The 215,574-nt window shown below is 49.1% G+C and overlaps 3 protein-coding genes across 20 annotated transcripts in view; all 3 read right to left on the reverse strand.

The window, feature by feature from the left end:
* Positions 1-1,748: 1,748 nt before the first annotated feature.
* Positions 1,749-21,828, reverse strand: Aar2 (AAR2 splicing factor). 5 transcript variants are annotated; one of them, XM_036185717.1, is made up of 6 exons: positions 21,748-21,828; positions 21,454-21,519; positions 20,536-20,579; positions 18,780-19,580; positions 14,501-14,730; positions 1,749-3,016 (listed from the first exon to the last, which is right to left on the reverse strand). In XM_036185717.1, the coding sequence occupies exons 4-6, from the start codon at positions 19,534-19,536 to the stop codon at positions 2,849-2,851; spliced, it is 1,155 nt and encodes a 384-aa protein (XP_036041610.1). In that variant the 5' UTR covers positions 19,537-19,580; positions 20,536-20,579; positions 21,454-21,519; positions 21,748-21,828; the 3' UTR covers positions 1,749-2,848. The 5 variants fall into 5 exon arrangements, with proteins under 5 accessions (XP_036041610.1, XP_036041612.1, XP_036041613.1 ...); XM_036185719.1 differs by lacking the exon at positions 21,454-21,519 and having other exon boundaries at positions 21,748-21,796; XM_036185721.1 differs by having other exon boundaries at positions 2,836-2,993; positions 21,454-21,791.
* Positions 21,829-28,683: 6,855 nt separating this feature from the next.
* Epb41l1 (erythrocyte membrane protein band 4.1 like 1) lies at positions 28,684-156,264 on the reverse strand. 13 transcript variants are annotated; one of them, XM_036184389.1, is made up of 26 exons: positions 156,018-156,264; positions 137,965-138,013; positions 81,729-81,919; positions 80,520-80,684; positions 79,667-79,771; positions 79,133-79,175; positions 75,673-75,748; positions 70,268-70,486; positions 67,988-68,075; positions 67,322-67,474; positions 64,615-64,712; positions 64,210-64,385; positions 62,671-62,819; positions 60,798-60,833; positions 58,381-58,563; positions 55,140-55,238; positions 49,569-51,446; positions 48,979-49,089; positions 47,510-47,920; positions 45,878-45,982; positions 43,524-43,604; positions 38,856-38,942; positions 37,887-37,970; positions 35,616-35,696; positions 35,206-35,322; positions 28,684-29,259 (listed from the first exon to the last, which is right to left on the reverse strand). In XM_036184389.1, exons 3-26 carry the CDS (start codon positions 81,903-81,905, stop codon positions 29,251-29,253), a joined length of 4,731 nt encoding a protein of 1,576 aa, XP_036040282.1. In that variant the 5' UTR covers positions 81,906-81,919; positions 137,965-138,013; positions 156,018-156,264; the 3' UTR covers positions 28,684-29,250. The 13 variants fall into 13 exon arrangements, with proteins under 13 accessions (XP_036040282.1, XP_036040284.1, XP_036040281.1 ...); XM_036184391.1 differs by lacking the exons at positions 137,965-138,013; positions 156,018-156,264 and adding an exon at positions 101,277-101,957 and having other exon boundaries at positions 62,671-62,795; XM_036184388.1 differs by lacking the exons at positions 137,965-138,013; positions 156,018-156,264 and adding an exon at positions 101,277-101,956.
* A 41,121-nt stretch (positions 156,265-197,385) lies between these two features.
* Positions 197,386-215,574, reverse strand: part of Cnbd2 (cyclic nucleotide binding domain containing 2) — a 75,577-nt gene continuing 57,388 nt past the window's right edge. For both annotated transcript variants that reach the window (XM_036184832.1, XM_036184834.1), the window contains 4 exons: positions 212,465-212,642; positions 210,195-210,315; positions 202,750-202,913; positions 197,386-197,704 (listed from right to left, as the gene is read on the reverse strand). In XM_036184832.1, coding sequence (XP_036040725.1) covers positions 197,386-197,704; positions 202,750-202,913; positions 210,195-210,315; positions 212,465-212,642 — 782 coding nt within the window. The remainder of the gene's footprint in view (positions 197,705-202,749; positions 202,914-210,194; positions 210,316-212,464; positions 212,643-215,574) is intronic.

A 215,574-nucleotide genomic window follows, 5' to 3' on the forward strand; every position in this document is an offset into this window, starting at 1 on the left:
CAGATTCTTTATTCATCCAACAGGATGGCTGGGGTTTGATCCCTTAGACCAACATGGTGGTAAGAGAAAGTTGATTCCTCAGGGTTGTCCTCTGACCTCCATACTCATGTAAACACACACACACACACACACACACACACACACACACACACACACACACACAAAGAGAAAGAATGAGCGACAGACAGAGAGACAGACACAGAGGATTGCCAATTGGGACATGCAAAGACTCAACATTCTATCATTTCTGCTTCAAACAAGAGACCTGTTGTTTCATGCCCCAGACATACTGCCTTGTACGAATGTATTTCCCTTCTGAAATTTGTAAAATAACACAGAGCCAACTTTTAATACTTGGAGGACCCTGGAAAATTTATATCAGAACCTCCAAATCCAAGCTCTCTTCTATCTAAGGAGACTTAGGCCCCTAAATCAGTTTGTCCACGATCACATAGCTGCTCGTTAGCGGAGGCAAGCCTGGGGCCTGGGACAGGGAAGGTAGGTAGGAAGCTGCTCTACAGAGCAAAGGCAGAGGGTAAGTCAGAGCTGTGAAGACAGCACAGTGGGCTCTGGGGGCCAGTGAGCGTGGGCTTGACGCCTGTCCTCAACACTTACTGCTGTGGTCCTGCCAGAGCCATGTTCTCTGAGCTCATTTTCCTACGAGCCAAATGGGGATAGCTGACGATTACAGATTCGCTGCACACTGCTGTGAGGATTAAGTGAAAGAAGAGAACAGAGCATTTTTCAAACGGCAGCTACTCTTGTATACAGAGACGGGTATCTGGGGAGAGACACAGGGACACTTGGAGACTAATCCAACTTCAAGGTGCTACCTTCACAATGACGGTATGAGACAAATTTTGTCCCAGAGGTGCTCTGGGCATCAAGTATGAGGTGTTACTGCTTAAAAATGGCACTCAAACTTGGGTGTGCTCCAGAACTCAAGCCCCTGAAGCCTGTGGCGTAAGATGGGCATTTGCACTTTCCCAAGTGTCTCACTACAAACCAGTTTCCAAGTCTACACTGCTGGCGGTCCTCTTCCCTCACCCCATGGGTCTGGCTACTCTGGGTATTTTCTTGTTCTGTTTCCTTCCCTCAGCACGTGTTACTTCTGTGTTTATGAGTGTGTGGTACATGTGTTGGGTACATTTGTGTGAAAGTGTGTGGAGGTCAGAGGCTGACACTAGATGTTTTCTTCTATCACTTTCCAGACAGGAGGTCTCTCACTGAACCTGGAGCTTACCAACTCACTTAGACTGGTTGCTCAGAGGGCCCTTGGGATCCTCCTGCCTCTGCAGTACTGGGATTCAGCTGTGCACTGCTGCCCCTGACTTTTTCCATGAGTTCTGGGGACCTGAAGGTCTTCATGCTCATACAGCAAGCACTTACCCACGGATCCACTTCCCTAGCCCTGGGCACAACGTCCATCTATGATGCAGGGTGCATCAGCACTTCATTTCTTGGGATCTGCACTTTAAACACACTCCCCAGGTAGTTCTGATGAGTGGGCTTTGAGGAAAAGGAACAGCAATTTCGTACAAGGTGAAACTGCAGGTTAATACAGAGACACAGGGTGTGTCTGTCTCACTGGAAACAGAGGCAAAGCTGTCTGCCTGCCTTCTCCAGAGACTGTGGGGCCGAGCAGGGTCTCCTGGGTGTGCTCTGCAGGTAGATGTGTTGTCTATGGACAGCAGCCTGGCTGCTTTGGAAACTGGGCAGATTAGCTGTTAGATATTCACAGAAGCGGATTAGTCCCAACTCAAAGACTTTAATGTACATTCTGCTCTTGGAAAAAATCTCCAAGGAAACAAGAGGAGGCAACAGACTCTCATTCAGAATCCTGCTGGGAGCTTGAGCCTCAGAAGAGGATGGCACCAGGATGCCAGAGCATAGCAAATGGCCTGGGGTCAGGATGGAGGGCCTGGGAGCCCTTCTTGAGGTGGAACTCTGCCCACATGGCACAACGGGTGTGCCCTCAAGACTCCCTAACCAAGAAACGTGGTAGCACTGATGGCAGCCCCCAGCAGGGCTAGGGAGGTAAGCCACCCGGCATCTCCAGGGCTCTGAAGAAAAGGCCCACCTCTAATAGGGCCTAAGGAACAGACTTGGGACAAGAACCTTTCCTTTTTTGTAGAATTTCCATGTCATCAGAAAAAGTCATGGTGGCCTTAGTGAAAAATGGGGACATGTGGAAGGAAGGCTTCCATGTTCCACCTGAGAGTGTGAGGCTTCAAAATGGAAGCCCCAGACCAGAGGCCAATTCTGGGACATCAACCCCTGGGGCTTCTAGGCAGGAGGGGCCTCGGGAGAGGATGCTGAAGTTGACCACTGTCAGACTCAGTGCGCCATCTTCCTGTCAGCCTTCCTCAGGGCTCCTGAGAGCTCAGAGACCCAGTTCCTGGCAGGCTTCCTTCCATGTAACAAGGAGCAGGCAGAAATCCTGTACAAACCACATTCAACTTCAAACCTACAGTTAACTTAGAGATTCCCCCACTAACACCAGGGATGGGCCAGGCCTCTTCTTTCTTCTTTTAACCAGGGATGGAATAAGCAGCTGGTCTTTTAGTCTGAAGGTCCATCTTCTCATTGTCAGTTGCTGGGGCAGGTCTCACCTGGACCTTCTGAAAGGGCCTTTTTCTGAAATTAAGCACTAGGGCCAGGATAAAGGGAACCACAAATGCTCCACTTTTCAGCAAAGGAATGTATTTACTGGTGAAGAGGGAGCCTGGCTCCATCTTTGCAGGACCTGACTCCATCACTATGCTGGAGGGTCCCAGGACAGATGGAGGAGCAGAGATACCAGGTAGTAGCCACCTGGGAAGGGTCTCCCTGGCTTCAGGATTTGCAGTTAGCCAGTCTCGATGCCCTCAGGGAGCTCCACCACCACTGGGGCACAGTCCTCAGGCTCTGAAGCAAAGTCCCACCGGAACTTCTTCGTCAGGTGGGCCTGGAACTTCTCCGCCTTCTTCCTCAGGGTGGCATCCACAGCAGTACTGCAGGCAGAAGAAAAGAAAACCTAGGAGAAGAGAGGAAAAGTCACTCCTGAGACAGGGGGCCTAAAAGCTGTGGAAATTTCCTCCTAGTGTTCAGCTCTCTGGGGCAGTAGATCAGCTGCTGCTGGCACAGTCCCAGGACACCTGCTATGCACCCCCCAAAGCCAAGAAGGAAGACATTGGAACGGACTGGAATGGAAAATTACCATCCTGGGCACAGATGCCCCATGAAAGTAGGGCCACCAGCGTTACCACCACTGCCTACCTGGGCAGCGGGGCAGGAGGGCAGGGGAAGGGGACAGGATGGGTTAGATCTACAAGGCACCTGGGCAATAAACAGAAGAAAAGATAGTTATACCAGGTGGTGTAAAGAAGTTTGGGGAGACACATAAGCCCTTGAATCCCATAAAGTCCCAGGCCCTCAGCCAACAAGGCTGAATTGCTGCTCTAAGCTTCTGAGTGGGCCACAGAATACCAGTTTGAGGCTTCCGTTCCTCTTAAAAGCTGTCTTTAATGTTCATTTAAAAAACATTACCATTGTTCAAATTGTGGTAAAATAGATACAGCTAGCATTTAAACTAGTTTTAAGTGATTAGCCAGTGGCACTAAGTGCATTCCCATTGTGCAAGCATCACCAACACTCACCTCCAGAAACTTCTCGTCAACTCCAACGGAAGCTCTACCCAGCAGACCCCAACTCCCCGTCACCCTTCCCCTGGCTTTCGGTGGCACTCTGCCGCTTTGTCTCTGACTCTGACTAGGCTAGGAACCCCATGGAGGAGGAAGTTTATAGCACGCAGGCCTTCTGTGGCTGCCTTATTTCACTTAGAATATCTTCAAGGTTCATCCATGTTGTAGCATGCATCAGAATCGCCTTTCTTTTCAAAACTAACCAGTAGTCAGGCGTTGGTGGAGCACACCTAGAGGTAGATGGGTCTCTGTGAGTTTGAGGCCAGCCTGGTCTACAGATTAAGTTCCAGGGCTACACACAGAAACCCTGTCTTGGAAAACCAAAACTAAACAGTAGAGCTAAACATGGTGGTGCACATCTGTAACCCCAGCACTCAGAAGGCTGAGGCATAAGAAATTCAAGCTCAAGGCCAGCCTGGGCTACATAGTATAAGACCCTGTCCCCTGGGCCTCCTCACCCCCAATTCATACACACTTTCAGGAAGGCATGATTGTGTGTTCTCTGTCTCTCTTTCATATTTTTGTTTTGTTTTGTTTTGTTTTGTTTGAGACAGGGTTTCTCTGTGTAACTGCTCTGGCTGTCCCAGAACTCATTTTGTAGACCAGGCTAGCTTCAAACTCACAGAGATCTGCCTGCCTCTGCCTCCTAAGTGCTGAGATTAAATGTGTGTGCCACCATGCCAAGCTCATATCTTCATATATACATATTACACTTGTGCATATATATACACACACATTTTTAAATGTTTTTATTTATGTATATGTTTATGCCTCTGTGTCTGAATACGTCCATACTCACGTAGGTGCCTGCAGAGGCCAGAAGGTGGTGTTGGATGCCCTGGAGCTAGAGTTGTTAGGTGGCCATGAGCTGCCTCACATGGATGCTGGGAGCTGAACTCAGATCCTCTGCAATTAACCCCTAATCCACCTCCTTCAGTCTCTGGTAGTCCACATTCTATTTGCCATTCACCTGTCAACAGCCACTTAGGCTGTTTGTATTTTAGGTATTGGGAATAAAGCTGCCATGAATATAGCTGTACAAATACTTGAGTCCCTGCTTCCAAATCTTTGAGTGCAGACCTAGATGGAACTGCTAGACCTTTCGGCAACTCCCTTTGCTGGCCACTATTTCCACAGCAGTGGACCACAGTACATCATTGCCAGCAGAAGACAGGGTCCAGTTCTCTGCAGCTGCTCAGCACTCCTCTGCTTTGCTTACTTATCTTTGAACAAGCGCCATTCTGACAGGTCTGCCTCACTGTAATTTTCATTTACATTTCTCTAATGATCAGTAATGTGAAACACATTTTCATGAGGTTATTAGCTATTTGTATATTTTCTTTGGCCAAATGTCTACTCAAGTCTTTTGTCTGTTTTTAAGTTGGGTTGTTCAATTGTTGAGTTACAGTAGTTCTTCATACATTCTAGATATTGAGCCATTATTTTGATTTCCCCATGAACTGTTTCAGCTAATACAAACACAGGTAGAGGAATAGAAAGACATTTTCTACACATTTGAAAGGCCATTCCAGTTCCTTATAAGAATAACAGTGGGGGCTGGAGAGATGGCTCAGAGGTTAAGAGCACTGACTGCTCTTCCAGAGGTCCTGAGTTCAATTCCCAGCAACCACATGGTGGCTCACAGCCATCTGTAATGAGATCTGGCGCCCTCTTCTGGTGTGCAGACATACATGCAAACAGAACACTGTATACATAAATAAATAAATCTTTAAAAAAAAAAAAAAGAAAAAAGAAAAACAGCAAGCCCGAGCCCACTACTACTACTTTCTTCTTCTTCTTCTTCTCTCTCTCTCTCTCTTTTTTTTTTTCTTTTTGGAGACAGGGTCTCCTGTGTAACAGTCCTGGCTGTCCTGTCCTGGATCTCGCTCTGTAGCCCAGGCTGGCCTCAAACTCAGAGAGATCTGCCTGCCTCTGCCTCCCAAGTGCTGGGATTAACAGCCCACTACTTCTTAAACTACCTCACTGTTCAAAAACATTTCAGACACTCAAACTGTACACCCAGCATGCTCTGAGAAAGACATACCAGAATATGGTTTTATTATTCATTTTTTAAGTAATTTTTTTTAAAGATAAGGTCTTATGATGTAGCCCTTGCTGGTCTAGCCTTGAGCTCAAAGAGATCAGCCTGCCTCTCCCTCCCCAGTGTTGGAATTAAAGGCTTGTGCCACCATACCCGGCTCAGAATGTGTACTTTAAAGTCATGGGGTAGGAGGCTGTTCAATTACCCAGAAGGGGATACAAAGCTTTTTGTCTGTCACCAGTTACCCTACAGGCCTACCCCAGATGTGGCCACAGGACACAGCTTCTCTGATTCAGTCACCTCCAGTGGTAGCTGGCCTACATAGCACTATTGAGGAGAGTGAGTTCCAGGCAGCGTGTCTGACAGGAAACAGTTCTACTCTGCAGCTGATTCCCAGGGGCAACACCAACCTCTTCTCTACAGTCTGTTAGCAGGAGTGAGGCTCATTCTCGGTGGCCTTTGTTGAAAGCCATTCTCTGTGAGACACAGGAACAGCAGCAGAGGCAGAGTGACTGGAGAAGGGTAGGGGCAGGTATTACGGAATTTGGCTTACCCAGGGAACTGAATACAGGGGTGGGGAGCATAACTGCAAGAGAAAGCCAGAGCCGTAACTCATGGGAGGGCTGCAGGATCATGGCGGGAAAAGCTCCTCTGCACTTCCCTGAGCCTAGGGTCACCTCATTGGTCGCCTCAATCTCACTGAAGTCACAGGCTGTTTACTGCTGGTGTCATCCAAGAATGAAGCAATCCAAAACAGTGACCCACTCATACCTGCATTCTGCACTTCCGGGACTCAAACACAGAACTTATTTAACACACAGAAGAATGAAGATAGCCACAGGCTCAAGAAAAATTTATTTCTAGATCTTCTGCACAGTCCCTGGCACCAAATAACTGTTCGCTATGTGACGGTGCTGGAGAAAAGGCTTATCCTAGAGATGAGCTGCACACCAGGCCCCAGAATACTGGGGCTTCTGTGACTCTTGCAAAGGCCCAGGCTAAAATGAACTGCTCTGAACTCTGTTCCTTTAGCACTGGGCCTGGCTTCCGAATGGCATTTCTCATATTGTCTTATATCACAGTGGTCCATGCCTTAAACAGCAGGGACCAAATCCTAATTGCCAGTGTATCCAACACAGCATACCACCCATAGCCTGGCACAGAGTTCGGGCCCCCAGGAGCTCACCAAACAGTAAGTATAACACACAGATTTGTGCTGCACTTGGCAATAGCCGGAAGTGAGAGGCTGGAACAAGCTGCGCTGAGGGTCATCACCACCTTCCCACCTACCTTCTGACGTCCCTAGAGTGAAGTCACCCACCTTCTGACGTCCCTAAAGTCACCTACCTTCTGACGTCCCTAGAGTGAAGTCACCTACAAGTGGGCACAAGCAAAGCCTTTGGTCTTTTTTTTTTTTTTTTTTTTAAAGCAAGCTTCTAATTTGAAAAGTGTTTTGTCCTTTAACTTGTCATTTAAATCTTTACTACAAACCTGGCAGGTTGGAGGGCAGGAAGTTACTAATTCCACTGCACAGATGAGGATGCTGGCTCAGCACACCATACTCAGCATGCTCCAACCAAGCAGGCTCAGTCAGTCTTAGAGTTTCTCCACTACAACCTTCTTCTGTCTCGACAGAGTAAATGCGTCCCTGCCACTGAACCTCTGTCCAGCCCTGTGAGTGCTTCTGCAACTGTCTCCAGGTCTCCAGAACCCAGGCCACTGACCACAATGAAGTTCACTTTTAAAAACTAACTTCACTTAAGCATACTTTGCATACAATGAAATGCGTGCACCACTACCACCCAGTTTACCCTGGTTCTTTTATCTTCAGGTTAATTCTATGTTTAAAAAAAAAACCAAAACTTAGTAATCATCTAGTTACTGTATTCACTAAGGTAAAATCAAGTAAAGATTTCTAATACCAGAGAAAAATGAGTGATCTTAATCTTGGCTGATTAATCTTGGATTTTTTTAAAAAGGACTTTTAAAATAGGATGATCACATTTTGCAAATGAAAGCATTTATCTAAAATTAAAAAAAAAAGGGGGGGGCAGGCAAGGTGGCACAAGAACTTTATCCTAGCACTAGGGAGACAGAGGCAGGAGGGTCTGTAAAAGCCAGCCTGGGCTACAGAGTGAGTTCCATGCCAGTCTAGACTACATAGTGAGATCCTGTCGCAAAACAACAACAATACCCCAAAACCCCAAATAAATAAAAATAAAATCATGGCCACTACATGGTTTTTCCTCAAATATAGAAAAAGTACCAACACTTTAATCATTAAGTCTATTATGAAATTAAAAAAAAAACCCTCCATTCATAAACATGAAAGCTTTTAAAAAGCAGTCACGCTGCTGAGAAAGTAAAATATCACAGAGGGCAGCTGAGCCTGTCTTAGCCTACATTTTCTGGCTAGGCCGAAAAGAAGCTTACTTAAAAAAACAACAAAGCCCTCAAAAGAAACTGTCCAGAACCCTTGTTATCACTGTAACTGAGGCAAGCGGTTTCACAGGCCAGACCATGTGGGGTCTTAAGATCAAACTTAAGTCGACAGGCTCGGTGGGAAGCACCTTTACTGTGAGCTATCTCGCCAGCCTGGAATCACGCCTTCCAAAGTCAGTTCAGAGAATGTGCGCTGCTTCATCTGGGATATAATTATATATAGGAGACACACACACAGCCCTACAGTAGGCTTCAAATCTAAATCTCTGCCTGGTCATCTCTGTTGTATGAGTATAGACATCATTGAGACCAGGGATGTAGCTCAGTTGGTAGAGTATGTCCATCACAAGTACAAGTCCTAGGCTGCATCCCCAGCACCATACCACCTGCACATGGTGGCATGTGCCACTAAACCTAGCACTTGAGAGGGAGAAGCAGGAGGATCATGTATGTCTACATAGTGAGTTTGAGTCTAGCATGAGATACAGAAGACCCACCTGTTAGCATTTAGGCATCTGTACTGGCCTGCCCTTAGGGTCTGACAGGATAGACCTCAGCTGCAGCCTCCTATGTGCATTACCTAGTTTCCTTATAAAAGGCGGTCTTGCCCACCTCCTCTCTCCTTTCTCTTTCCCTTCCTCGTCCCCAGGGACCAGTCCCTGGCCCCTTCTCTCCCCTCCCCTCAATAAATCTCCTACATGTGTCCTGATGTATGGTGTGACTCGTTCCCACCATTTTTAAAATCCAACATCAGTTCCCTGACTGGGAAGGCTCTCCTGGCAGTTTGTAACATGATGGAACCCTGGAACCCCAGTCTGCCTGCAATAGCCCTTCAATTGGTAAGCCTCCCACTTCTGGCCATTTCCCACGAATGAGGCTTTGTTTCTTGAGCACAATCCTCACCTTCTGGCTTTTCTCGAAATCCTGGTACCAGGCGACTGTGTTTCTCTAGGGCTCCTAGCCCTCGGTCCCTGTTCTTGTGTGACGGAGCACTGAACAGCTTGTGCCACTTAATCTGATCCTCCCTGGATCCCTGGGACGCCAGAATATTCAGGCCTTCGGATTTTCTTCTCTCTGCCTCATCCTTGGGAACTGTGTCATACACTTCCTCCCTCCCATTGGGATGTCTTTTGGAGACCCACTGACCATTCTTTGCACCAGGCAGTTGGGGAAGTGAGAAAAAATTCTCCACTCTTCCCTTTTTTTGCTCTAAGACCCGCTTGTGTGTGTCTGCTCTTCCTCTCTAAATGTTCTGTTTGCTGAAATGTGTGAATCAGAGATGGAGAAGCCAGCTTCATCTTGCTCAGCAACCACCGGTTCTCCCTTTCTATTTACTCAACTCCTGTTTAATTATGTGTGTATGTATGTGTAACTACCAACAGCAGCCATGTGGCTCTCTCCACCTTGGCTGATGATCTCATCATGATTTCTTGTGAGCTCCAGGAAGTCGACTTGGATCCACCTTAAACAGTATCTTGCCAGGTCCAAGCAGTGCTGGGCAGTTCCACAGAGCCTGGACAGCAAAGTGAAACAACCAGCTACCCCAGGACATGGCCAGCACCCTAGTTTTCTCAGGTCCCCCAAAGATGATCGACACCCCCCAGGCCAGCAGGAAGCAGTTTCAAGAACATGGCGCCCTCATCCCCGCCTCATCTGCTACCCTTTCTAACTTCTCACCTTTTTATAATAAACAAAAGGGAGAAATGTTAGCATTCAGGCATCTGTACTGGCCTGCCCTTAGGGTTCTGACAGGATATGTTCTCAGCTGCAGCCACTAAGAGCACCCCTGTGCATTAGCTGTTTCCTTATAAAAAGCGGGCCTTGCCCACCTCCCGTCTCCTTTTCTTTCCCTTCCTTGTCCCCAGGGCCTGGTCCCTGCCCCCTTCTCTCCCCTCTCCTCAATAAACCTCCTACATGGGCCCTGTTGTATATGGTGTGACTTCTCACTGTTTTTAAAATACAATACCACCCATCTCAAAAACAAGACAAAACAAAAATTAACTATAGATATAACTGTTAGACATGACACTCAGAACAGTAATAAGGTACAAAGCTTGCTTGGAATGCATCTACAGCTATTAAAACACCCAAGATCTCCACATACCATGGGTTATATGACTATATTCCTAAATACTATACAATTGGCAGTTAGAATCCTTATTTTGTGCATAATTCTTTCCAATACACTATTAATTCCAGATTATCTTTTCACTGACTTTAAGCAAATTATGGCAAGTTAAGTTACTTTAAATGAAAGAAAAAAACTTTTTGTGAAACAAAACATTTTTATTCAAGCTAAATCCAAGGGATTTGTAAAAGCCAGTGGCATTCATTCAAGTGTCTCACTTGGGAAATCTGGATGAAAAAAAAAAAATCAATGGCTGAGGTCATACAGGACTGACTATGCACACTAATATGGCTGTCTTTAATGTCTTTAAATGCTCCCAAGCCAGTCCCTCTCCACAGACAACAGACATTTATGCCCCTAAGCAAGGGAGCCAGCTCCACCTGACTAGCTGGGGAGAGCAGGTAGCAAGCTGGGGAAGCTTTTAATGTCTGATTCATTCAGTCACACACACCCCAAGTGAGTGCTTTTGCATGGGGGATCGGATTCCCACTGCCAAGACATTAAAAAAAAGTTTTATAATATCCTAGTCCACACTGTGCCTTTGGAAATATCAATGTCCCTCACATAAAGCCATTCCAGAACCCTCAAGCCCCTCAAACATTAACCCCAGCCAGAATCCTCATTCCTCCTTGGATGTATCAAGTGCCTTTGTTAGACTTCACTGTTGATAGCTGTATTTGCACTGCCAAAGGAATGACCAATGCTTTGCAGTCACACAGTGGTGGGTGTTGACAATAAACAGTGAGGAGAAAGATGCAGGCTCGTGGCTCTTCAGGGAATGCTGTATAAACTTCAAGAAGCATAACTCTTGCGGATGCTAGCAGCAAATACAGAACAGGCTAAGAGTACTCGGAGAAGGCAGAGCTAAGGGATGTATGGCCAAGGACATGACGGCTGTGGAGAATCAGGTTCAGTCCAGAAGGTAAGAAACTATATGAGGTTCCAGAGAACAGTCTGGAAAACATGCTTACAGTTAATACTGCTTTGCACATTTTCAAATGTGCTGAGAGGAAATCAAACTCCATGATGTGCTTTCTACAACGGAAACAAATGAAGTCTAGGCACCGTGTTCACAGGTACAGTTCCAGTTGTTTGGACTGCTAGAACCACTTGTGCCCAGGAAGGAATTCAAAGCCAGTCTCAGAAAAAAAGACTAAAAGAGCATGGCCTGCTGGGAACTTGCTGTGAGCAGACCCTGACACTACCTATAATGAAACAGCAGCTAGAGAACAGGCTCAGAGCCAAGTAACAAGAAGCCTTGGGGCCAAGGGCAGCACGTTTAAATTTCCTAGTAAACGGGAGCCACAGAGAAACAGAATCAGAACCGTACTTGGAGCAACAGAGGCAGCAGTGTGGGAAGCAGGTGGTTTAACAAGGTAAGCATGGAAGCGGATAAACTCTGATGGAGTCTAGAGGAGACCAAAGAGCCCCAGCTAGGACAAGGAAAGAAGGCAGGTAACACCACCCTTTGGAATTCTTTAGTTAATTCGTCTGTTTACTTCCTGCTGTCAGGGACTCTGACACTCTTGTTCAGTTATAGTCTCACTTCTAGAACAAAGTCTTGTACACAGCAGGTGCTCAGCTACTAAATCCTAAATCAATGAACCCTTGAAGACAGGAACCTCAGCTAAGTCTTGTTAGCATTCCTCACCAACTGAAGCAGAATGATGTATGCAAAGGATGCTCAAAAACATTTACTAGTGTACTATTTTTAAGGCATATGTCCTGAACATTCTCAAATAATGACATCAGCTAGTATAGCTCAGCAGTAGAGTGTGAGACCCTGGATTTTATTGCCAGTACCACATAAACTGGGTGTGTTTGGCACACACCTGTAATCCCAGGACTTGGGAAGTGGACAATGGAGGATCTGAAATTCAAGGTCATACTTGGCTCAATGGAGTTTGAAGCCAGCTGGAGCTAGCTAAAACAAAAAAGCCCAAAACAAACCAAGTGACGTCAAATGTCTTGTCCAGAGAACATTTCAAACCATCAGCACTGTACAACTGCATGGGCATCACACAATCCAGCTGGGCCCTTGGTATTTTGAGATCACTGTTGTAACACGAGCCAGCAACACCATGGCCTTGCTGTGCTTGTGTGATGGCATCCATGCACATCACGAGTACGTCACTCCCTAGCTGCCTCGTTCCCCATGGCTGCTCTACCAATGGAGGCCAGTTAGCAGTTCATGACTCTCACACTGCCTGGCAGCCCAGTGACTTTGTGAGGAGGGTCCCCACAAAGGAGGGAATCTCTATTTAACTTCTCTGCTCCATAAAGAACAGAAAGGGCATTTCATTCTTCTGAAGTAGAACATGCCAGGCTCAAGCCATCATCTGACAGACACATCACCACAGTCTGCACAAGTCCTCCAAATGCCAGACTCTCCAGGCAACTGCCTGCTGCCTAACTACAGAGACTCTTCCAATAGCATGGCAGTTTTGGGAAAGTGTTCTCTGCCTCTGAGAAACAACATCCACAGGATTTTGGGGGTGTGGGAGGAGATCTATGCTGTAGTCATACCTTGGGGTTCCAAACTTCTATGCAAATCCTGACTTCCACTTTCAAGTGTCAAATAAGTCAATCATTTAACCTCTCTCTCTTTTTTTTTTTTTTCATTTGAAAAATAAAAATGATTTGGTCTGTCCAACAGGGTTCTGGAGAGCTAACATGTGATGGTTCATCTCAATTGCTAACCCAAGACAGATCAAGAATCACCTAGGTGAAGGGTCTCTGGGCATGCCTGTGGGGACTTGGTTGATTAGATTAACGGAGGCATACAGATCCACCCACCAGTCCCTAGGCTAGAATTCTGGAATATAAAAAGAGAAGCAAGGGAGTTAAATGCAGGCCTTCACCACTCTCTGCTTCTGAACTATGGATACAATGTGGGTGGCTGCCTCAAACTCCCGCGGCTGTCACTAGCTCACCACTACAGAATACTATTCTCCTTTAAGTGGCTTTTGTCAGGTTACTTCATCACAGCAACAGAAAAACTTAGCCATCACAAGATACAATAAATATGGTGTCTGCTACCCAAAAGCATTAGCAAATACTAGTTTCTTCTGTGGGTGGGGATGAGGGATGAGTGAGGAAGAGCTTGCATGGGACAGGCCTCACGGGGCATCACACACCAGGAGAGGAAAGACACTGGTGCTGCAGAAGCTATGGAAATGGACAACTAGCTGTGTCTGCCTCTGTCACACTGGAGAAAGTCACAAAACGTGAGTGACAGAGGCTGTCCCCAGTACATAAAGGAAACGAATCTGTTTGCCAAGGGAGGAAATAGCATAGGATGAAGATTCTAAGTTGTTTGAAGCTCCTTCCCTAATTACCACTCATAATGAAAATTTAATTGCCAAGTTAAAAGCAAATTTCACTTTTTCTGTCAGAGAACCTCTGCAGAAACTGGCACATTTTGTTTGGACAGGAAATCAAAGTTACTTTCATGCTTAAATGAGATCTAAGGAGCTGCAGATGTTTCTCTGGGAATAGCGAGCTTCCCAGCTCTGCCTTCCTAGGCTGCAGCCACTCGTAGCTTAAGGAGGCCTGCGACTGCTCAAGCTGGTGCTGTGGGTTACTGTGGGGCACCATCCCCGTGGGCTCAGGCCTCGGAAGCTGCACGTGTTCGGTGATGCTTAAGAGGCAAGGCTGGTGAGGGGTTCCTGGCTCACCGGGGAGTGCTCCCGGGTTCTTTGGTTAGTTCTTCACAGAGGTGGTCACCAGCAGTCACCAGCCTCCAAAACCGTGAGCTAATATCGGATAAAAGCCCTTGCCACACAAGCATGATGACCTGAGTTCAACCCTCAGAACCCACACGACTCCCAGAAGCTGTGCTCTGACCTCCACAAGCACCCCATGGCACCCACTCAATTTAAGAAACAAAAATAAATTAATAAATAAACCCCTTTATTTCAAAGCAGACTGCCTCGGGTATTTCTTTATAGTAATAAAAAACTGGTAATACAGCTAGGTAGCCAGGTAGGTGGAAAGGATTCGAATTCGAAGTACCCAGTGCTAGGCCAGAGAGAAGATCTCTGGCACAGAGGTGCTTACAACACAGTAGAAGATAGAGAACCAGGAAACATCTCGAGGTTAGGAAGTACACTCAAGAAATATTAGGGTCATGGAAAACAGCACGGAAGAAAAAGGGGACCTTCCTGAAGGTACTCTCACATGTGTGTCAGCCCCCAGTCTGCTCACCTGTAAGGTGCTGGTGAGGAAGTTGTCCTGGGAGACGATGTCCACAAAGAAGTCGGCCGGGATCTCACCGAGCTGGTGGTACAGGATGGAGATGAGGCTGATGTACAGGGTATGGTGCTTCCCCATGGCTGCTTCCGACCGACACAGGAGGTTCAGGAGCCGTTTCCAGTGCTCGAACGCCTCGTACACGTTACCCAGCAGGAAGCACACGAAGGCAAACTGGAGCTCACCTATGAGGTACACGAGGAGCTAAGATTGTCACAGCAAGGTACACCAGCTCACACTCCCCACGTGATTTACAACGCCATCATTTCCACGAGACCTTGGCAACAGAGGGCCTTGTATCCCTGTCACTCCAACAGAACTTAGGATGGAATTCTGCACCTGACAAGCACTGAGAAAATATTATTGCTCAACTGCTAAAAATTCAAACCATGGGACACCAAACTGTGGCTGGATATTTACACAAAAATGGGTCACAAGGAAAGTGGTAATGCTACATGTCTGGCACTTTAGGAGGTGGACCCTAAACCTATCCATCAGAATTACTAACAGATCTCATTAAAAGCAAAGCTGCCCAGAGCTAGAGAGGTGGCTCAGGGATTAAGAGTATCTGCTACTCTTCCAGAGGACCCAAATTCAGTTCCCAGCACCCACTACAAGCATCTTACAACTACCTGAGACTCCGTACGACAACCTCATCTGGTCTCAACCTGGACACCTGTACTCATACAAATACCCACCACAGACACACAGACACAGACAGACAGACAGACAGACAGACACACACACACACACACACACACACACACACACACACGCATAATTTAAAATAATATAATAAATCCTAAAACTTTAAAAAAGAAAGTAAAGCTGCCCACTTGTCAACTCAGAAATTCTGGTTAAGTAGAGATGATGAACTCCAGAACTGGTAAAAACAAGATCAAACAAAGTATTATACAATCAGCTCTTAACATTTCCATGTTGCTGAAATGGTTACCTCTTTAGTGGCTCATAATCTAAGCTTCTCATGAATAGAGGTGACATGACCCACTATAGGGCTGGTGAAAAGCTGCATTACACACCATACTCAGTCCTCAGCCCAGTTCCTCTACATCATCAGAGAAGGCAGTATTTCCCTCATTTTAAGATGAGGTCAAGGGCATGCCCAAGACTGTGTAACTGTGTTTTGAATGATGGAAAGCTAGATCAGATTTGAGGGTGGGTAGGAACACTTCTAGAGGCTCCCATAGCAGGAAGTTCCTACTTTCCAATTCCCAGTCAGCTTAGTTTTGTTTATTTACTCACAGGGCTCTGATGTGATCTCTGAGCAGCCTAGTGGCTAAGAGCATGGGCTTTGGAGCCAAACTGCCTGGGTTCAAATCCCAGCTCTACTATTTAGCAGCAGTATGACCTAAAGCAAGTTTTGTAATCTATTTATGCCTTGATTTCCTTATTGAGAGTTATAATGGAGAGTAAATGACTTACTACAGTGCCAGTTAAACACTTAGAATAGTACGGGGCACAAAGTAACACTCAAAATGCCAGTTCCTTTTCAAATCTCCAATTGGTACCCATCTCCAACAAAGACCTGACAATCTGAAGCCACTGCCCATGTGCAAGCAACTGGGGCTCTGCCTGCCAGACAGACTACCCGGAGCTAGATGCAGCGGTGCAATCTGTAACCCCAGCACTCAGGAGGTGGGGGTGGGGGGAATCATGGACACTGCAAGTTCCAGGCCATCCAGGGTTACAAAGCAAGACCTCGACTCTAATAAATGAACACAGTCACACTGACTCACCAAATGCATTCTCCCTGGCTTCAAAGGTAGCCATATATTTGAGATATACATATATATGTATATATGCACCATAAAAATGAAGAATGAATCAGCCAGTCATGGTGACACATGCCTTTAATCTCAGCACTCGGGAGGCAGAGACAGGCAGATCTCTATGAGTTTGAGGCCAGCCTGGTCTACAAATCAAGTTCCAGGGCAGCTAGGGCTGTTACACAGAGAAATTTATATTAATTACATTCTGTCATGCATTAAGATGTATCCATTAGGGGTTGGGGATTTAGCTCAGTGGTAGAGTGCTTGCCTAGCAAGCTCAAGGCCCTGGGTTCGGTCCTCAGCTCTGGAAAAAAAAAAAAAAAAAAAAAAAAAAGATGTATCCATTAATGTCCATTGTATCATCAGTTCAGCCAAGGATATAAAAAGGTCTCACTGGGCGGGGGCGGTGCACTCCTTTAATCCCAGCACTCGGGAGGCAGAGGCAGGCGGATCCCTCTGAGTTCGAGGCCAACCTGGTCTCCAAAGTGAGTTAGTTCCAGGAAAGGCGCAAAGCTACACAGAGAAACCCTTTCTCAAAAAAAAAACAAAAAACAAAAAACAAAAAAACAAAACAAAAAAAACAAATAAAAAGATCTCTAACCAAACTTCTCACCAACCTCCACCAACAGGAAACCATGTAAATACCCTGGACAATTTATAAGAAGACAGGACAGGCATTAAAGGTATAACAGGGCCGGGGAGATGCTCAGTCAGTGAAATGCTCGTCTTGCAAACGCATGGAGCAGGGTCAGGTCCCAGAACCCAAATCACAAAATCTGGAGTGGTGGTATACGTGTTCACAATCCCAGCACTGGGGAGGCAGAGACAGGGTCTACTGGCCAGCTGGCCTACTCTACTCAGTGAGTTCTAGGTCAGTGAGAGAACCTTCTCAAAAGAAAAAGGTTAGCAGTGCTTAAGGAACAACACCCGAGGGACTGACCTTTGGCCTTCATATGTGGACACAAACAGCAAGACAAATGTTTGTTGTCACCAGTATTCAAGAAATAGAAATAAGATGCCACTTTTCAACCCCTGAACTGAAGAGGCCTTCACTAAGAAACCATGCTGAGTGCTGTCAAAAGTGATGAACAGCCTCCTACCCCCTGGTGAGGAGGCAAAATCTGGCAACACGCACAATCCGACCCTAAGCCAGGGCATAATCACACTCAAGAGTGCTTACTAGGCTGAATGTATAACAGAAGAATAGGAGCATGTTAAGGAGCGACCACTGAGAACTGGTTCTGTAGCTCTGGACACTGACATGGAAATGCTTACAGCACATCACAAACACTTCTCTTTAATCTTGTTTCTATAAAAACCCCACGTACTCCTAGAATGTAAAGTAACTGAAGTTTAAAAGACTGGATTCTAAAAGACAAGTGAAATATAACTTATACTTTTTGTTTGTTTTGTTTTTGTGGGTTTTTTCTTTTTTTTTTTTTTTTGAGACAGGGTTTCTCTCTGTAGCTTTGCGCCTTTCCTGGATCTCACTCTGTAGCCCAGGCTGGCCTCAAACTCACAGAGATCCGCCTGGCTCTGCCTCCCAAGTGCTGGGATTAAAGGTGTGCACCACCACTGCCCGGTGACAAGTGAAATATATAGAAATACACAGGAAAAAGAGAAAAGGAAGAAAAAAATGCACTAAACTGTGAAAATGGTTATTTCTAGGTGTAAGATTTGGAGTAAATTTCATTTTTGCTTTTGTTTTGTGATAAATACATATTATTATAAATTAAAAGAGCAAGCAGCAATAAAAACTGTAACAAGCTGGGGCGGTGGTGGTGCACACCTTTAATCCCAGCACTTGGGAGGCAGAGGCAGGCGGATCTCTGTGAGTTCGAGGCCAGCCTGGGTTACAGAGTGAGATCCAGGAAAAGCACAAAGCTACAGAAAGAAACCCTGTCTCCAAAAACAAAAAAACAAAAACAAAAACCAACAACAACACAAACAAACAAACAAAAAACCTGTAACAATTAAAATAAAAATAAAAGCTCTGGTCTCAGCCAGGGAAGGGACCAACATTTTAAGAACTCAAAAGCAAACTGAAGTGTCGGACGAGGCTTAGAGGAACACAGACAGAATTGGCCTAGCAACCAGGAGCCATGGGGCTCTGGTCTCAATGTAACCACTCTATTGGTCAAATCCCTTCTCTCTACAGAGCTAGGCTATGTCACTGATTACCAAACATGGATTACGTGCACTAGCTCATCTAAGATGCTCAAATTATTAGATGGATAGCCAGACAGCCAAACTGCTGGGGCCTTGATATAACGCTCTTGACTTAAAATCTCTAGGCTAAGGGTAAAGATACATATGTATGTATGTTTAATGACTTCTAATGAGTCTACCTCCTTTAAGAGCTCTGAACTAGCTAATCCAAGATAAGCTCTCTATTCTAAAATACCCCCACTAGCATCCTCCCCCAAAGTCTAGTCCTTTCTTACCAAGTACATCCTGGGGGTTGCATGGGAACTGCTTGCTGAGCACAGTCTCGAGGGCATAGCTCAAGTCCATGCTGTGCCTGGTGATCTCTGCTGGTGTGGCACCCGCTGGGAACATCTGAGTGGGCAACTCTGAGAAGCGGATCTCTGTCCCAGCCCTGGGCTTCATCTCAGGCAGCCGGGCTAAGCCTTCCTGGTAGCTTTTGCACTCAGTACCACAGAGGGGTAGATTCTGCTCCACCCTGTCCTTGGTGTGCTTCATGGAAAGCACGGGCAGGACATCTGAGAAGGCGCAGATCTGCCGGCTCTCAGGCTGCAGCTTCTCCACGGTGGCCTCACTGATGAAGCTGGTGAGTGAGATCCATTTCTTGAGTGTAGCATATGGGTAAGGTCCCAGAAACTGGTCTAGCTCAGGGAGATTGGCTCTCATAGCTTCCACTTCAGCCTCTGGAGCTGGAGACAAGTCTACCTCTTCCTGAACCGCATTCCAGCGCAGGACTGTCAGCCCCCGCTGCTTCAGGCTAAGAAAGAAGCCCATCCGAGGGCCCACCTCCCTGGGATTGGCCTTGTCCACAGAGCTGTAGTGGAGGAAGTGGATGCCAGGAGGGATCATCTTCACACCCCGGAACTTGGGCCCCACCTCCCAGGAGTTGTAGTCAATGCCAAACTCTGTCCCCTTGGGCATGTTCAGAATGACCACGGTGGCTCCTTCAAAGAACAGGTGCTTGGCTAACTCAGGATCCATCTGCATGGAAGCCATGGGGCCAGTGTAGGGTAATCAAAGGCAGGACTCCTTCTTGACTTCTAGCACAACAGAGAAAAAAGAGAATGAGTTGGCCAGAATGCGGGAAAGGCTACTTCATTTCTTGCGCATTCTCTACACATCACATGTTGAATTCCATCCCGACAGAATTAACTCCCATAATCCTCATGGCAACACTGCATCTGTCTAGGAAAATCAGGATCAATGAGATTTTAGGGTTTTGATTTAAGAAGCAAGAGTCTTCATTCCACCACTTAAGAAAGGTCACACAGTGCCAAAAGGAAAGCCCAACTGCTGGTCCTACAGGCCTGTGTCCACTGCACACTCTTAGACTCTGCGCTCAAGTTTTTCTCCTAACAGGGGGAAGGATGGAAGAGTACACATGGCCCATTTTAAACTAAAACTGTGCTAAAATCATTTTAGGTCTACAGTAAGTATTAGGTTCTTTATTTTGCTCACATTTAAATTTCCTATAAAGACACTCGAATTAAAAACTCGAATGTGAGGGGCAGAGTGCTGGCAAATGGCTCGGTAAGTAGAGACACTTGCCCTGAAAGCCTGACAACCTCACTTTGATGGCCAGAACCCACATAAAAGTTGAAGAAAAGAGAACCCACACAGTTGTCTAACCCTCACGTGTTTGCCATAGCATAAGACACCCCCCCATCATATACTCACATACACACAATATTAAAAACAAAACAACTCTTTGGCACATACTGCCTCTGAGGTATTTAGAAGAATGGTTCCAACACGAATCAATTTTTCCCTAAGTCACTAACTCAACCGACAGACACTCAGATTACCTGCACTACACAGGGTCTTTACTGAACCCCAACAGAAACATCTGCAGAGCAAGACTCCTGATTACCAGGTATTTTCATGACCTCACAATTCACAAACAGAAAAATCAAGTGCTTAACTCGGTTTACAAAACAATATGAAGAAAAAAATCCTTTTTACAAAAATGTTAGGAGCATACTTTATTGTCTTTACCTCAAAACCACGAGAAATGACTCTCAATCAGCACTTTTTTCAAACTGCAAGACATAATTTGAGTTAAGAAATCAGTTTTAGATATACAGCTGATCTGAAATAATGAAAAGTCATACAGAGGTCAGAAGAGGGTGTTGAATTCTCTGAAACTGGAGTTGGAGATGGTTGTGAGCACCATGAGGGTGGTAGGAACCAAGCCCAGGTCCTCTGGGAGAGCAAGCAGGTCTCTTAACCACCAAGGCATCTCTCCAGCACCAAGAACAGAATTTTAACCTATTGGAATGTCATGAGTAATAAGGATGGGTGTGATTCCTTGAAGACTTGTGTTTATATGCACATGTGGTCAAGGCATAAAAGTCTGAGACTGTAGTTCACAGTCAACAACATCTGAAACATACAAATGGGATGCATTCTTCATGTCCTGCAACACACAAAGACATCTCCTCACCCCATTCACCACCTCCCTAGCACAGAGAGTACGTGTTCCTCAATGTGCGTGCTGTCTCTCTCTGGCTTCTCATGTGGCTTTAGGGAACATAAAATTCTTACTATGCCCCGAAAACCCTGCATGAATTAATTACCCTTGGCAACTCTTCAGCTTACTTAATACCATCCCCGCTCCCAAGGCCTGGTCCAGCCACACTGGCTTCTTTCCGACCCTCAAACCAGAGGAGACTGCCGACAGCACTTTGTCAAATACTGATCCCGACTTTTGTCAAGTGTTCTGTGATTATACTCCGGGAGCCTTATTGTCGGTCCACTCCAGTGACAGGTGTGTAACTGTGCGCTTGACAGAGGGCTGTCATAAATACAAGACTTGAGAACTACATTCCTAGCACTGACGCGATGCTTAAACGTTTTATTTAATAAAATACAATATGCATTTAAATAAAGCCAGGAGGCCGGTGGATGACTTACCGGAAGCCACGCTGAGAGGGGAGCAGAACCAGATCGAGTGAGGATAAGGTCTCTGGTCTCCAAGCTCTACAGATAAGGGGAGGAGGGGGAGTTACTTCGCCGGCGCCAGGAAGCCTGACCACGGTGACGGGTCCTCAGAGAGATAGGCCTCGAGATACCAGCCCACAAACTCGGCCGGCTCGGAGACAGGGGCCTAATTAAGTGCACTCTGTGATTCTGAGCCGAGAAGCCAGGGGACCTGGTCACACACAACGAAACCAGAGGACGAAAGAGGCACCAAGAGCCGACACTCACCACATAGCCTCACGCTCCGGCTCCGCGGAAACGGGACGGAAGTCCGGCGGCTTTAGCACCGGATAGGTGTTACGGAAAAAGTGGTCCGGCGGAATCCCGGGTCGCACAAAAAATGGCCCGTGCTCGCAGGTTCCTCATGATAAAGCTCTGCATTTTCTTCCTAGTGTTTCATATTTCCGCCAGAATCGTGGATAACAATTTTAATTAAACTCGCACTTTATCCCCTTCCAGAAACATGCTCACCAGCCACAGTCCTTTGGTCTCAAGCAGACGCGGGTAACAAGGCATGGTCCAGGGGGTGGCTCCCAGTAGCCACGGCTAGCCACGGCTTCTTTAGCCACATCACTATGCCAGTCACAGTGTCAAAGATGCCCTGTTACCACCCAGGCCCAGCTTCTAGACACACTCTAGGTAGAGTTTCAGAAACCGAGGCTGTTGCCTGAAGGGAGAACCAGTTCCTTCCACAGCCCACAGCAGTCTGTCTGATAATGATCATCCAGTGTCTTGCAGGCCTAACAGAATACCACAGGCAAACTATAAATGCACATTGAGTAAGGAAACCTGCCTGTCTTTATCTTTACTATTTCTTTAGAACCTAGCCCATAGCTAGCTATCTTAGTTATATTGTGTTAATTACTAATAACAATAATATGGTATAGTAAATGACTATTTGCAGGTCTGGCCTTGTGCTAGGTCCCAGAGCCGCTAGGAGATATATGTCATATATTGCAAAGAATTGCCTTATGTGATAGTGAGGGCTAGCTAAACAGCACCAAAATTTATAGGGTAGGCCACTTGGACACTATTTCTAATCTTTACACTAACCATAGCCACCGTATGACACTCCCCTAATCTTATACCGATGACTTTACCTACCTGGTTTTCTACCTTGTTGTAATCTTGTTTATCTTTGAAGACAGGATTTTTAAAGGCTTCAACCTCTTCTTCAGGTGAGTTTCTAAGATGACAGAGCAAAAGACAAATAACCTCTAACTTCATTATCATCCATCTACCTCCTAAGTGGCATACTCCAGCACTATGAGAGTTGTCAACCAAAAGGACCCATAAAGCAGTGCCCAGATTGCTGGGAAACCCCTGCCCTTCCCAGAAAGGTTACAAGTCCCCCAACTAGCCTCATTTCTTTTGCACTATATCTGCATCTCCCTAACCCCAACGGTCAAGAAGTTGATTTGAGTTTATCTCCCATTTCTGTTCCTAGACAAGAATAAGTCTCCCTTGCTGCTAAATGTGTCTTATTGCCAGTGCTACAATTCTAACAAAGAAAAATGACCCAGGATGGGGATGAAAATTTAGTAATTAGTATTCTCAGTCAACAAAAGATTAAGCCGAGGTTCAAAGAGGGGCTACAGGCCCAGAGAACAGAACTAGGCTGTAAAACATGATCTAGGTGGTTCTGGTCCTTGTCTGTCATCCTTCCCCAGTGACAGCTGAATCCATCAATCTGTCCCACTCACAATTTCACAATTCATCTCTTAGGTGGTTGAATCATCTCGGACCAGGCTAGATGGGGCAATCGTGGTTAATCACATTGGGCTGCCCCAAGGTTGGCCAGAGGCGATGTTCACCATCAGGCACATCAATCCCAGCCTGCCCTGTCAGTTCCATTTTCCTTGTGAAGCAGTTCAGCTTCCTCCCCTCCCCTCTCTGCTGCCATCTCCAGAGCTGAGCTCTGTGGTGTGGTCTCTGGGCTTTCTGTTCCAGGTGGCTTCGTCATCTTTTCAGAGACTCGGGGCATTTACCACCGGTCACAAAAGTTGTAGGATATGAAGATGGTGGCCTGAGAATCCAACTTTGTGGACAATGTGCATCCAAATCACAATGTCTTAACTTTGGCACCATTGGTATTCTTGGTTGCTGATAGTTCTGTGCATTGGAAGTTTAGCAGCAAACTGAGGCCCCAATTCATATAACACTGGACAACCGTGACACAAAAGTGTCTCTAGAAATTGCTTCATCACCCTCTTCAACCCAAGCTGAGAAAAACATTGATTTAGATTAACTATCCCAGTCATTCCCTGGAAGCAGAGAGACTAGTTTTACATGCCCAGGAGGTGTGGAGTCCTAATGTTTGTAAACTAAGTCCCATTCCAGGATCCTAAAAGTATCGATCATTAAAAGAAATCTACAAGGAAAACTATGGAACACATTCACAGACCTCCTTGTAGCTGTTGCCCTTCACAACAAATAGGACTCTAGAGAAGACTGGCTTCTTTTCACTGTGTAACCTTTGGATCGTTTAATGAACTGACTTTACAGAGAAAACCAGTAGTAGTATCTGCAATGATAGAAAAATGTTCAGAATGTAAGTTTTAAAAAGTATTTAGAATGGTATGTACAAATGACTCTGAAAAATAAATGTATGTGAAAAAAAAAAAAAAAACACCAAACTTGTTTTGGCCAAGCAGTGGTGGAGCACACCTTTAATGCCAGCACTAGGGAGGCAGAAGCAGGCAGATCTCTGAGTTTGAGGTCAGCCTGGTCTACAGTGCAAGTTCCAGGACAGCCAGGGCTACACAGAGAAACCCTGTCTCAAAAACAAAACAACAAAACAAAATAAAAAAGACTTGTTTTGTGAGGTTATAAAAAGGTGACCTGGGTGATTTTCTTAACAGGATAAAATGGAAAATGTAGAATGTGTACCTTAGGTGACCCAAGGAATAAATTTAGATTTTACATAATTATGAGTTTAATTTTAATCTTTATTCCTTGCTTTCTTTCAGTGGTAGGATGTATGCATGCCGGACAAGTACTGTATTACTTCCTCCCCAACCCCAACCCCAACCCCTAGCACACTTACTATACTCCTCCAGCCCCTTCCACTTATTTCTGTGGACATTCTTTTCTTTGGCAAGTGGCACTAATTATTTACCTTTGGAATTATTTTTTTAATTATTAATTTTTGCTGTAGTGTTGTGTTGTGTTGAACCTATGGCCTAGTACATGCTAGGCCAGCTGCCCTAGCCCTGTCTTTGTTTTTATTTTTGAACGTTTTATGGTGTGTGTGTGGTGTGTGTGTGTGTGTGTGTGTCTGTCTGTCTGTCTGTCTGTCTGCTTGTCTGTCTGTCTAGGGAAGCACATGTGCCATGATGCACACGTAAAGATCAGAGGACAGCTTGCAGAACTCAGATCTCCCCTTCCACTGTGAGGGCCTGGGGTTGTCAGGCTTGGTGGCAAGGACTTTGGCTAGATCTTTACCTGCTGCATCACCTCACCAGTCCCCTCATTTCCTTTCTTAGATGTTTTCAAAGCAAGTCACTTTAAAGAAAAGTCAATAAACGGGATGGGTGGTATGAGGGTGTGGAGCATGTGTGAGGATTGCTAGGCACGCTTTTTTACAAGGCTCCCATACAGGGGGTTTGCTCTTTTCTTTCAGATGACTTCTCCTCTACCTCCCCACTCCAGGTCCTGGGACCTACATACTCACTGTCCCCTCTGCCTACAATGTTCTTATTTAAGATTTTCACCTTACTAGATCTTTCTCTTTATTCAACTCAAAAATGACCTCCTTCTGGATGTCCTTAACTGGCCAACTTCCGTTTTTCCCTTTGTGATGCTGGGGACCACACACAGTGTCGCACATTCTAAGCACACACTCTACCATGGAGCTACACTCTCACCTTTGGCCTTGTTAAAGTGACCCCCTTCAGAATGACCTCCACGGTTTCCTCCGTGTTTTCTTCCTAGCGTGATCTCTCCAACCAGTCTTTCTCATCTCACTGTTTCCTCCACGGGCCTGAGAGCCTTTCACCAGCAAGGACTTTGGCCCCAGGTGCCACTGAACCCACAAAATCTAAGCCAAAGCCACTGGGCCACAGTGGGAACTACAGACTTTGTTGATTAAAATTGTTCTACACTAGAGCCTGGCTTGGTGCATGCCTTTAATCTCAGCACTAGGAAGGTAGAGGCAGGAGAATCTCTTTGAGTTGCAGGCTAGGGTCATATGGTGAGATCTTGTCTTAAAAACAAAACAAAACAAAACAAAAAAAGTGTTCTACGTTGGGATGTCTCTACTCCAGTTCTCTATCAACTTGTACCAGCAGCCAAGGTCAGAGTGGAGAGAGAAAGGAGGGAGATAAGGGAGGCTGAGGGAGTCCATGGTTCAGCATCAAACACATTTATTTCACTTTTATTGAGTATACAAGAACAGAGAGCACACGCATACAGCACGGAGCACTGAGGTGGGGGAGGCGTGGGGACAAGAGAGGAGGGGGGGTATAAAGGAACAGGACAGCATTGCAGTTGGTTGGTAAGGTGCTTTTGAAAAAAATATATATTTAGAGTGATGTTGCTCATGCAATCTCAGGCCAGTCTTGGTATGTGCTTGCAGGATTCAAAAACTGAAACAGGTCCTGGCACTTCCTGTACCCTCACATGGAAAAGATCCACAGAAAGCGAAAGCAGGGAAAATAAGGGGGCGCGAGACGAAGAGTGGGGCAAAGGCTCATGGTGCAACTAGTTTGCCCTGCTCATTTAGTTAAGTGGGATGGAGTAGCCCACGCCACCCGGCAAGTTAGGAGCTGCATCGAAATGGTCACCCAGAACTCTGACTGCTCTCTGAGGCATTTCCCACTGTTACCTGGCCTCCTGGATAGAGAGGTGCCACAGCGAAGATGAGACACACACACACACACACACACACACACACACACACACACACACACACCAAAAAAAAAAAAAAAAAAAAAAAGCAAAGAGAAAAAAGTAGGTTGAAGACAGACAAGACAACGTCCTTTTTCTCTATGGAGTGGAGGCTGAGGAGGAAACAGTGCCCTAGATTTTAGCTTTGCAGGTCCCCTCCTCCCTGGGCAGGGTGCTGACCGCCTCTCTGGGGGAAAAAAAAAAAGGTCAGAACATCCATGGAGTGAGTATCTCCCCAAATTCTAACATCCCGCAAGCTAAACTGGTCATTTCATCCTTGCCCCGTAGCCCACATTCAGGGCAGGTACAACTCTCGGAACAAAGATCCTCCCTCTGAGGTATGTGTATCCAGTGTGTGCAGGCTGTGGAGTTCCTGCAGAGGCAGGTGAGGCCTGAGCCCAATTCCAAGGGGATAGAACCATTCCTGCTCTTGGCTCAGAAGCAGCAGGAGCTTGCATGCTGTAAAGAGTGGGCGGGCAGGAGGTTCTGTGGCTCCTCCAGCAAGAATGGACAAAGATCCTGGAGCAGAGAAAATGCTGTCACAATGGAGTGGAGTGGGCCTACCAGCCTGCACCAGGACATATGGCTAATTCTGCTGTCTGAGAGCCTGGCTCTACTTCTCAGCTGCCACAGAGAGAAAAGCATTCTAGCTTCTTGCCCTGCGTCAGGCCAGCACCTGAAAGTAGGTAAGGTGTACATCGTAGGGTTAACTAATAAGCAGGCCAAGAGGACACTTCTAACCTGGGCCCTCTGAGAGACAAGCGGATGGAAAGAGTGGAGAAGTGTTCTGAAATGAACCAGCTATGGCTAGGGACAGGCTTGTCCAGGGGCTCCCCAGCTCCCGGCCCTTTTAACGTGTCTCCTTCCACCTTGAAAACAGAGCCTGGCACAAATAGGCAACTCATAAACGTTTGCTGAATAAATGTACGAACTGCCTTAGCAGGACTGGGGAGTGAAAATGGGATTGCTGTAGGACACTGTCCCTCAGAAAGGGACACTGCTTGTGGAAAGCAAGCCAGAAGCCTGCATATGCCAGAGTGCAATGCCAAGCTTGTGGTGGGGCTTTCTCCAAAGGCTCCTGTCATCTCAAGGCCATTTCTGAGCGTGGATACCGACTGACTGAAGTCTTGCAAGCCAGGGTCTAATGCGGAAGGAGCCAGTGGGCAACGCTTCCTTGTACCTGCTATTTATTGTTCTGGGATAGGTGAGGCCTTTGGAAATGCAGTATGGGCCTATCATGGCCTTCCCTGTGTTCATGGCCTCTTTATCATGGCTACTTTAGCTCGGGAAGAAGAGAATGAGTCATAAGATGGAAGAGGCAGGGGGGAAGATTGGCTGGGCATTTCAGAAAACCAGGTTAGAGTCACTGCTTTCTACCTCAGCCAGGGCACCACCTCCCTTAGGAGAAGGGGCTGATTGTGACAAGGTGGTGAAGAGCAGGGGGGAAGACATGATGGAAAACAAACCCAAACAAAGACCCTGGTAATAGTAAAACAGAAAGAGAGGACTGAAAACCAAGGCAAGCCCCCTGGAGGTAGGAGGACTGACCTAGGACCTCAGCAGCAGAGTCCTGAGCACAGACCAGGCCCCTGACAGCTACTGCTGGGGGAGAAGGCATGTTCGGGACTACATCTGTGTTGCTTCCTTCTGGCCGAACCCTCACCTCTCCATGGAGGGCCCCCCAGTCTCCCCACCAATCACCCAGTTACAAACACCACACACAGTTTCACTACACTGAATCTGTCAGCCCTACTGGGAGCCGGCCACACCCAGAGTCCAGTGTCCTTGGCTGGGCCAGTTTGGCAAGATCTAGGAACCTTGGGATACATCACAGTCAGGTAATTATAACTTGAAAATGTCAGCTGCATACTTACCAGCACAGTTTATTTTAATATTTTTTTCCTGTTACATGTAATATACATAACTTAAAATCACAGTCATACAATCTCCTACGAGCTGCACCTCCGTCATGAGAAACTGGAAACGTACAACGTCTACTTCCCTTCCCATGGCTTCCTGTTGCTCTTGCAGTCTTTTTCTGCCAGTGAGAGTCATCTGCAGTGGCCCTCATAGGACCAGGAACAGAAGAGGAGGAGGGGAGAGGCAGGAGGGAGCTGAGACAGAAAATGGAGACAAGATGAGCGGGAGTCAAGAGTGAAGCGGGAGGCAGGAGAGAGGATCTCACAGCCCAGTGTCAAGACCCAGAAAATAACAACTGAGTGCTCCTCGCCCCTCCTCCTCTTCCTCCTCCTCCAAGTGGGAGACTTCCATTCTTCCTTTCTTGGAAAACAGCTGACTGCGTGTCTTGCTGCTGTGACTTCTCTTGCTTGGCTACGTGATCTTTTTTTTTTTTTCTTCCTTTGCATTAGGAGCAACAGAGGCTGGAGAACAAATGGGATGCTCACCCATCCTGGAGTGTATGCAGCCGGGGCTCAAGGGGACATCTACAATCATCATGGTCTGCTTTTGTAGTTTGGCAGGAGAAAGGGGTCGGGGAGTGAGAGATTATGATTGTTACATATTTTCCTGAAAAAAAAAAATTTCCACCAATTCAATTTGTCTGCAAAGGAAATGAAGGTTGTTGCAGATGTTGGCTGTCGCCATCAGCTGACTGCTCCGCCAGCCCCAGCAGCCGTGCAAGGACGCAGTGTTTCCTGTATATATATATCTATATCTATATATATATATATATATATATATATGCTTTCCCTTCCCAGTCTCTCATCAGTGACAGTACGTCGCAGCTGGGATGTTGGTGTTGTCGGAGAATCCAGAGTGAAGGCCCCTTCTTAATGGTTCTCTGGCTTGGGTTGGACCAGACACGCCAGCATCTCTTCACAGAGGTCAGGATTCCTGGGTGCCAGAGGCAGGGGAATGGGATGGTGGGAACAAAGGAAGGAAGAGAAGGGACATTAGTGACTTTAACCACTCGCCTCTAAACACACGGCAAGCAGTTCTTCCAGCTGCCCTTTGGCCTGCATCATGGCCCAGAGGGCAAGAGTGACTTATCTAAGGCCACACAGCTTACTTCTGACAGCTAAGGACTGACCTCAGCAAATGCACCTAACTCTGGAGTCCATGTGTGCTTGTTCCTGAGGAGGCAATGCCTTGAACTTTGGTCTGAAAGTCTTTTAAATGGTCCGCTAACGTGGAGATGCTCCAGTTACCATCATTTTACTTTTCTCCCTTGCTCTTCTCTGTTCTGTGGCTGTTTCACCCCGGCTGCAGGTCCTCTATTCCCCACAGACCTGCTGTGGCCTGGAGATTAAATGCCAGACAGCAGCGCTTAAAGAAAAACCAGGGTCTGGATCCCAACTAAGGGTTACCTATAGAACTCAGAGTTTAAGAGTATGAGCTTGGGCTGGCACTGACTGTTCTTCCAGAGGTCCAGGGTTCAATTCCCAGCACCCGCATGGTGGCTCACAGCCATCTGTAATGAGATCTGGTGCCCTTTTCTGGCCTGCAGACATACATGCAAACAGAACACTGTATGCATAATAAATAAATCTTAAAAAAAAAACAAAACAACAAAACAAAACCCTATGAACTCTGCAGTCACACTTCTTGGGTTCAAATCCCACCCCTTAGCCTGTCCGCTCTGTAACTGTGGGCAAGTGTCTCAACCCCTCTAAACCTCCATCTATTTCTCTGTAAAACGAGACCTGCCTTACACAGGTAGAGAAGGCACCGCAGAGGGCCTAACACACAGGAGTGTTGAATAAATAAATGCTGCCTTGCCGTACTTGCTCCTTCACAGCCCCGCCCCTACTTCCCCAACAGCAAGGGCTACCTGCCACCACTGGCAACCACTCAAAACCATTTTGTGCATTGACTCCAGTCACTCACACAGGATCAAGCATAATCGGAGTGTCATAAAAGAGTCTTTTTGGGGTCATTTGACTGAGAGGAAAGCTGGAAGGTTGATGGTTTTGCAAGCTGGTGGTAGGACGAAGGTGAGAACCCAAAGGTTTACTATTTTGAAACAGGTCAATCCCCTCCCCCACATGGGTAAATGTGGGAAGACGAGGAAGCTAGAGGCAGCCAGGTGAGTGTTGTTCTCGTTCTCTCTCTCTCCCTCTCTCTCCCTCTCTCTCTCTCTCTCTCTCTCTCTCTCTCTCTCAAAACAGGGTTTCTCTGTGTGGTTTTGGTGCCTATCTTGGATCTCGCTCTGTAGCCCAGGCTGGCCTCGAACTCACAGAGATCCTCCTGGCTCTGCCTCCCGAGTGCTGGCATTAAAGGCGTGCGCCGCCACCGCCCAGTGAGTGCTGTTCTCTTGCTGGCAGTGTTTGGGAGACAGATCCTCTCTGAGGGGGATGGGCCAGGGGGACCTAAATAATACTGCACATAACAAGTCATTCTTCTTGATTCAGGACAGCCATTGATAGCCTACCATAACTAACAGTAGTGACTGGCTTGCCTGTTATGGAATACTTACTGTGTGCCAGGCACTATGGTAATTACCATACATGTATGAGCTCTATGAGACAGACCTGGGAAGTCATCGTGGTGAGGAACACAGGTGGCTCTGGAGACTTAACTCATTAGGTTTGCCTCTAATCAGTTCATCACGTTCCCAGCACCGTAGCTATGGGCGAGGCAGTTAAGGTCTCTGAGCATCTGTTTTCTCACTTGTGAAATGAATGAGCAGACAGTATGAAGCCTGGCCCCTGGCGCAGCGTAAGCGCCCCACGAATAAGAGCAACGAATACTGTCAGGATTGCCGGTACCCGTTAGCTGATACGAAAACATAAATGCCAGGGTTAAATAGTGCATTACAGTCACAGAGCTGGTGAAGGGAGGGCCTGAACCTGGGTGTGATCGTGCCTGCCTGGAATCCCAGCTCTTTCTTAGGAAAGCCAGGAAGGAAGATATTGAGATCAAGGGCAGCCTGGGCTGTACAGCAAAACACATCTCCAAAAAAGGGTAGGGAGAGAACAAAAAGAGGAGGGCTTGAGATTTGAATTCAGGGCTGTAGGACTCCAGGGCTCTTCTTTGGGGTACCAAGAAGCATCTACCCATTAAGCCAGTGTTTTTCAAGCACCTTAGGAAGCAGGGTTTTATTTGTTTTTGTTTAATTCAGAAAAGACCTCTCCCCAGGGTTAGTGGGAGTGACCCCACTAAGAGTCTGGGATGGCTCCTACTTGGCAATAACTTCTGGCAAAATGTATGGAAAGAGAAGGCAACTTCCGGTTCTCCAGGCCAACACAAAATGGATCTTTACAGAATGATCTAGATGAGAAAATAGGGGTACACAGGGGTACACCGTGGTGTCTGGGGATAGTGGCATTAAACAAAGAAATGCCTCAGCTCTTCACTTTGCAAATGATGAAGCTGAATCCCCCTAATGGAAGAAACTGACCCACTGGTCAGCAGAGTGGCTACAGAGCTGGGCCTCTGGAATCCCACCAGTACAAAGCTCTTAGCATCATGGCTCCTGCATCTGGCTACACAGGGACTTCACAAGGACCAATGTATAAATAAAAGGTACTTCTTGCACAGTAGAGGTTCCAGATCAGACTGTCACAAGGCTTCTCCAGCAGCTTCCCCAGGGGATGTCACCGACTGCACTGACATGACAAGTGACCTATCCTCCACCACTGGGGGAAACGGATAATCAGACGATTGAAGACACTGGGTAACAACAACAATTCACATGGAAGTCAGTAAAGGTGACCAGAATGTTTACCATGGCCAACTTACTCTCCTTCTAGGTCAGGACACACAACAGAAATAGAATACAAGCTTTGTTTTCTAGATATCATTATTAAAATTTAGATCGTTCAGCTGGGCGGTGGCAGCACACACCTTTAATTCCAGCACTCAGGAGGCAGAGGCAGGCCAGTCTGGTCTACAGAGCTAGATCCAGGACAGCCAGGGCTACACAGAAAAGCCTTGTCTCAAAAAACAAAAAACAACCAAACAAAAATACCCAAAAACAAACAAACAAAAAACTTAGATATTTCTAGTTTTCAAAACTTTTTGGATAAATAGAAAACGTTAATTTTTAAATTTAAATTCTCTGTGTGTGAGGTACACATGAGTGCATGTGCATGTTTAAATTGGAGGTCAACTTCAGGTGCTGTGGCTTATCTGTCTACAACAGTTTCTGTCTGTTTGTGTGAGGCAGGGTCTCACCAAGGCCAAATTGGCTGGCCAGCAGACCCCAGGCACCTGTCTGTCTCTGCCTCCCCAGCACTGGGATTACAGGTGAAATTCTGGGGCTCAAACTCAGGTCCTACAATTGCATGGCAAACACTTTACAAACTGAGATATCTTCCCAAAGCTACACAGAGAAACCCTGTCTCGAAAACAAAAAAAACAAAAACAAGCGCACAATCTACTGGCGGTGGTGGCACACGCCTTTAATCCCAGCACTCAGGAGGCAGAGGCAGGTGGATCTCTGTGAGTCTGAGGCCAGCCTGGTCTATAAAGCGAGTTCCAGGAAAGGCACAAAGCTACACAGAGAAACCCTGTCTTGAAAAACCAAAAAAAAAAAAAAGCAAACATGTATCATGGTTTGAATAGCAATGGCCCTGATAGGCTCATATATTTGAATGTTTAGTCACCAGGAAGTGAAACTATTTGAAAATATTGTAAGGATTTGTTGGAGTAGTTGTGGCCTTGCTGGAGGAAGTATGTCCCTAGCGGTGGGCTTTGAGGTTTCAAAAGCCCACACTGGGCCCAGATTTTCTTCTCTCTCTCTCTCTCTCTCTCTCTCTCTCTCTCTCTCTCTCTCTCTCTCTCTCTCTCTCCTCTCTCTCTCTGCCTGCTACCTGTGGATCAGGATGCAGCTCTCAACTATTTCTCCAGCACTATGTATACATGCTGTCATGGACTAAATCCCTGAAACTGTAAGCAAGCCCCAATTAAATGCTTTCTTTTATAAGAGTTGCCTTGGTCATGGTGTCTCTGCACAGCAATAGAACATTGACTAGACACATGTGAAATTCATTTTAATAATATATTTGGGGACCTGGGGTGTAGTAGAATACTTGCTAGTATGTGCCAAGTTCTAGGGATTGATCTCCATTGCCTTAAAAAACAAAGGCTCTAGGAATGCAGCTCAGTTAGCAGAAGGCCTGCCGAGTGTGCAGCAAATCCCTTGGTTTCTAGCACAGCATAAAACCAGGAGTGGTGACATCTGTAATCTCAACACTAGAGATATATAGGTAGGAGAATTAGGAGTTCAAAGTCATCCTTAGCTATAAAGTAAATTCAAGGGCAACCTATGCTATGTGAGACCCTGCCTCCAACAAAAACAAAACAAAGCAAAACCCCTACCTATCATATTACTTAACTCAACATGTCCCTTTTAATTTCGTAAGTATTAAAATTAATGAGACAGTTGATGTTTTCTAAATCTTCAAAATCCTATGCGCATTTAGCCTTAAAGCACATCTCATCTTGGATGAGCCATTTCAAGTACTCAATAGCCACATTTGGCAGCGATTGACATATTGGACCACACAGGGAAAAACACTGCCACCATTACAGAAGTTCTTTCAGATGAGGCTGGTCTAGACCCTGTGTCAACATCCTTCCAAATGGCAGAAAAATGTTTCAGCACTTCTCCCTCTAAGAAGTTGGAACTCAAAGGAAAAGAAGAATTCTTGTACTGCTCTAGGAAACATTCACTCATTTAAGAAAAGGGCCGAGAGGTGACCAGGTGCTATTTGTGAGGTCTTGGAGGTGGCCATTTCCCATTGTAGTGTAATGTATGGGCTGTACACAGTACACACACCTAAGAACAACAAGAGCTTGACTACTCTTGATGGGGGGCTGAGGATGGAACCTGGTGCCTCACTCATGCTACACATCTGCTCTATTAGGCCAAACTCCCAGCCCTGAAAAACTTTATCTCTGTGTATCTCCATGTAGCCCACCCAGGTAGAAACATCCCCTAGAAAGTTTCCTTGCAGCATACACTGGCACATTCTAGAGGCACCGCTATTCTAATTTATGCCCAATGGATAACAATTTTGCCTGCTACTCACTTCCAGTGAATGCAATCACATATAGGTACTTCCTATGTCTGTGAAATTTTGGTCTTCTATATCTGATAAAATTCAGCAAGCTTCCAGAGAGGCAGAAGAACCCTCCCCAGTGTAGGCTGTGAGAAGCTCAACATGTCCCAACACTGTATTATCTGAGACCTTGATGGCACTATTGGGGTCCCCAGGAGTCTGGGCCTGGAGGTCTGAGAAGTCCTGGGTTTATAAGCCAGCAAAGCAGATGGGATCAACGGTTCTAGGCATCACATTCCCTCAGCAGCATCTCATGACCCCTGATGGAGACAGAGACTCGGGGATGCAAATATGGTACCCAGACCAGCCGGGGCTCTATCTACAATCCATCAGTCCCGTCGATCCTTAGCACCCTCCCTTGTCACTGGTGGACTGGCTTTGCTAGTCTTGGGGTCTGAAATTCTAAAGAAACCAAAACACCATCTTCTCTCCCTCCTTCCTTCAGTCTGAAGCAGGACTACTGTCTGTCTCCTTGGAGCCACAAGCCAGGCAGGTGAGGGTCGCAGCTGCACTATCAATCACACCACCTGGGCTCTCAAAGGAAATGACTCTCCAAGAACCTTTTTTTTTTTTTTGTCCAGAGACAGGGTTTCTCTATGTAGCCCTGGATGTACTGGAACTCACAATGTAGACCAGGCTGGCCTTGAACTCAGAGATCTGCCTGCCTCTGCCTCCCAAGTGCTGGGATCCAAGGCGTGCGCCACCACTGTCAAGCTTCTAAGACTCTTTCTGCTTCTTTCTCCTCCCTCCACACTGCTGAGCCCTAGAACCTCACCTGTGGCTTCTTGTCCCTCTCCTCCGGGGATGGGTCTGTTTCTCTGTAGACAACAGCTTTGGTTACCAGCATGTCTGGATGCTGCAGTTTGGCTTCCTTGATGGCCAAGGCCAGGGCCTGGTGGGCAGAAGAGCATAGTGAGGCACCACAGAACGGTGTTTATGACAGAAACTGAACACTAGCCACTACTGCACAGCTGGGGAAACTGAGGCCCAGGAGGGGCCGATGGAAAGAAACAGAGGATGAGACTAGAGTCTGAACCTTCCGCCCCCCTTCAATGCCCCCTCTTGAGGGTCAGCGAGGGGTGGACGCCTTCTCTGCCCGGAAGGGTAGCCACCCCATAGGTCACCATAATGGGAGGGACTGGATATCGTGCTGTACCCTGGGAATGCTGCTCCCTAGCCCCATACCTGGTCTTGATCGACATCTTCGTCCCCGGTAATGATGATTCGCTTCTCGATCCTTGTCTCAGAAAACCCTCCCTTCACAGTCTGTGGAGAGAGAAGGAGAGGGCAGGGGAGAGAAAGGCGAGGTCCCTCTTAGGTCTGCTGTGACAGACCTACACACCTCAGCCTCAGTCAGCCGACCACGCTGGGAGCTGGGAGTTCACCTTTTTCCTGCCCTCCTCTGCATTCTCCTTTTCTAGCTGGAGGACTTGAGACAGCAGCTCCTGACAGGCTGTCATCACTCCCTAGCTACCAAACTGTCCCATTTATGTCCCCCACAGCCAGCTTAGATGCCGCTCCTTGGTTGGCAGGGTCCCAAGGCATCCTGTCCCAGCTCTCCCCAAACACTGAGTCTGTATCTCTTATGGTTTGGGACCTCTGCATGGTGCTGACCTATGTGCACATGGCCTTGCTCACCTCTCCAGGCTTCAAGCCCTGGAGAGTGGGGCTTGTATTTTGGCCACTTCTGTATCCCCTCCTCACTCAGCACCTTTCCCAATCTGACCTGGCCGTGCTGAATGTAAATCTGTTGAATGAACACATGAATGAAATGTGAATGGTGACAAGATTCTGCCTTAAATGACCTGGAACAATCTTACAAAGATACTTTACTGCCTCTATTGTTTTCTCAAGGAGTGGGGCTTGGAAGTAGAGGATGGGCAGGGCCTAACTGTTTGGCATGATCAAGGAGGATGTGACAGAGGGAAAGGCTAGCTGGAGGTAGGCAAGGGTGAACAGAAGGGGCCCCTGAGTGGTGAGGTACAGATGAGCTTTTTCTGAGCCATACACTTGAGGGGGAAGCGGGGGTGCTGGGGGAGGCGTTCCCATAAAACCAGCAAAGAAACCGAGACTGTTCACTCAGGTTTTTTGAGAGGTTGCTTCCTGGGAACAATGTAACAAGGTGCCAATAAGTAGAAAGTGGCAGGCAGGGCCTCCCATAGTGTGGACAAAGGAAAAGTGTTAGCAGCCAGACTTTCCCTTCGGTGGGTCAGCTGGACCTTCAACTCAACCACCCAGGCTCAGCCTGGTTCCTCAGGCCTCCAGCCATGGCTGGGCCTAACCTGTTTTCCCTGGTCATTCAGCTGTGGATGCAGGCCTCCCTCTCAGCCTTTCTTAATTCCTTGATGGTCACAGCTGATAACCCTAGGAATGCATCCCTCCTCTGGCATGTCCTCTTCTGTCCCCAACTCCACCCTGGCCTGAGCCCTCACGCCCAGGCTAAGCTCTCCTCATGCCCAGGCTAAGCTCTCCTTCCTCTGCTTCCCTGTACCTCCCTCCTTTCTTTGCTTTGCTGGGAATCAAATCCAATGCTTTGTGCACATCAGGCAGCCCCAGCCACTGAGCTTCACCCCCAGTCCAGTGAACCTATTTTCGCTGACTCACTACCTAAGTTAAATCTCCTTGTGCCTAACTCATCTGCCCCATTCTGCACTTCCCTGTCCCGAGTGCACCCTAATTTCCCAGCCCCTACGCACTGCTTCCTGGTTCCCTACAAATACAACTCACTGTATTTCCTCCAGCAGCTTGAGAGTCGGGGAAGGTAGATGCTCACTTAGCCTTTGCTTAACAGAGAGGGAAACACCCAATGTCTCTGCCCGCCTGCTAGCACACCTCCGAGATGCCCTACCCCTGGGTGGGCACTCTGCCGCTAGACCAGGACCCTTCTCCAACTCTCTTCTCTTCTCTCTCTCATTTTGGGTGGGTGGCGGGCAGGGAGAGCAGTACCATGATTGATAAGGATTAAACCTTTGCTAGGCCAAGACTATACCACTGAGAAATAGCTTCAGCCCTCTTTACTTTTGACTTTGAAACAGGATCCTGCTAAGTTGCCCAGGCTGGCCTGAACTCTGAGTCCCACATCAGCTTTCTAAGCAGCTAGGATCAGAGGCCTGTACTAGCGGGCCTGGTACATAGCAACTTTTTCCAAATGACACTTCCTGACTTTGGGGAGCTTCCGGGGCACATCACCCTTCTAAATTTGCCTGGCTCTCAAGGCCTGTAAGAAGCAGACATGGTTGTTCACAATTCCTTTGGAGGCGAACAGCTGATCCCACAGACTAGCTGCCAATGCTGTGTGCAAGGCCCCTGCTCCCAGACAACAGTAGCACAGGGCAATGCACTCCAGACTGGCGAAGGTCCCCTCTGTGTGCCTTAGAGAATGAGGAGCCAAGGGTCAGCATGGCAATGACCTTCCCACCTACAGCCCGCTGAGCCCGGGAGCCTGCTGCTACTCACTTTGGTGACATGGGTGGTGGTGGAGGTGGAGAGGGTTTCCGCAGTGGCGCCGTAGGTGCTGGTGAGGACATCTTTCCCGATGATCTGCAGAATATAACCACCCCCACCCCGGGGGTCAGGTCAGGGCACTGGGCTCTGAAGGGGCAGGCGGGACTGGGGAAACGTTCCCAGGGACAAATAGGGGCCCCATGAAGGTGAAGTGTGGAAGCCAGGATGCTTTGAAACATTCATCCTTGTACAAGAACACCAAAATCTTTCCAATTCTAGACCTAGAACATTCCCAAACCCAGGGATCTATAACTCTTAGAACTTGAAATCGCTAAGGCCCAGAGTCCTAACAACAACCTAGAATGGAAGAATCCTAGAAGAATGAATGACCAGATACATCCAGGAAGCAGACAGAGCCCTCTAGGCCCACATCCTGTCCCAGGCAGGAACATGCTCTCTCTGGACTAGACATTAACAAACAGAACGAAAGCACCAGAAAAGACCTCTCGGTGACAGACTCAGGGTCACTGGTGGGGCAGCCATCAACAGAGCCCAGCCTAGAACCTGAGGCTCTGGACTCCTAGTTCCCTGCTCTACAAACTGATGCAGCAGAGAGAGAGAGAGAGAGAGAGAGTGCATGCTCATATGTCCTGTTTACCTCTAGCATCAGACATCATCAGAGTGAATGTGTGTGTGTGTGTGTGTGTGTGTGTGTGTGTGTGACACATCTGCATGCTCATGTGTCCTGTTTACCTCCAGCCCTGATGTCAATGCTTTGGTTACATGGTGGGAGGTACTGATGGGCACCTTGGGGATCCTGTGGACATCATCAATGGTCCTGAGCACTTCACCACACTTGCTGTGGCTGTGTGCTGGCACACCAAGCTCCGAGTCCCCTAGCCCCTCACTGCACTTGCTGTGGCCGTACGCCCGCATGCTCATCTCCGAGTCCCCTAGCCTGAGCTGGCCCTGCCTACTTACCGGTGAAAGAGAACGGATTTCCGTGGCCACCGTCTGTGGGCCTGGGATCATGGCAGCTGCCCCCTTCCCGGACTTGAGACTGTTCTCCTGGGGAGACAATAGTGCTCAGATGGCCAGGTCTCAGGTCAGTAGGCCTCCAGGATAGCCAGGGCATGCGACCGTGTGGTTATCATCCCCACAGGGTTGAGAAGCAACACAGAAGCAGAGAGCTGAGGCATTCATTCATTCATCCCTTACTTGCTCAAGCCCACACACACTTGCATGCTTGCTCACACCCTCACCCAACAAACATTCACTGAATCTCTGCTATTAGGGATGCCAAGGTGAACAAGATGAGGTATTGCTCTCTGGAAGCACTACAAGGAGTTGGGTTGCCCAGGCTCTTGTCCTGGAATTGCTGTGCATCTGAGGCAGAGCCACTTCCTCCCTACTGTCTGAGAATACGGACCTTTGCCTATTCCCATGGAGCCCTTATGCGGAGAACATAGGGAAAGGGCGCTGTAAAGCAAAAGCTGTTGGTGCATGCGGGAGTGCAAGTGGATGAGTCATGTGAATACCTTCCAGCACCTGCTAGGCCCTGGGCCTTCAGCTAGGCATGCGCGTGCGTGAGATCTCATTCAACCTTTGCAAAAGCCGAAGGCAAACTTCGGCAGCAGCCCTACTCTGCAGCGGACACACAGGAGGGAAAACTACAGTATGTGGCTTGCTCAAGTCCTGCAGAAAGACAGTGGCGGAATCAGAAGTTACCTAGGAGATGAGCAGCCTCAAGGATGCTAGTGCTTGTGGTCAAAACCACCACTCTGCCCTTGGAACCACCACCATTGCGCCAGCTCCCCTGGGCTTACCCTGGATCTAACTGCTAGATCTCCCTGGATCTAACTGCTAGATCTCCCTGGATCTAACTGCTAGATCTCCCTGGATCCTAACTGCTAGATCTCCCTGGATTTAACTGCTAGATCTCCCTGGATTTAACTGCTAGATCTCCCTGGATTTAACTGCTAGATCTCCCTGGATTCTAACTGCTATATCTCCCTGGAACTGCCACTGGACTTGGTGTGCTCTATCTGGCCAAGGGACACTAAGGCTCTGTCTGCTGTCTCTCACTTCTACTTAGTCTCCAGCTCAGCTTTGCTATGTAGTGTCTCAGCTAAATGGACCCCAGTCTTGGTTTGTGCACGGCAAGGACCTGGACCACTTTCTTCCTGCCACACCTGCTCCTGCCTTGACTGTAGGTGACCAGTTCACTTGGCACACCATCCTGAGGCACATTCCCTATAATATCTTGGGTCCCAGACTACAGCAGGCGCTTCCAGGTGTTTTCTGGCTCGGGCTTAGGGAACAGCCACCAGTCGCTTTGAGTCCTTCTATCATTCAGACTACGCACATTTTCTTTTTCTTTTTCTTTTTCTTTTTTTTTTTTTTTTCTTGAGACAGGTTTCTCTGTGTAGCTTTAGAGCCTGTCCTGGAACTCATTCTGTAGACCAGGCTGGTCTCGAACTCACAGAGACCTGCCTGCCTTTACCTCCCAAGTGATTAAAGGTGTGCACCACCACTGCCCAGCCACACACAGTTTCTTATTCACTGTCTTCCCTCTTGTCCTGAAGCCAGAGTCCAAGGCTCACTGCCATCTTTGTAGTGAAGACAGAAGCCAGCAAATGAGACACAAGTTGTTCAAAACCTAGGTACTTTCCCCCAACCCCTGCCCTGGCCATCTCCACAGCCAGGCCCATCTCCCGACTCAAGGAAGCAGTTCCTCTCCCTGGGCAAGGTAACCCTCCTGTCTCTCCTCAGGCCTGCCTCCACCCTCAGATACCCAGGGAATTCTACTGCCTCTCTGATGCCACATCCTACCTGTACCAGATCTTTCTTGAACCCTAAGTCTTCAAGACCAATTGTTTCCTGACCTTTTCCCTGGAAATACCCCATAGATGCCTGGCACTAGTCAGATCTGCAGTAGAACTGGTTGCTTGAACCGAACACACAAGCATCACAGTCCTCTCATACTACTCCGAGGGGCATCATCTGGAGGAGTGTGAACACAGACTGCAGGGCTTCCCTGGGGTTTCTGAATTAGGAGCTTTGGAGCAGGGTGGGGGAATGTGCCTTTGCTGCAGGCACCTGGGACCACACTGTAAGCACCACGGGCCAGTAAACACTGTCCCCAGCCCATCTGTCCTGTCTCCTGCACATCCTACCTGTGCCCACATACTGCCCTGTCCTGCTCCAGGATCTCCAATCCCTAACTCTGCTGTATTTACCTTCTTGAACCCTGGCAGTGCCCCAGCTAGCCCTCAGACAGGTTCCCACCTTGTCTTTCTGGCCTCACCTGGGCCCCAGGGCTAGAGAGGCTGTCTCCTCCAATGCTGCATTCACAGTGCCTGGCATAGGACTTCACACATCGCGGGTGTTCAATAAATATTTATTAAAGGAAGGAAAGAGGCAGGTAGGAGGAAGGCAAGGAGGGAGGGAGGAATCTTTGTTCCAGGTCACACTCCACACAAGCCGACAACCTAACTGACACACGCAGCTGATGACATGCTCCTCCTCGAAAAAACGCCATTCCCCTGTTGTCTCCAGGACAAAGTTTAAACCATCCTCCATGGTACTGGAAACACTTAAGCTCTGGTTCAGCCCTTCTTTGCAGCCCTGCCTATCTTCCCTTCCTCTTCCTGTACACACCTAGCAGCTTCCTGCCCTTACACCTGCTCTCCACAGCTGGATGCCTTCTCCTGTGACCATAACTCAATCCTTCACTCACAGCCCTCCTGTCCCTGCCTCGGTGACACCTTCCCCAGATCCTCCTGGCAGAGACGTCACTCACGGCTTCATCCCAGTGGCCCCGAGGGTAACACTGTTGCACTGTTCCATGAGGGCAGGAGAGAGACAGCAGTTAACATCTGGAGGCACTCAGGCCAGGCTGTGCTTAGGGGCTTTGCACAGGGCACTTGCTCATGCTCACAGGAACCCTTCAAGGCGTGTGCTGTATGGCTTCTATCCCACTTTACAGAAGTGGAAATGAAGGGTCAGAGAGATTCAGGTGACTTGCCCAAGGTCATCCAGCCAGGAAGTGAGAGGGTTGGCCCTTGCTCATCACTGTGTGCCCACGACCTACATACATGACAGGCCCCGTGATGACAGCTGAACAAACGAATCCTAAGGTGGCCGTGGGGCTTCTGCAGCTAGGTCCCCGTGCTAGGCAGACAGTAGAGACTCATCAATGTTTTTGGAAAAATGAATGGATGAATGGATGAATGAGGAAATGAATGAAGTTACTGTCTACTCACCATAAAGACAAGCCTATATTTAGCCTACAAGTATCTCAATGCCTCAGAGTAACAGTTTGGAGAGAAAGGACTGACTGATGAGGGAAACGCACGCCCTCTGGTGACTGGTGTGGGTTTACTGAGTCTAGAGTCTGTTGACGTAAAACCCACCTGCTGATGACTCTGACTTAATGAAACTATACTCTCAGGAAGAGGTCAGGTAGAGACAAGGGAAGTCATTCAAAAACAACTCTCAGTAGCTCGAGAAAGATCTGGATCAGACATTGCTACGCTCTGTAGCCCCAGGCCCATGAAGCTCATGTTCACACAGGTCAGAACAGGGGCAGAGCAGAGCGAGTGACAATGAATTGAGACTCCCGGTGTCAGAATGCCTGCGGCTAAACTGGTATTTATCAGTCATGTGACCTTGGGTTTATCCCTTCATCCCCCTGAACTTGTTTTCTCATTTGTAACGGATGTGGGAGAAAGAACAGCGGCTAACCATAGTTCATAACCCGCAGGTCAGGTTTCTCGGGAGACTGCCTGACACCATAACCTATGGGCAGAATGCTCTCTGTTCTATTTTGTTGTGAAGGGAGCTCTAGAGCAGCGATTCTCAACCTGTGGGTCTCGACCCCCACAAGGGTCACGTATTAGATATTCTGCATATCAGATATTTATATTGCAATTCATAACCGTAGAAAGATTACAGCTATGAAGTAGCAATGAAATAATTTTATGGTTAGAGTCACCACAACATGAGGAACTGCATTCAAGGATTGAAGTGTTAGGGAGGTTGGGAACCTCTGCTCTAGAGTCTCATAAGAAGCTGTGAGCCACACAGAATGGGGGTGACTCCTATTTTACAGGCGAGGACACTTGAGGTCAAGGACTTTTCTTTACTGGTCAGACAGCAAATAAACAGCAAAATCTGCAAGGACCCTTAAAAGGTGGCCCAAACACTGGAGTTTCCAAGCCAGGTTCACTGCTGCCATCTACTGGTCCCAGTGAGAAAGTGGTCTGAGACACAAGAAACTGCCGGTGGCTGGTTTGGGCTTGCCGGCAGGAGAGTGTGGTGGGGTGGGGGCTTTCAGGCTAACTGTCTACCTGCAGGTAAGATCTACCTGGTATTGCCAGATTCCTGCATGTCAAGAATCAGGCAGTTCTATGGCCCTCTACTCCTTCACGACTGAGATGGCCCAGATAACTGAGACTCGGGGACCCCACACCCCACATTATTCAGTTTGGAAAACCAAAGACTGACAGTATGTATAACAGCAGTCAAGGTAGCAGAATCTGGTCATCTGTCATCTGTCTGAGGACTTCCTGAAACAGCTGCCATGTTCTGACTCTTGGGGGGGAGTGGGGGTGGGTCAGAGAGGAGGAGCCTCCTGGTCACACTTACCATGGTGGTGGAGATGGTCTCTGTGGTGATGCAGGGGGGAGTGGTCATGAAGTCCTTCCCTACTGGGGCACTGCCGTCAACCTGTGAGGCAGAGGGCGAGGCATTAGAGACGACAGGACTGTGTGTACCCGCAGCATCTATCACCTGTCTCGCAGCATTCCCGGTCACAAAGTGACAGGCTTCGTGACAGGCATGCACTGCTGACAGATTCTTCCCAACCCTTGATCTAGCAATCCATGGAAGTTACCCTTTGATGTCATGATGGGTAGTTTTATGTCAACTCGACACAAGCTAGAGTCATTTGGGGAAAGGGACTCTCAATTGGGAACATGCCTCCACAAGACTGGCTCCCAGGCAAGTCCTGTCAGGCCTTCTCTTGACTCATGATTGGTGTGAGAGGACCCAGATCACTGGAGGTGGTACCATCCTTGGTCCTGGATGGTATAAGAAAGCAGGCTGAAGCTGGGTGGTGGTGGCACACACCTTTAATCTCAGCACTCAGGAGACAGAGGCAGGCAGATCTCTGTGAGTTCAAAATTAGCTTGGTTCTACAGAGCTAGTTCCAAGACAGTCAGGATTACACAGAGAAACCCTGTCTTGAAAAACCAAAACAAAACCAAGAAAGTAGACTGAGCAAGCCATGAGGAGCAACCGGTAAGCAGCACCCCTCCATGGCCTCTGCATCAGTTCCTGCCTCCAGGTTCCTGCCTGGAGTTCCTGCCTGGAGTTCCTGCCTTGACTTCCCTCAGTGATGGATCTTGACCTGAGAGTTGTAAGCTGAAATAACCCTTTCCTCCCCAAGGTGCTTTTGGTCATGGTGTTTTATCACTACAACAGAAATTGGTTCAAAGGTTCACCAAGAAATATGAACAAGGAAACTTTACTACAGCATTGAATACAGGGAAAGATAAAACCCACCACAGAGTCCAGTGATGGGAGACAGAATTAGGACATGATTCCTAAGTGGACTCAGAATAGTGGGCACAGGGCTGGGGACACAGCACAGCTGGGAGAGTGCTTGCTTAGCATGCATGAAGTGTGGGTTCAGTTCCCAGCCCCCATTAAAAAGAACTGGGTATGGTGGTGAGGCCTGTAACTCCAGAACAGAGGTAGAAGCAGGAGGATCAGAAGTTCAAGGTCATCCTCAGTTTAACAGCAAGTTTGAGGCCAGCCTGGACTACCTGGCAGGGACCCTGTCTCATGAGGAGACAAAGAGAGACAGAGGGAGTGGCAGAGAGAGACAGAGACACAGAGGTGCAAATGAGTAAGTTCTAGACTACTTGAGAGCAAAAGGGTACAGTGTAAAAGTCAGTGATCACCTTTACCTGATAACTTTAAGTATAAACAGATGTAAACATCTGTGTTAGCATATGCCTATTTTTTTTCCAGGAGACTGCATAAGAATAGTGTCATCCAGTGTTTGGACATTTTATTTTTGGACATTGTTTTGATGACAAAAGCTGCCAGGTTATGGGATTTGGGGTCATTTTTGGTTTCTTTATACTTTGCATTTAAAAAAAAGTTACTAAAATAAAGCAAGTCAGGGAAGACAAGTGGATTGTCCAAAGTGACCCAGCTCATGATTCTTTTGTGGCACTAGACATCTGCATAGCTCTCACTAAGCATGCTGTGAGTGGGGAAAACTCTGGAAATAACAGCTGTTGGTGTTACTTTGTGTCATATTTTAGGCTGTCGGTGCTAGAGGTGGGACCCAGGGTAAGGCTCTGCCATTGGCCAATCAATCCGCTCAGCCCTCATCTTCGCTGAGACAAGGACTGGTCATCAGGAGAAGGGACTGTGCACTGTAGTCCGTCTGGGCAAGAAAAACCCAGGGGGGGCTCTTGAAGCCCCCCAGAGAACACACGGGAAGTATGTACTGTATGCTGCGTCTGGGCAGGCCAGCTTTCCCAGGGTGCAAGTGAGCTTCGGCTCACTAACACAGACACTCTTTAGTCATCTGACCTTGGTTTGTTCATCTTGCCGATCTATTGTAGAACCTCCATGCATAAGAAATGACCCAGGTGAGCCGTTCTGACCAGTGATTGAGACTTCTCTCTCCCCCAAGCTGCCCTGGGGAAGAACCTCTCCATATCTGTCAAGCCGCCTGAAAGCCATGGTCCTAATCCACTAGGCATGAGAGCTGAGCACTCCCAGGAGGAAGGAGGCAGGATCACCCCCATTTACAGATGGGGACACTGGGCTCTAAGAAGCATGGTCTTTCCCCATCGTTCCCACCTCAGACCTCAGGGAGGATGAGGGAAGGCAAATGTTGACCAAAGGGCTTGGCCAGCTCAGTGAGGACCTTCCCTCATATGCCCGACCCTCGGATCAGGCTACAGTGGGGCGCAGGTTACCTGGGTGCTGTCCGCAGCGGAGACTCTGCTCTGCAGCATGGCTTCTGGCTCAATCTTCTTTCTGATTGCCAGACTGCTGACAGTCATGGTTTCTGCTTTCACAGACTACGAGGACACAAAAGGGACACTTGAAAACTCAAGCCAACTGGGACGCAGGAGGAGTCAATTCCACTTCCAGCGTGAGTTCAGCCTGACCCCGTGCCTCAGGGGCTACATGTCTTTTTGAGGCCATACTAAAAGAATGGCTGAACTCTGCTCAGAGTTTTCCTTACACACATATTGACTCCACCTTTCGGCCATGTCATGTGAACTGCCGTTCAAAGCAAGAACCACACCCATGGGAATTCCCAGGGGCCGCGCAGCAGATGGACAGGTGAGGAGGCTAGCTGGCCGAGAGAAGTGGGAAGCGTGTGGAATTCCGCTCAGGTTTGGCTTTTATAATGGCCTCTATTTTGTTTATTTATTTATATAAGGAAATGCAATGTTGTGGTTTTAACATTAAAGTCAGAGAAAACACATCAGTTGGCCGAATGTGACCCAGGGCCACCAGCTCACAAACTGTACTCTAGGTGTCTCAAGCCACAGGATCAGCTTCTTTTAAGTCTTCTCTTAGGCCGAGTTCATGGCTAGACACACTGCAGGTTTGATGAAAGAATCTACCTTGTCACGCAGTTGGAAGGAAAAGGGAGAATGGAGGGATTCTTCCAGAATCCTGTGATCCAGCCACTCATTCAATTAATCATCCCTTAGTGCCGAGTGAGTGTCAGGCTCACAACCGCTGCCACCTGGCAGAGGGGCAGAGTCACCAGCCACTGTCCTGACTGCACTGGGGAATGTTAGAGCCAGAGCACTGCAGGGCGGAGAAGGATGTGGTGGGGACAGTACAGCCACCCAGGTGGCCAGAAAAACATGGAGAAGGGATGTATGAGCTCTGCCCTGGCTCACTGTAATGGCACAGAAAGGGATAGAAGTCTTCCACCTAGAGGGAGTAAGAGCCCTGGATGGATGAGCTGGTGCTCACTGCCTGGAAGGGAGGGAAGGAGGGAGGGAGAGAAGAAGGGAGGTGCTCAGTTAGAGGTAAAGGGTAAGGATGAGTTTCTGAAAATCAAGGGGGCCAAAAGCAGAGAAGCCCAGACGCCCTACATCCTCCCCAAAGGCCGTGTCTTCTCTTTTTCCGGAGTGTCCACTATCACCCCAAGGTCTCAGGGTCTGATGGGTTTAAATAACGGCTTCTTCTGCAGGCCCCGGTAAAATGAGCCCTGGCCTGAATCAAGAGAAACCACTCAGGTTTCAGACCAGCTGTGGGAGCCTCGAGAGTCCACAGACGCATGCTCTCTGAGGATGCCATGCAACACAGGCAGGGGGGCTAATGAGTCGTCAGTAAGGCTGGCATCACTTGCCCTCAGCAAGTGATGGGGTCCTAGGGTTAAGACACCGTGGAGCACATGTTAGGGGTGAACCAACACAGCAAACATGCGGCCGCAGAACCATGCTGTTCTACGGAGGGGCAGTCATGCAACACTAGACAGAGCTTGAGGCTGCAGCTGATGGCTGGTCTTCTCACACACGGCCCAGAGCCCTCTGAACATGCAGTGCCCTGTTGGACTGGATCTCCATGAAGCTTCACTGTACCTCAAACTGGGGCATTTCTGGAGTGGAGCAGGCCCCTCGGTCTGGGCTGTCCTCGATGCCCCCAGACTCCTCCTCTTGGCTGGAGGGCCCCTTGAGATCCCGGGAGAACACCAAGCCGCCTTCTGTCTCAGAGTCGCTCTTATCACGGTCCAGCTCAGGGAGGCTTCTGGAGAAGTCTTCAAAGGCGCTGCCGTGGTAATCGCCAATAACCGTGAAGTCCACCTCAGCCTCCAGGCTGGATGTGGAGCTGACCGTTATGCTGGAGCACTTGCGTTCGATGGCCAGGTGGTTGTCCTTCAAGAATACCGCATCCCTCTCCTGGTCCTGGTCCTCATCTCCTGTGTCACTCTCTGGGGCACGAGGACGTGGTGGCTTGCCTTTCTCCTCCGAGCCCTCCCTCAGCCCTGCTCTCTATGGCCAGATAAAACCAGGGGAATGGGAATATCGGGTGGGGAGAGAGAGAGAGGTCAAGATAGTGAATGTCAGAAGAAATCTCAAGGTTGCAACGATGTTCCCAAATGGAAGAGCAAGTCAGGAAATGAAAACACGCCCCAGAAAGGTTTCCTTGGAATCTAGCACAAAACAAAATGAAACAAAAAACTTCTCAGAGTGGGGATGCCCCTTTGGAGGGTCTCACATGGATGGCAAAGCAAGCTGACATCCTTCCAGCAAGCTCTGGACAGGAGGCCCCCTCCAAGGCTAGGATCCGAAAGCCTATCAGAAGCAGCATTGTGCGAGAGGCAGGGATAGAGGCCTGGACCACAGGCCCATCCGTGCAGGAGGCATTGAGAGGTAAACTGAGGAAGGAGGTCAGGGATTCAGGGGAACCCAGGAGAGGAGGCAAAGAGGCTGGAGCTGGGAGCTTGAGGAACACAGAAGAAGCCAGCAGCCTGTCAATTGCACTGAGTCTCTGCATCAACTGGAGGGTGGGGGAATACTGGCGCAGACTCTCTGGACTCCAGCTTCCTGGGAGCCACACCAGTGCCACCTTGAACTCTATGGCAACCATGGAGGGGACGTTCTGGCCCCATCAGTGTAATTGACAACAGCAGACCAAGGGAATGCCCAAGGAGAACCAGCAAACTCTGTCCTAATACATTCCTCTCAACTGGCCTGTCAGGGATTAAACACCACACACGTTTTTCTTTGTTTGTTTGGCTTGGTTTGTGACTCTTTTTTTTTTTTTTTTTTTTTTTTAAAAGACCAATCTAACACTCACAAAACGTTTTGAAAAAAAACTCAGCTTCGGGCTCTGGAGGTTCAGTATGCTTCAGAGATTCATTGGTTGACCAGCCTCCACTTGGCCAGGTTCTGGAAGGTTGAGAGGTGTGAGGAATAACATTCCAGACAAGCCAGAGTGTGAACAGCCACAGGGGTTCACTACGAGAGCAGGTGGGAATCTAGGGAATGATGCATCCCAGCCGGATGAAGATGACCAAGTCATCAAGGCACAGTGGGGCTGTAGAGACCTGAGGGCCCGGAGGGCTGGCGAATCTCAGGCGCCCCCCCTTCCCAGGGGTGTTTGGTGCTAAGCGGCTGAAGAAGCTCTTCTCTTCCCTGCCCGCATCTCCGGATTTGTTCTGGATTAGAGAAGACAGTTAGTCTTAAGGAGGCAGAAAGAAACTGGAAGCAAAGTGGAGGAAACCTCTGGACTGCCAGCTTCCACAAGGCAGGGTGCCAGGGATGGGAGAGGATGAAGAAAGATCGCTGGATAAGCCAAGCAAGATAGGGAGGACCCTAGCCGTGAGATGAGCAAGGCAAAGCAAGTATGTGGTTTGCTGCTGCTGGTGGCACCTTCTCTGTGGCCACTGTGTGACCCTCTGGATGTAAGGTCACACCAAAGGTTGGGGTTGTCTAACAAGCTAACAAGGACTAAGCAGATGGCCCCATCTTTCAGCCTGGGCTATCTCAGGATCACGTAGGAGAAGACCTTCTAGGGATGAACAAGCAGCAGCATTATTGCAGGAATGACGAGGGGCCACCGAAACATGCCTCTAAGAAGCTACATAGCATGCACTCAGCTTCCACAAATGGGGGCTTGGTGGGGGTGGGGGCTCACGTGGCCAGTTACCCCGGTAGCTTCCTCCAGCGTGGTTTCACAGCCTGAATCAGGGGACACGAGCTCTGGTTCTGTGCATCTTTCCTGGTGGGAGGTAGTAGAGGTGCCCTCCCCATAGTGCGGGGTAGCCAGAGGCATGACAGAAGAGTGTGTAACTTTGGGGCTGGCCAAGTCCCCAGGGGGCTGGAGTTGGCCAAAGCCCAAGTCTAGGGGCCTATTTCGTGGATGTTCTACCTGCCCTGGGGCAGCCTCTGGAGGCAGCTCACGTGGAAGGGCCCTCAATTCACCCTGACTGGCTCGGCAAGTCTCAGCTCCGTGGGTCTCGAACATCCGGATTTTGTTAGCCACTGAGGTCTTGCTAATATCTTCCTGGGAATCCCCTTGGTCCCCAGCCCGGAGCGAAGTCTCCTTTTGCTTTTCTGAAGGGAACACAAACCCCAAGAGTGCAGGACCCTCAGCTCCTTCAGGGACAGCTCTGGGTTTCTTGCTGGCAACTGGGGGTGCCTTGCGTTCACCTCGTGTGTCCTTGGGCACGGGGCTCTCTTCAGGAAGATAGGTGTGTTTGAGAATTATGGGGACCTGATCTCCAAAGGGATCCCCGAACTCCAAAGGCTTCCCTGGCCAAGGAGAGACTGGGCTTTGAGAAGTGTCCTCCATAGCTGCTGGCAAGGGGGTGACAGCATCCCTGTCCTCTGTCCTGGCTGCCTGAGTGGAAATTGCCCTCTTTTCTTTGGGCAGAAGGCCACCTTGGTTTGGCCTGACTGGCTTCCTAACATGAGGAGGAATGGTCCTCAGAAGGGCACAGGCCTGGGCATCTAGGTGCACCCCTCCTCCTCCACCAGGGGGCTGCTTCTTCCATCCTGCTGGGGGACTTTCCTCAGTCTTTCCCATCCCATCTATACTCATGGCGGCCTCCTCATCTTCAGCTGCCCTGGCCATTGGGTAGGTCAACTCTCCTTCCAGCCTTTGCTGCGTTTCTTCCCAGTCTGCAAAAGTCTGTCCAGCAGCTCCTGGCAGGTCACCAGGCCTCCCATGGTCCCTAGGGGACCGGGCTTCTCCCTGTGAGGGAGTCACAGGGGTTTCATCTTGATTCCGGCTGGAACCTGGGGCAGAACCCCTTGGGGCTGAGGACTTCAGCTCCCAGCGCTCTGTGTACTCCTCTGCCAGCTCCAGCCAGGGCCCATCTCCAGGAGGGGCATCCGGGTGCTCTTCTCTGTCCTCTGACGGCAGGGGCAGAATTTGGTCTTCGGAGTCTTTCTCGCCGTAGTTTAGATAGAAGCTCCTCTCTGCAAAGGAGGTGTCAGTCTCGTCGCTGGAGTCAGCCCTGGCTTCTGCCTGGGCAGGATCCAACAGGAAGGACTGGAGTCCTCCCTTGTCTGATGCAGGAGAGAGGACTTCTTCTGGTTCTGGCCCGGCTCCCGGTGCTGTAGGCCTCTGCCAAGTCTGGAGCCCCTCCAGCCCCTTGCTCAGCTCTACTGGGCTCTCCAGCTGACCCTCTGAGATGCGGCGGTTCCGGATCTTGAGCTCGGAGCCCTCGAGAAGATTGTCTGGTGATGTGCAGCCTGCAGCCCGGGCAGCCTCTCTGTGGCCTCCCTTGATGCACAGGCCTTCCTCTCTCATTGTCTCAAAGACCTCTGGACTTGCAACCATCTCCCCTTGCTGTTGAGTGCTTGCTCTTCTGGTTCCCACTGTTTCTTCCGTGGCCACTTCAACTTTGAACTTGTCCACCAGAATGTCTACCTTGGAGAGTCTGCCATCAGCAAGGATCTCAGCGAGGCCCGCCTCACTTTCTTCCCGTTGTGTGGTGGCCACTGTTAGGAGGCCAAGTTCTTCTGGCCTAGTGTATACTCTCTCTATAAATACCCAATGCTCTGAGCCCTGTGTTTCAATTGGAGCAAGAAGAGTAAACATGAGACAGCAGGCACTTGAAGGGATGGCCTCTTCCCTCTACATGAAGGGACCAATCGACCACCAAAGGGGTTGTCACTGGGACTGTGAGTCCTAGGAACTGGCCAGGGACAGAAAGGGATGACAAAGGCCATCATCATCATCCAAGTTCTTTTTCCCATTAAGATCCCCAATACACTGGCTGACCCTCTTCAATCACTGTTTCCATCCACATACAGTGGGAATGGGACCTTGTGCCTCCCCAGGAACCATGGGAAATGGGAGATCCATAGGGGGGCCAGGCCTCTTCCTCTTGTAACTGAATATTTCTCACTGTCAGCAGGGAAGGCACTCACATCACAAGGACTCTCTGGATGTTGAGCCCAAAGCGCTCCAAAGATACCCAGTGTCATCTCCTTCCGGGGACACTGAGGTCAAGAGAAGGCCAATGACTTGGTTGCAGCCACTGCTTGTTGATGGAAGAGCCAGGAAAAGAATGGCTGCTTTTTGATGCCTGAGCTCTTGACTAACTTAACTCATAGCCTTGAAACACGGGTGCCAACTGGGGTCTGATGCCAAGCTGAGGGAGAACAGTGGGCTGGATTTCACAGGCTCCAGCCTACAAGGGCTTCTGGGAAGGAAACAGATCAACAGCAATGATACCAAACAGCCAGGTCAGCACTTGCAGAAGCAATGGCTTAAACAGCCTGAACGTTCTGGGGTTCAGTCTAAAAGAAGTGATTTTAAGACCAGTCCTTGGATAATTCTAACAAAAACTCATGGAAAGAATAGAAAAGAACTGACCAGATCATACCACAAAAGAAAAAGATCATCAACATGATCATGGAGCCAAAGGGACTGGTGTGACGCTATCAAATGTCACAGAATAGCCCTCTACCTGTCCCCAGCAGCTTAGAGGTAATGATGGGTTTCCCAAATCATTAGCAAAACCATAAGACCATTTGGGTTTTAGTCTTGGGACCACAGAATACTTTCTCCCCACAAAATCTCACCGCAAGTCCATCTAATAAGTGCATAATGCAAACGCTGAACAGCCTGGGAAGCTGCAGTCCTGCATGGCCCCATAGCCTTAAGGTGCTGCCTTCCTTTGAAGTACAGGCTTCACGGTGCAGACATGGAAATCAGCTCCCTGGGGAGGAAAGCAACTCAACCACCTAGTCACAGAGTCTAGAACCCAAGTCCTGATTCTGAGTGAGTTCTCTAAAGTTTAACCTTCCCACCCTACCAAGACTGCCTCCATGACAGGGGTGTCTGACTCTCCAGAAGCAGGAGACCAGAGGCTTACATGATCTTGGGCTCCTTTTCAGGTTGTGACTTGGTGATGAGTCTGCCACATGGGTAAGATTTGAAGGAGCTGGAAGGATCAGGGGAACTCTGCAAACCCTTCTTCCCGGGTCAGGCAACCTGACCTCATTAACAAAGTCTTGCCAGTAGGAAAGAGATCAAGGGGGCGGGGGAGAGCCAGACACAGGCTGGTACAGCTTTCTGAGATGTTGTTTTAGGTGTCTGCTCCTGAACCCTCAGAGGGACGTGTTCTGCTGGACTGCAGAGGTAAGGATCTTTCTCATCTCCTTGGGAAGCAAGTCTGGCCAGCTGCTTCCATTTCTGCTTCTAAAATTATCAGCCTAGTGAGGATGGTCAAAGTTGGCCAAAGAGGCCCCTTCTGGAATATTCCCTCTCCGATCCTATCTAGCAAATAGGCTAGATGAGCAATAGTGTGTGGGGGTGGAAGCTGGCACAGACCGGAAAGATTCTAGAGGCAGAGAAGGGAAACACATGGTAATGTTTAGTTATTAGATGCCAGGCAGTACCAGCCCTCATCTGCATAATTAACTTTACTCCAATTGGCAACTTTGTTTCAGAAGGGGAAATCAAGGCTCCAAATGAGGAGATTTGCAGATCACACAGTCCTGGTGAGGGAAGAAACAAGGGCTCTATTGCTAAAAAGCAACAGTTAAGGATATGGGGGGAGGGCAGGATTGCTGACACCAGTGTGCTGGGGAAGCACATCTGGCCCTAGCCACAAGAAGAGGCACCGTTAGTGTATGCGCAGATAGGTTAGCCCTCACGCTATTCTCTCCCGAGCCCCTGGTTCTTCAGTGTCTCCTGCCATCTGATGGCGCTGCCTCTGCTCCAGCCCCAGGAGTGGGAGAAGGGGACAGCTCTGCTTCCTGCCAAACAAGAAGAAACTCCAGAGGGTGGCTCCCCTGACTCTTGGCTCTTTAGGCCCCACCTGGAACTCTGCATTACATTTGGGGTCAGAGGGGGTCCAGGAATGAGGCTCTCTAGAACCCACATCCTGGGAGAAGCCGTTGGGAGAGCTGCAGAGGGAAGGCGTGCAGTCTCCCGAAGGGTGTCCTCAGGGAGGCGCAGAGCAGGTCTGTGGCCGTGATGAGGCAAGAGGAAGCTCACAGGCAGCTGAGCAGAAGGGCGGACTTTGGTCACCACGAATTTGTCCAGCCAGAACAGCATGGAAAGACCTCGTAGAGGGAGACTAAGATGGAGGGAGAGGGAGGGGAAGGGAACAGGAAGGTAGGAATGAATGATGGAATGAACAAATGATCCTGTTGATGACTAGATAAAACAGGCTGCTTTTAAGGACAGGGAGGCTGATGTGACAGGTCACTGATAAAAGGTGCTCTTGGCTCTCTCCCCATACGGGCACCGTCCTTGTTTCTAAAAGCCTCTCCAGACACTAGGACATCACCATGTCCCCAGCTCCGTGATGTTGTTGACTCCTCTCTCACTGCCTTCACGAGAGAACACGGTAGGTTTGCGTCCAGTGTTCCATGGAGGAAGACTTCAGGGAGAGCTTGGTTTGTATTCTCCTTGTTGGGCACTCGCCCCTCTCCCTTCTACGTTCACAACATACTGACAGCAGCTACACAGTTTTCTCTGTAGAGGGAAAAAAAAGGTCTACGCCCTCCCAAGCCACACCAGTGGATGGGGTAGAGGCTACAAGACGGATGTGTCCCAAGTCCGCTGACTCCTAACTCAACAGGCTACGTAATCCCAGCGTAGTGAGGGGGATGTGGGGATTCCATCCCTAGCATCCACACGGGGCCACGGGAAACCCCAAGAACCCTTGACCTGCTGTTCTTCTGGTCCCAGAAACAATGTCCTCCTCACTTAGAAGGATGTTTTTGGGAGGAAGATAATCTATGTTTGCCTGACTGGTGACTCAGACCGATGTCCCAGATGGATTTAGATAGATGGAAGCCAGGTAAAGATGTAATACCATGTCCTAACTAGCCACCCATAGACTACAATTAGGTTTCTAAACAGAGCCAAGATGTCAGGGCAGGACACACTCAAGGGCCAAGACACTGAAGCTTGGAGTTACAGCCTGCCTCCAGAGAGGATCATCTCTTTGCCCCTTTTGAGACAGAGGCAACCAGTTCTGTCTTCTGGGTATAGCTGCAACCACGTCCTTCCTGGTAAGTAACCGATGAGGGAGGGGCTGGCCCTTCATGGATCCCTGGGATGGGGACACTTGCCATTTATAAAATGAGACAACATGGGCCACCCCTGCTCTCTTCTCCATGGCAGAGTCTGGCCTATTCCCCTTACCCTAGGGAAAGGGTTTCCTTAAGATCCCGGAGGGTGGACAGGGATGGGCTGGAGGCCCAGGAGGAAGGGATGTGGGGCAGTGCAGACAGTAACCTCAGGAGATGCTGCGAGGCTTTTCTGAGTGAACACCTCCAAGCCTGCTGCTCTTCCAGGTACCAAGTCCTGCTGAGAAGTGTCCTGGGTCCTCTGGGCCTGCAGGGGAGGCCCAGGGCCGGAGAAGAGGGAGAGGAGAAAAGAAAAGAGAAATGAGACAGAGAGAGAGAGAGAGAGAGAGAGAGAGAGAGAGAGAGAGAGAGAGCAGGAGAGACACATAAAGTTTGTAAATAGTTCAGCTTTGTAGGCCCCACACTGTTATGTTAGTTCATGGATTCTGTCCAGAAGGAGCCACTCTGAGGGAGAAGACAGAAGGACAGCTGTGGTCGACGGCAAGGCAGTTCTGTGGCTTTTCCAGTCTCTCGTGCTCACTAACACTCAAGGGAGTCTGGAATCCCACCATTTACTCTGACTGCAAGCCTGCCCCAGGTGTCATGGGCTTAGGCCATGATGAACCTGTAGCTGAGGTCACAGTCATATCTTTTAAATGTCCTTGAGAAGCTGAGGAGACGCCACAATTAGTATAGTTCTTGTATAGACATGAGGATCTGGGGTCAGATCCCCAGCAGCTGTGAAAACAGAACCCCAGCTGTTGCAGCTTAAGTCTGTAGCCCCAGCTTGGGGGAGGTGGAGACAGGCGGATCCCTGGAGCTCACAGACCAGCTGGCCTAGCTGAGTCAGTGAGTGGCTTTATCTCAAAAAGTAAAGTGGAGGACCCATATGGAGAAAGGAGAGACTCTCAAAAGTTGTCCCCTGACCTCCACACACACAACACACAGACACACTGCATACACAAATAATAAAACCATAATTAAAAAAACAGAGAATGACTGGGGAAGTTAGCCCATGTCAATCTCTGGCCTCCACATGAATGCACACACATACATGTGTAATGCACATGTGTACACACCCACATGAACACATATACAACTACACCACCCCATACACAATTGTCTTTCAAACTAAAACCTTTGCCCAATGGGAATTGTCCAAGTCCCTGCTGCTTTCTCTTTGGCTTGGGAGGGACCCAACAAGCTTTGAGACAGCTCTGGGAGTTCTGGGTGGTGTGTCCTCGAAGAGTCCTCCAGAGAGCCATACCAGGCCAGGGATTCTAGTCACCTTTAGCAGTGGTCCCACAACTATCAACACTTCCTAGAGGACAATGAACTTCCATCTTCTTGTTTTAGTTAGCCTTGCCAATGACCTCCCAATGGAATGACATTCTGGCCCCCTTCAGATGGCCTATGCAAGGAGGCTCACAGAGGTGGCCTTACTCACCCAAGGGCAGCATCAAGTCCTTTTCTATAGCTCCTCCCCATTTTGCAAATCTTCAAGAACCCATAAATTCCAAGGGGCATAAAGGACAGTTCTAAATGGTTCATAACTCCAACAGGGGCTCCTGTACTTCCCAGGAGTGGTGACCAGTTTTCAGGGCTAAGGAGGTGATGGCTGGAACAAGCTCCATCTTTACTTAGGTCCCTCTGCCTGCAGCTCCAGTTATGGCCAGCAGGCGGGGCACACTCCCAATTCCAGGCCCTAGCACTCATCTATCGCTCCTTTCTCTGCTGACATCTCACCCTTTGGGTAGCTTCTACATCACGCTTCAGCTGCAGTCAGGCGAGACCTGACTCACCTCAGGACTGTTAGAAGTCACACTGGTCAAGTCTTTCCCTAGGGAATGAGGGGTCGAGAGGAGAGTGCAGTGTACCAGCTCACTACATGACAACCACGGTCCAGTCTGAGGTCTCAGTTATGCTGGGTTCACAGAAGCCCTCAGAGGCCTGTCCAACCTACAGCCTGGGGGCCATGTGCATCCTGGAGAACTACAAAAGCTGATCAATACAAGTGCAGATAACAATGTTGTGTCTCATGTTTACATTTGCCCCCTCTGCTAGCAGGCGCAGAGCTCTGTCTTCTCTCCAGGGAATCAGCCTTCAAGGCTCCCAAAGCATCCCTAACTGTGTGACTTTGGCAGCCATGGAATTCCAACTGTGTAAAGAGTTTACACTTCACAAGGAAAACCCTCTGCTATCTGGTGGACTCAGACCATATTCAATTAACACTCTACACATTAACTCATGGCTGCTTCACCAGTGTCCAAAGCACTAGAGAGAACACATGTACACAACTGACTCTATATCTGATCTTGCCTCGAGTCCGCTGTGAATGAAAGACAAACTCAATGATGGCGAACAGAACAAGCAGCGCTATCATGCTGACTCATTCTTTGTCTCTCTGGGTCTCAGTAAAAGGAGGTCTTTGAACAGAGAGAGTTCCCGGGGTCCGTCCGGCTTTGATTTGGAGATCTGCAAGGCTGAGTCCTGGGACTCCGTAAGGAACACCAAATAGCTCGTACCAGACAGCATGGTGGTCATGTGGTCCCTCTCCAAGCATTATCCCATCTGACCTTTACAACATCCCTATAAACATCTCCACCTAACAGGGCCTCAGGGAGATGAAGTAACAAGGCCAGAGCCCTCCAGCTGACAGGTAATAGAACCAGGAGTCTAAGTTTAGACCACAATCAATCTGGTGACCAGTGAGCAGCAGCTCGAGAGAGAAACTGGGGTAAATCCTGCCAAGATTCAGCAATTGCTAAAAATAATAGCTTGAGAGTATAAACACAGGATTTCCCCAAATCATGTCTTTTTCAGTTGAGAAAATACTCCTAGATTTCCACCCTGGAGGGCAGGACACATGGGGTCTTTTTGGGAAAGCCTCGGGAGCAGTCTGGTTTGTACAGAGGAGTCACCACTTTGGTGAGCTGAGAATCCTTCCAGCAGGTACCATGTCTCCCTGTACGTCACATGCTCCAAAGGGGCTGGCCCTGGGTAGGCTTCCAGGATTCTTAAAGTTGGCTATGCAAGAGACTTGACTCGGACACTTGTTTCAAAGGCTGGTTCCAGGGCTCTCCTGGGAAACGGCTGCTTCTGTGGGTCCCACATGGGGTCCCTGAGCCTGCGTTTCTAACAAACACACTTGCCCTATTTTTTTTTTTTCTTGCTTGATTGAAGGGGGACTACACCAAGCTACCAGGAATTTTGGAGTTGTTCATGTTTTAAGATGGTCCCTAGGACCCAGCAGTTAGTGGATTTGACCTTCTCTCCCCTCAACCCCTGGCCCAAGACAGAATAGGCACATATCTGTGTGGAGGATGAACGTGAATGTATACTTACCCCCTACCCCTACCCTGTGCCCCTTTACCCAAGATCTCTATTGAGGGCTTCGGCAGGATACCCACCTCACTGGCTTTCTCAGGGGTGCCCTTGGGGGAGGGGGAGGCGGGCGACGAGGGCAGCCTGCGCTCCCGCTCCCGATCTCGCTCCCGGTGGATGAGTTTGCTGTTGGGTTCCTTCAGGGCCCTCTTGAGCTCATTGATGCTGGCCTGGTGCTTCAGTAGGACATCCTCTGGCTTGTCCAAGAACTAGGCATGAGAGAAGAGGGCAAAGGTGTAAGATAAACGGCATGGAGCAGGTGAAGAAGGCACACCCACCATCCCATCCTGACACTGTCACCCTCATAATAACCCAAGGAGCCAAGGGAGCAAGGACGATGGACTCCAAGAGATGCACTGGCCAGGGTCATGGGGCATCTGGATGACAAAGAGGACAGTCTAGTGAAGTCACCTCCTCTTCTCCCCTGCCCACCTTACCCTGGAATATTCAACTCCACTCAACCCTCAAGTCTGGGTGAGTTCCCGTTGTGCTCTGAGCCCAGATGGAGTCAGACACACAGATGACTTTCCTGTTTATGATCCAGGCACAGCAGGCAGCATCTACCAAGGTGAGAAGTCCCTGGTGTGTTCACTGAGCTGTACAGGCTCGCTGGCTGGATTCCCAGAACCCCCTTGAATCCTGGCTCCTACCTCTCCTTAAGACTTGGACCACTGTACTTGATAGTATGTTTGGTCTAGGCTCTCCAGAGCCCCCATCCAACTGGTCAGGCTCCGTAGAGGCCTGGGATAAAGATATGCCTAAGCTGGGTTGTCCAGAAAAATGGGCCCTGTTCCCTTTCTTGGAGCCAGGGAAAGACAATTTGCAGCCTTCTCTGCCATGGGCCACTGCCTTCTCCATCACAGAAGCTCCCAGATGCCTTCTGAGTCCTGACTCTAAAAGTAGATAGAGTCATATGCCATCAGCAAGACCAGGATGCTGGGGTGGAAGTGAAACTCGTGTGGGAAAAGACGTTAGAAAGAAGGGCGAAGGGATGAGCTTCAAGGCCTGGCAGGAGAATGAGTCAGGTAGAGCTGCATCCCAGGTGTGTGGCTCACTAATCTATGACGCGTGAATCCATGCCAGTGTTGTAGATAGAGGGAGCGGTCTGCTTGGGCCCAGTGACGAGGAGCCACAGAGAACTGCCGGTGCTGGTCACCGACCTGCTTCTGGGAAAAAGAGTGGGCTGGCGGCCCAAGGATTATCTGCAAGGCTCTTTGAGGAGAACTCCCTGGAAGATAAGCTAGCCCCTGGACAGGGCTAGACTCTTCCCCTGGGCTCATCCCTGGCATCTAGGAATCACTGTAGTGCTCCTAAAATTTCTCAAGAAGAAAGCCAACCCCACCGAGCCTTCTGCTTTCTCCCCGGACACCAGATTGGACCTCAGGCCTTCCCTCCCAGGCTAAGCTGTCCACAGACTGTGTCTATCTGAGAGGTCAAGTGCGTGTGCATAGGCAGTGAGAACAGGTTTCAATGGTGAGTGGATCTTCACCCAAGATGATCCCAAATGGCCTGCTGGCCCTGTGGTGAATTGTGCTCCCAGAAGCTGGAGAGTGTTTGGGTCCTGGGGTCCCTATAGGTTAAAGGCCTTGGAGAAACTAAGGGATGAGTGTCAAGGCTTAGCACAAAAATGAGGCAGGTATGGCTGGAGTCACAGGTAGTAGTCTGTATGTGTGGATGGGATCAGGGTCCAAGGAGCCTTTCTAAGACCCAAAGTCAGCAGCAGAGCTGGGCTAAAGCCCAGATCTCAGGATGCCACAGCTGGGCCCTGACTGTGGTCTGCTCTCAGCAGCCTAAGAACGGCCTGCATCTCTAGAGAGACCTGGATATTGTGAGAGGGAAGAAGTGGGCGTGGGAGGCAGAAGTTGACGTCATCATTGACTAGGAAGATGAGAGAAGAGAAGGAGAGGAGGTGTCCAGGGAGGCAGTGGGGCTGGAGCAGATGCATACCTGCACTGAGGGCTCCTCCTTCCCCACCCAGGCCCCACCCCCACATCTGGTTGTCAAGAGATATAAAGAACACAGATGAGATGTAGGTGTGGCCAAACAGTGCTAGTGGGGAGGAGATGAAGCTCAGGAAGGGGAGGGAGGGAGGGAGTGGAAAGAGGAGCTAAATGGAAACACACAAGTGGAACTGGGAGGGGGGGATGGGGGGGAGGGGGGGATGGGGAGGCAAGCATAGATCACCAGGCCCAGCAAAGAGTGTCACTGGGTGGAGGGCGGGCACATGGATGGGTCTAGAATCTGTCCTGGGAGCTGGACATGAGCTTAATGGGAAGGGCAGGGACCAGAAAGGAAGACAATGGAAGAGAGGGTGTGGAAGGCGGGCAGAAATGACGCTGAAGCCGGGGTGGTGCCAGGGACGTGATCTGGGGACAGCGTGAGATGGTGATGAATGAACTGGGGATCTGAATGGCTATCAAGGGAGGGACGGTCCATGCAGTACCTCCTGCTTGTGTCTTGGCGTGGTTTCCTGCTCCGGCTGGTAGGATAAGGCAGGAGGGAAAGGAACCAGCAGGGTCAGTAGAATACACAGGTTAGAGACATCGAAACCAGCCTGGTCCAGCTAGGGTAGCCCTGTGCACTCACACCCAATCCCACCATACAGTGCGGGCCAGGAAAGCTGCTAAGGTAATAGGTAATGGAGGTAGTCAGAAGAAGGTGTGGGGTAGAAGCAGGGAGCTATCCCAGGAAGGCAAAGGAGAGGACGGGCCTAGAGTCCAAGTGGGTAGAGCCACATTCACGGGTTGGTGTGTATCCGTGTCCGTGGCTTCCCGCTGCTTGTAACAGTGAGGATGTGATTAGGGGCCTGTGTTCACACTGCAGAACTACATGGCAGAAAAGGACTGTGTAGCAAAGCCAAGGAAGCCACGCCTGGCCTGTGTGAGGCAAGCCTGTGCATGTGAACATGCTATCATCATGACTATTCATGAGTCTAAGGCTGGGGTGTGGAGGTGTGGAAGTGAATGTTGGGCTTTGTGTGCCTGCAGGAGCATGTACACACACACAGACACACACACACACACACAGACACACACACACACACACACACACACACACACACACACACACACACACACACACACACACACACACACACACACACACACACACACACAGACACACACACACAGACACACGCACACACACACACGCACACACACACATACAGACACACACACATACACACACATACACACAGACACACACAGACACACACACACACAGACACACACACACAGACACACACACACAGACACACACACACACACACACACACACACACACAGACACACACACACAGACACACACAGACACACACACACACAGACACACACACACAGACACACACACACACAGACACACACACACACACAGACACACACACACAGACACACACAGACACACACACACACAGACACACACACACACAGACACACACACACACAGACACACACACACACACACACACACACAGACACACACACACAGACACACACACACACAGACATACACACACAGACACACACACACACACAGACACACACACACACAGAGACACACACACACAGACACACACACACAGACACACACACACACAGACACACACACACACAGACACACACACACAGACACAGACATACACACACAGACATACACACACAGACACATACAGACAGACACACACAGACACACACACAGACACACACACACAGACAGACACACACACAGACACACACACACAGACATACACACACACACATACAGACACACACACACACACACAGACATACACACACAGACACACACACACACACAGAGACACACACACAGACATACACACACACACAGACACACACACACACACACACACACACACACACACACACACACACACTCTGGGGATGCGTATGTCCAGAGTCAGGGTGGGGCTGCAGAAAGGACACACTTACACTTCATACTGGGGCCTTTGGTGACCTGGTCATGCTCAGGAGAGGAGAAGAGACATGGAGCCAGACCCCAATTAAAGGGGATACAAGGAGTAAGTGAAGGGGAGGGGGCTGAGTTTCCCAGGAGGTAAACACCTGCAACCCAGGGAAGCTGGGCAAAAAGGGGGCTGCATGCCAACTTCCAACCCCAACCCTACTCTGCATGTCCAGGTGTGGAGTGCTGCCCAAGGCCAAGGTCCTGTTCATGGTGTGTCCCACAGCAGGGGGGTTGCATACAATCAGGACATGTGAAGGCCAAGGCTAAGTCTAGGCCTCAGGCCACCATTCAGGTGGTACAACAAGGTACTTGGCAATCCAGTGGGCTCCTACCTTTAGCTCCTTTATCTTGGTGGGGGTCCTGAGCTCTCCTTCTTCGGCCTCTGAGCGCCGTCCCCCTGACTCCGCATCGTCTTCTCGCTTGTCCCCGTCAGGCCCCGCATCATGGTTCTCGCTGACTGAGGCAGGACGGGAGAACTCCGCTAAGGCAGGCAGAGTTGGCGAAGTGACTGTGTGCGCATCTCCCCGTGCACAGTCAGAAAGCCAGCCACTGCCCAGCCTTCCCCACTGCAACCCCCTGTTCACCCTGGTCCACGGTTGGACAGTCGCGAAGCTGCTTCCCACCCTCGGGCTCCTGCCTACTTTCCACAGCGCTAGAGTCGCAAACCCAACCCTTCCTGGCTAGGTGACAGTGGATAAGTTACACAATCCCTCTGGGCCTCAGTTTCTTCATCATTAAGTAGTATCTATGTCAGAAAGACGAGGTAAGAACCCAATAAACTAAGGTGTATAAGTACTTCAGAGAGTGTCTGGCCCAGAGCGAGTCTTCCATCCATGCTGGCCCAGCAAACATTGTTTGGGTTGTGGTCCTTAGGCAATTCCTGATATATCATTATTTAGCAATATCCAGATATCTTGAGACTAGCTTTTACAAATGGTAGCAGAAGCTTACAAACGGTTTGCTTTCTCTGTAGATTAATACAATTCAAAGGGATTCCTGTAATGGCCGTCTCTCTTGCCACAATTCTAAAATATTTTTCTGAACAGAAGAAGTGTGGGCTTAGAGACTGTACCAGGCCCTGGGTACAACCCAAAATGGTGCAGACTGAGCTTTAGTGGGAACAAAGCTGCAAAACCCATCATGACGACAGCCAGAGCACACACGGGTTGGCCGCCATTAAAGAGATGCCAACTTGCCTCTCCTTTCGGGACTATTTCCCTCTGCAAAGTGCCAATTCCTGCACACTGCCTGGCTTGATTTACACTGCTCTGTGTTGTGGGCTAGCCTGGGAATTACTACCTCCACTTGACAGAGGAGAAGTTGAGGCTTCAAGAGGAGAAGGTCCCATAAGTGTCCTTTCAGGATGTCAAAACAAGAAACCCAGCCTTCAGAATTAGAGTCCAGGCTTCTCTTCCCCCGACAAGTTCCCCCAACTCTGGGCTAGCCTCTGTCACCACCTCCCCTCAATCTAGGTTCCATTTAGCTCGGGCGTAGGAATGGGGCCTGGAGGAAAGGGCCAGGGCCAGACCAGATCCTCCCTCTTTCATGTAAACCACACGATGCCACTCTACTGGCAGAATGTCAACCTGTGCGCTGCTGAGCTTCTTGGGCAAAGGCCCAGAAAATTAGATGGCAGAACCTGGGACCCCTCAAGGTCACAACCCAGAGAAGTCCTGGAGTGTATGTCACATCCTGGTGGGACAGAGCTGACACTGCCCAGGGGCAGTGGTGCTTGTAAGATCATCCTGTCTGGTGCAAAGGCCCTTGGGAGTGTCTAGCACAACCACCACGTGTATTCTGGAGAACCTGCCATGTTCTCACACCTCGTTTCCCAAGGACCCCTCTCACCCCAGCTCCAGTCTGGGCCGTACCTCCATCAAGGCTGCGGGACATGGTGTATCGCTTGCTGGAGGAACGCTCAAAAAAGGGTGCAGGCCGGTCGATGAGGGCGCTGGCTTGTCGGGTCTGTGCCTGCGTCCTTCCGCTGTACCGGAACTTGGAGCCCATCACCAGAAAGCCCTTGGGTGGTGGCTCCGGGGATACCAGCCTAGAACAGATTAGTGGAGATGAGGAAGGGGGATCAGGCCTGCACTGCCAGGCCCAAAGTCAGACCACAGCAGGTTTTCCACTCCAGTGTCCCACCAGCTACAATACTGCCTTGTCCAGACCAGGGAGACTTAGGGGAAGGTGGGGCTGGCTGTGCTGACACCGCTTCCTGCTCCCCTGAAGCCTCACAGGTTCTCTTATCCCTCTCATCCCACCCAGGGGCGACTCACCGGAAGAAGGTGTGGTGCTCGATGCAGACCTTCCACAGCCGCTTGGCTGAGCGGTGGTTAGGGAGCTTGAAGCCGATGGTGCTCTCAAACTGCTCATACTGGGAGGCCAAGAAGGGTGGATTAGAGGTGAGGCCTGGGCCACGCTCACCACCAGCCCTCCTGCTCACCTCTCCTCACACAGGTGTAACTTCAGGCTGTTCATGCGTGTGAACAGGGTGGCCTGAGCCCTTTTCTATGACAGATCCAGTGCTAAACACTGGAGACACTGGAGAGATCGACACAGAAGCTCCCAGGGAACAGGAGGTCTCAAATAGTTAAATGGGGCTGGGGAGATGGCTCAGTGGGGAAACCTTTGCCTCGCAATCATGAGGACCTGAGTTCAAATCCCCAGAACTTACATAAAAGGCCGATGGGTGTGACAGGCCACCCGTAATTGCAGCCCTGGAGGGGGAAGATGGAGGATCCCAGAGCAATCTGGCTAGCTAGACTAGCCATACTGGTGAGCTCTGGCTTTGCCTGAAAGACCCTGCTCACCGAATAAGGTGTGAAAACAGTTGAGGATGAGAGATAGATTTCCAACATCAACCCTGGGCCCCCACCTAAACACATACATACACAGACACACACTCATGTACATATCACACACTCATGCACATACTCATACACACACACCACACACAATCATGCACACACATACTCATGTACATACCACAGTCATGTACACACTCATACACACTCATGTACATTTCACACACACACACAGAAGAATGAATCAGATCATTGCAGATGTGGGTAAGAGCTATATGAGAAGAAAGAAGGATCTGCTGGGCAGGCTTGGGTGGGGCTGTCAGAGAAAGGACTGTCCTCCATATGCATGAGCTCTGTGCTGAGACTGAAGGACGGGGTATTGCTATAGCCAGGTCCACACTGTCCCCCAAGACAAAGGTGCTAAACACATCATCCCCAGTGTGGTGCATCTGGAAGGTAACGGAAGCATTTGAGAAATGGGGCCTGGCCGGGCATTGGTGGCACAAGCCTTTAATCCCAGCACTCGGAGGCAGAGCCAAGCAGATCTCTGTGAATTAGAGGACAGCCTGGTCTACAGAACTACAGAATAAGATCCAGGACAGGCACCAAAACTACACAGAGAAACCCTGTCTTGAAAAAAACAAATCATAAATAAATAAATGAATGAATGAATGAATGAATGAATGAATGAATGAATAAATAAAAAGCGGGGCCTGCTGGGAGATCTTAGGGCACTGCGTGTGTCCTCAGATGCCGGTGCCTACTCCTTAGTTACTCTACACCTTGACCATGTGTGACCACTCTAGGCTTTCAGGCCCTCATGTCATGACATGCTGCTTCTCCATGAGCCCAGAGTCACGGGGCAAACCCAACACGGACTAAAGCTCCCCAACAGTGAGCCAAAGCAAACTTTCCTCTGTGCGGCAGATTCTGCCAGGTGTCATGGTGACAGAAAGTGGTGGGTGACAGGGGATGGCATGGGTGGTGGGGATGGCGGTGGGTGGTGGGGATGGCGGTGGGTGGCAGGAGCTGATATAAGGGGAAAAGGTCAACGAAAGGGACCGTGTAGAGACACAGGTGACAGACAGCCTGCTGCGGCTGGCACAGTGGTGAGGAAGGCCAGGTGGGTCATGGTTACTCAAGCAACAGAATCAAAAGGGCTTTTGATGAGACTCTTTGGCAAAAGGGAAAGAGGAGTGGGTGCATGCCTCTGTGTACACACGTGTGTTATCACGTGCCTGGGCGTGTCTTGGTGTACAGACACAGTGGACTATTGCACACAGGCAAATTTGTGCACACAGACATGTATTAACTTTTCTGTGGAGCCCGAATCCATGGGGGTCTCACTCTATTTTTGCTCATAAGTCATATGTGTGAGTGTACACGTTCACATGCACACATATTGCTTGAAAGCATATATCCAGGGCTGGCAAGGTGGCTCAGCAGATAGGGCATTTTGCCACTCAGCCTGATAACCTGGGCTCCATTCCCCAGGACCAATATGGTAGAATAAGAAAAATGACTACAGCAAAATGTCCACAGGACCTGATCTCCAGCCTCTACATGTGCACCACTGCACATATGCACATGTGTGTGCATGCATACATGCACACACACACAAACAAAATAAACAAAATGTGAAGTAACATGTCCAGGGTGTGTAGTCTACACAGAGAGGTAGGGAGGAGGGAGAACCATCTTCCATGGACCCTAGAACTTTGTTCATATTTCCCAGGTAGGAAAAACCCAGGCAAGTTGCTGGGGTCCTCTCTATTAGGTTCAGTCAAACACCAAGTAGTGGAGGGTTTGGCAGTCTGAATGCAATGGCCCCATAATCTCATAGGGAGTGGCACTATTAGGAGGTATGACTTTGTTGGGATGGGTAAGTATGTCACTATGGGGGTGGGCTTTGGGGGTCTCCTATGCCCAGGATACCACCCAGTGTGTCAGTCGACTTCCTGTGGCCTGCATATCAAGATGTAGCCAGCATCACATCTGCCTGCATGCTGCCATGCTCCCCACCATGATAACAGACTGAACCTCTGAACTGTAAATGTGCCACCTCAATGAAATGTTTTCCTTATAAGAGTTGCCGTGGTCACGGTGTCTCTTCACAGCAATAGAAACCCTAACTAAGACGGGTGGTGAGTGAAGAGAGTTGGTTCGGGGCCGGGCTCACCTCCCCAGGCCGGATCTTGATGTAGAAGTTACTCCTCTTGTAGGAGATCTTGAGGATCTTGGGCCAGGCAAAACGGTTGATTCTCAGGCGATCCCGGTAGATGAGCAGGCCGTTGGCACAGACACCCAGCATGATATCGATTCCCTCAGAGTCCTGCACAAGGAGAGAGCATGGGATGGGAGTCTGAGCCAGGCACTGGCAGCCTGCTACCACCCTGCTCCACTTGTGATGGGCTCCAGGGGCAGGCTGGAGTCCCTCGACTAATATTCCCCAGTCATCTTGACATCCTCTTACTTAGTCATGGATCCACCACCCACTCCTTCAGTCACTTACTCTGTCAGCCATTCAGTCACTCGACAAACATTTAGTGGCCATGTGCCGCACGCTACTGTGACAGAAATAAGCTAAGGCCTTGGTCTGTCTCTCACATGCACCCAATCTAGTGGTGGCACAAACTACTAGATTTAAGAGGAAACTGAATCCAAGGGGGAGATGATAAAGGTCTGAGAGAATAAACGGTTATTAACTTTGAGAAAGGAGAACCCCAAGGGTTCCAAGCTGGAGACAAAGCAATCCAGACACTAGCTCTGGGGGCGGGGGCGGGGGGAGGGTGGCACAGTTCCCCAGGAAGCACTAAGGTGAGGGCTTGCTGGGACTCAGTGGTACCTTAGCGTGGTGCAGATCAACCCCATACATGGACAGCTTCTTGGCATTCTCCAGGAAGTGGATCTCCGCCTCTCCTGGGGTCATGCCCCTGAGGAAAGAAAGGATGATTGCAGGAGGTGGCAAAGGCCAGGCTGAGTCCAACTGGCTGTGCCACCAGAACTGGCCATCCCAGAACGGTAGGTGGCCGAGCCTTGCCCGAGGCCCTCCCCTCTGCCCCCAGGACAGGACCGAGAGCTCCTCTACTTCAGTCCGCCAAGCCCGTCTTCTGCCACACTCAGGCCCAGTCTTGTTTTAACCGGGAAGCAGACAAGAGCTACACTGAGAGTTAGGATTTCTGTCTTAGTTCCCACCAAAGTAAGTATGAAGTTCATACATCCTGCTTCTCATGGCTGGGAAGACCACTAAGGAAGAAGTGTTCATTAGAATCACCCAAGGGCTCCTCACACCACCCTCAGAAGTCGGCAGTGGCCGGTCCCACTTAAACCTCCCTGAAGTACTCAGGCACTCAGGCTCCCTTCTTATGAGTTGTGTTGGGAATCAAGCTCCATCTTTGCTCTGGCTGCCAGGGAGCTCAGGCTGCAATTGACACCCACAGCAAGCACCATCACAGACTATGGTGCTGCTTACTGTTTGACCCAGATGCAGCCTTTCAGTCTGTCCACTCCGTAGGGCAGGTGTTACTCTCAAGTGAGGCAGCCAGTGCCTGGGGAGATCGTGAGTTTGCTGAAGAGCACACCGCTATTAAGTAACAGCAGTGTCTGGATTGAACTCTAGGCAATGTGACTCCAGACTCGGTGTTCAAAAGCAAGTCTGTCTCTTGCATTCTCTGGCCTCCATTTCCTCTGCCCTGACCACCTTGGAGATTCTGTGTGGAATTCATGGATGCCAGATGTCACTATGCTTTAAGTTCGGAGAGTTATGATGGCCACTGCTGGCATTGATCGAGGGACATATTGATCTGTCCTTCTGTGAATTACTATCCCTCTTCCAAATCTCCAGGCCACCTTGCTATCTAGGACTGGCAAGAACGGCAGACAGCAGGCATGGCACCCTCATCCTATGTCTGGTGGCCAAACTGCTTGTCTCCTACTCAGCATGACTCCATGGCAGTCAGTGTGAACCCAGCAATGCTGCTGTGCAAATCTCTGAGAACATTTATTTGCCATCTTTGGCCCAGTATCCATGGCACCTAGCAGAGTCATCCCCATATATGAACTCATCACATCTGGCCATGACCCTCCTCTCCAGATGTAGCCACAGCACACAAGCGTCCCCACTCCCTCCAAGTGTAGGATGAGATATATCATCGGAGTCCCTCCCACAGGTGCAGCACTGTACTCTTTAGAATGAATGTATTTTCACATCAGGTTCCCATAACAACCTCGAGCTTGGACCAAAGCACCTCCGGCTTAAAAGGACCCTAAAGATCATTTTGATTCAGGGGTAGGTAGTGTTCTCTGCAGAGCAGGCACTGGGAAATGGCAGTGGACTGTATGCCCATTGTTGCAATTACTTAGGGGTGTTATGGGCATTTGATATCTGCAGCCCAAGGAAGTGTAAGATCCTGCTTGATGAATTCTGCTGTCTCCAATACCAGCAGCTAAACAACATTCATCATCTCAGCCTGTGTATTTATAGGTGAAAATGGGGCTTACAGAGGTTCAGTAACTAGCCCACAATCACACATCTGGCCAATTATCTTCTAACTCCAGAACAAAGTATTCAATCAACAACTCAACAAATATGCAATCAACAACTCAACAAAGTATGTAATCAACAACACAAATGCCCCAGTTGAGGGATAGCGACACTCAGCCCACACGTGATGTGGCTGTAATATTCGTTGTGTGGCCTCCTTAATAACCCCATGGGGCATGATGACCAGCACCATACTGAATAGTTGAACATGCCAAAGCACAGTGAAGTAAGTAAATGACCTGTCAACATTCCCTGGTTAGAAAGGGGCACAGTCAGGTTTGGCATTTGCATTTAAAACTTTGGATTTTTTTGCCAAAACCTCTGCATCAGCGCCCTTCCCTGGAGGCATGCCACCATTATCACAACTGAGAAACAAAAACTGATCCCCAGAGGCTTGGGACAGGGAATTTTACCCCCACAGGAACTCAAGAAGTTGAGATCCAAGTCACTTGCAGCCATACAGACAGTCTCAGTTATTCCCCCCTTATGGAAATGACCTGTTGCCAGGTACCTCGTGTTAGGGAGTGGCATATGTAAAACTCAGCCTTCAGGGCCCAGCCCTTCGACCTGCCAGGCACTCACCTGTACGTCTTGTGCAGCTCCATGATCCTCTCCTCCAGCTCCCGGGTCTGGTTTGGTGCGAAACGGAGCTCGCTGACATAGTTGCCCATGTGCTCCTCTGCATCATAGTCTCCCAGCTCAGCCTGTACAGCATAGGAGCCCAGCAGGGCATGTGTGACAAAGGAGCAGGGCAGCCGGCCTGTGATGATGTCTGCCCTGAGCTGCAGGCACAGGTAATACCTGGAGACAGGGAAAGAGGTGGGCATGGGTCTACACTTCCCAGTAGCCCAGACCCCGACAGCTGGGCTGCTGGAACCAATCAAAATCAGCTCTGGAAAATGGTGCCCATAGACACTGGCATTCAGTGCTAATGAGTGGTATGTCCTACGAACAGGTTTTGAGACATGCCATGTGACTTCCAGCATTTTTGTTCATTTCGGAATTTGAGGAATTTTTTTTTCTATTCTAAGAGAATTTCTGAGATTTATAATTCATTTCCAAGCTCAACAGGACTACTACTGGTTAGGTCCTTGGGGGAGAAAATGACTTGTAGTTTTATTTATTCATTTTTGTTAATTGGTTTGTTTTGTGTATGTGTGTAAGATGTGTGTGCAAGAAGACACATACCATGGTTTGCTTGTGAAAGTCAGATAACAGGTTTTTGCTTTTTGCTTTTTGTTTTGGTATGGTTTTTTGAGACAGGGTTTTTCTGTGTAACAGCCTTGCTGTCCTGGAACTCTCTCTGTAGACCAGGCTGGCCTCGAACTCATAGATGTTCACCTGCCTCTGCTTCCCAAGTGCTAGGATTAAAGGCATGCACTACTACTGCCTGGCCAGAGAACAATTTTTAGAGCTTTTTATTTTATTGTATATGAATGAGTGTTCTGCCTGCATGTATGTGTGTGCACAATGTGTGTGCCTGGTGTCCATTGGGATCTGAAGAAGATGTCAGATCCCTTAACACCAGAGTTATGGGTAGTCATGAGCCACCATGTGGGTATTGGGAACTGAACCTGGGTCCTCTACAAGAGCAACAAGTACTCTTAGCCACTGAGCATCTCTCCAGCCCCAGAGGGCAATCTTGATTGTTGATCCTTACCTACCACCCTGTTGGGTCTTTTGTTGTTTGCTGCTGTGTATACCAACACAGCTGGCCCTGGAGCTTCTGAGGGCTCTCCTGTCTCGACTTCCTTAGCACAAGAGTACTGGGGTTATACACACATTACCACATCTGTCCTTTTGCATGGGTGCTGTGGATTATTCCTTTATACCATGTGAAGATGTGTCATCCAGACTGTTTTAATAGAAAGCTGAATGGCCAATAGCCAAGCAAAATGTTCAGGGGAGAGAGGACACTGGGAAAAGAAGGCAGAATCACGGGAAGTTACCAACCAGGAGAGGAAGCAGCATGGGCAGTACAGAGTAAAGGTAATAAAGCCATGAGACAAAAAGTACATTGATAGAAAAGGGTTATTTAAGTTGTAAGAACTAGTTAGTAACAAGCCTCAGCTACTGGCCAAGCTTTTATAATTAATAATAAGTCTCCGTGTCATTATTGGGGAACGGCAGTCTGACTACACATGGGTTCTGAGGATCCAAACTCAGCTCCCTCCCTGTGTGCAAGGACTTTACCCACTGAACTGCCTCCCTAGCCCAATTAGTTGGTTTTGAGCCAGAGTCTCACTGTGTAACCCAGGCTGGTCCAAAACTCATTATATATCCCAGGCTGTTATTGTATACAACTCCTCCTGCCTCAACCTTCCAAGTGCTGGGATTATAGGCATGCACCACTATGCATGGCTATCATGTAGTTTTAATTATGAATTCTAATCTGTTCTGGGCTTTTTTTTTCCACAGGGTGCCACTGTATAACCCAAAGTATCCTCCTACCTCAGCCTCCCAAGTGATGGGATGATAGGCATGCACTACCACACCTAATAGGCAGTGCTGGGCATGGAAGCCAGGGCTCCCTACATGCCAGGCAAAAACACTCTACCAACTGAGCTGCATCCCCCACCCTGCAAGTTAATATATTCTCAGATGAAAAAAGAAAGAAAGGAAGGAAGGAAGAATGGGCAGGAGGGAGGGAGGGAGGGAGGGAGGGAGGAGGGAGGGAGGGAGGGAGGAGGGAAGGAAGGAGGAAGGGAGGAAGGAAGGAAGAAGGAAGAAACTTTAGAGGAGTTTCCTCTTGACGGCCATTCCCAGCTCTCTCTCCAAGGCTACCGGTTATTTGCATGGTATTCCAGACATTCCTCCCCCACAAACACACAGAAATGCATATGGCTTTAATTTATGGGGGTTTTAATATGCAAATAATATCAAATGCTACCTCTGATTCTAGAGTTCTCTTTGTCATACCCAGTGACATAAGAAATGTCTCTACAGTAGTGTAGCTTGATCTGCTTAAGGGGCCCCATGGCAGTAAGATCAGGATCCATCCCTGGTGCATGAGCTGGCTCTTTGGAGCCCACTGCCTATGGTGGGACACCTTGCACAGCCTTGAGGCAGGGGGAGGGACTTGGACCTGCCTCCACTGAATGTACCAGGCTCTGCTGAGCCCCCATGGGAGGCCTTACCTTCTTGTAGGAGGGGATGGTGGATGGGTTGGGGGGGAATGCTGGAGGGGCGAGAGGAGGGAAGAGGGAGATCTGTGATTGGTATGTAAAATGAATAAAAAATTTCTTTAAAAAAAAGAAAAGAAAAGAAACGCCTCCATCTTGGCACGACTCTCCACACACACTTTAACCTCTGTACTGTATTCCACAGCCCCGAGAGACGGACCTGCCTATCCCAGCTCTCCCCAAAGAGTTTTCTACAGTGATTCATTGTGTGTGCGTGTGCGTTTGTGTGTGTAGGGAGGAAAGAACATGTGCAGGTTACAGAGTGTGCAGAGGTCAGTGGACAACTTTGGGAGGAGATTTGGGTCCTGGGGATCAAACTCAGGTCATCAGGCTTGGTGGCAAGTACCTTTACCCACTGAACCATCTTGCTGGCCCTCTCCCCAACCTTTCTTCTGCCTCTAGCCGTAAGTGAATTGTTTCAAAACCAAATTGGTCTAAAGAAGCATTTTGAGCCCCCAGGCTGGGCCTTTTTGCAGCTTACACTCACAGTGGATGGTTTTACCATTTAAGTCATTTGTATCACCTCTGCAGCCCTGGTCACTGACGCAAGACTCGGGCTGCCTCACCATCAGCCAGGGCTGTCACCTTGTCCTTTTCTGTCATGTTCTGACAATGTTTTGGCAAACTAACTGCCCAAGTCTCTTCCTTCAAAGTGACTTGGCTTAGAATTGTTAGTGCTCTGTGACATTATTTCAAAGTCAGAACCAAAGCCCTGGCGATGTGCATCAGTGTGTGCTCAGGTTCACGCATCACAGGAATCCAGCATGGGCCTGTGACATTTTGTTCAAGAGTCTAAAAATTCAAAAATCATTGCCAGAACTCTAGCCAATCCTTCATCTCAATCAATTTGTCATTCTGACCAGGTTATTTTGGGACTCACTATTTTTGACTAAATCAGCTGCTCCTACAACCCTACCTTCTGGAACCATCTGTGCTGGACAGGGCTAATCTTCCTCCTGGCGTCCCTGGAAGCCCATTACCCAGGGTCTGGCACAGAGAGGACACACTCTGGTGGTGGTGCTGGCCTAAAGCTCAGGATTGGGATATGGCTGCTGTCACCTTGGCCCCAAGCAGACCTCAGGGCTCAGAGTAGGACTAATGAAGCCAAGGCCTGGGGCCTGCTCTATTCTAGGAGTCTGTCGTCTCTCCCAAGGGCAGAGGCAGCATCTTGAACTTGGTATATTGCTTAGTCAGTGGGTATCAGGCATTAAAAATGGACCTAATATCCAGGCCTGGTTGTACAGGCCTGGAACTTCAGACTGAGGAGGCTGGAGCAGGAGGGTCAGAAGTTCAAAGCCAGCCCAGGAAACTTAGCGAGACTGTCTCAAAATTTCATAAGAAGTGGTACTGGGAAGATGGCTCAGTGGTTAAGAGCACACACTGCTCTTCCAAAGGACCTGGGTTCTGTTCCCATAGCCCATACAGGGTGGTTCACAAGCCTGAAATGCTAGCTCCAAGAGATCTGTACAGGCACCTACACACTTGGCATCCCCTCACACAGACATGTACACATGAATGAAAATAAATATTAAAAATGTTTAAATAAAAAGAGGGCTGGAAATACAGCTCATGTAGAGTGCTTGTCTATAGTGCACAAGGTCCTAGGTTCAAGTCCCAGTACCCCAACAAAAGAGAGAAAAGTAAAGGCCCCCGTGGGAGAGAGCAAGGGCAGCCTAACAGTGCCATCCACTGCAGAACTCCAAGCCCACGTCTTGTTTGGGTGTAAGTCTCGTGAAGGGAACGGTGCTCGAGCAGGATGTGTCATAATGAGGTCTTGACAGGACTTAAAGAGAGAGGCTTCTCCTTGCTCTGCTTTCCACAGGCAGAGTGAGCCCATGCAAGCTCCTACCCTGAAGGATGCTCTGTCTCCACTGCCAATCTCAGGCCATTTGAACCTACGTGGTCCATGTTCACCCCGGCAGCCCAGGCGACCTCCACAGGGCTCACATGCCTCCTTTCACCTCTACATGCCCAGCTTGCACAGAGGACCAAACTCCCACACACAAGCCTCTCTTCCTTCCTTCTCAACACCACAAACTGGTATTCCCGGCAGAACCACGTGTGCCAGCTCGTCTGACCCACAGAAGGTACCCTCTGGGATTAGAAAAGGCTTGTATTTGCTGTCAAGATTTAAAATGTGTGGTTTTTCAAACACAAATATCTAAATATCTAACTTTACTCAACTTTCTGGCCCAATTTCCACAGGCCACTGATTTCCCACAGTCTGACAGAAATCATTTTAATTATTAAAAATATATTAGCAGTGGCGAGGGCAGGGTAATGATTGTAGGACATGTATGTAGAGGTCAGAGGACAACTTTGTGGAACTGGTTTCTCCTTTTTTTGGTTTTTCAAGATAGGGTTTCTCTGTGTAGTTTTGGTGCCTGTCCTGGAACTCACTCTGAAGTCCAGGCTGGCCTTGAACTCACAGAGATCCGCCTGGCTCTGCCTCCCAAGTGCTGGGACTAAAGGCGTGCGCCACCACTGCCCAGCTCTCCTTCTTTACATGAGTTCCAGAGACTGAACTCAAGGTGCCAGGCTTGTGCGGCAAGAGCCTTTGCTTGATAAACCATGTTGCCAGACCACAACCATTTTAGATACATCTGTCTTTTTAAATGCACAATGGATCCCAGGGAGAGACTCCTCTGACATCTCCTCTGGGGTCCTGAGACGGTCTGTCTGAGAGAGGCGCCTGCATTTGCAACTCCCACCATATAGAGCCTTCATCTCCCAGGGCCAGCATGCCTGGCTCCACTCACAGTTCCACAGGACTAGACAATCCCTCCCTCTCTTCACAGTCCTCACCTAGTGATGTCTTCTGTCAGCTGGGCCGGGTCAGGAGGGTAGAACTTGACTGTGAAGGCAAAATTCCAGGGGCTGCCTGAGAGGAAAAGGCAGGAAAGGTCAGAGAGGCCACATCATCCCAATGGCTGTCCCAGATGCACTAGCCTCTGAGCAGTCTCCCATAGATTTCCCTCTCGAGGACAATCCAATCCTAGAACATCGTTCCCATTTGATGGATAAGGAAACTGAGGCCCAGGCTAACAGACTTGTGATTGGGCCAGTGAGGTGGCTCAGTGGGTAAAAGCACCTGCCATCATGAGCTGAGTTCAATCCCTGGAACCCACAGTGCAAGGAGAAACTCCTGAGAATCGTCCTCTGACCCCCAGATGTGTGCTGTGGCACAATCTCCGCCCCCCCATCCTCTCACACACATACACATAAATAATAAAATACATTTCTCGAGAGAGTTGTGAGTTAACAATGGGAAAGACAATAAAAGGAAAGAAAAGCAACCATGCACGCCACATGGCCACACGTATACACTGAATTGCTTCACTAAACAGTGATTTTGAGAACATGGAGGTCCAGGTAACAAAGGCAACCAGCTTTCCCCACAGACATAGGGATTTAAACTTCATAATCACCCTGCGAGTGAGGTTTTCATTGGTTGGTTGGTTGGTTGGTTGGTTGGTTGGTTGGTTGGTTGGTTTTAGTATTGTTTATATCACTCACACTCAAATCCAGGGCCATAAGCATGCCAGGCAAGCACTCTGCCAGTGAGCTACCTTCCCAGCCCGAGTTTCCTTTTCATAGACAAAGATTTTAAGGATCAATCAACTAATTGGTAACAGAGAACAGGTTTCCAACTCTAGTCATCCGACCCCAGAGCCCAGGCTCTCAATCACAAACACTCCTTAGAAAGGGTCTCAGGGGCCACAAGCCCAGTCTAGGGAAGAACAGCAGTGCCCACAGACAGTGCTCAGAGCTAGGGCGTGCTGGGTGAGAGCCCATACATGTGATACCCCGTTTCACCCTGTCAGCAGTCCCAAAACTGTGTTAGCATGACCCTACTCTACAGACAGGAAACTGAGGCACGGAACAGTTATGAAACACAAGAAGTAGGAACTGAGCTAGAATTCACATCCAAGCTGTGTCCAGAAGAAAACAGCCACTGTGTCTGGCGATGTCTAAGGGTGTGTCACTTTGCAGTCACTCCCAGCTCATGAGCAGGAACGGCTAGTCCACTTGCCAAGAAGAATCAGAGACTCAGAGGAACTGCCAAGGTGTCTTAGGTGACAGGCAATGAGGCTTGAAGGGAGAGACACCTATCTCTGAAGTCTGGGACACAAGGGCTCATAGAGCCACCACCCAGGGTGAAGGGATGTGACCAACAGCAGAAAGCAGGCAAAACTGCTCCCTTGAGGACAAAGGACAGGACTGGGATGAACAGGTGGGTATTTCAGAGACTGGGCTGAAGGCAAAGCCCTAACAGAGAAGGGATGTGTACAGGCATGCGTGTGTGTGTGTGTGTGTGTGTGTGTGTGTGTGTGCGCGCGCGCGCGCGCGCGCACACGCACGTGCGCACGTTTACTTTGTTCATGTACATGTGGAGGCCAGAGGTTGATGTCTTCCTCTAATGCTGTCTACCATATTATTATTATTATTATTATTATTATTATTATTATTATATTATTTTGTTTCATTTTGATTTTTGAGACAGGGTTTCTCTGTGTAGACTAGCTATCCTAGAACTCACCCTGTAGACCAGGTAGGCTTTGAACTCACAGAGATCTGCCTGTCTCTGCTTCCCAAATGCCAAGATTAAAGGCATGCACTACCGTGGCCCAGCTGTTATCTTTATTTTTAAGGATCTATTTTTATTTTATACATATAAGAGTTTTGCCTGTATATTAAGTGTTCCATATGCATACAGTGCCTGTAGAGGCCAGAAGAGGGTATCATATTCCCCCTGGAACTGGAGTTACAGATGGTGGGTACTGGGAATCAACCCCAGGTCCTCTGAAAGAGCAGCAAGTGCTTTTAATCACCAAGCCATCATCCCGTCAGCCCTACTCACTCTAGACAATTTCCCCCATATACACGTGTATCTTGGTCATATCCACCCCCACTCCCCCACACCCCAACACGCCTCCTTCTCACCTTCATGTCCTCCCTTCTTCTTTATTACACCCTGAGTCCAGCTAGTGCTCCCAACATTGCACAAGGGTTAGGTCATCCACTTTCACCTCATTTTCTGAGGCTAGTTTTTCACTGAACTTGAGCTTATCAATGTGGCTAGATTGGCTGGACAGCAAGCCCCTGGGCTACAAATGTGTGCCGCTTGACTGGCTTTACTTTGCGGCTGAGAATCTGAACTCAGGTCCTAATGCTTAGGCAGCAAGCACTTTGCCCACTGTGCCAACTTCCCAGGCCTCTAGAGGAGGCACTTCCTAAGGATCAAGGCTACAAGGTGTGAAGGCTACAGTTTGAGCTGACACAGGAACAATAGTCCCTGTATCAAATCAGGTGGGCAGGGCCTCCAGGATTGCTCTGGGGAATGACCCTAGGGCCTGGCCATTCAGCTTCTCTCTTCCAGGCTACTGGTCTTTATTAAACTGCAACTGGGCTGCCCGTATCTGTACCAATTCTTTCAAGGCATGAAAGGCTGGCCTCCCAGCAGGGCCGGCACTACTAGAAGACAGCCTAAAATTCAGCCCTAGAACCCTGCTGACCCACAGAAGTATGCTCTGCCGATGTGCCTACCTCTTTGTCTCCAACTGTCAGGAACCTACAGGAAAATCTCCTCAAGCCCCCTCCTGTAGAGTCAGCTGGCTTCCCTGGGCCAGATGCCTGCTGTCATGGCAACAGACTCAGCTACAGCTTCCCAGCCGGGGGCCAGAGAGTCCAAGCCTGAAGAGCTCAAGCATATCCAGGGTGTGGGGCCTGGGATGGAGGCAGAGATACTCGCCTCCTACTACAGGCCCATTTGCTGAGGCTACCAACCTCCTCCTTCTACTATTTGAAAGCTTTCTCATCCCTCCCAACATGCTTCTTTTCTCTGGGCCAGAAAAGACAGGTTGCTGCCCTGCTCATCTGCTTCCTCCCCAGGCACTGAACAGAGAACAGGACAAAGGCCAGGGCTCAAGACTGGTTCAGCCAGCACTTGTCTCTGTGAACTTATGTTAAGTACCTGCCACTCTCCAGACCTAAGTCGTTAGTTACTACACCATCCAGGTCATCTGCTTGTCCCCTTGTCCTGGAGGACTCTGCAGACCTCCTGAATGCATTTACAGCTTCTTTACTAATTTGCAGTGTGGCTCTGAACTGTCATTTCTGTTATCTGGGCCTCAGACAACATCATCCTACCCTGCCTTCTCTAAGACCCGTCATGCATGTCAAAGGAGTATGGGGATCCAGGAGCACATTCCAAAGTAGGCCCTGCCCACCCATCCACACACACCAGCCACAAGCCAGCACTCACTCCGGATCTGCTTCTTGATTTCCTTGGAAGGGTCCAGCCAGTTCTGGAAGAGAATCAAAGATTCATCCTTTAGAAGGAAGATGGGGGAGTGGGCAGGGTGGGACTGGGAGAGATGACTACCCGGAAGAGGCCAGCCACAGACTCTCATGAGGAACATTGTTGCCGAGATTGATTTACTTGGCACTAGGGAGTGAGGTCTGGATTCCCAGCAGGGTTTGGTCATGGCATCAAGGCTGGTATTGCCCTGAGTTGGCCACAGTGACCAGGTACTGCAGCTTTAGCTAGTAGAGTGAGGCAGTCTGCCTAACCCCTGGGGTGGGAAGAAGGCATTGGCTGAGGACTGCTCTATTCCCCAGGGAGCCCACACAGCCACATCATGGCTCTCTGGGTACCTGTCTGGGAATACCTTAGAAAAGATTGGGGGCAGGAAGGTGGGCCAGAGAACTGGGAGTGGTCAAGGCTGCTGATGTAGAAACAAAGGGTGCCTACTGCAGGTCTGGGGGACCGCCTCCCTCCAGACCCCTAGCCAGGTACCTTCTGGCTGTCGGCATCACAGAAGGTCAGACCGAAGTAGTCCTTCTCCAGGAGGTTGAGGTGCTCACAGACCAGGTCAAACAGCACCTGGCCCCGGCCGTGCTTCTGAGGGAGAAGAGGGAAGAGCCACCGTGAGGCTGGCGTATGGCAGGTGGGGCTGGGGGCTGACCCAGCTCCCACTGGACAAACAAAGAGCCCCGTGAGCCTCCTTGTGGCCAGGTAGGACCCCTTCCACCTGGCTCCACTCTCTGAGTCTCTACGGTCCACCTCACCTAGGTCTCCCTCACAAGCCCTGCCAGGGTCTTCCTAGACCACGGACCTGCCTTGGAGCATATTGGAGATTTCTCCTTGACAGAAATCAAGAGAAGAAGCTGAAAGCCAAAGACCTAAGGCTCAGGGATGAGAGGGGAAAAAAAATGCCCTCAAAAGATTCGAGGCCAAGTGGCATGTGTGTGTGTGTGTGTGTGTGTGTGTGTGTGTCTGTCTGTGTGTGTGTGTATGCGCGCGTGCGCACGTGCGGATAGGAACTCAGAGTCACAGTGGGACTATCCTTCTGTGGTCAGCTCTGCATATCAGCCCTTAAATGGTAACATTCTTACCAAGGCACAGCTGCCCCGTGACACCTTTTCCTGGTGCCAATCTGTGTTGGGTCTTAATTTGGTTTGCAACAGTGATGACCCTTTCTGGACCTTGGTGGCACCATCTGTACAAGGGAGTGCCAGGCCAAGCTGTCCCTCCGGACATCACAGTTGGTCCTCCTCTGGCTTGGCTTGGACTCAGGGCACACAGGAGCTAGCCTGGCACCGAGGCCAGCCAGCCTGGGGTGGGGCATATGGCACTGGGTGCTCCCTACCTCCACCTCACACTCGTACTCAGAGGCATCGAGCAGAGTGACTCGGCAGATGGCACTCTTGAACTTCTTGGCAATCTTCTGGGGTGACTTCTGGGCCTTGCTGGGCGTGGTCCTCTCCGACAGGCCATCGGCCTCACAATAGTCCTTATCCTCCATATCTAGGCTCTGTGGGGCCAACAAGAAAAGAAGTCAGCAAAATTGAATCAACAAGAAGTAACTGGGTGGCTGAGGCCAAGATGCACCCTAGAATAAGAGGTGATACCTTCCAAGACCGTCAGGGTGGCTGGGGGTTAGGGTTGGTATATACACGTAGAGATTTGATGTTTTCATAGGAGCTGAGGGGTCTGTGTCTTCCTACAGACTACTGCTACCATAGACAGCCTCTGCGGACAGGAGCAGCCCACCCAGCTGTGCCGTCTCTCTCCCTAGAACAATTCATGACTTATCAGAGCATCTGACTGCTCTGTCCCGTCCTACCTGTCACTAGGTCTAGCATAAGGCTGAGAGCTGTGGCAATCCTAATGGAAGGAAGAGCTGGCTCCTTCCAAGAGTGTGGCCAAGTCCTTGCCTCTCTCTGGGCCTATCATGAATTAGAAAGCAGGGCTGGAGAGATGGCTCAGCGGTTAAGAGCACCAGCTGCTCTTCCTAAGAACCCAGGTTTCCCAGGTTCAATTCCCAGCACCCACATGGTAGCTCACAACTGTCTGTAACTCCAGTTCTGGGGCAATCTGACACATTCACACCGATGCACATAAAATAAATAAGTTAAATGAATTAGGTATAAATGGAGGGCTCAATGAGTCCTTTAGACGCCTATAGTTTTACAGGGATGAGTTTGGTCAGGGTCTCACCGTGTTTGCCAAGCTTGAGTAAAAAGGCCACAGATTGAAGTTGAAAGGCATATCTGGACTCAGTTCTGGGTCTGGCCTCCACCCCTGGCGCTTTATTCCTATGTGACTTTGGGGAATTGGGTACAATTCACTGAGCCACAGACCCTCTCAGCATAAAATGGAGAAAATGACAGCTCCCCTCTGGGGTCTGGGGGAATTAAGTATAAAATGACCAGCATGCCTCCAGCCCAGAGTTCAGCACATAACAAGTCATGCATGCATCTGAATCTCCTTTTTCCTGTCCTGCTGAGAAAACACTAGGGACCTAAGAACTGGACCAATGGGATGGGAAGAGGAGCACCCAGCCCCCAGTACACACCTGTCCAGCAGGCCTTGTGTCCTGCTGGGGCAGATGCTTCTCATTGGAGTTGGTCTCTGGGTGGCTGTGGCCTGCAGGGTTCACTGGGGTGGTCACAGCTGCAGCAGCCTCAGGCTGCTGTGGAGTCTCCTCCTGAGCCTTCTTCACCTCAGAATCAGGGCCTGTCTCTGTTGTCATGGTGACCAGCACGCCTGCGTTGGAATGAAGGAGAGCATGTGACTGGGGAGGAGGCCGATAAGGAGACAGCGAGGGGCAGGAATCTGGAATCGCATGTGGTGAGGGACAGATGGAGACAAATGGACAAAGAAGCAGAGAGAAGGGAGTGGGGGTGGGGCAAAGGGACTGTGAGGCACGAGAATGTGAGGGGTTAGTGGCCCAGAGAAGCCTCGGGCCACCTTCCCTCTATGTCCACAGTTACATAAAAATCTCTTGGTCCAGACCTGGGATCTGGAGCTTTCTAAGGCTGATGATGAGCGTCTCTCTAGGGTACTTTGTGCTGCACAGCAAGGCCCTGGCCAGGCTGACTCTCCACTACACAGGTGTGGCACTCGACAGCCCCTTAGTTAATGCAGGACGCATTGAACGCAAACTAAGAAAGCCCTGGGTTCCAGACTCGTGTGCATGAGTTTAAGCAACTCCCTTCACTTCCCAAGATTCAATAACACACACACACACACACACACCCCAGCCCCAGCTTCCCAGGATGTTGTCGAGATGGTGCTCCATGGATCAAAACAAGTAGACACTAGTAGAAAACACTGTGATGCCCAGGGAATGCCCATGGCTCAGTCTGTCTGTCACAAATGTATCACCTCACCTCTCTGGGACTCAGCCAGGAACTGAGGGGGAATATCTTAGGGACAGGCTGTCCTCAAGTTCCCCCTTTGAAACATTAAATGAGATGCCAGAGAAGAGCGTGAAGCTGCTGTCCAGCTATTCTCCTAGAATTAGCCAGATCCTAAAGACCGCAGCCTAACAGTGGGACTTCACGTTCTATTCATTCTGTAAGAGATCGTAAAGGACACTTGCCGCCATTAAGAAAAGTTAAAGGAAAATTCAAAGACCAACAGGGATGGGAGGGATAAGAGAGGAAGTACCGTTTGTACTCCAGACACTCTGGAATTACTTGGATCTTTTTTGTTCCTGAGACAAGGTCTCACCATACAGTCCACGCTAGCCTTGAACTCACTATGTAGCCCATGCTGGCACTAAACTATTTTTCAGAATTTTATTGTTGTTGTTGTTGTCATTGCATGTGTACACACACATGCATGCACACATGTGCACGCACACATCGTGGCATGTCTGTGGAGGACAACTCTTCAGGATTTGGCTGTCTCCTTCCACAATGAGTTCTGGGGACCAACTCAGGTCTTCAGGCTTGTGCAACAAGAACTTTTCTCCACTAAGCCACCTCGACAGCTGAGGCCTTGAGCTCCTGACCCTTCTGTCTCGGCCTTCCCAGTGATGGAATTGCAGGTATATGCCGTCACATCCAACACTTGGGTATTTGGAATAAGATATTAATTTGTAAGTTTGTTTTGTTTTAAAGGCAAAAACACTCATTCATGACCACAACCAGTAGAGATATACATACACCGAATAGAGTAAGAGAAATGGTGGGCAGGAAGCGTCAATCTTGACTCTAGACCTTTCCTCTGAGTTCACGGTATCCATGATTGTATATAAGAAAGAACCACACAAGACCTGGAGGGAAGCTCTCCTCAGCCATCCACCTTGACAGACCTCAGATGGACAGGAATACTCAACACTCTGAACCAACCACATACTCCAGGACTCAAATTTCCACTTATTTATTTACGTCAGGTATAGTGTCTCACATCTACATCATCAGCACTTGGGAAGCTGAGGCAGGAGGATTATCACAAGTCTGAGGCCAGCCTAGGCTACAAAATGAGACCTGTCTCAAAAAAACCAAAACCAAGCCACATCAAACAAAACAGAACATTTTGATTTATTTACAAATTCAAATTAGAGGAGGGGGTGAAGGTGGAATCCAGGCCTCACACACACTAGGCAAGCACCCTGGCCATTCTTTGGTACCTCTCTGCATTCCCAGGGGCACCAGGCCAACTACAGCTGAGCCCAAGGCCGTGAACAGGCCACGATGTCCTCCACCCACAGGGCCCACGTGGAAGTCCTCACGAGGTGACACTGAAGCACAGACAGGCAGTATGCACGTCCCCAGTGCCGCTGCTGTACAGCTAGGTGGGGAGGGGGGACTGTGGTCACACTGGGGAGGAAGGGGGGGGACTGTGGTCACACTGGGGAGGAAGGGGGGCTGTGGTCACAATGGGGAAGAAGGGGGGACTGTGGTCACACTGGGGAGGAATGAGGGGGGGCTGTGGTCACACTGGGGAGGAATGAGGGGGGGCTGTGGTCACACTGGGGAGGAAGGGGGGCTGTGTCACACTGGGGAGGAATGAGGGGGGACTGTGGTCACACTGGGGAGGAAGGGGGACTGTGGTCACACTGGGGAGGAATGAGGGGGGACTGTGGTCACACTGGGGAGGAAGGGGGACTGTGGTCACACTGGGGAGGAAGGGGGGGACTGTGGTCACACTGGGGAGGAAGGGGGGCTGTGGTCACACTGGGGAGGAATGAGGGGGGCTGTGGTTACACTGGGAAGGGGGGCTGTGTCACACTGGGGAGGAATGAGGGGGGGCTGTGGTCACACTGGGGAGGAATGAGGGGGGCTGTGGTCACACTGGGGAGGAAGGGGGGCTGTGTCACACTGGGGAGGAATGAGGGGGGGCTGTGGTCACACTGGGGAGGAATGAGGGGGGCTGTGGTCACACTGGGGAGGAAGGGGGGCTGTGTCACACTGGAGAGGAAGGGAGGCTGTGTCACACTGGGGAGGAATGAGGGGGACTGTGGTCACACTGGGAAGGGGGGCTGTGTCACACTGGGGAGGAATGAGGGGGGCTGTGGTCACACTGGAGAGGAAGGGGGGCTGTGGTCACACTGGGGAGGAAGGGGGGCTGTGTCACACTGGGGAGGAATGAGGGGGGGCTGTGGTCACACTGGGGAGGAAGGGGGGGCTGTAGTCACACTGGGGAGGAAGGGGGGTCTGTGGTCACACTGGGGAGGAAGGGGGACTGTGGTCACACTGGGGAGGGAGGGGGGCTGTGGTCACACTGGGGAGGAAGGGGGACTGTGGTCACACTGGGGAGGAAGGGGGGGCTGTGGTCACACGGGGAGGAAGGGGGGGCTGTGGTCACACCGGGGAGGAAGGGGGGGCTGTGGTCACATGGGGAGGAAGGGGGGGCTGTGGTCACACCGGGGAGGAAGGGGGGGCTGTGGTCACACCGGGGAGGAAGGGGGGGCTGTGGTCACACTGGGGAGGAAGGGGGGCTGTGGTCACACTGGGGAGGAAGGGGGGCTGTGGTCACACCGGGGAGGAAGGGGGGGCTGTGGTCACACTGGGGAGGAAGGGGGGGGCTGTGGTCACACTGGGGAGGAAGGGGGGCTGTGGTCACACTGGGGAGGAAGGGGGTGACTCTTCCAGCCAGTCCCCTCTTCTTAAGGAACAAAGGGACAGCCTCAAGCCAGTTATAGAAAGACACTCCATCACTCACCCGAGCTCTGGACACAACACAACAATTGCTCTGAGGGAGTTCCCAGCCCAGGCAGGGTCAAACTGAGTCCTGTAGGCTGAGCCCAGGCCCCTCCCTCAGCCTGGGCTTGAGGATATCTGCTCCTCACCTCCTCATGTCAGGTGGGGTCAGTAGGCAAGAACTCTGGAAATAAGGCCGGGCGGTGGTGCACGCCTGTAATCCCAGCACTCGCAGGCGGATCTCTGTGAGTTCGAGGCCAGCCTGGTCTACAATGCGAGTTCTAGGACAGCCTCCAAAGCTACAGAGAAACCCTGTCTCGAAAAACAAACAAACAAAAAGAACTCTTGAAATAATTTTGCATTTCAATGGACCCTGAGAGCCTGTTTGGATGTTCCAGCAGGGGTAGGTCCTCTCCTTCCACCAACAGCTTAGTGCAAAGGGAGCTGTGAGGGAGGAAGAGAACAGCCACCTGGCCAGCCAGATGAACTGAATCAACTCTGGTGATCAATGGGCTGACAGATGTGCAGTCAGATCTCCCTCACACCCTATTTTTGCATTTAAAAAAATCCCAAGACTGGGGTTGGAGAGATAGCTCAGTGGTTAAGAGCATCTGCTGCTACTCCAAAGGACCTGAGTTCAATTCCCAGCACCCGGGTTGGGGATTTAGCTCAGTGGTAGAGCACTTGCCTAGCAAGCGCAAGGCCCTGGGTTCGGTCCTCAGCTCAAAAAAAAAAAAAAAAGATAAAGGTAGACTACAATTCCCAGCACCCATATCAAGTAGCTCAGAACTGCCTGTAACTCCAGCTGTGGGTTGAGGGGGGATGTCTAGTTCCCTCTTACAGCCTCTACCATCACCAACACATACACACACACACACACACACACACACACACACACACACACACACACACACGGCAAATAACCATATAAATATTTAAAAGTATTTCTAAAACTCCAAAGACTTACGTGGACATTCTCTGCTGTGACAAGCAGAGTCCACATGACCCTAGTGTCCAGGCAACCCCGGGGTATATCCACTCCCGTCCTGTGTCCTCTGTTGGGCTTCAGTCTAGACTCTTGGAACATCTCTCCCCACCTGAGTCTTTCTGGAAACAGCTAGGAAAGCAATCTCAGGGGAATTCCCCACATTTCCCTGCAGAGCCTCTGGTAGCCAGTGCCACGGGTAGGAAGAGTGGGACACTGCTTGAGACATCACTACTCCCTGTCACTTCTGTCACAGTAAGACTCACAGGACTTGAATGACAGTTGCTTCCTCCAACAGTGGGCTTAGCCCCTAGCCCACTCTCTTCCCCACTGGTTGCCCGCTCGCTCTCCAGATCTTAACGCAGGCCCATTTTCTCTCCCCTGCACTCAACTACCTCCAGCAAGAAGCCCAACAGAACCTCCTCAAAGGAGAAATGGCCCAGGCTGGACACCAAGGAGGCTCCGTGGCCACCAGCTAGGAAAATAAATGCTGGGGACCCGAGCCCCCATAAAAAAGAACAAAGAACAGCTGCCAGTATTCAGAGCTTCTGCCAGGAATAGAAACACTTCAGCTTGCCTGGAATCGCGGCCGCCAATCCCATCCCCACCTTCCAGCTTAACTGACAGTTCATCATTTCCTGCATTAAAATTTCAGACTCCTTTATTTCGTTTCTTATCACATTCATCTCAGCACTTCCCGTGAATCTTCAACTACCTCCTTACATAACACTTCTGCACAAGGGAAAAAGGAGGTGCACTGCTCCAAAACACACGTCCAGGTTCCTTACCTGCACGGTGTAGCCCAGCCCTTTCTCAAGCCTTCCGTCTAGGCTGGATCCCTTCCTGAATATGTGGTTTAACTGCTCCTTCTTCTTCCAGGAAGCCCTTTCCAGCCATCTCTCCACCAAAAGATCTGCACACTTTTACAACCCCACGGAATATTCTTTTCCCTGAACGTCTCTGGCAGGCATCGTCTGCACAGATTGGCTTTTGACTTCCCCCCGACTCTGTCAGCCTGTGCTCACTATGTCATTCATCCCAGGGTCAAGGGTCACATCTAGTGGAAACTAGAACTGAAGAGTACCCAATAAATACTGTTGTGGTGGTATGGAACGGCGTGAACGGACCAGCGGAAGAGAAGGACTGGATGAAGGTCGCCAGAAACAAACAAACAAAAGCCCCGTGGGACTTCCATGAAAACACTCTGCTCCTGTACTACATTCTCCAGATACATCATCAGCCATTTATTCTTGTTCCAATCATCATGACATCCTCATTTCTTCATCCACGAGTGGCAATTATATCTCCTTTGGTGGATGTCTTTCAAGATTGCATATTAAAATTGCCTAGACTGCATATTGTACAAATAAACTTATTAAAATACAGAGAATTTTTTATTTGAAAACTCAGTACACCACTCCCAGGGATTTTAAATTTCAGTACAATTTTTTAGGGTTGTTATTTTCTTCCTAAACACTACAGCAATCTCCTTATCTATGCCACATCAGGCTGGTTTACCTTCACCCTGAGTGTTCCGATAGTTCCTAATTCTTAAAACACACACACACTGCACAGTGGTGGCGCACACCTTTAGTCCCAGCACTTGGGAGGCAGAGGCAGGCCGATCTCTGTGAGTTCGAGGTCAGCCTATGAGTTCCAGGACAGCCAGGGCTGTTACACAGAGAAACAAAACAAAAATTAAAAAAATAAAAATAAATAAAAAAATAAACAGAAAATGAACATACTCAAGAACACAGGTCCTCAGGCTCTGACAGCCTCCCTGAGAATAAGGATTGGTTACTTTTAGTTCTGGGCCACCAGTGTGTCCCTTTGGGAAGCCCTAATTATCTGTATTATACTATCAATAAAACAAGAACAACAAGGCATGCATTTATTTTCAACTTATGGTGGGCTTGTCAGGACATAACATCCTGGAAAGTCAAGTGGTGTCGAGGATGGATATTTCAGCCAAGTATCAGCTGTGGTTATCTCTGTGTGACAGAACAGAGTAACGTTTTCCTTCTGTGTAACCATAGCTTGCTTGAGACCAGGCTCCCGTCAAAACCTGGCCTCAAGAGATCTTCCTCCTTCATCCTCCCAAGCAGCTGGGACTTCAAGGACATGTCACCATGCCCGTGTGGTCTTGATACCAGTGCTAATCCTCCTGTTTTGCCCCATTTCCCTTCCTTGACTTTCTTCCTCTTTCCTTCCACATCTGGTTGGCCCAAAACTCACTCTGTAGACCTCAAATTCACAGAGATCCACCTGCCTCTGCCTCTACCTCATAAGTGCTGGGATGAAAGGCATGCACCATTCGCCTGCTGCCATGCCAGAATCTACTTCTTTAATTGACTGCCTTACAACTTGAGGTTAGCCAGGTATGAAAGTTCATGCCTGTGATCCTTGCACTCAGGAGGCTGTGGCAGGAGGATTGCTGTGAGTTTGAGGGCAGCCTGCATTATGTAGTGAATACATAACAAGATCTAGACTGAAATGAATAAATAGATAAATCCACACACATAAAACCTAGAGGTCAAAAAATATTGTTTTTCAGACATACATGGCTTCAGATAACAGGATGAGAAGGAGATCAATAAATCCTGTTTAAGCCTATTTTTAAATTTTGTTAATTAAAGTAAAAATAGCATTTAAAACATTTTTACAATAAAAATCTTTCTTTGACAAGCCGCAGGATAACAGCGTTGTCTTTCATTGGGCCACAGAAAGGGAGCCAAGAACTGGGTTGTGGCTTCTGACACAGCAGGCCATGTCACGTGGACACGGTTCTTGTTCAGGCTCAGGACAGCACAGACTGGGAGAGCTGCTGGGTGGCCAGGCCAGACTGGGCACAGTAAGGGACCCTGAGGGGAAGCACATGCCAGTTCCCATGGAGCTCACTTCAGTGAGAAGATGGTGCTGCCCCAGGAGATGCCTGCAAGGGATTTAGATCCACCAGGGTATGTTTTAGCCTTGCACAAGAGTCTGGGGACCTGGTGATGCAGAACGTGGTCTTGGTTCCAAAGAAGGCTTCTAGGGTAGGGGTAGAAATGGAGTTGAAACATTTAGAGAGGTGGAGGCGGAGAGGGCACGTGGGCAGAGTCACTATGTGGGCAAAGGACCAACCCTTGATGCCCTGACACCTCAAGAAACATGGGAAGGGAGCTCCAGACAGTGCCTGGCAGGAGAGACTGGCCGACAGGGAGAAGAGCAGGAACTAGGCCCTTGTGGGCAGCCTTGCAAGAGTCAGAAATGTCTGCATAGGAGGACAGGACTCCCGCCATGGAGTACCGGTGTGGCCAGGCCCAGGCTAAAGACTTCCCGCCATTCACAGACCTCACCTAGCACAACAGGGAACACTGAGAACTGGCGCGCAGACAGGTCTGCCTAGAATGAAGCAGAAAGAGAATGCTGCCCAAGACAAAGGCCAGCCAGCAGGGCCAGACTGGTGACACCAGCACATGAGGGGACAATGCAGAGGATTATGAAAGAGAAAGGTCAGCCAGAGCATGAATGCTAACAGTACCATACCACTATGGTCTGGAGAGAGGCCCTGTGTGGCCCGGGCTGGGGCTGGCTCAGCAGGATGCCAGCATCTGGGGCTCGGCAACATTGCAGGACTACTAAGCAGCCTTCACATCCCTAAACTTCACATCTGGATGGCCTGCAGGAAGCTGTCTCCTCGGCTGAGGCAGTAGCCACTTGGCCTGGCACTGTACCACTCTTTAAAATGAATCAGCTGGCATCTGGTGAACCTTCTAGTTGGGGCTAGCATGAGTCAGCATCTACGTGGCCAGTCAGCAGATTTGATCATTTTCTCAATTCCCTTAGCTACCGCCCAGGCCAAACCTGATTGACACAGGGTCTCTCTGCAATCATTCCTGGGACTTATTTATTCTCCAAGAGTAGTCACAGGAATCAGAAGTCTAGTTGGATGCCCTCATTAAAACTTCCAGTGATAGTGGTGGTGGCACACGCCTATAATCCCAGCCCTTGGGAGGCTGAAGCAGGTGGATCTCTGTGAGTTCGAGGCCAGCACGGTCTATATAGTGAGTTCCAGGACAGCCAGGGCTACACAGAGAAATCCTGTCTTGAAAAAAACGAAACAAAACAAAAAACAAAAGAAAAAGAAAAAAAAAAACTCTCCAGTGGTATGTGGTAGCACAATCCTGTAATCTGTCCTCAGGAGGCTGAGACAGGAGGATTTTAGTTCAAGGTCAGCTTGGCCAATATAGTGAGCCCTTGTTCAAAAAACAAAACCCAAAACAACTCTAATGACTTCCGGTCAACATAAAAGACACACTCTCCTTACCAAGCTATAGGCCCCTGCCTGTGGCCCCGCCCATCTTTCTAGCCTTGGCTCCCCCGCCCAACCAGCTGACTCCGCCTCCTCTACTACAATCTGTCCTGCCAGCGTCTGTCTGTCTGTGCATGAAGAGTGCCTCTGTCCCCTCTCCTGGCCCAGCCACTTTCACCGTCTGTGTCCTCTTTGTCCACCCTATCTAACATGGGCTCCCTCCCTAACTTTCAATGGTTACACATGCGAACTTGTTTACGCTTGTGTAAATACTTTATTTGTCTGTTTTTTCAGTGGGCTTGCTTTTTTTTTTCTTTTGAGACATCATCCCAAACTGAATTCACACTTCCTGACTCATTTACTTACTACTGTCCCTCTTCCAGAATAAGAACTCCATAAAGGTCTCTGTCTCATTCAACATTGTTGCCAGGCCTTAGCGAAATTTTTGATAAGTAACTATAAACACTGAGTGAGATGTGTGGTTAAATGTGTTCAAGACCAGCCTGAGCAACTTCAAGACCTCACCTCACAACCAAACAGAGCCCTGTGCAGACTCAGAAGGTAGAGGCAGGGGGATATGGAGTTCAAGGCTAGGCTAGACTGAAGTGAGAGACTGCCTCAAAACAAAACAAGGAAAATTAAAATTATTCAAAGTTAACCTTCATAGTTTGCTGTGTGGTAGGTATTAATTTATCGACTTTTCGTAATTAATCCTTACAATAGCCTGTAACAGGTATTCTGAAAAAAAAAAATGAAGCAGAAAAATGAAGTAACTTTGCCCAAGATCACACAGCTGGTAACAGCCCCAGATCCCCGGCTGCATTCACCCCAGGAGCCTGCCTCCATGGATCCTAGCCAGCCAGCCTCTCCTCCGACTTATCAGACCTGAAACACAGGATTTTGTATCCAAGCTCCTGCCACTATGCCCTCACCACACTGAGGAGAGCCCACAGCTGCCAAGAAACTGACTTGCTCAAGGACATAGTGCCGGGCCAGATCGCTATGATTTCAAAGGCCTTCCTACTATATAGCATTTCAGCATCCTCAGGCCAGGGTAGCTCAGTGGATGCTCATTCTTTGCAGGGGTGAAGACAGCAAAGGGCAGACTTCTCAAGACTGAGAAGCAAATCCCCTAGGAAGAGCGACATTCAGGATCTGGACCAGTGGTTTGCATTTCAAGGCTGCCATTTCCCACCTGAGGAGACTCCAGGCCAGCTACTTCCCCTTTCTGTTTCCTCACATACCTCCCACCTCAGAGTGATACCATGGCAATACAAGATCACAGAGTCTGAAAGGACTCTGCCATCGGAAAGTTAGAGCGCCATCAAACGCAGAGGAGAGGACAGTCCATGTGTGTCAGAGACATGCATCCTTTGTGTGCTCTGGAAAACAAAAGCTGTCTCTCCTAAAGCCTGGACACTGAGGACACCAAACACTTTGCCTAGGGAGCTCTGGTCCAGGTGTACAAGCAGCAGTGGAAAGGAGGGAGGAGAAAGGGCAAGGAAGAAGAGAGGAGGGACGTGAGGAGGGTAGAAGGGAGTGGGGGAAGAGGGGAGGATCGGGGGAGGAGGGTAAGAGACAACTAGAATACCAAGAGATCTCGGGGAGATGTTTTCAACAACTGGTTACCAAGTCTTCTTCCTTTTGGGGGAGGTCAAAGGGATACATCTCTCCACTCCCTGGCAGCAACGTCTCCTGGGTCGGTGGCCCCATTTGTATTTCCAGATCCATTCTATGTGTGCATGAAACAGGAGGCTAGCCCACTGAACTGTCCCCCAAGCTTCCATGCCTGCTAACTCTGAAGGGTTTGGTAGGAAGGCAGGAGAGATCCAGTGAGTAAGCTGCCTTCTTTAGTTTCCCTCACCACGGCCGGTGGCGACAACGCTCCAGCTCTCTGTCCTGCTCCAGTCATCATGGAGCTCAGGTGACCCTGTTCCTCCCTCTGGGAACATCTGGGCTGAGGAGTGAAACCAGTTTTGCTTTGCTGGTATAGGTGGGTACCTCACACCTGCCGGTCCCCTTAACTCTCCTCTCCTCTCGGCCAGCACCTCCTCAGCTTAAGCATCTAGGGGGTTCTGCTTCCACCCATCATTAGGCTCCTGCCTGGTGCTGGGAGGAGGCAGCAAAGTCTACACAGCTTAGATGGTACAGCAGGATACCTTCAGCAAGTCTCTAACAAGCCCTCCTCAGTGCCTGGATGTCTCCATTTGCAAATGTGGAGCTGGCTGAGATGGCTCTCATAAAGCCCTTAGCGATGCCAAGCCGATGGCTAGTGCTCCAGAGTTATTCAACACCCTCACCTTTGCTCAAAGGCCAACCTGTTAGCACTCACACTCCCTCAGAGAAAGGAAGGCAAGACTTTCAGTTCTTGCCTGTATGCTTCCATTTCCCTCTATGAACATGACAGCAGTTTTGACTACATGGTCAAACTTGAGAGGTCAGAAAAGAAAACATCAGAAGTGTACACCTCAGAGGCTCTCTCTCTCTTCTGACAGGGGTGTTCCATCCCACAGCGATTTCCCCAAGGCTGAGCACTGGCTTCCTCTAGTCACACTGGATGGACGTGAAGGAAATGATGGGAGGGTGCAGGCTGTGCTCTGAGCCAGGCTCGCATAGACTAAAAGGATCCGAGCCTCCCACCATCCTTACAGGCAGGTGCTCAGTTCTAAACATGGCCCGTGGAGATGATAATTTGTCAAAGGCCTGTGGTACCCACAAGAAGTGCATTAAACAAAACCAAACGACACACCGAGGCCACCACCTGCCAGCACCGGCTTTCTATACAAAAGTTTCACAGACTATCAAGGAGCCAGACTGATGTGCCAGTGTGGACCAGGAACCACGTGACAGCCTTGATCTGCAGAGTAAGGACATCAAAGAGGAGAGATGTCTCCCGCCTGAACCACGCTCACAACTGCAGGAGGCAGCTAAAACCTCCTTTGTCAGGGCTGTCTGAAAGCCTTTCAGGCCTGTACCTCATCCATCTGAGCCGGGCAAAGGCCATCCAGGGTGGAGGGTTTACTCCCCAGACTGGGTCAGGTAGCCAAGGTCATACAGCTTGTCAGCTCGAGTACAGCCAGGGCTGCACCCAGGTCCGCTGGCTCGAAGCCCAGCGCGCCTTCTCCCTCAATCCTGCTACATCCCATGACCTCTAACTTGCTGTAAACCACATAGTCAAAACTGCTGCTGCCCTGGACAGAGAAATAATCAGAGCAGTTTCAATCCCCCACACATGCAGGGCACTTTACATTCTAAAGGATTGTTTTGTTGATTTATTTGTCTGAGTCAAGGTCTCAATATGAAACTGAGACTGTCCTTGGCCTTCAGACCATCCTGCCTCAGCCTCCTGGGAGTTAGGATTATCTTCATGCCCTACTAGAATATTCTTTCAGAATTATCATTTTGTCTGGATCTCACCAATGAGAGGTGATTGGCTGAGGAGGCAGAGGATGAAAAACGGAGCCAAAGCTGGGGTCACAACTCCACAGGCTGGGTGACCTTGGACACATTATTTAGACTCTCTGAAAAGTGGCGTGAGCAGATAGAAAGGAAATGTCGAAGGAATTTAGGGAGAATAAAATAACCGAAAGCCCACATGGCCCCAAGTTCACCCTGGTACAGCGCTCAACACACAGCAGATACTTGCTGGTGGCTATGACCAGAACGACATCCCTCCCACCCAGACAGACAAACTCAGGTCCAGAGAAGGTGAAAGCTGTTCAAGGGCCATCGAGGGGACAACTTACAGCATCCTAAAGGACGCTGAGAATGTCGCAGGCCGGGGCACATTAGAAAAGAGAGAGATGGGGTCTCCCTGGGACGTGGCCCCACTTTGAGGAAGGCAGGGTCAGGTTGTCAAGAGGAAGCAGGAAGAGGGAAAAGCAACTGAGCCCTCAAGGGAAACTTGTGGCCTCGTAGCTTTTACTTTTTTTTCCTCTTCATCACCAATAGAGTTCACTTGTTGAGAATGGGTCCAAACAGAAACAACTTGGAAATCCCATCAACAGGAGGCTGGGTAGTTCAGCTGGGATTTGTCCATGAAAGTCACCACAAAGCATAACAAAGCATTGTGATTGCTATGCCCACAGATATGAAAATTTGTGAGACACGTTTATACACATGAAAGTAACCATAAATAGTTAAATTAAAATGCTAATTACCAAACAGTTAATCCTGGTCGTGACCTTATCCTGACACAGAAAATCCGCAAGGAGGATTTATGTTGTGTCTGGCTACTTCCATAGAGTAGGATTACAGTGGGCAAGATGAAAACAAGCTTTTGAATTACTCCATTTTTTTAGATGTCTTTTTAAAAATTATACTTATTTATTTGTGTGTGTGGGTGTGCGTGTCATGGTACACATGTGGAAGTCAGGGAAATTATTGGAATTGGTTTTCACTAACTTCCATTAAGTGGGCCCTGGGACTCAAACTTATCAGGCTTGGGGACAAGCACCTTGACATAGCTGAGCCATCTCTCTGGACCATCTTTGTAATTAAACTAAGAGGCCAGGAGACCAGCTTGGCTGGAAAAAGCATTTGCAAGCCTGACAATTTCCATCCATGGAACCCAAGTAAAGATAGAAGATAAAATTAGGTTGAATCACTAATTTTTTTTAAACTTAAAACAAAGCAACAAACCCACTGAGGTGCTGGAGAGACAGCTCAGTGAATAAAAGCACTTGCCACAGGAGCCTAATGACCTGAGTTTGGGTCTCTAGAACCCACATAAAAAGCCAGACATGGCATTTTGAATCTATAATCCCAATACTTCTGTGAGGAGGGAGGCAGAGAGAAGAGGATCTCCTGGAAGTTCACAGACCAAGCAGAGGAAAGAAAAGAGACTGTACCTCAAAACAAGGTGGGTGTTGAGAACCATCTCCCTGAGGTGTCCTCTGACCTCCACTCCTGTGACGTTTGTGTGTCTGCCCTCACACAAATCACACACACACACACACACACACACACACACACACACACACACAGAGAGAGAGAGAGAGAGAGAGAGAGAGAGAGAGAGAGAGAGAGAGAGACTTTGCAAAAGAAAGCTGAGAAGAGAAGAAAGGCAGTATAACATTAGAGAGGGATTTGTTCCTATCAATCTTACTTCTTTCTCATTGTCATGTGTGATTCTATTTCTTCTTGGTTTCTTCCAGTCTGTGTCTCTAATAATCCACCCAGTTTTACACCGTTGTAATCTGGATGCTGGTGGGTTTTGTGGGGCTTTCCTGTTTAACATCAATATATCGGAAACACCTTCACGTTATGACCTCCGCATAGTGCTTTATTAAAGACGAGCTAACATCTAAGACTTCACACGCCTTAACTCACGTGGCCTAACAATCGCAAGAGCAGGTCTGTGGACTGTCCACATTAAAGGTGAGGAAACTAAGTCATAAAGAGATTAACTGCTTCCCAAAACTCTTGCAGCTGGTTAAAAACAGAAATAAGATTTCAGCCCTGTTCTGTAAGAGTCCCAAGTCCTTACATGGTGTCTTCCCACTCTCTTCCCCTCAATACTATAGATGGTCCTCGATTTGTGATATTTTTTTTTTTTTGGCTTTATAAAGATGTGAAGGCAATATGTATTTAGTAAAATCATACTTTGAATTTTTATCTTTCCCTGAGCTAGCAATGTGCCATAGGGGGCCTCCCGTCCGGGAACACTGGGTAAAGCGAGTCAGCTGAGTCAGCCCTTTGATGATGAGGTGAACAGCTTGCTCTGTGCTATCCTGCGCTGCTCAACTCGAAGGTTCAGTGTATTCAATGACATCTCAACGTAGGATTTTCTTCTGGTTACAATGGGTTTATAGGGATGCAACTTGATGTCATCACGGAGCATTAGTGAATGAGAAGAATGTGGTAAATAGAGGTGGTAAGAATGTGACAACTATTGGACCTTACAACTAGCAGGACTGGACCTTTGAGATGGCTCAGGAGTTGCTTACCCCCAGGCCTGAGCACCTGAGCTCAATTCCCAGAACCCACGTGGTGGAGAGAACCAATTCTCAAACAAAGGTTATCCTCTGCCCTACACACACACACACACACACACACACACACACACACACACAGTCACAAATAAACATACACAGACAGTCACAAATAAACACACACACACTCACACACAGTCACAAATAAACACACACACAAACAAACAGATGAGAGCTTCAAAGATGCCCCATTTTTAAGAGCACTGGCTACTCTTCCAGATACTAGAGCTTAATTCACAGCCCCTACATGGCAGCTCACAACCACCTGTAACACCAGCTCCAGGGCATCTGACACCCTCTTCTGGCCTCTGCAGGCACCAGGCATGCCTGTGGTACACAGATATACACGCAGGCAAAACACCCAAACATATAAAGTCAGAATAAGTCTTTTTTTAAAAAACTAAAGTTTAAAAAGCACACGACCTTGAACAAGTCACGCCCCTCTTCACTTTTCCAGCAGCCAAGCGTTTCTGATCCCAGAGCGACAGGCCAGTGACACAGCAAGGAACGGAACACGTATCCCACTCTCAAGGAGGCCCGGGGCAAGCCTTCACTCTTCCATTCACAGAAGGAAGGAAGCCACGGCCCCTCTGTCACTGGGCAATCACAAGCATGACAAGCATAAAGGGTGCCAGGGGCTCTGCAGCAGCCAGCTCCCTGCTCCGAGAGGAGGGCGCAGCGGCTGTACAGCACTGCATGTTATTTGATACAGTGGATGTTCCAAAACGTCCCCAATCATCTGCCTATTGTTGGACATTTAGTCCCAATTTGCTGCTATTATAGACTAGGTCTGACGGGGATTCATCCAAAGGAATTCATTCAAAAGAAAAATGCCAGATGCTCAAATAAGATGCGGCCCAGCCCACGGAATGATTGACAGGAGACCAGCCCTTCTCTGTCTCACCAAGCCTCAGGCTGAATTCCCTGTGGCTCTCCCCACCCCCACACTGTTCCTCCCTCAACCTGGCAAGCCACATGCCATCCCACGGAGGCATCTTAGTGCAGCTTCTCAGCCTGAGGCTCCAAGAGGAGGCTTCTCTGCAAGGTCACAGTCTGCCCCTTCTTTGTGGGCCACACACCTGCCAAAGAGACCCTCCCTAAACACCCTCCTACCACGGTCCTCTGCAGGCCAGATCCTTCCAAAGGTCCCCAGAACCTCCAGGCTCACGTCCAGCTCAAATACCTCAGCTTGACATTTAAGAGACAGAAGGGAAAGAGGAAAAATCCGTATAGAGTGGCAGTGATGTGCCAGCGCCATGGAGAGCCTTTATGTAATAACCACCATGAGGGTCCCACAGCCACATTTCACAAATGAAGAAAATGAAGCCCAAACTAGCTAAGTGATGTTCCCAAGGCCACAGAGCTGATACCAAGTGGAGTGAATTCCAGAGCTTGCTCAGAGGCGTAAGCACAAGCTGACTTTCTGAGTCACCCCTCAGCCCCTTGGGCCCTCCCTGGACTCTGTCTCCTGCTCTTCTTCAAAGCCTCCACTTCCCCCCACACCCTACAGCGTTCAAACTCTTACCTGGCACTGGTGTCCGGCTCAGGGGCCCAGCTCTTCTTGAAGCCTTTCCTGAGCATCAAAATGGGCAGATATACTATAGTGTACTCTTACTTCTGGGGCCGGAATGGCTCTGTCATCCATGACTCGCTCAGATTTTTAGAGAGGGGTATGTGTGCGTGTGTGCAAGTGCATGCGTGTGCACATTTGTGGATGTGGGCGTGTGTGCCATGGCATGTGCGTGGCAGCCAAAAGACAACTTTAAGGAGGCAGTCCCCCCTCTACTGTAGGTGGAACCCAGATCATCAAGCGTGTGTGGTAAGCATTTGAACTCACTGGGCCATACCGAGGGCCCTTTCTTTTTGTTCTTTTTTTTGGTGAAAGAATTTCACTCTGTGACTTAATGCTGGCTGGCTAGGAGCTCATTCTCCATCCCATGCTGGCAAAGTAGTGGCAATCCTCCTGCCACGTGCTGCTAGTACAGACATGTGCCCAGGCCCAGCTCGGACCCGAGACTTTTGAGGGAGAGCATGCATCTGGATAGGTGACTACTTCCAAGTGAGAAAACTGCAGATGACCTCGAGGAGGGTAAGTAAGCTCTGGAAAGTGCCTCTGCCCCACCTGCCTCTGCCCCACCTGCCTCTGCCCCACCTGCCTCCCCAGCCCTTAGCTCCCTTCAGCCAGCCCATAAAGTGATCGGCAAAGTGGGAAGAAGAAAGATGGCTTCCTCACAGGGTTTTGTGAGGTGTGTAGGAGTTGTACACGTAAGATATGAAAATAGCTCCTGGCATGTAGTAAGAGCTCAATAAAGGTTAGCTGTTGCTATTCTTACCCATAAGTCTCCTTTCGACAAAGAAAGCAGGGCCAGCTTGCTGCCCCCCCCCCCAGCCAGGCACAGGTCCTTGCTGATGCTTCAACATTTCTTCTGTGTGGCTTCTGGCCACCGGATCTCTACCAAATGTAGCAAGGGGCAAGTGACAAGGCCAGCCAGCAAGCAAAAGGCCAGTGCTCACCCCTCCCACTCATTCCCACTCCCCAAGGCCTTGGTAGCATCCAGACCACAGACTCAGAGCAATGAGGCTTCTCTATCTGGACCAATCCCGGGCTATCCGCTAACTGCCGAGTTCAACTGGACGCCAACCAGGTGCTCTCAGACACTGTCCCACACATTCCAGCTGTGTGACCTCTGGCAGGTCATCTCTCTGAGCCTCCATGCATCTGTGCAAAGTGTCTATATTATCTACCAGGGTTGCTGGGAGAGGGCACAGAGCACTTATGGGGCACGGCACACACTAAATGCTCAGTTAATACCATCTCTCTGATTGGACAGTCACTAGTATAGGCTGAAATGGTCATCTCCCTTCAATAAAGAATGCAGAGAGGTCTAGACAGTGGCCCACAGACAGTGGAGCTAAAAGACAGATGCCCTTCCCATTGCAGTTCGTACACTTAAGAGATCTTTTCTACCACCCCAACCGCTCAGGGCCAGAATATCTCTGAACCCCCAGAGTCCTTTCCACTCTACATACTCCAAGAGGACCCAAGGCCCTCTGTGACCCGGCCTCCACCGTTCACCTCATGGGAGCAGAGCTGGGAGGCAACGTGAGGGCTCTCCTCAAAGGGGGGGCCACAGCCCCCAGCCTTTAACATACAGCCTCTGGCAGAGTGCTATGTATGGACTAACAACCATGGCAGCCAAGAAGCAGGCCTCTGGGCAAGGAAGAAGTCCTAATCAAAAAGTTTAGGTCCTGAACACATTAGTGCTGGCTCTCTCAATCAGTAGCTGTGTGACCTTGGGCAAGTCATTCTTCTATTCTATACCTTTACCTCCCTCTCGATCTTAACTCAGTGAGAAGCACAGGGCCTAGCCTTGTTCTCATGTGGGGTTCTTCCGAAGGACCCCTTCAAGAAGCTCGGGGAGCTGGGTCCAGGGCACTGCCACAGGCCCAAGGAATGAATGTTTCAGCAGGAACAAAGTTCTCCTCAGTGGCCTCCTCCAGGACTGCTTTCAGGTGTCCCCCACATCCTAGGAACTATGTTCTGTGAGCCATAAGTTTTCTACACCAGTGTGTGGGCAAGTGGGACCCCCGACTGGCCAACAGAAGCTAGCCCCATGACTGGAAGAGCCACTCTGGGCCACCGTGACTGAGTAGAAGCTGGCGCATGTTGCCTCTGCTACAAGCTCCATCTGGAGTCATGGATGGGAAGCAGGCACATAGCACCCCTCTTCTACATACCCTAGCCTGGAACAAGGAGCCTCTGGGGCCACCATCACAGAGGCCAGACTGATGGAGCAGCAGGACCCTGCCCAGCTCCAGAGAGGTCCTAAAGCCAACCCTTTCACACTCCCACCTTGGGGTGCAGGGGAGGCGACGTGACAATCCAGAGTGACGGTAGGAACACATGGTTAGTGTTCTCCCCCACCAATGCATCGCAGAGCTCTGGGGGAAGCCAGAAGCAAGAACCATGACTGGCCCCAGAGAGAGAGGCAGCAGCCTCAGAATGTTTTCTGGATGCTTGGTTAGCCTTCCCGAGACACTATGGGTTCTCTGGCCCATGTAGCCAGTCAGTGGCTTCTGCACCCAGTAAATACCTGTCCCCAAGACCCCAGCCCCTTGGAGACTCGCCCTCTCCAAGTTTGAAGGTTCCAGGCACAACTGACACTCATGAGCAATCTACCTCTCATCAGGAGGTACAACTACCAGCAGGACAATGCCAGTCTGAATCCTAAGAGGTCCTGGGGGTAAGGTTCATAAACCCAGCTCAGGGAGAGAGAGGAGGAGGAGAGATGGGGAGCCTGTAACCAGAGGATGAGGATGATACCGAGAACTCCCCAAGCAGCCAACCTCTAGCCAAGATATTGTCCTGCAGCCTTGGAAAGCCTAGAGAAGAAGACCAGAGAACCAAAGCAGGCAGCTGGGGTGGCTTTCCAGAACAGAGTGGGCCAGCTTCCTGAGCCCATCGCCCAGCACCGGCTCATTCTACACCAAGGTGCCAGCAGACACCTCTGACTCCTGAGGCGGCTGCAGAGGTGAGAGGACCAGGAACGATCTCCCCCACACTGGCCAAGGGGGCCAACGGCCTTCAGACTGAGCTCCTAATCTCGCCCCCTCTCCTCCCTGAGGGCTGGAGGCTGGGCCTAGATGTAGCACACCCGGGTTCCCCATGCCACCTGATCACCGGTCCCCACGTGCCTACCTGGGCCTGGGGGTCCCCATCTTGGGCCGGCTGGGCGAGGGCCGATCCCCTCGACTCCTCCGGGCCCGCAGGCCGCGGGGCGGGGCGGCGCGGGCGGGCTCTGCGGAGCAGCCTGTTCCGCGACACCCCCGCCTGCTGATGGATGCCGACTGCAGCAGCGGCGGCAGCCGCGGCGGTCGGCGTGCGCCGGGGGCTGGGCACCGTGCCCACAGCCCCGGGCCTGGCGCCCGCCGCGCGGCCCGCCCCCGCCGCGGCCTCCGTGCCCAGCCCAGGGGCGGCCGCGAGCCTGCCTCCTCGCTAGCGGCGCCCACCCCCTGCCTCCGCCTCCTCGGCTGCTGCCTTGCCTCCCCGCGCCCTTTCTCCCGTCCCCGCCACCCGAGGTCCCGTACAGGACGAGGTGGCCGTCTCCACCCGGGCCCTGGACGGACGGTCTTCTCGACCGATCGCTCGCGGGCTCTCTGGGCCAAGCCCTGGTGGGGGCTCAGGGAGAGAGGGAGGGGGAGGGGAGAAGAAGGAGGAGGATCCCTGACTCAGAAGAGGTGACTCAGCCTCTGTGGGCCTCCCATCCCACGGAGTCGGATCCCCTTCACTCCCCTGCAGATCCCTTTCACTCCCCTGCAGCACAGCGCCGGGCAGAACCCGCCTGGGATGTAGCGATCCTCTCCCACTAGGGAACCCGCATGGCAACTGCCTTCCGGGAATCATCCCAGCTTGCTGTCCCCTGGGTGTGCGTGCGCCCCAGTACCTACGTGCCTCTGTGACCATGACGGTAGTGTCACAGCAAAGGAATCCTGTAGGGGTTGGACCTGTACAAAGGTGTTTACTATATACAGGGACATACCGTGGTATGTGCAGCCAGCTTCTAAGAAGGGGCCACAGAGGTCATGGCTCAAAGCCAAGCTAAACCCTGCCCCCCCCCCCCCCCCAGCAGCACTGTTACTACTCAAAAAGCCAGTTCCACCAGGACACCTCCCTCTTACCCAAGCGTCTGGCAGCCACAGGGCACTCTGGAAAATAGAGGGCCTGGGTTCCAACCCAGTTCTGCTACTGGTCCAGCAAGTACCCTTGGCCCTTTGCTGCCATGCTCTAGGCTTTAGTGTGTAAACCATGAAAGAAAGGATAGATTGAGACTAACCCTGTCTCTGGGCCCCAGTTGGTGAGGAAGGCTTGGGACAGATGGCAGCGGCTCATACATGCTCACCACAGACGGCTCCCACAGTTCCACAATGGTGACCCATGTGACCCTCACTCCTGAACATCACCCAGGCATGCTCAGGCCTTCCTTCACTCTTCCAACCATCTTGCACACCTACGATGTGTAGGCCACTGTTCTGGGCCATAGTGCTGAACATCCTGAAACTGTGAAGCCGCCCAGATGTGATGATCTGGGCCCTCTGTCATCTACCCTCTCCACACACTGCAGTTGTGTTAGTGTGTGCGTGTGCGTGTGCGTGTGCGTGTGTGTGTGTGTGTGTGTGTGTGTGTGTGTGTGTGCATCTCTGCTCAGCTTGTCCCACACCCCTTCCCCAACCCCTCTCTTTCAAGTAACACTAGATCCTAGCCCCAAACCTGGAACTCTGTAGGCTATGCCCTCTCCCAGCTCTCCTTAGGGGATCCAAGGCAACAGCTCTAGCCTTTGCCCTACCAACAGCCAGGCCTTCTCTTCAGTGTAGACGAGTCCCTTCATCTGGTGCTTCAAGAGTCAGCCCCCAGGACCTTGCCTGCTATCCGCTAGACTCGTGAGTGGACAAGAGCAGAAAGACACTCACACCCTCCTCCAGATGAGAGGTGGAAAACAGATCTGCTCAAGCCAAGTGGGAAAGGTTCCCTCACAGACCTTATATCCTGGCCCCGCTCACCCAGGAAACCTCACACAGGTCCTTAGGAGGACGGCCTCTGAGCAAATCACTGACCCTCAAGAGTATACACTATTTGAGTTCGGTGTTCATTTGAATGAACGCCTGGAACAATCTGCCAGACTCAGGAGTGACTTCAGGGGGCCTTGCTGCTCTGTGGGCACATTTGTCGAGAGGGTCTCCCTCCACTGCCTGCCTCTCAGCATTTTGCTTCCAAGATAACCTTTCCTCTTCTGCCTTCTCAACCACAAGCTCCCAAGGCTGCAAAGCCAAGGCCCTCCCATTCCTCACAGTTTAACTCTTTCCCAGAAACCCCCCCTCGCCCTTCCCCAGACATCACTGCCACCCCCGGCCTTCCCCTGGGGCAGAGCCTGGTTCCCAGCCTCCTTCGCCACATGGAGCCTCTCACTTTCCCAGGAAAACCCAGGCTACTTCAGGACCAAAGCAGGATGTTCCCAGACTTCATTTTGGATTCATACCCAAAGGGCCCAACTCACTTCCGGTCAGTGGCAACATGCTGAAAGTTGGGCTGCTTCTAGAATGATGTTTGTTTCTATTGCTGTTTTTTTTTTTTTTTTTCATTCTTTTCTGTGATTATTTTCTATTCTTACTATTAGCACTGTCCAGTTCGCGGAGTGCTTGCTTTCACAGCATCATTTGAGTTAACGTCTTTCCTCTCCCCAATTTATAAATAAGTAGCCAAGGCCTGGAGTGGTGAGTGATTTGGCCAAGGTCGCTCTACACAGTAATGCGGGCTCTCTGGACCAGGTCCTTTCCACTTTCCCCACAGCATTTCTCCAGAGAAATTACAAACAAGAGACCGCATGGGGATTCTAAAGATCGCGTGCTTCTACAGGCATCATTGAAATCACGACCCTGTACTTTTCTGCTTCCATTCCCCAAGCAGGGAAGTTGAGGCATGGGATTGATTCAATGCCACCATGTATCAGGAAAGCCTCCAAGGAGAAACATCAGGGATCCTGGTGAGAAAGAGAGCCCAGCACACCAAGTCCTCCTTAGACGTGCATTAGTCTGCTTCCAGCCCTGGTTCTGGCTCCCCGTTCTGTTTAGCTTGCACAGGTTGCTTGACCTAGCTGAGCCTCCTTTTAGTCACCTCTAAGTTGAGAGGAACTCCCTGCTGCTGCACATCTGTTACGGGGATGCTGTGATGGGAGTCCAGTAAAGGCTCACAGAGGAGGGGACAGAGTGCTTGAACTTCCTTCCTGCTCTGCCTAAGGAGGAGGAGAAAGTCTTTTCTCTTAAATTTTAAAGATAAGGGGACTTGAAGGTTTAGAAATCCAAGATCTGAGAAAGCCGGCGGGACACAGGGACAAAGCAGAACACACAGCATCAGCCCCAGGCCTCCAAGACGACTGCAGGGTCAGAGACTCCACCAAACATCACACAGGACTCCTCCAACACCCTCTGACCTTTCAGAGGAGGAACTCAGGCCCCAAGCAAAGCAGAATTTGCCAAAGCTACCCCCAGGTAGTTAAGAGTCTAGGGATTCCATCCAGCATCCAGGGCTTCTTGGTTTGGTAGGGGGATGGGGAGGGGTGAGAGGTGTTCTCAGCGCTGAAACCCGAATCGTTCATTCAGTCAGCAGTGATGCTTACTCCGAGGCAAGCTCTGGACACCAGAACTGGGGAGTGTGACCTTGAATTCACAATGGTCCGATGGGTAAGGGCAACACACAAGCCAGCACATTGGAGGGTGTCATGGATTAACCACTCTGCCACTTGCTGAGCACTTCCTTCAGCCTGGCACTAGACACACATTCATGTGCTTAATCCCCGAAACAATTCTCTGGCCCCGAAATTACTAATCCCTTTCACAGCTGAAGTGACTGAGGCCCAGAGGTTTGGTGACTTTCCAAAGCTCACCCTGCTGATAAATGGTGGGACTAGAATGTGATGGCCAGAGCCTGCTGATGCTAAGCCTGGAGCTTCTTCAACCCTTACAGACTGGCTCCTCCCGGCCTTTAGGCCTGTGCTAGTCAGCACTGGAGCCACTGGCCACAGGTGGCTATCAACTACCCGAAATGTACAAATGGAAACATGCAGTAAATGTAAGACAGATGGTGGATTTTGAAGCCTGAGTACTAAAATTAAAGAGAATGTTATATATCTCAGTCATTCTTGTATTAATATTATGAGACCAGGCATGCTGGTATGGGATCCCAGCACTTGAGAGATGGAGGCAGAAGAATCTGGAATTCAAGGCTAGCCTAAGCTACTACCCCAAAGTAACTAATTAATTAAAAATTACAGATGTATCAGATTAAATAAAATCTCATTAGAATAATGTCGTGTGTGTGTGTGTGTGTGTGTGTGTGTGTGTGTGTGTGTGTGTTGCTAGGAACCCAACCCAAGATCTTGGGCATGCTAGACAACTCTGTCCCTAAGCTATAACGCCAGTCCTGGCTTTGTGTGTATGTTGTATGTTTGTATGAACATATGGGTATGCATGTATGTGAGTGCATGTGGAATATATCAGGTGCTCTCCACCTGATCTTTTTGAGACAAGGTCTTTTCACTGAACCCAGTGGTTGGACTAATCAGACTGGCCTCAGAATCACAGGGATCCACCTCCCTCTGCTTCCCACATGCTGGAACTAAATGTGTGCGCCATCATACCCAATTTGGTTGTGTTTTGTTTGGGGTTTTTGTTGTTGTTGTTTTGATATTAAGTCTTGCTATGCTGCCCAGCAGACTGGAGTTGAACTCCTGGACTCAAGGGACCTGCCCACCTCAGCTTCTCAAGGGCAGCAACTAAAAGCATGCACAGTTGCTTTTTTGTCTTTTTAATTGCATGTATGACTTGCACATGTGGCTCACACTGTGTTTCCTTGGGTCAGTATAGATACTCTGAAGTCCTAATGGAGCCCATGGAGATGAGAAAAGGTATCTTGGAGGAGGGGGCGGCTAAGACACACTGGATTAAAACAGAGGTCTCACAACGAGGGTATTTCAGGGCAAGCGATCTGCAAGACATCCGGCTCTGGCCCCAGAGGGCAGCAGGGCCTGGGTGGGCTGAGCTAAGCCCCAGGCAGCTGAGAGCTGGGCCAGAGGGAGGAAGCTACTGGGGCCAAACTTTCCAAAGCAGCGTGTCCCATGGGCTCGGGAAGCTCAGCCTGGCAAGGCTGCTCTCCCTCACTGCTGGCACTCACAGAAGGCACTGCGGGGCAGCTGGGTCCGAGCGGAAGGAGAAGACAGGGTTAGATGAACAGCAGCACAGAGAGGCAGGGACCCTCCCCTGCTAGCTGCTCCCTACCTTCTTCCTTCTCCACTTCACTGGGAAGCCTCCCCAAACTGCAGTCCCCAAGGGTCTCACCTCCCCTTGAACCTTGGCCTAGATTGGGAACTGCATGCTCCCACACAGAGTCTGTGTGGAAAGCCACTGATGCCCCGAAGCTGCAGGGCAGCCCATGAGTATCGAGCACTAACTAGTCCATAGCTAGTGTAGCATGGTAAAGAGCAAAGCTACCCCTGTGGAGGGCTGGTACAAGATGGAGGCACTCCTCGGTGCAGGAGCTCCATGACCTTGGCAAAGCCTGAACCTGGGCGTGCTATGGGCACTGCCCTGTAGCACTGTTACAGGATGACAAGACATTAGCTACCAAGAGGGCCTGGCAGCCCAGATGCAGAGCTCCCCCACCACAGGTGAGCACCTCGGCTACCTCTACAGTACCCTTGGTCTCTTCCAAGTCTACATATGCTCAAGACTGCATTCCTTCCAAGGAAAGCCATCCCACCCTTACCCCTGCACCCCCTCTCTGCACCCTTCCTCCATCCATGCCCCACCCAGCCTAGCACGCCTTCTCTGCCTGCCACATCCTTCTCTCCTTCTATCTCCACTTCTGATTCCAGGCTCACTTGTCAAAGAGGCACTCTGGCTTCACAACCCTCATAGGCAGGAAGCTTAGCCTCCACTGCTTTCTGGGTACCCACAACCAAGCCCTGGACAGAGTTGGACATCGCCATGGCACGGACAACTGACTATTGCTGCTGATCTGCAGGGGCACAGCAAGGGGCAGATTCTGCTCACCTTCCCGGTGAAGGGTCTTTAGCAGCACCTCGGCCTCTGACGAAAGAACTCACTTCAGCTTGACTCTCGAGACCTTTGCCAGCCTGCTCTCTCCTTCGTGCCTCAGCTTCAGTCTCAGAACCTACGTGATGGGCTCTGGGTCTCCAGGGTACAGGAGCTCAGCCACAAGCTTGCTTTCACACGTGTTTTTTCCTCTGCCTGGATGAACTTTCCCTTTCCCATGGTCATTCTTCTAGTCATGGTCCAGGAAGTCCTTCCTCATCCCCTCCTCTCTGCAACAACCCCCTACAGCTAGACACAACAGTGGCCTTTCCCCCTCCAACCAGCACTGCCCACTGGCCCTGGCTTATGTGACCTACAGAAAGCCCTTAGCCTCCTGATGCACCGTAGCTTTATGAGAGAAGCCACTTTGCATCTTTCAAACCATGAGGGTCCTTCTTGGTGGTCATGTGAGCATAGTATGGTCACCTTCACCCCAGAGCCAGAGGTCAGGAGCAAGGGGAGTCGGGAGTTCACCAGAATGTCAGGACACCCCTGAGGATGAGTTCTGCCATCTCAATTTCACCTTGGCTATAGTTCCTTCAGGAGGCTCCATGCATGCTTCCAGTCACTGCCTGGGAAATCTGCCCTCCTCCAGGAGTCTGGGGACCATGCTATGGGGCCTGAATATGAAAAATGTGGCCAACTTCCCACTGGATACAGACTGCCACCCAGCCTGCCATCAGGAGCCCGAAGTGTCAGCTGAGGTTTTGTTGTGGTGGCATCACAGGTTCCTTGCAGTCAGAGGAGATCTCAGAGAACATCACACAGAGCCTGTGAGAAGGGAGGGGCGATGGGAGAAGAGCTGTCCATTTGCCTGTGGTCCCGGTGTGAGATGAGGCTGCAGCGTCACTATCCATCAGCATCATCTTTGCAGAGTGTTAGGATCCCCAGTTACAGGCTGGCACAGTGCCCAGCAACTGGCCTCCATTTTCTATCTTAAATCTCTTGCTACCCTGTAAAGTAGAAATTACATATCCACCTTGATTTTACAAGGGACAAAACTGAAGTCACTAGTCCAGTGTTTCTTTGATAGTGGATAGAGGATCCAAGATTCGGCCTCAGACATACTGAAACCTGGAGCTTGTTTGTCCCCTCATGACCCTGCACTCATTTGGCTGAACACAACATACTGTGGAAATGCTGAGGCAAGAGACAACCACACAAAGCACGTGTCAATTTGTGATGCATTTTTTTTCCCGAGACAGGGTTTTTCTGTATAGCTTTGCACCTTCCCTGGAAGTCACTTGGTAGCCCAGGCTGGCCTCGAACTCACAGAGATCCACCTACCTCTGCTGGGATTAAGGGCGTGCGCCACCACCACCCGGCGATTGTGATGCACTATGTGCATTTTTTTTTCTGTATCTATGTTATAACCAATAAGGAAGTTTAGTGTGTGTGTGTGTGTGTGTGTGTGTGTGTGTGTGTTTGTGCACACGCAGGTGTGTGAAGGTGTGCAGTGACAGATAAAGGACAGCCTTGGCTGTGCTTCTGAAAATGCTGTCCACCTTGTTTGTTTTCGAAGCAGGATCTCTCACAGCCCCAGGCATCACCCTGTCTCTTGCTCCCTGGAGCTGAGATTACAAGCATGCCAGGCTTATTTTAAAAACAAGACAAAAAACATGGGTCCTGGGGATTTAACTTGGATCTTCAAACTATCTCCTCAGCTCTGGAAAGGTGGTTTTGGTTTTGGTTTTGAAGCAGTGTCTTACTATGTATCTCTGCCTATCTTGGAACTCTCAATGTAGACTAGGCTGGCTTTGAACTCAAAGAGATCCGCCTGCCTCTGCCTCCCAAGTGCTGGGATTAAAGGCGTGCGCCACCATGCCTGGTCTAAGAAAGAACTTTTTTTTGAAAAAATGTTTTCTATAAGCTTGAGATTTTGGGGTGTGAAATGCTACTAAGCATTAGGGTCTCAGAAGAGCAAGATGTCTCTTTGTTTCTTTCCAACCATCTCTGCCTTCAAATAAGAGCTGATCTGAAAACCTCATGAACTACCATGAACTACCAAGCCAGGACAAACAAAATTCACCTGCTGCCCATTGCTCTGCTTACAAACATGTGCCTGCCTCCCAGTCTCCACCCTGGGGCCATGCAGCCAATACTCCACTTGCACGAGTTGGCGCTGCTCCGCAGTCTTTGCAAACTTCTCCTCATCCACCCATCTGCAGAGACCAGACGGCCAGACCAGCCGCTGCACCACCACCTAATCCCAGCTTTCGAAGGCAGCCAGGCAGCGACGTCTGGGTGTTCCCATCTACGTGTACCAGGCCAGGCTGGGTAGAGAAAAATGTCTGTGTGTAAACACTGCCTTCTGCTTCAACGGCTCCTGCTTGGACTCCCCTGGCCAACAGAGCCCTCTGTGACTTTTATCTCCCTGCCCAAAATAACCACTGGCTTCTGTAATTCTCTGGGCATGGATCAGGCTGGCAGGAGCCTCAAGCAGCTTGAGGCTAGGAAAGACACATTTTCATCTTTGCTTTCCCAGTGCACCAGTGCAAAAGTCTGTGGCATTTATCTAGATCCTCTGTAGACTTGGAAGGGACCTATGGTGGGAAGTGAGAGCTTGCTATAGGAAATGGTCACATGATCTCAAAGCTAACAGTTCAGTAGAAAATAAAATAGGGACACCAGCCAATTGCAGCAGAACACAGAAATCAGGAAAGGTACAAAGGAAAGGATGATGTCTGGGGGAATTCGGAGGGGAAAGAAATTGGAGAAAAGCAGACGTCACAGGCTTTAAGGAAGCCTTTGGACTTGGACCGAACAATCTGAACTAAAAGCTAGCATTAAAAACAGGACAGTGAGAAAGAACAAGGTAGGTGCAGGAAACTGGGCACATGTGGCTTGGCACTTGGGAGGCTGAGCATTGATGCGGGGACTGGAAAGGCAGATAGATGGTGCCAATCAGAGACTTGAATGACATTCCAGGTGGTTTCCTGTCTAGCAACTAGCCACGTGCGAGCTATGTGAAAATGAGACGGAACACAACGTGTACTGAGTGGTCATCAGACTCTGAGGATTTGAACCAGTTGTCACTGCAGAAATTTCTGCCGCATAGTGATGGGGACAATCGGAGGATGTCAGAGGACCTGGGCAAGGTGCGGGATATGACTGGAGCTGGTTTGTGACGAGAGGGTAGCAGAGGCCAGGAGCCAAGGCGGACCATTACAATAGTCCAGGGGAGATCAAGAGCCACCTCTTGGGTAGAAGGATGAGAGCTGAGTGGGTGAGAGAGCCTGGCCACCTGAATTCGGATCCCCAGACCCCAATAAAAGCCGGCCCGGAGGCACGCACTGCTATAACTGCAGAATTGTGCATGTCTATAATCCCAGAGGGGATGGAACGGGGAGACGGGAATCCCCAGACATTGAGGGGAAGGTAGAGGGCAGACACTACAGCGAAAAGATACTTTTGTCTCAAACGAGGTAGGCAGAAGGTGAAGACCAAAATGTGAGGTTGTCCTCTGACCTCTACATGTATGTTGTTGACGTGAACGTGCCCATGAACACATACATACACATTACACACACACACACATACACATTACACACACACACACATACACATTACACACACACACACATACACACACACACACACACACACACACACACACACACACACACACACACACGGGGATGAAAGAATCATATCTCTTTCCTCCACTCATTTCTTGCTATCAGTAAGGAGGAGAGTGCTGGTTCTCCATGTGTCGTTCCTGGAGCAGCAGAATCACTTGGAACTCCTGGTGTGAGACCCAGGAATCCACCCAGACCTACTGAGTCAGAAGCCAGCTCAAGAGTGCCCATTAGCTCCCCTGCCATTATGATGATGCTAAAATCTGAGTTCTGCAGTATACATAACACACCTCAGCTCCAGAGCATCCCTGGTCTCTGGAGTCAGAGGACCTGGCTTCATGTCCTGCCTCAGCCATTTAGTAGCAGTGCTTAATGTTTGTGCCTCAGTTTCCTTATTACAGCTCTAGGTGGTTATTGTAAGGACTAACAGAGGTAACATATCATTTCTTAGAAAACATCCAACTAAGCCAGCCATGGTGGCGCATGCCTTTAATCCTAGGACTTGGGAAGCAGAGGCAGGCAGATCTCTGAGAGTTCGAGGCCAGTTGGTTTACACAGTGAGTTTCAGGACAGCTGGAGCTACACAGTGAGACCCTGTCTCCAAAAAAAAAAAAAAAGAAAAGAAAAGAAAAGAAAAGAAAAGAAAAAAGAAAAAGTAAACTGTCCAGGTAAGTCAAGTGCTCAATGGACATTACTTAGAAGCAGAGACAGGAGGTCAGTGAGTTTGGGTCAGGCTGGGCTACAGAGTGAGACCCTGTCTCTCTCAAGAAGAAAGAGAGGAGGAGGAAAGAAGAAGGAAGGGAAGGAAGAGGAAGCAGCAGTCACAGTCTGCCATGGTGGCACACCTTTAATCCCCGCACTCCGGAAGCAGAGGCAGGACGGTCTCTGTGAGTTCAAGGCCAGCCTGGTCTATATCCAGTTCTGGGGCAGCCAGGACTACAGAAAGAGATTCTGTCTCAAGAAACCGAACGAACGAACGAATGAACGAACAAATAAGTAGCATTTGGTTTCCTCACCTACAGCACGAGCAGGTTGAAGGAGCACACGTCATCACGTGTCAGGAGACATGATGTCCTTGAAAGGACAATGACAACTGCATGGTTCTCCCTTAGGAAACGTATGTGGCGTGCGAGCAGACGAGTGCACATTGGCGCCCTTACTGTAAGTTCAGGCAGAAGGAGACTTCTTGAAGCTCATGCATAGATCACCCTCTGGGTCCATGAGTACTTAGAAACACTGGCCTCGGCGGTCTCTAATTAACAATGGTAATTCTGCTCTGTGTGCGTGCATGCGTGCGTGTGTGTGTGTGTGTGTGTGTGTGTGTGTGTGTGTGTGTGTGTTGTATTCATATCTTAATTTAAAGGAACTCTTTCTATGCATGCACACATTGGAAAGTGTATATGTATGTATGTATGTATATGTACAGAGAGAGAGTGAGAGGGTGGGGACAGGATCACACCCTATAGCCCATACTGGCTTCAAACTTGCAAATCTTTACCCTCCAGTAAAGATTCCACCAAGGAAAATTTGAAACGGGCTTTGGCAGGACACTGTTGTATACCGGATCATCAATCACTATGTTTCCTTCCCAGAACCTGTCCCAACCTGGCCCCCCCCACCTCCAGAGTTCCCCAGGCTCTTTCAGTGGAGAAATACACCATTGCCCCCTTTGCTGCTTCCCAAAGACAAGACAGATTGTTCCCAGGTCTGTGGAGCAGGAGCAGAGCCTGGCTTGCCTCTCACCCTCATCCGACTCCGAGTCCTTGGCTCAGAGGCCAACCAATAAAGAGGCTCCCCAATCTGCCTCCATCCCAACTCACTCTCTGAATCTCCCTCTCCCCCCCCCCCACCTCCAATAACCAAGCCAATGGCTGTACCTAAGGACACCTGGTAGGACAGTTATTTGGAACCGACAAGTTACTTCAGAAGCCAAGAGACGGGGCATGGGCAGTTCGACTGTTAGAACTACAACCGTCACCAGCAGCTCCCACAGATCACTGCCACGATGTGAATGCTCTAGTGTGTCAACCTGGCCAGGGAAGCCATGCCAGCTTCTAGGATGGACGGCTTGGATTGGTGACCATGCTTATCGTGGCAGGCAAGGCACAGATCATGGCAGGGAAAAGGCTATCAGGTGTGAGGAGAAGCAGCCAGATTGGACCAACAAATGAGCACAGGCTTCCTTGACCAGTGGGAGCCAACATGGCCGACTATACAGGCAAGCCTGCAGCACGTGCATCTAGCCAGCCAGGGGCCCCTTCACAATGGCTGCTGTTGCCTCTGCCCTTGCTACCCACCACACTACCGTGGTCTGGATACTAAGGACTGAGCATTAAGAAGCTGTACCAATCTGGACACTGTCAAGGCACTGGGGAGCAGAGACAGGCAGATTCCCAGAATTTGCTGGCCAGGCAGTATAGCCAACTGGAGAACTCCAGATTCAGTGGATAGACCCTGTCTCAAAAAACAAAGTGGAGAGCAAGAGAGGAAAATACACAATGTCAATCTCTGGCCTTCATATGTACACATATAAGTGCTTATACCCACCCACACATGCACACAGAACATGCATACACACACACACACAAATGAGGCAGATCTATGTGTTGCTATGTAATCATGGTTATAATGAATTTTTTAAAAAGCAGCTACAAAATACAAATATATGTAGTGGGTAGCTGTTCCAGCTTTGACCTTGAAACACTACCCCTAGTGTGGCAACAAGTAACTGCCATACCTGCCTATGACCTGCCCCTGGTGCGTGGCCAAGACAAGACCCCATAAGACCAGAGATTCACAAGTACTTGCTCTATTGACTCCTTGTGATCCTAGATGCTGGGTTGCAGACCAAGTCAGAGTTTTCCAGAGACCCATGCTGGACTGTACCTCATCTCTCCCAGATCCTGTAACTGATCCCTTAGTGGTTGTAAGTTACCCCTGAAATAAACCTCTTTTAATTACTAGATAAACTACGTGGAATTGCCTCATTAATTGCCGCTATAAATATATGATCCAAATGCTACAGAAAGTGTGTGTATGTACAGAAAAGCAATGGAAAGGATATATAATTTTTTTTGAGACAGGATCATACTCTGTAGCCCAGGCTGACTTCAAACTTGCAATCCTCCTGCCTCAGCCACCCAAGAACTGGGATTACAAACCTGAACCACCATGTTCAATTTAGAAAATCATCTTGGGCTGGAGAGATGCTCAGTGGTTAAGAGTGAGTGCTGCTCTTCCAGAGGGCCTGGGTTTAGTCCTTGTCCCTAGAACCTACATCAGACAGCTCTCAGTTACTGGTAACTCCAACTCTTGGGAATCTGATGCCCTCTTCTGGCACACACACACACACAAATATTTTGAGAAAAAAATATACATGTATTATGTGTATGTATACATTTACGCATGTGCAGGCCAGAAGTTAGCATTGCTCAGGCATCGACACCTTGGTTGTCTGAAGATGCAGTTTCTGGATGTCCTGGGGTTGGTTGGCCAGCAATCCCCAATGATCTCTGGGCCTTCAGTGCTGGGATTACAAGTGCATGTCACCACACCCAGCATTTTTTTAAAAACATGAGTCTCGGGTCAAATTCGGGTCCTTATGCTTGAAAATATATAATTTTTTACGTTACCAGGGAGGGGTTTTCATCACAATGGGATCATTTCTCTTTGCTTCTTTGGGCTGTGTTCTGCTTATTTTGTGGAAGACATGTGGACACGTCTTATTCACCTTAGAGAAATTGCACCCTCATCTCTGGCCACTCACACTCAAAGCTTCTGGCCAGAATAGTCCATGCCCTTCCTAGAATCTCAAGAGAGGCCCTTTTGGTCTCCACAGCCCCCTCTGCTTTTGAACTTCACTGCCCTTCTCAACCACTCCCTGGAGTCTCGTTAATTGGGAGCCCGGCCGGCCGGTCCCCATCATCTCCTGACATAGCACCCACAGTGGAAGCCCCCTCTAGGGCTTCCTGCCCGTCAATCTAGCCCTGCTCGGAAGTCAAGTTCCTTCGTTCCACAGCAAAGGAAAAAGGCAGTTATGAGAAATGCTGGCATGGTGGCAAAGCCTCACATCTGCACTCGCTCTTCCTCCCTGGAAGGCACATTTAAAATCACATCTGGGAACGGACAGAGCCCATCTTGTAGATGAAGCTGCTGAATGGGGCCCAGCAAGCACAGTAGCCATGTAACTTGAGAGAGTCACACAATGAATCAGGGGGCCCATGCTGGTCTGATTTTGACATACGAGAAGCCAAATGGACGAAATGAAGAGCTTGTCCTAAGCCCACAGTCTCCAGAAGGTTCTCCAGAGTCTCGGCCCCTCCTACCCACTCTTCTCTTCCTGGCAAAGATCCCAATGGCTGCACCACCAATCCCCTCCCAGAACCCTACAAAAGCCCATCTGGGGCCACGTGCCCTGCATCTCCACATCAACCCTTCATCACTCCCTCCCACCTCTGGCAATGGGTCCTGCTGCCTCCTTGGGTCTCCTAGCAACAAGATACCCTGCAGTGCCACCGCTCTCTCCACCCCTGGGCCTGCAGCTGGGCTGTTTCACCCGGGGAGGGACTGCTGGCTTACTCCTCTCATGGGGGCCACGTACCCACTTAGGGCAGGTGGAAGAGAAGCAAGGAGATGGCGGCAGCCTGCGTGGCCCCCACTCTGGGCCTGCTCCCAGCCTCCATGTTTGGAGCACTGGCTCTGGCTGTGGTAACCTTTTCTTGAGCCTCAGACTATCTGCTGACTGGGACAAAAAAGGCAGCCAAATCCTAGAACTTCAATTCTAGTAGACTCCAACTTTTAAAATACAAGGATTCTTCCCACTAGAATATTTAATATTCAAAGCAATAATAATAATAATAATAATAATATCTAGTGACAATGGGCCTGGGGATATAGACCAATGGTAGAGGACTTGTCTAGAAGTGCAAGATCCTGGGTTTGATCTCCAGAAACACACACACACACACACACACACACACACACACACACACACACACCAAAAGCAAACAAACAAATATCAATAACAAAAAACCTTTTAAAAACATATTAGCTAGAGCTACAACATATCTCAGTTGGCAGAGAGCTTGCCTATCATGCATGAAGCCCTGGGTTCAATCCTAATACCGCATAAACTGGGCCTGGTGTACACACCTATAATCCCAGCACTTCAAAGGTGGAGGCAGGAGGATCAGAAGTTCAGGGTCATCTTTGGCTACACAGCAAGTTCCAGGCCAAACTGTGACACAGGAAGCCCTCTCTCGCAACAAAACAAACCTAGAAAGTCACTTTATCTTCTTGTAATGCTCACAACCACACCTAAGAAGTAAACGCTCCTGTTTCTATACCCATTTTACAGACAATAAAACCGATCACTGACTTGCCTAAATATATCCAACTAATAAAATAGCAGCATGTGAATTTGAACTGTGTCTGACACCAGTGTGCATGCTCTAGCCACTGGATCCCAATGAAAACCAGCCAGTCCTAGCCCCTTAATTCAGTGATGGGGAAAATGAGGCTCAGAGAAGAGGTACTCAGTACAAACTTACTCACTGAGCATCTACTGGGTGGGCTAGGAATGCAGGAAAGCCCATCTTCCACGCTGTTGGCTAAAGATCTGTGCATGATGGCCTCTCAGAATTCACTATGCTAGTCTCTCTACTTTTCTATACATTTGAAATTCTCCACAATAAAAAGTAAGAAATACAGAGAAAAAAAAATAGAAAGATAGCAGTAAGTATGCAAATTTTAAGGCTGGTTCATATAGGCAAAATCCACAAAAATCATCCAAACGTTGGGATACTTTTCTCTGGCAGTTTTAAAAGTCAGAGAAGGGCAAGTGTTGGGGAATCTACTTAGCAGCCCCTTTCCTCAGCTTTCTATAGAATTTTCTAGAGAAAATTGTATGTTGTTGCCAGGAAACCTGGGAGCTAGGAAAACCCCAACCAGGTGGGCTGGGCCCTCCCCTGACTCTCTGGGGGGTGTAGTGTCCCTGTCCCCAAGTAGAGAGCCCCCTGGGGCTGGTTCTTTGAGATCTGCGAGTTGGTCACCACATGATATGGAAGGAGATCCCGGCAGCCACTGTGAATCTGGAGGTCTATGATTAGAAAGCAAATTACAGGCCTTGCTCCACACAAAACCTTCCTGGCAGTCAAAGGGCTTTCATGCATGTCGTCCAGGGTTTCCAGAGAGCTTGAACACACACGGGGCAGGAAAGATGGTGGAAATGTAAGCAGGACAGAGAAAGAGCACAGCTGAGGCAGAAAATTGGCCAGACAGGTGGAGCTCGGGCCGCAGGGAGGCAGTACTTCATGACAATGAAAAGCAGGCCTTGAACAGCGGCCAGCACCACACTGTCTCAAGGCTGCTGGCTGTGGGACTTTGAGCAGACAACCCACCTCTCTGAGACTTTATTTGTTGGCTATATATGGGGCTGATTTCATCTGCTATACCCAGCTGATACAGAGACAGACTGAGACAACATATATCAAGTATCTAGCCTAGCTCCCACCACATGATTTGACAAGACACAAGAAATACGGGCCTTGAAATAAGTACTAATGGGGCAGCAGAGAGAGCTCAGTCACCGAAACACTGGCCTTACAAGTATGAAGATCTGAATCTGGATCACCGGAACTCACATAAAAAGCTGGGTGTAGTGGTACATACAACAATCTCAGCAATTGTGAGATGGAAGATGACGGGTAGATCCTTGGAAGCTTGCTGGCCAGCTTGGCCAGTCTATTCGGTTCCAGGGCAATGAGAGACACTGCCTCAAAAATAGTGGAAAATGCCTGAGGTGATCCTCTGACCTACACACACACACACACACACACAGGCGTGTGCCTGCTCCAAATATGCACTTCTGCGTATAAATCCAGAAGAGGTGAGAGTGCCGTCAACATGACAGTTTCCACACCTAGGGCTGCTGCAGCCAAGTTATTCCCAACAGCCAAGAGGTAAGAAAAGAAAAAGAAGAAGAAAAGGAAAAAGAGTGTCTATTGATAACAAAACGTGACACATACAATAAAGTATTATTCTGCCTCAGAAAGGAACATGAACGACCCGAAAGAATATTATGCTAAGTGAAATAAGCCATTCATAAAAAGACAAATGCTGTGTGACTCCACGGATGGGAGGTTTCCAGTCAAATTCATAGAGGCAGAAAATAGAGTGGTGGTTGCCACAGGCTGGAAGAGATGGGGGACGGGGAGTTATTGTTTAATGAATAGAATTTCAGTTGTTCAAGATAAAGAAGTTCTGGGAGGCCAACAGAAAGGCGAGTAAGTAAGAGTCTCAGACTTGATGGCCTGACTGATCCCCAGATCCCAATGCGGAAGAAGAAAGCCACCCCTCAGAAGTTGTCCTCTGACCTTCCAGCATGCCATGGCACACACACACACACACACACACACACACACACACACACACATCACTATCACCATCAACAACACTGTTTTATTTTGAAAAGTTATAGATATGGATGGTAGTGATGGCTGCACAATAAGAATATCCTCAACACTACTAAACAGTACACTTAAAGACCTGACAGTCAAAGGAGATGGAGTAATTGGCAAAAACACTTGCTTTGCAAGCATGAGGACCGGAGTTTGAATCTCCAGCACCCATGTTTGGTTTTTGGTTTTTTTTAGCTTTGTTTTTTTTTTTTTTTTTTTTAAGTGAGTCACAGATACATGTGCCTGTAAGTCCCACATCAAGGGCAAAGACAGGTCAGGCCCAAGAACTCACTAGCCAGTCAGCCTAGCTGAAAAAGCAAGCTTCAGGGTCAGTGAAAGACCCTATCAAGACAGAAAGGCAGAAAGTGACAGAGGAAGACATCCAATGTCCTGCTCTGGACTCCACATTGGTGCACATGGCCATGTGCCCCATACACTCACACATACAAGATACAATCTGTATTCACATTACACACACACACACACAAGAAAAGGTGGCAAATTTTAGGATAGATATTTTGCTACAATTTAAAGAGAAACATAGTGCTACACAGAAAATGGACACGAAGAGAAGACTGCAAGCTAAGGACAGAATGAGGAAGAGCTGAGAAAGACCTCAGTTACAGTGAGACAACCCAGCCTCAGTGGCACAAGCCTTAAATCCCAACAGATGGATCTCCGGGAGTTCAAGGCCAGCCTTGTCTATACAGCGAATTCCAGACCAGCCAGGCTACACAATGAGATCCTGTCTGAAAAAACAAAAGACAAAGAGAGAGGCACTCACTTGTCCCACAACCTTGAGCAGGGCGGCTCACCCTCCTTATCTACAGGAGTTTCCAGCTCCTCCGGTCATCCTTAGTGTTCTATGGGGTCAAGTTTCAGTGTACACCGCCAAGAGTTGGACAGCCCCTGCAAGCCTAGCAATTCTGGGAGGTAGCCTTAAAGAAAGTGTAAAGACTGTGGAGACAGAGAGACCTGGGTTCAAATCCCAGTCCCACTGCTTCCTGAGTGGCTCTTGAATTATTTCTATATTAGAAGAAAACAGTGGCGGCAGAGGCTAAGAGCTTGGCTTATCAGCCTTGCTAGCCGAGTACTGATGAAGAAAATGAAGGTGCCTGCTACATAGTATTGTGTCTTAAATACCATGGTGGGGATAGAGTTGACGAGGGTTTATTTGATTGACCTACTAATGTGGTATTGGGACTTGAACCCAGGGCCTCACACAAGCTACATGGAGTATGTTTTCAGCGGGTAACAAGAAACCCGAGTCTCAAAGTCTCTTCCGTTCCCCTCCTGAAATCGTTGACCATTAAAGGCAACAAGAACCCCATTTTACAGACAACACAATCAAGACACCAGAAAATGACTTATTCAAGGTGGTGGAGGGAGTTCCCGTGAAAGGAACGAGAGCCTTGACTCCCACCTACTGAACCCTGAAGTACAAGCTCCTGCTCTCAGGGAAGCTGCCTTGGTCTGCAGACTTGGGAGGAAAGGAAGGTAGGCTTTCAGGCCCCAAACACCCAAATGTAGCTGGCCCCCGCCCAAGTGGAAATAGAGCAATCCTGCCCTCTGATAGGCCCATGCCAGAGGCAGGGTGGGACCCCATTGCTGTAGGACCAGGCCAACTGGGCCAGCAGCCAGAGTGGCGCCAAAGGCGCAGCCCAGGGCCCTCTCACCAGCTACATAATAAAGTAATTATGGGATTAGGGATAAAATTAGTCACTTGTGTAATTATTTTCCTTAGAACAAGGGCAGAAAAGGCCTTTTTAAAAGAGTCGATCCTTGGCCATCCCAAAGGTACTGACGCAGTCGCAGATGAGTGCATACAGAGCCAACACACAGACACAGCCATGATGTGCTGGAGGGAGAGGCCCTAACCCTAAAAGACGGGAGTTACACTGAACACCTTTGTCACACTGTCTCACAGAAACACTGCCTTCCGTCAAGCCCCTTCAGCGTGGGGAAGCTGGTGAAACACTCTTCGTGTGAGAATGAGATCTGTGCATGTTCGTGTGGATGTGTGCACACGTGTGCTCATGTGTGTGGAAGCCTGAGGTCGGCCCTGAGTGTTTTCCTTGAGTGCCCTCTGCCTCATTTTTTTGAGACCGGGTCTGTCACTGAACCCAAAGCTCATCAATGCAGCTAGGCTGGCTAGCCACCTGCATGGGACTAAAAATGAACACTGCTACTTCAGCTTTTATGTGGCCGCTGGGGACCTGAATCCAGGTCTTCACTCTCATATAAGGAACACTTGGCCAACTGATCTCTCCCTGGTTCCTCCCAGTCAGAGCACAGTGGACTGGAGTCATGAGTACTCTCTCCATCTTGAAGTTGATGGTACAAAAATCCAGGCAGGATCTGAGGGGCCAGAGGAATCCTTGGTATTAGCTGCTACGGCAGGTAGAATAAAGGCGTACACCCAAAGACATCCATGCCCTCCCACCCAGAGGCTGTGGGCATTACCTCACACGCAAAAGAGACTTTCCACATGTGATTCAGTGAAAGCGTCTGAGGTGGAGGATGATCTGGGATTTTCCATGGGGCCTCTGTAAACACAGGGACTGTGTGGGGCAAGATGAAGGAGAAACAGATGATGGCAGGAGCTGGGGGAAGCCATTGCTGAGTCGGAAGGAGGACAAGTCAAGGAAAGGGGGCAGCCTGCGATGCTGATTGGATCTGGTACTGTCCCCCACCCCTCACCCCCACCCCCGGCAGCGCTACCAAAACCTTGACCAAACTGTACAGATTTACGTAATTTCAGAGCTACAACGTAAACTGGGAGTGATAAGTACCTGTGATTCCAACACCCTGAGGGAGGAGGATCAGAAGTTCAAGGTCATCCTTTGCTACTTAGAATCAGATGACAGACTAGGCTTTGTGAGACCCAGACACAAAAACTAGGAAACTAAGGAGCCTCCTGAACCATCTTGGAGCCCATTTCCCTCTAGGCTGAAACGCTCTTAAAAACTCCCTCTTCCGAAGAGACTCCCTGATGCCAGACATCTCCTGAATGGATCTACGGAAGAGGCCTGGGCTGGGCTTGAACCTCCTAGCCATAGAGATACCACCGGGGACACAGAGTCCAAGAGAAGGTGGCAGCTCTGGGTGGAAAACAGAAGCATGCCTAGAACCCCGCTTCTTAGTCGTGACCCCCCAACTAAACTGCAACTAAGAGTCACTGTCCCCAAATGGGGTGGGGGTGGGGCTGCACCAGGGAAAGAGGGCCTTAGCTCTGCCCTGAAGCGGCAGGTGCCACACACCAGCCCCTCCCTCTTCCAGGCTGTCACCAGGGCTCACTGCGTCTGCAGCATCAGAGTCTTCCATGGACAGAAACCCTCTGCGGGACCCTGTGAGATGACTCTCCTTCATGAGGTTCTGAGGAAACAGACTCCAGTGAGGTGAGGGGACCTGGTTCGAACCTCAGCAGCATCACTCTGTACCTGCGCTCCCAGTCACCCCTTCGAGTCACCAGAACCAGTGGTGAGGGGCTGGTGGGGTGTAGTGGGGCAGACCTGCTCCTCACAGGAAACAGGCTCTACAGACTAAGGGAAGTCCATCCCCCTGGCCCAGGAAACAGAGGACTTAATTCCTCCACCGTATGGCAAGTCACCCCTGCAGGGCATCCACGGCCTCTGCCCCAGAATTCTCCTCCTGGAGCTCCACCCCAAGAGACCTCCTGTGACTACAGAAAGAGCAATTTCTGCAGCATGTTCCTGGTGGGTCTCTTCCACCCACACAACCTGCAAGCAACTTGCAAGGTCGTCAACAGGAAGAGGAGATGCCCACTGCGTGCCGATGGAACTCAGTAACGACTCAGTAGGATCTCAAGCATCCTGGAGTGCCAACCACGGGCCAGCACACACAGCTGCCACAGTTCCCCGAGGAACCAGAGAAGGGAAAAATCTGGGAGGGAACACACCAAACGCCCTAACAGCACTCAGGAGTGATGCTCCCCTCCTCCTGGTCTCTGAGATCCCAATACTGTGGCGTCACTTCCGTTAGGGGTTAGAAAACCAGCCATAACTGGGCCCGGCCTTAAGAAATGCAACACTGGGCAGACAGACAATGAGAGAGGAGCGGAAAGGGAAGAGAAGGCCAGAGGGGAGCGGGAAGAGCCAGAAGAGGCCACAAAGGTGGGTTCGGTGCTCTGGAGACCAAGCAAGGGGTGCTGTAGAGGGAGCATGAGTGGGTTGGTACGACCTGGGACACCTGCCTCTTATTCCCCCTGTACTCAGGATCAAACTAGATGCTAAAAGGCACTGAAGTCTCTGCCCCCCTCCATTCCTCACTCAGGAGTCTGAGAAAGTGGCCCCATGCTGACCAGTGTGGAGCCCAAGAGTGGCATCTACAATACAAAGCAAGCTGCCTGGCAATGGTGGAGCAAGCTAATCCCAGCACTTGGGAGGCAGAGGCAGGCAAATCTCTGAGTTCAGAGGGCAACCTGGTCCACAGTGTGAGTTCTAGGACAGCCTGGGCTACAAAGAGAAATCCTGTCTCAAAACAAAACAAAACAAAAACAAAAACAAAAACAAAAAAACCCAAGCAAACAAAAAAATAAGTGCTCGGATAAACTGCCACACGCAGCTGCCCATGCCCACCCCAGGAAACAGGACCGGCCTCACCGAAAAGGGCCTTCACTGAACTTGCTAACGTCTCTGGATGGTCATGTTATTTGTGTTTCCCTAGGGAGCCTCCAACACCACACATACATACACTCACTTCCTGGTCCATCCCTCCACCTCACTGAGACTCTGCCCTTGATGTACGCTACATGACATACCCAGAGTGATGTCCTCATTGCACATACGAATACACCCGCCCATGCCAGCCTCCTTTCTTCTGCTGAGGCTTCTCTTCCCCGTTTCCTCCCACCTCATTCCCTGACTGGCCAACCTCAGCACAGGAGCAAGGTCCTCCAGCACATCTTGCTTGATTTCAATGTCCTGTTTCCTACTACATGGGAGATGGACAGTGGCCAAGTCCCAGCAGCTGCAGGCCCAGAGTGGTGGGAGGCTGGGCTAAAGTCCAACCCCAAAGCACACTCTGAAGGCCAATGACCTCTGCAGCCACCTTTGACCCTCAGTCTGGTGAGTCAAGAAGAAATAGGGCTGAGTCACTGCCAGATGTCCCCTATTAAGCCCATTTTAAGACAACTAATATTGCATACTGAATACCACAGCCTGAACGTGAAGGTCATCCTTCAGGGCAGCCTGTGGGAGGAAGCCTAGCTGGGTCAAGTCAAGGCCGGTGTTAACTAGGCTACGCATTTGCCAGGAGGAAGCTCAGAATCCTCACTTTGCTCCACTTTGAACGCAGCTGAGAAATCCTGAAGTGAGGTCCTGGGGAGCTTGAAGGGTGGTTCACACATCAGCCCCAGCACATGCCTCCCCCATCAGACACCATCAATACAGGTAATGCTTTCCGCTCCCTGCCCTTTGACACCTCCAGGAAGGAGCAGCATCTAAGCCCAGCCTTGGGGCACCCCAGGTCCTGCAGACCAGGACTGCTCCCCCAGTCTAGGCTTTCTCCTCTCCTTGCCTTTGACAGGAGAGACACCAGAGAAAGGCATTGGAGCCGCCACCTTGTCAACCTCGATGACAACCCTACCGGGTGCTGTTATTATTTTTGTATAGTCGATGTGGAAACTGTAGCCATGCCAGCCTCCCAAGATCACCTGGACAGTGCAAGTTAGGCCTGGAGCCCAGGACAGCTGAGCCCCACTTCACATTGTCCCTCCTGTTCCAATAAGTTCTCCCCAGCCAGCCCACAGAAGAAGCGGGGTGTCCGTCATTCTGTAATCCTTAGCCTATTAGCCTGAGCCTGGGTCTAGCTGGAGGACAAGAACAGCTGTGGGATTTGAGGACCTCCAGGAGACTTCAGAGAACACACCTTCCCCGCAGGGGATGACAAAATCATGCTACAGTCTCATTCATTCATTCATTCATTCACTCATGTTGCAGTACTAGCTAGGGATCAAGCTCAGGGCTTGAACTCTACCACCGAGTTACATCCCAGCCCCTGGAGTTTTGAGATGGGATCTCACTACGAAGCCCAGGTTAGGCCTTAATGTCACCCTTTTGCCTCTGGCATCCCCAGTGCTGGGATGACAGACACATGCCACCATACATAGCTTTATATTCTGACCTGCATCTCACCAATAAACCAGAACCAATAAAGCAGACTATGAGCAGAGCCTTGAAAGAGGCCAGATGAGGGCCATGGAAAGTCAGAGTAGAGAGCATCCAAGCTCTTTGGCGAGGTAAGCTAGCGCTGCAAGGACCAAGGGCTTTTTACCCCAGTTATTTCATTTTTACAGGAAGGGAAACTGAGGCCCAGGGAGAAGATGGGACCTTCTCAAGGCCAAGAGTAAGTGTACCGACACATCAGGATTGGAATGCAGGTCCGCTGACTTTTGGGTTAGGCTCCCTGGAACCAGAGGAGAGATGCTTTCTGAGAATGAATGAAGAAGGGAACGAGAGACACAGACACCTACACGGCACTTCCAGGGGGACCCCTGCCTCACTGTGGTCTCTCACTCTGGGCAAGGGATGGGTAGAAGGGAGGCCCTTCCAGTCACCAATGCTCAAGCTCCACTAGCAGCCAATCAGGGCTCTAAAGGAGGAAGAAACTTTGGTTGCCCTGGCAACACAGACAAGAGCCTCTCCTTTACACCAGGAGCAGCTGTAGGTAGGATTCTGCCCAAGCAGACAGGGCTCTCCTCTCCTGGCCTTAGGAGCAGAACAGACCAGTCCTGAACTTCAGTGTGCCTCGGGTCCATCTCCTGAGGGGAGGTGGGAGCAGATGGGCCTAAAAATGGAAGGCTTGGGACAGTGGTGAGTCCTCTTCACTCTCTTAGGGTCCACTGACAACTAGGTTGTGCCTTAAAATGGGCCTGGACCTGAGCTGTCAACATCACTTCAGCCTTCTTCCCCGAGGCAGCTCCAGGGCCGATTCCCACCTGGATCTGGGCTAGCTCCACCCCCTTCCTCTTATGCCCCCACCCTTATGACCCCAGTTGTCCTTGGGGGGGGAATTGGAACATCTGTGACCTAGTGTTGCTAGCCCTCACTCATCAAGAAGCCAAAGATGGTGGTGCACACCTTTAATCCCAGAAGAGGCTGGTGAATCTCTGAGTGCGAGGCCAGCCTGGTCTACAGAGTGAGTTCCAGGACAGCCTGGGCTACACAAAGAAACCCTGTCTCAAAAAACAAACAACAAAACAAAACAAAAAAGCAGTGGGAAGTGAGCAAGTGCAGGCCTCATACCACCTTTGAAAAGTTGCCCGGCCCCATCCAGAGCCCTGGAACACACAAAGCACTCGGTCAAGTGGAAGTGCCTCTCTACACTTTGAAGGAAACTGATAGGTTCAGAAGAACAGTTTCCAAACAGAGTCCCAGCATTGCCACCTACAAGCCAAATGGCCATTCCCCCTCTTGCCAAGTCCCTAGGCCATATGTAGTATCTCCATGGAGGACTCTCTTGACTCAGGAGAAATCCATCACTCTGGGGATTTTGGAAGGGTTTTCCACACCAGAACAAAGCCCAAGCAGGGTGGCCCACACCTGTAATATATGAACCTGGGAGGTGGAGGCTGCAGGATGAGGGGTTCAAAACCACCGTGGCCTCCCAGAAAATCCAAGGCCAACCCATGCTACCTAAGACTAAATCTCAAAAATAACAAACAAGAGGGCTGGAGAGCTCCAGCTGCTACTCTAGAGGAGCTGGGTTTGATCCCAGTACCCACATGGTAGCTCATAACTCTGCAACTCTAGTTTCAGGGGATCCAAGGCCCTCTTCTGGCACCTCTGGACACCAGGCATGCACATGGTGCACAGACATACATACAGGCAAAACAATCACACACATAAAGTTAAAAAACAAAATGTAAATTAAAAAAAAATATTGACTACAAAGAGTCTGAACAACAGTTTCTCATGAAACATCTCACAAGCCAGGAAAGTCAAACCAGACATCAAGACCCACATCAAGTCCAGACTCTGCTCTCCACAATCCCTCCAGCCAGCCACTGGAAGCCAGTTCCCCACACACAGGTTCCTTCCTCTCTGCTTCCTCCACATAGCCTGGCCCCTTGCTCGTCCTCTCTCTCTCCCTCACACACTCCTTAAACTGTCTCTCCTCCACTTCCATTGCCCGGGGTTACCCCAGTCCCAACAGCCTGGCCCCTGGCACTGCCTCCCACTGGCTCCACGGCCCACCTCACTTGTATTTTCAACCCTGGTCCTCCACGGAGCCATCTCATCATCTCCTGCCTGTGAGCTGTTCGCCTCGTTCCTAACCTAAAGCCCTGCAGGAGGAGCCGCCTCGAAGTCTCGGCTCCTGGCCCAGTGTACGCAGGCTAGGATACTGGCCACCTACTACCGCAATTTTCCTTCTTGTACTCCCAGCATGCCTTGCAAGCTTAGGCCACTCTAAAACTCAATCCTGTTTGAGGCCCTTCACTTGCTTTCTCCTTTGCACCCATGGTTACCTCTTTTTCCTGGCTAGTTTTATGTTAATTTGACACAAGCTAGAATTGTCTGAAAGAAGGGAACCTCATTTAAGAAAAATGCCTCCATAAGGTCCAGCTGAAGGGCATTTTCTTAGTGATTGGTGGGGGAGGGTCCAGCCCATTGTGGGTGGTGCCATCCCTGAACTGGTGGTCCTGGGCTGAGCAAGCCATGAGGAGCAAGACAGTAAGCAGCACCCCTCCGTGGCCTCTGCATCAGCTCCTGCCTCCAGGACCCTGCCCTCACTGCTTTTGATGAGGGACTGTTATATGGAATATTGTGAAATGAACCCTTTCCTCTCCAAGTTAGTTTTGGTCATGGTGTTTCATCACAGCAATAGTAACCTGACTAAGACACTCTTTTTTTTGGGAGGGAGGCCTTTGCTGAATGAAAGCTCCCAGCTTGCTCCAACTGAGCACGGTAAATGGCACGTCTCTGCTCAGCTGTTCCTGCATTACCTCTCCAACATTTACCCAGACCCTAGGAGGCATACACCAACATCAACCTGTCTACAGATGAAGAAACCAATCCAGAGCTGTGGACGAACCCAGCAGAGGCCATACAGGCCATTTGGGGGAGAGAGATAAATCTAAGCATTAAACTCTTAGGCCACCCTACCCTCTGCTCCCCAAAAACATGCAGTAGCTAATGAAATCAGAAAGCAGAGCATGTGTCCCGCTGAGTTCTCCTCCTAGGCTGGCAAAGCTACATGAGCCAGGGGCTAACCTGTTCCTCTCTAAGTTTGCCTTTATCCAGCCCACACCATAGTACAGCATGGACCCTCGAAATAAAGAGGGCTGTGCCCAGGCGAAATAAAGAGGGCTGTGCAGTTACCTTCATGGCCATGGTCTACCTCCCTTCCTTCCTTTCTTCCTCCTTCCCTCCCTCCCTTCAGATTTATATCTTCTTAGCTGGACAGTGGTGGCACATATTTTTAATCCCAGCATTTGGGGGGTAGAGGCAGGCAGATCTCTGAGTTCAAGGCTACAGAGCGAGTCCTGGTCTACAGAGCAAGTTCCAGGACACCCAGGGCTACACAGAGAAACTTTGACTCAAAAACAAAAAAGAAACCAACAAAAAGATTTATCTCCTTTTGTTTTACATGCATAAATATTTTGCCGGCAGGTATGTCCTGGTGCTCACAGAGGTCAGAAGAAGAAGTTGTGCGCTGCCATATGGATGCTGGGAATTGAACTCAGGACCTCTGGAAGAGCAGTCAGTGCTCTTAACTGCTGAGCTATCTCTCCAGTCTCATCAGTAATGAGTTCTGGGCACTGTCCTTCAGATACTCTAAACCACAGCTGGGCATCTGGGACCACAAGGATCCAACAAGCAGCTCAGCTTTCCAATTTCAGTTGCTGCACGCCCTCACCCCATACGCGAGTGGGTATTAACTTACATCATGTTAATTCCCTCCAAAGCCGCCATTTACCAACCACCTACCAAGAGCGATGCTGCAGGCACAGGCACCCACCAGCACTCTGCCATTCCCTCCATCAAAACTTTACCAGCTGCCCATCTTGTGTTGTGCAGTGTAGAATTAATAACAGACATGAACTATTAAAAAAGCTAAATACCCACAAATTGTGATGAGCAAGGGATTGAGATGTGGAGATAAGCTGGGCATTGCTTATGTCTGTAAACCCAAATGAAAGATCATGAATTTGAGGCTAAACCTGAGCTACATAGCAAGATCTTATCTCAAAAGTTGGGGGCAGGGGCGCGAGAGTAGCAGCTGTGGGATAATGGTATGGGGGAATTAAACAGGAGCTATAAAGGTAAGGAGCCAAAGCTAAAGAGCCAAAGGAAGCAAGCAGGTGTGATGGCGCACACCTTTAATCCCAGCACTCCAGAGACAGAGGCAGGCCAGTCTCTGAGTTCAAGGCCAGTCTGGTCTATAAGAGTGAGTTCCAGGACAGTCAGGGCTACATGGAGAAACCTGTCTCAAAAAACAAAGAGCCGGGCTGGGGATTTAGCTCAGTGGTAGAGTGCTTGCCTAGCAAGCACAAGGCCCTGGGTTCGGTCCTCAGCTCCGGAAAAAAAAAATTAAAAAAAAAAAAAAAAAAAACAAAGGGCCAGAGGAAGGACTCTAAGCGAAGGGAACAACCTATATAAAGGTCCTGAGGTGAGAATTTGCTAAATGAACGAAGAGAAGACGCCTGTGGCCCACTTAAGTGACCCATGGGGAGAAACATGGAGGAGAAAAGGGCAAGGCTCCCTTTCCTCAGGGCCTTCATGGGAAGTTTAGATTTTTTTTTTCCCAAGACAAGGTTTCTCTGTGAAGCCCTGGTTGTCCTGGAATTCACGCTGTAGACCAGGTCGGCCACAAACTTAGAGATCGGCCTGCTTCTGCCTCCCAAGTGCTGGGATTAAAGATGTGCACCACCAGGCCCGGTTGGGAAGTTTAGATTTTATTCTAAGAACCAAAGAGACAGTGAAGTGGCTTGTGTGTTAAAAGCTTCCTCCAGCTGCCACAGGGACAGGAGTCAGTATGCGGAGTATGCAAAGTAAGGGGCTGGCACAGAGGAGACGCTGGGTAAACCCGAGTTTCCTCCTCTCTGCCAGCCTTCTCATCCCAGGCCGGGAACATCCTCTTCTAATTCCTATTCCTTCTTCCAACCTATCTGTTGTCCAAACCTAAATTTTCTGAGGACAGGAGAGGCCATCTCCACATTCTTGTTAGACCGGTCCAGTGAGGGGGTCTGTTGTACTTCAGCCACACTGTAGTACTGCAGCAGGGACCTGCTGTTTCTCCCTCCCCCTGAACTGGCCGCTGGGTTGACTGCAGATCAGGAGGGAGAGGAACCAGCAAGCTGAGGGGCTTCCCTCTACCTTCTCAGTCTCTCTTTCTGACACCCGTGGAGATGCTCAGAAAGCCTGGCTCTTGGTAATTATGAGCTGAGTAAGTGGGGAGGGGAGGGGCCTAGAGAAAGCTCCTCCCACCCCGGCACTCACAACTTCTCTCCTGTTCTGAGAGGGCCACAGTACAGAAAGAAGCTATTTCCCGAAGACATTAGCTACTCACTAGGACGTCAGCTGATCCTATCAACATCTGCAGGAAGCAACCGAGAGATGAAGTCTTTGTTTTCCCATTTGGAACCTAGGACCGTCAAGATTGCCCAGTTTGTCCAAGGACAGAGAGGAATAGCAAAGCTCTAGTTAGGACAGCAGAGTATGACTGGAGAACACCAAGCCCATGATAGAGACTGATGGCTAAGAGAGGGCTAGACTTACCCACAGTGACAGCCTGAGGAAGTCTCCAGCCCAGGTAGAAAAGGTAGCTGAGGGGAGGTTGGGATTTGAGGGTGGGGGTCAAGGGCAGGGCAGCACTGCTTCCTCTGGCCTAGCCTGCCCCAGCCCTCCCATTGCTCAGGGGTGTGGTGAAACCTGCCAAACCAGTCCAGGTGTCAGGGCCAAATGGCAGAGCCTAGAGCTGTGGGAGCCGGAAAGGCAGCAGGCAGCAGGGGTCTGGGACCGGAAGGACTCCAAGAGGCTCCTCCAGACCCGCCAGCCCAGGCCAGAGGTCCTTGCACTGCCTGGGGTCAGGGTAGATGCTCCCTACTGAGCCTCTGTCACTGGAATGCTGTGCGTCAGGACTAACCAGGACCGTCCCCCAAGTCCCTCCCCTCCTGCTCGGACAGTCAACCTTCTGTCTAGCTGTATCACTTGAGCAAGAAACCAGAGACCAACAGAAGGCAGAGAAAGCAGTAAAATGACAGAATCGCCCTCAGATCCTGTGGGACCAAGAGCACCCTCTAGACAGGAAAGAATTTGTTAAAAGGCTGGGATCCTGTACGCATGTGACACATGGGCCACTTAAGTGTCTCACAGATGCAAGGGACTATCTCCTATCTCAACCCAAACCTTCATATGGACAATGGTGAGAAGACCAGAGACAAGCAGACTAGCTTAAGGTCACACAGCAAGACCAGGCCAGAGATGGGGAGCACTGCATAAGACTGACTTCCCAGAACACACCAGCTTCCACAGGGGAGGCATTTTCCCAAATTCAAAAATCACACCTCACTCCAAGGAACCAAGAAACTCCTTTCTTACTATCTCCAGGGGCTCCAGAGTCTGGTAGAAAGCTCTAGTCCTTTTACCAACTAGGTACTGCCAGTCCCTGAGGGCTGCTATACAAAAATACCACCAACAGCTGGCTTTGTTCCTCACACTTCCAAAGGCTAGAATGTCTAAGATCAAGGTGGTAGCAGATGTCGTGTCTGGTAAGGACTCCACTTTCTGGTACATAGCTGGCATCTTCCAGCATGTCCCCACATGACAGAAGGACAAGCCGGCTCTCCAGGATCTTCCGTAAGAGCAGGCACGCCATTCACAAGGCCCCACCCTAAAACTAGCACCCAGAGCTATGTGCCAGCACTTGAATCCTGGGGACATAAATACAGCACGCTGGTTTTCTGCACTCCAGCACACAGGACACTGGTGTGTGGTAAGAGCTCAGAGAACGTGCTACTTGAATCGGAGTTTAGTGAAGGAGACACGGTCCTTTTCTAGGCACAGCCACCAGGGTTGGGAGTGGGGCAACAGAAAACAGACAAGAAAGGGAAATCTGAGTCTTGGTGTTGACGGCTGTCTGACTCTGGAACAAACAAGAGATATTATAGGTTCAGAGCTCCCAAAGTCCTGGCCCAAAGGCTGGGGGACAGTTGCCCCAACCACAATGAACATATGGTCTTTAGATCTGTATGCTTCTGTTACCCGATGCTCACTCACTCTCCAACATTCACAGAGTAAAAATCACCCCACCCTCGAGGCAGGTCCCCCAGCACCTGGACAGGAGTTTTCAAAGCAGGGATACCCACGCTGAAACCATGAGGGACCACTTGCCCGATAAACATGAGCACAATGTCCCTTAACGACTCTTCTGAAGGGCATGTACAGTGATGGATGGTTGTATGATCTGTGAACTGCAAAGTGCCAAACACATGAAATTACCAACAATAACAACAATCAGCACTGGCCTTGCTGGCTGTATCAGATCCCAATATCTAAATATCAACCATCACGGTTTCAACTACACAGTCGTGTGAATTACCTACTGAGCAACAGCAAGGTAGTGAACAAAGTGGCCTGTGTTCTCACTGAAGTGAGGACTATTACTGACTCCATTTCACAGATGGTCAAATCAAGGCACAGAGGAAAACAAAAATCCACGGAAACTCACAGCAGCGAGGTCTCCATGCAGGCCTGAGTCTGGACAGAGACAAATTCAACTGTAATCCACTGCTGAAGCAACTCCAGTAGCATGGCATGTCCCTGAGCTGATGCGGTTGCCTCACTGACTAACAGTACCACGAGAGGACAAACTGTGTCTCAAGTAGCTGGGACCATGAGTGAGACAGTCCACTGCCCACCAGCCCAGCCACGTGGCCATGTTTCCTATCCTTTGAGGCCCAGTTAACTGTCATTCTCCTGGACAGAGCTGTCTTGCTCTCCCCAGTCCTGGGTACCCATGTGGGTACCCACAGACCCCGAGTGCACCTCCCAGCACCAACCACTCTGTCACAGTTGTTTGTCAAGGCCTCTAGACTACCGGAAGAAAGAGACGGTTGTTCATGATAAATGGCACATCCCCAGTGGCTGTACAAACTGTAGAAAAGGTATTCAGTCAAGCCTTAGTGAAGCAAAGGTTAAATGTTGGGGGAGGGGGGGTCTATGTCAACTCTATAAAACTCAAATTCAATTGCTCAAGATGAGCCATTTCATCTTCCCGGGCCTCTATTTCTTTACCTGTTAAATGGGGACTATTCTTCTTGGCCTACTTCTTCTCAAGGCTGCTGTGAGGAGCAAACATATGTGCTTTATAAAATGTGATGTTCATTATGCATTTATTCAACATCTCTGCTGAGCCCTAATGTGTGGGGTATGCTCTAATCCAGACTATTCTTTTTGTGTGTTTGTTTGGTTGTTTTGTTTTTGGAGACAGGGTTTCTCTGCATAGTTTTGGTGCCTGTCCTGGATCTCGCTCTGTAGACTAGGCGGGCCTCAAACTCACAGAGACCCACCAGGCTCTGCCTCCCAAGTGCTGGGATTAAAGGCGTGTGCCACAACTGCCCAGCCCAGACTATTCTTTAAAAAAAATGTATGTTTGTTTTATGTGTATGAGTCTTTTGCATGCATGTTTGTATATATACTGTGTGCATTTATGGTGCCCACAAAGGCCAGAAGGCGGCACTGGATTCCATGGAATGGAGTTACAGATGGCTGTGAGTCACCATGTGGGTACTGCAAACTAGCCAGGATCCACACAAGAACAGCAGTGCTCGTTAGTGCTAAGCCCTCTCTCCAACACCCCCAGTGTTGGGTTATGGGAGCGAAAGAGAGGTTATTCACCTGCCGTAAAGCTTATCACTTTAATGCATGGAACTGAAACGTTTTCAGTGTATTTATGGAGTTGCACAACCTTCACCGGTAGTCCCAGGATCCCAGTTGTGCTTACAGAAGTCCCGGGGTGCTCTCAGAAGCCCAAATCTCTAGTTTTGGTTCATACCAGGCGCTACGTATCTGGAAAAACCCGAAGCGCTCTTGGAATTTCTCTGGGACCAAAGTGGAGCACACAATGAACACTGAGCACACACTGTCTAAGGGAGTACACTCACTGTGTTGGGCTTCCCTGGGAGAAAGCCCACTCCCACCAGCCCAGGCCCAGGCTCTTCCCAGCCACGCCTCTCTAGCTACATGCCAATCAATCCTCGCCTCCTCGCCTCAGTTTCCCCATCTACTACTTGGATAGCAGGCTGCAAACCATGTTTCTAGCATCTCACAGAAGGATGGTCATCAAATGGTCACTCTCTTTCAGTTTGTCAGAAAGAAAGCCCAGCTTGTGACATCGGCTAAGATGGGCAAAGCAGTGGGTTGGAGATGGCGGTGCCTGAAAATACAGGAGACCTTATGCTGCAAAGTCTGGGCGACTCTGGACTGGAGGCATGATGCTCACATACCCTCGTGCGCAAGTGGGTGTACACACACACACACACACACACACACACACACCCCACATGCGCACTGGCCTGGATCAAGGAGGGAGTACTTGAGTGGGAAGGAGCTGAGAGAACACCCCCAAACTCCCCATATCAGCCAGCACCAGGAAATGGGAAGAAAGAGCTGGTCCTGTGCACGAAAACCCAGCTCTCCTACGCCAATGTGTATCCTTGGAGAAGTTATTTACCTTCTCTGAGCCTCAGTTAGCCCACCCACAAAAAGGGACAATTAGGGTTGGGGATATGACTCAGGGGTAGACTGCTTGCTTCACCTATGGAAAGGCCCAGACTCAATCCCCAGCACTACATAAACCAGGTGTGGTAGTGCCTGCCTGAAATCCCAGCAGGAGGATCAGAAGTTCAAGGTCATCCGAAGCTCTGCGGTGCATTCAAGGCCAGCCTGGGCTACCCATGAGATCCTGCCTTTAAACAGAACAAACAACCTCCTTTCCTATCCTGTACTTCAGGATTACAGAGGAAAATCACAGAGAGAGACAGAGAGAGAGGCAGGAATCTAACTTACTTCCATTCTGGTCTTAATGGGAGCCGGAGAAGCAACAGAGAAACTCCAGGAGCCCAGAGACATGGAGTCACAGAAGGAATCTGAGCCTTATCTGGGGAACATTCCCGAGCCGGGTCCTGCCCCCCAAACAGCCCCTCTGCTTGCGGTTGCAGGTAGGAGTCAAGGGGTGAGCTGTTACTGCAGGGGAGCGAGGCTAGGGAGCACGTATGGGGAGCACGTTCTGCAGCTGGAGTCAGAAGGACCGTGAAAGGCAGGGGAAGGAAAGGCAGGCTTCCTTGTCCCCCTGAGGCTGTCCCTCCTTCACAAGACAAGGACACAGCCACCGTCTGGGTGACAAAGACTTGTCCTTTGCTTTCCTTAGAACTTCGGGGGCCTCACCCATAAAATGGGGGAAATAATGACCCAACACGCTCTAAGTTCCACTCAGTATGACTGTCACGAACAGCAAATTCATTCCTCTGTTCTCCTCGATCCCAGAGACAGGTTAGGGACCAAGCCGAGGCCGCTCGGGGGATCGTTCACCTGTCTCTCCAGTATGATCTGCTTCGGTCTGTAGTCCAGAGTGGGGCTAGGGAGCCCTCTCTCCAGCAGGGCTACCAGAAGCCACCCTGCCTCTCAGAGATCTGAACCCTGGGCAACGGACCATCCCCCACCAGCAGGAGTGAAGGAAGGCTGATTCTAAAAGCTACTAGTGAGCATGCCCTGGGGGTCCACCACCCAGATGGGGCTAGCCTCCTCACATCTGGAAGGAGGGGAAGTATACTGAGTACCTACCTCTCTCGCACTCCTGACTAAAACAAAATGGGAGGAAGGGCCTGAGAACACAGCTGGCCACCATCTTTGCATGTAGCTCTCCAGTCCTGGGGAAACCTATGGTCCGTTCCTCTTTTCCCTGCCGCTGCTCAGGCATTCCCCTCTCATGGAGAGCCCTTCCTGAATCAAACATTCAGATCCCAGTTCCATTCCACAGGCTCTAAGGCCCCCTCCTCCCCTCTTCCCTCTGAACTCCCATGGTGCTTTGCCTGTCTCTCTCAACGGCAATTTACACACTGTGTCACAGCGATGGCTGCACACCTTTATCCTGTTCTGGAGGACACGGGGATGACAGTCATTTTAGCAAAGGCTCTGAAGCCCAGAAGATAGGAACTTAAAACAACAGCTCATGGGTTCTCAGCCCTGTGACCCTGGGTCAGCCTCTCTCCTCTCTAAGCGCGTTACCTACCGCTGGCAAATGGGGCAATACAGCGGCTCCTCTACCGACTGGCTGGTGTAATTTAATGAGATAATATGTCCAGTGCAGAACCTTGGCATAGGCAAAAATCTATTGACGCAGGCTTGGTTTGGGAGACTTTTTAGGCAAGTTCATGGATGGTTTTTCTTCACTTCTGAAACACCCGGTCAGAGCTGCAAGCTGGACAGACAGATTTGCATGGAGACAGACCATGGACCTCAGCAGGAAGTCAGAATAGTACAGCTTGGCTCTGGGTTGCCTCTGCAGGTCATGAACTGTGTCACTAAGCATGTAAGCAGATGCTCGGTGGCCGCTTGGCCTACCAAGCAGAATGATGGAAGGGTGGGCTCCACAGGCCTGACTCTCAGTGTGTGGACTTAGCTGTGCCTCTGTTTCCCTACTACGATGAGGTGATGACAGTACTCACCAGAGGACTGTCGTGAGGAGAACGCACTCCAAGCAGTGGGGCCTGAAAGCACATCAGGTCTCTATCACCAAGGCTGCATTATCTTGCTTCCTTCAAGGCTTTCTGTTGGACATATTCCCTCATTTAATCACACCAGTAGATCTGTAGAGGAGGTACCATCATTGCCCCATTTGCTAACAGAAATAAGCTCTGAGAGAAGACTGGCTGGCCCAGGGTTGCATGCAGAGGGTAATGCAGTCATTAAGCTATTATCACTGTTGACGTTCTATACCCAACAGAGAAGAGGGGCATTTGTGCCCCCTGAAGGCTATCAACTGTTCATTTTCCTATGATGAGGACCCCACAAAACCACTAGTGTGGTCCAGGGATGGCTGCGCAGCAGCCGCCACAACCTTGGATGACCTCACCCTCCATCAGGCACATGGGCAGGAACCTGACCTATGGCAAGCGACTCGGAATATCCCCGCCTCACAAGGATGGGACCAATCAAGAGTCTTTCTCTTGACAGATAAATCCTAGAAGAAAAACCGTCCTTTCTTTATGTTCGGACAACTAAACTGAGGCAGAGGCCGGCTCAAAGGGAAGAGACAAGCATTCTCCCAGTAGTAGGAGAAAGACGGTGGGTTTATGGTGAGTTAGCCTGATTCTTCCTTCATCCTTCATTCCTACAATCTGTCCCAGGTCAACCTGGGGCAAGAGCGGGTCTATGCTGCCAATGTGGGGACAGACCCTGTGCATTTGGGCCCAGCCTCTCCCATCTGGGAACAACTTCAACAGGTCTAAGACGCTCATCCACGTTCTGTGCGATGTGGAGCTGAGGCCCAGAGAGGAAAAGGAACAGGGTCAAGGCCTCAGAGAAAGGATATGGGACTTAACCTGTGGGCCAGTGGCCTCCACTGCAGCAGGCTACCTATGAAAATCGACCCCTCTCACATTCCCTGGCTCCCCCCTCGGCCTCCCCCCCACCACCACCATAAACAGATGGTGGCTAATATCTATGCACCCTTCTTTCTCTACCCTGACTTCTGAACCTGGCTCCTGGGAGAGCTTGAAGAGTGTGAAGAAGAAATGCTTGGACGGATGATCTCTGCCTCCTCACACTGTACCCCACCTCCCTGTGCACACCGGAGCTTGCCCAAATGTCCGGGAACTGCCGGGCAGGCCCCTCCTGGGGACTCCTAATCCACCTCCCTGTCCTGGCTGCCCTCTGGCTGTGGACAGAACATTCCTTGTTCCTAGTTCTTCCTGCCCAGAGATCTCCGGGGGCCGAGTGCTGGCAGGAAGGAACCAAATCGCTCCTCTCACATGACGCTAAAGGCACCCCTGCCCCCACCACTCAGGGATAACACACTCCAGCAGCTCTGTTAGCCATTCACTCTACCTGAGCCAGCCAGGCTCAACACCACTGCCAGCCCCGCCCCCACAGACCTCGTGTGTGTGTGTGTGTGTGTGTGTGTGTGTGTGTGTGTGTGTGTGTGTCTGTGTCTGTGTCTGTGTGTGTGTCTGTGTGTGTGTGTGTGTCTGTGCAAGCGCAAGCACAGAAACTCAGAATCACAGTGGGATTATCTTTCTGTGGTCAGCCCTGCATATCAGAACCTGTGCTCTTTTGCATGTACACACACACACACACACCTATATCAAACTAAACTAGAAGGTTCTAGAATAACATTACAGCCCCAGTAGTCCCAGCCGAACTAACAACCCCACAGTGACATCTCATGTGACTATGCAGTTTCTCAATCAATGTAGGTCACTTTTGCTCTCTGTGACCTCACCCTGCTGTCAGCCAGAAGTCTTTTTGTTTTCTCTTTTCTAACTGTTTATTTATTTTGCTTTATCTTCTTCTTGTGTAGCCTGTGTTGGCCTGGAACCTTCCCTCAGCCTCTCCTTCCACAGGGACAGCCTCGGCACTGTCCCCTGAGGCCTAGACAAACCCTCACACTGCCTCAGCAGAAACAGAAATCTGAAACCTCTGGGCTCAACCTCAGCCGAAGCAGAAGACAACCTCGAGGCACTCACCCCTCCTCTGCACACTGGCTCCCTGGGGAAGACGTCCTCAGTCAGGCACCTGGAATGAGAAGACAGTGTTAGCCCCTTGGCATGTGAGGCTGGCACAGGAGGGTCCAAGGAACCTGTTAAACAGAAAGACCAGAGAGCCACACAGAGCCAGAGGGCAGGTGGGAAGTCTGCAGAGCCGGGGAGACTGCATTCTAAGGCCAGTGGGAAGCCACAGCTGGAGAGGGGGCTGGAGGGAAGCCAAGTGAATTAATGAGGAGGATGGAGCCCAGGCTGAGCAGCCACAGAGGAGACAAAGTGGACGGACTCAAGACACACTTGAAGGTGGGGTCCGTGGATTCACAACGCACTGGGCAGAAGCAGAGGAGGGACAGCAGGCCTCCTCCCCTGGGGGCTTTCCTTCATGTCACCAGTGGTTTCCAGCACCCAGGCAAAAGCACACCCACCACTGTCTCCACCTCACTGTTCTGCCTCAGTCTCCCCATCTGTGACACAACGTGTTTGGGCTTTGGCATCTCTCATCTAACACTGGCTCTCTGCTCTGGTATAACTCCGTCATGGAGGTTTTAAGCCCCTTTGCTTCTTCTTTGAGTTCCATGGCAGGCCTGGCCTGCTGGATCACAGTGGGCAGCGTATTGAGGACTGGAGTCCTCATGCACTCAGAAGCATCCATCTCCATGTTTTCTTCCGTGTCATCAGGAACACATGACCAGATGAACAGGAGGTGGGGGAACTATACAGTGGCTTGTGAACGTGGGCTCTCGAGTCACACAGGCCTGGCTTGTTCTGTGGTCTGGGCAAGTCACCTCCCTCCTGATCTAGAGAAGATGTGAGCTGCAGCGTCGGCTTCTAGAACCAACAGAAGGTCAGAGGAGATGAGCCTATGGAGAGGTCCACCCGTCAGAGAGGACGGGACTTTGTATACACATGAAATCCTGAGCTCCAGGGGAGTGAACAACACAACAAAGGCCACAGTAGAGAATGGCAGAGCCAAGATGCCCCCACACACACACACACACTAGTCACTAGGCTACAGGACCCAGGTGGTGGGGGTGGGGGGATGGAGGAGGATGGGGGTCTGGGGATGGTGATGGGGGTAGGGGGATGGTGGAGGGCTGCTTCTTCTCCTTCTCCACCTCCTTCTTCTTTGAGTTAGTTATCTCTCTATGTAGCCCTGGCTGTCCTTGCACTCACCATACGGACCAAGCTGGCCTTGAACTCACAGAGCTCCACCTGCCTCTGCCTCTCCAGTACTAAGACTAAAGGTGTGTCCGTAGCATGGAGCTTGGACCCAGGTTCTTTTTTTTTTTTAAGATTTATTTATTTATTACGTATACAGTGAGTGTTCAGCCTGCAGACCAGAAGAGGGCACCAGATCTTTCATTGTAGATGGTTGTGAGCCACCATGTGGTTGCTGGGAACTGAACTCAGGACCTCTGGAAGAACAGCCAGTGCTCTTAACCTCTGAGCCATCTCTCCAGCCCCGGACCCAGGTTCTTAACCTTTGGTTTGTCTATACACAATTTGGTTTTCTGAGACAGGGTTTCTCCATGTAGCCCTAGCTGTCCTAGAATTCACTCTGTGAACCAGGCTGGCCTCGAACTCACAGAGATCTGCCTGGCTCTGCCTCCCAAGTGCTGAGATCAAAGATGTGCACCACTACCACCACCCAGCTGTCTGTACACTACTTTGATTGCTACTCTTTGGATAAGGAAAGGGAGGCTAAAAATCCCAAAGGACCTGCCTAAGGTCACAGGGAAAATCAACTTCGGGAGAAGACTTTGACCAGACCTCCTTGGTGAGAAAGCCTGTGGTCTCCCTGTGCTACCCAGAAAGTAGATGGTTACAGAGAAGCTCTGGTTTCAGGACATGGAATGGGAAGGGATGACATCAGGCAGCAGGGCTGGATGTGCTGCATGCACATGCACCCCAGGGCATCCGCACGTGCAACTACCTTAAGAGGAAAACCGAAGAAGCTGGTGAACAAAAGCCACTTTCTTGGAAGCCCTATCTGGGGACTGGACAGGAGAGGAGGTCACAGTCCTGCCAGGGGTGAGCAGAGGGCAGGATCTACATAACCAACCGAAGCACCAACAGCCACCATCTCTGTGTGATCCCAGCCTGACTTCCCACACCTCCACCCCCAGAACAACACAGCTACCCTGAAGTGTCAGGACTCTTTCAGAGCTAGGAGATACAAGCCTGTAGTTACAACGTTCAGGAGGCAAAGGCAAGAAGATCACTTCAAGTTCAAGACCAGCCCCTTCTACCTAGTAGAGTCAAGGACAGCCAAGGCTATATAATGAAACCCTGGCTGGGGTGGGGGATGGGCGAGGGGGGGCACCTGCAGAACACTACATAGACTATCCTCTGGCCTCCAAATGCATGCAAACACATGAGTATGCACACATGCATACACACCAAAAACAAACAAAAAAGACACTGTGCTGGTTTGGTTGACTTTTTGACAACTTGATACAAGCTAGGGTCATCTGGGAAGAGGGACCATCAATTAAGGAATTGTCTCTCTCTCTCTCTCTCTCTCTCTCTCTCTCTCACACACACACACACACACACACACACACACACACACACACACACACAAAGTGGGGCAGTGGTGGCACACGCCTTTAATCCCAGCACAGCACTTGGGGGCAGAGCCAGGTGGATCTCTGTGAGTTCGAGGCCAGCCTGGGCTACAGAGTGAGTTCCAGGAAAGGCACAAAGCTACACAGAGAAACCCTGTCTCGAAAAACAAAACAAAACAAAACAAAACAAAAAAAAGGAATTGTCTCTATCATAATTAGCCTGTAGGCAAATCTGGTGGGAATTTTTTTGATTAATGATAGATGTGGGAGGACCTAACCCACTGTGGGCAGAGCCACCCCTGGGCAGGTGGTCCTGGGTTGTATAAGAAAGCAGGCTGAGCAATCCAGTAAGCAGTGTTCCTGCGTGGTTTCTGCTTCCATTCCTGCCTGGAGTTTCTACCCTGACTTCACTCAGGGATGGACTGTGACCTGGGATGTGTGCCAAATAAACCCTTTCCTCCCCAACTTGCTTTTGGTCATGGAGTTTATCACTGCAGTAAAAGCAAAGCAGGCCAGCCCTCTTCTGTCCCAGGAGGTGAATGGTAGCACTCCTCAGCTGCCCCTGTCTCCTCTAACAACCTAAAGGAAAGAGGCCTTCCTAACGCTGGCCCCGACATCACTAAACAGGGTCGGGAAGTCCTGCACTTATGCTTTGTTTGTGTAGGTAGGAAATTTTCCTTGGAAAGGCCTCTGCTTCCTCATCTGCAAAATGGGGACTTATCTTTGCCTGATCGCTGGCATAAAAGGAGATGCAAAGAGGTTCCCTGCAGGTAAGCCATCTGTGGAGGTACCACACAAAGCATCCCCAGTTCTCCATCCCAGCTCCCGTGCTTCCCTCTGGTCCACTCCTCACCCAAGCAGGGGAGGCAGCAGTGGTAGCGACAGCCTCAAAATCGGCAGCAACAGTAGCCACTGCCAACCTGAATCAGGTGTGCCAGGCACTATGCTGGCTGCTTCATGGGATGATCTCTCCAGGGCCATTAGTCTCACTGACAGATGTAATGTAAAGTACCCAATGTCACACAGAGCAAGTGGCATGGTCAAAATGAGAAGCAGTGTTACCCTGGAGGCTATGGGATCATCCACGGTGACATTTCACCATGAGGCATTCGTCTAGGGTTGGGGTTGATGTAAGGAATATCGGGCCTGCTGTCTCCCCAGAGCGCCTCAGATAATTAGTCTTTACGGAGCCTTGTATTATTATTCGAATGTGTCCAATTCAACACTGGTTATAACAACATTGTCCAGTAGAAATATGACCTAAAGCCAGCACAGTGACAGGTGCCTGCCATCACAGTTACTGAGGAGCCTGAGGCAGGAGGAGAGATAATGTTGGATCCTTTTATGTCACAAACTAGAGTTATCTGAGAGGAGGGGACCTCAATTAAGGAAGTGCCTCCATAGCAGGACACGGTGCATGTCTTTAATCCCAGCCCTCTGGAGGCAGAGTAGAGGGATCTCAGAGTTCCAAGACAGCCTGGTCTACAAAGCTAGTTCTAGGACAGCCAAGGCTGTTAGCACAGAGAAAACCTGTCTTGAAAAACCAAAAAATAAATAAATGCCTCTGTAAGACCACACTGTAGGAAACCTGTAGAGCATTTTCTTGATTAATGACTGATGGGGAGGGTGGGGAAGGCCCCCACCCCTCACCCCCCCTGCCCCCCACCCCCGCCCATTGTGGATGGTGTCATCCCTGGGCTGGTGGTCCTGGGTTCTGTAAGAAATCAGGCTGAAGCCGGGTGGTGGTGGCACACGCCTGTAATCCCAGCACTGGGGAGGCAGTGAGTTCGAGGCCAGCCTGGTCTACAGAGTTAGTCCAGGACAGGCTCCAAAGCTAGAGAGATCCTGTCTTTAAAAAAAAAAGAAAGAAAAGGAAAAGAAATCAGGCTGGGCAAGCCATGGGAGCATGCCAGTAAGCAGCACTCCCCAATGGCTTCTGCATCAGCTCCTGCCTCCAGGATCCTGCCCTGTTTGAGTTCCTGTCCTGACTTCCTTTAGTGATGATCAGTGATGTGGAAATGTAAGCCAATAAACCCTTTCTTCCCCAACTTGCTTTTTGCTCATGGAGTATCTTCACAGTAATGGAAACCCTAACTAAGACAAGAGATACATAAATTAAAACTAAAATTCAAGCTATATATGAAATATTTAAAAATTCACTTAACCACATTTTAAGAAAGGATAAAGGAATGGGTTAAATTCATTTATACAACCCCTTTAACCCAATATGCAAATTTCAACATGTAATTAATATATACTATTTAGATATCTTTATTTTTTTCATGCCAAGTCTTCTAAATCCTGTGTTTATTTTTAAATATTTAGCTTTCAAAATTGAAAAAAAATGCATTCACAAATATAACTTCACAAACATTCATAGAAGTTTGTCTACAACTAAATGGAATGTTGCTTTAAATGTCCAATTGATTAAATTGAAACAATTAACAGAATCTAAAATCCAGTTCCTTGGCCTCACCAGCCACATTTGGAATGCTCAGTGGCCACTCTGTTGGAGCTAACTCTCTACAGCAGGACCTTGGGGTGTAAGGAGGTGACCACCTTGGGTCTGGCCCAGAGCTAAGCTTCTGGGGCACAGCCATGTTGAAACCCCTGCTGAGTCCAGGTTTTTTTCGGTTTGGTTTTTTTTTTTTTTTGAGCTGAGGATCGAACCCAGGGCCTTGCGCTTGCTAGGCAAGCACTCTACCACTGAGCTAAATCCCCAACCCAAGTCCAGTATTAATATCCCCTCTAGAGTCTGTTATATTCACAATGCTAGTGACAGAGGGACCAGAGATCAGAGGATGACAAAGTAGCTCAGAGACTGGCCCATTTGCCTATGGTCACCAGCTTTGACCCGGCCTGCTCCAGGCTCTGCTTGAGAGAAGAAATAAGCCTTTGCCCTGTTCTCAAGGAGGCCTGCTCCTGAAGTGTAAGGCACAGAAGGGCCTGGAACAAGAAACCAGTGATGAGGCTAAGGGGAGGTGGGCAGGTGAAAGGCACAGCAGCTTTCAGTGGAGCCCCATGGAGTCTACGGTACAGAGGGTTGGGGCCAATGCCACGGCTTGTCTCTCCTCACCAATGCCCAGCACCCGGCAAGGCTAGCACAGTACACTGACTTCCTGTATTCTGGGTGGGTCTCCTGGGCTTGCACCCTCGAATCTCCCAGCCTTCCCAAGAGCACTCAAGTAGAGGCCCCTGGAGCAGGGCCAGGACTCATACTTATGTTCCAGGCTCACCTCTGCGACAGCAGGAGAAGGGTCCAAGTGGCAGGCTGCCCTCCTGGGAAGGAGAGGGCCCCTGGAGGCAGACCTCACAGGAGGGAAGAGGGAGCAGGCATAGGCCAGAAAACCCTGGGTGGCTCCACCCCTCTCTTGGGGAACAAAACAGCACAGCCCCCTCCAGCCAGCCCAGCAGGGTGAAACTCGGCAGCCATTAGGTTTAACAATTAACTCTGATTGGCTTTCAGTTCAGCAGAAGGTAAATCCAGCAAAAAAAAAAAAAAAAAAAAGTCCTACCCGAAGGTAAGGGGACTGAGAAGAGAGGGGGGCTGTCTATGCTAGTGTGGCCTGAGTTCCCTCCTCAAAGTCAGGGGCAATGCCTGATGCACAGTAGGTGGTTAATCAATAAATATTTTTAATAAGTAAATGAAGAGTAGAATAAAACTGGCCTGGCTAGGTGGACAGACTGGCAGATGGGGTCAGGAAGGATTAATTTTCTCAGACTGGGTACTACTTGACCCTTCTGACATCACGAAACCTAGGACAACAGCCACGAAGGGCATGCCAGCAAGTCTCCAGCCTTGAGGGCCACTCCTGATCTAGCCTTCCTATCGTGACCTTGGGAGCCCCGATTTCTAAGTAGCACAGGTGAGATCCCACCACAGCACAGGCTGGACAGGGCCGGACAGAGCCGGGCCCACAGTGATAGCCAGCTCCTGTTCTCCCCATTCTCTGGCTGCTTGGCAACAGCCTCCTCAGCTAAGGCCACCCTCTGACTTCGCCCACATCTCAACATGCCTCCAGCTCCCACCTACCCAGCCCTTTCTCCTTTTCCGGAAGGAAGGCCTGGAACGGTGAAGGCTCCAGCCCGCGCACATCCCACTCACCTGGATCCCACACCCCTGGCAACAGATGGCTGCCAACCTGACACTGGAATAGCATTTCCAATCCTTGGATTCCCTGGCACCCACTTCACCCTTCTCCTAAATCCTAACACAGACCTAGATCCACAGCCCACCACAGGCTCAGGGGCCAGTTCCCACAAGGCTCTTGGGCAGTGGGCCTCTGTTCCCATCTGTCTAATGGGGGGGAGACAGGACGTTGGGTGAGTAGATCTTTTCTTCTGATGTTTTTTTTTTTTTTCATGATCTTTAGAGATCCTGACATTTCTGGGGTCACTGTGCACTTTAAATTCAGGCAGACCAGGGTTCAGATCCTGGTCTTGGCCAGGTACATAGACAGCCCTGCAAAGGCCTACAACTGAAGATCAATCACTTCAAGGCATCCTTAGCCCCAGCCTGCACAGAGAAGAACTAAGTATCTAAGGCCACTTCTGCTGAGCAACCTTCACTGGCTTCCCATTACCTCCAACAAAAACTCCCCTCCCAGTCCCCCCCCCCCCCCCCCCCCTGCTCTCAAGTGGCATCAAGATCCATCAGTCCTGCACATTATTATTCTTGGCAAAAAGAAGCTTGCCACCGCCCCCCCCCCCCAAGCCCCTCCACATGGAGACTCTGGGACTGTTTCCACTCTGCTCTTTCCTGCATATAAACACACCCCCACCCTCCACCCCCATGCTGCACAGGAAGCACCTGCCTCCAGACTCCTATGACTCTCCTTCTCCATGCCCTTCCAGCCTAGCGGCACCTCTGTTCCCTGCAGCCCAGTCTTCCACTCACCCAGCCACGTCTCTGCTGGACACAAGCTCCTGTGCTAGGGTCTCACCTAAGACCCTGAAGACCTCAGAACTTCTGCAGACTTCACTCTGGCCATGAGAAAATCCTTTATTTACTGAAACAATAATCATTAATTTAAAAATAGTGGCTTATATGTGTGGATTGGTCATGTATTCTCCACAGTGCTTCCCAGGCACTTTACAGGAGCCCCAGTTTTTTCTCCACACCCCCAACATATCTGTCATTCCTACCTCTTTGGTTTTGTTTGCTGGTTTTGTTTTGTTTTGTTTTGTTGGGGGGGGGGGTGAGACGGTATTTCTATATAGCCCATGTTGACTTCAAACTCACAATCCCCCTGCCTCAGTCTGCCTAGTGCTGGAATTACAGGCGTGTATCCCACACCTAGCCTTATCCCTTTGTTTTCACCTGAGAAAATCGAGGAAGTGATTTGCCCAAAGTCACACAGCCAGCAAATGGCAGCATGGGGGGCGGAGTTTAAGTCCTTAGTTGCTGCCCTGCTTGGCCTTTCTCCAGCCCACAAATAAAGGAGGCTATGTGAGAAGCGGTGGCCTGCCAGTGACTGATGTGGGCCAGCCTGGCTCGAGGCTGGAGGCAGCTCTCTGCCAATAAAACTTTTAGGCCTGGATTAAGCACCTGCTCGGTACACAGCCCCACAGGGGGTGAGGGTGGGGAGTGAAGGATGAGACATGAGACTCCCCAGTAGAAAAGAGACCAGACATCTATCAGTAAAGCTAAGGCGCGGGCAGAACTTGTCCCCAGAAGGAAACAGATAAGGGCCTATGGGAACGTAGAGGAGGTAACGAGAATCTGGCCGGGAGGCGGAGGAGGGCTAAGCAAGGACTTAGTGGGCTAGAGGCTGGCATGGGAGCAAAAACTTGAAAAAGGTGTACAGGATTCTGACAGGGATTTGGAAAGGCAAAGCTGGCATTCTTGGCAAGGGGAACAGAGGTGCAAGGACAAAGAACGATATGGTGAGTATTGGGCGTGCCCCGTGAGCCTCTCCGCTTGGCACTAGTCCGGGTATCCAGAGAGACCCGCAGAGAAACCACCTTGAACTTCCCCAGACTCACAGGCACCTGCTGCACTTCTGGTGAGTGGGAATAGTGAGAGCGAGCGAGCCAGGACCTGCGGGCCCAGGCATGTGGTGTGACCCATGGCAGAGGACAGGAGGAACCTGAATCCACGCTCTCAGGAGATGCTCTGAGGACGGGCCACCAGAGGAGGTGACACAGAGGCACAAAAGGAAAAGACAGACTGGGCAGCTGGAGACATGACTTTGCATGGAAAAGTTCAGACTAAGGAAGGGACTGATCCACAGTCACTCGGCACCTTCCTAGCAAAACTAGCGCGCAGCCTACCCAGGATACTAGCTAGAAACAATCTCTCTACACGGCCGCCGCACAATTAGCTCCCTGTTGGCCCTTCTCTAGAACTCAGTTCTAACTCCATAAAAGTCCTGAAGCTAAGCATGGCGGTTCACACCTGTTATCCTATGGGGGTTGGGTGGGTAGATTGTTTCTTCCGCCAGTTTTCTGATCTTTAGAGATCCTGACATTTCTGGGGTCACTGTGCACTTTAAATTCAGGCAGACCAGGGTTCAGATCCTGGCCTTGGCCAGGTACATAGACAGCCCTGTAAAGACCTACAACTGAAGATCAATCACTTCAAGGCATCCTTAGCCCCAGCCTGCACAGAGAAGAACTAAGTATCTAAGGCCACTTCTGCTGAGCAACCGTCACTGGCTTCCCTTTACCTCCAACAAAAACTCCCCTGCCATGGCCAGGCTGGTGGTGCACACCTTTAATCCCAGCACTCGGGAGGCAGAGGCAGGTGGATCTCTGTGAGTTCAAGGCCAGCCTGGTCTACAGAGCGAGAATCAGGACAGGCTCCAACGCTACACAGAGAAACCCTTTCTCGAAAAACAAAAAATAAAAAATAAAAAACAACAATAAAAATACTGAAGAGGTGTCAGGTGCCAGGCATGGTGCATGTCTTTAATGGGAGGCAGAGGCAGGCAGATCTCTCTAAGTTCAAGGACAGCCAGGGCTACACAGAGAAATCCCATCTCAAAAAACCAAAAACCTGAAGAGGCAATCCTGAACTCTCAGGACCCACACAAAAACTTAAAGAACGCACAGAGATCACCCCTCCCCGGGACAGTGCACAATCTCAGTGTGCCTGCTGCTTCCTAAGGTCACACACATCTCTGGTGTGAGCCGTGGAAGGGGGCTAAACCAGCACCCCTGCACGGTTTTAGCAAGAACAATGTCTAAAAACCCTGGTGTTTGGGGACCCTAGGACTTAGGGGCATGAGACTGCCCCTTGAGTGATTATACATATTCAGTTTCTGCTCCCTTCCCTGTGGAGAGGCCTTTGTGGCTAGGTCTCCTTGGTCAAGGTCTCAGGCAAGCAGGGAGGGGGCTGAGCTGGACCACCAGCTGATAGTCAATGGGCAAGGGTGGGGGTGGGGGCCCGGCATAAGACCATAGCCGCCTAGTATCTAAGGTGACAGTCACCTGAGGTCTACAGCCTGTGTGGGGGTTTGCACTTGGAATAAGACGCAGCCCATACAGCTCTGCCCCAGCACTCTGCCCTCCCTCTCTAGTAAAGGGGACCCTGGGGCTCCTGGTTCTGGCCTCTGCTTCTCGGCCCACTTTCTGCAGAGTTCCAGCCATCACTGACCCAGCCAGGGGGTCCTGAAGTCCCCAGGGCCCTTCTGAGCAGACAACTAACTATGGTTTGCAGATAATAAGTCGCTTTAACTGGAAGACTCGACATCATGGACGAGAAATTAAGGTGGTTAGTGGGAAAATAACTAGGAAAAAAGCAAAGGAAACCAAGTGTGGTGGCCCAGGCCTTTGATCCCAGCACTCAGGAGGCAGAGGCTGGAGGATCTCTGTGAGTTCGAGGCCAGCCTACATAGCAAGTTCCAGGACAAACAAAGCAACATAGTGAGACCCTGTCTAAAAATAAATAGGTAAATAATGGATAAAATCAAAGGCTTTCAAACCTGTCTTGTCTTCCTCTGATGCATATCTCTCCCAAAGATAGGCAGCTGACCAGAACAAGGTGGACTCAGAGCCTTGGCCAGCCCTGGGGCCTGTTGTCCCCGACACTGTGGCAAAGCACAGGCTTCGAGGCGGAGGTCCTGTCTTCAGGTCCCTGTGCTCAGAAGGCAGAATTTGCTCATAGAATTTGAACAAACGTCTGCATCTCTGTGGACCCCTAAATGATCTCACAGGCCCCAAGCAAGACTCAAAAGTACCTGTGGCCTTTGGTCAGACCAAGGTTTAAACCCCAGCCCTGGGCATGTTATTTAGCCTCTTCTGCCATGACAGGGATTGCAGTCTGGGTCTCTGGGTAGTGGTGGCAAGGATTAAGAGTCAGAAGTCCCGGGAAGTGCTCAGCACAGCACCTGATGCAAGAAGAAACCGCTGAGTGACAGCCAGCAGTGATTCCTAAGTCTGACAGCCCTGGCTGTCTATTCCAGTTAGCCCCAAATCAGTCACCTGAAGAGGCTCTGCAGACTTTATCTTTAGACTCATGATCCAAGAGAAGGTGGAGAGGAAGGAGAGAGGCGAATGGAGGGAATGAGAGGAAACCCAGAGAGGAAGGAAGAAAGGGAACAAGTGAGACAGAGTGCCCCAGCTTGGGGAAGAGGAAGACGGTTTACTGGAAACTGCCAAGACAGGGTAAGTCCTCTCCGCCATCCCTTTCCTGAGCCTCCCCAAGGCAAGGATCACTAGAACTCAGCCCGCAGGGAAGCACAGGCTATCAATGGGGTATCACTGGTTACGTCCGGGTGCTGACTCTCCACACTGCTTGCCCACAGAAGCCTCCTCCCCTCCCACTGGAGCACACAGAGTGGCCACTGCCAGGCTGGTAATAAAACAACCTGCCAGGTCAGCCACACAGGGACTGCTTGCTCACTCCGGCCCCAAAGACTTCCTTCCTTCCTTCCTTCCTTCCTTCCTTCCTTCCTTCCTTCCTTCCTTCCTTCCAAGGTTTATCTGTATGAATATATGCTTGCATGTATCTATGAATACCATGTGTGTGTCTGATGGCCAAAGAAGCCAGAAGAGGGTGTTGGATCCCTGGGAATTGGAGTTACAGTTAGGAGACACCATGTGGGTGTTGGGAACCGAACCTGGGTCCTCTGCAAGCCCTGCAAGCACTCTCAGCACTGAGCCATCTCTCCAGCCCCTGGGGCCTCTTTCTTGAAGCTGAACATCCCAGCTGAATCCTCACCTCTGTCTAGGCCTTGTACAGAGCCCTCTCTAGGCATCTACATGCCCTAAACTGCTTCTGGAATGGAAGTTGCAGCTGGGGACTCTGACGTTCAGGAGCCAAAGACAAGGTATTCCAAGAGCCGATGCGGCTGTGGGTTGTCGCTTCCTTCTGAGCCTAGCTTTCCCTCCCCAGGCCGATAAAGGGAACAACAGGAATCATGCCCTGGTTTCCCCAACGTTGAGGCCCTCCCTGGGAGAAGAGTGGGCTGGGCTGGGCTCTGTTGAGGTGCGGCAAATGTGGCAATGGCCAAGGGTTATTACAATGATGAAGGTTATAATTAAAAATCACAACAAACCCTTCAGCAATTCACAAAGAGCTTTCTCATTATCTCCTGGGGTTTGGAATCTGGCAGGATTGGTCTAGATTCTAGACCAAAATGACGCTTCACATCTGAAAATGTAGGAATGTTAAGTATCTTCTCAGCTACTCTGGGCAGAGAAAGGGGAGCCCAAGAGGAAGTAAGTACCACCCCAGTGAATGTGCTCCTAACTTTCTCCTGACCAGTCTTACCACTATAACACTATTGTAGGAACTGTTGTCCCCATTTCAGAGATGAGAAAACTAAGACTGAGAAAATGTAACTAACCCACCCTAAGGCTCATGGCCACTCTATCCAGAGCCTAAATTTGGATCTTGAGGACTCTGAGGCCTATGCTCTTTCCTGTCTTCTGTCATTAGGAGGGTGAGAAGTGACACCCACCCCTTTCCCATCTTGTCAAAGTAGAACCTCAGAATATGACCTTATTTGGAAATAGGGTCTTTGCAGATGTGATTAGTTAAATTGAAATGAGATCACAGAGGATCAGGGCAGATCCTAAACCTTACAAGAAAGGAGCTGCAAAGACAGGGAGAAAATCACCTCACAGCAGAGGCAGTGGATCAAAGGCACCACTCTGGCCTTCTCCAGAAGCCAGTGGGGAACAGGGAACAGACTTCCAGAGGCGGAAGGTACCACCCAGCTGACTGTGGATGCTGGGCTTCTAGCCTCCAGAACCAAGAGGATTTAGGTCTGTGGCTCTGAGCTCTCTGGCCTGGGGCACCAGGAAGGTAACACACTGTGGCAGATCCGGAATCTACAGCTCTGGGTTCCAGGTTCCCACTCACCAGGCAGTTGTGCAGTTAAGAGGATCTCGAAGCCCAAGAGAGGTCAGTCCATTCACACACACAGCGCGCGCATGCGCGCACACACACACGCACACACGCACACACACTCACATGCACGCATGCATGCAAGCACGCACACAAACTGGCTCCCACTTAGTTTATCACGCTGGACCCTGACCTATGCCGGTCAATAATCCTCCTCTTCTACCTTAAGTCGGCACTCCCACTACCTGGAGAGTTGTTTTTGAAATGCAAATCCTCCCTGGTCGCTTAATTCTCTTCCTGAGTCCCCATCACCAGCAAGGCTAGGTCACGCTCTTCCACAAATCTGGAACTGCCCCGTCACTCAGCCCCCACCACCCACTAATTTTTGTTTCAACCACCTGAAACTCTTTGGGATAAAAAGCCACACTGCCTTTGTACATACTGACCCAACTACCACAAGACCATATCTAACACAAACACCATCTCGTCTCTCCCATAAAGCCTTTTCCTCCTGAGGCAGCCGCACCTCCCCACCTTGTGAGAGGGAAGCTTTCCATATCTGCTGCCTCCCCAGGCTGTGTGTGAACACTGCTGTATTCGGTTTTTCCTTCTGTAGGCCCAGGGCCCAGCACAAAGGCATTCAAGCAGGTTGGACCAAACTGTGCAGTAGCCGTAAGAGTAATAACAGCTAACATTTACCAAATGTTTACCCTGTGCCCACATTGTGCTGAGTGTTCCATATGTGTTGTCTCATTTAATTCTCAATCAGCCCTGTAAAACAGAGACTTCTATTGGTTCATTTTACAGGTGAAGAGATAGGAAGGAAGAGATAAGTCATTGTTCAACTAGTATATAGCAAAGCCTGAAGGACTCTGGCACCGGGGTCAGTAACCATAAGAGACCCTCCTTAGCTGATTCAGTTGTCAACTACGGTTTAGAAATATGAAATGTTTAGAAATATGAAATGCTGGGATTCAAGGCAGTGGTGGCACACGCCTTGAATCCCAGCACTTGGGAGACAGAGCCAGGCGGATCTCTGTGAGTTCGAGGCCAGCCTGGGCTACCAAGTGAATCCCAGGAGAGGCGCAAAGCTACACAGAGAAACCCTGTCTCAAAAAACCAAAAAAAAAAAAGAAAGAAAGAAATATGAAATGTCAAATTCCAGAAAAACACAACCCATACATTTTAAGTTGTAGACTGTTCTGAGTAGCACAAGGAAGCCATTTTTTTCTGGCTCTGTTCCACTTAAGTCATGAATCACTCCTTGTCCAATGTGTCTGTCTGCTCCCTACCAGTTGGTCACTCAACAGCCATCTCAGTCATGAGACCAGCTGTTGCACTGGGACCCCATTCAGTCCTTATGTCACACAATAGTGGTCCCAATGCATAAGAATAGTGATATTGGCAATATAGATACACCAGGGAAGCCACAAACACTTCCTTCAAGCAAAAAGATGAAAGTTCTCAGGTATGGTATATACAGGGTTCAGTACTAGCCACACTTTTAGACATTCCCCTAGGGAGTTTTGGACCAAATCCTCATCGGATCAGGAGGGATTACTAACTAAGAAGAGTCATCCCCACCCTTCATTGGTGGAAGAAGAAACAAGCAAAAGAGGAAAAGGGATGTGTTCAGTCTACTCCAAACCTTTAGATTCCTCATTCACTGTTAGTCCTCTGCACAGTATCATGGGATCCTATTTCAAAAGGACACAGACGCGAGCTAGACTGTGTCTCCCAAGACCTTTCTCTTGCCTTCCCCAGGCAGGGCCAGCACAGCTCGGGGCACACAGTGAGAGCTCAAGTCTACAGCCAGGAGATGCAGGAGGAAAAAAGATAACCTGTCTGAGAATAATCCATGTCCCGCTTGGACAGTACACCATCAAAGCTTAAGGAGAAACTAAATTAAGAAAGGACATCATTTAGTATCACCTCCTATTTTAGACATTAATTCATTTGACAGACTTGTCGAATACAAATCAAAAGCCAGACACTATGTGGGACACTAGGAGGATTAACAAGTGAGTCCCTGCCCAGATGGCATTTACAGTCTAGGTGAGGGAGACGATCAAACAGCTAACAAGTTCAAGTATAATTACAAACGCTCACGAGCCCTAGGAGACAGTAGCTCTAAGAATGCATGAAGGGTAGCTGGGCGGTGGTGGTGGTGGTGGTGGCGCACGCCTTTAATCCCAGCACTCGGGAGGCAGAGGCAAGCAGATCTCTGTGAGTTCGAGGCCAGCCTGGTCTCCAAAGCGAGTTCTAGGAAAGGCGCAAAGCTACACAGAGAAACCCTGTCTCAAAAAAACCAAAAAAAAAAAAAAGAACACATGAAGGGAAACACTCATCTAGCCTAGGGAATTGGCAAAGCCCTGCCCATCCCCAAAAGAAACGGGACTGGGGTGCCGGACAGAGAGTTCTGCATGCACAAAATCCCAGCCAGAGTCAAGTGGGCAAGGACTGGATTTCACCTGCCTTCTGGTAAGTCAAGGTAAGGCTTGGAGAAAATGAGCATGGTTAGGAAGCGACAGGGTGAGATTTTGCTTTGGTCAGCAAAGGAATTATTTGTCTAAGATGACAAGGAAGACCCAGGGCTGGAAGCCAGAACCCCTACCTCCTAACCGTAAGTTTTGGGGCTACTTCAGGGAACATGTATAACAACCCAAGAAAGGAGGGGCGGTTCCCTTGTTTCAACCTAGAAGTTCCTGGCTCCTCCATTGAGCTGTAGAACAGGTCAGAATAATTTGCATTTGTCAAAACATAGATTGCTAGGCCCCATCCCCAGATTTTCGTATTGTGTAGGACTACCACGAGGCTCCAAATTTGCATTTCTAAGACACTGGCAACCCTGCTGCAGGTGGTAAGCTGACCAGACTGGGCACCAGTGCCTTAGGCTCTGGTGAGGAAAGTGGCAGATGGTGAGCAGGAAAACAGCCAGGATCTCTGGGGTCGAGAAGGGTGAATTCCTGGCAAGCAAGATGTCTCAGTGGATAAAGGCATTTCCTACCAAGCCTGACGACCTGAGTTCCATCCCCGAGGCCCACACTGGAAAAGAAAACCGCCTCCCGCAGGTTGTCTTCTGACCATTGCTCCCTCCAGACATACAAAATGGGACCAACTTCTTGAGAACAGTGAATTCCTAAGTCATAGCAAGAAGACAAGTCTAGCGCTTTGAGCGGAAAGTCCAGCCCTCGGAAGAGCCAACCCCGAGCTCCCTAGCCGCCTAACCAGAGAAACTGAGGCTCAGGAAGTTGGGGGTCTCTAAAAGAAAAGAAGCTTAATAAAAATAAGCACAAGAAGGATTTGGTTATTGTCAAAAGGGGGACCCTTGGGCCACATCGCAGTGCCTGTGAGCGGCACCCACAGCACCTCTCCTGAGATCTGTATTCAGGGAAAGAGCTAAGGCCAGCTTTCTCTGTCTCTGCAGCCTTTGGCAGGAAAACAGTTTAAAAGTTGCAGAAATCTGCCCCCCAGTCACCATCCGCTTGTCTTCTTTTTACACCCCCAGCTCCCTCCCTTTCCACTCCGGATCCTGCACACACCAAGCAGCAAGGAGGAGGGAAGTTAGAGAGAAGAGCAGGAGAAGGTTTGAGCTTGCACGTCATCTTTCCTTCCCTCTGGAAGATTGTTTCTCTAGATCCTTGTCAAACCCAGTCTACCTACCTACATTTCAGTACCAGTATCTGAAAGCTGCAAAGTCAGCGACCAAATCCCAACCTTCCTTTTTACCTTGTTTTTCAAATATAGGGGACTTCCTATCCTATTCCAGTTAGCAGCAAAATGGCACTTCTTTTTTTTTTTTTTTTAGCTGAGGATCGAACCCAGGGCCTTGCCCTTGCTAGGCAAGCACTCTACCACTGAGCTAAATCCCCACCCCCTAAATGGCACTTCTTATACAGCCCCACATGCAAGCTCACCAACACACAAACAGCTACACTCATAAAAACAAATACACCAGAACTTAGCAAAACAGATGAACATATACATCTGGAGTTATCTTAATTACTGTTCATCAGTGACATGTACATATGCAGCTAAATGCACAGGAAATATACAGGGAGAACACACACATGCACACAGACTAGACATGCATGTGCTCAATACATGGAGGAAGAGGTACAGACAGACAGATCTCTCAAAGAACAGAGGCCTCCTGAGAGGGGATTCCTTGGGATGGGGTGCTGGCCCTTTAAGACAGTGATCATCTTACTAATCATTTTAGGTACCTAGGCTGCTGCTCTGCCCAGTAAGAGGGTGAGGGTGTGAGTGAGTGTAGCTAACCAGGCTGGGCTGTCTCTGGGCCTGGGTGGTGGTACTTACACCTCAAGGAAACAGATTTCAGAACCCGCTGGGTTACTAGGCGAGGGGTCGCTGTTGCTGCTACCAGCACCCCACACCCACGCCTGTACACACACACACACACACACACACACACACACACACACACACACCTTCACACCCAATCACCCACCCCACCCCTCACAAGCACACACCCGGGATCCAGGCAGGCCACGCCCTCCGCTCCAGCTCAGCCTGGAATCAGGCTCTGCTGTCAGTAGGGCTCTCTCCCGTACCCCGGGCGTGGCGGCCCACCTGCCAGCAGGGAGTCAGTCTCCACTCAGCTAGGACGCCCCCGCCGCCGCTGCCACCCACTTCCCCGGCTAGTGTGGGGCTCCGGGCGACGCCAGTGCCTCGGCCGCCGCCCCCACCCCCTTCCTCCTGGCAGTGTGGAGACAAAGCCGAGCACAAGCACACAGGGGCTACGCGGGTGCACACCCGCCCTCACACGCGCGCGCGCAAACACACACACACACACACACACACACACACACACACACGGGGAGTCACACTGGCGCGCACACAGAGAAATACACACATACACACACACACACACACACACACACGCCATAGGGTTCAGCCATTCAGGCACACACCCTCATCCAGATGTACACACTGCTACACATTGGGACACACCCTCTCCAGGCACATCGGCGGATAAGCACAAGCACACCCACAGACCCTCACCCAGATTAACACACTACCCAGCCCCAAGGCGCACACCCTTACACAGATGCACACGCGCGTACCCGCCAAACATCCACTTGTACCGATCCACAGATACACGCGCGTTCACACTCACGCACACCCGGAGACTGGGACCCCGACACACGTACCCGGCAGAGACACGAATCGAAGCTCGCGGCTCCGGCCACACACGTCCTCCAGGACTCGAGGCTCGGGACACGGCGCCAGCCTGCGCGGTCTCCGCGCCCTGCTAACCTGGTGGTGGCGGCGCGCCTTCCGGGAGCCGTCTGTCTGTCTGTCTCTCTGTTCTTGCGAGCAGTGGCCGCCCTGGCGGGCTCCGAGGCGCTCAGAAGCTGCGCAGAAATGCCCCGCTCGCTCGCTCGTTCGCTCGCTGGCTCCTTCGCTCCCTCCCACAGCGCTCAGCCCCCTCCCCGCCCGCTCCGCACACCCCCTCTCCCCCTCTGCCCCGCCCCGGCGGCTCCCTGGGAGGAGGCGGCTGCGATCCCGGCCAGGCAGCGGCCGAAGGGCGTGCGAGCCGCGAGCGCAACCCACTGGCTCGGAGAGCCCAGCTGCCCCGGAGCAGCCGCGTCCGGTCCCAGGGAGGGGCGCTCGCAGGGGGGTGCGCCCCACGAGCCCGCGCCGCTCGCTGCCCCACGTGGGCCAGGCGCCCACCTGAGCCTCGGTGGAGCTCAGAGGCCCGGGCAAGCAGCGGGACCACGAGGAGGAGACTCCACACCGAGCCTTCTCTCCTTCCAGGTCCCAGCCCGGTAGGCTTGGCCTTACCCCACCTCCTCCAGAATCGCCGCCCGCACCAAGCCCGTTCGGCTTTGAAGCCGGTGGCCTGGGCTAACCCGGTGGCCCAGCAGCACTACGGGTCTCCTCTCCCTCCCGCAGGGACCTGGCCGACGCCCACCAACCTCCAACCTCCCTTCTATTGTTCAGAGGGCCGAAGCTTCGAAGGCCGTGCAGCTCTTCCTAGCCAGTCTCAGGTGGCAGCCCCTTTGCACTCTCTGGGAGCTCAGCAAGGGCCGAGCCCCTGGTCCTGGGACCCGCAGACATGTAGTCCCGTAGACCCAAGCATGCCCCAAGTAAAGTGCTTCTCTGAATTAGGATTATATCCGCCCTGGCCCTTACCGGGCTTCTGCCGAAGGCTCAAACACACTTAAAGTCAAGCATAGGAAGGGGGCAAAGTAACCAGATCAGTGATCCTAGAATAGCACCCCGAGAAGGTAGCGCGTCTATCAGTGCCCCAGTACATACATGAAGAAACTGAGAGAATTCCTGTGCTTGGGTTCTCAGGGCAAGGGCCAGACCCAGAAAGGCCAGGAACATCGAGCCTCCTTTATTAGATTTTGAAGGGAAGAAATGAGGAAGAAGTAAAAATAAGAACTTACAGCGTTTCACTGTAAGTCAGGACGTGAGTAGCCACATGGGCAGACTCCTAAATGCAAACACCTTCACCTCCTCGTCTCTCTTGGCCCTAACCATAGCTCAGATGGCAGCTGTGATCCACCTAAATCTGCCCCAGGTAGCACAGAGTCAAAGCTAAGGCCAGTAATTCTGGTTCTTCGCTGTGCTCCCACTTCCTCCCCTCCCCCACTCCCTCTCCTCCCCACCCCACCCACCTCCAGTACAGGGTGCTAAGAGCAGATTGGAAGCCAACAGCTGAAGGGGAGGTATGGTGTGGACCTCCAAGGACATCGATACGGCCCTAACACAGGACTGAGCAGAGCTTGCCCAGCTTTTCCTCCACAGCATGGCTGGAAAAGTCCAGGATGCAAATCAAGTTCATCAGAAGGACTAACAATTCGCTTATTTGGAACACTTATATTCCAGACATTGTCTTAAGAGTCAAACTAGTCTGGCGGTGGTGGTGCACGCATTTAATCCCAGCACTCGGGAGGCAGAAGCAGGTGGATCTCTGTGAGTTCAAGGCCAGCCTGGTCTACAGTGTGAGTTCCAGGACAGGCACCAAAGCTACACAGAGAAACCCTGTCTCAAAAAAACAACAATACAACAAAACGTCATACTGCATTAACTCATTTGGTCTCTACAGTCACACCACAGAATAGAAATTACCACAAAGTCACTACATAGCTTGAAAAGTGGCAGAGCCAGGATCTGAACCCTGGAAGCTGACTTTGAACTCCCACACTTAATGTCAGGCCAGCCCTGAATATGAAGCAAAGTTAATTGACGTTCTGCAGTCAGCACCCACCATTACAGGACTCTCCTTACGGGTGTTTTTCTGTTGCCCTGTACCCAGCTCAGACCCCGATTCAGAGACCTGATTTATTAAACAACTATTTGATGGCATGGGCGTGGTTCCTATGCCCTCTGCTCTAGGGAGGGGGGTTGTTATCAGTAGTTTTAGATGAAGCTGAGGAGATCCGAACTGCTAATCAGATCTGCTGCTGTCAGCAGGAGAGAGAGAGAGAGAGAGAGAGAGAGAGAGAGAGAGAGAGAGAGAGGACACTGAGGAAACCGGAATAAGTTTCCAGAAGATCCCAACAGGCTTGAAGATTGAGCTGACACTAACAAAATGAGCTGCCACCCAGAGTAAGCATGAAGTCTTGTCTTAGGTCTATACCAGAGACGTCTGAGAAAATGTTCTATGATTGTGCTGTCTGTAGCCACGAGCTACCCATGGCTACTGAGCAGCTGAGATGTGGCTGATGACCAAGGAACTTAGCAGTCATGTGGGGGACTGGTAACTAGAGAGTCTCCATGAGATCAAAGTGCACAAAACACAGTGTAGAAGAATCTAGATTAAGAACAGTTTCCGTGAAAACCATTTCAAGATTTTCACTTGACCTTGAGCTCAGTGATGCAAAGGGGGAGGGGGTCAAGAATGTGAATATCTTCTGTCAACTGAAATCAGCAGTGAGCAGTTTTGTCTGTTGTCTAGAGAGATCCCAGCTAGACCACAGTACTCAGCTGTAGGCCCTGCTTCTGAGACAAACGCTGTCACGCTGACACATGTCTAAAGGAGGGGACCAGAATGTTGAGGACCTGAACATCACATGATATGATGTATGTGTAAATGGCCTGGAGAAGGGTGTGGTGGCTATCTCCAGCCATCTGTAGGCTGACACTCAGAAAGGGGATGTGATCTGTTCCCTATTACTGCATTTATGTCTACTAAGCAAGACAAGATATCTGTGTACATGAACCCCTAGATAGGCTTTCTCTGGAAAAAGGATCCATGTGGAACAGATACTCTGTCCATTCCCCTCAGAACCTAGTCCACCCAAGATATGGCTCATATGAAACATTGATTACAGATTTTCTAACTAAATGAACTTGAAGGAATTGCATTCAGCTCCAATGGGTAGACGTCCAGAAGGATGAGTCCAGCTCACCATAAAGAACTCTCTAGAGCTGGGGATGTAGCTCAGTGGGTAGAGCACTTGTCTAGCATTGGAAGAAGTCCTGAGTTCCGTTCTCCAGCACCAAGAAAAGAGAAAGAAAAACTAATAAACAAAACCCCTCTCTAATGTTTAGATCACTTTGACCAACTTCCTGTCAATAACTACTTTAAGACCACATTTTCATTGAGAGGCAGAACCAGGAGCCAGGGGACAACTCTCAGGGTAAAACAAGCCAGTTCTGATAGGACGGAAAGTCCAGATCAGTGCCATGCTGCTAGACCATCATGTGGTGGTCTGTGCTGCCCTGGCTGGACCACAGTGGGACCATAGGACTCACCTCTAGGTCCTATACCTTCTGATGGTGACACTACCACACCAGAACATGGTCATTGGGAGAGGCCAGAGTCAGGGGGGCCCATTTGGGAGACTGCAGTGGTCCAGGAAATCAGAGATTAGAAACCCAAGGACCGGTGTGACTGGAAACAAGACCTGGGCTGGAGTTAGGAGCTCTGGGATTAGAACCCAGGGTTAAACTAGCCACTGACACCAGTTTATTGTTTGTCTGTGGGTGACTGTCTTCTCCCAGGTTCCAGTATTTCCACATGTGGCATGCAGAGTGATCTCCCAGCCCCTCCTAACTCTGGATCCTTTGAATGGAAGACAGAGAATAAGAGGTTACTAGGATAGCATAGAAGAGGAAGCCTGTATAACTTTTAAAGTAACAACTTGGTATCATTATTATTTCAAAGGAGCAGCCATAACATTCGGTGACTGGGCTTGTTAGGGACACCAGAGAAGAGGTAAGTAGATGACGAAGCAGGTTGAGATAAGGAACAGGGCTCCTAAGCTTTTGGAAGGGTCAGCAAACATTACCCCCCCCCCCCCACCCCAGATTTTTAAAGGCAAATTGTGCTGTGTGCCAGGTCAACCTCTGGACAACTTCCTCATTCCTTTGGGCCACATCCCATACTTGGCTAAAAGAATCCACCAGTTCTAAGAAGCTTGACTCTGTACCTCTGTCCTTCCTTTGCTTCTGGGGATTGAACCCCAGGGTCTTTCACATTCAGAGCACACAATCTACCACTGAACTACCCTGCCAAAATTGCTCACCTCTTTTCACCAATGAAACCACCTTGGGTTTTTCCTTACATAATCGGCATCATTATCTTGTTTGGAAATAACCAACATTATTGAGCTCTTGGTACATGCTAGGCACCTACATAATTTTCTCATCCTGGGAGATAGCTCTAATTATTATTTCCATTTTATAGTAGCTTGCAGAAATTCCAAGTCTTCTGCAGCCTTTTGGTCTATCCAGGAGGTTCCAGCTCTGATCGTTGCAATTTCAAGGCTGAATTCCCAAAGACACCCAGCACTTTACTGGGTATTTTAAAACTAACTCGGAGAAGAACAAGACCACTGTTATCTCCAGTTCTCAGTGGTTATATTCAGCTATTTGGACTAGTTAACCAAGATTTCTGTGGTGCGTGGGTGCTCCTCCCTCTTCTCAGCTCTTGACTCTGCACTTCCAGTGACCCCTCTTCCTCCTGGGAGGAAATTGCCCAACCCACATAAGGGAAGGACTTTATCTTTTTCCTGGGGGAAGGGAAAGACCTCTGGAAGGTGAAAGTGATTTCCACCTCACTTCTCCGGGCATGGCACACCCTGGCCCAGGGCCTGGTGGTGACTGAGCTGAGGGCTGACAAGGTGAGTCATGTGTCATGGACCTGCCAGAGTCACCTAAGCACAAGGTGCTAAGCTCAGTTTAGAGAGGTGGAAAATAGGACAAGTGTCATCCTCAAGAGAACGATCCAGTTGCAGCGTGTGACTCCCCACTCACCTCATCCCCCCAGTACTCTGGGAACAATGTATAAGAAGCCTTTAGAGGCAGAAGGCACCCGGGACAAAGGAGAGTGCATCCCTACCCTTCAGAGGGGATAAGAAAAAGGACAAACTGACACTGATATCCTTTAGAGTCTGCTAGGGTTTGATTCTAGGAAACCGCACTGTGGGTACCAGAATGGCGGCTGTTCAAATTCTTTATATAAAATGACATAGCATTTGCAAAAACCAAACACATGACTTCAACTTTATTTATAATACTCAACACAATATAAATTATATATAGACAATTGTTATACTGTGATGCTTAGCAAATAATGATAAGAAAAAAAATCAGCATATTCCATGCAGATGCAATTTTCTTTTCCCAAGCTGGTTATTTTTGGGGGGTGTAGGGTTTGAGACAAGGTTTCTCTGTGTAACAGCCCTGGCTATCCAGAAACTCACTCTATAGACTAGACTGGCCTCAAACTCACAGAGATTCTTCTCTTTAATTCTGGGTGCTGGGATTAACGGCATTTGTCAACACCACTGCCTGGAAAGGGAAGGCTAGGCAAGCAAGAGGGAAGGTCAACAGAGTGAATGGTCTCCCTTCTACTGTGCCCCGCCTCCTTTTTTAAAGATTTAGTTTAGGTAATGGGTACTCCAAAGAAAAAATTTTTTTAAGTAATTTTAAGCCAGGAGTGGTATGTGGTGGGACATGCCTTTAATCCCAGCATTCAGGAGGCAGAGGCAGGTAGATCTCTGTGAATTTGAGGCCAGCCTGGTCTACAGATGGAGCTCCAGGACAGCCAGGGCTACAAAGAGAAATACCATCTTAACAAACAAACAAGCAAAAAGTATTCTTAGGGGGTTGGGGATTTAGCTCAGTGGTAGAGCACTTGCCTAGCAAGCGCAAGGCCCTGGGTTCAGTGCTCAGCTCTGACAAAAAAAAAAAAAAAAGTATTTTTAGATTTCTTTTAGATTTATCTAATGTGTTTGAGTGTTTTGCCTGCATATATGTATGTGTGCCATGTGTGTGCCTGGTGCCCATGGAGGTAAAAACAGAGCATCAGATGCCCTGGAACTGGAGTTACAGATGATTGTGAGCCACCACGCGGGTGCTGGGGATCAAACCTGGGTCCTCTGCAAGAGCAACAAGTGTTCTTCACCACTAAGCCATCTCTCCAGCTCCCTTTTCCTAAGACTTTTGATCCATGGTTGGTTGACTCTGCAGGTGCAGACCCCACCAATTTGAGGGGCTGTGTGACCCATGGTAATGACGATTCTCTGAAAAGACTTGAGAATGGACTGGCGTCTTGAAGAGTAAGTCCAGCACACACAAAAGGAATGAGGCTTGGCACTGCACATTTGCATCTTAGATATATGTAGATTCCATCCAGCAGGCAGTGGAGACCCAATATGAACTATGGCTTTAGAGGACTGAGTTTGAATCCAAACTCTGCCACTTCTCAGCTATGTGACCTGGTTCCTCAGCCCCCGTGGTCCAAGTATTGCTCTTCATCATTTGCCCTTCCTCTTTGCCAGTGAGAGGATTGATGAAATGATCTAATGAGTTGCCATGTGACTTGAGCACCCTTTCAGGAGGAGTGCACTTCCCCGGCCCATGTCAAGGGTGACCACAGGAATTTCCTTGGTCAGAGAAATATGAACTGGAGAGCTGAAGGCCAATGCTTGTTTGAGTCTAAAATCTTCCTCTTAATTCTCTCAGCCAGTAGAACAGTGCATCTTGTACAGGAACTGTGCCTATATTTTGCATCCAGGAATGAAAAGACACACAGAGCTAAAGATGACCCACAACACCTCCCACTGCTGCTGCTGTGGGTTCAAAGGAGAAAACTGTGCTGCAAACCACTAAAGGGTTGGGGATGTTTGTTGTCATATCATAAGCTGGCAAATGCTGACAGGTGTATCCCCAGCAATGTGGGTGGTTTTAGAAGTATCAACCTTGAAGTATTAGTACAAATATCAAATAAGATTAGCACATGAAAAATGTATAAGCATTTCATCAGAGCTTCATATTATAAAATGAATGCTCTGGCTGCTAGCCCAATGTTTAAGAGGCAAATGCTGGCAGATTTGGAGGCTGAGGCCAATCTGGGCTCCATAGGAAGACAGACCCTATCTCAAAAAACAAACCAGGGCAGGGCCAAGAGGGCTCGGCAGTAAAGCTCTTGCTGTACAAGACTGATATCCTAAGTTCTGTCTTCAGTACATGCAAAAAGACACATGTGGTGACTCATCTGTGACCTCAGCACTCCTACAGGGAAATGGGAGGTAGAGACAGAAGAATCACCTGGAAGCCTGAGGGCCAGCTAGCCGGAAGAGAGCTAGCCTCGGGGGACAGAGTGACAGAAACAACCAGAGAGACCCTACCTCAGCAAGGTGAAAGAGACGATTCTCTTGAAAATTGTCCTCTGACTTCCATGTATGTGTTTGTGCATAAGTGAATGTGCATGTATACAACACACACACACACACACACACACACACACACACACACATTAAAGAAAATAAAATGCGATTCTGCCCCACTCCAGGGAAGTTTGCTGAATACCAGAAATGTTATCCACAAAAGAGAAGTAAAAGACGTGACAATGTGTTGAGTAGTGTCTCCCCCAAATTTGTGTTCCCCTTAAAATTAAAACTATTAATTTGGAAATAGGGTATAAGCTGGACACAGTGACTCACACTTGGAATCTCAGTACATGAAAGGACAGAACAAGAGTACTGTGGTGTTACTACAACTGAGTTCCAGACCAGCCTGGGCTACAAAGTGAGGCCCCCCAAATAAAACAGAAATAGTGGGTACAGATGGAATCAGTTCAGGATTTCATGAATAGCTTGCCCTAATTTGGGCATGGCAGTGCAGGCATATCACAACACTCAGTAGGCAGAGGCAGGAGGATTGCTAGTTTGAGGCCAGCTGGGGGGCAGTCTAGCTGCAATAATGGTGCAGTTTCTCACTGCCCTCAAAACAACAATAAAAACAAAGAAAACATCCTGGGTTTAGGGTGGACCTCAAAAGACTAATCCAAAAACAAGAACACATGAAGATACTCAGAAGACAATGTGAAAATGGAGACTACACTCAAGAGATATATCTACAGACCAGCCAAGGAATGCCAAGATGGTGGCCACTGTGAGAAGCCAGGGGGGAGGCAAGAGGTGCTTCTTCCTTCAGAGTCCCGGAAAGGATTGACATTACTCATAGCTTGACCTCTGACCTCCTAGACTGTGGGAAAATAAATTTCAATTGTTCTAAGTCACCAAGTTGGTACTAATTTGTTATGTCAGCCCTGAAAACTAGTACAGATGGATTATTTTAAAAATAATTTTGAACAATTGGTTATTCATTTGGAAAAAAATAAAACTGGATTCCTGCCTTGTAACATGAACATAACTTTCAGTTGTACTAAACACCTAAATTTGGAAAGTAAAACTTTAAGCTTTTTAGAAGTATCAGGAAAATTGTGGCTGGAGAGATGGCCTGGTGGTTGAGTGTGTACAGCACTTGGAGAGGACCCAAGTTCAGCTCCCAATACCCATGTCAGGAAGCTCATAACCAGCCATGAGGCTGGGGTATCTGACGCAGGACCTTGCAGGCCACCACACTCACAAGTGCTTGTCCATGAACAGACGCAGACATACACATATAATTAAAAATAAAACAAACCTTTAAAAAAAAGTAACAAAGATTATCTTCAGGACATCAAGATGAGTACATAATTATTTTCCTCAACAAGACACCAAAAAATTTACAAATTGTGTTAGTCTTCATTCTCCACAGAAACAGACTGTGTGGTTATGTGTGGATGAGAGAGATACTCCTTATATTTCTCATACTTCCTATGAGGTGTGGTGGGGGCATATGTCCCAGCATTTGAAAGGTACAGACAGGAAGATCAGAAGTTTGGTGTCAACAACGTGTTACATAGCAAGGTCCAGACCAGGATGAGCTACAGAATGAGGGCCTATTTCAAGGAACCATAAAGTGGGCAGGGCAGTGAGATGGTTTAACAGGGGCCTTAAGACCCAAGTTCAATCCCCAGGCCCCATACGGAGGAGAACCAACTCCTGCAAACTAACATTGGTTTCCACTCATGTGTTGTGGCATGTAGCACGTGTGCATTCACACACGCAAACAGAATTACAAATTCAATTCCTTTGAACTGTATAGTCGACTATACTAAATACAGAAATTCTCCGAATCAAAAGATGGCATGAGGGTTGGGGATTTAGCTCAGTGCTAGAGCGCTTGCCTAGCAAGCGCAAGGTCCTGGGTTTGATCATCAGCTATAAATAAAAAGATGGCATGAGACAAAAAGATGGGCCACTAACTGTGAGGAAATTGCATTGGTGGCGCTTTTGAATGACAAAGGACAAGAATCTAAAATGTACAGAGAATTCCAAATAATTGATATTAAGCAAATGGGCAAAGAATGTGAACAAGAAACTCACAGAAGTAGAAATACGAATGGTCAATAAGCCCTTCCACCTCACTAGTTACAGGCACAAGGCAGTCTCTATGGAAGTGGAAAAGGTTCTCTGACACAGCAATTCTGCTCCGAGACTTGAAACTCAGGCAGGGCTGGAGCTGGGACTCATGGGTAGGATGTGTGCAAGCGTGTGTGAGGCCCTGGGTTCTGTCCCCAGCACTACCAAAACCAAATAAGCACGCAAACAGCGAGCTTTCTGACCGTTCTATACCTTGGCATCCTGATTAATTTCACCCACAGCACAGTTCCAGCAAGGACCTTTCAAATTCAACAGAAAATCCCAACTCTTTAACTCGGGGCTTGCAGGTCTCTGTGGCACATCTCCACATCTCAATTCCTTCCACTTTGTGTGTGAGTGTGCATTTGTGTACTTGTGTATGCACTAGGAATCAAACCCAGGGTTTCATGCAAGCATTCTAGCCCCGCCCTTGGGTTCTATTACTCTTAAAAACATCCTCGCCTTGCTCATTCCTATGCAAGCCCTTCCTTGTTCCGCTATGTTTGACTGTAGCATCCGTGGCCCTAACAGCCTCTTGTCTGGCCTGGAGTTGTGGTTCAGTGGTGGAACAGTTGCCGAGTACATGTGAAGCCCTGGGTTTGATCCTTAGCACCAATTTAAAATTTAAAAAAGGAAAAGATAATTTTCCCTTTTTCTAGGCTGGGTATATAGCTCAGAAAAGGACATGTTCAGTGTTTGAGGCCCTGAGTTGGATCCCTGTCGGCAATGAAAAGAAAGCACAGGGCTGGAGAGATGGCCCAGCAGTTAAGTGCACTTACTGCTCTTATAGAGGACCTGGGTTTGGTTCCCAGCACCCATATAACAGCTAACAACTGTCCATAACTCCAGTTCCAAGGGTCCTCTTCTTCTCTATGGACTCTGCACACACGTGGTACCCAAACACACGCAGGTGAAACACCCACACATATACAATAAGAATAAGGAAATCCTTTAAAAGTTCTGCTTATAATACAGAAAAGGCAGAGAGGATGCTGGGAAGAAAAAGGGTGAAGACACAAGGAGACACGAAGAAGCAGGAAAGCAGGATAGACAGTTAAGTAGACAAGGTAACGAGCCTGGGGCAGCACATAGATCAATAGAAATGGGTTAAGTTATGAGAGCTAGCTAAAAACAGGCCTAAGCTACCAGCCAAACTTTCATATAATAATAAGTCTCTGTACCATGATTTGGGAGCTGGCTGGCAGGACGGGGAAAGACTAGCTACAACACTGAGCTACAGCCCAGCCTCACCTAAGGCAACAGGCACGTCACAGCAGGAAGTCCTCAGATACCCCTCACCCCGCTGCTGCACCGACTGCCCTACGGGATTAGTCTGCTCCAGGCCCAGGTAGAAGGATCCTCACGAGGCAGGGTGGCCAGTGCCTCCTTTTCCACTGCCCCACACAGGATGAATGCACAAATGAATAAAAGAATACGGGGTGGGGGAATACAGAAAAGGTAAGTTCCCCTTTTCTAGTAAGGCCCCCCTTCACACGCACAGAACCCTGTGAGTCCCAGCAGGCTGTTCTCTGGGCCACAGGGATTCGTCCAAGTGACCTAAACTGCCCAGTATCACAATCTTCTGCGCTTGTCTGGTTAAACCAACAGGGAACCTTCTAGTTTCCTCTGGTCACCTATAATTCTTGGGTTTTATTGTTGTTTGAGACAGAGTCTCACTATGTAGCCTTGGCTGATCTGGAACTCACTATCTAGACCATGCAGGCCTGCACCTCATGGACATGCCCCTGCCCGTGCCTCCTAACTGCTGGGATTAAAGGTGTGGATCACCATGCCTGGCTCTGCTATCATCACACAAGAACCTCTGTCGGGGAACCTGGAACTTTTTACTTTACCTGCTCTCTGCCACAGTTCCAGGAGTGGCTTCCTCCAAGCACTCAGCGTTTACTGACTACCTCTTAGAGGCAGACTCTGTGTTCTGCTCTGAAAATATGGAGCTGGATGGACACCATCCCTCGTTGAACGATTGGACGGATAAAAATGCTCCTCTGGGCTTTACACATCATAATCGTTGGATCTGAGCAGAAGAAAATGAGACAAAAGATTTGAAATTGCCAGCCACACCTTCCAGACTTCCTACAGACAGTCTGGTTGTCGTTTTGTCTACACGGTGATCTCCAGCCAAACTGAACTGTCTGTGGTCCTGGAACAGCCCGAGCTGTCCCCACTTGCATGTGTTGCCAGGGTGTGTGCCGTGCGCTCTCCCACGCCTCTGTTTCTCTCCCATCAGACCTTCTTTGTTCTCTGTCCCTTTCCTCCTTCTCAGTGGGGTGTGTGCTGATGTACACAGATGCACACGTGTTTGCAGGCCAGAGGACAACCGCAGGTGTTGTTCCTCACATACCCCCACCCTACCCCCCTTTTCTGAGACAGAGTCTCTCATGGTCGTGGGCCTGGAGCAGAGTCTTTTAGGCCAGCACGTCCCCAGCACTGGGATCATCAACACCTACTACACCTGGCTTTTCTTTTCTTTTTCTTTTTTCTTTCTTTTTTTTTTTTGGTTTTTCAAGACCGGGTTTCTCTGTAGCTTTGGAGGCTGTCCTGGACCAGCTCTGTAGACCCGGCTGGCCTCGAACTCACAGAGATCCGCCTGCCTCTGCCTCCCGAGTGCTGGGATTACAGGCGTGCACCACCACTGCCCGGCTACACCTGGCTTTTCTACAGGTGACCTGGGGTCAAACTCAAATCCTCATCCTTGTAAGGCTTTACCAACTGGGCCATGTCCTCAATCCCCCACCCCTCACACCTTTTGAGACAGAATCTTATGTAGCTCAGGCTGGCCTCAAACTCATGTAGCCAAAGATGGCCTTATATGCCTAATCCTCCTGCCTCTCCCTCCTAGCTTCTGTGCACCACCACACCTGGCTCTTTTGGCCTTTCATCCTTACCCCTCACTCTCCCTCACTCTCCATTCTTTTCTTTCTCCTCTAAGCTCCCTCCCTTCCTCCTCGCCTTTCTTCTTATTTTCCTGACTTCTTTCCTTTCTTCACCAGAGACCTGTCCGCGATATCCATGGTCGTTCAGAGTTCCTCTCTGTGGGAACGAAAGATAGAATAAGACAAATCTAAACTAACAGCACCTAGACCTCATTGCAGGAAGCCCTCAGAGTGAGTTGGAAAGGCGAGGGGGAGGTCTGAGGGGGAGGGGACCCCAGCAACCGAGAGGAGACTGCCTAGCGACTGCTGGCGAATCCAGGGAGCATCCACAGTGAGCATGCCAGTCATCAGCTTCCAACCCACCCGCTCCTCCCTTTCCTCTGTCTGATCAAAGAATTGGGGGGGGGGGGGAATCAGGATTGCAAAAACCCTTAATAGTCATCCATCCCACCCCCATAAGTCTGCATTGAGAAACTGAGGCAGAGAAAAGGGAAGCCTCTGGTTAATGTCATCCATAAAGTGGCTCAGCAGGGACTGGACTCTTTTGTTTGATTTAATTGTTTGTTTGTGGGTTGTTGTTGTTGTGGGGTGTGTGTGTGTGTGTGTACGCTCAAGGTCAGAGGTCACCTTTGGCGAGGTATTTCTGCCTTATCCCTTTGTTTTGAGGCAGGGTCTTGTTGTTTCTGCTCTCAGAGATCCCTTCCCATCTCTCTCGGCTCACTGTAGCAGCAGTGGGGTTAGAGGTGTGCACCACCACACCTATCTTTTCACCTGGGTTATGGGGGTCCGAACTCTGGTAGGCAGGCTTGCTCAGCAGGTGACTGAGCCCTGGCCCTCTTGGGGGGATTTTGACATGGGTATCAGCATGTGACAAAGGCTAGCCTCAAACTCACAATATGTCTGCCTTCCCCTGCCAAGTGCCAGGATTACAGATTGCAGGCATGCCATCACACTGGCTGAGGGATCGTCTTCCACACCACACAGCCATCCTGGACTGCTAGTACTCTTGTTTCCCCTTTCCCCCGGCTCCTTCTGTGCCAGGCTTGGTATGCCATGTTAGGATTTCCACCTCTTTACTGGGTACAGGAATCACTAAGGTTTGGATAAAAGAGACAAAGCATAACCTTATATCCTAGCCGGACGCCCAGGAGCTTCTGTGGCTCTGGGAGGTATCATGCAAGTGTCCCTCTGGCCTGTAGGGGGCAGGCTTTGGAGAGCTCATAATAAGCAGCCTGTAGAGAGTTAAAGAAAGTAGAGTCTGGTTGGGTAGGTGGGACCCCTCCTCACTCTTCCAGCCTAGCTGGCTGCCTGGAGGCCCCATCTCACCTCACCAGCCTCCAGCTTGAAGCAGAGGCCACCCAGGCACAGGATGGTCGGGGCTGCCGCTGAAGGCTGCTGCAGGCAGGCAGGGGGAGGGAAAGGTTTCCAGTGGCTCCTCTTTCAGTCCACTCCTCTCCTCCACAAAGGGCCACTGTCTGAGCACAGAGGGACCCTGGAAGGAGGCCTCCCAAGGTGCTCAGCAACAAGGCTGGGTTTCATCAGGCCAGGCCTCTGGGCCAAGTAAACATCAGGGAAGGAACAGGCCCAGCAGTTTTTGCAGACTAGCTCCCCGTTCCAGGCAGCTCAGGAGCGTGCTCACCCAGGGCATCCAGAGACAGTAAGGATGACTATGGCCATCTGCCTGATTTTATAGCTGCAAAAAAGGAGAATCAGAGATAAGGAACTGCTCTGCCTGGCACTTACCATTGCTCAAGGCACAACTACCCTACAGCCCTTGTCAAATGCAAGGGTTTTACAAGAAGGTGTTGTGTTAGTTCAGAGATGGGAGGGAATTTTGTGAGCTGGAGAAATCAGGGAACACTTCCTGGAGGAGTGGGACTTAAGCTCAGTCTCCAGAAACGCACAAGAAGAAGGAAATTATCTCAGGCAGAATGCACAGGCAAGATACAACACCAAGCATCGAGAAAGCAGGAGCACTTGGGGACAGAGACGACATCTCTGGTTATGGCAGAAAATTCGCATAGGGAAGGGTAGAAGAGTAGTCTGGAAAGTTTGGTTGGGAATTAAACCACAACTAGTCTGAGCCAAGTTGAGAAGTCCAAAACAGAGCAATTAATGGGGTGGGGGCAGAATTTTAGAGACCATAGGATGCCCTGAAAGAGCTGTAGATTGATCCCTGCTTCTCTGGCCAGCCTGGGGCTGGTTATGGCCTCTCTCTGAGGCTTGGCATCTTCATCGTTGAAACAAGCGTTCAGGACTGGGTGATGCTCAGTAGACACAGTGCTTGCTGCACAATCGTGAGGACCTGCCCAGACTCCCAGCACCCATGGAAACATTTGGGTGTGGTGGGCATGTCTGCACTCCCAGGACAGGCAGGCAAAATGGGAGGATTCTGGGGGCTCACTGGTAAGCTGGTCTAGCTAGTCAGTGAACTTCAGGTTCAGGGAGAGATCCTGTCTCAAAAAATAAGGTGGAGAGTGACTGAGAAAGACATTGACATTGACCTCTGGCCTCCACATGTGTGTACATACATGAATATGTATGTATGTATGTATGTATGTATGTAAATACCACACACAGAGACACATAGACATAAAATTTAAAAAATAAACGTGGGGGCTGGCTCAGCAGTTTAGAGCATTTGCCTCTCTTGGAGAAGACCGCGGTTTGTTTCCCAGCACCAAATGATGGCCTTACAACCATTTGTCTGTTCCGGGGCATCTGATGCCCTCTTCTGACTTCCACGGGCATCAGGCACATATATAGTGCACACACATACATGCAGACAAAACACACTTATATGCATAAAATAAAAAACCTAAAACAAACCAAAACAGTAAAAGGGTTCAGGGGTTGAGAGTACAGCTTAGTGGTATTGCATTCTTAGCATATGTGAACCTACATTTTGTTACCAGTGCCAAAAAAAAGTGAATAAAAGAAAAGAGCTGGAGAGATGGCTCAGCGGTTAAGAGCACTGACTTTTCTTCTAGAGGATCTGGGTTCAATTCCCAGCCCTCAGATGGCAGCTCACAACTGTCTATAACTCCAGTTCCAGGGGATCTGACACCTTCACACAGGCATACATGTCGGGGGAAAACACCAATGAACACAAAAAATAAAACCTGAGTGATGGTGGCGCATGCCTTTAATCCCAGCACGAGGAAGGCAGAGGCAGGTGGATCTCTGAGTTCGAGACCAGCCTGGTCTACATAGTGAATTCTAGGACAGCCAGGGCTCCACAGAGAAACCTTGTTTAAAAAACAACAACAAAAAACCAAAAACAAAGAAACAAAAGGACTACACTAGAGGATCTTGAAGCAGTTCTTCCTGTCTCTGACCTGAAACAGATTGTATCAAATGAAGAGAGGAGCAGAGAAGCCAGGAGAGGCTGCATTCCCAGTACTCTGGGCTGTTCTTCTGTGTGTACTACTCAGCTGTCTTGAACTGTGGGGAAGCCATCACAAAGCCAGACACAACAAATATGTGGATATTTACCCATCGCACAGTACTAACTAAGTACTCTTACCCTTTTAAAACTACATTCTTTTTTTTTCTTCAAGACAGGGTTTCTCTGTAGCTTTGGAGTCTGTCCTGGACTAGCTCTGTAGACCAGGCTGGCCTCGAACTCACAGAGATCCACCTGCCTCTGCCTCCCAAGTGCTGGAATTGCAGGTGTGTGCCACTGCCGCCTGGCAAAACTACATTCTTTGGGGAATAGAAAATGCATGCAAATTTGCAAAATTTTGAGGTCATAAAAAGATACATGTATTTTTAAATTAATTTCTTACCATTTCTGCATACAGATGCACAGGATCATATGTGGGTGTGTGTGTTAAGGCTAGAGATCAATGTTGGATGTCTTTCTCAGCAGCTCTCCACCTTATTTTGTTGTTGTTGTTTTGTTTTTCTTTCTTTTTTTTTTTTTTTTTTTCTCGAGACAGGGTTTCTCTGTGTAGCTTTGTGCCTTTCCTGGAACTCACTTGGTAGCCCAGGCTGGCCTGGAACTCACAGAGATCCACCTGCCTCTGCCTCCTGAGTGCTGGGATTAAAGGTGTGCGCCACCACCACCTGGCTGTTTTGTTTTTCAAGACAGGGTTTCTCCATATAACAGCTCTGGCTGTCCTAGAACTCACTCTGTAGACCAGGCTGGTCTCAAACTCAGAGCTCCACCTGCCTCTGCCTTCCTAGTGCTGGGATTAAAGGCGTGCGCCACCATCACTCAGGTTTTATTTTTTGTGTTCATTGGTGTTTTCCCCCAACATGTATGCCTGTGTAAAGGTGTCAGGTCCCCTGGAACTAGAGTTGCAGACAGTTGTGAGCTGCCATATGGGTTCTGAATTGAACCCAGATCCACTGCTGCCCAGCTCCACCTTATTCTTTGAACCTGGAGTTCTTGGATTGGCTAGACTGGTTGACCAGCCAACTCCAGGGATCCCACCCATCTCTTCCTCTCAGCCCCAGCCTTTGAGATAAAGATGCGCACCTCTGCAGTCTGCTTGCACATGGGTCCCGGAAATCTAAACTGAGGTCCTCATGCTTACATGGCAAGCACTTTACAGACTGAGCCATCGACCCAGCGCCTGCCCCTGATTCTTTTTCTTTGTAAGCACATGCTGTTCTGCACCTTTTTTTAAGTTTAAAAATTCTTTTCACATGCATATATCAAGAGTTACTCTTCCCTGTGTAGTCTGATGGTAAGCCATGTGTGTAGCATTCCCAAGGTTCCGAGTATTCAATCTCTAGCATAAAAGTAAGAACTGAAAAAGATACTTTGCTCTTTATATGGTAACACAATGCTGAACACCCTAACCCCTACTGTTGGGATATTTAGGGTGTTTCTTTTCTATTATAGACAATATATTATTCTGCATACATTATTTAGTACAGGCAGGAATATGTCTCTAGGATACAATCCCAGAATAGAAAATATGTGCTAAGTCCTTTATATCACTTAATACAACAGTTCAAAGCCATCATAATTATGCAAATTGTATAAATGAGGAGAAATCAAGCCGTAAAAAGACTCAACTTGGTAGGTCAAAATCACACAGCTCCTATGCAATAGGGTAGAAATTCCCAGAGAGGCATTCTGAGAATTCTGACACTAGAGCTGACAAATTCAATCATTTTACCAGTGGTTCTTAGAACTACAGCCAGCCCTGAGAATTTCTTAGTCATTTACTATGGGGCCCATGGATTTGTGTCTCAGTTAGCTCCTAGGTCATCTTGATGCCACAAACACACCTTTGATAGTTTCACCCTCCACAATTTCTCTCACTTTAGCTGTTCATTTAGGTCAGAAAGCAAGTGGCTGGTATTCTGTACACAGCCTTGATGGGTCCAGAGCTGAGCCATACAGGAAAGGCTTCCTGGAGCCCAGGAGCCTATGCTCCCCGTAGACAAGGTGAGCATCCGAGCTGGCATGTAGTGCCTAATAAGTAACTTGCAGAATGAATGCGGAAATAGATGAGGTGCAAAGTGCTCCATCCAATGCGTTGCTGCGCCTTGTCCCAGGCCCCTGGTAAAGCCCACTGCCCACACTGGCTGAGAGCCAAGTTCACGCTCCGAGAGCCCTTGGAGAGAAGCTGTTCATCCCCTCCAGCCATTCCTCTGACTTATAATGAAGTCAACAAGGCAGCCAGGCCCTGTTATTAATGGAGAGACAACATCTTAGCATGCTAGAGTTCCGCTGAAATACCCTAGTCCAATGCACTCATTTTATTAGCATTAATAGCAATAGATATAATTCATAGCATACCCATGCAATCGATACACTTACTTAACAAAACAAAACAAAACAAAAAAACCTCTCTAGCCAGTACTTTCTTCCCTCTTACAGCAGAGAGCTTCTTCCTGAGATGAAGCCTTTCCATGGGATCAGCCTCCAGGCTCACTCACACATGACAGGGAAGATTTAAATTCCGGAGGTCGGCAGGATGCCCTTTCCACAAAGCAGGAAGACAGAGATTCCCACAAATCTGAAGGAACAAAAGCTACAGGGTCACGTGCTTACTGGAGACACTCACATACAAGCCAGCTCCTCCAGATCCTGACTTTGGTACAGAATTTGAGTCCTGAAGTAGGAGATCTGCATGCCCTGTAGTCCCTCCCCAGCTCCAGCTCTGCCGGTTCTTCTAGCTGGCCCTCACCTGGCCCCTGACTCCTGTTCCTCTTGCCTGCTCCACCTCAGGCTGCTCCTAAGTCCCCTTCCCATTGGTGTACTTACCTTGGGTGCTCCGAGGCCCAGTCTTATAATCAGAAATGATCAGGTCCCAGGCCCTGCACAAATAACATGCAGGAGTCATCATGGACATCTATGATGAAAGGTATCACGGTGAAAGATACCATGAGTCATGAAGAGGAATTTCATGGATCCACTCAACCTGATGCAGCTGACCAGCCAAGCAGTTGGACTGGACTGTTGCTTACTGAATGGTTACTGCATGAGGGACAGATGAAGCCAGAGTGGTCAGCCATCGTGGCCTGCAGGCAGGGAGAGTTCTACACTGATGCTGTGAATCAAGCTGGCTCAGACACAGGTGGCCAGCGAGGGACATCAGGCAGACCCAGTCACACAGAATGCCCTGACTGTGAGGTACATGTACACTTAGAGGTAGTCAGAATCAGCCATGCAGACTGGGCTGAGGGTCTGGTCAGCCAACTCATCTCCATGGGGGGAGAGTGGTCATAGCCTCAAAGCCAGTTAGGACACTCAGATCCAGGTGTGGTCTAGGCCAGCCCACCTGGTCTCACAAAGCTGAGATGGTGGTGGAGAGAGGTGTCAGGCAGCTGGCACAGATGAACTCAATCTGACTGTGGCCAGACAGATGCAGGTGGCTGACACCAGTCAGATGCAGCTTGTCAAGCATGGATAGGGTCTGTTGGTTGCAGTTAGGTCACCGCAGACAAAGGCTCCTGTCAGGAGAGATGCCATCAGTCAGGTAAGGGCAGCCAGTCAACTGTGGTAGGATGGACAGAGCAAGCCGTCTTGGTCTGTCAGGCACCCAGGAAATCTGTGTTCAGTTGGACAGCCGGACACACTTGGATTATCAGACAATGATGGCATCTGTGGCCAGTCATCTGTAGGCGGTCAGTCAGGTTGTATCCAGTCAAGTGCTAGATTTCAGGTCCCTTATGTTCTGGGTGGAGCCTTGGCTGATTAAGGGTGGTGCCTGGTCCTGTCAGGCCTGAAGATAGTGCCTTCCCAGCAGCCTTCTGGTGTTGCCATGGCAGCTAGGGCCTGATCCCAGCCTGCAGCATACCAGAGTTCTCTACCCTTGCTCTCACTAGTTGGTTCCAGATTCTCCTCCCTGGCCCTGGGACCACCAGAGCCTAAAGACAGGGAACTGTGCAGCAGCAGCAGCAGCAGTCACACACACACACACACACTGAGGACAGCACTCTCCACTGTTACCACTTTATCAACTCTTTAGCCTTGTGGGGATGATGGAAATGGCTCTCACAAGGCTACACAGCAAGAACCCTAGGGATGCAGAAACCCCAACCCCCAGATCATACCATGACCCTGTACTATCCCCAGGATCAATCCAATTTCTCTAGATGGTGAGGGCATGTCCACAGGAACAGCCCATGCAGGAACAGCCCATGCAGTAATGTTATTAGGGAATGCTGGGCTCAGGGATGGCAAGGGTGAGCATCAAGTCCATGATGAGAGCTGTCTAAATGAAGTATTTGATTAGAGCCTCACAATATTGCTTCTGCAATGATTCTACTTTACAGATGAGGAAATCAAGCACAAAGGGGTTTCATGTCTTTGCACACTGAGGTGCAAGAGCCAAGATGGGATGCAAGGCAATCTAATCCTTGACATGTAGACATGAGAGTCCTCAACCCGATTCTGTGGGGACATGGTGGGATTGTCCCTAGCTACTGGCAGGAGGGAGGATCACATGAGACTACATGTTGGACACTATCATGAGCAATATGAGACTCTATCTCAAAAAGAAGTAAGAAAAAGAATATTTCACCTTTTTATTATAAGCCTGCCCAATGAAGGCCATAGCATAAATCTCCATGAGCATGTCTCTTTGTTCTGCTTCAGAAAACCCAACTCTCTGCTGAGTCCTGTATGTGTCTCTGCTCCAAGAACTTGGTATAAGAATCTTTTAGGGGCTGGAGAGATGGCTCAGTGGTTAAGAGCACCAATTGCTCTTCCAGAGGTCCTGAGTTCAATTCCCAGCAACCACATGGTGGCTCACAACCACTTGTAATGAGATCTGGTGCCCTCTTCTGGCCTGCAGGGACACACGTAGGCAGAATACTGTATACATAATAATAATAATAATAATAATAATAATAATAATAATAAAAATGCTGGGGTGGTGGCGGCGGCACTCAGGAGGCAGAGGCAGATGGATCTCTGTGAGTTCGAGGCCAGCCTGGGCTACAGAGCAAGTTCCAGGACAGGCTCCAAAGCTACACAGAAAAACCCTGACTCCAAAAAACAAACAAACAAACAAACAAACAAAAAAGGAATTTTTTAGAACAGAGAAGCTGGGGGTTAAGGATGTACTACTATGCCCAGCATGCACAAGGCCCTAGGTTTGATCCCTGCCACCAGAAAGAAAAAAAAAACAACTGAGAATTCATGTTAAATCAGGGACAAATTATAAATCTATCTTGCAGGGCTCTAAAACTGGGAAGGCTGTGAGATCAGGTCCCACTGAAAAACTGGTTGGGTACACTGTCACTAGAGACCCAAGACTCTGGCTTCAGGTCCAAACGTCTGTGATCAAGTTCCAGCAGTGTGAACCATGAGTTAGGAACACCTGGCCATAAGCTCAAATATCTTCAAAGGTAATGAGATCATGAAATTGGGTGAAGAATCATACCAGCAAAGCTGCTCCATCCAAAGGCTGTACCCTCCAGGTATGGTGGCACATGCCTTTAAATCCAGCCCTATAATCCTAGCGTTAAGGAGGCAGGGGCAGGTGGATCTCTATGAGTTTGAGGCCAGTCTGTGTCTACAGAGCCGTCTCTAGAGCTAAGGGTGCAAAGCAAGACCTTGTCTCTAAATAAATAGGCATATGGTGTCCTCACTGTCTCCAGCCCTCTAGTTAGGCAGTGCTGACTAAGTCAGTTAACAGACTCTGATTTCCAATATATATATATATATATATATATATATATATATATATATATATATATATAAGGAAACTTCATCTCACAGTGTGACATTTTATGTTGATTAAACATTTCTATCTGTAGAAAACATGGGAAGTGTAGCATAGTCTATAAATGGAGGGAAAAGCAAAAAAATGCTGACTGAGGGCCTGCTGGGCATCTGCTGCACAGTCTACAGGAATTCTGAGAGTATTTCTCTGAGGAAGAGCTTGTGCCTCCTCCTAGACAGATGAGGAAAGGCCCTTAAAGGAGTATGGTGACTTAACCAAGGTCACAAATTGTTTGCAGTGGAGCCAGATTTAAATTTTAGACCCTCCGATGCCTCATACAAGCCAGGACCACTAGCCCAGGTGGCCCCATCCACAATGGACTGAACCTTCCCACATCAATCACTAATTTAGAAAATGTCCTACAGTCTTGCTGATAACCAGATTTTTTCCAATGTGCATTGATGTTTTCATCATGGGTGTCAGGTCCCTGGGAACTGGAGTTATAGACAGCTGTGATCTGTCATGTGGGTGCTGAGACTTGAACCTGGGTCCTCTGGAAGAAGAATCAGTGCTCTTAATCACTGAGCCATCTCTCCAGCCCCTACACCCAGAGCTTTTTGTTTGTTTGTTTGTTTTTCATTTGTTTTGTTTTTGGAGACAGGGTTTCTCTGTGTAGCTTTGCACCTTTCCTAGAACTCGCTTTGGAGACCAGGCTGGCCTCGAAGTCACAGAGATCCACCTGCCTCTGCCTCCTGAGTGCGCCGCCGCCGCCCCTTGGCTTACAACCAGATCTTATGGAGGCATTTTCTCAGTTGAAGCTCCTTCCTCTCTGATGACTCTAGCCTGTGACAAGTTGACATAAAGCAGCCAGCACACCTACTAATATCCCCTTTCAGTTTCAGAGTCATGTGGAGGACCCCACAGTGCATTTAGTCATTTCCTCTCCTTTCTCCCCTCTGCTCCGTTCCTTGGGTTTTCATGACCTAGTAGGTGTTAGCTTATTTGTTGTTTTGAGACAGGGTCTCACTATGTTGCCCTGGCTAGCCTGGAACTTGTTATGGAGACCAGACTTGCCTCAAACTCACAGAGATCTGATTGCCCTAGTCTCCAGAGTGCTGGGGTTAAAGGCCTGCACCACCACGCCTGGCTCTGACCTTGTAGTTTTGAGAGGTATTGGTCAGAAGTTTTATAGGAAGACCTGGGTATGGGTTCATCTCATGTTTAGACTGGAGTCATGTAGTTGGGGGAGGATATCAGAGGTAAAGTGCTCTTGTCACCACATATATCATGGGTATGTGCTCTCATCATGGCCTGACCACCTGATCAAGCTGATGTATGCCACGTTCCTCCACACTACAGTTAGTTGCATGTACTCTACCACTGAACTGCAGCCCAGCCATGGGATTCTTATATAGGAATAATTTGGGGCTGGAGAGATGGCTCAGAGATTAAGAGCATGGGCTGCTCTTCCAGGAGTCTTGAGTTCAATTCCTAGCAACCACATGGTGGCTCACAACCATTCATAATGAGATCTGGTGCCCTCTTCTGGCCTGCAGGCATACATGCAGACAGAACCCTGTACGTAATAATAATTTTTTAAAAAAGAATAATTTATCTTGGGCTGGAGAGAGGGCTCAGCAGTTAAGAGCACTTGTTGCTCTTCTAGAGGACCCAGGTTTGGTTCCTAGTACCTACACAGTGGCTCACAACCATCCATAACTCCAATTCCAGGGGATCTGATTCCCTTTTCTGACCTCTGTGAGTACCAGGCATGCACATGGTGCACATATATACATGCAGGCAGAACATTTATGCACATAAAATAAAATAAATCTTTAAAAACTTTTTAAAGAATTTCTTATAAAATTCCTATATATTTATTTCTTCAATAATTAATGTCAACATGGGCTTGAGGATGTTTAGTTATACATTTTTCTATATTCCAATACTGTGGTATTTATTTTGTTGCTCAGATGGTCCGAGCTCTGGCCACTGGCAGCTCTTTCATGTCGTCTCCTAAATCCCGTTGATACCACTGTTTGGCCAAGTAGGACTCAGGTTCCCTGGCTGCATCAATATGATCTCAAGAGGAAACTAGATGAACCTTTTAAAGAGTTTTATATTTGAGACAGCAAAATAGCTCAGTCACTAAAGAGGCTTGCTGCCAAGCCTGATGACAACCTGAGTTCAATCCCCAGGACCCACCTGGTGGCAGGAGAGAACCGACTCCTACAAGTTCTCCTCTGACCCCCACTCTTACAGGCATGTGTGCAAACACGCATATGCCAAATAAATGGTTTTTAACTGTCTTTAAAAAGGTATGTATTTACTTCAATATATATTAGGAAAATGTGACTAGCATGTCAGCTGAGTGATCTCACAAGGAGAAAGGACCCTAAGTATAGGCTGGCACTGGGATCCTTACACATTCACATGTTGAAATCCTAACAGTGCCTCCTCTGGGTGACAGTCTTAGAGGCAGAGCATTTGAGAGGAGATTGGGTCGTGAGAATAGAACCTTCATGAATGGGACTAATGTTCCTATAAAGGGGACCCTAGAGAGAGTTCTGACCCCTTCTACCATGAGACAGAAGCTGGGAGACTTCCACTATGGACCAGAAATCAAACCCTCACAAGAAACCGATTCTATCAATTCCTTGATCCCAGACATCCCAGCCTCCAGTGCTGTGAGAAAAAGCTTCTATTGTTGTATATGTGTTTTGTTTTGTTTTGTTTTGTTTGACACAGGATCTCTTTACATATCCCTGGCTGCCCTGGAACTCTACATAGACAAGGCTGGTCTGGAACCTACAGAGATCCATCTGCCTCTGGTTCTTGAGCACTGGGACTAAGTTGTATGCCACCATACCTTGTCAAATTTCACTTATAAACCACACAATTGATTTTTTCTTTCTTTTTCTTTTCTTTTTTGAGACAGGGTTTCTCTGTGTAGCCCTGGCTATCTTAGAATTCTCTATGTAGACAAGAATGACCTTGAACTCACAGAATCCACCTGCCTCTCGAGTGCTGGGATTAAAGGGGTTCGCCACCATCACCTGACATGATGATATTTTCTTATAGCAGTCTAAAGGGACTAAGACACTTTGAAAGATATGGAGGACATTGTTAAGCTTGTTGGGAATGGTTGAAGTTTGAGAAATTCTGGCCTAGAACAGAACAGACTCCTAACTTCAAACAATGATCCAGTGAGGATTATGATCAGGTTGTTAGCACACACCTCCACACAACTAGTTTCCAGGGTCCTGCTGCCAATCAGATCTGCCTGTGTGCAGAGGCACACTGCTGTTGATAAGGAGGTGGGTACTGCATGTCTAGGCCTATGGAAGGTGGCTCTGCACTGTGTTTCTCTGTGTGGGTGGCTCTTTCCTGCTAATGAGCTTAGAGCTTTAGCCCTGATAAACACTGTTATGTGTCACAGGGCTGACATGTGATGGCTCCCAAGGAAAAGATGCTCATTATTTTTGTTCACTACTTTTTCTCCCATGTCATCCTTAACGTAAGACATCCAGAGGGACATGGTGACCAGTTCTGGCTCACCCTTGACCCACAGCCCTGTCTAGAGTCTCTGGACCCATGTGCTCTGGCCTCAATGATGCTCAGAATTGAACTAAATCATTTAGATTTAGCCCTGAACCTGCCTCCCGGTTGAGCAGAATTCTACACCCCAGAATCTCTACCCTGGTCTGAGATAGAAAGCCCTTCAAGTTGTCTTTCATTTGCTTGCTTGCTTGAGTCTGAGCTGTGAGTTTCTGTGTGCAACTGTCTACACAGGCCTTGAAATCTTCTGCAGTGCCTTTCAGGGAGCTCTGGAGGCAGGTGACTTGGATTAGACTACTGTCTTTTCCTGAGAACTAGAGCCTCCTGTCTGTAAGAAGAAAGAAATAAAATGTGCTTTACAGGATTGCTGTGCAAATTAAATGAAACAACATAAAAAGTCTTCAGTTATTAAAGTGCCTGGCCCAGAGTGTGTGCTCAACAAATTCATCTGTATAAAAATTACTGATGGGTGTGTGGCACAAGCCTTTAATCCTAGCATTTGGGAGACACTCTCATGTGGATTTCTATGAGTCCTGGTCTACATAGTTGAGTTCCAGGCCAGCCAGGACAGTATAGTGAGATCCTGTCTCAAAAATCAACAAAAAGCCGGGTAGAGGTGGTGTACATCTTTAATTCCAGCACTTGGGAGGCAGAGGCAGGAGGATCTCTGTGAGTTCGAGGACAGCCTGGGCTACAGAGTGAGTTCCAGGACAGGCTCCAAAGCTACACAGAGAAACCCTGTCTCAAAACAATTAAAAAAAAAAAAAGATGTTTAGTGTCTGTTTTACCTACTAAATATAAAGGTCATGTCACTAACTACAGGCTTAATTGGTAAAGCCTTTGTATTGCAGAGCAGGAGGACCTGAGTTTAGACCCCTGAATGCATCTGGGAAAAAAGAGACAGATGTGATGGAACATGCTTATAATCCCAGCACTGAGAAGGCAGAAATAGGCAGATCCCTGGGGGCCCACTGGCTGGCCTAGCCTTCTTAATACATTTTTAGCTGAGAGAAAAAAAAAATCTTAGATTGATAAGCAAGCAAGCAAGCACGCATGCACATATCCAACACTGGACGGAAACACAGCGGGAGAAGGATGGTGGGAATGGAGGCTGACTCACCTTCCTAGCCTCACAGAACAATACTATGGAGGTGTATTTGAATAGATAGAGGCAGGCAGTTCCCTATCTTACTAGGTAACTAGTTTATAGCACCATTTCTAGTGAGATAGTCATTCCTAGTGAAGTGTTCTGGTCATTAGGAGTTTGGCTATAGCTATTCCTGTAAGGCCTCCCAAATTGCTGAGTCCGCTAGTTCTTTTTGGCCTTTTTAATTAATTAATTTTTTTCCTTTCCATTTCTGGCCTTCTGGTCTATACAGAAGATTTAAAGAGATTAAAAAAAGGGCCGGGCGGTGGTGGTGCACGCGGTGGCGCACGCCTTTAATCCCAGCACTCGGGAGGCAGAGCCTGGTGGATCTCTGTGAGTTCGAGGCCAGCCTGGTCTACAAAGTGAGTTCCAGGAAAGGCGCAAAACTACACAAAGAAACCCTGTCTCAAAAACAAACCCCCCCCCCCCACACACACACACAAAAGAGAGATAAAAAAAGGTCCCTCTATTCCTCACCCCACCCCTGCTTCAACGTGTCCTAATCCACTAGGATTGCAGAAGGCACCTCGCTCCTGGCCGGAACGTTGCACTTGGGGAACTGTAGCTGTCCGGTGGTGTTTGCAGGGACTTCCGGCGCCGCTCCTCTCTGAGCAAGCAGAACTGCCAAGTCAGTTCCGGCGGAGAGCGTGGCGAGCTAGGGAGTGCGGCCTCCTTCCTCCGGGCCCCTCGCGGCCTCCGGCCTGTGCCGGGTGAGCCCGGGGGGCCCGGGAACAGCCTCGGTCTCCGTCCTGCGGACCCCAGGAACCTGTGTCCTGACGGCAGCCACCTGCCCTGCCGACCGCGATCCTGCAGCTACCCTTTCCCCGCCGAGGAAGCGCCTCGATGGCGGCGCCCGCTGCGCACGGCCTCCTCGACTCCACCGGCCCACTGCTCCCCAGGACCGTGGAGGTGCCCCAGCCATGCCTTCGAGGACAGCGGACATCTCCAGGTGTCGGCGGGCGTGGCGTGGCGGAAAGAATGGCGGCCACCCGAAGGCCAAGCTTGGCCGGCCCCTCCGGGCTCTGCAGCCTGAGGCGGCGGGTCTGCGCAGGAACCTGGGCCTTCGCTGGGAGGACCCCCCACCCCCGACCTGGATGAACAGAGGCCTCGACAGTCCTGGAGGAAGGGGAGTGGAGCCCCGCATAGCGGCCGGAGGAACGATCGATCGACGCAGGGCCCTGCTCCCACCAGAGAAGCCTGGACGTGACATCGCTTGCAGCCGGTCGGAAACGTGGCGAACCCGCCGCCGTAGAAGGCCTTGTACATAATATGAAAAAGCTGCTCTCAACCTCATCCCCGACCCTTTTAGAGAGACCTTTGGCTAAATCTGGACATCTAGCTGTAGAGATTGCTGACGCAGAGTAAAGTAGAGGTAGGCAATCGGAAATGAAGTGTGTACCCAGACGTCTTTGAAAACACCGTAGATGTCCTGTCTTCTAGAAGTGACTTTGAAATGGAATTGTTTAGGCCACCTCTAGAAAGACCCAGGAGCGACACTCATCCTCGTCCTTGTTCAGTAGTTAGAGGGCCCAGACGGAGGAAGAAAAGGTCCGGAGCCAGCTTGGTCGTGTGAAGAAGACATCTTTTTTTGGTGTTCCAATTACTGTATTGTGTATGCATTTTATTCATTCCCCACCCCACCCGTTTGAATATGTGTGTGTGTGTGTTTGACAATGCCAAGTAATTTTTGGAAATATCTTCCTAGATGCTCTAAAGTGCCTGACATATTTTATAAGTAGTGAAACAACACGTTATGTAAATACGTTTTTTGTTAGGAATCATTTGAAATATTGTTGGGGAGGATTAGCCACACCCCTCCTGAGTTGACCACATTGTGTTTTGGGCCCTGGTTCCCGGGAGAAGGACATGCAGAGCTGAAGCCATTGTGCTCCATGGGTGGAATAGCAATCACTGTCCCGTTGGGTTTGGCTTTGCTGTGTACATAGTACATGTAAAGGACATAGGAGTCCTAACTTAACCATCTAGTCGCTCTAGATGTTAAAGAGGTTGCCAGTGTATGACAAAGTAGAGGTAGTAGAACAAGACATTTTGTACTTTTATGTTAAAATTTTTTTCTTTTTGTGTTAAAAAATTTTATTACTCGTTACATGTGTGCCGTTTACTGGACTGCTGTGTACATAGTGGACAACAGTCCTTACTTGAAACATCTGGTCTATCCAGATGTTTGGAAGTGCCCAACGTATGTTAAATGTAGAGGTAGTAAAATATCACTTTGTAAATATCCTTTTGCTAAAATCCATGAAACGCTGCCTTTGGGGAGTAGAATTTGAACCCCTCTTTGAGCAGTACTGTCTGTCCTTGCTCAGTGGTTTGAAGGAAGTACTGGGAGGCAGTGAGGTCATGTGCTAGTCTGTTTATATGTGACCTTTCAGACGTCATTTCTGTAAATTTGCATTTTGTTTTGCTACATGTATACTGTAAATAATGGACAAATCTGTCTGAAATCTTCAGCTTCTAGCCTCTAGATGTTAGAGAGGTTGCCAGTCTATGACAAAGTAAAATTAACACATTGTGTTCCCTGTTAAAATTTATAGGTAAGATTGTTCTGTAGATGATTTGGGGATATGAATTTGTTCGGCTATTTATAAGCATTACATATGCCTGTATTTGTCTACTGGTTTAAAGGCACAGGGCAAGAAGAAAGTGGGTCAAAGCCCAGAGGGTTGTGTTCAGTAGATACATCAGATAATAACCATTGCTTTGAATACAGTTATTTACCAGTGCAGTGTGAATAGCAGATAAAGTCTTACATGAAATACCTAGTCTTTCTACATATGTAAAAGTGCTTAATACATTTAAAAATAGAAGTAGTAGAATATTTTATGTAAATAGTTTTTTGGAGAACTGGAGATACTATGATTAGAATAGTTAGTCCACCTCAGAGAACAGTACACAAGCTGTACTTGTCCAGTGGATTGAGGAGGTGGGAGGGAAGAAACTGAAAAAATATTCCCTTAGTGTGCTAGACAACTTTAGCTTACCCATCACCCAGTATGTTAGATACATTTCACTTAACACTGCTGTTCTGTATGTAGTGTACAGACTGGACAAAGGAGTCTGCATTTCATGATCTCTAGGTTCTTGGTGTTGAGAGGTTGCCGACGTCTGACAAATGTAGAGTTAGTGAACAAACACATCCTGTATACGCTGTTAAAGTTCATAGCAAGGTTGTCTGCTGAAGAGAGATGTCACGTGATACATGGGGGAGGCTGGAGGAAAAGAAGGACAGAGACCAGAATGCTCTCAGCAGAAGACACTTTGAGATCTAACCATTGTTACGTGTGTGTGGTTTCAACACTACTGTGTGTGTATATAGGGGACAAATTTATGTCCTCATCTGAAACATCTAGTCCTTCTAGGTGTTTAGAAGTGCACAAAGTATGTTAAAGGTAGATGTAGTAAACAATACATGTTGTAGATTCTCGTTTAAACTCATGGTGAAATGCTGTAATGATAAAACACAGACTTGTGGTTTGGGAGGGAGGAAGAAAGAAAGCATATAAAGGGCCTAATACTAATGTAAGTTTTGATAATGCAAGATTAGCCATTGTCCTTTTATCTGTGTGTCTTATTTTGTGATAAATCGTGGATACAGAAGATAGACAAGTCCAAATAGGCAGTACCTAGTCGTCCTAGATGGTAAAGAGGCTGCCAGTGTGTGACAAAGTAGAGTTAGTGAAAGGACATGGTTTAAAGTTGTGTTAAAATTCGTAGGAAGAAAACTTAAAACCACTTAGGAAGTGAAATTGTTAATATCCCCACAAAAACACGAGAGTTACATAAACCTGACCCCTGGGTTAAGAGAGATGGGAGAGGTTCTAGACCGGAACGATGCTATTTATAAGTCTGTTAGGTTTGTGCAGTTTCTTTACTGCACTGCATTGAGCATGTGCTGGGGAAAGTGAATGTTACTGAAAACATCTAGTCTTTAGACTTTTAAGTGCATAATAGACTTTCTGTGGTAGTGCACAGCTTTAATCCTAGGCTGAGGCAGGTGGACCTAGTGAGTTCCAGGCCAGCCAGAACTGCACAGACTTTGTCTCAAAATAGTAAGTGCATAATGGACTGGTAGGGTGGCTCAGCAGGTAAGGGCGCTTGCCACCCAGCTAGTGGACCTGATCTTGATCTCCAGGATCCATGTGATAAAAGGAGAAAACTGATTTACAAATTGTCTTTTAGCCTCCATACAAGCAGTGGCATACATGTGCCCACATGCATATGCTAATTCGTAAATGTAAAAAATGCACAACATGGTAAAAGTAAAGGGTTACCAACACCTTTTAAGGATTGTTATTTCGTAGGAATGGTTACACTGGGGGAATGGGATTGTTAAACTTGGTCTCTGAGCAGATACTGTTACCAGTGGTGGATGTGGACAGGGGAAAGAACAGTGCAGAGTAAGGTACTATGCCTGGTGGTTGGCTCCCGTTGTCTAGCCATTGTTCTGGTGTGCATTTCAGTTAATGTTGCCAAGTATAGGAGGATAAGTCCCAGTGCCCAAAGGATGTTAGAAGTAGCAAGAGAGTCACTAAAAATGCCCTGCTAGTCTTTTGGAAGGGCTGTCTTCTGGGGGTGACCTTTGTAATACTCTCACTAGAATCATCCCGAACTGGAGTTGTGCAGAGAAGAGCATGGAGGAGGGAAGAGCTCTCTGCTAGGACCATCACATACAGAAAACCGTCACAACTGTACCCGGGGATCCATATGTGCATTTCCGGGAAGATACTTGTGTTTCTTGTGCACAAAGTTCATTCCACAACATCTGAAATTCATAAATGTCCTAAAGGAGAGCATATGGTTAAAGGGATAGCTTGACAGATTGACAGAAAAGGTTCCTCTTCAGAATAGAATTGTTAAACCATGCCTGAACAGTGTGAGTTAATTCATGTTGCTAGGCTGACTGGAGGGGCAGAGGGAGGCTCACAGGGCGAGATCTGCAGCGCTGTGCTGTGTTGAGACTGACATCCCGAGAAGCTCTGCTGTAGGTGCATCTTCAGCTACTCCATAGGAATACATTTATTAAGCAGGAACACACCTTCTTCCTTGTATTTTAATACATAGATCTGATGATAAACTTAGGAATGCTGTACTTCATGCGGTCTGTGGCTTTGTTTTCTTGTAAGCTGAGCGTTGAGGAATGGAGAATTTTAATTGTAACTTCCCAGTCCTTCTATCTAGAGGCCTGCTCCCATGTCTGTCTTCTGTGAGATTTTTGTTGCCAAGGAGGACAGGATTACAGTTGTGTCTGACAGATTGAGATGGCGTGGCGTATTCTTGGTTATCAAAATACTCACGTAGCGTGGGGTTTTTAGTTGGTGAATATTTGCAATGTGGGGGAAAGCATGGTACATACTGTATAACCTCAATTCCCTAAATGTGTGTCCACTTGCAGCATCTAGAAGGACGCGTCAAGCTGAGCTGCTTGTGACTGGGGGCGGGGGGGGGGGGGGGGCTGTTCTTGCCTTCTTGTGTTGTGTTCCTGTAATGCACATACTACAAATAAATGCTTCTTTTAAAAGCTTAACATGGGCTCTACTGCTTGTGTAATAAAGAGTATGATCCATGAAAGCAGTGTTGATGCTAATGGATGAGTAGCTGGGGGCTCTCATCTTCCATGCTTCCCCTCCCTGGATAAATCTGACATTTCCCTATGCTTCTGCAGACTTGAATGTAAAACCCTGACCCCTACAAGCTGTGCCCTTTCCCTAGCATCCCTTACCTCTACCTCTTGAGTTTGACTCGACCTTTAAATTACACTGCAGCCATAGGATACAGCGAGTTACCTGGGAGGGAGCAGGACTTAGGTGGTATCTGTTCACACAGTTGCTAGGAACGCAGCTTTTAGGACTGTTCCTTTGTGCAACATGCTGGTATATGCACCATTGAAGAGCCAAGGGTTTCCAAACCAGACGTTTCCACTGGATGAGGTCAGATGCAACACCACTCACCCCAGCTGTCTCTGGGTACTACTGGAACTTGTGTAAGTTGGGAACCTGGTGTCAAACAGGCTCTTTCGGTTGACTTCGGCTTCCTATCAGCTTAGACCTAATCCACCCTGTTGATGACCTTTGACACACAGGTGCCCGGTGACTGAACTGAACTGAATCTATCCTGGGCAGAAGTACCAGGAATCTACACAGGGTCTGGAAGACTGATGAGGTTGGCCTCATCAGGTAATGCTGGGCCTTTCAAAGCCATCTTTCATAAATGGCAGAAGCCAGGGCCAAGCTTCCTAAGTATCATTCTAAAGCGGGACATTGATGCAATGGGCCAGATAATATTTATTAAGGAATGGGATCTTTAACGTACACTCATGGCACAGAACAAAGGAGAAGCTGCTGCTGATCCAGCTGTCCTGCCGTTCTGCCCATGGGTGATGGGAACTGTACCACAAGCCACGCTTCTCCATAGCTTGTTCCTCCTCTGGCCACCCAAGAGAGAGAGCTCGACCCCTGCCCCACAGTTTTTAATGTCCCACATATCCTAGAGAAGAGCATGCCCACAAAGCCAAAACACTCCATCCAATTGGTCATTGGGCTGAATGGCAAATTCCTGCATCATTCCAATGTCATTCTTACAAAAAAAAAAAAAAAAAAAAAAAAAAAAAAAGATGGGTAATCACAGAGAAAAGGCTGATTCTAGGCCCACAGCAGGAAAAGTACAAGATGGTCCTAACATCTGTTTTTACAGGATGATAGGGACACACCAAAATGACATAGAAGCCCACTTAAAGTGGCTTCCACTGACCAAATAAATCTGTTGAGAGCTTGTTTGGAGGTTCTAGCAGGGGACTGAAGCTACTCATTCGCCCTTGACTGATGACCAGTCCTCTTGAAGGAGGGAGGTCATCCTTTTTGGTTGTTGTTTCTGTGTAGCTTTTGAGGCTGTCCTGGATAGCACTCACTCTGTAGACCAGGCTGGCCTTGAACTCAGAGATCTGCCTGCTTCTGCCTCCTGAGTGCTAGGATTAAAGGTGTGCACCACCAATGCCCAGCTTGCCCAGCCCAGAGGTCATCCTTTTAGCCAAGTATGTTGCTTTACTGGGGACATACAAGAGGAGGAAGGGACCCCCTGTCTAGCCCTGTCAGATCAACTAAATTGTCCTTGGTGCATTCCAGTCCATGGGTGGGCCAATTATATAATGGTGTGTATTCACCATTATAGTGTTTTGTCTTTTGGTTATGTTTGTTGTTGTTGATTTGTTTGGTTAGTTTTGTTTTTTTCTGTGTAGCTTTGTGCCTTTCCTGGAACTCACTCTGTAGCCCAGGCTGGCCTCGAACTCACAGAGATCCACCTGCCTCTGCCTCCCGAGTGCTGGGATTATAGGCGTGTGCCGCCACCACCCAGCTAAGAACTCCTAAACACCTTTCATCCAGATTTGTCTTGTTATTTTTCCTTTTTCCATTTTTTTGTGGTGTTGTGTGTATGTCTGCACATATGTGTGCAAAATATGTTGTGTGCATGTGTATGTATGCATATGTGTGCATGACATGCACAGGCAGTGTTATACATGTAGAGGCCCAAGGTTGATTTTGGAATCATGTTCCCATCTTACTGAGGCAGGGTCTCTCAATCAAACTCAGAGCTCCCCCTATGGGGGTCCCCGTCTCTGCCTTCCCAGGCTGCAATTGGAGGCAGGGAGCCATGGCCACCTGGTGTCTGGGAACCTAAACTCCGATCCTCATGCAGTCACCATAACCATGGAGCCATCCTTCAGTCCCAGTTGTTACTATTTAAGTATATTTTCTCAGAGTGTACATAGTGTATTTTTCTAAATAATTTTAAAGTAGGTCAAAGAATGTATTGTTTCCCAAGAAAAGGAGATTGGTACACATAATACAAGACAGTTACTAAATCATAAAAAAGTCTAGTCTCCAACCCTCGGTCCACTTGATTCTCAGGCTGTTTTCATCTGGATTCTGTTGGAGGTAAGAATGTAAGTCGGGGCAGGAAAATGTCAGCTTCGGCTGTCAACTTGACACAGCCTAGGGCACCTCAACGAAGAACTCCATCAGACTGGCCTGTGGCCATCTCTGTGAGGTGTGTTCTTTATTGCTAATTGATGTAGGAGGGCCCAGCCCACCGTGGGCGGTGTCACTCACGGGCAGGTGGGCCTGAGTGACATAAGAAAGCAGGCTGAGCACGCCAGTAAGCAGCGTTCCTCCACGGCCTCTGCTTCAGCTCTTTCCTCTAGCTCCAGCCATGGCTTCCCTTGACAATGGATGGACCAGTAAGCCAAAATGAACCTTTTCCTGTGCAGATCAGAGTGTGTTCTTTTTGTTTGTTTCTGTCTTTCTTCTTTTTTTTTTCTATAAGAGTGACAAGTACTCTTGATTGCTATACCATCTTTCCAGGCTTTTCATCAATATACTCTAAAGGCTAGTAGATTAACCTTAGTGTAGTTCACTCTTTTTTTTTTTTAAATTTATTTATTATGTATATAGCATTCTGTCTGGGTTTTCAAAGTCCCAGTTCTGCAGCAGCTGTGAACCTCCTTCCAGCTGTGGTCAGAGCATGGTCTGCTCTGAACCAGTGTCAGGCCTGCAGCTAAGTCCCTCATTAGAGACTTCAGCCGTGAGTCCCAAACATCAGCAAGGAACCAGGGCAAAGTGGCCTGGGCTCCAAGCATGTCATGTCCCTCCATCTCACCCCTTAGGGTTGCCAGAACTGGAAGGTAAAATTCCCCCACAGCAAGGATTAGAGATTTACTAATGGGTTTGCCTCTAACCCCAGGATGGGCTCTTAAAATCCTTCTAAAATAAACACTGGCCACACTCCCGATGTTTGTTTCTCAAATAGGTTTTCCATTTCCCCCAAACAGTGGAAGCTTTTACTGCCGGGGGCTCTATTTTTGGCTGCGTGTGCTTACTTACATATGGGAAATCATGGTGGAGGGCGAGAGTGTTCTCTTTAGTGTAATCTCAAGGCTGGGTACACAGAATTTCTCTCTAGAAAACAGGTGGCTCACTGGGGATAAATGAGTACAGTGAGTGGCGTAACAGTGCACACACTCAAAAGCTGACTAACCAGGAGTGGGCAGGCTGTGGAGAAGACACATAGACCGCCTGAATCAGCCACCTAGCAGGCAAGTGGGGTGAGACAAGGCTTTTGCCTTCTTGGGCCTCAGGCTACCTCTCTAACAAATGGAATAGTGTCTCTTGGTTACCAGCCAGGAAACTTTTCCGGGTAAGTGTCAGCCTTTTGCTACCCTTTCGTCTGAATATGTTCCCATGGGTTCATGTGTTAGAAGCTTAGTCTAGTGTGGCAATGTCAAGAGTCAAGTGGGGCCTCTGGAATGGGGGTGTAGCTCAGTGGTAGAGTGCTTGGCTAGCCTGCAGTCCCGGGTTAGATTCCCTAGTATCACATACAACTATCATGCTGGCATAGGCCTGAAGTCCCAGGACTCAGAGGTGAAGACAAAAGGAACAGAATTGGAGGGCATATCCTTGGCTCAGAGTGAGTTTCCATCCCAGGCTCCAGGAAAGAAAGAGAGAGGGGGGAGGGGGGAGGGAGGGAAAGAGGGAGGGAGAGAGAGAGAGAGAGAGAGAGAGAGAGAGAGAGAGAGAGGAGGTAGGGCCACATGGGAGGCCTTTGGATTATTTGGGTAGGTGCTACCCTCAATGGATTAAAGTAGATCGTGTTTTGTTTTTGAAATAGGGTCTCACTATGTAGCCTTGTCTGGCCTAAAACTTATATAGACCAGGCTAGCCTGGAATTCGAATAGATCCACTTGCCTCTGCCTCCCCAGTGCTGGGATTAAAGGTGTGTGCCACCATGCCTGCCGCTAAGGTAGTTTTCATGAGCCCCAATTGTTCTTTCAAGAGTAGCCCCTTATAAAAGGATGAGCCTGGTCTGTCCCATCTCTGGATTCTTGTCTCATCATGTGACCTCCCTCTTGGGCTCCCAGCAGCCAGGGGACCTCACCAGAGCTGACAGCATGCTACTCCGACTTCCATCCTTGAAAACATGAACTAAATAAATGACTTTTTTTTTTTTTTTTCCAGAGCTGAGGACCGAACCCAGGGCCTTGCGCTTGCTAGGCAAGCACTCTACCACTGAGCTAAATCCCCAACCCCATAAATTACTTTTTATTATAAATCAGCCTTGAATGTTTCATTACAATAATGGGAACCAGGCCAGGCAGTGGTGGCACATGCCTTTAATCCCAGCATTTGGGGGCAGAAGCAGGTGAATTTCTGTGAGTTTGAGGCCAGCCTGGTCTACAGAGCTAGTTCAGGACAGCCAACTCTACACAAAGAAACCTGTAATAATAATAATAATAATAATAATAATAATAATAATAATAATAACCAGACCAGAACACACACAGTACCACACTGTATTTGCCTTTTTTTTCGAGACAGGGTTTTTCTGTGTAGCTTTGCTCCTTTCCTGGAACTCAACTTTGTAGCCCAGGCTGGCCTCGAATTCACAGAGATCCGCCTGCCTCTGCCTCCCAAGTGCTGGGATTAAAGGTGTGCACCACCACCTTTTGTTTAATTTTTATAGGGTCTTACTGTGTAGCCCTTGTTGGCCTGGATTTACTTTATAGCCCAGGCCTCAAACTTGTGGTGAGCCTCTTACCTCAGCCTCCCGAGTGCAGTCATTCTACCAGACCCTCTTTCCTTTTCTCAGGAATAGAAGGATGGGCTTCCTGGAACTTCAGACCTGTCTGTGGGTCTGTGCTAAGGGTCTCTGCAATGTGAAACCATAATCTCTTGCCAACACTTGTGCCAAGGGGCAGCATACCTACCTTCTGAATGAACTCTCCCACATAAGTCCTGATGTGCCCTCCCTGACTGATGCTGACCCCTGACATCTGCAGCAAAGGGTTTCAGGTGGGGCCTTAGAGAACAGTGCTCTGCTCCATGAGTTCCTGGAGCTGGCCCTCACTCAGTGCAGTGGCTGTGGTAGTTGGAAGTTCAGGTGTCAGCCCACCAGAAGAAAACCTCTCTGATGGGTATATCTCATGTAAGCAAGACTTCTGAGAATACAGACTCCAGAATTTCTTCTGCTTCTGTTTTGTACCTTTGGTATCTGATATAATGTATATGTGTGTGAGGAATCCCACACTACCTGTATTGTAGTGTGTTTATCTCATGAAAATATCCCAATCTAATGGGCATTTATATCTATGGATTGTCAAAAAGATGACTCCTCCTTAAGCTGTATAATTTTAATGAATAAAAGTGAATACACAGTTGCCCATAAATTCCCCCTCGAAGCTGCTTTGGATCACAACTCAAATTAATGATAAACTGGGAGCCAGTATGGCTCAAATTCCTTTAACTTCATGGTACCACTAGCTGATAGAAAGCTTCAAAAAGCTTGAGATTAGACCAGATGCCTTGCTAGCGGTTTTTTAGATAAACATTTTCTATCTTGTTCATAAAGACACACAGCTGTACTATCTGGCTAGACTGTAAATACAAAAACAGCCCAATTATTGCTAGCTGGCAAATGATTAGGTCCTTGCACCCATTCCTAACCTCAATTTGTAAAAATAAATTCTGACTAGTCAAGGCTACAGAAAATAATTTGACTCTGTAGCCTCAAAGGAGGGCTGCAGGTGTTCTTGGATCATCAGAAGTTAGAGTGTTTGAGTGTGGAGGGGAAGGGAACAGAGAAGCAACAGAGTACAACGTGAGAGAGAACAGCAAGATGGGAACCAGATGAGAGAATGGGTGAGTTCTTTCCCTCCCTAAAACCCATCAGATATAAAAATCTTAGCCTTGCCAATACTGTAGATTCCTTACAAGCCCTGGGTGCAGCCTTGGGGCTGGTTCCCCGAGGCTGTAATAACTCAGGCTCTTATCCCATGGTGTTCTTCAAATAGCCCTTCCTCTCTACCGTCTCCCTCCCATACCCACATCTCTATCTCCTCTTTCTCTTTTTTTGGGGGGGGGAGGGGCTGAGGATCGAACCCAGGGCCTTGCGCTCACTGAACTAAATCCCCAACCCTATCTTTTATTCTTTTCTTTTTCTTTCATTTTTGTTTTGTTTTTCGAGACAGAGTTTCTTTGTGTAGTTTTGGAGCCTGTCCTAGAACTCGCTCTGTAGACCAGGCTGGCCTCGATCTCACAGAGATCCACCTGCCCCTGCCTCCCGAGTGCTGGGATTTCAGGCGTGCGCCACCACAGCCCGGGCTGTTATCTCCTCTCTTTAACCCCCTTCTTCCCACCCTTCCCCTCAGCTCTCCTCCCCTCATTTTGGTTTTTGAGTCAGGTTTCTATACATCCCACCGAGGCCCTGAATGGTCTTCCTTCTTTTGTCTCTGGAGTTTGGGGATTAAAGGCACCAGCCACCACACACTGCTTTGAGTCCATTTCCTACCCATCATTCTCACAGAGAACACGTGGAAGAACAAGAACATTCTGGAAGCTTGTTCTTTCACTTCTCAAGAAGTGGGACCTGTATTTCCTGATGAACACAAACTTCACCTTGTCATACACATATCACCTCAACAGCCCAAAGTGGCAGAGCTGGCAGGACCCAGCGGGTCACTGGACCCCACAGTCAGGTATCAAGATGGCTGCCCTGTGAGCGCCCGTTCTTACCAGTCACTCTCCTTTTCTCTGGCCAAGTTACATCTGCTAGAATCTTCCAGGTGCCCAGCTACCCAGAGCGAGATCGGTGGACTATGGCAGATCGGTAAGGTCAGAACGACCATCGATTTTGTCACCAGCCATGCCTACTCATTTAGGTAGTCTCTACCATTGCTTTCCTGGGGTGGCGCTGACTGTTGTAATAGGGACCACAGGACCTACGCAGCCTAAAATATGTACCATCTGGCTCTTCCAGCTACAGAGCCCTCACCTAGCGAACAGAGTGCCTCATACTCTGAAGCCACCTCAGAGCAATGGCCAATAAGCACACCTCTCATGAATGAAAACATCTACACCACCATTTTGGTGCCACCACCCTCAGCCCAAAGAGATCTCAGTGAGGCACCCCCACTTCCTTAGCCCCCAAACAGTGGTACCTGGTCTTTGAAGGACTGCTAATCCTGCAGACTTCTTGTTTGGTGTTCGTGTTCTGACAGGGTCTCATGTAGCCCAGGATGTCCTGCAACTCACTGTGTAGCTGTAAATGATGTAGCGCAGGATATCCGCTGTGGATGACCATGAATGTCTTGTCCTAGTTTGGTTTCTGATGTTGTGCTAAGCACCATGACTGAAAACAACTTGAGGAAGCCAGGGTTTATTTGGCTTTGTTTATAGCTCATCAGCCATGGATGCCAAAGGCAGAAACTGAAGCAGAGGCCATGGAGAAATGCTGCTTCCAGGCTCATGGTCATTTACCTTTCTTACCCAGCTCAGGCCCACAGGCCCAGGGATGGCAACACTCCACCAACTAACAATCAAGAAAATGTCCCACAGATATGCCCGCAGGCCTGTCCACTAAAGGCAGTTCTTCAGATGCTTCAAGTTGACAACAAAATTAACTAGGACACTCCTGCCCCTCTTGCCCTCACACTCCCCAGGGCAAGGATTGAGGTGTTTGCTACCTCACCCTGCTTAGATGTCCCTGATTTATTGACTCTCTCCAGTCACCAGAGAGTCAAAACCCTTAAGTCCACCTTCCCCCCCCCCCCCCCCCCGAGACAGGGTTTCTCTGTGTATAGCTTTGCGCCTTTCTTAGAACTCACTTGGTAGCCCAGGCTGGCCTCGAACTCAGCGATCTGCCTGGCTCTGCCTCCCGAGTGCTGGGATTAGGGCGTGCGCCACCAATGCCCGGCAAGTCCACCATTTACAACATCAGGGAAAAACAAAAAACCTTTTTTGTTGTTGTTGTTTTGTTTTGTTTTGGAGACAGGGTTTCTCTGTGTTGTTTTGATGCCTGTCCTGGATCTTGCTCTGTAGACCAGGCTGACTTCGAACACACAGAGATCCACCTGGCTCTGCCTCCTAAGTGCTGGGATTAAAGGCATGTGCCACCACCCTGGCTGGGGAAGAAAAAAAATTCCTGATTAGTACACTCAAGAAAATGTTTTTTGTTTGTTTGTTTGGTTTTTGGTTTTTCAAGACAGGGTTTCCCTGTGTAGCTTTGCGCCTTTCCTGGAACTCACTTGGTAGCCCAGGCTGGCCTCGAACTCACAGAGATCCACCTGGCTCTGCCTCCCAAGTGCTGGGATTACAGGCATGCACCACCACCACCCGGCTAAGAAAATGGTTTTTAGTACAAAAATATCTACTGCTGCACATGTATCTTTTAAAACTGTAGTCAGTTCTGTGTCTGTTCATCCCATTGATCTTACTAACTTTCTCTCTTCAGTATGAGGAGACAGAACTGCAGGTGCTAGACTGACCCATGGTATTCAGGGGCCCTAGGGAGGGACGGCACCAGGCCCTTCAGGGCTCCTAACTCAAAGTCCACAGCCCAGGCCATTCTTTGCTGGTGGCCATAGCCATGGGATTCTGGGGGCTCCTGCATTCTCACAACCTCTTCCTGGCCTCAGAGTGCTCATGTGGAGAGGTGGCATGGTGCTTCCTCTGTGGTACTGAGGCTTCATGGGGACAGGTGCCCCAAAATAAGGAACACCACAGGGACCAAGCAGTCTTCCTGAACTCTGTCCCCAGTGAATGCTTGTCTCTGGTGGGCCTCTGCTAGCCACAGGATGCCAACTCAGCCAGAAAAGCCTAGCCCACAGCTTGCTGTCCAAGACATTGCATGTGTTTTATTTAAAATGTCTTAAATGCTTAAATTAGTTTTTAAAAAAAAGACAGTAGGAATAATCTAAAATATTGGGTTTCTTGATTTTCTTACGTAGTGTATTGACTGGCAATAGCTGGCCTGTGTTGGTTCCCAGCACAGCATCCACTAATTCAAGTGAAGGAGCTCCATCTAGACGGGGAATGGTCACATTGGTTCCCTGGTAATGGACACACCCCAGCCTCCTGGGCATCCATGTCCTCATTCCATCCCACTAGCGTCAAGGGAGACCATGCCTCTCGAGTTACTGGCTAATCCTCCAGCCTTCCTCATCCTAAGCCTGCAGCTCCCATGGTGGCCATCCAGAAAACAGAAGCCAATTCCAACGTACTTTATTGATTCTAAAGAAGGACCCCTGCATTTTTATATTGAGGCAGGAGTTCTTGAATTTTGTGCCGGGGTGCTGAAACAGCTTGGACAATCTTTAAGGGGGATAGGTATTTCTGGGGTGCCATAAACACAGGATAGCGTGGCTTCACCCTCTTGTTGAGGTGACACAAATCCAGGGTCAAAGACTTAGGGTTGTAGATCTCTTTCCTCTTGGTCTGGATCGGGGTGAAAGGTTGCTTATTGAGGGGCTTCACCAGCAGCCGCAGCAGATCCTTCCGGAAGATATTCCAGCTGTTTTCCTTCAGGAACCTCTGACACAGCTCTTCATCGCTGAAGGGTAAACACAAGCTCTAGGGCTCCTCCTGGCCTCTGCCCTCCATCCAAACCGATTAATACTCTCTGCTCCCTGCCCTGTGCCTCTCCACGTTTCTCCACCTCCCTTGCCTTTCTCCCAATCCAGTTCTTGAAGTCTGTGCTACCCTCCTGTCACGCCAGGAGTCGCTGGTGGGCTCCTGAGTGCCTGAAATGTGGCCAGTGTGAATTAGACACACGACATAAAGAAATGTGAATTATTAATTTTCAAATTGATGTGTTGAAGCAATACTTTTGATATACTGAATCCAATAGAGTAGATTGAAGTTAATTTTTGTGGATAAACTAGAGAAGGTGGTGTATGCCTATAATTTCAGTACTTCGAAAACAGATACCAGAGGATCACTGAATTTGAGGCTAGGCTGGGCTACATAGTGAATTTGAAAGTAGGCTGGGCTACATAATAAAACTCTGTTTCAGAAAGGCCAAATATAACAGGCTAGCAAGATGGCTCAGGGGGTAAATGCTTGTCATGCAAGCTTGGTAACCAGGGTTCAACTCCCAGAACCCATGTAACGGTGGAAAAAGAAAATTAACTCACAAAGTTATCCTCTGACCTCTATATGTGCTCCATGGCACATATGTACCCACACATACACATCATGAACACATACAGACACACATACAATAATAAAATAAATGAAAATATTAAGACTATTGGAGAGCTGGTCATGGCTCACGCCAGTAATCTCAGCACTCAAGAGACAGGAGGATCATAAGTTTGAAGCCAGCCTGGTCTACACAGCAAGTTCTAGGACAGCCTGGGCTACATAGCAAGATCCCATCAGAAAAAAATAATGTAGCTATTGATCATAAGCCTTTGAGAAGTGTCAATAAAAGCTACAGTGGAATGAAGGGACCACCACAGCAATACCATTCAGACCCACTAAGATGGCTACCACCAGAAGCATGGAGATTCGGAATCTGGAGTGAGGGCTGAGGGGTGTAAACTGGTGCAGCCACTTTGGAGAACAGTTTGACAGCTTCACAGAAGGTTAATATACAGTTACCACGTGACTTAGCAATTTGCCATCAAGAATATACTTAAGAGAAATGAAAACATGTTCATAAACAGACCTGCACAAGAACGTTCACAACAGCATTGTTCATGACAGTGAAAAGCAGAAATAATCCAAATGTCTATCAGCTGATGAAAAGACAAAGTCTGTCTGTCTGTCTGTCTGTCTGTCTGTCTCTGTCTCTCTCTTACACACACACACACACACACACACACACACACACACACACACACGTAAAATTATTCTTTTACATGAGATTTCCAGAACAGAAATCTGAGAGGAAGAGACAGTGGCTGCCCTGGGCTGGTCCTGGTGTCCTAACTCTACCTGGGCCCCTCTTCACAGCCTCTGAGGGTGAGAAGGCAGAGTTCCATGGGCTCAGGACTTATTGGCTCATTCCTTCTGATACCTCAGCAAGGGAAGGGCATTGGCAAACTTCCTCTGACTCATCTGGTCTCACCTGGGAAAGGGTGCAAAGCCTAACACCTCACTGGTAACCATGAACAGTCCCTGGCTAAACGACATTGATCAGGACCAAGGCAATTATGATTCCCTAGAACTCAACCTAAGAAAACACCCAGCAGTCAGGATGGGCTACAAAGTCCTTCAAGTCTCCGTAACATCTCTACCCACTCATGAATGTTAACTGTGGGCATCTCTTCTCAATGCCATGTTGAGTGACATCATGTTGGTAGCTGGAAATTGGATGGATGGTATATTCACACCACAGAAATCAGCACATGTTACTTGGCAAGATTGTCCCCTGCCTCCTAGCAACCCGGCTGGCAGACGTTTACCAGCACATGGCCTGGACAGTCTCCTCTCCAAAAGTTCTATTAACTCACATCTCCTCACACAACACAGAACATTATCTGACTCTGACCTAGCGTCTACCACATGCCTAGTCCTTACACTGGCCGAGTCTTTTTTGTTTTGGTTTTATTTGTTGTTTTTTTTTTTGTATTTCTGTTTTTCCAGACAGGGTTTCTCTGTGTAACAACCCTGGGTGTCCTGGAACTCCCTTTGTAGACCAGGCTAGCCTCAAACTCACAGAGAGCTGCCTGCCTCTGCCTCCTGCCATTGATCCAAGCCCAATTTCTTTTGTTCTGCTGAGATTGAAGGCATGAGTCACTATGCCCAGCTACATGGGCTGAGTCTTCAGTTTTCACAACTAACCCATTTCACAGACATGAACTATGGGCTGAAGAGGCTAAGGGAACTTGCCAAAACCTTTGAGGGATAAGCACATAATTACACATTCCTACAGGACCATTTGTTTTGGACCCAGAGTCCAAGAGATAAAACTGCATGTCACCCATGGGCACTGTGGGTCACACTGGTTTCTAGTCTATTTTGAGTAAACAGAACAGTGAGTGTCCTGCTCCAAACCTCAGCCTCTCCTAAACTGTGCCTATATCACTGGAGTCAGCTCTTTATTTTGTTCTGTGTGCCATGACCTCTTAGACTATGAAGGGATAGTTGTTTTTTTTTTTTTTTTTTTAAGATTTATTTATTTATTATACATACAGTGTTCTGTCTGCATGTGTCCCTGCAGGCCAGAAGAGGGCACCAGATCTCATTACAGGTGGTTCTGAGCCACCATGTGGTTGCTGGGAATTGAACTCAGGACCTCTGGAAGAGCAGCCTGTGCTCTTAACCTCTGAGCCATCTCTCCAGCTCAAAGGGATAGTTTTTAAGTTGTCTAGCCTATGGCATTGACAGGGCAGATGCCTCAGTTTAAATATGAGGCATCTGAGGTACCTGATGGATCTATGTCCCGTGCGACTGGACAGTCTGGGACACCATAAACTCAACAATTAGTGAAGACAGAAACCTGTCTGGCAGCGTCGAGATAGCCCAGCGAGGTGCTTGCCAGGCAGTACAAGGGCACCTTTTCCAAACAGCTGCACACTGCAGCCAAAGCAAGCCTCCAGGGAGTCGACCTCCACAAACACTGACCCTGCCCAATGCATCATGGGAGAGCTGAGGCTCCTTAGACCATTCATCCAGGAGCTTGGCCTGGAAGACCATTTTTAATAGTCACACTCAAGATCCAGAAGAGAATGGCGCCCTAAAGCTAGAAGAAGCCATCAGCGATTTCAACCTGTTTCTCTCCCCAATAGCCCCAACTTTGGCCACATCTATATACAAACTGTTCTTTGATTTGTTCATGATTTTTCTCAAATCTACTCCATTTCTTTTGTTGTTTTTGTTTTTGTTTTGAGTTATGGCCTCATGTAGCTCAGACTGGTCTCAAATGTACTATATAGCCTTGAACTCCTGACTTCCTGTCTACTTCCCAAGTGCTGATATCACTGGCATAAGCTGTCATGCCCAGCTTCAGAATCTCCACTTAAAAGTCTCACCGCCCTGAGCAACAGATCAGTCCAGTCCAGTGGTTAGTGAGTTCCTAATGTTACGTCTCTAGCTCACACTAGAATCTGTACATAGTGTCAAGACAACACAAGTAGGTGTGGGGCAGAAGGGGACAGGGGCGAGACAGAAGCTTAGGGGAGAAAACAAGGAGAATTTAACAAAATAAATTTTGTTTGAAAATGCTACAATGAAACCTAATGCATATGCTCTGATTTAAATTTTTTAAAAATAAATAGCTAAAATTTTCACATACACACAAAACCTGTATACACCTGAAAACACCCTGCCATCAGTGTGCATGAAAAAAATGAAGACCTGACTGCCCCTAGGTATGGTGGAGAAGGCTTACTGTAGATATGAGGGTGAGTACAGCCAAAGGCATCGGAAGGGTCCAGATTGAACATGGCCAACAGAATAAACCAGACCGGGGGGGGGGGGGGGGGGGGGGGGGGGGGGGGGGGGGGAAGAGTGGAAGACAAGGGGGTTGCTAAGAGACAGCTGCTGCCCAGAGACCTCAAAGCCAAGTCCCTGGGAGGAAGAGGTTTTAGGGTTGTGGGTGGGGTGAGAAGTGCTGGGAGAGGTGGGAGGAGCCACAGGTACTGAGGGATGCTGGGAGAGGTAGGAGGAGCCACAGGTACTGAGGGATGCTGGGAGAGCTAGCCAGTGTCCTCTTTGATATGTTAACAGGCACCTCAACTATCCATTTTCTCTGGGTTTCTTTGGGACCCCAATCCTTCTGTATCCTACACTAACAGAAATGCCTATCTAGTCAATTTCTCTTTTTAAAACATTTTTTTTTTCAGAGCTGAGGACCAAACCCAGGGCCTTGCGCTTGCTAGGCAAGCGCTCTACCACTGAGCTAAATCCCCAACCCTTTAAAACATTTTTTGAAGATTTATTTATATTATGTGAGTGTCTTGACTGTGCACCATGTGTGTGCCTTCAGAGGTCAGAAGAAGGCATGGATCCCTTGGAACTGGAGTTACAGATCCCTTGGAACTGGAGTTACAGATCCCTTGGAACTGGAGTTACAGATGGTTAGGAGAAAGAAACCTGGGTTCTCTGCAAGAGCAGCAAGTGCTCTTAACTGCCTCTCCAGTCCCAATTTCTCCTGTTCTATTGACTGGACTCTACCTAGAGGGCAGAACCATCTCTCCAGCTCCAACAGTAATCTTTTATTCAAGCGAATGCAGCACCATTTGCTAAGCTGTCTCCTCCGTGGGACGCATGAGGGTGACCGTCACTGTTTATTGTGGATGTTAGGGCTATCTTTAAAATTTTTTATTTATTTATTGAGCTGAGGAGCGAACCCAGGGCCTTGCTCTACCACTGAGCTAAATCCTCAACCCGGGCTATCTTAATGTATGTAGCTTTCCCCAGATTTTGGCTTTATACAGACAAATTCACAAGTGAATGGGGGACTCAGGGGAGAGATGGTTTTAGAGCTAACTCTTATCAGAAACTGCAACTGTGAGTAGAATAACAAACCACTTCATCCTATCACACCAGTTCCAACACAGGCATATGCACACGTTCGTCCACACGCTTTCTTTTGCTAACAGAAAACCTTGTCTGGTGGATCCAAAGGCGAACATTTCCAGCACTGACCTGGGATAATCCACGTCCATCTTTATCATCTTTTCTTTCGTCTCCTCATCAATCAACTCAAAAAACTTTTCTTTTCTCACCCGTATCAACTCTGTTCCCATGCTCAAAAGGATGAAGGGTCGAAGATCACGCAGGCATTCCGGAAGAAAGGCCTGGTGAGTGCCCTAGGGAGAAATTACAGAAAGCGAAAACTCACAGAGCCGCCAGATCCACCAGCAGATTTTCTAGATGGGAAACATGAGGTTTTGGGGGGTAGCGGGGAGGGGGCGGGGCGTGTGACCCGGAGCTTGGCAACCCAGGGCTCCATTTGCTACCCACTGCTCTGGGGTAGGATCCACCTCAATGCCCCTCCCCCATCTCTTTCCCCAAATGCAGCCCTTCAAAGTCTGCCCAACACTGCTCCTCCCACAGAGAGGCTCAAGACCACTCCTACAGGGTATTTAAACTGCATCCTCCCTCTCCTCCCTTCTCAGCCTCCACCCCCTACCCCCTGCCCCAAAAACAGACACGTGGTTTTACAGGCTCTGGTCCTGGCTCCTCCAGAACGCTTTACCCATTAAACCCGGGCCTTATCGGGGTGCAAAAACTTATCACCCACCAACACAGAGCCCAGTCTTGGAACAGCAAGGCCCTCCAGGTCCTCCTCTATCCCAACACCACACAGCAGGTTCTGCTGTCAGGGCCTCTCACACCACTGTGCTTGAACTTTCCCCATGTCCAATCTCAAATCGACCCATTAATTCTTTCATTTTGAGATGGAGTCTTGCTCTGTTTCCCGAGCTTGCCTGGGTCTGAGTGATCGCCCCGCCTCAGCCTCCTGAGGGTTAAAACAGGCACAACACACCATGCCTGGCCCTCAAAACACTGCTCTGCTGAGTAAACCCATTTTCTCTTCTTCTCCTCCTGCCCCCACCCCTCTTTATTATTATTTTTTCTTTCTTTTTTTTTTTTTTTTTTTTTTTTTTTCCGGAGCTGAGGACTGAACCTAGGGCCTTGTGCTTGCCCTGACTGACCTGGAACTCACTCTGTAAACCAGGCTGGCCTTGAATCAGAGATCTACCTGCCTCTGCATCCTGAGTGCTAGGATTAAAGGTGTGCACCACCACCCAGTCCATTTTCTCTTTAAGACTAAAAACAGACTAATCATCTGCTAGGCCTTTTCTTTTTCAGCCATCCCCATCCTTTGCCATGGACCATAATGCTGTCTGTATGTTCATTGACTTTAAGAGTGTTTTGCTTTCTTCTCTGCAGCTCATGTGGTACCCCCTGCTCTTGCTTATATATGCAAAGAGAATAAAGATCACACATATGCCTGTGTGCTATGCAGACAGTATACCCCCACCTAATTTATTTACTTGTTTGTTTTCTTTTTCTTTTTTTTTCAGAGCTGAGGGCCGAACCCAGGGCCTTGTGCTTGCTAGGCAAGTGCTCTACCACTGAGCTAAATCCCCAATCCTTGTTTATTGTTTTTTAGACAGGATCTTTTTACATAGCACTGGCTGTCCTGGTACTCACTATGTAGACCAGGCTAGTCTCAAACTCACAGAAATCCACCTGCCTTTGCCTGCCGAGTGCTGGGATTAAAAGAGTGTACTGCCATACCTGCCCTTAGGCCCCCTTTAAGAAGACATCCTGAGGCTGAGTTGTGATGAGAACAATTGGTGCTGGACTTTCAGGTCCAGACTCACTCCAACTTCTTAGCAGTTAAGACTCAGGCAATGTGCTGGGCAGTGGTGGCATACCCCTTTAGTCCCAGAACTCAAGAGGCAGAGACAGGTAGATCTCAGTTCGAAGACAGCCTGGTCTACAAAGTGAGTTCCAGGACAGTCAGGGCTACACAGAGAAACCCTGTCTTGAAAAACAAAACAAATGAGGCTGGGGATTTAGCTCAGTGGTAGAGCGCTTGCCTAGCAATTGCAAGGCCCTGGGTTCGATCCTCAGCTCCACATAAAAAAAAAAAACAAAAAACAAAAAACAAAGATTCCTTCAATGTGGGGAGAAGATATAGTGACCCTAGAGCCTCCAGTGCCCAGTGAAAAGAAGTGGGGCAGGGAACTGAGACTGTAGCTGAGCTGCTAGAGTCCTTCCTGGCATGCACAAATCCCTGAGTTCTAGCCCCAGTACCCCATACAGTAGGCATGGTGTGCATCCCTTCAGTCCCAGCACTTGGAAAGCAGAGGCAAGATCAGGAGTTCATGGTCATACTCAACTACATGGAGAGTTCAAAACCAGCCTGGGTTACGTGGGACTCTATCAAAAAGAAAGAGATATCCGGACAGTGTTGGTGCATGCCTTTAATCCCAGCACTCAGGAGACAGAGCCAGGCGGATCTCTGTGAGTTTGAGGCCAGTCTGGTCTACAGAGTGAGATCCAGGACAGGTGCCAAAACAACACAGAAAAACTCTGTCTTAAAAAACAGAGAGACAGAGAGACAGAGAGAGACAGAGAGAGTGTTGGTGATAGGGATCTGAACTAAGAGAACTTTGATGTGCAATTATGCACAAAGAATCTTAACCAGAAGGTAGGACTAGATCAGACCTGTAATCTCAGCTACTCAGGAAGCTGAGGCAGGAGGACAGCAAGTTAAAGGCCAGCCTGGGCTACACAGTGAGTTCAAGATCAACCTGGGAGACAGGTATGGTGGTACACATCTTTAATACTAGCATTCAAGAGGCAGAGGCAAAAATATCTCTGTGATTTGAGGCCAGTCTGGTTTACATCATGAGATCAAGGCTAGCCTGGGCAACTTAAGTAAGACTGGGTCTCAAAAGAGAAGACTGGGGTGGTTTAAACAAAAAGAGGACTGGGTATGTGAGAGGGGCAGATATGTGTGGCATAACGGTAGAGCACTTGCCTTGAGAGGGGCAGATATGTGTGGCTTTGGGCAAGTGCTGTCTCCCTGTTGGTGCTCCTGTGAAATGGTCAGAATATCGGGCCCATGGGACTTGGAAAAACTCTGATTTTGGAAAGAGCTCTCAAGTGGATTTTGGAACACCACCCACTCTGCCCAACACCGCCATTTTGTTTCTAGGACTTAATGATCACCCACGAACAATTCCTTGGTGACCTGTGGCAGGTGTCTCTCCTTGGTACAATTGGGATGGACATATGCTACTTTCCGGAAGCTGTTGAAGATCTAAATAAAATAGTATATACAAGGAAGCCCCGAGATAGCTCCTGCTTGTCATCCTCAGTACAATGGGCACTTAGGCCCCTCCTCACAATTGCCAGGCCTGGTACAGGGACCACAGTGGCTGACCTTCAAGGGCCCTACAGGCTGGAGGAAATATGCAGGGATTTAATCTTCTGAACTGCCTGAGGGCACAGGGATTCTCTCCCTCAGATGTGGAAAACAAGGCTCAGAAAAAGGAATTTGCTCATTCAGTCACGTGTCATATAATCCCAGCCTTGACAACAGTGGTGGTGGTGGCGCCAGCTGAAGGTTTCTGAGCAGCCTCTACATGCCAGGTCCCCTCCCGGTTTCTGAGTGTGGGCATTTGTTTTCTTGTTTTTGAGCTGAAGATCGAACCCAGGGCCTTGCGCATTTGTTTAAGCATCACAAATGTAACCACTAATGTGGCTCCTGTGCTCGTCCTCATTTTACAGATGAAGACGCTGAGGTTACCGAACTGTCTACGGTCACATAGCATGAAAACAACAAATAGAGTCAACTCTGGTTTATCTTCAGAGTCCATGCTTTTTGCCAACACAACAAGAGGAAACTGAGGCACTGGGTTAAGGGATTTGCCCAGGACAACAAGACACAAAGTGGCAGGGTCAGGATGTGAACCCAGGGACTTCTGTAGGGACAGGGCTGTCTGGCTTCTAGCCACAGCCTGTCCTCACCTGAGTCACGTCAGGTCATTTCTTTAGTTAGACCCCTTAAACAGCTCCCAGAGCTCCTAGGAGAAAATGACATTTCTGCTGCCAAGGCCTGGGCTAGCTTGCCCTTGCCCAGCCCACCAGCCCGGCCTCACCCCATAGGCCACACCCCTGGCTTTTAAGCCACCCTGTCCTACTTGCTAGCCCCTGCCTCTGCCCTGCCTTTAAACTTTTTGCCCTTCAATCTGGAACATTCTCAGTTTTTTTTTTTTTGTTGTTGTTGTTGTTGTTGTTTTGAGCTGAGGATCGAACCCAGGGCCTTGCCCTTGCTAGGCGAGCACTCTACCACTGAGCTAAAACCCCTAACCCAACATTCTCAGTTTAAACATCACCACTGCCGTGCAGCTGGTCTTTCCTTGACCACCCCATGTGAGAAGCCTCCCTTCTACCCTGCTTTCCAGTCCGTTCCCAATGGTGATGTTCAATTATCTGCTCGCCATTTGTCCCCCATTGACAGACGTTTAGGAAAAAAACCCATACACATAAAATAAAAAATATTTTTTGGACGGGGTGGTGCATACCTTTAATCCCAGCACTCAAGAGACAGAGACAGGCAGATCTCATAGTTCAAGGCCAGTCTGGTCTACACTGTGAGTTCCAGGACAGCCAAGGCTACACAGAGAAAACCCTGTTTCAAAACACACACACACACACACACACACACACACACACACACACACACGGCTATATATATATATATATAATAGATATTAAGATTTTATTTTTAGCCAGATCATGCCTTTCATCCCAGCACTTAGAATGCAGACAGGCTAGAGAGATGGCTCAGAGGTTAAGAGCACTGTTTGCTCTTCCAAAGGTCCTGAGTTCAATTCCCAGCAACCACATGGTGGCTCACAACCATCTGTAATGAGATCTGGCGCCTTCTTCTGGCCTGCAGGGATATGTGCAGACAGAATACTATACGTAATAATAAATGAATAAATCTTTTTTAAAAATGCAGACACAGAGGCAGACAGATATCTGTGAGTTCCAGGCCATCCTGGTCTACACAGAGTTTCAGGACAGTTGAAGCTATATAATAGCAAGAGTCTCTCTCCTCCCCTCTCCCTCCTCCTCCCCCTCCTCCCCCTCCTTCCCCTTCTCCTCCTCCTCCTCCTCCTTTTCTTCCTCTCTCTCTCCTTCCCTCTCCCTCCTCCTCCTCTTCCTCCTCCTCTTCTTCCTCTCTCTCTCCTCTCTCTCAAGCTGACCATGAACTTGCAGTTCTCCTGCCCCAGCCTCTCAAGTACCTGGGATTGTTGCTCTGTAACACAAGGTCTAGCTTTCAATCTGTATACATTTGATTTCCTTTTCTCCTCTTAATGTACTACAAACTAGGACTCTTGAGTTCAGTGCTGGGCAAGAGTGCTGAGAGGTGACATCCTTGACTTACCACCTCTCTCTTGTTTTAAAGGACATCCAGCACTTTCATCTACAAATGTTCTCCTTTCTTTTTGTTTTAAAATAGATTTACTTATTTATTGTATATGTGTGTGCACTTGAGTGTATGTATATGCAGGTGCCCACAGAAGTCAGGGTGCTGGGTCTCCTGGGACTGGAGTTACAGGGGGCTGTGAGCTGCCATGTTAGTGCTGGAAGTGAACCTAGGTCCTCTGCAAGAGCAGCAAGAACTCATAAGGAATGAGCCATCTTCCAGCTCCCCACCATCTCTCTTTCTCTCCCCTCTCTGTCTCTCCCCATCCTTCACTGCAGTGCTGGGGACTGAACCCAGGGCCCCTCAGATAAGCACTGTATCACTGAGTAGCATCTGTGGCCTCATTTACAAATTTGTTTTTTTTTTTTTCTAAGATAGGGTCTCTCTATGCAGCCCAAGATTGCCTCAAACTTACAATCCTCTTATTTCAGCCATCTAAGTGCTGGGGTCATAGACATGTACCAGCTCACCAGACTCCCTGTATAAATATTTTCATTTGTATCTCCCAAATAAGGATATTTTTATGTTTTATGTTTTTATTTAGAGAGGCTTTGGAAGTTAACTTTTAGAGTAATATACAAAGTAATGGGTTTCGTCATGGCATCTTCTGTGTTGGGTGCATGCTCCTGTGTGTGCATGCTCCTGTGTGTGCATGCATATGGAAGACAGGGGCCAATCTCAGATGTCATTCTCAGGACCCATCCACCTTGTTTTTTGAGACAGGATCTCTTTGGCCTGGAGCTCGTGTCTTAGTTTGGGTTTCTATTGCTGTGAAGAGACACCATGATCACGGCAACTCTTATAACGGAAAACATTTCATTGTGGTGGCTCACTTACAGTTCAGAGTTTAGTTTATTACTGTTGTGGTGGGAAACAAGACAGCATGCAGGCAGACAGGGTGCTAGAGAAGGAGCTGAGAGCTCTTACATCTTGACTCACTGGGGGCCGCTTGAGCATATATGAGGTCTCAAAGCCCTCCTCCACAGTGACATACTTCCTCCAATAAGACCACACCCACTCTAACAAGGCCACACCTCCTAATAGTGCCACTCCCTTTGGGGGCCATTTTCTTTCAGACCACCACAGCTCACCAAGCAGGGATTCACCTATCACTATGTCCCCAGGGCCCCACACTTAGTTTTCTTACATGGGCTCTCTTTCAAATTCAGATACTCATGCTAGTACCTAACATCTTGCCAGCTGAGCTTTCTCCCAGCTCCTGGTCAACATGGCAATGTCACAGCTACACTAGCGATTATTTTTAGTCATTCCCTTCCCCCACCGTCCCCTGGGCCTCCTCCTCCTCTCCAGCTGGTTCCTTTCCTTCCTTAGTTACCCACCCCTCTGCTTCCATGTCATATAATACATTGCCATATTTTGTAACTCTCTTAGAGTCTCCCCTTTCCTCTCATGAACTCCAATACACAGATTCCTAAAAGATTAACCACAATATCTTTATCATGTCTCTATTTTATTTTTTTTACTTTTTAAAAAAAGATTTAGTTATTTATTATGTATACAGAAGAGGGCGCCAGATTTCATTACAGATGGTTGTGAGCCACCATGTGGGTGCTGGGAATTGAACTCAGGACCTCTGGAAGAACAGTCGGTGCACTTAACCTCTGAGCCATCTCTCCAGCCCTTTTTTACTTTTTTTTTTTTTTAAGACAGGGTCTCACTGTGTAATCCTGGTTGATACTATCTAGACCAGGCTGGCCTCAAACTCAGAGATCTCCGCCTGCCTCTGTCACCCAAGTGCTGGGAGTAAAGGTGTGCACCACCACCTGGCTTTATGCCCTTATATCTTAAAAGCTAAACTATTTCTTTCTTTTCTTAAAAATTTTAATTTAATTTTAGTGTGTGTGTGTGTGTGTGTGTGTGTGTGTGTGTGTGTGTGTGTCAGAGGACAACTTTCAGGGGTCAGTTCTCTTCTTCCACTGTGTGTTCCAGAGACCTATGTCAGGTTGGCAGGCTTCATCCTCAAGTGCTTTCACCAGCCCATCCACCAGCCCAGCACTGTTTCTTACACCATCAGAGACAGAAGATGTGTTAATAAGCCTTTCTGCTCATTACTCAACATGCCCATCTGTGCTCCGCACTAGCCTACGCACGATGTTCCTACAACACTTACCACAATATCTCCTTCCTTCAGAGTGTGGACCTTCATGTATATCCCCACTGCAGCCTCCTTGGGGAGTTCACCAAACTTGGTTTTGACCATGGTACATTTGATTGGATGACCAAACTTGGATCTGAAGAGACAACAGCTTGTTAGAACTGATGCGTACAACAGCCAGCTTGCCAGGTCCCAAATAGTCAGTCCGCACCTCACTACTGATGAGAGCCCTCCTGGAGAGTTTGCACTCCAAGGAAGGTGATAAAACTCAAAATCAAATCCTGTGTGAGCGTGACTGCTGCTGTCTGGGATTAGAGAAATCTAAGAGACTGGAGTTGGGAGAGAAAGGAACTAGGGACCTTTTAGTTGCCAGAAGGCTGCTTCCTGAAGAGCAGATGACCCCATGCTGCTGAGCCAGCCTGGTGGACAGGAAGTCCAGGCATAAAGTTCAGGCTGCCCAGTTGGAGCTCGGGTCTATTTAATCCAAAGCTCCTATGGGAAAGGAGTTCCCAACGACCAGCGCTGCTTACAATAGAATGGACTGTTCTAAGGCGAGGCTCTATGCACCTAGGGACACAGTAGAGGTTGGGAAGGCAGAGTAGAGGTTGGCCTCGCTGTTTATAAAGATAACTTTCCCTGGTCAGACTGTAGACCCTAGACTTAGTTCAAGTTGGGGTTCATGGTACAAAGGCAACCCTGTTGTGCTCTCTGTTTTTTGTCTATGGCAGCAGGAGAGAGGCTAGGCAGTTGATTAGAGATAGAGAAAAGATTGTCAGCCAAGGATAGCTGCGGCGCACTCAGCTCGTACACAAGACAGGCTTCCCTCATGCCCTTCCAAGAGGAGCACAAGCAAGGCACATACCCAGGATTCCCTGTATCTTTTACTTTTGGGTCCACATTGTCCCTTACTGGCTCACAGCAGAGACACTGGGTCTGTTTTATCTCTACCCTTGGGAAAGCTGGAACTGGGAATATTCCATCAGAAAAAAAAAACAACAACCCAGAAGTCACAGGTTGCTTCTTATGGAGGCCAGCAGATCGGAAGTGTTAGTGGACAAATGAAGAGGCCATTGAAAAACAGGAACAGTGATACTAACCCCATTATTGATACCCTTTTTTTGTTTGTTTGTTTGTTCGTTTTCAAGGTGGGGTCTTTCTATGCAGCTCTGGCTGTCCTGGAACTCACTATGTAGACCAGGCTGACCTCAAACTCACAGAGATCTGCCTGCCTCAGCCTCTTGAGTGCTGGGATTAAAGGTGTGAGCCACCACACCCGGCTTAGATATCTTCCCATACTTGAGTTTAAGATGGGATGGGGAAAGTGGGTGGTTGCTCCAGCTACAATCTTTTCCTGCTCCTCAGGTCCTCAAGTTAAGGCAAGAGCATAGGTCTCAATGTGGATCTGTCACATGCCAGTGTGAGACCCGCACCAGATAAAAGACAGATGTTTGACCAGCTGCCCAGGTTTGAATCCTGGCCTTACCAATTCTTATATGTGTGACCTTGAACTTTACCTTTCTGTGAATCTTAGTTTTCTCGCCTGAAAAATAAGTGATAAGCACAGGGACATTGTGGAGATTAATTAGATAACTTAAAGCCAGGTACTAAGCATCCTGTCAGCATTAAGCATGATTTATCAATATTTCACATAACTCTGAGACTCAGAAACCACTGTCTACAAAGCATAAGGCTTAGGGAAGTCAGATCCTTGACACAGCTAAAGCAAGTGACCAAGCCAGGGCTTGAACCTGGGTTGTACTGACTGCAAGCCAAGCTGCTATACTAGAGCTCACTCCCCAGATGGGCAGTCTCCTGAAGAAGCTGAGCCAAAAGGACCTAGTAGCATGGACCCAGAAAGCCAGAAGATCTTGAATGCCTTCTTTAAAATACTACTATGGTTTGAGGAGATAATGGTTATGTTCTTTTTTTTGTTTTGTTTTTCGAGATAGGGTTTCTCTGTGTGGTTTTGGTGCCTTTCCTGGATCTCGCTCTGTGATCCAGGCTGGCCTTGAACTCACAAAGATCAGCCTGGCTCTGCCTCCGAGTTCTGGGATTAAAGGCGTGAGCCACTACCTCCTGGCCAATGGTTATGTTCTTAAGGAGCCACGTGAGTCAGAGGTAATGAATACAGGTCCTGGATAGCAGACCTACCCCTAGGCTGCCTCCTCAGCCACATACCCGTCCATCTAGGATTGACCTGTCTGCCACCTCTGCCCCTCACCAGCATCTCTGAAATCCCCAACACCCACAACCAGACCGCCCTATCAGCTCAGAGTTCCACTTACTTGACCTTTGGGCCCAGCAGCTTTGGGAGACTATTTTCTCTTGTGTTGAGCTTCTCGTGAACAGCTATTCCCTTTTGCTCTCTGACTTCCTGGAGACGCAGAAGTTTCAAATAGCTGAAGTCTTGTATAGGATACGATTTGATCTGGAATTCCTTAAATCTCTCCATAGGAGACATCACTATTAAGAGAAGGCACAGAAAAACACAAGGATGGGCCTTGTGCAGTACAAGGGTAGCAGAAGAACACCACAGGAACCCGCCCAAGCTGTCGTGTGGCCCGAGGGGAAAAAGGAGGAGGTATGGTGGCAAACTCCTTTAATTCCAACACTTGGGAGGCAGAGAGGATGGATTTCTATGAGTTTGAGGCCAGCCTGGTCTACATAGCCACGTCTAGGCCTGCCAAGGCTACAGAGCCAATGAAGAAGAGGAGGGGGGGAGGCAGAGGGGGCAGCTTCCATAAACTGCCCTCAGAGGTAGCCCTGCATTAGATCTTTCCACATTACATCTAGATAAGCAATTAGCCTAGGACAGAAGAGGTGAACAGCAGAGACTTTAAGTTGACCGCTAAAAGACTGACACTTAATTTGAACTCAGTTCTAGTTGATCCAAAGCTCCTCTCTTTCTACTAACAGATCACATTTGGGGCTGGAGATGTAGGTCAGACGGTAGAGTGCTTGCCTCGTGCACACAAAGCTCTGAGTTTGATCCCCAGCACCCATGTAAATAGTTGGGCATGATGGCTTGGACCCATGATCCCAGTGCAGGGGAGGGAGAAACAGGAAGATCTTTAGGGCTCCTGGGTTAGACAGCCCAGTCTGCATGGCAAGCCCTAAGTCCTAGTAAGAGACTGCCTCAGAAGACAAGGTGAGCCGGCCATGATGGCTCACGTCTTTACTCTACCTACACTTGGGAGGTACAGCAGGGGAATCTTGATTTCAAGTTCTGCCAACACACATTTCTATATCCAGCAAAACTGTCTTAATTAAGGAGAAAGAAATGCTTTCCACAATGAAAACAAGGGAATTCATGAGCACGAACCCACTCTTGAAAGCCTCCTTTGACCAGAAGAGAAAGGGAAACATGGGGCTGGAGAGGTGGCTCAGAGCTTAAAAGCACTTGTTGCTCTTGCAGAGGGCCTGGGTTAGACCCCCAGCACCCACATGCTGCCTCACAACCATCTGTAAGTCTAGTTCCAGGGGATCCCATAGGCGCACACACAGAACACATACATGCATGTAAATAACTTTTTTTTCCCTTCAAGACAGGATTTCTCTGTATAGCCTGGCTGTCCTGGAACTTGCTCTGTAGACTAGGCTGGCCTTGAACCCATAGAGATCCACCTGCCTCTGCCTCCCGAGAGTTGGACTTAAAGGTGTGTGCTGCCGCCACCGCCACCCAGCAAATAAATATTTTATTTATTTATTTATTTATTTATTTATTTATTTATTTTTAGAAAAGTAAACACATCCAGGGGCCACAGGAAAGAATAAGCCATGCTAGAACAGTAAGCATAAGAGGAATGGGAAAACACCAAACACTACAAAATCAACAAAAATACAGGAGTTACTACACAACTTTCCATAATAACTCTGAAGCTTAGTGACATCAATTCTCCCATCAAAAGACATTAGTATAGTGGCTTTAAAAAATAAACTGCGCCGGGCGTTGGTGGCGCATGCCTTTAATCCCAGCACTCAGGTGGCAGAGCCAGGTGGATCTCTGTGAGTTCGAGGCCAGCCTGGGCTACCAAGTGAGTTCCAGGAAAGGTGCAAAGCTGCACAGAGAAACCTGTCTCGAAAAACCAAAAAAAAAAACCAAAACCCAAAAACAAAAACAAACAAATAAACAAAAAACCCACTGCATTATCTGACAGTGGTGGTGCACACCTTTAATCTTAGCCAGCACTTGGGAAGCAGAGGCAGGCATATCTCTGTGAGTTCGAGGCTAGCTTGGTCTACAGAGATAGCCTCAGGACAGCTAGTGCTACGCAAACAGAGAAACTTTGTCTCAAAAAAAAACAAAGCAAAACATAAATAAATAGATAGATAGATAGATAGATAGATACATACATAGATGAATGAATGAATAAATAAACAAACAAACAAACAAACAGACAGACAGCATCTAATAGTGGCCTCCAAGAAATGCACTTCACCATCAAGGACAGAGACAACCCACAGCATGAAGGGATGGAAAAGTATCCCAAACAAACGGAATTAGAAACCAAGCAGGGGACAGTTAGTCTGGCATAGTTGTTGGCAAACAAGAGACCCTCACTCAAACAAGGAGGAAGGCAAGGGCTGACACCTGAGGTTGTCCTGTGGCTCTCACATTCACACACACAGACATGCACACATACATATGGAAGCATGACTATAATCTCAGGACTAGAGGTGTGGCAACAGGAGGACCCTGGGGTCTGGTAGCCAGTTAGTCTAAACCAAATGCATGCCCTACCCACCTAAAATAAATAAATAAAAATGTTTAAAAATTGTTAAATAGACACATTTTAGTGACCGTGGCTATAGATCAGTGGAATAGTGTTTCCCTGGCATGCATAAGACCCTCGGTTTGATCCCCAGTACCACAAAAAAAGAAAAAGCCATTTTAAATACAAAGACACCAAAAAAGCAAGCCCAAAAGGATAGCAAGAGAAATATCGGGGTTGGGGATTTAGCTCAGTGGTAGAGCACTTGCCTAGCAAGCGCAAGGAAGGCCCTGGGTTCGGTCCTCAGCTCCAAAAAAACAAAAAACAAAAACAAAACTAATAGTAAGCAAAGGAAGCTAAATTAAATCAAAAGGAGTGACTAAAAGAGTACCAGAAAAAGCAGATTTTAGAGTAAAAAATGCTGCCAGAGACAGTAGTCCATTTTAGGTCAAGAGTGTGGCTCGTGGTAGAGCAGCTGCCGGGCCTTGCAGTCTGGGGTCCAACACCTTAAAAAGAAGTCTTCTTGTCTTGAAGAGTTCAATCCTGTGGGGCATGGGTCAAAGTCAGCCTAGGATGCAGGGAGCGGGTGAGGATAGGAAGAGAGAAAACAGTAGCTGGAGATTCCCTCAGCTCTGAATTAACAGCTGGATGGAGCAGATCAGAAAAGTCAGGAGGGACACAGC

Source organism: Onychomys torridus, chromosome 4 (genome assembly GCF_903995425.1).
Source record: "Onychomys torridus chromosome 4, mOncTor1.1, whole genome shotgun sequence".
Taxonomy (NCBI): domain Eukaryota; kingdom Metazoa; phylum Chordata; class Mammalia; order Rodentia; family Cricetidae; genus Onychomys; species Onychomys torridus.

What these genes read in the sequence shown, in the direction of transcription:
- Aar2 (XM_036185717.1), bottom strand. Translation starts at nt 19,536, where the DNA reads ATGGCTTCCATGCAGATGGATCCTGAGTTAGCCAAGCACCTGTTCTTT. An exon ending in CAACCCCCAGGATGTACTTG is followed by an intron (nt 14,731 to 18,779) that starts GTAAGAAAGGAC and finishes TGTACCTCATAG; the next exon opens with GTGAGCTCCAGTTTGCCTTC. An exon ending in TCCTCACCAGCACCTTACAG is followed by an intron (nt 3,017 to 14,500) that starts GTGAGCAGACTG and finishes CTCTTCTCCTAG; the next exon opens with GTTTTCTTTTCTTCTGCCTG.
- Epb41l1 (XM_036184389.1), bottom strand. Translation starts at nt 81,905, where the DNA reads ATGACAACAGAGACAGGCCCTGATTCTGAGGTGAAGAAGGCTCAGGAG. An exon ending in TCAAGATCCGGCCTGGGGAG is followed by an intron (nt 64,713 to 67,321) that starts GTGAGCCCGGCC and finishes TTGGCCTCCCAG; the next exon opens with TATGAGCAGTTTGAGAGCAC. An exon ending in GAGCACCACACCTTCTTCCG is followed by an intron (nt 64,386 to 64,614) that starts GTGAGTCGCCCC and finishes AATCTGTTCTAG; the next exon opens with GCTGGTATCCCCGGAGCCAC.